Source organism: Lagopus muta, chromosome 10, assembly GCF_023343835.1.
Source record: "Lagopus muta isolate bLagMut1 chromosome 10, bLagMut1 primary, whole genome shotgun sequence".
In the NCBI taxonomy this organism is placed as follows: Eukaryota; Metazoa; Chordata; class Aves; order Galliformes; family Phasianidae; genus Lagopus; species Lagopus muta.
This window is the reverse complement of record NC_064442.1, coordinates 5,270,372-5,558,729: the sequence shown is the minus strand read 5'-3', so window position 1 is coordinate 5,558,729 and position 288,358 is coordinate 5,270,372. Positions and strand designations below refer to the sequence as shown.

Below are 288,358 nucleotides of genomic sequence, written 5' to 3'. Positions count from 1 at the left end.
AATAAAACTACTTAGCTTCTACAGGACTTGTCACAGGGACCTTATGAATATGGTTAAAGCACCAAGTAGGCACGGCCAAGAAGATGATACTCAGTTTGTTTAGGTGTTTTGCAATGTATTTATTTTGTACGTTTAAAGAGATCATCATCCTCTTGATGCTTTCTATATTTTCAGCTGAAGCACAGCTTTGGTGCCAGTAATGTCCCCTTTGGAAAGAGAATGGGAAAAAGAAATTATAGCATTCGTCACGTGTATCTGAACTTAATTGCAGTTAGGCTCAATAAGCTGACTTCTCTGGCAATGAATAATTACTTCATAAAAACATCACTTTTGCTCAGCTGTCATAATAAATGTCATTAAAGCACCGTGCAATAATCTCGTGGAGCCTTTTGAGTGCAGCCAAGATGGGCTTCTCAAGGACATCAGCAAGTGCCCCATTTGCTCCGTGTGCTGCTCAGCACAGCCTGCCCGTTCTAATGCTGCTCTTCTTGTTAGGGATGCTCCAGGGCACTGACAGGACATCTCTGTCTTTGTCTTGAGCTGCTCTAAGTTCAGAGGCTCCAGGATGCCTCTGAACCCAGAACATGGGTTGAGGGAGGGGGGGAAACCAGCAAAAAGCCAGGAACAAAAAGGAGTTTCAATTTCTCTTGAGGCATCACATCCCCATTTCAGCCTGGAATTTCAGCACCGAACTTTTTCACATCTTTGTGTTTTCTGTGTTCTTGAATAGAGTTCAGCATTAAATTTTCAGGAAGTAGAAAGCATTGGGAACTGCACTGGGACTGAAATGGCATGTGTGAAGTGTATGAAATAGAGGTTGTTCATTGTTATGTGTTTGATGTCTAGCGTGTAAGTATCGATTATTCTCTTTCTATCCTAATTCTGTGTAGATACGCATAGTGCAGAACTGCAAACTAGAAGTCTGGTGGCATTGAAAGTTCCTTTCTTTTATGTATTCCTTAAGCCACTTTCTCCATGGGTAGGGAAGCAAGGAAAGGGAAAATTCACTGAAAACAGCATTTCTTCCTTGTTCATTAAACTCAATGTTGATGTCTGCAAGTCACATGAAAAATGAAGGTGGGAAGGTATGGTTGGCTATGAACTGATCAATGATATGATTTACCTAGTTAACCCAGCAGTGTAAATAAATGGGCTGTTTGTGGGCGGAATGAAAGCAAACCTCTTCAAATGATGGGCTAATTGGGATTGCTGAGGCTGCTGCACACCATGCAAAAGAACAGGACAGGAGCAATGTGGCAGTGCTGAGTTGGGGAATATTTGCCCCGTGATATTCAAAGCACAGAAGAAGATCTGTGAAAATTGCAGGGCACGCTGGCTTAATCACCAGTCTCCGCTACAGCAATCAAGATCGAATGAATAGTAATCGTGTTAATGAGCCAGTATACATCCTTGTCGTGTTCATAATTTCAAATACCACCAAATCCTGTTGCTGACAGTGAGTCATTGCTGAGATAATGAAAAATGAAAATGCATGTGGGAGGAAGAGTTTGTTTTGTGAGGAAACGAGGTGCTTGTACTCTCTTTTGTAGAACCCTTGGATTCTTTTTGTTTTCTTCCCCCTCCCTCTCCCCCCCCCCCCCCCGAGATCTTATAGTACAACCCTGCAGACACTTCTCTACTTCAAGAAAAGGGCTCATTTTCTGGTATCTTGGCAGCACGTTAATCAGCTGTCTGTTCCAAACCTGCCTCAGGCAAAGCTTGCTTCTGCCTTCAGGCCAGGCTAAGGGCCCATCCTGGAGGACTTTGCTCTCTCTGCCCTGCTGACATCCCTGGGTCACCCTATGTGGAGAGCAGGTGTCTGTCTCCCATGAATGAGACCTCAAGAAATCTGCACCTTCATAAAAGTTGTATTAGGGAAATGAGGAGCAACCCTGTGTCCTCATTAATATTTCTTAAAGCTGGAGCTGAGCACGCAGGAGCAACAGGAGATTGGTGCTTTTTTTTGTTAACCCAGTCGATCATGCCTTGCAAATGAACAGAAGGGTTATTCTGGCAGTGGCAATTAAGGCATCACATTTACTTGCACCTGGGGAAGCTGCATGGCCCAGGGCTGAGCTTCCCAGCTGGTGGCAGCTCAGGTGTGGGAGCCCTGAGCTGGGCTGTTTGGAGCTATTATTTCCCAATGCTACATTTCTATTTTTTTTCTTTTCTTTTTTTTTTTTTTTCCTCCCCCAAAATGGATGCTCTTTCACTTCTTGTCTGTTTCAAGCTGTACTTTTGAATGGTGCTTTTGTGACGCTATTGTCTTTTCTGCATGTATTTGCACATTTGTCTTTTTAAAATGGAAAACTAATATTTAAAGCAATCTTTAACTCTCTGAAGTCAGGGAGAGAAGCAGAGGCTCACACCTGTGTAAAATCGGTCTCTGTCAAAGCCAGAGGGAATTTTGCTTCAGTAGAAATGGAGTTGATCCAAACGCAGTAGAAAATGTGGGCGCATGGAGAGTTAGGGAGACCGAAGTGTGAAATCACCTCTGGAAGGTAAAACTAAATTAGAGCTCAAAGACTTGCCTGGATTCAGTTTCTGTCTCTGTTTCCTTTTTCAATCTGGATAAATTACTGAACCTGAATGTACAACAGCTATAGCAGCTCTTGAAACATATAGCTAATTAAGCCCAAATAACCTGCGTTTTCTTCTTTCCTTCGAATTTGCCTACGCCTTGAAGCACAGGGTTTGGATTCCTTGGGAGCTTTCAAGTGTATCCAAAACAGAACTGCAGCCTGTGCAAGTGTGTATTTTCTTTTTTTCTTCAAGGTTAAGTGTGATAAATACCCTAACTGGGGAGACAGGGTCAGAAACAAACAGCAGTGGGAGGTGAAGGGGCAGCTGTGATCACATTGCTGCATCAATTAAAGCAATCTGTTGGCAGTACTGATAAGTGAGTGGCATTAGATGTGTTTCCTTCAGGACAAGGCTGACAATGTTGTAATGTGTCATCTGTATGGAGGGATGGTTACAGGAGTCTTCGCATACCCAAATTCCTGTCCAGAAGGAAAGAAAACAGCCTGTTTTTTTTTTTTTAAATTGTATGTTGATTAATACTTGAATATTGAGATTTTTCATGTCTAAAGCCATGCTGAAATTTTGATGTGCTTATTGCAGCCTGGGGCACTTGCTTGAGTGATGCTCAGGCAGTGCTGCTCATAGACACAGTTTGTGCACAAGGAGGACGTTCACTTCTCAGTTTTCTGACCTTTCATATAAGGAAATTGTATTCGCTTCCTTTAATGGCAGTAGGACAGGGCTCTTTTGAGGCCTTCCTGGAATAGCTGCAGCAAGCTGTGATGTGAATAATAGATGCAGTGAAAATCCCTGCCCAGTGAAGAGAGAATGCAGTGTGGTGCTGCTCTCCTCTTGCACCAAGATGCTGTCAGTGTGCTGAAAGCATACAAACAGTAATCTGCAATTTAAAAAAAAATAAAAATGCCTAATAAGAAGAAATAAAAGCTCTCATACCTCACTCTCCTCTAGCTGGAGGCAGTCACACATGATATTTGGTTCTGACAACAGCTCTTAAGATGACCTCCTTTATTCTTTCTGTACAGCAGAGAAACCAGAATCCTCAGTGCTACTTCTGCTCCCTTACTGTTTCCTGGGAGCACCCAGAAAGCCTGTTGGCAGTGTATAGCTTGGTCTGTGAGGACACAATTCCAGTTTTTAAGGTTGGTCCCAGCCTCACCCTATGCCATCTATTTGCTGAGTAGAGATAGACAAGACTTGCCCTCTCCTTTACAGGTTTGTGACAGTTTCCCCTTTCTATTTCCTAGATTTTACTGCATTAACTATTATGGTACCTGCCTGCTAATTTCAATCCCCCTCTGAATGTTATTTTTTTCAATCTTTAGTATAACAATGGTCTCCCCTTGCCTGGTGGGAGATCTCTTCCTTCATTCTATAAGAATTTCTTCTGATCTTCCTGAAGACTTTCTTTTTTCCCCCCTTTTCTTTCTGGCTTATTCTTTTCACACTGACACGTTGTATCTTTTATTTTTATTTTTCTAAATTTATTTCCTCCATGCTCCTCTTTTCCTCAGGGTTTTTTTGTGACCCGGTCATCTACCTTTCTGTGTTTGTCATTTTGGCATCTTTGCTTCATTATGCAAACTATTCACGTTCCTTCCACATCAAATTTCCTCAATGCTTTCATCTTTTTCTTACAGTCCACCTCTGTATTATTAATTTATTACACCCTTTTTAATTCCAAATCTATATATCCATCACTTTGCATTTTAAATGAACCTCACTGCACTTAATTTGGTGATATTCTGAGTTCCTCAAATATAAACTACTAAACAAATGATTGAATTTAGAGGAAATTACTAAAGCAAATGCATCACAAAGATGAAGCATCTCCACAACTGAGATATGGGATAGATCAATCTAAAATTTTTATTTAATAACAATTTTTTCTTTAAAAAAAAAAAGCTTTCTTCTGTCCTCTCTGTCTTTTCAATTTTTGAGGACAAAAAAGAGCATGTTGATCAAATCAGTATTTTCCAACCCTCTTGGTTAGGGTAAGCTTTTGTTAGCCCCAGAGGTCCCAGGGATGGAATGGAATAGAAATGAGGCAAAAAAAATGTTTGGATTTCATATTGTTTAAGCATGTACACTTAATATGCTATCTTTGATTGGCCTGCAGAACTTCCAAAGGAAATTAGATGCCCTGTGCAGCAAAGCTGCGATAGAAAGATTAAGTGACATTTAGAAAGTGTCTGTGTGGAGGGAAGTGCATCCTTAAGATGGCTGTTAAGTCTTTTGTATCTATTCATGAATGCACGGGGCTAGCGTAGTGCATTGAGAGTGAACTCTGGGGATGACAAACAGAAACTTAGAAATGTTGAAATATGAATTGCTAATGAGGTTCTGCAACCTAGGACTCCTGCTGTACTCTGTACTTACCTGGCTTCACCAACCTTAGTGTTGGGGAAGGCATTTCATAGGATTTCTCTTGGCACTATCTAAATGGGCTTGGGGTTGGTTTGTAACTCCAAGTGGTGGTAGACTTCAGCACATGAAAAAAGTGTAATTTAATTTTTTCTCTTTCTGATTATATCCCAATCTTTGCTCCTGCTGAATAAGCCACTCCGAATCCTTCCAGAGGATGACTCTGCTTACCGGTGTACCTGGCTTTAATATCAACAGGCTCTGGGGCAGCCCTGGCCCTGGAGACATCATTTTCTTTCTGGACTTATGAATACTATGGAGATAATGCCTGGAGAGGAACTGAGACATTCCTCTCTCAGGTGGATGAGGGATGAGGACTTGTCAGCTTACCTGGGGATGTGAAATATCTTTAAGACAGATCTCTCAGTGATTCCAGCTTAGTATTCAACTGCAAGATAAAAAATAGATGGTGAAAAATAAAGTCAGTTAAAGTACATGGATGTTAAGAAAATAGGGAAAAACTGAAGTATATTAGGGGCTACTTGTAGTTCTGATCTCAGTATTCTATTTGCTGTCCTAAAGCAATAGCAATTACTATTTTATTAACTAAGCGTGGGCACTTTATTAGGAGTGGAACTTTGCCTATGAAGATACTTTGTCATTTTAAAAAGAATGAACCACTGTTATTTTTTTTAAGTTAAAAGCCTGGAACCGATTTGTAAAATAAAGGCATTTTATATCTATTATATATAGTTACAAGGATGTCTAACACTAAAACTTTAGTTCCTTTTTATTTGGTTAGCTCTTAGCTCACTAATTTCTGAGATAGCTTCAATGACCAAAACAGTATTTTTCACGTGAACAGTGGTGGCTACTGAGCTGTAATCCAAACCTTCTGGGCTTTGTTTCACTCATTAGTCTTCAAAAATGCTTAGAGATTGTTAATGGACCTACAACTACAAAGCCTCTTTCACTGTTATTGGTTCATAGTACATATTATCTATTACTTTTAATTGGTCAAATTTTCGTAGGTAATTTGGACTGCACTGAGAATATTCACCTTTGCAGGAACTTATTTAAGTGGCTGCAGCTATGTGCAAAATTGATCCAGCAGTTCAGCATTGATCATCGTATCTCATCATAAGTCCTCCCTCTGCCTTCTGTAATTTGCTTTTTCCAATTAAAGCTTACCATTGTTATAATTAATTGCTACAAATATTGATTTTTTTTAATAACTTTTTTAGTAATTGCCATTCTTCCTGCCTCTCTTTTTTTAATATTATAATTGCACACGTTTATTATTGGGAAAAATGCCATTACAAAGCAGAAAGCACCAGTGAATCTGTCATGATGTTTGGTTTGGATGTCTATGGGTGAGGCTGGAGTTGAGCTCTCCTATGTTTTACAAGCACAAAATAGAAAATAATTAACACTAGAATAAGTTTAATTTCATTTAGTTACAAGTATTGCTATATTCTGACTTGTTTTTTTTTTTTACTTTTTCGTGAAATATATCATGGTTTTATAAACATGAACGCCTACAATTGGTGTATGAATCAACACGTAAAATTTAGAGCTTCACTGTTAGCAATGGGCAAACTGGGATGAGAGAGGAAAAAAGAGGAGAACCAAGAATGCTATCAGCTTGCAAGATCCTTTTAATCCTTTTGCCTTTTCAACAGCCTTACTTTTCTGGAAATTCTGGGAAAGAACCAGGCTATTGAAAATCTACAGGTGAACTGAATGGAGTAAAAGACGGGTTATTTATAAGAGTGATAATTGTATCTCAGCTTTGCTGTTGAATGATGTGGTGATCTTTGCAAGTTTATAGTTCAGGTAGATAAATGTGAGCCATTAGTTTAGGAGTCTAGGATGAAATACATTAGAAAATGGGAAGATGCAAGTGTGAGCGGAGTCCAAGCGAAGTGAGTCATTGTTCCCCTTGTCCTCAGGATGACTTAACGTTCAGAAAGGCTATACCTACCATGAGAACAAGTTCACATGATGGAACTGGGCTGGGGAAGAGGAAAGAAGAGTAAAAACTGGCCTACAAAAGGCAAGGAAGTATTTTGATACTGCAGCTATGACGTTCCTGAATTGTATACATTAATCAAAAAACATGAGGTGCTGTAGCACTGATGAATAATTCAGGCCACTAAGAGGAGACCATTAGACACTGACCCAACGCAAGCCTGGTTCCATCAATCTCTGTTTCTGAAGGAAGCCCAGGCAATGGCAACATCTTTTTGTAAGAGGCAACACAATACACTTTTGATTTGCAAGCTAAAGTGGCCCTCAAGTAGGAAAATCAATTCCAACACAAAGTGACATGCAAGTTTTATTAAGTCAGTATTGTCTAGCCTGCATTATTTAATACTATGAGCTATTCTGACCTCTCTGAAGAGTTAAATTGCATAGGCAGAAAAAAGTATTCTGTTTAGCTTCAGCAGTCAGTCAAGAGTTAAGGTGGAAACAGTCTGGCAGAGCTGGATTTACCTACTTGTTTCTGTCCTGGAACAACAAGCAGGTGAAATATATAATTGCAGGTCTAGCTAAGTGTTGCTGATAAGATCATGTGCTTCCTTTCAGTAAATTTGGTTGACATCGATCCTGTATTGTAGGTATAAGTAGTGAAGTTGCAGTTTGATTAGCAGAAAGACATGTATAAATGCAGTAAGGAGATAGATTTTAGTTTGTTTTTTTGTTAGCTCCCCTCTCTGCCCTGTACAATTAGCATTTGAAGGCTGCAACAACTTACCAGTCCAGAAGGATTTGGGAACTTCCCAAGTACCTGAATGAGAGAGAGTATGTCACATCCAAGAGCGGCCAAAAGCTGAGAGATAAAGGTTATAATATCCACTATTAGCTGTATGGAATGCATTCCCAAATGTTTCCTAGCTCTCTGGGTTTGATCAGAAATCTTGTGCTTGATAACGCTTCCTTGCCAAGAGTTTCATTAAAACTATTGTTTTCAGTTTTCAGAGGTACTCTTCCTCTTCTGAAGAAACACTGACAAAGTTGAAGACTTTTATTTTCTTCTTGAAAGTAAAAATGCGTGGAATTTCTCAGCTGAAAGTATTCTTTCTTAAGAATGTTTATTTTGCTGTCTTTCTTTGGATGCGTGTGTTTTGTTTTTTAGCTTCTGAGTGAAATGCTTAAGTGTGATGTTTTAAATTGACATTTTGTTTGGAATGGTCTCTACTCTTTAATTTTTTTTTTTTGTTTTGTTATAGATTATGATCAGCAAGAACATGTTTTATTTTACTAAACTTTCTTAAACCTTTTCTGTTCAACCAAGATTAAGGAAAACCCATTATTCACACAATTCTATTTGAGTGAAGGCTTAGGTCAGATTGGTTCTTATTTTACCCTGCCATTCCAATTATTTTATAATATATGCAAATTTCCTTTGGCTCTTTGGCTCTCTGACAGTCTAGCCTGTCAAACCTTGGCTGCTTAATTGCATTAAAAATGAGACTCATCAGGCAAATCAGATGCAATTCTACCCTTAGCAGTTCTAATTGTTAAGAAGGCTCACACAGTTGTTAAGGGGACCCGTTCTTTGATTGTGCTTTACTGTGCAGATCAATTCATAAGATCAGAATATAAAGCTGTCCTCCAGCACTGGTGCTTTCCCTATCAGGAATTTGTAAACTGAAGTCCTTAACATGACCGGAAAGAAACCGCCAGGCTTCACAAGATTCCAGCTGGAAGACTTTGGCTGAAGTTCCCAGTTGGTGCTGTTGGAATGGCATAAAAAGAGACTTTGAGACCAGCGGGCTGAGATGCTCCTGGGCACAGGCAAGCACTGCTTTCAATGAAAGCATTTAAGAGGAAATCTGTGTTTGAGGACGGCGGGGCTCTGAGTCAGTTGTTTCCTTCAGTAGTGAAGCCATCTCCCCAGGGACTTCAGTTTCGCAAGCCCAGCTCTGCCTTGTTGATTAAGGAATCCCATGACTTGGACCACAAGACGTTTTTCATTTATTTCAGATAGAATTAAAGACACAGAAAAAATTAGCATATAATTTGTTGGCAGGCTGCATCCCCCACACCGCCATTACCCCCTAACCCTTATGTTTGCTTCCCAAATGTAGGTAATGATGAGACTCGAGGGAGACGTGAATTATAACTTGTCTGTGGCTTGGCTAATGAAGAAGGAACAGACTTTGTTTCCATCTGGACTGTGGTTTTATTTATTTTCCCCTTTTACTTTAAATAAAGGAAGTTGAATTTCTTAAAAACTGATACGAAAGTAAATTAACCTGCATTTATTGGTAGTAGGAGTGTGGCTCCTGAACAGCCCTTGTCTAAATTAATACTTGTTGCTTATACAAAGTGCATTAACATTAAGAGAACATCTTCAAGATGTTCAGTGCCTTGTAAATTACTGGGGATGGTTGTAGGAACAGCTCACATAACTCTAGCTGTGCAGGATGGTTCTTACATCTTGGTTCCGCTGGGGTTTTCCTTCTGCATGGAGTATCCAACCAAGTCCTTCTGCAAGGGAAAAAATAGGCTGCAAGTGTAAAGGAGCCCCAGATTTGGAGCCAAAAGAAGCACCAACAGCTTCTGCACCCCTTTGCAGGTTCTGATTTTATAGGAGGTTGATTAAGCAGCTGTGCGGTGCTACAGCTGGAGAAGTTGGTATCTGCCTTTATCATTTAGATTCTTCCAGTGAGCTGAGAGCAGGAACAAAATGCTTTGCCTTTGCAGGTTAACTATCCAGAAGACCAGCATCAGATAAATGGATGTGAAAACACAGCTTGGGAGAGAGAAAGTGAGGACAAGACCAATTAGCAGCAGTTAGGTGGTTTACGGTGCTTCAGAATTAATTTCTAACAGTGTGAGCCGCTATTCCTGGGCAAATGCCATCAGTTTGACATCATCTAGTTATCCTTCAATTTAATGATTTGCTCTCCTGGGTGTTAGGGGTTTCATACTTCTGCAGTGATATTTTTTTTTCTGCTGACTCCAGGAAGGTTTGTAGTAACTTCTGGAGTGCTTCTGTGAAGGATAGGAGCATTCTCCATCATAAAACATTAATGCTGTCTGTAGCGTTTTCTTAATCTGACAAAATTAGAAATCATTTTGCAGCTACGTAGTAGGCGATACAGAAGAGCAGTTGGATTGGCTTCCCTTATGTTCTGCTGCTTCAAAATGACCCTGAATTTCCTTAATGTGTTTTGTTGTATCTTTAGACCATAACATTGGAGAAATGTACATATGGCTCCAGTCTCATTAGGCGTGGTGTGAAAATGAAACTGGGATGGGGGGAAAAAAGATGTGATTCCCTAGTAAAAATAATTATTTCCTTGTCTGCTGTATGTACAACTTGGATCGTTTTTCCCTGGGTGAAATTTGCCTCTGGAGGCCAAGAAGCCCACCAAAATGTTACTGAAGTCCTACATTAAGAAATCGGATATAGCCCCTGTGATCAGAAGGGCAGATTGTGAACTCCGCCTTTGTATGTTATCAGCCCTGCTGAGCATTAGTAGAACCTGCTGGAAAATGGAAAGTGCTGTTCTGCTTTTCTCTGGGTTTCACATTCGCCAGTTGCTTGTCTGCTTGGAGATGGAGGCTGTTTTCTTTCCAGTTCAAACTCTGTGGCATGCAGAACATGCGTGCTTCCTTGCAGCTCTGCACGCCTGCACCCCACACATCAATGCGTGATTTCAGAGGGGGAAGGAGATTTTATTTTTGTTCTTTCTCAGATTGATTTTTTCTTTAATCTACCGCAAGATGTGTAGACAGAGAGGATGCAGCTGTTTGAGCGGAGGGAAACCAAAATGTGCAGTAATGGATTACAGTAAAGCCTCCTGTCTTCTGTCAAACCGATTTGTAAATTACATCAGGTTTCCATAACAATAATAATACAAAAATATTTTTTTAATTAAGATTCAAAAGTAAGACATTTCTAATATTGCCAGGAGCGAGACCTTTGTTTAAAAACAAGCATGAGGAGCAACTAGGTGCCTCTCTTCTGCCTCTTTGTTGGTCTCATGTCTGTGAGGCCCTTCAGACATTAGATCAGACGTGAAGTCTTTCCTTTTCATTTTCCCGTTTGACAAGATGGCAAACGGTTTGTCCTAATTCAGTAAGTGATGTATTTAAATGCCTTGGCCCAGCTCCTGAAGCTTGCTAAAATATATAATTCAATCTTATCAGATCCTGTTACACAGCTTCCTTGTTGACCATATGGTGGCAAAGTTCTGAGAAAGGAAATAGATTTAGGAAAGAAACAATGAGAATTGTTCCTGCCTCTGAATGATATATGGGGTTTACTTAGTTCCTACTGTTTCCTGAAAGGGCACTCTAGAGAGTAAATTACTGTTAATGGTGTCTAAAGACATGCGCCTAAAATAGCTTCTGTCCTACTGTTAATAAATAATCTGCAAACATGTCACACTTCTCAGTTTTTCATTATATTAGGGAGAATGCAGACTTTTCACAATCCCATCCCTGGATGTGCATTTAATTTTATCTGGCTTCCCTCATACACCAACAGAGATTTATTCCCAATCTCCAATTCAAGAAGACTGGTGTAGATGCTCTTAAGCAAGTTTATTTTGTTCTTACCATAAACCCTGTTCTTTTATTATTATTTTTTTTTCTAATGCCTCTTGGGCTTGCTAACAATCCCAAACCTTTTGAGGTGAGCTCTGAGAACTGCCTCAGGCTCAGGTTCTGCTCCTTGATGGAATGAGTTCATGTGTGGATGCCACATGTCCCATCGCGAGCACGCACTGGGTGAACCAAGATCAAACTGCTGTCATTCTTTGGCTGACAAACAGTACAGAGCTTGCTGACACTGGAAAAATGAACAAAGTGAAGACACAAGCAACAAAGAGGATTATCTTGATCTGTGGCTGCTTCTCCCTGGAATGCACAAACAGTACACACGATGAGCTCTTATAGCTAATGGAGTTTTCATTTTATTACTGATGCTGGTCTAGATTGAACGGTTTTCCCTGTTCCTGATGTAATTCTTGCTGTGGAGCAGTTCTGCCCTTGGAAAATGTGGTTTGGCTTCAAACAGTTGTTTCATTTCTCTTGCTATTGCCTTTGGTCACCTCCATCTTCCAGGCTTCAGGCTGATTTCTCTGCCACTCTCTGTAACCATCCTTTTGCAACATACCTGAACTGACAGCGGATTTAACAGGAGTTCACATAGAGATGGCTATGCTAAGCATTCTTCTTTCCTGCTGCCCAAGCAGAACACGTCCACCCACCTCAGAGCAATCATATGTGTATGGCTGTGGGGACCACAGGGTTCCATCTGCATGGGATGGAGAATCTCTGACTGTAAGTACAGAAGGAATAGTGGCTGCAGTTCCTCTGAGTTCTCATGACTGCATTATGTAATGTTTATATTAGAAAAAGATGTGTTTTCTGTAGCTGAAAAAGAACAGCACTTCTTAATGTCAAGATTTCCTTCAGAAGACAGTATAATAAATTGCACTTCAAGATGAATAACTGCAAGCCAGAATTCTTGGGACTTCGCCCTGGAATTTTACATTTGTCTAGATAAGGATTATACTGTCCCTGTATGAACATCTACATGAATGCTCTGGATTATTTTATAATCTTATAAATAAGTGGTTGCAGAAGTCTCTCTTTGTTTTCCTCTTGCACTTACAACTGCTCTATTTCATACAAACAAACAAAAGAAAAGCCTTCCCTTCCTGGAGGACGGTTTAAGAAGGGCTACTGTATGATTTTCTTTGCTTTTTGTCTTTGGTGTCATCACTCTGCTGGAAATCTGTAGCACAAGATTCCTTATCTTATTGTAGTAATGCAGAAAAGCATATTGCAGTGACCATGGCTGGGGTGAGCTGGCTATCTTTCTTGTAAGTATTAACTGGCATCACCCCCAGTCATCTCTGTTTTATGCCTTAATTTCGCCTTTCAAAGTGCCATTCGCATTGGGAATCTCCTCTGATATGTTTTGGGTTGGGTATGCGTTAGTATGTCCTAAACCTTATCCTTTGCAGTAGTGAATCAATTCAAGAAAATCACTGGAGGGCATTGGCAACGCTTAGCAGAGTTCGAAAGCTCTGCGTGCAGGGAGTTCACAAAACTGTCAGAAGGTATGTTATAGCAGCCGCTAACTGATACATAATTGATGAATGTTAATTAGAAGCTTTTCTTAGGTAATTGCCCATTTCTTATGCTTTCATCTGAAGCCCTTTTTCCTTTGCTGCAAGAAGTGACAAATATCTGAGATAAGATGATTTGCTGACATTCAGCAAATCCAGTGAGGCATGTCCCATGTGCCCCGTGAGAGGTGGGCATGGGAAGATGTCTGGAAGTGCAGTCAAAATACAAATGGAAAGAGAAGTTCTATTCGTACAGCTGTTGAATGTAGTGTCTGGCTCTTCATTATTCATCCCTCCCTGAGTTAAAATGGCTGGGGCCTTAAATACTTTTAAAATAATTCATTGGTCTCCTTTGAATAATTAAACGAATAAAGTCATCGGCTGCGTTCACCTCTTTGCCGAACTAATTACAGTAATTCTACAAAGGGGAGGAAGAAAAGGGATTTAGGAAACCGTCAGCACTGCAAAAACATTTTCCCACCCTCATGCTGTTTGCTGTTCCCTGTCACTGCTCTTCATGCTAATGAATATGGGAACTCCTGTGCTGGTTAGACTGATGTATGCCTTCTTTGGAGGACTTTTGCATGGGTAAAGCCTAAAATGACTTTTTCAACTATAGTGAGGTTTTCTGATTGAGGATCAGCTGGCACGGTGTCTCGGTCCCTTTTTTTCTGTCCTCAGCTGGCTGTGGTACAGATTCAATTATCTTGTTATTTCTAAAAATACTTCTGATCTGACAGCATTTAGGAACAGGTTGTTTCTAACAGTCTGACATACTGGACACTGATTACTCACTGGTTATAATTTGCTTCAGTTTTTTAATGGAGACAAAAAATCTTTTATCTGAAGGGGCCTGAAAGTGCTTTGCAAACAACAATTAACTTTCATTCCATTCCAGCCTGCTGTCAGCTCTTCATCTTGGGAACACTCTCAAATCCTTTGCCTGAGTGTGTTCAGAGCCCTGATTTAATACATGACATCTTACCTTGATATTAGCAAAAAATCTCCTCTTGGCCCAAGGAGCAGGAAATTTGGAGGTCACTTCTGTATGAAAGAAAGGGAAAAAGAAAGCTTTGTGAAGCCTAAGTAGATTCTGAGTGGGAAAAGGGAATGGACAATCCAACATCTAGTTTTGCCTTTTTCTCCTGCCTTTGTTTTATTCCTTTCCAACACCAAAATGCCATGTGGTGTTTAGTGGTCACCTACTTTAGCTCAGTTTTTGAGAACCAAATAGGGAGGCAGTGTTGACCCACCATTTGGAGCTGATGCAAAGGTTGATTAAAATCTATGAAGCGCTTCTAGATGAAAAGTTCTGTCTATAATAAGCTGAGAGTTAAACTGCTTCTGTGCAGGATCCCAATCAGCTATTCTTGCAGCAGTCCCAAGATGACTTCTGGGTGTGTAGTGCATACATATAGATTGGAAATTGAAATGGTGAGGTGGTGATAGTGGGTTCAGGAGAGTGTGTAAGTCTGTTAGGATAGCTGACATTCTGCAGTGAGATTATTTGCAGATCAGGGAAACTTGTAGTGCTTAATGCACTCTGATGTGGGCAATTGTGGCTGAGTGGCAGAGAGAACTGTTGTTGTTAATGGTAGATGTAAAATAACTAGAGATGGTTGTGGGGGGATGTTCACGAAGGCCAAGCTTGCTCTAGAAAGCTCCAGTGTCCCCTAAATACTTAAATGTAAGCCATAGGGCTCGTAGCTGTGTGTGCTCCATTCCTGGTGTTTATTATCCTACAGGTAAAAGATGCAAGGTCACTGAGCTGGGCAGCTTGCCAGGGAAGTTCTAATTGCAAAATCTTTATTAATAAAGAAAAGGAGGGCATGAAGAGCAATGTGTCTCTAGGAACGGATTACATTTTCTGTTAATTACCCAGAAATATGAAATCTGTTTTGCAGGGGAATTACTGAAGAATTAGCATGAGATTATGTAATTGCCCATTTCAGCCAAATTTACAACGCGCCTGCGGCTGGCTTACAGGTTGCTTTCACCAGGGACTGAACTGCATCTTGCTTGGTTTTGGGGGCTGTATTTGACACCGCCCAATTTGGCAGCTCGTCTTCCTTGCTGAATCTGTGAGCACAAATAACATCATCTGTGCAGCCATGTGTGCAGCTACCTGTGGCTGTGGTTTCAGCTTGACTCTTTGAGAAATTCATGGTGATACAAGCTCAAAAATGTGTATTATTAATATTATGTATTATTATTAATAACATGTATGTGTTGTCTCTTCTATGTTACCCTTCTCCTGATGTTATGATGAGGTGGTAAGGAACTGGATATCTGTTTTTATGTATAAGAAAGTTGTGAATGGAAGAACTGAGGCTGGAAACTGACTGAAGTCAGATCTGTTGGATCACATCAGTACTAAACCTTCTCAATTCTGGGGAGGAGCACACAAGCTTAATTTTCTGTATGTTACCAGGAGGTACCACTCAGCTATTGCTCCAAGACTTCAAGCCGTTTTCTCCTTGCTGTATGTCTTTGCATACAAATAATGGGGAAATTCCATGCAGGGAAACATTCTGGACATCATCTAACAGCACTGTCATTTTGCTTCTCACCGTGCCCTGTTCCTTGCTGTGAGGACAGATGTGCTTCGATTTTATTGTTCTTGTATCAGCTGTGTCAGTACGAGGCCATAAGAAGGGATGTTATTCTCCCTGACTTGATGGTGTTTGTTCTCTATTTCTTTGGGATGCTATTCTTGAAACTCAGCTATTTTGCATAAAACTGCAACTCTCTTTACATGCATATGCATGCATTAGGTCTTGCATATATAATAACAAATGTAAATTCCTGGACAGAGTACTTAATTCCCTGGTGTTTCATAACCCTGTTGCACAGGTGCAAGGATTAGTTCTTTTCTCAGGGAAATTTAGTCACCTCAGGGATGCATTATGTGCTAGATGCTAAATCTGTCTATCTAATTTTTTATTCTGAGCTGACTCTGTGCTTTGCAAATGCACTAGCATTTCCCTCCCACATAGCTTTACATTATCTGTTGAAAATGAATTATGTCTCCAACCCTCTATTTCACTTACACTGTTTCCAAAGTTGCCTTGTCGAATATTATGTTATTCTGTGTGCTCATATTTTAATTTGCATTCGTTTTAGCTCTGTGGGCCTTGTAGACTGACCTTGATTATCTTTTGGAACAAAGAAAGAAAATGAGAAAAATCACCACAAACCTCATAATTCTATGTTTATTCAAATTGAAGCGCTTTTTTTATTACTCAAAGACAAAAGTCTCCATATTTTAATGTAAACACATATCATAGCTGGTGTTATGCTTTAGCCAGAACCTTTGCTTCTCTGTGACATAAAATTTGAGGCTTAAATTCTTCAGCTCATCCCACCTATAACTCTGCTTTGAACGCTGCTGGCTCTTCTCTGTGCCCCGGTGTTTTTGTGTCTCTGGTTCCAGCCCTGCAGAAGCCTAGGGTAAGTTTTTGTTTGTTTTCATGTGGCCAGGATTTTACTGGTGATGGTAAAATAGCAGCGTTTCAGAATTTACCCATGATTGTAGTATTTCCAGGGACCCAACAAAGTATTAGAAGAACAGCCTGCGTCATTCAGACTTTGATAGACAATTTTTTTCCTTGTTTTGTTTCTTTTCTTTTTTTAAATATGGGATGTTCACAGTATCGCAGTGATGGTTGCAAGTAAATGCATCTGTCCACTGATGAAAACAAATAAAGAAATGTATTCCTCAAGGACTGTGAGATTTGCCAATTAAAATCTTCCTAAACAATTCACTGACCACGTAATGTTGCTTTCTCATGATCTAGCTACATCTGACACAGAGCTGGTATTCATCCAGGCGTTTCTCACTCCGTAAATTGCCCTTGATCAGATCATGAGTTTTATGGGTTTCTGCCTATCCAAAATAGCCAGGCAAATACTTTGTTTTGTTTGCAAAATCTGTTCTGCTTGAGAACAATTTGCTGTGTTTGCCTCACATAGCAACTTTGAAATTCCCTTATCCTGTCAACAGGTATTGTCATTCATTGCTTGTGTCTCATTTCTGTGTCCTCTGTGCATAAGTTTGCAAATTACAGGAGAGTCTTCTGATTAAAAAATGATTTTGATTTTTAAACGAGGGCCATCTTTAGCCATCTTTACCACTGTTTGTTTAAATACTGCCTGGCTTGTTGGAAACACTTGCAGAACACGCAGACATACGGTACGAGGGCTGAATCAAAATGAGTATCAGGAAACATTAAAGGATTCCAAGATATGTTTCCTGTTTCCTTCTGGATTCAGAGATCTGCAAAGACTGTGGTGTCTGGATCGGGTTTGATAACTTTGATGATTGAGCTTTGCTGACTGAGCACAGATCTTACAAAGCTGGAATTACTGAAGCATAGCAGTGCTTAACTTGTGCCTGGTCACTGGCTGTTATGCTTAGGTCTTATAAAAAACTTCCAGTAGGAGGAATAAAGGCATCTCGGTTTTTGTGTATCTTCAGCACGCATGGCTGAGGTCACAGAGATGATGGAAGAGATGGGTTTGATGGCTCTGTTTTGACACTGTGCTGTGGTGGTTTTTTTTTATTTATTAAAACCTATTTCTAATAAAATGCAAGGAGGCATTTACATCAGCTGAGAGTTTGACCCAAGGACCTTGCAGCTTTTGTGGAGACGCTGCCCTCATATAAATAGCTGTTTGTTCCTGCTCTTTCTCCTATTCGTTATGGTCAAAGTCTGAGCTCATGTCTGTTTCTTAACGTATAAAGAGTCTATAAATTCAGAGATGCTTGAGTCATTTTTGTGTTTCATTAAGTGAAATGTTACATTATGATAAGACCCAGCACTATGAAAGGATCTGAAAAAGCTAACGTTCTCAGGAAAGAAAAAAAAAAAAAAAAAAAAAGCTATTTTGACCTCTGCAATTACCCACACAAGTAAATCCTCACTATTAAAGAAGTACAGTATCTCCCATTACCAAAAAGCAGCAAATAGGATTTAGCTTGTGTTGGAGAAGACATGCTGCTGTTTTTGTTTCTCGGTACCAGAATAATTGTAGCAGATTTATTTAACCAATCATTCATCAGCTAGTTTAAAAAAGCTCCTGGGGCTGCTGCAGTTGTTGGACAGTTGACAGAATTATTTAGCTGATAAATACAAAAGATAATTTGATTCATGGATGATTTCTGTAGGACTGAGAAAAACGCAGCAATTGTTTTGTCTCTCTTTAGATTTAAAGAGGATGCAGAATTAGATCCTGGGAGTATGACTAGTTTCACAATTGGCCTCTGGAAATATGCTGTTTTACAAATGATTTTTAGTCATTAGTCCTACTTGTAATTACATATATATAGCTATATTTTGCACTAATTATGCCCTCAGTCCAACAAAGCACTTAACAGGTGTATGACTTTAGAACATGAATAATCTTGCTGGCCCACATGCTTATGGTTAAACCTGTGCGTAACAGCTTGGTTCATCAAAACACAATAAACACTTGAGCCTCGCTATAAGCAGTAGGGTTTAGGTGTGTGCTTGAAATTAAGCATGTGTTTAATTGCTTTTCCTGAATGGTGATGAAAAATAGCCTACTAAATTCACTGCATGATGGGACCCTGTATTGGATCCAGGTCTGCTGTAATAAGATTGGGCACTACGTATTTATAACTTGGCCTGTGACTTATAAGTGCTGCAAAGTTATTCTTGTTAGTTCTTTGTTACGTTTCTGATGCTTGTAGTTTGGATGACTTAGAGAAAGGCAGGTCCCCAGAAGTGAATAAACCTCTGGGACACTGAACGAATTCCTTTCTGTACAGAGACAGCCCCAGCTGAATTAATGGGTCTGGAGTTGTCGTACTGTGGAAAAGAAGACCAAAGGGAGAGAATGTTGAGAATGGATGAGATGTATGAAAAATCAGAGAAAAGAGAAAACTGAAGAAGTCTTAGAACCTTTGTCACTAAAGGTCTCTAAGAGCCGGGCAGCATCCTTGTGGGTGATTGCTGTGACCATTCGTGGTCTGGACTGCGGTTGAAGAGGGTGATAACTGCAAGGCTAGCCTCTGAACACAGGAGAGGTTTTGCAGATAAATATCTGAACGCTTCCCATGCCAGTGGTTTTATCATTAAACAAACAGCACAAGTATTTCTACTTTTTTTTCCTTTTTATTAAAGAAATCTTTATAGAAGTAAATGAAATGTGACATGCATGCTATGTTAAGCAAAGTCTTGCCTTTAAGCCAACCAAATTTTTAATATTTGCTTTGTCTTCTTGGAATCTTACCTCCCAACTGCAGAATGTTTTATGCAGATCAGAATGGAAATTATATATGACATTATTTCCTAGCAAGAGCTGACTTAGAAAGTCAGAGGCAGCAATACTATTGCAAAGTACTTCCCCACACCCCCCAGAAAATATACTTTCCAAATGGGTTGCAACATGTCAGATAAAACAGAGCACTGCAAAACACTTCCCCATACAAAGCTGGTTTTCTGTGTGTTGCCATGAAGAGGATCTGCCAAGCATGGGAGCCGCTCTGAACAGAGGTGTAATTACCTTGAATACTTTCCTTTGACCTCTACATGATATGTTTACTTCCCCAAGATCCACTGTTTGTCCAACTCCAAGCCAGAATTGCCTCCCAGTATTTCACCATGCAGAGCTGGAAGGCTGCACGTGGGTTTCTTTTTCTTCCCCGCTGATTTATTTTAGTAGTGAGAGGGCCTTGATAGAAGAACCTATGATCAGCGATCTAAGGCAATATTTTTCAGGGTGTGTTACATCAGTACATCATTATTATGCTTGCTTCCCTCCCCATGCTTGCCCATTATTAATTTATTTATTTTATTGCTGGTGTTAAATGGTTTTGTCAAAAGCAACTCTTTACAGACCATTAATGCCAAGAGCGGATGATTGTTTTCCACCAGCCCTCATGAATAATTCAAGCTGCCGGCTCGCAGTCTCATCCTCAGCACTGAGGGATCTTCTGAGGAAAAGGGGTTATTAAAGGTAACAGTCATGATGAGTCTCATCTTTGAGCAAGGCATACTCATTAATCCTCCGAAGCAGCCATATCTTGAAATAAATCACACGATGCTGGAGCTTTTCCCCCCCTCCTGCTTTTCTTCTTCCCCTGCCATGGTACTTTTGAAATTCTGTTGAAAGTCAAGGGACGTGATAAATACAGGGAGAGTAAGTGAGCGCTCAGCACGTAGGCTGGCTTTCTTTCTCCTTGTTCCTCTTCCGAAATGAATTTGTTTTTCTCTAGTTCTCATGCCTCTTGCATGCTGCCTTTCTGCAAGTGCTTGAACGAACATGTTTATTGGCAGAATTATTAAGGGGCTTGGTGAATGATAAGAGAAAGCTGGAATATTAAAGCAATGAAAATGATATACATATTCATATACCAGGAACTTGATTATTAATTCTGATAATTGGTTCTCAGCTGTGTTTACACAATGATGGTGAAATCTTATAAGTAAGTTGTGAGGTTAGTTCTGAAGTTGGCAATTGGTTTTATTCATGCCAATAGTAGAAGATAACTGAAACAAGAAGAACTTGGAAAGCAACCTATTCTCTTGGATTTGTCAGTGTTCAAAAGAACCATGAAATCTGTAGGTTCCTAAATAGTAATGATGTTGTAGTTGCTTATTTTATTTACTTGGAAGAGGATTTCATACTGGGTATTCAAAATCTTGTGAGTATACAGCGACAGCTTCTAGATTTTTGCATAACTGAGCTGCAGGTGGCTTCTAGTCCAGCCAACTGTTTGGTATTTCGGCAAGTGAGCAAGCAGAGGTTGTTCCCCTCAAGTCTCAAGCAAAGCTGTTGCTCCAGGCTCTTTGGATGAGAAACAGTGCATCTCTAGTATGGCGTGCGTGGTGTAATTGCGTATTGCTCGATGTGGCTCTGTAGCTTACTCTAACAGATAGACTTCTTTCTTCCTTCACTTTTATGGAGCTTGTATGTTGCCATTCCTTTTGCTTTTTAAAGCAGCTGGAGAGTGCCTAAAAAGCATATTTCTTTGCTGGAACAGCTATTCAAGCATTGGGAAATATCAAAAGCAGTGTTGTTTCAGGAGCTGAATATCTAGGAAAGGAAGGACTCTTTGTTAGGCTGCCTTAGATTTTCTTTCCAACTCCGTATTTTTTTCAGCTTCTGTACCAATTTGGATTAAATACTTTGCCCCTGGGGACTGGTACAAAGCCAACGACTGATCACATCTCTTGCAGAAACCCTGTTCTGAGGAAGTGGAAGGAGTGGTATTGTTTCACACCCTTTTGATAAAGCTAAATGTCCCGTTCCTTCAATCTATTAAGTTTACTGAAGAGAAGGTTAGGAGGTGATTTGATCCACTAATAGATAGTAGACAGCTCCATTAATCTAGAGGTGGAAAGTTAAAGCATGTAATGAGATCCAGTGGTTAGAAGCTGAACCCAGACACTTCTGTTTTTAACAGTGAAGGTAACTGACCACTCACTTACCCAGATGTGCCGTGGATTTTCTCTCTTCCACTTAAAATACACTGAAAATACATTGACTTGAACAAGCGGAGTGATTTCAGTAATAGAGAAATTACTTGGTGTAGTTTGCTGGCTTCTGTTCTGTGAGAGAACAATAGAGCTGCCCTAAAAATCAGAAGGATGAGAGAAACCCCACACCTATCTACGTCTCACATTTTCAATAATAAAAGAGGAGGGAGAGTGCACAACATCGTGATATTCACCACCTGAACAACAACAAACACCATATAGGAGTATGTTCTAAAATGAAAGGGTGAGAATTGTCCTAAAATATGTGCACTTTTGTCCTAATGCTTTCTACCTCTGTGAGGGGGAAAAAAGTTCTTAGGATGTTTGCATGCTGTTTTTAGGCTGTGATGTTTAAGAGAGAACACTGGGGTACAATATTAATGAAAGAACATGTCATTACGCAGAGAAAGCATTAGATAGTAGAACATTTTTCATATCTACCAGGACCAGCACTGCCTATGTTTTAATTTCTTGATGGTTCTGCTGCAGCAGACAACTGCATTTTAAGAAGTTCTTTATCTTGAAGGGAAGAAAAATAAGTTAAAACTGTTCATGGTTGGACTAGATCTAAGTGGTCTTTTCTGAACACAATGATTCTGTGATTCTAAGAAGTAGGAAGCTAGTGGGGCAAGACTTCAACAAGTAGTCCAAAATCATTCAGCTGCTGCTGCTTTTGCTAAGAATATCAATGAGTAGCTACCAGTTGAGTTTATATGCCTAATTATTGGGGATTTAGAAACTAAGCTTATACAACTTAAATTGCCAGAGCTTGGAAAACAGGTTTTGTTGATACCAATCTGCTCAATAAGCAGGTTGGGAACCCATATGGGAAATACTTCATTTCTTTTTCTAATCCCCTGAGGCTCCCATTTCCTGAAAAACACCTTCAGATTATTCATTTGATACATATGACACAGTTAAATGCTTTTTCCCTTTCAAAGTATGTAGGACATGACGTTTATTTCAGTGGTAAATCTGAACTATATCAAGTTCTCAAATAAATTGGTTAGTAGTGGAGTGAGGCATCACCCTCCCTGGCATCCTCAGATAATCTTCTTTGGTTTTGACGTCTGTTTTCATTTGAGTCTAAAAAGCAAGTTGTACTCTTCAAAATGGCCTCTCTGCATATTCCAATTGCTTCCAAGGTCGCTTGGAGGACACTTGCAACAGCATTTGTTGGAGATTATGCTCTAAAGGGAGGGACTGAAGAGCAGTTGATAAGGTTTTAAAAGTATTAAACTTGTTCTCTTGCTAAAAGCATCAAGTCGCAAGGTTAAGCTTGATTGTGTTCCATTAGTACAGGACAACATTTCTGCACAAATGTCAAGCAACTTGAATAGTAATAAGGCTTTAAGAGTCTTTTTGTCCTTACAGCGCCTTTTTGTGATTGTGAATCAAGGTATGCATAGACCCTAAGAGCCAGTGTGCCACTCATGGGAGTGGTACACAGACCACAGAGCAGCAGTTTGCTTAGAAAAGAACAGACAACACCAAACGATCCAACAGCACAAGCAACTATATAGCTCAGATTTCAGTTTCTGAAATAGCTCATTATAATAAGCATCTCAGAAGGCTCTCATGCTCCAAGCTATCCAATAAGTGAGAAAAACTTCTTCTCAAAACACAAATAGCACTCCCAATTTGGACTCAGAAGACTTTCAGAAGCGTCGGTGCCAACGTATATTAAAATTCAGGAGGATTTTCTGGGGCTGGGATTTCAGGATTTGGGTTGCTTGAGTTATTTTGTGAGAGCTTTATTCTTTAAAATATTTTTTCTTGAAGTATAAAATTTGTTATCTATTGTGTAATGCTTACATTCCCACTCTGAGATGCACAGAATTTGAATCAGTTTTCTACCACACTGCGCTCTCAAGCATGTACTGATTTGCCATAGCCTGTCATTGACGTGAAGGTGAACACGAACAGTTGGGACATAGACTGAGATTTCAACTATACACCTTCTCAAAAGCTGGGGTTTTCAGGTCCGTTCTCTCCTTCTGAAAAACTCATCAGTGCTGCTGATGAGGATCGTGTGAAGCTGGTGTGAAAAATCCATCAAAAGTCTCAGTTTGTCCCAGGAAAATCCTGATCCTTGGTGCAAACCAGGAGAGATTTATGTTTTCAAGATGAAATCAGGTAATGCTGAAATTCTCGTGGGGTTTCAAGACCAGGTGGAACATGTTGTTTATCCTTGGATTTTCCTTTGAACTTCATGTTTGAACTCCTAAAAATGTGTGTGTGTTTTGGAGGGTGCAAATTGCCAACAGATGGCAAAGGGATAAGTGTCTGACAGCCCTTCTGTCCTGTAAATGCTTAGCCTAGGTGAGCTTCTCGATCTGGAGGGTGGGAAAGACAGTAAGGGAGAGCTGGAAAGTCATGGCATTCTTGTCATTGTATTCTGAGCTGGGCTGAGCTGGGCTACTAAAGGGTCAGTGAAGACTACCGTAGATTCGGAAAATAAATAGTATGAATTATTTCATCACGAGGCACCACAAGTTGCAATCCTGTCTGTTTTGTCCTGTAAAATATCTTTTGGCAGTGAGTTCCACTGTTTAAGATAAAGATTCACGTAGAAACTTGCTCCATTTTTGTATGCTATTTCTTGATAAATTCTTCACCCGTCGTGCTTTGAGGAATGGTGAATAACCCTTTTTTCCTTTCCAATAGAGCAGCTTTCAAAGCTGCAGTGAGGATCTTGCTTACTTCTACAACAGTCAGTAAAACATGCTCGTGACTTACGAGCCTTCTTTGCAGATGAAGAAGTAAACAACGAGAGTGCACGCATTTTCTGTGGCTATTGCTTGATTTTCTGAGTAGGAGACGTAGCGTCTTGGTCCCACTAAACTGCATGGCTCCCAGGAAACTTAAGAAGTAGTGAAAATTGAAGAGCAGAAGAGACTGAAAACGTTCACAACTGAGTGTGGGATAGGATTTAGTCAGGCTGTTCTGGGCAATGTGAGGATGGGGCTCTGCTCAGTTATATCGGTTTTTATGGTTTGTGACTTTGTTGTCTTTAAGTATTCACACTGGAATTGGTTTCACTGAACAGAGAATTAGGCCTTTAATCTTTTGGTTTCCATTAAAGCCATGAGAGACAACAGTGAGGAAGAAAAGGGTAAATCAATGACTTTTTTCTCCCTTTTCTTTACTGTAATCATCTCCTCTGCAGCTGCAAAGTGGTCCTGGAGGAATTAGGGGCCTGCCTCCCTTTGTGTCTTCTCTAGAAGTAGCAATCGCGAAGGGCCAAGCTAAATGGTTTTAGTGTAATTAATGTTCACAACTTTAATTGTGGAGTTCCTTTTGTAAGCAAGGCAGTCAGTACCTACCCAAGCTCCAAAGCTTCTTCTAGCTGTGCTTAGCACTGACTTGTCTAAGTTGTCACAGCTTCTGGAGCTGGAGATGCTTTATGTAAGTGCGTATGGTCAGAAGTAAAAATCTTTGTAGTTTCCTACAAATAATCCATTCCCATGCAGGAAACTTCTGGTCTGACTGAAAAGGGAGAGTAAAACCTCGCTGGGTGCTGCTCAGGCTCAGCAGGCATGCGCAGTCCTCTCCACTTGCCTTCTGAACCATTGTTTTCAGGAACTCTCATTAACCTCATTTACTAGATTGCTGCCTAAAGAGAAAGTCTTAGATGAAAATCCCTGGAGCCTGAGCAGTGAAAAAGTAAATACTCAGCCAAGGTATTTCTTCCACAATAACTGTGTTTCTGTGTTTATACATGGTTCTAGACATATGCTCCTTTTCCATATTCAGTTTCAGGAGGAACTCCTTCACCATGGGAATGTTATCTTTTTTAATGTATACAGCACTCGTGTAGCATACGTGACCGATGTGGTTCCATCCACATCATTGTGCACTTTAAGCAACAACAATGTTGGGCCACCTGCCATGAAAAACCTCAGCTTCTGGCTTGACTGCTGGGGAGAAATTTCACAGGTCTTGTGGAAAGTGAGGCATGAAAATATACTGTGGGATTGCAAGCAGCTTATCAGAGAGAATGTGACTTGCGAAGTCAGAGCCGAACAGAGTATTTCATGTCATTGGCAAATGTGGTGTGCATGATCTGAACCATTAATCAAATACTGACAGCCTGCTTGGGGAAGTGAAGTGTCAGATGGAGGAGGGTTTGCACAGCCCAATTCCAAATGGCATCTTGGGGAAAAGAAGAGGGGGAAAAAAAAACAAAAAAAAAACAAAAAAAGCAAGGAAAAGAATGTTTATGGTACTGGAATGATTTTACTTGCATTTACTCTAAAAGTGTGGAAACTTACGTTGATCTGAGGAGAAGCTGGTGTGAGAGGAGAGAGTCAAATCAGCATTCCACATTGCCCTCTCAGGTTTGATTTATGCCAGGCATTTGACAACCACTCAGAAACCTTTCAGAACCTTCTTGTGTACTTTTTAAAAAAATCAAATGTGCTTTAAAAAAAAAAAAAAAAGAAAGAAAATCAAAAAACCAACCCCCAAGCAAACAAAATACTCTAACAACCCAACTGCACTAAGTTTACAAAATTCTGTGCATCTGGTGATGCTAATGTCTCTGTGATGCATGTACAGATGTCTGTTTAGAGAAGGTGGAACTGTGTTTGGCTTGTTTATGTGCAATATTTGCTGACTGCAATTCTGGCAATCTGTGGTTTTGTTAAAATATAATGGCTTTGTCTTCAGCTTCCCCTCCTTCTTAATATCCTTTCAATAGTGGAATTAGAATATGTGGCGTAAGGCAAGAAATATATTTTAAAGCATTTATAGAATGAAAATAATAGAAAAAGGTATCCAGTATCATGCCTTTATGGATTCATGTATGTATTGGAAGGCGCGGAGTTGACCCTTCTGAAGCCCAGGTTTTATCTGCTCCATTTATTTTGGGAGGAATCCATACTCAGTTTTCATAGTGATGAGAAGTGCATGTAGTCACTGATGTGAGCAAGGAGGTTTTAAATCTTGTGCTGCTACTGTAAATTAACAGAAATTCATTAGTGTCACTAGAGCTATTTTTAATTTCCAGCAAAGCCATAGAGACCAGCTGATCACCAGAACAGTGGTATTTATGTAGCCCTGTGGCTATGGAAATTCATGGGCTAAAAGATTATAATTTTGCCTGCTCTTCTAAATTACTGTTAGCCTTCTCCTATCGATAAAATATGTTTTTAAAAAATCTGTCTTTCTTGTATTATACTAAAGAAACCAGGAAGCTTTAGCAGCAGTCAACCATGAGCAGGGGCTGATCTAGGAGAGTAAAGAAAACAAGAAACAAAAGGAAGGAAACATGAAAATATTAATTATTATTATTTTAATGGTTCCAGATGACATTATTTTAGTCTTGGAGTGACTCCAGGAGAAAAGAGGGGGTGAACATGTTTCTTGTGTTTGAAATGTCCTGATCTGAGCGCAAAGAAGTATTTCACTGCGTTTAGTTTTACAGAAGAGCGTGTTTTTATTGTTTGGGCTGTCCTTCATTTCCCAAATCTGTGAGTTTCCTTAGTTTATTGCACTGATACAGCATTTATGTATTTGTACGTGCAGTAAGTTCACGTGGTTAATAAATGATGTTATAGCATTTGCACTGCATTCCTTATAGCATCCTATGGCTGCAGTTGCATCTGTGAGGACCAGGAAGAAACAGATATGCTACAGATTGAGTTGGCGGTGAGCATGCTCGTATCTGGACTAAACTGCAGGCTGTTCCTCTGGTTGCTGAGGGCTGAGTTCAACTCTGAGATACCACCGATGACTTTTCCAAATTGCTGTGTGTTGGTCAGGGCTGTAAGGTGTTCTTGGAGTTCTTGGATATTCCTCTTGGCTGTTGCATTTTAGGGCCTATATTGTAACAGCTTTTCAGAACAGTGCAGACTCTACAGAGGCTAGGGCTCTGGAGTTGGAAGGAGAATCAAGACATTCTGCGATTTACTGTGGTGTATAACTGCGTGGCTGCTTCAACAGGCCATGTGCTGCCTAAAAGCCACCCTGAGCTCTTGCTGCATCCCAGTAGCAGCAGCAGCAAGGGCTCAGATGGAAAGGGCTTGTGCGTGGTCATGGCTTTCTTCAGAACCCTCAGAGGTTTTTTCAGGCTTGGTTTTTGAATTCAGGTGTCCAAGAAAGGCCCAAATGTGTACTGTGGAAGCCTGTCACAATAAGTCATGATCATTATTCCAAGAGCAGAATTGGAAAATTGCAGTGCACTCTGCTGCCATGCTCCAGATAGAGCAGGACTGCAGCCAGGCTGCTTCCCTTGTGGTGAGAAGTGGAGAAACAAGCCCATTAGACTCAGCCAGTTTTGTTCCCCAAGGAAAAGAGTATTTCTTGGTAAGTCAACACAGAATATAGTATGTATAGAAAAAGCCTGAAGAGATTAGACAAGCGAAACTCTGTCACGCACGGGCTATCTTTAAAACAAAGAGACAAGAGGGAAAAAACCTCTGAACTTCCAGTTACCTCTTGTGCAAAATGCACTCAACTGCACCAAGTCAACAATGAACTCTGCCTGCTTTCCCCCTGCTGGAAAATTCAGGCCTGTCTCAGCCTTGTTTCTTGGTGGCAGTGAATGTACAGTCAGTTGCATTGGCAGGTAATACAATCTTGCAGCTGTAGTGAGCTCTTCCTTCTGTGACATTTTAGTTTTAGAGCTCAAGGGTGCCAAAATAATCAGGGCTTTGCATTTCGTGTTCTGGCTGTATATGGCCCAGGTTCTGATAGTTAATCCCTCAAGGTGGCAGTACTTAATTAAAGCTACGTATTGGTAAGAAGATAATTGTAAGTCTTTTGAGTGGCTGGTCTGGATTTAAGCCATGTATAGTTTGATACAGTCATCTATAATGTATCAAAAGTCCACGCTGGCTTTTAATGTAAAGCCATGTAAGATAAATGAAAAGTACATGTGGCAGGTGCTCAGTACATGCATTTAGATTAAGCCCTGCTCATTGAGGTGGTGATTAGATGAGTTATGTCAGGGAATTGTAACTGCTTCAGTGGATGAAGGAAAGGTTATTTCTAAGAGCTCATTTTAACAGCATAACTGGCGCATAATTCAGATATCAAATTCTAAATGAGAAAGGAAAGCAAGACGGGTGCAGATACTGAGCCACGTGGACAATACACACAAATGCAGGAGAAGTTCCAAGGCAGAATTAGTGCTAAGAAGCTATTTGAGTAGTGTTCTCATTAGCTTTAAATAGTGGTATTTAGCTATATTAAAGTGATGTTAGGATGTGATTTGTTCAGAAATGGGGGCTCAGTCATACTTATTTGCTGTCTCTGTGTCTCTGCTGACCTGAGAGCACACAGGTCAAATCTATTGGAGCAAAGCTGGAAGTGCAAGGCTTGCCTTCCCCAAACAGTTTTATTAGGAAGAGAACCAGTGTGTTCATCAAACTGGCAGGAATTCTGAAAGAAACGGTTGGGTCTTGCTCTTTCAACCCTGACACAGGGTCATAAAGAAAATACACATGCACCAATGGGTTTGCTAGCTCTCTAGAAATAATCCCAGACATTTTTTGTGTGTTTTATGTGCTGTTTCTCCAGCTGGGCTTGGACAAATGCTGATCAGGGAGTTCAGTGAGCACCAGCAGGTTTTTCCCATCTCCTGAGTGCCATAGGGGCTGGTGTGAAGATGAGGCAACTTGCAACAGCAGAGAACCTGAGAGCAGAGGAGAGGGCTCATAATGAAGATTCCTGAAATAAGAAAAAGGATGAAAGTGAGTGAGCAGTGATCTGGGTCTGTTCAGCTTGTACTTTTGTTTTTTTTATGTCTACAAAGAAAACACAGAACAGCTCAGAAATACAAGGCTCTGGACTCACTGCCCTCTGTATTAGGCTCTTGATTGCACTCACAACGTTGAGAGTGTGATGCTTGGTCTCATGAGCTGTTTTTTCACAAGAGTGTTCTTTGTATATATATTTTTTTCAGTCAACATCATGCTCTGAGGTTTTGCTGCATTAACTGTTCTCGTGGTAAGCCTTTCTCTTGAGGGGCAGCTGAAATCATGGCTATGTTATGTCCAATGCAGTGCAAGGAAAGGTGGGAAAAGTGCGATGTAATTTGGCGGCCCCTTAGCAGATGAAACTAGAGCAAAGTAGTAGGATCTGAGTTTTGCATCTAATATTTCCATGTACTGCAACTTCTATCCGGTCTGATGCTGATAGATCCACAAAGGATGCTGAGCACTATCTAGTAAGTTAATTTTATTGAGTGCATCTATGCATGATGAGAACTGATGAAAACACTAGAGGATCCCAGTGCATTTCTTACCAGCTGTTTTCTACTGCAGCAATATCTACTATATCTAATCTCACGCACTCTATTAAATCTCACAAGCGAGACAAGTGCCCCATGACAAGTGATTGATCTGCTGTGCCTTGCAGCGACCTCACTAAGCAGAAGGCTCCCCTCAACCAAGGCTCCTGGAGGGGAACGGTGGAACGGTTGTATTATTTCTTCCTGTTATGTGAAGACTTAGCAGGCCATGCAATAAAAGACATAACATTCAATTGACCTTTTGCTTATCTATAAACGTAAAATGAGCTACACAGACCCCAATTCACTAAGGAGCCATTTCTGAGAAATTTATTTCCTTTTACTAGCCATAAAAATAAATTGCTCCACACAAAGAATAGGCACAAAAATAGCTCTACTAGCCTATAGTTAGATTATTGTGAAGGAGATGTTTTTCCCTGGGCAATTGCAGCCAGCCAATGTGTTGTCAAATTTTTATCTCATTGAATTGCTAGGCACAGATTAATGTTCTAGGGCGATTTTGTATGTTGCAATGGCCTTCTGCAACCTCCTACAGCCTCTCTACCCAACATGGGATTGAGGGATTGACTTGTATTCTTTGAGGGAAGGATTTTTTTCTTTTTGTTCTGCCTTACTGTAAGCCAAATTTGAAGATTCTTATACAAAGCATTAAAAAAAAAATTTTTTTGTGTCATATCAATCTATTTGGACAAAGCCAGGCAAAACTGTTCTGAAAGGCATTGAGAGGATAAGGCAATAAGTCAGAGTTTATCCAGCCCATTTCTCTTTGTGGAGCCCAGTACAATGAGCTTAGCTATTAATCTTGCCAGGGTCCTAACTGAAGAAGTTGGCTCACTCATTTCCCTCCTTTCATTCTGCTTTTCCAATGAAATTCATGGTGTAAAACACTTCTAAAGACACCTTTCCTTTAGGAATAAACAATAAACCTCAGCATAGGGCTTATCTGGAATTAGAAGGCAGGAATTATCAAGGCAAATGTTTTATGCTCAACTGTGTCTTGATGTTACATGCTGATGGACATATGGAGAAAAGAGCAGGTTAGGAAGCCCCAAAGTTGAGGGTGAGTTGTGCAAGGAGGGCTGCAAGAACTGGAGAGGGGAAGAAATTAGCCCAGAGAACCAATGGGCTATCATAGTGTTTCTTTTTCCTCATGATAAGACACTGTATTAGATTCTCAAGATAAGAAGAGAGTTAAGATAATATCAGAAAGAAAAATGTAGGTTTCTTGTGTTCTAATCCTTGAGCCATCTAGCAGGATATGCTGCTGTGGGCTGGGTTACAGGGAAGAGGGGTATTACCTTTAATACCATCCGTTAGGCGTTCTTAGATGTGTGTTTACTTAAGAGTAATCTGCCATTAAGTAAATCTGGCTATTCTCTGATGGTTTCAGAATGTTTACTGGTTGAAAACATACTTGAGCTGGAATCATTGTGTAATGGTGCTTAACATATCATAATGTTAGGTTTCAGAACAATGTTCTCTGTTTTGTCATGATACTAATGAGTAATGATTAGTAAAATCTACATGAAATTTGTGTTTAGAGCCATGATGGCTCCTTTACTTCTATAGTTCCATACGTCTGTTTCAGAGTAAATGGTGTAAAACCTCCTTTCTTGTTCAATGGTCCCTGAAGCTACTGACTACACATCATGCCGTGTCTGACAGTAGTGCAACTACTGTTATGTGTATATGTGTATATATATAAGAACTTTTTAACGGGCTGGATGTTCTCATTCTCTGTTGACAGACTGTGGTTGCACTGTGTGGGTGGGCTGGGTGTCCACTCTGCCCCCACCCTTGGGGCACAACGATCAGTCACTGGGATCTAGTTCCACCACAGCCCCTCTGGGATGGACTGCTTGGAAAGATACATGTTGGCACCAGCTGGGACCTGGGCACTCTGAAATTGGTCTCTGACAAGCAGTTTGGGAGCTGGCTGTGATTTTAACAGCTGTCTTGAATACAGTGTCTCTAGCAGATCTGGATGAGGGGCCTACATTTGGCAGAAAGACTTTAAAGTGGCGTAGATTAACCTGGTAAGATGCTGAAGTAATTTTCCTATTAGGAATGTGGCTTTGCTTTGCATGAGTACAGCATGTCTGCATTTGGGATTTCTGATGGGAGTGTTCTTAATTTAGACTGAGATTCACGCATATCAGTGACTCCCCAGTTAACCACTTATTTTTACTATAGCAATGCTGGAAGGATGGGTTCGGTTCCTTTTAAACCACTCCAGAGCTCATGCTGAAGCAGGAAAATCAGTCTTGAAATAAAAGGTGACAGAAGGAGGTGATATTTTCAGCTGGATGTGGTCACCTCAGTCTGCATACTGATGAGGGAATGATATCTAGCTGATAGTCGGCTCTCCATTTATGGATTCTCTTGTTTGGGCATGCATATTCAGCTCCCGTGCACTTGGGATCCAGTATGTCCTTTTACTTGGCTCTGTCTGCTCTGATGGATCTTACAGGTGACACAGGGCTGTGTAAATGGACTGCAATAGATCCGGTCTGTGGTGTGCACAAATTCTATTGTTTCCTGACTTTGCATCTCTCCCCCAAACCCCTCCTGTGGTAAATAGCCTCTAAAGCAAACACACATTTCTGAGCATTATGTCACTTTTGGGCAGCAGCCAGGGGATAAGATTAGCACCATTGTCATCAGGACGAGCATGGGCTGTCTTTTTGAAGAATGGTACTGGATCCTCCGGACTTATTTTTTTTTTTTTAATATGTGCCTGTGTATTTTTGGATACAAATGTAGCCTCAGGGCATGGGGGGTTAGGGTTGTGTATGGAGAAAAGGGAGAGAGGGGTGATGAGAAAAGAGAAAGCAATAAGAAAGCTTTGCTTGACAGCCCATTTTCTCCTTCCCTTTCCTTTCCTTTCTGGAAACAAACCCAAGGTGTGAAGAATAGGTCCTTGGATCTGCTGGTTCCCTTCTGGGAAAACCTAGATATATAGAGATATATGGAACAATTAACGTCACTTGGCTCATCACGGTTCTTTTCCTTCTTGTGGATTCTTCATCCTTATTTAGCTCCCTGCCTCTTTCAAATACCAAAGATAGGGTCATGCAAGTTGTCAGGCCTGAGGTCTTAAGCACGGGCTGGCAGCTGCTGGTGAGCTGCCATGTGTGCCCATGGTTTGTACTACTCATCTCTTGGTTTTTTTTTTAATCCTTAGTCTCTTTGTCTGGTTCTCATTTGTCCCCTTCTTTCTGTTCTGTGCTTTATGCAGCGCCTTCTGCCACTTTGCACAAGTGGGAGCTCTCACTGTTGGATAGAGCAAGCGTTGGCATTCATGCCCCTAAATACCTTCCCTTACAAATGTCTAGGTGCCCTTTCAAAGGGACTCAGGAGAACAAATTCTTTTTTGGGAAAGATAAGTGAACTCTAACTGAACTTGCTGCCTTTTTTTTTTTTTTTTCTTTCCCCAGACTCTAATTCCAAACCAAATATATTTTTTTAATTAGAAAAATAAATGATGATTAATTTTTTGGAAATTATTTTAGTTCCCCATTTCAGTTTTCAGTCTATTGTCATGTGAAGCAATGACAAATGCTGTCACTAGAAACAGCATGAGTTTCCTTTAGTGATCTCAACTCTTTACACCCCTCAGTTTGAACGTCTGTGACTTTCCCCGCTGTAATCCATTGTAGAGCCTATGTATTAAAATAGAGATTGCTTTTATTACCTCAGAACCAGAAAACATCCTCATCGCTGTGGCATGATAGCAGCATGTTGGTTTCACCATTTCTTTTTGTTTCATCCATCTGTGCCCACTTGATATCTCTTGTTTTGGGCTTGGGGACAAGCATCCTCTTTTCCACCTATGTAAATATAGTGCCTAGCACAGTATGACTGCAAAACAAACAAACAAACAACAAAAAAAAAACCAACAAAACACCAACAAATGGAATAAAAAAACACCCTAACAACAAACATACAAACAATCAAACAGCCAAACAACCAACCAGAAAGGAAAAACAATCAGAATTGAAATCTGAGATGGTAGCCCTTCCCCAGCATAGCTGTTTCAATATATCCCCTGCATTAGGTGGTATCATAGAAATTAATTCCCTGTGCTACTGGAGATAGAGTGAAAACTAATCTCCCTCTTATGAAACAATTTCCTTCTTTTCTCTCTGCGGGAAGCTCATACGCTTTTCTTCTGTTAAAGGGAATTGTGGGTTTGAGAGGGGAAGAAGGCAGTTGCTTGGACCATTCAAGACAAACATTATGCACAGGACAGCCTTGGGATCACTGCAGCGTTCCCCAGCTTTCCCATTGTGTGACCATTCACCTGGCTCTTTTCATTCTTTCTTTCCAATTTACTCTTTACATAATAATGACCCAAAGGAGGGTCGTCACTTTGTAAACACCATTTGGTTGAATTTTGATGAGGGGTTTGAATCGTGCTGACAAATGGGAGCCTTCTGCATGGCTTGTTTTTTAGGGGGGAATCGTAGAATCATATCATTGTTTGAGTTGGAAGGGACCCGTAAAGGTCACCTGCTCCAACTCCCCTGCAATGAACAGGAACACTAAAGCTGGAATGAGAAAGCCTGGCCCATGTTTTGTCCTGAAGGCCTTCGTACCTGAGCAGACATGAAAAATCATGCAATGTTAAGACTGGATAGTGGTGTGGTGGAGGGGAATGGTGCAGGCAATGGTGACTTTCTTCGAAAGGCAACTCGGGCAGTTTGAGCAATTACAGAAAGACATTGTACTTAGTTATTCTCGTCCCTTCTCCCTTTTCTCTCTCCTTTTCTATCAAATTCTCTCTCATTAACCACCTTCACCCTATGTACTTCAGGTACTTGGGCTGATGGGGATAGTAAGAATGTAATTGTAATTGACTGTTTGTGTATTTGAAAGGGCTGTGAAAAATCATGTGTGCTAGTTTAATGTCTGCTGAAGGTTGCTTGAGCCCCAGGAGAGCCTGTGGTGGGCTAGCAGTGACGGGTTGAACCTGGAAGTGCCTGGCGACACTTGAGATAGTGTCACCCTGTTCTGCGGTTCCCCAGTTGTAAAATGCAACAGGAAAAATGCTGACCTAAAAGATTGAAAGATTAAAAGTGTAACTATCAAACAATTATTATTACCTTGTACCTTTTTACCTACTGAATGAAATGCATCGTACTAGAAACGAGGCTCACCTGGGAATCCCTGTGCAAAATGACATTGCCTACCAGCGTCCTTCCAGCACATGGACTTGTGTGCATATTCACCAGGCTCTCAGCACAGGGATGACTATCAACATCCTGGGATATGTTTTAAATTAGTGCCCGAGGGGAGAATGGGATTGAGTTGTGTACTGCATGCCGAACTCAGCTGAACTTTCTTCTTATGCTTTTTATTAAAGCTGTATATCATCAGGAGAGTGTGAAAGTCACATCAGAGAAGGAAAACCATCTCTCCAGCACTTTGGCCTGCCGGGCTATTTTGCATAATAAGTTACGGAAATGAACTGGCCATTTTTAATGCTCTAGGACTGACAGGGAGAGCAAGAGCCTTCTGAGGATTTTATCACAGAACGGCGTTGTGCAGCACATCTGGTTTGTTTTAGGCATCTCTGTGCATTGGGAAGGGAGCAGCAGGGGATGGGGCGGGAATGCTTTATTTGAAATCTTTTGCAATGTTTCTGAGTCAACTGTTTATAATAAGAACAACAGTCTTGGGAAAACTGTGACCGGGAGGCAAAGCATCTGAGACTGGTGTAGGAACTCCTGTTGGGTTCCTTCACCTGCTTTACTTCCCTACCCTCCTCCAAAGGGAAAGCCTGTGTGAATGCTTTGCCAACTGCTGGGCAAGGCTTCGGGGCATGCAGTTATACAAACACAGCTCTTCTGTGTCAGTGTGCTCTTCGGAAAACTCAGAATTGTTCATGTGGATTGCTTTCCTCTTCTTTGACAGCTTAGATATAATAATGCTAAAAAAATCAAGTAAAATGCAAATTTGTTTTGTGCATAATGAAGTAGCAAGCACAGAAGCATTCCCAACCAGACTAAATGCACTGGGTTGTTCTTTAGCATTCAGAGCCGCTCTGTTCTTACCAGCTGTTGTTCTTTTCCATAACACAGCCTTCTGAAACTGCTATTTCACCTTGTAGTTTTATCTTGGAGATGTTAAGAAAAGAAAACAATTAATTAGACCTCAGTGCTAACTGGAATCGATTCTTAGTGTTTTTAACCCTCAGAATTAATTGCAAAATGATGTATCGATAGCTTGATGGTGAAATATAGATGGGTATCTCAGATTCTTCCTCTGGGGTGTCATTCCTGCTGAAGTACTGGCTGTTTCCAGCCTTTCCTTTCTGTCCTGCTTCTCTTTCTGTGTTCACATATTCTTGCTTAAATCTCAGGTCAAAGTGTTAATAATTTGATTTTCAAAGTATAATGTTAATGTAGAAAAACTGCAAGGCGCTGGGTACTTTTTGAGTTGTGAAAGGCGTAAGGAGTTTGAATATGGGCTGTTGGAAAGAGTTCTGTGTTACTGTTCTCTTCTGATTCAGCTGTGACAGATGGCAGCAGCTGGGCAGTATGACAAAATGGCATCTCACATGGAAGTGTGAATGAAGCAAAAGTGTCACTGAACTCCTCCACACAGGAAGAAATGGCACCCATTGACACTGATGCTTGCTGAACGTTTGTGGAGGCCAACCAATAGGTGTGAGTGCAGTGAGGCAGTGGATGATGTTTTGTTGGTGGTGAGAGTCACAGTGGGTCAACTCTGCTGTTGTGGATATTTAAAAGCGTGGCCTTGCAGGCTCTTGTCCATTGCTGGCGAAAATACACAGCTAGTAGTGGTGACTGGGTTGAAAAACTGTTTTGTAGCTGAGAATTTGCCCTATGGAACAGTTATTGTGCTTTTCATATCTGTCGTAGTTTCCATGGAAGTAAATAGTAGGCATTACTTTCAGAGCGACCTACGTGTATCTTTATATGGTACTCACAGTCACCCAGGAGTGCCTACAGTAATTAGTAATGTGCTTAAAATTGCAGCTCGGGCTCTCCTGTGTGTTTCAGAAGTGCACAGGGAGGTCAGACCCCAAATACCTGCTGGTATCCTGCTGAGTTGCTTAAATAACAATTTTCCTTACACAATCTAAAACTTGCAGAGTGCTGAAGGAGTTATGTGTTAGCCTGGCCATGCACACTGCTAGGTATTGCTCCTAAGAGTCACCCAGAGAGCCCCTATCATCAGCCCCAAATTATCTCTGCTGCCACAGGCAGGCTGGATAAGCAGCCGTACAGCCTTGATCAAGCGTGCTTAGCTGTGCTGTAATAAACCTAAATATACCCATACATGCAGTCGGGCTGACTCATGCAGTGCAAAATATTTCTGCTAATAAACGCTAATACCCAGGTGCCAAGTGTTAGTCCTGGCTCATGGGGCAACGGGGATGGTTGTGTGAAGGACCAAGTGTGGAGTTGGCCATGGGGAGCCAGAGGGCCAGATTCAAGCTGGAATAGAAAGGAATTGGTTGGTGTTAATGTCGTACAGAAATTAACACTTAAACACATGCTGCTGGTATATTTACACCCGCAATTTTTATCTGTGGCGCTCAGAAGTGGTGGAAGGATTATTTCACAGTTGGAGCAGTCATTTTATAAGCACAGTAGAGACTTTAGAAAATGTTTTGTCATTTCCTTTCTGCTCAGCTTCTTCCTACAAAAATAAACACGGACAGAGCCCTGTTTATGATACCTGCATCAGTAACTGAATGTGTGTAGGTGTAAGAATTGCAAATAAACACATCTTAAAACAAGATCCACCTTCCTTCCCTTAAAGGGCACGCTCCCAAATGAAGTCAATCATAAAATTCCCTCATGCTGAATGCAGACGTTTCTTCATGTATGAAAGCCAGTGACCTCACAAGCCCTCCACACGATGAGGAGAGTGGCGAAGCCTTCCAGCTATTTGGTGTGATGTGAGCACTGTTATTAGCAAGATGTAGTCACACAGAATCACAGAATCACACACAGAATCACAGAATCACCCGGGTTGGAAGGGACCCCAAGGATCATGTAGTTCCAACCCCCCTGCCTAGCAGGGCCACCAAACATACACATTCAGATCAGGTTGCCCAGGACCCCGTCCAACCTGGCCTTAAACACGTCCAAGGACGGGGCATCCACAACCTCCCTGGGCAGCCCGTTCCAGGGCCTAACCACTCTCCTAGTAAAGAACTTAAAGTCATTGGGAAAGTCATGCATGCAACTGACTTTGTTCATGCCAGCTTTTTTGGTACTGTCCAAAGAAGACTACACATGAATATGAAAAGAAATATTTTTCTGTATCTGTTTCCAGTTCTTTTTGCTGTTGACAGCCCTGTGCATGGGCTGTTGTTCTGCTTTCTGTCTCTACAGTCCTCTCTCAGATGGCTGCATGAGGGTTGCTTTCTTTTTTAATGCAAGTTCGTGAATAAGAAACATCAGTAAGATTTAAGGAAGAGCAAGCAGTGAGGTGCTCACTCTAGTAAACGTCTTTATGTGATTCTGTGACTCAGGGCAGCACCGTCTTTTTAAGTCAATAAGACAGAAGCACAGAAAAAGCTGGAAGCCAGGAGTGAGCCGGACTTTGGAGTCTGGTACTTCAATGCATGTTTTCTTCCTTGAGGCAGTAGAAAGACTAACTTACAGAAATATTAAATCTCTCTTTGAATAAACAGCCCTCTAAAATCTCTGAGTTTGAACACTGTGAAAAAATACCCAAATCTGAACCCCACTTACGAAAAAACAAAACAAAAAACACACCCTCTTCTTTCTTTTCCTTATCAATATTAAAAATAGACTTAAAAAGCAAAAAAAAAAAAAAAAAAAAAAAAAAAAAAAAACCAAACAAAAACAACAAAACAAAAACAAAAAAAACAAATGATTTATTCCAAGATGAAGTTAAAATATTGCGTTTCGGGGAAGAAAATAGAACGGCTGAAAAACTTTCAGCCTAATTTAGTAACTACCACCCAACATATAACTTGGAAGGCAATTTCTAGAACTGGAAAGCAATACTAATGACATTTGTGAGTGGGGAAGCGTATGAGTTTCTTTTGTGCTTTGATTAATATTCTCTATTATATTACAGGTCTTAAAAACTGAAGACATACTTTGTCAGTATTGTTCTGCCATTCCCTTAATGCAAACCAACAACTCTGCTTAAAATGGAGAAGTAAATCAGTCAGGAAAGAGCTCTGGACTCTTTCTGACCTGCTTGATGCAAAGCAGAACCTGGTGATGCTCCTTTAGGCAATCAGATGTGTGTCCCCACAGCTAAACCTCAGGCAGCACACAAATGTGATAAGAGAGACATATTTCTGTGGGGAAGTGTAAAACATTTCTCCATTTTTTTATGCCTTTCTGCAGGAGATGTGAAGCAGAGGGTGATTCTGTGTAAGCGTATCGGACAAAGCAAATGAAAGGAGAAACAAACAAAGAGAAGGAGACAAGGGAATTCATCAGGGAATTTGCTTGCAGCCTTTAAGATTTAAAGCTGGAATAAGATTTAGCACAAGTCTCTCTCAGTCTTATCCAAGCCCTCCAGGAGACTCAAAGGCACAGGAATGAGCACATGGGTCCCTACATCTGGAGGAGAACAGGGGGGTGATGAATTATTCATGAGTTATCTACTTGTGTTCAGGAATTTTCTCGTTATTCATACTCTAGGAAGGGGGAGAAAATTTGTATCATACCTGCATTTTAATTGAGAAGGGAATTGCTTGTAGTGCTGTGGGCAATGTCATCTGGACTCACTGCTGGGGTTTGGAGGACGAGGTCTGGAAGCCATGCAAGCTACAATTTGGATTTCATTTTTCAGTGAAGTCAAAATCTGTGGGATAAAGACCACTGTCTGGCACCTGGAAAAGAAACACCCCAATCTTTCAGATCTTTTGAAATGATACACAGCTTCATGAAGTCAGTAAAGGACTGAAGCAGGATTCTTAAAGATGCGTTTCTAGTGCTCTCCAGGCATTGCAAGTCCCTTTGCCTTAATTTGGAGTTGAATTAATCTTAATCTTCCAGACCGATAAGTGTGACAAGTCCTCAGAGAAGGCAATTCATCCTTTATTATCCTGGCCATATCTCAGTGTAGACTAGAGGGGAAGATTTATGCTGACTGAGATGAAGTTGGCTGGAGGAAGGGGACAAGGCATTTTTGACGTGTTAGGCTAACACTATCCCTGAACGTCGGGGTTATATTTTTGCCCTTCCCAGCTGATAGCTACACACCATGGAGTCAAGTTTATCTGTGGTAGAGCTGTAGTTGACCAAAATGCTTTGTCCTATTGGGAATTCAGAGCCAAAAGGTCCAACGTGGCCTGATGAAACAGCCCTTCCAGATCCACGTGCACCAAAGATGAGAAATGTAATTTAATTTCTGCTTTCCTGTTTTTGTCCAGTTATGTCTCCTATTTTCTTGTACCAGTTTTGTCTATAGCTTAGTATTCCTTCTTGCCAGTACTTCTCTGCTCCCCTCTCTCCTACATTATATGAATACAGTGCAATCATGTTACTCAATCAACACAGAGATATCGGCTATTCTGTTGTGTATTTCTTCACTACCAGTGCTTTGATTTCAAAAGGTGTGGATCTGCTCTTGAGCCTGGGAAAGACTGCCCAAATGGTTCAAGACTTGTATAAAAAAGTCAGAATTCATGGGCTGGCAACATCAGGCTGTAGATCCACACTCATTACATGTTTTCAAGGCACGCTGATTGTTTGTGTGGTCAGAAATATTAGCTTTCCCTGTTATATTATACAGCCTGTGCTTCTGAGCTTACACAGGGGAGTAATATAAACTATTTTTAGCTGAAACCAGCTACAGTATTTTAGAATAAGCTAATAGGTTAAATGTTCTTTTTTGACAGGATCTGTCTCTTGTTGGCAATAGCTGGGATAAAGTACAGGAATAGATGACTTTGTGTCAGACTTTCACCTTGTGATGTCTTGTGACTCCTGGAATGTCTATTCACTTGCTGAATCTGTGTGAAATGTGATGTAAGAAGTGTTTTTTTTTTTTTTTGCTAGACACTGAATGACAGGATCTTCAAGGACTCTGTGTATTTGATGCATCACTGTGTGAAAGACAGACCTGTGAGAGCGCTGACTTTACACTGTGGACACAGGCTAGCAGCAGAGCTTCATTCCTGGGCAAGGATTTACACCCATGGCTATTCAAGCCCTGGTTGTCTTTGAAAGAGAGAGCTTTAGAGGGAAGTGATCTCATTTAATCTGATCAAACCCTGGGCAGAGCTAGTGAGCTTTGCTGGTTGACTGGATGATGCTTGGTCTGATGGGTCTTCCTGTCACAGAATAGCCAAGTGGAGGATGTCCAGAGAAAATGGCACTGTTTCTGATGGAAGGCTGTCAAATGGATGGATATTCCTTTGGGGTCTTTGATAAGGAGCACTTTGATAGAGGACTGCAGTGCTGGCAGTAACCTTCCCTATACACTCAGCTGGGGAGACCGGAGTGGGGAGTGGCTACGAAGGTCTGTCTGTGTTACATGGTGTGGATCCAACGCTCAACAGGGAGAGTGAGAATAGCTCTCAATCCTACCTTGCGGCAGAGAAAATCCTGGGCTTTTCTAAATTACTGTGGCAATGGTTGATTGGCTCCAACCGATGACAAAGTGCAGATTGGATTTTCTGAGTGTTTCTGATTGCTGCACAAATCAAAAGCACCGTTCCATGCTAGTGCTCCCAGTATAAGCGATGCTTTTAAAGGTCGTGGTTGTGAAGTTTGTGTTCCATTTCACTCCTGTAAAATTGTTGTGTTATTGCCATCTCTCAGCTAGTCAAAGTATGGATTTGTTATTCCTTTATTTCTCTTCGTTGTCAATCAGCTCCTAATAAGGCACTGTAAAAATCCAGACAGACTCAGCAGTTGTTTCTAGTTCTGTTTAAGCTCTCATCTTTACTGTCTAGTCTATCTAAGGGGAAATCCTTGACCTGGCACACTGGGGCCTGGATTTTCCTAATACGTATAACAGTTTTCTAACCTCTTCAGCAGAGGCCAGAGTCTCCTGGGACTGGGACTCACTCTTTACTTATTTTGATGTACCAGAAGTGCAGGAAAGTTTTTTTTTTTTCCCCTCAAACCTATAGTTGATACTTGCTTTGCAGGGAAGAGTCTTGCCTGCAAGAATCCTCCCCAGGTGTCAGCTGAGACACCTAGTATTGCTGGAAGGAGAAGACATCATTAAGGCACTTGCATTGTTTTGCTGTTGGGAAGGGCAAGGAAAATGCATAGCTTAGACAGTTGGTTTATTCTCCACTCCAAAAGTGCTAGTCTTGTCTGAGTGAATTTTACTGACTTCAATATGGACATCTCTGTACCTCCTGTCGTCTTCGCCAAGCTTTATGAAAGGGCATCAAATAAATACGTCTTTCTTCTCAGGAGCCCTAAATAATGTCAAGATCCCAGATTCCATATGGAATGTAATATATAGAGAGGCTAAAATTTGTCTCATAAAACTAGGGGATAATCAAAGGTTTAGCTGTCAGTGACATCAAGCTGGGTTCAGGGTGCCAGAGGCTTTCATCTTCAATTGTAAGGCATCTAATGACTGAAGCACCAGTCAGAGAAAGTACAGTTATCTTGGGAAATGAATGCCACAACATTGATGGTTTCTATTTTCAGTTTTGAAGGTGGAATAATTTATAAGAACGCATATTGCATGAGTCCTTGTCTCCTTGAAGGACTGATGAAGGCCAGAGCGGCAGCACCTTACATGTTGTCTTCACAATGAGAGCTAGGAAAGTCCATTGTAACATTTGAGACCTCAAAGTGTATCAGATTCAGTGTCTGAAGAAGGGATAAGAGACCTGCCCATACTTCTGAATGTCTGAATTGCACTGGGCATTTTCTGATAGTAGTATACTAAATAAAGCATCAAAGAAACAAATTGTGATTGTTTCTTTGTTGTAGTAAGCCCTGCAGAAAATGTTAAACACTGAAACATTTTAAAAGAAGAGCAGTTTATCTGCTGCTTTTGTGCACGTGCTCAGTCAGTCTTCTTTGCCCATGAGTAATGCTTGGGATTTATACTATTGATTAACAACTTTTATACTCTCAACCTGAGAAATCACAGGCTTGAATATGTGCTTATGTACTTCACCTGTTTGTAAGGTACTGATTTAATCCTCCTTACCCTGCCCAAGGGGAACATCCATTCGCTGTGCCTGGTGGAGTGCTGGAAGAGGTGTAAAGAAGGCTGTGTTTAGTGTGTTGCTCTTTGTTTATTATTATTATTATTATTATTATTTGTTTCTCTCTCCAGTCAGATGGCTTGTTCTACAAGACTTGGCTGGTGTTTAAGTGGAGGTTGAGGGTAAAGCCTGTAGTCAATGTCTGTATTTTCAGGAACTGAAGTGGCTCCTCTACCAACTTGCATTGTTGTTTGCTGTTTAGAGAAAGGATAAAGCACACTTCAGGGACAGGAATTCATGCTGAGAGAAATCTGCTGCAAAGGTTGGGCTGTCAATAGCATCAAGCTGAGCTGGGCATGTGAGAGCCTTTTGTCTCCTAATGTGGAGACTGAGAAAAATGCCTCTGTTCACTGCCAAGGGCTTTCTTTTAGTTTGTTTTCCATTCATTTTTCTTTGCCAGATTTCATCAGTCATGGAGGAGCCATCGAGGATTGATTTGGGGGATTTATCTCAGCCACTGCCCAAGAGATGGGTGGGAGCGTTAACAAGGAGTGGGCCCAGGCCAACATTTTGGGTGCTGTACTGCGATTCGCCTTAGCAGACTGAACTGTTAATCAGTGAGGTTGTTGTGCCAGAAATGCTCGTTGATAGAAAGACTGCTGGTGAGAATTAACCTCACACAAAGTCTTTTAATTATTTACTTATTTTCCTGAAGTGATAATGTTTTTGAATAGCAAGGCACAGCTTACTCATTTTAGGTTGGGGAAAAACAGAGTTTGGACTGAGAATAGCCTGATGGATCTAAATGGGGGCAATTCCCAGCCTAAGTGCCTCTCGGTTTCAGGGTCAGCCTACCTGGCTGTGCTGCATGCGCTTGGAGAAGGGAAATCATAGAGTTAAAACTGCAGGGACCTTAGTAAAGAAATGGCATTATTCATTCAACCACATATTTGGAAATGTGGCACTGATAGCAGCTGAGAATGATAATAGGAACAAACAAAAGAAAAAGATGTTTAAATGCATTGGCAAGGGGGGAAAATTGATCTGCCAAGCAGATATTTTTAGAACGTACTCTCTACATTAAGACCTCCTCAGATCTTGAATTTTAATGCCTGCTTTACCAAAGAAGACCAAATCCTGAATTTCAGGAAAGCAGCACTTCTTGCTGCTATTATCGCAGAAGATGTTAAAAAAGAAACCACTGATTCATCTGCAGCGGCTGCCAGGAACTCGAGCAGGCCTAACAAATCATGCTGCTGGGCAGCTATTAGATGTGTCGCTGTTTTCCTGCTTTCTGAGTTGAGAATCGATTGGGAAATGGCAAAGAATATTCAGTGCTTTCAGAAGTTGCTTTCTAACTAATTTCTTTCTGAATCTAGTTGTCTCCCTGGAGCCATTCTTTCAAACCTACATTGTATATTTATTGTTATAATCTGCTTTTCACCTGAAAAGAATAATAATCCCCATTTACTTTAAGCCTGGCTGAACATGCACTGGATTCAGAAATTAATTTCTCCCTGCTCTTAGCAGTTAAGCTCTGAAGGATAGGTGCTCAGCTGCTATAAATTGTTTAGCTTCATTGAAGAGTATTGCCCTGTGTCTTTAACCTCTGGAATCAAATCTCAGCTTAGAGACCATATGAAAATTGATTTTGCTTGTCATGTCATTATCTTCATTTGGGTAAACGGTGTAACCGATGCACTGCTAACTCAATCCTAGGAGACTCAGAGCGCACCTCGGCACAGAGCAAACCCCTGCAGTGGAATAGCAGAGACCGGGGTGAGGGTGCTCAGCACCCTCCTGGGATTTGCTTTGGGCCTCAGCTGTTGGGCTCTGAGTTGGCACCATTTCAGTTCTGCCAGACCCTTCGGATCACATGCGTTCACCCTGCAGAACTCAGGAGTTCTGAGATGATTAAAAAATAACGCATGGCTTGGCTTGCGCTTCTCATTTTGGCTTTGAAGCTTGGAGGGATATTCTGATCACAAGGAAAACTATCTTTAATTCACCAGTTCAGTTTGATTCCTAGTTGCTCACCTCCAACATAAAGACCTTGATGTGACCAATAAAACTTTGAGATAAGCAGCAAGAGCTCTTTCCTGGATTCATTTCTGTCTGGTGGATTTGGAAGAGGACAGGCTCGAGCCCCTGGGAAAGGTCTGAACTGCTTTTGCAGATATTTGTGGCTGAGCTTATTGCCAGGGTATTTACTGCAGACAAGGCTTCAATCCTTGAGGTTCATCTAACACTGCACACTTTTTCAATTGGAATATCTCCCTAGGTGAAGGCAGAACCTTTTCCTTGACCTACCACGTGTTGAGAGAAGAGCCTTGCAGATGAGACTTGAAGGCCTGTTAGACCAAGGTTAAGAGAAATAAACTGAAGGATATTCTGTTGTTTAAATTTCTGCTATTTTTTCCTGATCAGGCAGCAGCAAATAGGTGGAATGGGACACAGAGCTCTCGTTGCTTCTTCTCTGAACCATGAAATCCTAAAATCTGAATTGGAAAGGACTTTGCAAGGCTGTTTGCTCCATCCCTCTCGTTGCATCAGGGCGTCAACCCTGCCATTAAAAATTACTGATAACTCTGGTTCCATAGTCTCCTCTGGCAATTTGCTTTGGGGCTTTAACTAGCCATGTAGGTCACATACTCATCCTGCTCCTAAATCACAGTGCTGTCTGTGGCGGACTCTTAGGAAGTGTTTGGTGCAGCGGGAGAGAGCCTGGTGTGTTATTGCAAAATATTGCAGCTTGTGTGTCAGATGTGCATGAAGCAGCATCTCTGCCTAAAGCTGCCAACTGTGGAGTAAGGAGCTGGCCTTGTCGGCCCGGCATATTGCAGGGTAATTTATTAATGTCTAATGGACTCTCTAGTTTCTGTCCGTCTCCTTGTCAAAACCAGAGGGTATTTCTTTTTCTTCCCTTTCCCCACCCCCCTCTTCTCTTTCTGAAATGCTAACACATCTGGCTGCCTCCAAGCAAGGACAAACTACAAACACCTGGGTGTCGATTTGTTTTTAATTCCCCCCCTGAGATGTGCAGCTGCACGACAGCCCGATGCTGGAGGTTGCGAGTGGCACCTTCTCCCCAGGGCTGCAATTCCAGCAGGAACAGCCCCTGGCATTCGCAGCGTGATTTAAAGGCCCTTTACTCTGTGGCTGACCTGATTACCTCATGATAAAATGATGCGGGGCCATGACACTGAGGCATGATGTCATGGGCCTGGTGGTGTCACCAGCTAAAATACAAGTTTCCTGCTGCTGTAACCTTATTACAAGGTGATTTTTTTTGTTCTCCCTACACCCTGACCCAGTGGTAGGCAGCGTACTCATCCCATTCCTCCCCTCCACCGAGACCACCACCATCATTAATTCTGTTACCCACCATGGCGGCACCCCACAGCATCCTACCCCCAGGTCTGGATGTGCCCCACATGCGGGTATTGGATGCAGCCTTTGCTCACCCAGCAGCCCAGCACTGCTCCCAGACGCCTAATTAGATTGAAGCTTGAAGGCTCTGGATATCATCCCATACCTTTATTTGAAATGATTTATCATGCCGTCTGATACAATCCCTGCAAATATCTGTTAGGAGACCTCGTTTAACATGCAGTGCACACCCTGTCCAGCACAGAAAATCTTCTTGACATCACCAAACCCAGGCCTTGGAAGCTGTCTGGAAGATTCTTTTCCTGTCTTTTTCTGCACATCAGCCTTGCTGATCGTGCTGAAATCCTCAGGAGCGCAGGTTTCACAGCACAAGGCAAGGAGACAGCAATTGCACAGTGGAAACAAAAGCTGTCTCTGCTGTACAGAATATTCTTCCAGAAGCTGAATTCTTTCTACCTTCCCCCAGTGAGCAGAGCAGGGTTTTTCTGCTGTTTTCACTGGAAAATCGGGACCTGAAATGAAAGGTGACAGAATATGCTGCCTAAGTCTATTACTGTCAGTTTGCTCGAGCTGGCAGATAATTCATGGCAAGTAATTTATATAGCACTTTTACTTATCCTGCCCTTTATCTCATCTGTGGTCAATTTGTTGGAAGTCTTTCTAATTAGAGTTGTCTTTGCCAATCACATGGTTTATTTCTATTAGTTCATTGGCTGAATGTAGTGGTTATAAGCCATTAATGGCACATAACTGTTATGAGAATAAGAAGAATAACTCCTTTCAACTGGAAATAATTTTGGCATTGTTCAAGAAAAATAAAAGTCAGATAAAAAAAAAAAAAGGAGTTTATTTTTAACCAAATTAATGTTTGTTTAATTTCTGAGGCTTTAAAGGACCCGCTGTAAAAAACTGAATAAATACAGAATTGAGCGCAGTTGAAAACTGAAAGCTTTTCATTCTCTATTCTCCACCACTACTACATGTTTTTCTACCACAATTCCATGTTAATCATTCCAAACTTCTGAAATGTTTTGTATGACCTGTATCAAGTCTGCTCTGTGCAATATTCCCCAGCTCCATACACCATGATAAATCCGAAAACGATTTTCCTGCAGGGGTAGCAGCATTAGCCTTAAATGCCTTTGTTCTTCCCTGTGAGCTCATTTGCCAGAGTATTTGCAGAAAGAGAAATACAAAAGCGAGGTGAACAAAGGGGAAGTGGCTGAAAGAGCAGAGCGAATTGTAATATCCCAGACAGCAAATGGAGGGTGAGGGAGAAAAGGCAGATAACAGTGCCACCAAGCTAATGAGCGAAGCTGCTCAGCACCTTGCCTGGGCTGGGAGAAAGATTCGTTTTTGACATTTCTTCTTCCTGGTAAATCCAGTGGGTGAGTGGTGGGGTGGGTAAGCGAGCAATGTAAAACCTCGAGGTCTGTTTGGTATCCTGGTGATCTGTCTGCTCTGGTTATCTACATAATCTTTCCCATGGGAGGTGAGCATCTAAACCTCAAGAAAAATATGGGCAGGAGCTTGAATTATCCTGATTTCCCCGCTGATTGACCCCTCTCCATCAAAATAACCTCTAGCAGGTATTTCTGAACTAGATTTTCTGCTCTTCATGCTAAACAATTTAACCTCTGAAGCAGTTTTGTCTCAACAAAGCTTGCAGGGGACTGACATGGCACAACCACATTGCAATTACGCAGGCACTTCTGCCAGGATGGAAAGCTGAGGGTTTTCCTAACTGCAGCAGTCTTCCACCACCTGGTCCCAGTGCTCCAGACAAAACCATTCGATACGCACGTCAGTGCTTTTCATTCTGGGAACTGGCTGTGCTTCCCCTCTCCTCCTTGCTTTTATTTCTTCTCCTGCTGAATGTCAGTGTACATTGAAGGAGCAGCCTCATTTATTCATTTATTTATTTTTAAATGCTCTTTGGCATAAATATTGAGAGGGGCACAGACAACATGGGCTAAATCGATAGAGGAGGAGTTGGGCTGCAGGGCCATTCACGCCTTGAATTTAATTTCACGGATTGATCTGCGGAGCTGAAGACAGGTTGCAAAAGACAAACAGCTCTCTGTTCTGTGCTATACCATTCCCTAGTTGTCAGAGCAAAGGGAAAACCAAGCTTAAGAGAAGAATGTTTCGTACCTTCAGGCCTGGATATAAGGGAGAAGTTTTGTACCATCGGGGCGGTGGGGCACTGGCACAGGTTGCCCAGAGAGATGGATGCCCAGCCTTGGAGACACTCCAGGTCAGGCTGGACAGGGCTATGAGCAGCTGATCAGCTGTAGGTGTCCCTGTTCGGTGCAGAGAGTGGGACCAGATGGTCTTTAATAGCCCCTTCCAACTCAATGAATTCTGCAAGAACTCCAGGGGTTCAATTCACTACTACTTCTTCTCCAGACTGTGGGGCAATCCAGTGCGGTACAGTTATCTGTGGCAATAGTTAAAGAGGGAATGTAATCAAATAGCTGGAATTGCGTCTTGGTCACAGAAAGAAGAGGAGAACAGTCATATGTATGAAGCCTAATCTAGTTCCTATCTGTGGCTGAGGGGATCTTCAGCCTTGCTGTGTACAGCTCTGGCAGTAAGTACTCACTCCAGAGGGTATTTGGAGCCTTATCTGAGTTCTTTGGTCACACTGTTCCTTCAAAAAAGGATGAAGAAATCTTTGCTGTGCAGGCTTCCTATTGAGATTTCTCATTGCCCTTGCTCCAGAGCTGCTGAGGCATGGGGAATTCTCCCCACTGCACTCCCTGTCTGCTGCTGGTGCCAGCTGGAGTGCCAAGGACAAAAGAGCATGAAAACAAGTAAATGGGATTTGGGGGGAGCGTGGCTGTCAGGGTTTGTTTTTCGTATGTGCAAGCAGGGACTGCATGAAGCATTAAGCAATCTCTAACAGACTCTACTTACAAGGCTTGAGACATAGTGTGGTGTTTTCTGCCCTGTGCATTTTTTTACTGTAAATCTTTTTCTTACCAAAAGAGCCCAGAGTCAAATTCGGTGATGAGGTCATCTGAAAAAGCAGGGGATCTTTAGTGCTTTGTCCAAATCTCATACATCCCTGTTGTTCTTATAATCTGTTATTGGTTTTATTCCTTTAGGACCAGGACCACTGTGAGCCCTTCCCCTTTTTCCCTTGTGCCAGTTGTTTGATTTTCTTTCAAGCAGTAAACAACCTTTGAAATACCCTTTTAGCAGTGGGTAAAGAGTGCAATGAGTGACAACCTGGTCCGAAGTTTCCTGTGCCTGACTTTGATCTTCTAAATCTGGTGGGTATACAGAGTCACTTCATTTTCCCTGTTTCTTCCAATATTCAAAGCTACTTTCTAGATTTTCCTTTCTGAGTGATGCTCCCAAGTAATGGTTGTGCTGAGCAAATGCCTGCTGTGATATTTAGCATTCTGCAGCCTAGAGCAATGATTTCACCCTCTTTGCCAACTCTTTCTAAATGTTCACTTGCTTCCCTATTACACGGCTGGCACTTTGCATTAGGTTAGAAGTCATGATTTTGTTTTTCTACTTGGCTGCAGCTGTCGCTGCCCTGTGAGCGTGGTACTGTTCCTATGTATGCACAACAGCTCTGATTTAGCACAGCCTTGCCATGACTTTCGAGCTAATTTCATCACACACAATATTGCCCTTGACTAGCATAAAGCTGCTAAACCAGGAGAATGCTAATTTTTTTTTATTTACTCTTCCTCAGCTTATGCTGTGAGTAGTTTTTGCACGTAGGGCAGAAAGAAACACAGTAGGAATAGGATATTTTTTTTCTTTCCTGCAGCAAGAAGTATTGGTAAAGCTGTATATTGAGAGGATATTGCTGTGGCTGGAGGTGGGCTTACTCGTGGTGCACTTTTTTCTACTGTGCATCTTACAGTTTATGCTTTATCTATGCTGGCTGCAGGAGATCTTCTAGGGAGGATAGTTTATGACTTTGGGAAAAAAAATCACATCCCAGAAATGTAATTTGTTGCACTGCATGTTTGCTCGTGTCTATTACATTTGTTATGTCAGCACTCATTTTTGCAGAAATGATTGTCATAGGTCTCACCCTGAAAATCTGCAGCATCCTTTAGGAAGTCACTTTAGGAAGTGAGTCTTGCTCTGAAAAGGGAGATAAAATTATGTGCTTTACTCACCATCAGTTTTTATTTGGAAGTGTCTAATATAGAGTGTTCCTGTTACTGCACTAAGAAAACGTGTGAAATGAAAACGGAGTAAAAGACGTAAGCAAGGCAGCTCTGGGAGCTGTCCTATGGCTGCGTTTTTAAGACATGCCCTGCACAAAACCCATCCCAAATCCCACTTTCTGCTCAAGAGAGTGCCCTCGTGGCCAGGGGCAGCTTTGTGTGGGTTACTCAAAGCAAATTGAGTCGCGGTTGAAAGAGCAGCAGCAGCGTGGTGGCCAGCTTGGCAGTGTGCCCACTGCAAGGTGTCCAGGTGCCAATCAGATAGGTTTCACACCTTGCAGACCCACGTCCGTTATCACTCCTGCCGTTGTTTCATCTATGCTGAAAGGGCAGGAAGGTAAGAACAAACTGTTACGCTTGGCTTGATAGACATCACTACTTTCAATTACTCCTCTGTAAACAGATTGAAGATAACAAGTGCAGCCATCTCTGTCTGAAGCTCAGTAACTGCTTGCACTTGCCCACTCACCCTCAAATGCAAAATGTAATTGCATTTCAAGTCACCTCTTTTGTTTCCATCCTCTTTGCTATCAAGTTCAAGATGAGAATCTTCGACACTCTTGTTTAATGTCAGCAGCAGCCTTCAAGGAAGAGTGTGAGATGCACTGACAGATGCCAGTAACTGTTTTTAAGGAATGCATAAAACCATTCTTTGTTGCCAACATCTGTTTTCTTTTACACTTTCCCATTTGTGTCGAGGAGGACTGTGGGGTTTGCATTTCAGGTTTGACATTATGTGGCTCATCATTTTCTGACACAACTCACCACAGCCATGGCTTTGCCTGCCTGTCGGTGGCTGATGAAGCAATGGCCATTTGTCCTTCAGATCCCACCTCTGAGCCATCTTTACTGTGATTTACTGAACATGCTCCTACTGCTCCAGTGGCATTTAGATGTGTGGCAGATTGTGACTTTTGCTGCCCGTCACTTTATTACTCTTCTGAATTTTGCAAACGGCAGATCTGTGATGAAGTGCCTTCATCTCTTATTACATCATCTTTCATTTCTCCCGACTATGTTGTCTGACACAGGGATGCCTTTTCCACTGAGTCTACAGAATGTCTGCAGACATGTTACCAAGATGTCTCAGTAAATGTGGCATAAAGTACACTGTTTTAATTGCTGGAGTTGCTGAAATTGTCTGAGTGGCCTGACATTGGCACAGGCTGCCCAGGGTGGTGGTAGAGTCACCGTCCCTGGAGGTCTTCAAGAAATGTGGAGATGAAGCACTGAGGGTTGTGGTTAGTGAGCATTGTGGGGATGAGTTGGAGTGGGGCTGTTCTAGGAACAGCCTTTGCCTAACTTGAAACGTGCTGGGCTTTGTTCAGCATCTCAGAAGGGAGGTGCATTCGATGTGTGTTGGCCTCTGCAGTGAGGTTCCTTTTGGATGGAGGCTATTGATTTAACCCTTGGGAGAATGTGGGTATCCACAGCTGAAGCACAGGCTCAGTGGCTGATCTGTGTCCCCCTCCAAACCCAGTGACAACACTCCCATTGCTCTCTATGTAGCTGGACCTGACCCCTAACATGGCACTACCCATCCTCCTTGAACACTAGCTGCCTTTCCAGTGCCTCCAGACATGACAGGGTTTTTGATTTATTCATCAAAATTCTTCCAGCAGCAAATAGAAGTGCATCCCCCTGTTTCACACTAATATGCCTGTACAATCACCCCTGCTGTTTAGATGAGGGCCTGATTTCCATGCCAGGAATCCCGCATTGTACCAGATCCCTTTATTCTTCTTGGAACTTTGAAGATATATTATGATGCTAATTAATTCCTTTCTCAAGAAAAGAGTAATTGCAAGTATTGGAGGCAACTTCATCAATGCAGGAAATGAAGGCAAATAAATGCTCTTTTTCTTTCTTTCTTTCTTTCTTGTTTGATTTTCCTTTTGAAGCCAAAGACCGTGAATTGATCTGACTTCTGGGTTCTGTCATTAACCCACTATGATCGAGCCACAGGGTCTGATGCAGAGGGTTGTAAACCAATTCTGTCCAAACATTGGATTTGTTTAAATTGGTAAATCATTTTCTGTAACCCACCGTATGTTAATTTGAATTAGTGAAATAATCTAGTCTCTGGGGTAGGATTTGAGTTTTCTTTCTGCCCCTGTGCAGAAAGGTGAAATTATACTGCATTGCTGCAGATACAAATGCTCTTTCACATCTCCCCTTTAAATCCCATCCACCTGATGTGTACAGTTGCCTGACTGTCATGTAATGTGCATGCCTGTGCCATGGATTGATTGGCAAATCACAGCTGCTCCAGCAACAACTGGGATGTCCGGGCAGCCTCCCTCCAAACACACCAAGCACAGATCCCATAAATAAGAGGGGCTGCAGTAAGGGGAGGCATCACCAGGTACCCCTCCTCTGCAAACCAACGGCTGAAACTGATGGTTGGATGATGCTACTCAACATGTTTTCCTGGGGAAATGGAACTAAGGGTTCCTAAGTTGGAGTTTTTGCTCAATGGGAACTTTCTGGCCTGTCGAGGGGTGGTTTGGATTTGGGCACTTCTGCAGTTCCTTTGCATATCCTGGGGGGAGGCTGTAGGATGGCTGTGGCGTAAACTTTCTGTTCCTTATGGAGCCACCCTTGGGAATCCCTTGACCTTTTAGATGCTTGATTTATATAATCCTCTCAGAGGACAGACTAAAGGGGGGATATTATCAGCCAATTAAAAGGTTCCCTCCTGAGGAGGGTGGAAAATAGCAGACAGATTATCTATTTTTTATGTAACATCAATTAGCATTCTGCTGCCAGATGTTGCACCGAGGAAGATCTGGGCTGTAATGCACTCTGTGGGGTTGCTTCTCCCAGGCTGCAACCCTGGGAAGGGAAATCCTGTGGTGGATTCCTGCAGGCAGGAGAGCATTAATTGAGCATTTGATGGGTGTGAAATACACCTTTCTGACAAAGAGCAACAGGCATACCAGCCTTGGTTATCTTCTTATTTGTCCAAACAACTCTTTATCAAATGATAATGGAGTCCAAATGAGTAAGTGGATAGTTTTGAAGCCTAAGTGGCTGTTAGTTTAGCGTTGTTTTCTAGGAATATCTCTGCTGATACCCATACACAGTCCCTATGGTGTTTACTTAGAATTTCATCTGCTTTTTCTCTTGCTTTCCCACTCCCAGCTGTTCTTTGCATCTTGTATGCTGTCAGTTATCTTCAAAAAGAGAGTATGACAGTGTGTACTCACAAAGATAGGCAGTTCCACAGTATTTGTATGAGGATTTTGGTCACTTGTGTTGTATGGAAAAGAAGGTGCTACAAATGGGAAACAGTTGCTGCAGACTCTGGAGCGTTAAATATTCTGGAGAGCAACTTGTGGAAAGAGGACATTTTGCCTTTCACAGATAAAACTTTATAGGTAACTCAAGTTCAGAGAAATTTTTCAACGTGGACACTACTACTGTAGCATATGCTGATTGTTAATCCATGACCATAAGGTTGTGGAGAGGATGTGGAAGCTGCTAAGGAGCATTTAGCTTAATAGCAGTAGGAAGTTCTGGGTTTTGGAATCTCATATAGGAGAAGCATGATATAACGATACAGCCAGCTTAGGATCTAGACTTGAGATGGGATGAAGGCATCAGAGCCAACATAAGGCAGGAACAGAACAAACTTTCAGAAGTGAAGGTCTCAAAAGTTAAGGCAGAGGACAGGGAGAAAGTCCAAAGACCTGGAAGGGAGAAACAGAGAAGGAGGAGTGGGCAAGTCTGCAGTAAGCTGTGGGTAGTAACTCTGAGCTCAGTCCTAGGGTAAGGAAAGTTTGTAACGTATCGGTCTTGAGAAGGAGCTGCCCTTCTAAATATGCTCTAATATGCTGGGGATCTGATTTTGGTCTTGAGAGGCTGTTGGATGTCCTGTGGGTCTCCTTTTCTCCTATAAGCCTTGGGGGCTGTCCCTACATACTTGTCTCTTTATCTTAAACTGTATTTGAGGAAAGGTTCTACCTATCACAGCGTCTACCCACCTGTGGTTCTGGTGTCAATGCTGATAGCTATTTTATTCTCTGTATAAACTGATTCTCTTGATCCAGGTGTGAACTGGTTTGGACATTTCTGCTGCATAAGTTTGGCTTCCTAGGCCATGGGGAAGACCACACAGCATGGTAAAGATGTTGTCTGCACTCTTTTAATTGCCGTTCAGTGTTCTGCATCCTGAAGAGATCAGAGGCTTGTGAGTTTGCAAAGCTGTGTCCGAACAAAGTCTCCTTCACAGATGTGTCCTGTGGTATGAAAGCTCCCATTATGCTGCCCGTTTAGCATTTGCCTGCCTTAGCCGAATGATGCTCATTAGTTCATGTCCAGTCCCTCCTTGGTTAATCAGTCAATGCCAGCTATGATGGATGTGCTTGTGAAGAAGGGTGATGGTGCCCAGGAGCTGCTGAGTGTTCAAAATCCAGGTGGGACAAAAATTCAGGCCATCATTCAATGGTGATGCCGATTCAGCAGCAGTGGTGTCAGGCAGCCTTTGAAAGCAGCACAACTGCAGTCTTAGATTTATTTCACAGGCTCAGCACTGTCCGATCTAGATCAATCAAGTAGATGGATGCTTCTAGAAGACTTTCTCCAGTCTGTGATTCTTGCTGAACTCTGCTCCAATTTCATTTTAGTTGCTTATGAACCTATAGGCCAGGTGTTCCTAAGTAAAAGATCATCCTAGGACAGTTAAACAGGGATATTTTCATTGAGGACTTACTTCAAACTGCAGTGCAATAACGTGCCCCAACTCATCATCATCCACACACATGTGGGTGAGACCCAACTCCATAACATTGAGGCTGTTGTGTGACGCGAGCAGGCGGATGACAACCCAGGCCACAGCATCCATCACTGCTTATTCACAGGGAGAAAGACTGATTTGTAATATGAGCTCCCTCTTAAGCCTTAGTTGATAGCATGAGGATGGGATGTTGTGACAGCAGGAGAGACTGTGAATGTCTATGTGCTGCCCACGTGGGCTGTTCTTAGTGGCAGCCTTTGTACATCAAAGCAGCGTGCTGCTGACAGCTGTAACCTTTACAAAGAGTAAGCAATCACCACAAACGACCCGAAGGCAGACAAATAAAACTCATTTTGAGTCCCTGCTGTACTCTATCAAGGAATCTGTTTGGGAAAGCCAGATGAGAAATCACAAGTGCTGTTTCAATGCCTTGCTACAGGTGAAAATGCAGCTCTGACCTCGGATGAATTAGTGCAGGTTGGTGCAAGAAGAGAAGACATGTTTGATGATTTGGAGAGAAAGAGAGAGAGAAGCCAAGTGCAATTATAGTGAGGAATACCTGAATTAAGATGCACACTGCATAACACAGGCAGTAGGTGGCAGTTTAAAGACTATGCAGTATTCTTGTTCAAAACAAAACAAAAAACCCATAAAAAACAACACCAAAACAGAGCAAAATACATTTGCAGCATTTGAAGCCTTGAGATGCCATGTTGTCCCAGGCCTGTAAAGTGTGCCATGCTGTAAACCAGGGCTCGAGTTTTCTTTCTTTCATGTTTTCAGTCATTCTCTCCTGCCAGACATTTTTAGCCACAGTCATGCTCCCCATCTTGCTGTTTCATGTTATCTTTTGTGTCACACATTTATCCATTAATGTTCCATCCCTGAGCTCTTCATGTTTCTGCTCTACGTTTTCTTGATTCACCTTTGCTATCTGCAGCAGTGGAAATACCTTTGCAAGGCAAGGTCGTGGGATTTAACTGTTATGATAGAGATCCAAGAAGATGGAGAGCAATTTTCGTGTTTCAGTGGTCACGTATGGTTTGTGTTCCCTGAAGACTTCTGAGCAATTACCTTATAAGAGCAGATGTTTCATGAGCAACTCAGATGGTCTTTTCCCTTGGAAATACTACTAGGAGAATGAGATATTGAAAATAAGACTCTGGAAGAGTAATCTGTACCCTTTTCTCCCCTGTACCCTCTGCACTGAGATCTCCTAAGTCCAAGAACTTCAGAATTTGGGGGGGGGGGGGGGGGGGGAATCATTTTTAGACCAAAGAGAGGAAGGCAGGATGTAAAGGAGGTGGAAAGGAAACCTGAAGTGATGGGGGTTTTTAAGAATTCCAGATGCTCTCAGGCTGGAATCATCAGAAATAATCACTTAATGGCTAGGTAATTTGAAAAACAGATGACAAAGATGGTAGAAAACAGCTGTTCCAAGGAGTCCAACTAGGTTATTTCCCAGAGCAGGAGAAAAAATAGTCCTGTCAACAGAAAGGATGATTTAACTCCTCATGTTCTTGTGAACCTCTGTTGCACTACAATGATACCTGCAGATTCCTGGGCCTCCATGGCCCATCACGAGGCCTCGTCCATTCACTGCAGTGGCTTAGTGCTTGTCAGCAAAGCAAGGCACAACGTTTTCATGAAATTTCCACCTTTTCACTTGATGTTTAAGTAATATCTCAGTGTTTTCCCATGCCACCTTCCAAACGCAGGATTTTAAGTTTCTGTTTGAGTTTAACTTGAATGACATGGTCTCTTTGCCTTTTAGAGAACAGCAGTTTTCTGAAATCTGGAATTATTGTCCTTAGATGCCTCCGTCTGATAGCAGTCCTTTACTAAAGAGCCTCATTTATTTTTCTGGATAGTTTTCCACTGTTTTCAGAACACAAAGCCTTAAAGGAGTTGCATCCAGAAGATAACACCATAGCACTCTAGCTTGTTGACTTCTGCACTGCTAACCCAGTTCGATGGAGAACGACAGCAAATGCCACTGATACAAAACTCCTTCAAGCGGTTTGCATCTGTCACGTGAGACACTGGGCTGATGGTGCAGAAGCTGTAATCACAATCCTTTTGGAATATAGAGGGGTGGTTATAAATGTGTCCACTTCAACAGCTGCCCTGCAAGCAATGCTTGTTGAGGATTGTTTAAGGAGTAATCGCTCTGTCTTGCCTTACATGGACTTTTTCAGATGTGAGGCAGTAAATTTGGAGCATCAGCTGTTGCCAAAGTCCTGAAAGATTCCCCTCTCCCATTTCCCTTTCTCTCTCCCCAAAAACTTTAGATTGTGAATGCCCCTAAATATTTTAGAGATGGTTTGAGGACAAAGTCATTGTCATGAGTATCTCCTAACAAGTTCTACTCCCTCTATTAATCTTTTTTGCAAAGAAGAAATGTGACAGCATTGTCAGCAAAAGTTTCTCAGCTCAGCTAGCGAAGGCCAACATTTTAGCATAGCTCTCCAGATAGAGTTTCTTTCTTTGTCTTGGAGAAATTGTTGAAGAGAGACTCTGGTAAATGAATGCTAATGATTCTACAAATTGCATTCAAGCCCATGATGGGAAGCAGGTGGTTTCATTGTTGACTTTGTGTTGGTTATTTTCTCGTTCTTTGGGAACAAGATGAATCTTATTTGTTTCCAACCATCTCCCACCAAAGCCAGAACACATTACTCCTTTTTAGCTGGAGCTCAAGGCAAGTGCAGAGCACGACCAGGTTTCACATCCACAGCTACATCTCTCCATGCAAGTTTCACTTTATTTTATTTGCCTTCTCTTGACATCAGATATACATTTCTCAACTTGTTTTATAGTGTTTACTCATCAGCTCTCACCCCATAAAACTTCCTGCAGCAGAAATACAGAACGTGATGGGGTGTCTTTCTGTAGCTGGGCTGTGTTGGTGTTTTTTCTTTTTTTTTTCAATCCTTGTTACCTGTCATCCCCAGTGCTAAAGTTTAACAACGTTACTCTTCAGGTTTGGGATTTTGTTTTTGTTTTGCTTCATTTGCATTATTGGAAACCACAAGCAATCTCAATAAATAAATTAGGAATCATGAAGGAAAAAATAGCATAGGAAGAGCAGAATTACATTCTTTTACTGTTTAAAGTACAGCATTCCCAGTGGGTAAATATCCTGTAGTACCACTGTAGAAGAGCAAATATATGAAAAACTACTTAGTACCAATAAGGATACTAATGCAGTTAAAACATTACTCTTGCTGCAGCTGTTGTCAAACCTGTCACAGGGCTTAAGGTGGTTCCCTGTAGCTCCTCAGGAGAAAAGAGTGCATGTGGTTGTGAATGTTTTGTACGATCTTTAGAGGAGGAAACTGGATCCGGGGCATTTTTCATTTAGATATGCAGAAAGACGTGTGCTTCCTCCCTAGGATTCTTGTAGGCTGCTCTCATCTGCAGAGTATCTGTGAGAACCTGGGCAAATGCAGGGCTGGAGGCTGGAAGGAGCAGGTGGCAGGAGCTGCTGGGGATGCTAAGCTGTAGGATTTTGTCAGGATGTTTGCAGTGAGTGGGAGAAAGTCCCATGAGAAGCAACCCCAAGTTTCTTACAGAGTGCTTGAATGATGCTGGAAGCAGCAACAGATGTGTCCTGCTGAATGGCTACTTCTTGTTCTACGTCATTGTCTTGTTTTTCCCCACTGCAAGGTAATTTTGGGGACTGATCTCCACCAATAAATACCTTCATGGAGGCATTCAGGGCCAGTTGGATGGGATCCTGGGCATCCTGATCTAGCAGTTGGCAACTCTCTCCATGACAGTGGGATTGGAAATAGATAATCCCTAAGGTCCCCTCCAATTGAAGCCATTCTGATTCCCTGTGTTTATCATTTGCAGTCTATTAGTATCAACTAGCTTCCAGCTCTGGTTGAAAAAACAATTTGAAAGAGGAGAAGGTGTGGTTTATTAATGCTACAGCATCCAGAAAAATTGGAAAAGTTGCACCTGAGCAACTGGAATTTTTAAAATGACTTCAAAATGTTGGGAGAGGAGAGGGCAACCCAGGTGCAGGAGCCAGAATGCCAAGGAAGGAGGGTGCAACATGTCCAGGGCAAGGTGCATATAGAGCACAAAGGCTGTAATTGTCTCTGCTGAGTTAAATGGAAACCCAAGTGCACCAGCTGGCTGCCTGCCATCTGGTGGCTGGGTGCCCTGGGCTGGTGATATGGAAAGGCTATTTTTTCCATCTCAATATTTCAGTGAGCTGAGCTGGAAACAGGCCAGAGCCCACCAAGACAGAGTAACGTGGACCCTTGGCAGAGGGTCATATGGTGGAGGGTGGGCAGTGGTGGTGCCCACAGGGAAGAACACCACCCACCTGCTATGGGACAGGGCAGGGTGTGGGATTTGTGGCACATTCGATGAGGGTATCTGTTGTTTGCTGATGTGGGGCTCTGTGTGTTCTGCCCTTGTAACAGTGAGACCCTGTTGGTGGGACTGGAGGGCACATGGAGGAGACAAGGCAGCCAACAGGCACCCCCATTACTGACCATGGGCAACAACTGAAGTGGCCAATGGGTATGAATCACCTGATGTGAAAGCAGATGTGCTTTCCACCGAAGCTGTGCATGCTTTTTATCTGGGAATACAAAGCCAGCACTCCAGCATGGGAAGCTTACCAGTATGCTTTCCCTCTGAAAACTGTTCTCCTGCAGGTGAGGTTGTGCCACTGCCGTTTTTAGGGATGTGGTTCAGTGGGCGTGGTGATGAAGGGTTGACAGTTGGGCTTGATGATCTTAGTGGTCTTTTCCAGCCTTTATGGTTCTACGATCACAAGCTTTCAGGTTGGTGCGTCCTTAACAGAGACCTTGCTTTAGCTGGACGTCACTGCCTACCCACCGGGGCATTGCACATGACTGTTCTCACAGCTGAAGCCCCTAGTTTTACCTAAGAAATGTCAGTCATTCTTTCTGAGGCAACAAGTTCAGAGCAATTCCTGTCGTCATCTTAGTTACAGCCTGAGCTCTGCACTGGTCATTGGTGTAGGGTCAGATGAGCACAACAGACTCCTGAACGCATGAGCCGAGCACTGCAGTTCACTGTCATCTCGTTGCTGTGCTGGGAGCGTGTGCTGCAGTGTGCTGTGTCTCTATTTGCACACAGCCTTTGTCAGATGCCTGGCACCACGCCGGCAGACTGGCCCTATTTCTATTTGTTGATAGATCTCTCTTACATCTGATACTTTGATTAATGCACATTGATTTCTCCTGTTTCTGCTTGGTGGAAAGGGTTCTCGTAGCAGCAGCCTAAGAACTGGTTTCCCTTGGAGGGGTTTCTGCATTAAATCCTCAGCATGTAAAGCTACAAACCAGCCCTGAGCACAACATATATTTTCAGGACTTGCTTTTCCCTGTCACGTAGTGGCTTTAAACGGCAAAATATTTTTGCAAAGACAAATTGCTTTGCAGGTACCATGCTGAGCTTCTGGAAAGGCTCCAAATGCACAGAGGGATTCAGAAAGATTCTCTGAGTCCCAGTCAACAAAGTGTGATAACCCCAAGCACTTATTTTCTGTGTATTAAAACTAGAGAAGTGTGAAATATTGGCAACAAATTGTGGCAGTGTTTCAAACTGAAGGTGGTCACACTACCGAAGAGGGCTGGGTTGCAGCACCTTGGCTCTCCTATAACTGGGAGCATTTTTTTCAATATGGACAGGCCTCCTCTGAGCAGGAAACAGCTAAAATAGGACAGTTTTCCATCAAATATAATCTTCTATGCCAATATGAACTTCAGAATAAATGTCTGATGCCACCTCAGGGCAAGATATTATTTTCACACTGAGCAAAACCTTATGTTACAGTATGCTTGGAGATGCTTTGTCTGCCCCTGGCCCCTTTTCCCATCTCCAGAGCATTCAGTTGGTGAAGATTGAGGTGGAAATGCCTGCAGTGGCACAATCTCACCTCTTTTCCTGGCAATAGAAAATCTGTGGTTGTTCTCCATTGCTGTTACTGGGATGCCAGAAATTCCCTGCTGGGAAGAACAGTGCTGAGCTCTCTTTCTCCTGCAGCACTGGATTCTTCACTTCTCTCCCTTTTACCTGTCTCAAAATTCCCTCAGTTAAAAGCAGAGGATTTTTAACCTTTTTCTCCCCAGAAGTGGAATGGAATCTAATCCCCTACATGTGGGTTAAACTGCGTGTTATTTATTGAAATCAGCAGCTCTACAAAGTTAGGTAAGAAGTTGCTTTTCAAGGCCCTGGGTGGCTCTAAACATTATTAAACGTGGTCATTAGAACATGCTTTTCCAACCATTGAATGGTTGTGATCATTAAATATTTTGTTTTAATAAGTGCTTGCTTTTTCAGCTGCTGCATGGCCTTAATCGTTTTTTTTTCCTCATTAAAAACTGTTGATTTTCCAGCTCATGAGCCACTGAAAATACTGTTCTGTGTTTTTTTTCTCTCCCTCTCTTTCTCTCTTTTTTAAATTCACTGATCAGTTTATTTTTATTTTAAAAAAGAAGTGAGGGTTTTGGAGCCTTTGGCTAAAATAACTTGTTTTCAGCTACTAGGACAAGTATAGGGCAAGGCTTAGGATAACATAAAATCAAACCTGGCTTGTGTGAACAAGTTCCATTGAGATAAGAACATGCAAACTATCCAAACATCAGCAGATTGTCTTCTCTGTGTGCTCTGAAAGGCCTGATGAATCACACTTCTGAGTGCCAATTTTCCCACTTGCCAATCAGGCTTGTCCTATTGTGTCATCTGAATAGATTCACAAGGCAAAATATGAAGCAACCATGGGGTCAGAAACAAAGCGTGTATGTTTTGGATTCAGAATGGGGATGAGAAGTCTGACTTAAATTTCATTGGTTTTTTTTTTGTTTGTTTTTTGTTTTTTGTATAAGGAAGACCATGTTATGTTGGAAGAAAAGCAAATAGGAGGAAAGGTCTTTTGCTAAAGCATTACGCTGGAAAAATCTACTCCTGCTGCGTGCTCGTTGTATGGCTATGAGCAACTCATTTGTGCCATGATTCTATAGCCTAACTGTATACATTAGAAACTGTTTGGGATGCTCTAGAAGGCCTCCAGGTCCCCTTTCCAGGAAGGAAGAAGTCTTCTGTAGGCCACGCGTTGTTTCTGTTAGTGAAGTGAAGTCTTGGGGAGTGTGTCTGAAATGACATCAACTATTTCTGTTTAGACAAATGAATTATAGCTTAGTTGTCCTAGTGTTCATCTAATAGTAAATCCCACGAATGTGCTGGAGACAGAAGCTACCCTTACAATGTCCTCTACCATTCCTGCTGCCACGGGTTCCTGATTTTCGTAGTGGTTGTGATGGAGGAAGAGACATAGCAAGAAAGGCATTTGACATGAAGTGGCCAGTGTCTTGCTCAACTGAGGAGCTCTCCGTAGGGAGTGCCAGTGTGGCAGCCTTCCCCTGTGGCTGGGGCATTTGGCTTTCTGCAGCTTCTAAATCACCCACTTGGAATGCACTGTGCATCAGCCTGGAAGGGAGTCAAACCGTTTTATGAAAGCTGCAATTAGTGGCTTCCCACAAATAGCATCCAGCACTGACAAGTGGCTGCTCTGTAATGCTGTTTATGGGCTTGTTTCAGGTAATGGAATTTCATTGCCTTTCAGGTGCTCTCGCCACAGGAAGCACATATATTTTTTCAGCTCTGTGATTTTTTCCACTAAATTGCGCAAATCATTTTATTTGGGCAAGTGCATTGGAAACGTTTTACTCGGCATTTATTTTGTAGCTCAAGTCCTTCTTGAAGGGAAGAATAAATATGTTCTTGAGGGCAAACAACTGAGTTGGGAAAGAGGAGAGGGAACAGAAACAATAGGGAAACAAAACACTTTTTCTCCTATCATAAGTCGGTATGTATGCACTGACTTTGTGTATCTGTGCTGATTGGTGATGAATGCATCCAAATTTTTCCTTTTTTCATCCCTGCACTGTGTCATCTTCTAGCAGAAGTGATGTTGGGGTCTTCTGGACACGTGCATGCCTACCCTGGGAGGCCTGACTGAAGTGTTGCAGAAGTTTCCCAACTCTCCTACTGCCTATTTAAATACAATTGCTGTCTTTGTTGAAATTGAGCAGATCACATGGAGAGTTCAAATCATAGAGTCATTAAGGTTGGAGAAGACCACTAAAATAATCTAATCCAACCAATCAAGTCATCACCACCATGCCCACTAAATGATCTCTTTAGCTTTATTGGGTGGTTGCGTTGTGCTGAATGTGGAAACAGGAGGTAAGAGTGAGTCATGCTGGTTTTGGTCATCTTGTGTAGTTTGAAGGTTTACCCGGGATGAAACATAGCATCAGCCATCCTCGGGATCTCCCTGTGTGGTCTGTGCTTAGCAGAGTCCCGCTGGGCTGGCTGACTGGCACTTTATAGGAAAATATCCCACATGAATAGCAGTGAAAAGAAAGTCAGTGAGATGAGATCGCTTACGCTGAGCCTGTTATGGCATGGTTAGGCATAAAGTGCATTTTTAATGACATTTTTAAGTGTCATACTGCACAGCATCCTCTTCTGTTCGTGACCCTTGCTGAAATCACAAGCATCAAAGGGGAGAGAAGGCCACAAACCCAAAAAACAGGTGAATCAAAGGCAACGTAGTCGCTTCAATGTGAAATCAAAGTTGCAGAAAACCAGGGCTCCTAATAGGATAATACAGGTAATACTATCACACAGCACTAAAACAATATAGGACTAATTAGCTCAAATATTTGCTGACTATGTGGGTTTTGAGGGAAGGGGGGGAGTATGTGCTTTTGTAAAACTTAATTAACCCATAGAATAAATCAGTTTCATTCATTGGCACAACAGAACCAATCAAGATAGGCTTACTGTTTGCTCATTTGGAAAGCGATTAGGATTCTCATTTAGACTTAATTACAGTGCAAAGGTTGACAATTATCATCTTTGTGGAAGCACTGGATGCCACAGTATCTCAGTTGAACATGTGCCTATAATTATACACATCATTTTCTTAGTAGAAAATGTAACCCACTTATTACCTGGGTCTCATGCCTGTAATTAGAGATAGCAGTAATAAAAAAAAAAATGGAAGAAGTGGGCTGGTGCTGAATTGTTTTGGATCTTTCCTTAGCAAATTGCTTTGTGCAACTCTTTGTCACAAATTAAAATCTCATTTTGTCCTTGGTACTTTTTATGAAAGAAAATCTGTCGCCATGCCAAGGACTCAAACTAACCAAACGGGTCATATTTTCACACTACAAAAAAACCCCACTGGTCTGGTACATAAACCCTTCCTTACAGCTCCCTGAAGTTCCTTGTGTTACACAGACATGTATTTATCGCCCAGGTCATTCCAGAAGCAAGCTGTTGAGAGAAACTTGGTCACTCTCTTTGGAAAATCACAGCTTGAGCTGAACCAAAGCTGAATAGACTTAGCCTGTTGACCAAAATAAATGACTTTAATCTTAAAGTTCTCAAGAAGTGCTTGACTGCAGTCATGTTTAATGCAGCCAAAACCAAATGATGAGCAGGTTGAGGTTCCCCTTACTCCTTGCATCCAGGGGCTGCTCTGCAAGTGTGTCAGCCCAGATAAAGGAAAAATAAAGCTCAAAGCATTTCACAGAAGCTAATTACAGATAAGGCAGGAGGTAAAATGAGGTTGTAAGAAACCTAACCTTGCTTCAGTCAGTTCTGTCACTGTCTGTGGCGCTTTTTTTCTTTTTTTCTTATCCTACGGGCTTGTATAGAAGTTGTGGGTGAGTGCCCTTTGCAGGGAGCATCAGTGGTTTGGTGTAAGACCAGAAACTGAACAGCTATCACAGCCACATAGCAAACTTTATTGGCTCCTTCCTTTTGTTCCAGCTGCATTTATTTCAAAGCCAGAGTGAGAGAGGTGGCAGAATGCAGGGCTTTGACTTTCTTGTGCTTGTTTCTTGCAGCACGTCTTGTCTTAGGATAATACCTGAACCTTCTGGGAAGAACAGTAGACTTTGGGACTAGGACACAACTTTTCCATCAGCAGCATTTTGGCTACTTACCAACTGAAATGGTGAGTTTGCCTCACATGTTTCCAAGATTTCCGAGGGATAAAAGGAAGCATAGATTTTTCCACCTGTATATGCTTTTTATTTTCCACTGTTGATGAGGAAAAACTTTATCAGTATTTCTTCCTTTTACTCTTGCCCTTTTTCTTTTTAACACCACCACTTTCCTGCTGAAATGAGCACTGCCTTGTCAGTTAAAAAGAATGAAAAGCACCTTTATCAGGTCAGATCATCACTGTGACAGTAGATAGTGTCAGCAGGACTTCAGGGAGCTCATTTCCATAGCCGGTTTCTGCAGAAAGGCAGCTGAGATGCTGCAGGCAGAAAGGTGTTTTTGTTGGTTCTCCAGAAGTGCTAACTTGTGTTTGCATTCCGTTTTCTTCTGAGGCGGAAGGAAACAAAGTATTCCTAGGACAAAGGGGGAATGGTTTTAAAGTGAAAGGTTGGATATTTAGGTTAGATGTTAGGGGAGGAAATTCTTTACTCAGAGGGTGGTGAGGCCCTGGCACAGACTGCCCAGAGAAGCTGTGGGTGCTCCATCTGTAGAGGTGCTCAAGGCCAGGCTGAATGGGACCCTGGGCAGCCTGAGCTGGTGGGGTCAACCAGCCTGTGGCAGGGGGTTGGAACTTGATGGGCTTTAAGGTCCCTTCCAAGATCAGTAAGTCCTTACAATGTTAGAGGTATTTGTGATGCAGAAGGCCTTTGCTTTTATTTTGTTTATCCCCTTCACTGGAGCTTTATTTAGCACCACAGAACTTGCACGGTATCATTGTGTCATTTTGAAACAGCCAAGAGACTGGCACAGGCTGCCCGGGGAGGTGGTGGAGTCACCATCCCTGGAGATGTTCAAGGAATGTGGAGATGAAGCAGTGAGGGATGTGATCAATTATCATGGTGGGGGTGGGCTGGGGTTGGACTGGATGGTCTGAGAGGTGTTTTCCAATGTTAATGGTCTTGTGATTCTACTGGCTCCCAGCTGCCTGGCAGCCAAATCTCCTTCAGATGTATGCAGAAAACCCTGCTCATTTTATAATGCCAAGAGTGCTTGGTGGGACTGAAGGAGGGCTTCCATGTGTCTCTTCAGCTGGGAGCATCCCAATCACTCCAGACAAGTTGGGGCAGAGCAGACGTGCCCCAGCTGCAGTTCTCAGTGCAGGATGGATGAGCTTTCTTTTGAACTCCTGAACTATAAATTCCCCTCCTGGCCAAGCAACCGTGGTGGGTAGGACAATGGGGAGAAGAAAGGGCTGCTCAGCGAATGAAATACCAGTAGGTGTGCATGTGTAGGTGGTGGGAGCAGCTGGCTTGCCAAACCCACTTGGATTCATTCCACCTAACTGAGTGCAGTTGGGAAACCTGGCAGGGCGAGGTTGCTGGGTACCTGGAAAATCTCATTTGGAATGCTTGGTATCTCCAGCTCCCCACAATTAAGTGATTAGTTGCGATGGGCAGAGGTTTGAAGAAACATGGTGCGTTGAGAAATATTGTATGTTGCTTGAAATCTAGGCAAAACAGTTAAAAACGAAAGAAAGTAATACAGAGTCCTAGGAGAGTAGAATCCTTGTAACAGGAGGAAGCAGGAAATGAATGGAGCAGGGATTTGTTAGCAAACATCAGTCCAGGCCAATTCATTGCTTCACGCAGAACAAGTTGTGCCACTTCAGTGTTTATCCACCACAGGAGACCCAGGTAAGAAAACAAACAGGCGGAGGAACTTGCTGGCACACGGGCACTCACTTGTTATCAGGCTGCACAGGCATGTGAAGTGTCAGGCAGGAGGTGCACTGCTATGCATAGTGCCTTCCCTTACTGTGAGCAGCATCAAAATCCTACAGAGGGATTTGTAAGGGTTCAAAAGCCAGAGCTGTAATGTGTGGATTCAGGTTACTGGCCCAGGGAAGATGGGCAGAAAGATTCAGGAGCAAAGAAACTGTTGGATTGGATGATTTTAGTGGTCTTTGCCAACCTTAATAACTCACTGCATGCTTCATAGGGCCACATTTACACCAACCTAATCAATCAGAAACCTGGGGTAACATTTGTTTTCCTTCCTCATTCACCTTCAGTATCATTTCTGTTTATTTCTGAAGTTTTATGTCTGCCCCAGCCAGCAGCAATCCAAACAGCCCTGTTACTATAACATTTCTGAATCACCTTTGGAGAAGGAAGAAGTTAGGGATGGTCAATATGAGTTTTGGAAAGCACCTAGATTTTGCATCTTTGCATGGTTTCAGCCCATGTGAGCCATGCAATTACTTTCTTTGTGACTCTTGGAGAGACAGTCAGTCTCAGAGCTATCTGCTTTTCACAGGTTAACAGTATGGGAAATAAAAGAAGTCCATTTCTCGTTACAACACTTCTGAAGGTTAAGCCTGAAGCAGAGCATACTTGTTTAAAACTGCAACAGTAAGTTCTGAGACAGCTGTAGTCTTACACAGATATATAAGAAAACTGTCAGTTCATTATTGCCATCAATCTGAATATGTAGCTGAGCAGAAAGTGCCTTGGTCTATCATACCGTAGTTATTAATTGGGCTATTCAAAGATGTGAGTGACTTCAGTGTGGCAGTTAAAACCTCTTGCATGGAAGCACAGCTTTGGGGACTAAAAGGAAGTGTTGGATGCACTCACCTCTGAGAAGGATGGGTGTTTGCATTAAGTGAGGATAAGATGCGCTGCCTGAGTTGACGCTGAGCCCCTCAGCAGAGTGACTGGAAAATGGCTTTGAGAACTCCAGGTACAGCTTATGCAAAAAATTCATCCAAGTACCCAGAACTAAGCAATCTCCCTTTTGATACAGTGTCCACTGTATTAGTGAGCTGTAGAGCCAGAAAATTAAAGGTGAAGTGGCCCCGATTGGTTTGGCTTTGGTGTTCAGGCTTTTTGAGTGCCTTGCTTTAAAAGAAGCTACAAAAAGAAGTGCTATCTGAATATTCTGATAACTCACAGGCACCTGAAAGTAGGATGCTTGCTCTTTGCGAGATACTTCCTTGGGGACTGGTGCTGGGATGTCATGCAAAGTGAATCTGGCAGCAGTGATTTGGAGCAGAGTGCCAGTGCTGAGCAGGTTTGGGATGGCTCAGCACTTCTGCTGCAGGAGGAACCTTCCATATTCCTATCTGATCTTTACACTAAGATCCAGAAATACCACTAGGACAAATATGGGATATTATAAGAAAATAGCACTAAATCATTATGGGATATATATGGTTTAGTGACAGGACTCAGTAGGTCAGGTTGATGGTTGGACTTGATGATCTTGAAGGCTTTCTCCAGCTTAAATGATTCTATGATTCTATGCTGAGCAGCTGGGGGCCTGCAGAACTCATCCAAGGATGTTATTCAAGGGGATGTGATAACCCACCTCAATCACCCTCCCAGCTCTTTGCCACGTGTGTGTGGTGGTGCTACACAGTGATCAATAACTTGTGTCCAAGGCCTTTGAACTCTCCCTGAATGAAAATTTGGAGGTGACCATTCTGAGTCACACCTGGTTTGGGCGCAGATGTCTTCTTGTAGAAGCGAAATGAATATCTGATTTGTTCAGCAAGGAAATATGTTTTAAATCTCAGTGTAATCTGACTCCCTGGATTGGAAGAGATAGTGCATGGTTTCTGAGACAGAAATATATCCCATTCTTGAAGTGGCTGGGAGAAAGCAGCGATCTGTGTGGGAAAGCCAGAGAAATGGCAGGAGGGAAAAGAGAAATTACATGCATTAGTGGTTTATGCCTTCCAGACATTTACAAACTCTGGGTAACGCAACTCGGAGAGAATTGTAGTCATTCCGAGGAGGCTGCATGATTTAAGAGGACGTAAGGGCTGCAGTTTACTCTATGGTTTAATCTACAAATAAAACTCCCATCAGCCAGTTGAGTATCTGGAAGGAATTTGGGGCTGCATTTTTTGGAGCATAGGCATTAATAAAGGATTGCTTTATTGCTTCAGTGACCTATCACCTTCGTACTGTCTGGCCCAGTGCTGCTTATGATACAGAGAGGTTAATGTATAAAACATACCATAGCTTCAACAGGTTTGGGGGAAACAAAGACAGCCTTCTGTTGTCGCCCTTGTGCTATTTTTTACATGTCATTGGTCACTTTCTGTTACATACTTTAGAGACCATTTACTCCGTCCATTCTCCCTTGCTGGCACACTATCTGCCTAACTGTCCTTTATCAGCTCAAGATCTAATGAAATTAAAGCTCTGACAGTCACATGTCTCTTACCTGCTTCATTCAGTGATATCTTCCAGGTCTTCTTTTATATAACTGATGCATAGTAAAAGCTCCTGGGGCTTACTTTGTTTCATGCATACTATTATCTAGGGTTGGAATAAGCTCTTTTAGCACTCTTCTTAATAATGTGTACTGTGTTTAGCATTTCTCCCCTATTCCCTTTCACTCTTTCCTTCTGCTTTCCATATTTTTCATGTTCCAAAGTATTATTTCTTTTCTAAAGATAAAACATCTATCAATATAAACAAAATCCTGCAGTCCGCACTGTGATGAACAACAGATGAGAATGACAGCAGTGAAAAAAAATATGTGTTCTTTTTCTTCTGTGTTGAAGGATATCTGTAGAAAACAGAAGGATCTGGAGCTGGGATGAGCACATCAGACTACTGAAGGTTTAATTTTTATCCTTATTTTATTAGGAGGGGGAAACAGAGGCACGGTGACTTGCCCAGATGAATCAGACATTCAGCCTCAGCAGATGTGCTGGCATGAATCTGGCGTCTTTCAGAAATACCAAGACTCATTTTGATTGCAAAATACTTACTGAAGTTCATTATCAGGGAGTCTCAAAGGAGGCTCGTCCGAGAGCTGGTGGTTTGAGGCTGTTTTGAAGTAAGGGAAAGTAGATCATACCCCATATTTCCATCAGACCGTGAGCAAGGGCCCTGAACAATCAAATTCAGCCCTTTTTTTGCCCTTTGTGCCATGCTTTACATCTTTGTGCCATGCTTTACATCTTTGTGCCATGCTTTACATCTTTGTGCCATTCTTTACATCTTTGTGCAGCTCTGGGAGAGCACTTGAGCCAACGAATGCTGGAGTCAACAGCTCCGTTTACTCTGCAAGCACTTAAGAAAGCAGGAAGCAAATGTATTCTATACAGCACCAGAAAGCAATGTAAAACTTTTCAGTTTGCATAAATTGCAAATACACCGGAAGCAGCTTAGCCAAGGCAGCAGAGAAATCAATACAGGCTGTGAAATTAACTTCAGAAGCAGAGTGAGCATTGGGTCGTGGCCCCATCATTGTCTGCTGCCTCATAAGCTCTGGAATAAGAAGGGAATGCAGTGCCCAGGGTGCCATCAGGCAGTGCTCAAGAAGGCTTCCAGATCTCCTTACATAGGATCCAGAGCCCAAACGCATTTTGTATCCTAGAAAATCACACAGGGGAGAATCTGTGCTGTTATCAATAACATATGAGGCATGCAGAGAATAGCTCACAGGATTTATCTTAGCAGCTTGCTCTGATTTTATTACAGGTAAGGTTGCAGGTTTTCTTTATTTGAACAATTTGAAAATCAGCTTGTTAAATAACATTTTTTTTTTTTTTAAAGGAGGGAGAGAAACGACCTAAATTATTTTCATTGCAAACATTTTCTAAAAAATGCCTTGCAAAACATACCTCTGCAAAGCCAGCACAGGGCTCGGGATGCTCCGACGGTAGCCAAAGCAAGCAGCAAAACATGTGAAAGCCTCCAGACTGCTTCCAGGGTTTTGTTCCACTGCCAAAAACCAAGACGTACACTCACAGCATGAGGCAGCAAACTTCTCTGGCTTTGTGTGCTTGCACATGAGGTGGATTTAACACAAGAGACTCATGCTCCCCCCGCTTCCCCCGTTCTATTCCTCCCTTAAAATCTTGGTTTAACAACTAAGAGAATAATATGGAAGTAATTCCCGATCTAGTGGTGCCAAAAGCAGATGAAACAACTTTGCCAGTTGCAGCACATATTGATCAAACCATCTGTGCTTGCAAACCCTTTGGAAAGACCAGTTTCAGTGCGTTTCATCAGGTTGCTTCCAGCTTGGGCTTGGGACTTGTTGGGTATGGGGAGATCTCTGATGTGCTGTGTGTACCTCCTTGGGCTTTTTAGAACATAAGGTCAAGATGCCAGAAGAACAAATGGTTTGTGCTCAGAAGGAGCTGAATAGGTACAGGTGCCTTCCTGGTTAGTACCTGACTTTGCAGATATTTAGAGTCAGGGCAATGACTTGGAGCGTTCATCTCTGGAGTGAAGCTGTTATCATCAGCTATTTAAGAAAAAAATGGTGATTTCAAGATGGTTGTTAATTGTCTTCAGGATAAGGAAATCGGCTACCACTCCTGGCTGCAGGGGTTGAGTCACTTAATTACTGCCAAATCATTGGCATTTGGGAGCCTGACAGCGACGAGAGGTAGTCAGCCACTCTTTGGGAATATAAACTCCTGCGTGCAGCAGCTCCTGTTTGTTCCCATTCCCTTACTCTGGAGGAGCTGAACTGCTGGGGACTGATGCGTTTGCACTTCTGTGATGCCCAATATGTCTCTGACCTTCAGGGATACTTTGAGGGATGCTGTCATGGGGCAGCTACGAGAGGTCCCCTTCCCGATTCTTGTTTCCCAGTTCACCCTAAGGCTGGAGATACCCAGAGGTTATGGAACATGGCTGAGGAAGATCCTCAAGAAGCCTGTCCAGCAGGTATGTGTGTCTACTAGCAAACATGCGTTCTTAAATCAATATGGGTGGAGATCGAGCCTCTCAGTGAGAAATTTTGATCACCCGTGTGTGATAATCTCATGTGTAAGTGTCAATATTTATAAAGCCTATGGGTTCAGTTTCGAAGTAACGGTGAAAAATTTGCCCCTTTTTGTTTTGCATCACTTAGAAAGAGTTGAGTGACTCCCTAGAAGGTTGTCAGCTCTGATTAATCAACCTTTAGGAATCATCAGGTAGAATCCTGGCACAAACTAATCCTTGAAAGTCTTCATTTCAACTATCTTCTGCTCCAGTTTTGATTATGCATCAAAGCAAACAGCAACACTCTGTCATCTGCTCTTCTTCGCTTAAATGGGTCGTAAGAAATTTTATTGGATGATTAAGGGATTCCTGAGGGCTTATTTGGAGAATGGCTTCTGTGGGTCTCCTGCAGGAGTGAGAGCAAGTTACAGAAGCTGGAGATGGGGAGAGGCTGGAGCTGGCAGGGGCTGGGAATCTTGGATGAGAAGAGGAGCACCTCGAGGTTATCACCACTCATAACACTCTGTGGTCAGCCTAGGGCAAGGGAATCTATTATCTCAGATTTCTCTTTGCCCAATATTTGACCCAATTCCAGCCTTCAGCTGTTCAGCTTGTTACATGCGGCTGTTCAGTCTGAGGAGATAGGCAGAGTTCAGTCATCTTTGCTTTGGAGTTGTATAAGAAAGTGCTGGGCCTCTCACCCATGCTATCTCCAGTCTCTCTATCCTAACTCCACTTCTTTTTCTGCTTCTGAACAAAGAGCTGCAGATACAGATCACAATCCAGTGCCAAGAGAAGCTGTCTTCCCAGCATGTTCATGCATGTAGAATATTTCCCAGAAGCAAATGCATTTTTCTAATCTCAGGATTTTGCTTTGTGCACTGAGATCAGATCTTGAGCAATAGAAATTCCCTGCCAGATTTCCCCTTTGCTGTGTACAACTTCTGCATATCAAAGGTATGAAGGACAGGATTCGTCTGTATAAAACTGATTTGTTAGAACCTCTGAAACCAGGTCGCATTCACATGACATTGCAGGTGAGCAGCATCAGTTAGCTGTAGGATGGTATCACTGAAGGGCATTTCTCATGTTTAATATCTGAACAGAGCCAGGAATTGGAAGAAAGATGTTAAATAACCAATGATAAATTGGGGGTATACTGATTTTCACCAGGTATGAAGCATCAAACGAATTCTTGGTTCTATTTGATCAGCTTTGAACCTCACTGTTGAATATTCAGGATTTTCAGATATTCAAAACTTGGGATTTAAAAGATTTATTAAGGTTAGTGCTCGGAGCCATTCTGTTCCACAACTGTTGAAACCACTCTCCTGTTTTCATGTTGTATTTGTATTTCCATGGTGCCCAGAGGATACTGAAACTGCCAGACACAGTGGAATGATGCACAAAACTTTGAGCCATCAAATTGCAAAGACTTTTAAATTGCCACTCTATTTCAGAAGCAAACTCCATACCCTTCAATCTTCTTTCCAGCTGTATGGCATAACACTAGATACTTCATCACATTCTCTGTTAGATTTGCTTTTTATTAAAACAGAGGGCTTATCTTAGTGCTCTGCTACTGCCGCTGCATAAATTCGTAAATTAAATCAGTGGAAATAAACAGATGTCCATATGCTGAGATACAAAGCAAAGGAAAAGCAAAAATAATTCAGCATCATGAATCCAAGCATTTTATTTGCTTGCTTTGCTGAGTAAGCTGCTGGTTCTGACCACAGGATTTCAGTCCTGGAGCCTTGAAGCAAAGAGTGAGTGGTAAAGTTGAGCTTCTTTAGAACGGCCATGAGTCAGACTGGCACAAATACAGAGAGTTGAATCATGCTCCTGAGCTTGCATTCATGTTGTTAAAAGCAGATAAAAGGAATCTTTCAAAAAGGGATAAAGAAGAGATGTATGAGGAAGGTGCAGTGGTAGTGATAACTTGAGATGTTTCTTAGATGTTTTTTGAAGTGCAAAGTATTAAGTTGGTCAGTGATGGGATGGGATAGGCAGAGTTATGGGTTCTTGGGAGTTTACATTGATCTAGAGGAAAATCAAATGTAATGAAGCACCTGTACAGTCTGCCTAAGGCAGATCTTCAGGTCTGTATATAATGGTGCATTTGGTCAAAGAAATAGATCAACTTAACAGCAATCCCTCCCGCCCAGCATTTGAGTCTGCGTGCCTGTATGGATGTACTCACTCAATGCTATTTATGCATGGAATCATCCTGTGAGCAACCTGAAGCCTTCAACAGCAACCAGTTATTTATGAAGGTAATAAATGGGCATAACTCTTTATTCATTGCAGGTATGTGTCTGGATGAGATGGAGAGCAATTTACAAATGTCATCCACACGATGGAGGTGGAGAAGAAGCCATAGAAGATGGCACCCAACCAGAAACATGCTGCAGTTTTGTCGTGAATATCCAGGAAGTCTCTGTGGTGCAGATGTGACAGCAACAGCAAAACTTAATTCAAGGTCCCATTCCATGAAGAAGCTGTGAGTATCAGCAACCACACAAAAGAGCTAGCAGGGGGGTGGGGAGGGCAGAATCTTGAAAATGACAAACATCATCTGTCTGTCCTGGGGGAATGTGGTAACTATTTGTGGATCCCACTGCCTAAGCCTCATCAAAGAAAGAGCGTAGCACTGCTATCTATTGTTACTCTCTGTGTGTTGTTTTTTCCTTCCCATAAATGTTTCCAGCATGTTGGCTTATAGTACCAAAACCCTGCAATTCTTAGAAAGTGTTGGTTTGCTTTGTCAAGCAGAGTCATGAATGCGAATATTCCTGACTTGTGAGACAGAAGGATTTGTATGAGTGGATGAAGCACAATAGGATTATTAGAATGCTCATTACCAGAGGAACTAGCTTCAGTTTCATCTGCCTGCTCCTCGGGTCCTTTACAACCTGGTAGAATGGCTTTGTTGGGAATGGAGAGCATCAAGAACTGAGATGCCTAAGAGCTGACATGCCTAACAGCTGCTCTGCTTGGGGTAGGATGTTTCTGTAAGTGTGGGGGTTACTTTACTTTTTCACTTCGTGTCAATGTGGGGAACTGATCAACCAATGGTTCCTTTAGGCTGGAAAAATAAGGAAGTTACCAACAGAGATGTTGTGCAGTAACCTCTAAACACAAGTAGTGGTGACAACATCTGGACTGTTTTTTAAAACATAGATCAATAAATTAATGAGACACCAGTGCCAAGGATCTCTAGTGATCTTAATTAGTGTTAATAGCTTTACAGGAGATTGTAAGCCTGATAAGCATTGAAGACAATTTCACTGTATAGGTCTGGGATCTGTGTCTTCTAATATATAAGCAGTGTAACTATACTGAATTGCGCTTCTGGAAAAGAAGAAGGGAGCCAATACAGTTTCAGGATATTTTCAGTAATACCTTATCCAGTTTTTATAGAACCCTACTGATTTCCTTCCTCTTAAACACTTCAAGATTTTCTTCCATAAAGGGTTGTTTTGAAAGCTAAAAAATATTCAGGGGGGTGAAGGTGGTGAAGGAGCCAAAGGTGTGTGATAAATTAATGTAATTACTCAGGTTTGCATTTTATCTCAGAAAGATCCCATTTGTACATGCTGTGAATGCATTCATATGTGGTAATAATGGCAGTATAGTATCAATGCAAACAAAGATGGACACACGAGCACCAGCTGAGATGTGTACTATTTCTGCATTGATGTGCTGCATTGTCACATATGTTTCCATGCTGGTAAAATGGGGCTTTCATGCTATTTTTATACCAGACTTTCCTTTCACAGGACAGTTGTTCAACTTCCCACTCCCTCTCTCCTCCTCCTTTTCACCTCTGGCTGCACTCCACATGTGCCTGGGTATTGCTGGGAACATCCAAAATCACACTTAGCAGGCCAGGTATGGAAGGAAAGGGATTGTTGTTTTCTTACACCTCTTTTTCATACAAACCTGCAACTACTACTCCGGTTGCTCCCACCAACCATTTCTCCTTACTGAAGGACTCAGTCTGGCAACTTCAATCTGCTGAAATTTCTGCTGGTAAAATAATTAACCAGACTTCTTGTGTTGGCCCATGCTTCTGGTCCTTCCCTATTGAGCAGTCCTCAGTCACAGTGAGCTTTTTTCCTTTAAAGCCCCATATACCTTGCCCTGTTCAATTCATGCTTTTAATCCCAGTCTTATCCACTTTGATCCTCTGCTCCTTTATTCGAGCTGGAAGTAACAGCTCTTCATTTCACTCTGTGCTAGTCATCCAAGTTCTTAAAGGACCATTCCAGTAAGACATGCCATTCTCCTGAAGCAGAGGTGTGGCAGTGGTTTCTGTTGCTCATCCATACCTTTGTATAGATGCTTACTGAGCAAGGACCTCTCTGTGAAGGGGATAATTGTCAAAAAATCAGCAAAAAGGACCCCGTGGTTGTCATCTTCAGGCTTTGATGTTTCCTGTGATTCTCAGTAGTTCAAGTAATGTATATAGCAGTTTCTTCACAAATTAGTTTGGGGTACACATTTATGGCCAAAAGTCGAGTGAAAACCAGCAGAGATTAAAGGATCAAATGTGCAATAGCATAATGTACTTATAGACTGACTCCTTTGCAATCAGATTCAGATAGAAGTTTTGTGAAAGACCTGTAACATCTGGGGAGCCCTACCTACCTACAGCAGATGCTGTTTCCTCCCACTTGTGTTTTTATACACTCTAATAAGGACACTGAAAACACTCAAGCTATGGAAGAAAATATTGTTTTTTTCTTTAGATTTAAGATAAACATCATTCAGCCACAGCAGCTTTCAACTTTTGTTTCCTTTTGTTTTGTCTCTTGCTCAAAGCAATAAGAATAAAACATGCTGTCTCAGTTAGGCATTTCCTGACTCAGTACCAAACAAAACACAGCAGTGACTTTCTGTCGGCAGTTACTAGAAGCACAGAGGTGCCCTTGCACTAGGTGCAGAATGTTCACAGCTAGATGCGTGTTGTCTACAGAGCAGCCTGGCTGGAAGCACAGACACTGGAAAGGACTTCACAGCAACGTTCATAATTCAGTCAGTGATAAAACGACGACTGCACTTCTGTATCAGATTTCCAAATCATGTCAGGTTCATTCAGCAGGGTAGTTTGAGGACCATCTAGGCTTTGGTTGCACGGTTTAGAGGAAGCAAATGCTGTACCAGAGTTGTTAGTGGATGCTGCTGTGTATCCTTGCCCTTTTACAAGTCTGACTTCGTACTCCTCCAAGTGTTTATTTTGCTTTTTGATAATACTGTACAAAGACTCAGCTGCTCACGTTTTTATTAATCTTACACTTCATCTTTCCTCATCCCGATGTCCTGGTTAGAATTTCATGGTGAGAGATGGAGGTAGATTGAACTGTACTTTGTTAGAAGCATTACCACCTTAGGTAAGAGACACAATGTGTCAGTGTTATATCCACGATTTAGTGGCTTTCCAAACAAATGCTTCTGTAGAACACTTGGTTGACACAAACAGTTCTGCATAGCAGAAAAGAGGTGGGAATTTTTGGTAGATTTACTCTGCTGCAGTAGTAACACCTTCTGAGGCATTCAGTTTCAGCTTTCATTTCTCTACTTACTGGAAGAAAGGATTAGACAACAGAGTAACTATAGGACTCTGTAAATATTTGGTGAAGACAGGCAAGTCTTATCCAACATCTTTGACTTCGCTAGGAAACAGGACAATGACTTTTCTCTGGAAGGGATTACAGTAAGTCCAGAGATTGGACTGGAAAGGTGGAAGGGAGATATGTTTTCTGTTTGCTCACTTCACTGAAGGACACAGCCTCTTTTTAAGCTGAAGTTTTGACAGTATATGGGCCTTGCGGTCTGAGGAGACTGGCTGTGTCTAAAAAAATCCTATGCCATCTGTCATTCCTTCCATACTCTGCATATTTGAGTAGGAGAACACAATACGTGTTTCTTCAGTGTAAGTTCAGCTCCTTTATTCAAAGCCACCCTCAGATGGAGTGAGATTGTTTCTAACTGTTGTGTACTGAACCCGCTGGAAGTGTACTACAGTAGTGCAATTTGTTTCCTTTCATTCTTTGCAGACAAAGATTCCCTTGGTAAGCTATAACAAGTGCATGGGATAGTTTCTGTAAAATGCCTGTTCCTCCTTACTTCTCTTTATATCGCCTTTGGCGATTTCAAACCTTCAGAGACAGCTGCAGCCTGCACTACTGAAGCAAGACTTTAATTGAGCACACCAGCATCCAAATATGATATCCTATGCTGCTGACTGATTAATTTTTAACCACCCTGGCTATCTCATGAAAGGCAGGCATTCTGGAAATACACAGGTATTTTTCATCTAGGTTTCTGCTTCTGTTTTTCCAGTGTGAACTCATCTGTTCTGCTGTGATTAATAGGAAGGGTGTAAATGGACAACTTAAATCTAGACAGAGAATTTCATGCTGGTCAAAACAAGGTTTTATTCTGTTTTTCCCACAGCCTCGAGGATTAGAATTGGAAGGGGAGAAAAAGCGTTTCTATTAAAGAAGCCATTTTATCAAAAACTGGAGGAGGTTGAGTTCTGCTGCTCAGACTGCTTATAGCTATGGGATTTGTTTAATTTAGAGGAGGATCTTGACACTGAATCCTTTATAGAATATGGAGACATGGAGTCAGGCACTGTTTCAAATTCTCCCAGTGCTGCTGTTCCAGTTTGCTGGTCTTACCCACCCAGCAAGTTCATTAACTCTCAGGCTTGTCTTGCTCTCCTGAAAGTTTTCTTGAGAACTGTTGAAAGGTTTTGTATTTGTTCCACTGTGGAATGAAAATCAAGTGTCAAAATCATGACGCCTGGGGCTTAGGGGTTCTTTTCCCTTTAATGGAATAAGATGGCTGTTTTCGGTCTGCCTCCGTGTACTGAAATGACTCTCAATTCAAATTGCCTTAACCAAGAGGAAGATGATTTAGTTTGGGCATCTGTTCCCTGGGACCTGCAACCTGCCTGGCAAAGAAATATTGTCAGGTAGAGCTTGCCTCATTTAAATGCCATTATTCCAAGGACTTGCTCAATCTTTGTATCCTGAAGTGGGAGAGAGACCACAGAGAGTGGAAAGATGGATGGCAGGCTTGGATGAATGCCCCAGTTAGATTCTCTGTATTAGATTGTCGTGCTTTTCCTGGCCCAGACACTAACATCTAACACATTTTTAATACTATTGCCTGTTGAGATTCTATTAGAAAATGATTCAGAGTCTGGAAAGTTGGGAGGGTTGGGGGGAGGGAGGGGGCAATGAGGAATTAATTCCCTAGAAATAATACAGTCATTGTGTGTACACACAATCCAATATGTAACTCAGGTTTTTATAACCTCTCTGCCATCCTGTATGCTGGCTTTTTAAAATTGCAGTCACACTCATTATAAAGTAAATGCCTAATGCGACTGATTCCCAAACAGTTTGTAATTTAGATTCCTACTGGAAATAAAAGTAATGACCTGCAATAGCTCATTAGTGGCCACGCAAAACATTCGTTATTTCTCTTCTCTTTGTCTTCCTCCTGGTTTTCTCCTGTTTGCTAAAAGACGGGAGCTTAAAGATTTAGACTACCTTCAGAGCTATCCATGTCTAATGACCCATGAAAGTGCACATATGATTCCTGAGCAAGGAAATCATCGTTCCCTGGTGTTTTAAAGGGTTTAAATGTGTTCATGGAGCAGTCCACGAGGAAGCTAGGTGTTCCAGATAATTCTAAGGAAATGTTTTATATTTATGCCCAGGAGACTTTTAAAAATTGTTTTGAAATATCAAGTATTTCAATCAGCAGATCGAGAAGTCCCAGAAAAGAAGGATATGAACACTTTGGAGTTTGAGCCCAGGTTGTTTCTAGTGATTCCCCATTGCTACACCATCAGAGCAAAGGTTTGTTTGCCTCCACCTTGCTCGGTGATGATGCACAAGGAGAGGGCTCCCGACTCCTCTAAGCCCTGTGCCAGTTTCCCCTTACAGCTAATGCATAAGTACCGAACATTCTTGGTTACTGGTGTGCATCAGTGCAGCTCATCTCTTCTGGATAAAGAAGATGCAGCATCTGCTGTGCAGATGATCCTTGGATTGCTGAGGGAAATGACGCATGGGAGACAACGTGGGGCTGCAGCGAGGCTCTGCATTGCTTTGTGCCAGGAACAGGACTTCATGAGCACTCTAGATTCGTGTTATCATTACTCAGCCTTAATTACATGCTGCCTGAAGCCCTCAGTCATCCACCATCACTCTGATTGTCTCCTCTGTGATGGCTCATGCAGCAGCACTGGCTGTTAGTGTGGTCATGCAGAATGTTCTTGCTACCAAAACCATTGTAGCAAAAGGTATGTGGGATGAAACCTCCTGTATGCCACATGGATCCAGCATGCTCTGCTGCAGTGTGTTCTCAGAGGAAGTGAGTATGAAAAAGCCTTATTCATGCTTAGTTTCTCTCTACGTTAGTAATTTTTCCTCATTAAGCAATCAAGACTCATGATGAGCACTGATGGGACAGGACTTAATGGAAACATCTTTAGAAGAGAATATAAAGCACCGTTTGCCTGCAGTCTTTTATAAGTGCATACCAGAAGTTTCACTGGCCACTGTATGTATGTGAAGGGATTATTTTGGCAGCATATGCATGAATTTAAATCTGGTAACATTCTTAAAAGTGGTATCTATTGTTGGAATTGGGGTTCTTTTGTAAATATTTTGTACAGCAATTCTGTAGAAACTGGTTTTTGCATTGGAAGATCAGTTCACTTTTATAGAATTGCTTCAAGCAGGTTTCTACAAAGCACGGTGCTCTTATGAGCCACCAGCACTGTAGCTGTGAGCTGGCTTGCTAATGCTTATCTTAGGTCATTAAGAATCCTTCTCCTTCAGTTTGTATTCTGGTGTGTCAGGGTTCATCCTTGCTGGTTGGCTTCGTGTTAGATGTGATGCTAATCTCTTTTTCCACATTCCCCTTCAAAATGAGATTGTTCTCACTTTATTCATTATAAACTGACTACACAGTACCACCTGCTGATGGGCCATCATCACAAACCTGGCTTTTATTATTGCTTTGTCAAAGGCTGACTTGTCTGTGACAGCCTCGGTCCTTAGGAAGGGGCATGTGTTAGAGGCAGGAATGCTCTCATGTTCGTGCAGTGATCAAAACTCTCTCATCTGCTACCACTTAGCAGAAGGATAGTGCTGTGTCGGAAGGAGACTTGGGCTTTGGAAGTAAGACTGAATAGTCTCCGTTTTTCAAGGCCTAAAAGGGCAGGAAAAAAGAGCATAAGCCATCAGACCTAAGGCTATGCTCATTTACATTAGGATTTCTATAGGCCCTGTGTACAGACAAAGACTGGTAATCATCTGAATCTACTTCTGTCACACGTCCCAAGGCTCTGAAATGAAGTATTTGAGTATTGAGGTCATTATATTTCATTAGTCTTCATTAACAAGAGAGCTGATCTTGGTGTGCTCTCTTATTTCAAAAGCTTATACTACTTGAGGCACAAAACTCCTTATCCTCCCCAAAGTTCAGGCGGTTTGTTAGTGTAATCTCAAGAAGTGGTTCTGTGCCATTATGAGAGCCATTCAGTGAAGCATCAACTAGGATTTTTCAGTTGATTCTAAACCCGTCACTCACCCAGGAAAGTTCCAGTAACTTCTGGCCTAATGAAGGTTCTCAGGATCTGTCCCTTTCTAGGGAACAAAATCAGTGGAATCACAGCCAGATAACTGTCAAAGAACAAATATAAAGCCAAGAAAAAGAGAAGACAGAGCCAGAATTTGGTATTTTGCAAATCCAGATTCTCAGCTCCTTCAATTATCTATTGGACAATTAAGAACAGCTAGCCCTATGTCCAAGAAAACATCATTTTCAGGAACTTCCTTTTTCCCCAGTTTGCAGGGTTTTCTCTCTTTTTTAAAAAAATTATTATTATTTTTCTTTTAAGATGTGAAATCCTCTGCGCCTGGGCTTTGCTTTAGGAAGGCCTGTTTTCTTCTTTTCATGTCAACAGGACAGAGTTCCATTTGTTCAACATCTGCACAGGACAACATCTGGAGCCTCAGGAAATTCAGCTGCTCTGTGTATGACGCTTAAATGAAATTACTTTTTCATGCACTTCAGAGGAGTATCAAGAGCATCTCTCTGACCAAACAGGGCCTTTTGTTCTCCTCCAGCAAGTGTTTCTCATTAAAAATGTCATCTCCCTAACAAATTGCTTCATTGCCTCTGCAGCTGGGGTTATTGTTTTCATGGTTTTGTACTTGTGTGATTCTCCAAGGGAGCAGAAAGCGAGGGGAAGCGTGGCTTGATATCTTCGCCATTTGCCCTGCGAGTGCCATGCTTTGATTGGGCACCTTTTGCAGAGTACATGCAGTCCTCCATAGCAGCAAGCAACCTTGCAATAAACCTCACTTAGCAGCATCCAACTGAAGGAGCTGTATAATTTCAGTGAAGAACAGCTTAGAAAATGTCAAAAGTTCAGAAGACATTCTGCAGGCGGGATACCATTTAAACCCCAAACATAGAAACTCGCTTTTTCCCCCTCATCTCTCCCTTCCCAGATTGGATTGCCTACTTTGTCCACTTGAAAAACATGGCTTTTTTTTTTTTTTTTTCCAGCTGAAATATTTTTTCAGGCAAAATCTGGAACTCGCAGAATAACTCAGGTTGGATGAGACTTGTGGAGGTCACCTAGACAAGCCCACACCCAAAGATAGTCAGTCTTGAAGTGTAATTTCAATGGCTCATTATAAATAATCTAGAGACTACATCTCCTTTGCATAAGTGGTTGCTATGTGGTAACACACCATCTGCTTCACCTGATATCTCTGATTTGTAGGTAGCTACAAATTGCTCTGTAGTAATTTCATCAGCCACATCAACTTGCTGGGCAATCACTTTGCACTTTGCTTGTTGCCTGTTTCCCCAGTTCCAGTGCTAGTCTCACAGCATTTGCAGCTTTTCACATAGCGTTGATTCTTGGAGTTATGTATTTTCCTGAGAGTGCAAGTTTTTGGCTTTTCAAATGGCAGGAGCTACAGAGAAACAATGAGAAAAAAAAAGGCATCATAAACCTTGAATGTAAATAACTCCCTCTCAGATTTGGAATTCACCACAAATCCTATTGTTATTTAGGCATTCTGATGGTGCTTGGTGCTTCAGCTTGTCACTCCAGTTTCTCCCTTGTTTGTAGATGAATGACAAGTCATAGAATTACAGAATCATTAAGGTTGGAAAAGGCCACTAAGATCATCTAATCCAAGCAATTGCAAGATTTTCCACTTTTGCTGAGTGATTCTTTAATGGAGCAGCTTCTAGGGTTATTCCTCTACTCCATCAGGGACAGAAGCAGCCAACAAACCACAACAGTTACCTTTGGCACTGCTGATTTTGCCATGTCACCTCTCCTCCTCCCGTTCCAGTTCCATCCAATGGAAAATGTGTTAAATATAACACCAGGCAGCTGACCGTGTGGGAGATATTGCAGAAACATCGGGCACCACACTGTGGAAAATAAGTACGTAGCAGTTGTAAATACATATATACATATGTATATGTCTATGTGAAATGGTGCTAGAGCCCACAGATGTAATTTGTGGGTGACCTTTAACTACATGAGGATAAATGGTTACAAATGAGGACCTCTGGTCTTGGCTGTTGTAACCTATTTTCTTACTTCTGTTAGTAAATAAAAAAAACATGTATATCCATGGGGTTTTTAGTGTAACATTTGGCTTAGATTTGAGCTGGGATAGCTGAGCAAAGTGGAAAACTAAACAAATAAATGAGATTATCCTACCATGTTTTGTTTTGTGGAATCAGGTTCTGAAATAAGCAAAGCCAGTGAGACACTTTAAGGTCTGTAAGAGAGGGATGTGCTATTCCCATAGTGAATTCTACTTTCTGAATTAGGTATTTGTGCTATTAGGAACTTTTCTTCTGTTTATTTTGCTACAAGATCATGTTTCCACTGGAACCAAGCAGCATGTAAAACTTGTGATTTTCAGAGGCCCTTCAGTGATGAAGCTTGTGATGGGAAAGCCACTTCTTGCAGCGCTGGCTGTGACCAGAAGATGAGCTCCAAGCTTCAGGGTGTTCAAGGACATTTGGGTTTGATAAAAACAAGTAAAGGCTATTTGTGATGGGGATGTGCACAGCAATTCAGAAATAGGACAAATAATGGGTAGATCATCTTAATGGATAGATCATTAAGCACCTGCCCAGTGATAGTAATTCCTTGAGAGCAAAAGGCAGGGAAAACTAGAAGGTGTAGCACCCAAAAGCTATAAATCCCCTTAGCCTTTGTCTTCCGTTCCCTAATTAAATGTGCAAGTGAGAGTTTTGTCCATGTTATTTGTTCATCACCGTATAGAGAAGTGTTTGTTCTGCAGCATATAGGGTCTTCCATGATCTCCGGAGCGATTGGCCCTTGGGGCTCTCCATTTTTCCAGATTAATTTCAGTGGGTTAATTTCTTTGGCAGTCTCACATTGCTGCTGAGCTGTGACCCTCTGTCTTTTGCTTTGAAGATGGCATGTTCTTGTCACAACAGAGAATAAATGTTAGGCTTCATGAATTCATCAACTTATTGCCCATTTGTTTCAAGCTTCACCTCAGCAAAGGTAGCAAAATGAAAAATCCTAACTGAAACAAAAGCAGAAACCCTGTTAGCCCAGCTGTATGTGGATGTCCTTTCTTTCATCTTTCTTTCATCTCTTCTTCATCTCCACAGAAACTCATTTAAAATCTCTGCTTCATCATCTGAGCACATACTCACTTGCTCTCAAGGTCAGTTATTTATTTCCTGTTTCTTCAGAGTACTTGCCCTAGTCAATCCCTGCCACATTTGATCATCTTCTTACCAGTCTGACACTTAAGGGTTTGCTGTTTGCTTCTATTAAGCTCCCCAGGAATGCCTTTTGCAAGCTTTGCACAAGTGTCCTGAGCCTACATGAATGCAGTAAACACATTTCATAGACTTCTTAATTCCTCTTCCTTCTCAATTGGACTTTTCTGCTTCCACTTTTGCAAAGCAAGTTCTTTGGTGAACTATGGCACCTTGGAGAAGACTCATATTATCAACTCAGCTTCTCTATAAAGAGAGCAAGGATGCAGGATGAAGAATGGAAATAATTCTACATCCCGTGGTCTGACATTTCTGATTTTAGTACCTGCAAGACTAGAAACCTCGTTTGGTGATGGGAAGGGGTGTTCCTGAGAGCATGTTCTAGAATTGTAGAATTAGAGAATGGCTTGTGTTGGAAGGGGACTTACAGATCATGGAGATCCAACCCCACTGCCTTGGGCTGGTGGGCCCCCACCAGCTCAGGCTGCACAGGGCCACATCCAGCCTGGCCTTGAGCACCTCCAGGAAAGGGGCATCCCCAGCTTCTCTGGGCAGCCTGTGCCGGTGACTTTACAGGGGAGAGCACTGCCAGGACCATGGAATGGATATGTAGGGAGATAGATTCTGCTGCCAGTGGCAATCCTGTCTAAGTGTGGGTGCAGCTGTACAGGCAATCTCAACCGATGCCAAGAGAGCCGGCAAAGCCTTGGGGAAAATAATAGCTAAAGCAGTGATGATTTTGGAGATGTCTAAAAGATGTGCACTGTGTGAATCGTGAAGGAGAGAAGAGTTATGAACATGAGATTTTAGCTTTTTAGTTTTGGGAATAACAAGCCTAAGGGGCCAGGTTTGAGTTTTTGGGCCCCGAAAGGAAAAAACCTGGAGCACAGCTCTGAGATCAGCAGCCGCCAGCCAAGGGCTTGTGAGAAGGCACTGGGATACACTCCAGATCCCGTCTGTTAGTGCTGCCTGGAGTGCAGGTTACTGTTTTGCCTTCTGCAAATCCTCATGCACCGCACTAAACCCAAGGGCTCTTTACACATCTATGATACAGAAATCAATCTTCGCAAAGAGTCCCTTGTCTGCACACTCCCCAGTCTCGCTTCATCTCCCATGAAGGTTTAAGGAACTCTGCAGACTCCTCAAACATTTCCCATCGGTATTTTCTTATAGTGAATTTCCTGATGGTTTATCCTTCTTGTTATCGCAGCGATATAATATCTTAGCGTTCCTCACACACACAAAAATAAACCACAAAAGCAAGGTTAGGATGTCTCTGGTTCTTGTCTTTTTTATGGCTAAAGAGATCTCTCTCCTTCAGATGTGGGGAGATGGTGAAGCTGTGAATGTCATCCTGCCCATGATGGAAAAGGGGAAGGGTTTTCACTGTTTCCCAAAGGTGCTCTGACTGGATTTGTCTCATTTCCGCTGCAGGTTTCTTCCACAGCTGGATCTCCTCAGCTGGGAGGCTTTGTCTTGTGCTTTCACACTTTGTTTTGAGCTCTGCAATCTACACTGTTGCAAGGAGGCACGTCCAGCGTGCAGACGGAGAGCAGGTTTGCAGTGAGCGCTGCACTAATTACAGCAAAGATTAGCACTGAGGAGCTCAGCTCAGAGAGACAAACCCAGAGCAGGTGGGGGTCGAGGCTGGTTGGTGAGGGTCAGGCAAAGGAGCGTGTCACAGTGCACACCAAGGAGCCCTTGGCTTCACGTTACACTTGCACTGAGATGCTGCGTCTGGATCGCAGGCACTGCACACAGCCCCATTACAGACACGGCTGGGGATTACAGGTGCCTTTCCTCAGTTATTGAAGTTGTGTCATTTCTGTTCTTTTGTTTTTAATATACCTTTCTCATGCAAGATTCATTATTCTGGCTTTCATACTTAAATCCCGGTCCCTGAAGAGGTGGGAAATCTCATTTCCAGGAATTTGTGGCTGTCTCAGTAAATTCTTAAGAGCTCACTGAGATTAAGGATGACTGCATGCCCCACCTCTACCCTTTCATTCTCTGTCAGTAAACCTAGCACTCAATCAGACAAGGTGCTCCCACAGAGCCACTGGGCATAAAATGGGGCTCAGCCGTTCAGCTGCATCCTCGTGGGAGCAGCACCAAGCACCGTGGATGCGAAGTTCATCCTTCCCCTTGGGGGCTTCAGCACTCTGCCCTGCTGTCCAAAGCCAATGATTTATATCTTCTTTCTAACTGGTTTCGCAGAGTCGCTTATTAAAAACAGCCTCCCTTATGTTCTGTTTCTCCTCCTGCTGTCCGTTTGACCCAGAGGGTGACTGCAGCTTTCCTGTTCCCCAAACCCTGGCTCCAGAAGTCCCTCCCTGCTGTTCCTTCCCTGCCCCCACGTCGCCCAGCCCCACCTCAGAGCTGGTTCCTTGGCTTTGGCAGCACACCTTGTTCCGCGAGGTGTTTCGTTTGCTGATGGGCGAGCGAACTGAGTCAGAGTTTAGTTTGGATAAGCTCCCATAAAATGTAACGCTTGACTGCAGATTATCCAAACTATACGATCCTCTTGAGACTCTAAATTAGCTTGGAAGATCCAGGCTTCTTTCTGAGATTTTGGCACTTCCTGATCCAAATAGCATGGCAATGGGCTCTTGCAGTAGAGGTCAGCATTTCTACTTCTTGTTTCAGCTGGATCCTGCAAAACGTGTGAGCAAGCAAACAGGCTGGTTAGACTCAGGCTGGGAGGGAGGGTGAGAGGGCTCGGGCATGCATGGCCACTGTTTGTAGATTGACATTGGATAAAGGACTGGAGAGAGTATCTTTTGGCACACAAACAGCCCTGGCATCTCAGTGCGCTTGTCCAGGGGTAAGCCTAGATGGAGGAGGGATGCTGCACAAAGGTGGCCTGTGGAGCTTTGTTCAGAAACAAAAAAATCCCAACCCCAAAGACAATACGAATGAAGCTGCAAATGTCAGATTAAACCATGTTATTACTTGCAAGCCAACCCATCCTAAAACCTTATGTATACTAACATCTGTAGTATGACAGCTAACACAGTATCCTGTCTGTAGCCAAAGCGAGCAGTGGACACAGGGGGAAAAGTGGGGTGTGAGCAGCTGAGCCGGCCCTTGGCAGAGCTTCCCAGGCTCCAGCATACAGTGCTTCAGTAACTTTCAAGCCAAATTTTGTGTCCTGTTCTTTGTACTCAATACCCACTGATGAACCCGTCCTCTCTGTATCTTCTGCAAACATATTAACGCTGGCAATTCATAATTACTAAAGCAGGAAGATTGATAGAGAGAGAAGCTGAATCCTTAAAAATAATCTTTAAATCCAATGACAAATATATACGTGGACAAAACTTTGGGTTGGTTCTTCTGTGGTAGAAACTACTCATTCCTATAACTGCAGAACTGTGGTTGTGGATGGCTTCCTTGCAGGGTTTGGGGATGGGATGGAACGTTTACCTGTGCTGCCAAGTCTCCAAGACAAAGAGAGCAGGCTCTGAACTGGTGATGTCATTTTTTTTCACCCACCTTTGAAGGCCCCTTTCTTATCTCAGCCCAAAAGCACTGCACAAACACAGTCATTTTGCCAAAAATGGATATTAAATGGGGAAAAAACAACAACAACAACAAAAAAATTCACTTTAGGTTATAGCACGTTCTTGAGAGCAATTTGCAGCGTTCTGATGTTTTTGCTTTAAACGCTGCAGCCCTCCCCCTTTCCAGCTCCAGTCTGGTGCACAGTCCTTCCTGCCCACATGGTGTTACGCTTCTCATGGACGTCACAAAGCGATTGCTAAATCACAGCTGTCCTGCCAAACAACTGGCCCTTCTGCACGCCAGTTCTCCTCAGCCTCCAAAAAGCCATACGACTTCTTCTGGGCCCCATTCAAACTTGGGCGATGTTCTCAGTTAAAAACACCAAATGAAATGCAGAGCAGTTAGGTTTTGATTAACTCTGTGAAAGGGTTAATAGGGTTCTTCTTCTTCTTCTTTTCTTTTTGCCTGTGTTTTTTTATTTTTTTTTTTTTATTTTTTTTTTTTTTCCTTCCCACTCTTTAAGGAGAAAATAAAAAGACAGAGAGACCTGAGTGGACACAACTAGAACAAAGCCCTGTTTATGATTAGCATGGCTGAAAATATCCATGTTAGGCCAGGTGCAGATGGCTAATTCCCCCAGACTACAAGCCAATTTAAACCATAATTCCTGAGATAGACCAGTTTTCCCAACATTAATGGGAACCAGCTGCCTCCTATTAATAATATGGATGATTACAAGGGGGGAAAAAAAAAAAGTGGAGGAGGGAATAGTGAAGTTAGAGAAGATATTATTTTCCAGACTTTTGGCTGTGTCCTGCTGAGGACAATATGGAAAGCTATGGAATATGAGTCTTGAAAAACCTGTCAAGTTAAATACGAACAGTATGTTTGCTCAGGAGGAGGATCGAGTTATCTCTGTACTTTTGAGTTTCGGTGACAAGGTTACTGAAGGGGTAGCAAATATTTAGTTATTCGCTGGCTCTTTGCTTGTGCCTTCCCTCCGCTGGGGTTGGATGGTTTTGATTAGCCTCCTAGGAGGGAGCCCGCTGCCTTTTGTCCACTGAGCCCAGCCGTTCCCACTGCAGCCTGATTTTCATGTGAGATCGTGGAGTACATCAAAGCAGAAGGACAACAAATGAACTGAATTGTTCTCAGGAGAGCACGGCTGGCCGCTTCAAAAAATTAGTTCGGACTTCCGCTATCGGCGTGAGATGAAATGTGATGACGTGGAAACTTATGGCATGTAACATCCGTGTGTGTGTCTCAGGAATGTTTTGTTTGTTTTTTTTTAACTGTTATTTTATTTTAAAGAATAAATTCCACAACATTTCTTTTTTTTCTTTCTTTTTTGCTTCTTTGGAAGGAGGAAGGCAAAGGTCCATGGTATCAGCCATTTTGCTATACTCCTCATTCCTTCAGTAGACTCAATTCCAGTAGACGTGGAATCATCGAGTTTCTTTGGGATCAGTAAATAAAGGAGCTGAGATACAAATGAACCTCTTTCTCACCCCTCCAGGAGGTGGGTAGGACCAAGTGCCCTTGTCCTGGTTGTTGTGTTAGGAGTTTGGGGGATTTTTGGTGGCCTTCAGCCAGCTGCATTTCCTCCTAATCCTCTCCTTGATGGTCTGGAGAGGTGTGGGGGAAAAAATCCAGCACTTGGCATCATCATTTCCGCTGGGAGGTTTGAAGGAGGCATTCTGAGCACCCAAGGAGATGCATAGATCACAAATCATTAATGCAAAAAGAAAATTGTTTGATCTTTTTGTTGAGTTACGAAACTAAGACCATTGCAGAAATGTATCCCAGCAGCAACTCTTCATTCACACACCCTGCAGCCCGCTCTTTATATGGACCATCAGAGCATCTCTCTGAGATACCTACTGTAAAGAGGGAAACCATCACTGCCTGCATCCAAATTTCAGAGCAGCGCTTAAAGCAGAGATAGCAGAAGTAATTGGAAAGATTTTATTGATTTTATGTACGTAAATATAGCATAGTTGAGTTGACGGTGCCTCTTTAAATAATTGAATAAATCAGCCTCAGCCGACAGTAGCTCATGAGATAAGAAGGCTGGTTGTGGAGGAACATGAGTAATTAGAGAGTGGGGAGTCTTGCCACATGGAATTGACCCTTAGGGGCTCGGAGAAAGCAGGATTTGTGGCTGCTCTGAAATGCCAGTGGTCTGGTCCAGCATTCCTCTTGTCAATATGAACCTTGTGTTTTTATTGGAAACATGTGTCAAAACAAAACAGCATTTGGAGCTGCTGTTGAGAAAGGTGGGCAAGTCCAGAGACAGCCAAGCTATTTTTCTGCTTGTTGCCTAACATACTGTGCCAGCGCTGCCTATCATGCTCAAATGGAGAGAAATGCGGTAAGCACCGTCGTAGTAAATAGATCATTGCTATGTGGTCATGTTCAGATAGAAAAATGTCTTGTGGTGCTCATTCTGCTGTCATTTCTTCCTTAATGATGTAGTTCTGTAAGCTAGAGAGACTATGACATTCTGCTGTACTTTGTTGATGCCCAAGTTGAGAGTTTATATGAGAGCTATCCCCTGGAGAAAAGGCATTGCAGCAAGCAGAGTCCTGGGCTTTCCTGGATGGGCAGTGGAGCATTCAGTGACCTGCCAGTCAGAGGTGATAATTTACTCCCAACAGGCTGCCAAAGCAATCTGAAAATATGAGTTATGAACCTTGGAATGGTTACCTGCATCACAGAAAAGGCTGAATAAAGAGATGAGCGTCCTCGTATCTGGTATTTAAAGAAATCTGCCTTTGGGTTGGTTAGTTTTATTTTTCCTGTTTTAAAATTATTTTGTTGGGTTGAAGTTAAACATCTGCCTCTTGCTTTGCTCTCCTTCCCCTTCTACCCCTCTAGGATGGTCTTATTTCATGGGTGAATGAGGTGGTTTGGGGAGATAAGGAACTCAATTTGTAATGTACTTTAGGGGCTTTCAGAATGAAAAGTATGGACTGATATGGAGTGTTTAGTTATTAGTGTCTCAGTTTTTCTTTCCCTCACCTGTCTTGTTGTGTTACCAGATCTTCACAGTCTAGATTTGAGGCAATAATGGTGAAAGCCAGAACATGTGAGCCCTATCCAGGCCCAGCATCACATCAGTTCTGGACTGGATCTGAGCTTAATTGAGAAGACAAGAGGATATCTCTGGCAAAGGGAAACATGGCTGTCACAGGCACTGCTGTGTTCAGTTTAACACAGAAGAATGTGCTCTGGCGTCTTTGTTTGGTTTCCATTTTAAATATAAGGTTAAAGGCATGTGTTCTTCTGTTGTAGGTTTTAAGTGTGATTTACAAACCCAAAATAGAACTCTCTAGGACTCTACGGTCTGGCCCTTGTGATGACAGGAAATGTTTCTCGCCTTAATACCATCACTGTGGCTATTTGTGCATGCCTGCTTGCCTACCACCTCGTGCAGTCATCACCATTTCTCATTGCACCTGTGATCTCTTCTTCTGTATTTCCTATTGTGTGGGAATAGCTTAGGAAATCAGAATTATTTTCATCCCTGTTACAAAGGATTAAAGCAGAGTTTGAGATTGGAGATGCATGGATGTATGTTGAGAGGATTTCCTGTCAAGCAAGGGTAGCTTTGAGATGTTCCATTTGGAGGGCCAAGATGTCTCAAAATTTTAGGGAGGAAAACCAACCTATTTTTGTCTTCTGAGATCTTTTTCGATTGCCTTTTATTTCAGATGTACTTCTTTCAGTGAGCATCCATTTCCAGCTTAGAAATTGCAAATGGAGGTTATATACACAGTCAATGCCCTTTCTGTTATCTGGAATCAGCACGTGATGCCAGCATGACACACTTCAATATATAATTTATGGGGGAGTTTTGCCCTCAGTGGTAGTTTTAGTAGTAAGAAATCTCATTATTCATTGACTTCACAAGCTTAATTGATTCTGTTATTCTTCAAGAGAAGAAACCTGAATTTGCTTGTGGTCTTTTGGATAACAGGAAAAGTTTCTTCTCAGAAAGAGGTGATGCATTGGCACAGGCTGCCCAGGGAAGTGGTGGAGTCATCATTCCTGGAGGTGTTCAAGAGCCGTGGAGATGCTGCGCTGAGGGACATGGTGGTGGTGTGCTGATGGTTGGACTTTGGTGGTCTTTTCCAACCTTAATGATTCTATGATGCTATGATTTTAGTGCTGAACAAAGGTGCTCCAATAGGTAACATTCTGGAGGTCTTAAAACTAAAGAGAAAAAGATCTGATAGACAGGCAGAGCTGTGGATGGCTCCTTTGGAAGGCCTCCTCCGTGAGTTAGGAATTGGCACAAGCAGCGCTTGGATTACACTGAAATTATAAGCACACCCTGCTCGCAGCGGTGGCACAATTGTTTTGAAACTAGGCAGATCCTCTGTGTTTAATATTTGGCAGGTTCTGTGTTTTTGGCTGGCAGCCACGCTGAAATGTGTTTAGTTTTAATTGACAGCCCTGGTCAACACTGCAGATCCCAGGTAGGTACTGCTAATCCTGACAAGGAAAGGCAGAAGCAGACTTGCTTTTCAGCTCACCAGAATCTAGTTTTCGGGAAAACAGTGGCACTTTGCTTCTAGATAATTCACCCTTAGGATCCAGCCTCTGGATCCTCCACATTCATACTCTGTCTTAGGGCCACTTTGCAGTTGCAAGCAAAATGTGTTTGTGAAGCACTCTGATGCAAGGGGAAGCCAGGTGCCTGTGCAAGGCAAGCTTATTGGAACAGGGAGACAGTCAGAGTCATATTTACTCTCTTTTTTCTTTTTTTTTTTTCTTTTTTTTGGACTTGAGGCTTGAAAGTAAGAACAGCTACACACAGACCTGTAGTTTAAAATCCGAGACATTCCAAAAGTATGTATGGTTAGATTTATGTAAGCCACAGTTTGTAATGGTTTAGATGTAACCTCCTGGTCCTTTTGAGAGAGTTTCAGCCTGGCTGTCATGGGAGACAGAGAGAAACATAGAATATTTACAAAAGTAAAAAAGAAAAGAATAACATATGCACAGGCTTACGATGGCTTTGGTCGTGACATCTAAGCGGAGAGAGCAATGATTTCTGTGAACCATAAAAAAATGTTAGGTTCAGCTGGCATAAAATTCCCCAGAGCAGTACTTGTGACTATCTCTCAGTCCATCTGTCTTTCTGTCTGTCAGTCGTTCTTGTATGCTTTGTTATTAGTATGCATTCCTTCTCGTGGTATTGTCTTCCTTATAAGATAATTTCTCAAGGTTTTTTTTTTTTTTTTAACTATCTCCTGAAGTGCCTTCGATTTCAGTGGCTGCTGAGCACAGCTCCATGGCAAAGGAACTTGTAGTTTTGGAGAAAAGACACCTGAGTATCATGACAACGTGACATTCATTGGCATTTAGTTCTCATCCTTACGAATAATTTACACCTCTGACAAAGAACAGGAAATAACATCAGGTCAGATGCTACCAAAAGAAGACACTGAAGGAAGAGATTCTCTGTGCCAAAGAGAGATGAGAGAAGGAAATTTGGCATGTCACCTGAGACTGAACGGGAGGATTGTTCCTCCTCTGTGTCATGGGATCTCCCGTGAGAATCTCTCTCGGATCCTGACACAGTGACAGCTTCAGGACAGGACTTCAGTGAACCGTGGTGCTCCCCAGCTTCCAGCTACAACCACTGCAGAGGGGTTATTGCTAAAGGTATAAATAAATAAATCTAGAGATGGTAAATCTGTAGTACATCTTCAGAGAGACATCTCTGGAACAGCCCCGAATTTGTGGATTTATCGGAGAGCTGGGTTTTTGAACCCAGGTTAAGATTAAGAATATCCCCCCGTTGCTCATTTTTAATGGCACTGCAAGATCAAGGTGGAGACCTGGCTGCTCCAAACTTTCCAAAAAGGAATTTCCAAGAGTGGAGTAGCCCTACTTTCTCCTTCAACAGGTCTTTAAACTGCTCGGTACTCCTTCATCTGCCTCAGACTTTGATTTGGCACTGCTGTGTCGTGCAGATGTAGCAATCACATTTGCAAGCCTGGAACTAATTAAAAATGGAATATTTTAGATCAGTCATGGTGAGTGTGGCCAGATTTACAGGGAGAATACAAGGGAGTTTAAGGAGCAGAGTGATCTAGCCTTTTAAAAATGTTCTTCCTTCAACATTGGTGCATTACCTACAGCCAATTGTGTCGATCCTTTGCAGCACTATTTTTTGCATACCCCCAGGCTGGTTAAAGTGGAGCTTTAAGGGGACAGAGACATTTCACGGTTTGCTACATTCCAGATGTATGGAGAATCGTCTCGAAAATCTGCCTGGCAAGACAGTACTTTTTTTTTTTTTTTTACATTTCCCTCCCACCCCATTTCTAAAGAGGGCACGGTTGCCAAGCTTATCCATCAGCTTAATAAGAGACAATGAGTTGAAGGCAGTGGGGAATAGAAAAGTCAGGAGATCAGAGCAAATGGCTCCATCTGACTCTGCAGCAGCCATATGTGTGATTCATGGACAGAATGGGATAGGCTTCTCTTGTAGGTAACACTGTTATATGAAGCTGGGAGACCCAAGCGCTTTCCATGAACCACCCCAATCCTGTGAACTCTGAATGACTGGAGAGAGTGCTTGCCTGCAGACTGCTCTGTAGGGAATATGGGGAGAAAAGATTATCCACAGAGCAATTACATGGTGGGTCACCGTAATTTTCTCCTCGCTCAGCTCATTGTTTCCTAGGCTTTGCTGCTGCTGGCTGCCAGCTCTGCACCTGCTCCTTGCTGAGTCAAGCTCGGAAACAAAAGAAAAAGCATTGCACTCTCTTGCAGCATAGTCAGGCTCATTACGGAGGAGTGCTTTTTCCACTCGTACTGACAGCCGGTGTGCAATGATACCAGTCATGCCCCAATTACACTGCTCATCACGGTCTGATGGGGACATCGAGCTCCTGTCATCACTGCTTTGTGTCACCTGCTTGTCTCTTGAGCAGCACCTGGCTGCGAGTTCCTTGGGTCAGGATCTCCACAGGATGTGCTGGGATGTTGGGTTTGCTCTCCTTGGGAGGCTGCCTCAATGCAAAGTAGTGGCAATAATAGGGCTGTCCTCTAGATGTCCCTACTGTGGGCAAATAGCAAGTTTACCGGTGGATTAACACTCTGCTGTGATGTTCTCTGTACAGTGTTCAGGTGGCAGAATCCCTCACTGTTTAACAGAAAGAGATTATTTTTTTTTTCAGTCCTGGTCTCCTACAAGGTGGCATGGCATAGTGATGGGAGATGGTAGGTCAGACTGATAGCTGGACTTGTCTTGAAGGTCTTCTCCAACTCAGAAGATTCTAAGATTCTAAGGCTGGCAAACAGAAAACTTAGTATCATATAGTGATTTTTTTTTTCTTTCTTTTAATGTCAAAAATACTTTAAAATGTAATTTTTAGGCAAAGTGGTCATGTGCTGAGTGTAGGTAGAGACATGATGGCAAGGATGCATATCCCAAAAACAACAAAAAATCCCAGAAGCCAAACAATACCAACAACAAAAGCCATAAATCAGCATTTCATAAATTTAGAGAGGCACAGCTTGCACTCTCTGCAAGAGATTCTTTGCTAGCATGGCTTATATTACCATTAAAATGATTTAACTGGAACCTCTGCTCAGCAGCATTATAGGTGACACATTCCCTAGCTGCAGTGTATCCAAACAGATTGTTGTAAGGCCTTGAATAAACATTTTCCAAGTCTCGCTCTGAAGCAATTTACATCAAACAGCATTTATTTCATGGGTGCCAACTAGTTTTTGCGTGTTACTGACAGAGCAGGCAATGTTTTCTATCAGATCTTCTGGCTGTAAACAGAATGCCTTTTAATAATGTAGCAGGGACCTGACTAAATGCAATATTTATGGCTCATGCATATGAAAGTCTCATAGTTTGCTTATAAAGAGCAAATGAATCCTGCAGTTAATGCCTTAAATGAATAAGAGAACAAGGACAGTTCTAAATATTTCTCTAGAAGCATACCTTCCCATACGTTACCATTCCTCTTGTAGTGTGAAGGATTGATGCTTTTCTCTGTACAGCCTGAGCGCAAAGCTCCTCAAAGGTGGCCCATCCATTGGATTTCAAGAGGTTTAGTGCTAGGGCCAATACAGTCAGAGAAGAAAGTTGGACTAAAGAGTTCAAAACTTACCAAAAGGGGCAAATTCTTTAACTACAGTAAAACCCTGAGTTCACCCATTGATATCTGAGACAAAGTTAATCTGTGCTGAAAGGGAGTAGAACAAGGTCTTGGTCTTGTGGCAGCAATATATGGTAAGATGTGTGTGCTAAGCACCTTCAAGCTGAACCTGGTCCAAACCCCAGCTCTGCAGAATGGAGATGGAAATTTCATGGAGCTAGGCTTCAGTTTGAATATTTTTGTTCCTTTTGCTTTCACACAAATTACCAGAGTTCTAAAAACAGCTTCGAACTCTCATTTCTATTGGCACGGCTGCTATCGATCTTGTCCAGAAAAGGGATGGAAAGACATGACAGAATTGGCAGCCATCCTGAGCCATGGAGTCGGGATCTCAGTCCTGATCCAAGCTTTGCTAATGAACAGGAGTTTTTTGTGTCTGGAAGATTGGTTTCTAATCTTTTGTACACACATGGAAAATGTGTCAGGCTTTTTTCTTAGTGGATAAGGTCTGTTGGATCTGGGATGACCAGCTTGATCAGAAAGCTTGGGGGAGAGTGGCTGAAGCAGCTTCAGCTGGGGAGTGGAGGGGCTTCTAGCCATGGGAACCAATGAGGCAAAGGATGTTCCCAGCTCTCCCACACACAGCACAACTCGAATGTTTCCTTTAGCTTTTTTCCAGAACAGTTACTCTTTTGATAGGATGAGAGGGAATGGCCTCATTTTGTGCCAGGGGAGGTTCATGTTGGATATTAGGAAAAAATTATCTGAAAGAAGCAGTGTTGGGTACTGGAACAGGCTGCCCAGGGAGGTGGTGGAGTCACCATTCCTGAAGGTCTTCAAGGAACATGTAGAGGTGGTAGTGAGGGATGTGCTCAGTGGGCACTATTGGTAGTAGGTGGAGAGTTGGATTAGATGATCTTAGAGATCTTTTCCACCTTAATGATTCCATGATTCTATGATTCTGGGTTGCTCAGTCAGGTGGAGCAGCTATAGAACTTCATAAAACTGATCCCTAGGAGCTCCCCTAACGTTTGTTTTCAACCAAACGTTGCACCTAGGAATGAAAGCAATTTTACTGCTTGCAGTTTTTTAATTTGCGGCTCTTCAGTCTCTCCAGTCAAGAAACCAAATGAATATCATGTGGTTGAGCCTGCCAATACAATCATTATTATTAAAATCAACTAACAAAAATATCACGCTGTACAATTAGCAAAAAGACAACAGCTTGGCAAACACTTCTCCAAACTGTTTAGTAAATACGTTCCAGCAATGAATGTCTTAGCAGAAAACAGGAGAGAAAGACCACAAATAAAATCAATATTATTATACATATTATTTGCCGCAAGTAATTTGAAAACTTCTGCCTTCATCCAAAACATTTGTTTTAAATTATCCGCTGACATATTCTGGAAATAACTATGATAGACTATTTTTAAAGTAGTAGTACACAAAGGAGTTTCTTCTTTACGTCCTTTTTCACATCAGCGGTTTCTGATGTGCTAAAATAGACTCAGATAAGGATTTGTGTGTGTGAGTGTGTGTGTGCACGCCACTTTCACATGTTTATTTTCAGTTTTGGACTTGAAAATTGTGTGCTGTGGGGAGCAGGTGGTTCCCAGCATTTGAAGAGATCTGCATGTTAAATGAGTTGAGCTTTGCATCGCAGGGAAGTATTGCTACATGTAATTTCATGACATTCCTTTCAGGCATCTTCTTGGGTTCCTTTCCAAAATGCTATGAAAAAGTGATTTGCTTTCAGAAAGGAATCGCTCAGCTAAAAATAATAAATATGTTATAGCTAATGTGGAAACTGAAAATGTCAGAGGTGATGTGGAAAACATCGGAGCAGACTGAACTGAAAGGATAAATGATCCTAAGGAGTCAAAGGAAGCTGCTGCAGAAAATCCAACTGTTACCAGTCGGGACAGTTTGGAAACCACAGATGAAAGATCCCAGCTTGTGTGTAGGCTTCAGGAGAGCTGAGACACCTTCTGTTGGCTTGAGTGAAGGAGCCAGCTGCTGTCTGTACGATATGTTCCTCACGCTGCCCATTTCTGGGTGAGGATCCAAGTGTCAGTAGTGCCCCAAGCCCTGCAGACTTGTTAAAGGGTGATGAGGAGATTTGTGCCAACTGGGAATACCACGTTTTTGTGGCTTCCAATTTGAGCACTTTGCCTAATGTTCTCTGTAAGTTTCCTTATAGTCATCTCAGCGGGGATTTCCTTGGTGGAAATGCAAATAAAGAACTGCACTTTGCACACTGCTGTTTGTAACTGTCTGAAAGGCCTGACCCCATCAGCATCTGGTATTCACAGGTCCTTCATTGCTGGATGCACTGTCGTGTGTGTGCGTGTGTGGTGTTTTCCTGGTTTCACCACCAGATATCATGTTGGGGAAGGGCTGAATGTTGGCTCAGATGGGTGTCGTGTGCTTTTGAGAGCATTCATCTTACCAGATCTCCCAGATCAATTCTCCAGTTTGGTTACTGAAATGAAAATTAAATATCTTACCCACCAGGAAAACTAATTTGGAGATACATTTTTAACCCCAGAGCAATCTTTTACCTACAAACTTAATTGTATTCCTTTAAGAAGATATAATTAAGTATCCCCATGGCAGACCATCAGTTTTTACAAAGCATTTCTAGAGCAGATAGACATCATTAGTAATACAATTCTTGGTGGTGCAGGCAGGAAAATAAATTGGTTGTCATTGGGACATCATCAATATAATGAACATCTGACATGTAGACTGTCTGTTTCAGATGAAGCAGACATAGATGAGGAGAAAAATTGTTAATAAGAGCAGCAGACAAGATGTTGCAGACTATAGCTGTCTCATGAAATGTTGTTTGCTGCCAACACATTGCAGTAAGGAAAGTCTGGTCGACCCGTGAACAGCTGGGGAAAATAGAGGGAAGAGGCACTTTCAGGTATGTCCTGAGAAGCTCTGCTGAATCATGGAGTTTTAGTCCCTGACTTTTTTTTTTTTTAATTGCTCAGTAGTTCCTTTCATTCTATGGAGGAAATTGGTAGTTTGCCTGTCTTGTACTTTCATTTACCCCTACAACAAAATGGAAGCTTTTATTTTTGAAACTATCCTTTCTCCCAGAGAAACCAGTAGCTAACGTTGTCATGGATGGACACAAAACAGAGCTGGTTCAAGTTCTGCAAAGCCTGGGGGAAATTTTGATTCGCAGAAATGAATATCCAAATACCCTCCGTAGCCTCGAGGATTTCTGGCGGTGTCTGCAGGATGCTGGGGAAGAATTCCTGTGTTGAAAACAGCTGAAAACATTGCAGGGTAGTGTCCTAGCTCAGCAGTTGTTGGTCTCACTCATCTTTGGTGGATTTAAGTGTGTGGTGGTTGTTAAGAGTAGGTGCTAATTTCAAGAGGAACCAGGTCCATTTCCAAGCAGGCATATGGCTGCTTCTCTGACTCACAAACGTTTGGAAAGTGAATTCAGCTTTTTTCAAGTGCTCTCTTCCATTATTTGTTAACAAGTTCAACTGGTACCTATTTATTTTGCATGATAGGTGATCTAAATAACACAATATACTTTCCTTGTTTTCAATGACTGAAATGCATCGATGGAAAAAAAAAAAAATTCAATTTATTTGCTTGGAAGAGTTTTGAATGAAAGGCTGCTCATGTGAAATGCATTAGCAAAGGGATCCCTGTGTTGGAATGAGTGTGAGCTGACACCCCACAAGTCAGACAAACAGCAAGAATTCACTAGGGAGCACCTTTATGCAACGAGAACAGCTTGGAGCACTGCAAATATTGAGCTGATTAAGAAGCATAAATGACCCTCACCATGGAACTCCTTTGGCTGGAGGAAGCATCATAGGCAGCACGAAAACTTACATGGAACCTGAAAGAGGTAACCAAGCCTCAACAGGATCAGAGTTTAGGAAAACTCCTTACTCCCTGGTACAAACCCATCACAGTCATCTGGGCCCAGACTGTTAATGTAGCAGTGTCAGGTGAAATGGATTTCTCCCAAAGTTTCTGATGCTTTCTGTTGTTTGACAGGCAGGAAATACCATCAGAGGCGCCTTCCTTGCTGTAGTTCATCATCTTCAGTGTGAGCAGGAATCGGGAAGTGCAGAGGCAGTGTGAAAATGAAAAACCAGGAGGAAAGGGAGCCGTGTTGCCGATGCCACTGAACAGGGCAGTTTGGGAAGGGGCTGCTGTGTTGGAATGTTGTGGGATGGAGGCTCGTCCACTGATTCCCATTGGTCCAGTGCAGGCATAGCATTCCACTGTCAGTAAGAAATGCGAAAGGATGAGAAGTGTAATTGAAATGAGGAGCTGTATAGCACTTTTCAGCTGTACAAAGAATTTTCCTTGTAAGGATTCCAAATCAGTAATGTTAATCTTGATGCTGTTGTTACTCTGCTAGGTACATGACATCCTGGAAAAGCTCACTGTCCATTAATTGCTCTTTGTTTAATTCATTTTGTTTTTGTTTTACAGGGTCCTAATTAACCACTGGGCTACCTGCTGGCCTATGCAGCACTGCCTCATTGCTCTGGGGTGACAGCGCAGCACTGCTCCTCTCTGCTGACAGCTTGAGCTCTGTAAGGCCATGTTTTTTGGCTGTAGCATAGGCAAATGGAGAATTCTTTGTGTGCAGGTCTGAGGCTGCATATACACGTGTGAACTCTCTAAAAGCAAACAACCAGCTTTTATAAAGCCAAATTCCAAGCGAGCAACCAGTTCGGCAGCTGTGAAAGGTGTCTGTGTGTTTTATTGTTGATAAAAGCACAACCCACAGTGACTCAAACCTCAGGATGTGGTGGGAAACGGGAAAGACAAGAAAGATAGAGAGTGAGAGAGAAAGGGGAGAATAATCCTTGTCAGGACAAGGGGTTCAGACACGCCAGATTTCCTTGGCGCAGACATTCCTGTCATGAACCTTGCAGGCGTTTCATGTTAGTTTCCTTGCTTTCTTTTCACCTGGCACCAATGGTGTAGTGATGATTTCGAAGGCAAGATGGCCAAGTGTGGGCAGGAGCCCAGGTGTGAGGGCTGTCACCCATCTGTCATCAGCCGGCATCTGCTTGCTGTGACAAAAGCATTGATGACCATTTCTGTCCCATCTCCCCTCTGCTCCAGTCCCTTTCTGAGTTGTTCTGGGAAAACAGAAGGCAGCTGATGGCAGGATAGGGATGTGGTGTGGAGAAAGAAGAAATCTGGTTTGGAAGCTGAATGCTAAAGGGATGCATCAATTTCCTATCAGAGAGGTGAAGTGCTCAAATTTGCTATGCTGCTTTGACTTGAAAGGCGTTTACCCAGATGTCAAGACTACTAGACATGCTGTTTTAAGATAAGGTTGAGCTTTTGAACTTGTTCTGGGGCCCCAGATTCCACTCCACCAACTCCAGCCATGTGCCTTTGGTACAGTTTTTGCTGAAGCTGTAGGATCGACTTGGTGCCCTCAGCCTTCCTCCTGTGATGCTGCTGTCAGATATTTAGCTATGGGATCACTCACACAGGCATGACGAGGAAATCAAAGAGCTATAGAGTTCCTTAAGGTTGAAAAAGAGCTCTAAGGCCATCTAGTCTGACTGTCAACCCAGCCCCACCATGCCCACTGACCACATCCCTCAGTGCCACATCCACACAGTTCCTGAACACCTCCAGGAACAGTGACTCCAGCACCTCCCTGGGCAGCCTGTGCCCATGCATCACCACTCATTCTGAGAAGAAGCTGTCCCACCACAAGGAGCATCTAATAGCAGAACTGGTCTTTTCCTGCTGAACATTTGTTTCTTTCACTTATAGTGAAAGAAGGGCGCAGCCACAATAGGAACAAACTGAGAACAGAACCATGTCAGGGCTGAAGAAAATAAGAACTGGGGCACACTGTGTGAAGGCTGGATGGGCTTGTCTCTAGCATTTACTGATGGAAGTAATGCAGGATCTCCTGTCAGCTCGAATCAACCTGTTGAGTTTGCAGTTGCTGATTCAGCAGTGAGACACAGTGCCTGCTCTCCAGGGAAGATTTACAGAGCTTAACCTGAGCTTCTGCAGCACTGATTTTCACATTGCTGATGGCTGAGAATCCAGGAGCTAACTCAAACTAGGAACATAAAAGGTAACTAAGGAAAACAAAGCTTTTCTCGGTAGACTGACATTGCCACATCTCCTCCATCAGGTCATTAGAGAGCCCTGTGAAAGGAGGAAGATTGAATATCTCATCTGCAGCCAAATCAAGCTGCTATGCATCATCATCACTGGTGGAATGTTCAAGAAAAGTGTAGATGTGGCACTGAGGGACATGGTTAGTGGGCATGGTGGGGATGGGTTGATGATTGAACTAAATGAGCTTAGTGGTCCTTTCCAATCTTAATGATTCTGTGATTCTATGATAATTGCAGTGGTGCCATCAGTACTTGTCAGTTGCTGACAATGAAATAAGCCATGTGCTGTGGTCATTACTAGCTGAGATTTCAGAGATACTAAGCTCCTCTAGGGATTGCAGGCAGTAGGCACGGGGAGAGGCCACCTACTTCTTTGCTCAGCTCTAGGAGCACTGAAACAGAGCTTTACAAAGCAAAATATGAAATATTCATTTGAATGTCAAACATTCAAGTGTTTGTATGTTCACATATGTGCACATGTGTGCAGACATAACGTGTATTATATCAATGTGTTAGTTAATTGGTGCATTCTCTAAATGGCTGTGGTTTTTTAATACTGCTATTCCCTTATCTCCACAAATGAATAACACTGTTAGATCTGATCTCTAATTATATTCTGAAGGGCAATAAACCCCTGAACCTTTCTGGATGTTCTTAATTAGATTGAAATCCAAACAAAACAGCCAAAGGAAAACAACTGGAGCGGTTGCTGGAATCTTGCTACACATTTATTGGTGATTGGGAACAGAATTGAGTGAACCGATCACTGTGAAGATTTCATGATTTGAGACCTTTCCAACTTTTCTCTGCATCCTGAAAACGATCTTTGTTTGTTTTTTTTTTTTTTTTTTCACGTTTATATTCATTGAATTTTTGTGATACGTGGTTTGTATAAGCACGTTCCAACACACTGGTTGCAAAGCAGTTCTTAGCTGCATGCACGACTGTCAGCACTGCTTGTGTAAATCACATCCTTTATATAAGCTGCACACATTTGTACACTGACAGCTGAAGACACCATAGAACACAAGGTGAAAATTCTGGGACTTTTTAGGGGTCACACTGCTACGTGCCTGCAGTGCCACACAGACGTGAGGGAACACTGTGACTTAGTGTTACTTTAATGAGAAGGAATGAGAGTTCTTTATATACATATATTTTCTGAATTGTGATGTTTTAGTTCACTTCTGATCTTGAACTGAGTGTTGAAAGATATTTTACCTTTACTTATTTCTTGTTCTGGTGTTTTTCATAGGTACAAAATAACTCCTTGCTGAAATGCAACTATCTCTGGGGTGGAGCGCTACTCCTCGACTCCTCCATAGAAGCAAAACAGATCTGAGACACAGAAAAAAATGCAAAATCAGGATTGGATGGAGAGTGAACTTGGGAGTGAACTTTCCGGAAAGTACATGAGAGGGATCAGAGCTCATTGCACGTGAACTGAGCAGCAGTGAATAAAACAACTTACAAGCTACGTCAGTTCTGGAAAACAAAAGCGTTTTACAGAAGATTTCCTCTTGTTTGAGTTGTGATATCCAACCGTGATGGATAATCACTTCTTATCCTGGTTGTTTTTTTGCTTCTGAGACATGGAGTTTTTACTTCAAGCTTGGTTAAAGACTAAAAAGAGGGGATGCAGCTGTGTCTCAATTAACCCTTAGCTCAGCAGTAGGGTTTTCTCAGGCTGCTTTGAGAAGAAAAACATAGTTAAAACAACAGAAAGTTTTAACTTTTGCCTCGAGGGCTGGAAACCTATTTTTCAGGCAGATTAACTTCTGTCATTCTCAGTGTGTCTCTTCAAATTAGCATCAGACAGTGAAATAAATAGGAAATATTGCCCAAGAGTCCTTGGTTTTGTCAGAAAGGACTTTGAAAAAAGTAGAGGGGAAGAAAAAGAAAGCCTGAAGCATGAAGGTCTGCCACGTCTTTTTGCTGCTGTGAAATCAAAACTGACTGAGTTTATGGTCATTCAATTGTTACAAACGAGTGTATGAGAAAACCAGTAGTTTGGTGATGCTGGGTTAAATGTTCTAGACAAGACATGGTGTGAACTTCCTCATGTTTGAATTCTAAATTTCAGCAAAGGTAAAGTAATACCAAGTAAACCTGGTAAAAAGATCTCACTATGTTATAGGATGTTAATGTCAATTCTGGAAAGTTGAGCAGAAAGAGAGATGGGAGAGGAGGACACAACTAAACACAACTAAACACAACTGAAGAAATGGCACTGGTTTCTCCATAAGCATCCCTAACTGGTTCCTTTCAGATGCTGGTAGCCCTGTATCTTCACTGCCTCAGGACACAGGGCAGCAAGGTGCCTCACAAGGGCTGTCCATAAGGTGTCCAGTCCAAGTGTCTGAAACATTTTTGGTGCAACTTTGAAGCCCTGTTGACCAGAACGTGTATCAAGGATTGCAAGGCTGTGTACATAGGGTATCATCCAAGCCCTGGTCAATCCACAATGTCCTTCAGCTGCAGAAACTCATATACCTTAACCATAACTACACTAAGCACTATTCATCGGGCAACAAGAGCTGTTCTGCCCAAGTGAAAGGCAGATATCTTCCTTTCTGGATGTTTGTCAGTGGCCGCCTCGTAGTCAGGCACCCATCTGCAGCACAGAAGCAGCTCCTAATTTAATATGGTGGTTAAGGAAAATAATTTCTGATTCCAGCTCTTTACAAGCAGCAGCATAACATGACTCCCTGCCACCAGTCTGCTTCCATTTTCACCCCTGTAGTTTCTTTCTTTCCCTCATTTACATACTTTTCTAATTTGTCTTTTGTCCCAAGTATTTAAATTACGTGTTGACTCTTTGTATTCTCTGAGTGGATAAATTAAACCATTATCAATAGGAGGGGCTTATCTCCTCCTTTATTCCACCTGGAGTTTGCTAATACATCCATTACCTTTATATCACAGAAAACAATTAACAGAGGTGTTTGTTGATAAACGAATCAGTTTATCTCAATTGGATGCTTGTATCTCACAGCCTGCAGCTCGCTCTGCACACCTCAGGTCCAGAGTCCTGCAGCAGCTCCAATATCCTTTACGATGAATGCGAAAGATATTCCCATAAGATATTTCATTTCAGAGATTATTCTTGGTTGGAAAGGGTCTCTCACTTTCACTGTTGATTTTTCTCTAAATATTAACAACAACAAAAGCCTGAAAAGAGCATGGAAGTACACGGACGAAAGAGATCTGATTCATGGCTTTGTCTAATTTACACCTCCAGTATATTTGGTGAGAAACAGTGCAGTTCACAGCTCTCTCTGGCATATGATATAACTATGATTAACATTTCTAAGTACAGTAATAACGTGGAGGAGAATGATAATAATGGTGGCCACTTATTCCCACCTAATAGAAAGTGCAGGGAAAGGAACTGGCTGTAGCAGGATGAACCACATGCTAGATTTATTCCTCTCTCAGAGGAAAAATAGGTCAATATTCTATTATAGTCCAAATATTATTAACTTTCTTTCCCTATATATTTTGGTATTTCATTGAAAAGCCCAGTGAAAATCAAAATCAATCTTTGGAAAAACGACTATCTCAGCTGTAATTTTAAAAGTTTCCTCAATCTATATTTTCTTCTTTGCTTTTCACCAGGGTCCCTTGCATGCGTGCACTTCGTTTTCTCAACAGAAAGTAAAGGAGAAGACAAAAGCTGAGGAGGCATTCAAGTACTGTGGAGATGTGGCACTGAGGGACATGGTGAGTGGGCATGGTGGGGGTGGGTTGGGGTTGGACTGGGTGAGCTTAGAGGTCTTTCCAACCTTCGTGATTCAAAATGGGAGAAAACAAAGCGGATCCTGGTGCTTGTGGTTGTTTTCATTGCAAAGAAATAGCATCTTTCTCAAAACAAAATATGCATTGTTGTTATTTATTGCAATATATAAATTTATTGCTTTTTTGACAAGAGCCACTCTGGAAATATGTGTCCTTGCTACAGTTGTGCTGGGAGTTGTATATTCCATCATTTCAGTAGGTGTCTCAGCCCTTTCTTTGGGACAAGAAAGAAAAACATCAAAGTGCCAGCACAAAACGGTATTTTGTGGGTAGAGCAAAGCTTGTAATAGGTAGCCTCATCTATTCAACCAGATCTGCTATAAATGTCTTCTCCATTTATTGTCATTGCTGTAACACAGAGCGCTCACTGCTTTATGCCACTTCTCTGACAGAAGAGGAACTGCAGCAAAGGAGAAAAATTTCTTCCATCTGCGGCCAAGGTTAAGGCAACCTGTAGGAAAGAATGAAAACGACGCAGAGAAATGAGCACCTCATTTCAGCAAGGGCCAAACTGCTGTCTGCAACATTTTGGATGACTCAGCGTGTTTCCTGGTTTTATTTATTTCTGTTTTTCGTTACAAGAGGTGTTTCTGTCAAAACTAAAGCTTGAGGAGCTGAGCCTATTAGTACATGACATGTCTTTCTCTGTCATGCCCAAAGCCGCAGCCATGATTTCCCTCTCACTGGCTCTGGGATGAAGCAGGCGTAGGGGTGTTGAGGTGGTCTGGCACTGGAAATGCTGGCGGGAAGCTGGGCTGAGAGGAAACCCATTCTTTGTGGGGTGTTACACAAACTGGGAGCTCTACAGAAACCCACCAGAGAGACTGAGGGTTGGGAATAATTAGCACACATCAAGAAATCCATAAGAAGCACAGCTACTTTTTGACAGAAGGGCTGAATTTTGCAGCTATTGGTAAGTGCAGTGAATGGAAGGGAAACGAATATCGGTGCAAACGTTGACTCAATCCAGAGAGCTGCTCTTCTTTCTCCAGCAGGTGTGTGGAAATCTATTGCTCCTCACTGAAAAATAAAGCTGGGGATGCATTATTAAAAAGCAGGACAAGCAATGTCTTAACCCTTTCATTTCAGAGCAGAACTTTTAGGATGAAGCATACTAATTGTTACTCTGATATGTGATATTAGCTATCAGGGTCAAGTGTTTGAAAGAGGTCTCACAATCTACTACAGAGGCAATTTGTTATAAGCAAGAAATGGAGGCAAGAGGGAAGAGAGAAATGGAGCAGCTGGAATAGGTGGCAGAAAGAGAGATGGAGGAGGAAATGAAATGGAAAAACACAAAAAACATGTTGGCTAGAGAAAACAAGGAGAAAAGTATGAACATGGGTTCTTTGGAAATGTTCTTGCTGACAAGAACCTGGAATTTTTATTTACCATCACTTCTTTCTTCTAAAGTATCTGCTATTTACAGTATATTGCATTCTCAATATTTCCTACAACTTTCCTCCTGAGGAGGCTCCATTCCCTGCCCTTCCCCCAGCTGTGTGGGACAAGAGCCACAGCATCCAGAGTTTTAAAAAAAGGGAATGATAACTCTGATCCATAACAGATCTCACCAATGATATACAAAATTTGAAAGGCATATTTTCATGTTTTTGTGGGTTTTTTTCACCCTGTCACTCATCTTCCCTTTGAGTTCCTTGAGGGAGGTTAAATGGGATCACCAGGTAGCTGGCCAGCAATGTCTGGAAGTGGCTAGTGCAGGAATAGTGGGAGCCTCTGTACCTTTACCCTTTATGGAGTTATTTTTTAGATTGTGAATATGTTTAAGTGAGAAGGTAGAGCCACGGTGATTCCTATGCACTGTGAAGGAAGCCTGCAGAGATGTCTGCTGCCTTGGCACACGATTAGGAATGATGTGAATGCATACAGGCTGCAGCTTGATTGGCCAAGATGGAAGTGATATTCATGAAACAATCAGAGCATTTTGTTAATGCACAGGGAGTGACACATGATCCCAATTGAGTGAGAATGCTCAGGTCTGGCCATTTGTGGGTAAAAGTATGAAGATATCCCCCGTGCCACTGGGCTGGAAAGAGTTAAAGAGCACCAATCAATCTGCAATCAAGCAGCTGAGGCATAATTAGCCAGACTGATTAGGCCATAAAGGTTGTGGTAAGCCAGAGTTTGGGTTTGCCTAGAGGGAAGACTGGAGAACTTCTGAGCTGAGGGCAGCTCAGCTTCTGGGGTGAGTAGTTCAGAGCATTGAGCTCTGTGTCTGTCCTCTATAGCTGAGGTGAAGCTGCTCTGTAGTCCTTGGGTTGAGGCTTGGTCTGTATTTATTTGTGTATTTGAGGTTCCCTATACAGGTTTCTTTGTAGCTGTTCTTTAACTGGGCTTTTTGTGATCTTCTGAGTGCTGCTGGGATACTTAGTATAAAGATCTGAAAGCTGAGGAGCAACAGTTTTGAGCGCCCAGAGCTGCAGAAGAGCTGGATGCTCTGCTGAGAATCCTGGTAGTTCATCCCCATTGCTGGCAATTCGTGGCCTGCTTTTCCTCTGGTGCAGTGCTGGCAATGGATGAGGGCTGGGGCACCACACAAAGGTCCTCTTCTTTCTTTTCTAGCACTCACCAGGGAAGTGTTTGAGGGCACTTATAGAAAGAAAGAAGGAAGGAAGGAAGTTTTTGGAGTCTATTGCTGAAAAACAAATCAGTGTGTTTCTCCTGTGAGACAAAGAGAATGCAGTGTACAAATACAACTCGGTTTCTGGCTTCTAAAAAAGAGGTGAAGGAATAATAAAAGAAAAATAAATAAAGGAAAATGCAAATATTTAGAAAGCTCCAGGCTTGCGGTACATTTTGCTGTTTCCTTGTCTCTAAAAGCCCTGTGCACCTTCAAACATTCCTGACTGCGGTGGATATATGAAATAAGTGCCCAATTTGGACTTGCATAGCCCAGCCATACCGTAAACAAGCAGTGCTGCCTGGAATCATTGGCCAGACAGCTGGCAACCCCTGCAGATTTTCTAACATCAACTCTGCTCTTGGAGAGGAGGCTGAGCCCTGCTCTGTGAACCATCCCCTTTGCATAGGGCTGGAGGCAGGCTGCAAACTGAGCAGGGAGAATAATTCCCCTACAAATTGCTGCAAGTGTTAAAGCTCCAGGGAGCGGATTTAATAGCTGCCTTCCACTCTGCATTGGTTCAGCAGGCTGTGGTTTATGGGCACAGCTGGACGATAGTGAGAGAAGGCAGGAAGGGGAGGCCCTACTGCGCTTGGATTTGTGGAGAAAAATGAGTGTGCACTTGTTTGGGCTTTGCTTTGTGTGGGTTCATCCCTGTAAGGTTAGATGCCAAAGAATAGCAGTGGGCTGGGAGTGAGGAATGTGGGAATCAGCACCAGCAAAGCGAGGCTCGAGCAGCGTGCTGTGGGATTTGGGTGGCCACGTGGAAGTAGCAGTGAGTTCAGCCTTCTGGGCAGAGAAAAAGAAGTTATGACTTCAAGCTCCTATTTGCCTCAGGTTTCACATGGTGAAAAGGGGTGTGTGTGTGTGTGTGTGTGTGTGGGGAGAGTTGGAGGTGTGTATAAACGCCAACTCAGCAAAATGAATGGTTCGCACAGAAAACCCAAGGCTGGGAGTGAAACTTGACTCACTGAGAGCCTCTTGTGTATTGAGTGCATGTGCTGTAGTGATTGAGGAATATCCCAGCTGCCCCTATCATGACAAAATAAAACAGTGCTTATTGAATATTTAGAGATTGAAATGCCAAAAAGGAGAAAAAGTTGCCCTCTGAAGATGTGGTGAAGTGGAAGCTGGAAATTGAAATAGCTCTTCAGGGAGGTAATGAGGCAGACAGTGATGATGCAGATGTGGGCAGGAAGGACCTCAGCATCCTCTGCTTCTGTTACAGGTGTGGAAATGCTTATCTGACCTGGCAGGCTTTGTGTAGGAAATACAAAGCTCTTCTCGAGGTTCCCAGGGTTTGTTTCTATTTTTTTTTTTCCCCACCAGTGGCAGGATTGCTCTCCAGATTTCAAAGCTGGTGAGCAAGGGCTGCCAGGGTTTACTTTTACCTGAATGGACTCCTCGTGCGTCCGGCCTAGGACACATGCTCTGGGAAAAGAGCAATGTGTTTCTGCTGTGTCTGGTGACAGGCTCCTGTTAGTGGTTGTGTCCCTTCATGTCTGTCAAATTCGCTCTCTCAAAAGGGTAGAACTTTGTTCTTTGCCTCCTGAGCTACGTAACCTCTCCAGTTTCAAATCTTTTTACTGCTCAGCTGCTGTTGACTGTTAAAAACTGGTCAGAAGCTGGAAATCTCTTGGACAAAGGGAAGTTTTAGGAACATGCTGAAGTTCAGGGTAGCTCAGGCCAGATGGGGAGAAGTAAATTCTGCCTATTAGCGAGTCAGTCTGCTTCTACATGACAGCAGCCAGCCACTGAGGGACCTCTTGCATCCCTGCTCATCATAAGTGAAGGATGGCGGGGCAGAGATGAAGGATGGGGGAGTTTTTTGTATCCCATAGTGGCCTGAGTGACCTGTCATGAATGTAAGAGTGGTGGTTGCAGTGTGCCAATGCAGCATGAAATTGTTGGAAAACGCGGTCCAAACCACATACAGCTGCAGCGAACAGAAGCCAGAAAGTGCTTCAGATTGCAAAAATCTCTGTATTTTCCTAAAACCAGGGTGCCCCACGGCTGGGTGTGCAGGGATGCGGGTGGCAATGGGTAGTGGTGGAGTTACTGTCCAAGGAAAGAATAGATGTGGTCGGTGGACATGGTGGGATGGGTTGATGGGTGGACTGAGTGATCTTAGGGTCTTTTCCAACGTGAATGAGTCCATGAGCAGTGTTTGGGACTCGCTGTCCCGCTGCCACCTGTAGAGTGGGGGATTCCCGTGGGTCCCCTATGGGGCTCTGTCCCTCCGAAAGGGCTCGGCGTGTTCTTTCCGTCCGATGCTCTGCCTGCTCTCCGGCCCCGCCCCGAGAGGCGATGCTGTGAACGCAGTGCCCTCTAAAGGGGAACCTCGGAGTGAGAGCGGGGCTGTAGGAAGCTCATGTGGCAGGAGAAAATTTCAAGAAATCTATCTGCCTGCAAGCGTTTATTAAAATTGCAAGAGGTCGGAGTCCTTGTGAGGATGCGCAGTGCCGGGCATCCCCTGCAGCATCCACAGCGGCGTCTGGTCCTGTGTAAGGGCTGGGCAGAGCTCTCTTAGCACTGCTGATCTGAGATGCCCTTATTTCACGAGCTCTGATGGAACGGTTTTAACTGTTTTGCTGTCGAACACCCTCCCGAGCTAAATGGAGCAAATCAAAGCGAATGTTCCTGACACATTAATGAGCAAACACATTAGGAGCTCCGAAAATGAAATGCCTCCACGTCACATAAATTCATTTCACAGTGTTTATATATTTATGGAAATGTCTTTGAATTATGCTCCCAGCTCTAGCAGAGATGATTTCTTCCATTACGAAGCAGGTTATGTGGTGATAACTTCTAGACCCCGATGAGCTACTGGAGCATGTAATTATCTTGTTCCACTTATTAATGATGAAAGGTCCGTGCGAATCCCAGAGAAGCTGTATGTACTGAGCTGAGTAGTTTAAAGAGGCTGTGTAAATTTAATTTGGTCTCAAATTTAGTTGCTGACTTGAAATAATCTTCAAATAAGGAATGCAAATGTTTTGGGGCGTTTAAAACTTTTCAAAATCACAAATGGGTATGGAGTACTGAGAAACTAAACTGATACAAATGAGGATTCAGGCTTTTAATTTAGGAGTAATCCTCTTGGTGGTGGAAGATGAATCAAAACGAGTTTCATTTTGGCAATCTGGGGAGGTGGCCAATTCATATCTTCTGGGCAGGAGGTCTGCAAACCTCTGTCCCCCAGCTTTCCTAAAATGGCATCACTGCATTTATGTCTCCTCACTATAATCCTGCTTCTCCAGGCTGCCATCATAATACTAATTGGTTCTGTATGTAAATAAACTATTGTTGACAGGACACTTTCGGTGATTCACATATGACTCATGGAGAGAGAGGCTTTAAAAATGACTTATCCATACACAGAGATTCCATATGTTCTAATCTGGCATGGATTTCTTGCCTTCTCTTTATAGCAAGGAATGTGTGTATGCCTATGTAGCAGGGTTATAATGTGACAATTGGTCTCGAAGTGAAACCAGGATTTATGGTACTTATTGGAGACCACAGAGGTAAAGTGAGCAGCAGTCTGCATTTAATCATCTGAATTTTCAAGTATTTCTTTTTCTTGGGTAAATGTAAGGCCTGATCCTGAGGCCTTCACCAATGGGATGCTATTCCAACCTCAGTAGAGGAGCTGTGCGTGTATGAATTGTGTTACTAGACTCCTGTGTTCTTAAGAAGCAAATGTGCACTCTTCAGTGCTTGAAAGCTTACTGGGGATATGGAGATTATGTTGAAGCTGCATTTCTGTGCTTTTTATTTTTCCCCATGACTCGGCTGCGTCATATATCCTCTTAGCAATGCTATTCATTCTTCCTGTATCTTCCTTTGGCCTCTTGTTTCTCTCCAGGTGCTCTTGGCTTTGGCACAGGGTCACTCATGTTACTCACTTTAAATCAAAATAAAATTTCTCAAAACTGCTGGGACTTTGATTAAAAGAGCTGAGAATTGTGGGTTTTCCATAAAATGCCTGGAAAATGGCAGCAGGGATTACCTGAGCACACAGAAGGCAGATTAAAAAGTCACAAACCAGTGGCAGGTGGTGTTTGTGCCATCATAATTTGCACAAGACAGTGCTGCACATGTGAGCCATAAAATGGGATGAAAGGAAGTGCTGCTGGCAATGGGTTGTGTTGATTAAACTAGAACAAAAATCTGAGTTTGGTGAATGTGGGGGCAAGGCTGGCACCTGCAGATAAAAAGGGCTGTCTGCTTATTCATGACAAAGACATCAGCTGCTCTGCCAGCAGAGATGGAGCCCGTTGCTGTGTCTTCAGATGGAGCTCTCTGGGCTAGGAGCAGTTGGACTGGTGTGCTACAAGCACTGGGCCAGGCTCCTGTCCATTGGCAGAGCTGTTGGGAAAGGTAATTCTGGCTTTGCTTTCTCTTTCCACATGAGTTTGCAGTGATGTTTGTTCTTCAGGCTGTGTAGGGAAAATGAACAAAGGCACCATATTGGCCTCAGCTGAAGGAGGATCCCTGGCCTTGGCTGCTCTTGTCTTCATCACGTTTCTTGGCTCAGAGCCTGACTCTGAAGTCCCAAGGGTGGCAGTGGTGGTGCTGGCCAGGTTCATCAGTGAGCCCTTTAGGGAGCAGCCTTTACCTGCTCCCAGAAGGATACTTTGCAGCTGCTGCTCCTTCTCCTGATGCGTGAAGGTGAGAGCATCCCTTAGCAGACCCATGTCAGCATTCAGGCAAGCATCTACAAATGTGCATCAGCGAAAGGTAAATGATTGTGTCATATTATGACCAGTTTCTAGAAAAGAACTTTGAGTGAAACAATTTTTTTTTTTTTTGCATATGATGAGTATTACATTATTATCCTGGTCATGTGAAACTCTCATGCAGATTTAATCTCTCTGTCTTCTGATATGGAAGATTTCAGAAGGATGGAAGGGGAAGATCCGTCTCCCCTATTAATCATAGAATAGAATCATAGAATAGCTTGGGTTGGAAGAGACCTCAAGAATCACCACGCTTCCAATTGGTTCTTTTCTTAGTTTTGTACAGAATCCCCAATGGATTTGCTAACAATAAAATAAGAAAAAAATCAACAGATATTTCCTAAAGCTGTCTCCCACGTCCTGAGTCTTATGATTGCAGTTCTCTCCATTGTGAGGCTTCTGGCTCCTTTTCTCCTGATTTTGTCATGTGTGGGCATTTGCTATGAAAGACAGTAGGTAATTAGAGAGTGTTTGAACTCTGTTGGCAAAGGAAGGAATTGTGATGGGAAATTTGAAATGTAGGACATGGACAATTGATAGAAGGATTATTCAGTTGTTTTACGTGCTGTTGCTTACTGCTTGGAAGCTGAAGGGAAGAGCTGGGTGTGTGGTTGCTGAGAGGTGAGTAATGTGTTTACTGAGCAGCAATCTGCTGTCTTCCAGCACATCTCAGCTACTTGCACTTGCTGGTTGTAGCCACAGAAAGAACTTGAGGTTAGAGTGCACTTGAACCCTTTAAACACAAAGGAAGATCGTGCCTCATCTCTTTAAACAAATTATTTAATAAGCAATATCCTCAGAACAGATTGCACAAAATAGCTATTTGGGTCAGACAAAGAATTCCAAACCAAAACTCACTCCTTCTCAGGGCCTAGGGGTTAGCTGGGAAGCACAAACTCAAACCTGTTTTTTGGGACAGTTTGAAGAACCTGTGATAGATGTCCTGGAAATATTTTGTCCAAAGCATGAGCTTAGAGCTGCCCATAGGGCTCACTGTGTGCTGAACAGAAATAGCAGGATTGTTGCCCGGGCTGATTGATTAATCAGATACAATCTTTGGTAGAAATGCTGTTAGAATCCAATGTGTGTTTCTGGGAGATATCTCAGTGTGGGCCCCAGTGTCCAAGTGAAAACATGACTTGCAGGTGCAGCTCAGAGCTTGGATGACCTCCATTTGTTAGCAGGTGGCTGTGGTTGCTGCTTCACTTCACATCCATTGGAGTGAATGGGTAAAGGTTACTATTTACAGTGATGGTTATGGGTTCCACTGGTGGAATCAAGATGATAATTCTTACTGGAGCATCAAGCCTACAGATACACAGCAGCTTTGTTGTCCTGTTCAGTGCATGAATTGTCAGGTTCTGGGAAGGTGAAGTGTCCTTCATGGCAGGTGGAAGAAATTCCATCTGTTGAACAGTGGTGTAGGTGAGTGCTGACATGGGAGTAGGTGAGAAGGCTAAGAGGGAAGTCACTGAGATGAGTGATGAAATAGCAGCTTATTGAAATTCTGTTGTCTTCAAAGGGGCAAGGAAGTTGTATGGTCTATTAGGGCACACGTTTCCCACTGCCCTACAAATTCTTCAGGAAAATATAGCAAGTAAAGGGCTGTTATGGTATTTTTGGTGCTACTAACATTTTGCATTAGCACTTGGTCTGGACCCCTTCTAAGAAATGCACCTTGTTCTGGTGTTCAAGGTATTCTTAAACCCTCTTTAAGACTCCTGTTCCGGGTGAAGGAAATCAGATTTCAAGTTGTCGGAGGGCTGGGCAGGCAAAAATGCAAGTATACCAATGAAACCCTGCTCTTAAAGGGGAAAATAGGAGAAAGATGTCTTTGTATTGTTCTTGTGTATGTTCTTTAACAGCTGAACAGCTGCTGTTCTTCGCATCTATTGAACTCATGATGGGAGTGTATGGGCTGTTGCTCGTCCCTCTGCACCATGATATTGTACAGTGTGCATTTATCTTTGATATCCAGGTGCTGTGTTCCTGGAGGGAACCTTGCAGCTAGCCCAAGGACTCTGCTTTTGTCTGTCCACCCTTACAAGTGATCAGTGCTAAAGAGAAAAAGCCTTTTGAGGAGGGCATCTTCAGAAGAGGCTTTTAGCAGTGCTCTGAATACCAATTGTTTGGGGAGGTGAAGAGCCAAATGAGTTGCCTGGATTTTGTTGGAGCTTTGCTGCGAGGCTGTTCTCCTGTAGCAAAGCAGTGGGGCCACCTAAGAAGACCCTGTTCACCATGGAATGGGCTCTGTGTGGGCAGCTTTGCAATATTTATAGAAGGGGTGCTGGAGAAAAAGGGATACTGAGTGGCAAATAGCAGTTGTGCCAAAACAGGTGTGGATAAATGAAGTAATTCAGAAACTCTTCTAGGCTTATTTAGCAGCTTCTGTAGAGCTTGTCTGAACACAAGCTTCAAAGTGGATCAGAAGGTGAGCCCAGTATGATCTAAACACACAGATATTACTGGAGCTGTGCTTTGTTCCAGAATCTGCTACTGGCCTGGAAGGAAGAAGGTATTTGGAGAACATATTCCATGTGTCTTTGATTTTCTGTGAAATCAAAGCAGTGATACCAGTTACCCATGTGGAGATAAGCTGATAGAGAGATTAATTATACCAGTAAAATAATTTCCATGATCATCTGTGGCAAGTTTCCCAAACTAGAATATTGAAATAACATTTTCAGTACATATTCATTTGATCATGCCTCTTCCCCTCTTATGTCCAGAAATGCAAGAAGCATCTCTTTTTTTATTTTTTTATTTTTACTTCCATTTAATTGGATTACTCATCTACCTCCACAGGTATGTGCCTCGGGTCTGGTTCTTGCTGACAACCAAACCAGTGGGCCGTTACACAAGGTAGATGGAATCCAACATCAAAGGAGGGAGCAATTTGGGTTGGAGTGGTGCCAGCAGCTCTTTGTGCTTATCCAAATACCGGCATGCACAGAGATTTTTCTCATTGCTGCTAGAACTTGTTGCATGTCAAGTAAATCTTTGCTTGAGAACGCAGTTTTCTACCATTATGTGAATGGAAATGGTGGTGTGGGTCTGCTTGTAGTGTTGGCCAACTCTTCACATTCCTCAGATCTACCGGCATACCAAAATGAAAGTGAGTGTTGTCTACACATAGTTGTTTTTTTTGTTTTGTTTTGTTTTGTTTTTAGCAATGCCTCAATATGATCAGTTCTTCATCTCTTCCTGTCACACAATCAATGAGTAATTAATAATGATCATTGCTATAATGTGGAAGGAATCATTTGTCTGGAGATGTGAGTAGAGAATTCCTGCTGAGTTCTCCTAATGAAGCTATTGCTGCAAAATAGCTTCCAAAACATCTGTGAAGTTCCCTGGAGAGCCTGCTGGAGATGGGGTATTGCAATTGTTTGTGTGGCTCTGATGTAGACCTCAAGAGCGTGCTCCAAGCTCTTGACCATGGTAACCTGCAGGCAGCGTCCCTGTGGGAGGGTCATTTGCTGTGGATCTGGACCACTTGCCCAAACAGAAGCGATTCCTGTATGGATGCTGGGAAAACTGGAAAGTAATCCAAAATCCACTGAAGTTCAAAGGAGATAAATGTCCTCTCCAGCACCCGAGTGGTGTGGGTTTATTCTGGAGAGCTCTACAGGGCTGAGTGCAGCTCAGTTGCAAATGATGACCCTTTGGTTTGTACACTGAGTTAGATGTCCTGAGAGAATTGGTTACTGTCTTACTTCTGATATCCTTGTGGGAAAACTGTCTTTCTGTTCTATTTCTCTGCAGAGGAGCTTGGGAGCAGAGGCAGAAGGGTCAGCTGTGTTTTGTTCCTTAGTAGAAGATGCGCCCAACAACAGCTGGGAAAATCTGCTCTAGGCTGGGCACAGCTCAGCCCTTAGTTTTCACATTTGGGAAGTGGGATGTTGCTACTGCTGCTTGAATTACTTTGTGAGTTACTGGTAAAGAACGACTGGAAGAGAAGGCACTGTTTGAGTATTGCTTAGGTGCCAGGACTTAATTCCTGTGATTTCTCCCTCCTAATGTACAGGATTGAAAGCTCTGTTGCAATAGTGGGCCGTCACGTAAAGAATCCATAGTGCAATTCATGGTGCAACAAGTGCAGGGTCAGTTTACAAGTGCAGCCATTCACAGGGAGTCTACTAAAGCAGTTTGGGACCTGTGGTGTGATACTGGAAATAAGAGTGCTGGGATGGGAGCTCCCTGTATGTCCCATGGTACATTTGCAGCTACTTTGCTGTCACATCGAGTGCTCTGCTTTCATTCTGTCCCTGGCTGCCTTTAACCCTCCTGTATTTGCTGTGCTGAGACTCGGCTTTTCTGCCAGCCATGGGACAACGTGTCCCTACAGTTCAGGAGGTAAAAGTCAGCCCTTGGAATGTCTTTTCCTGGGGGCCTGCATCTGTAAACCCGGCTCTATAAAGTCAGCATTTGGATATGGCTGTTCCCAGCATAACACAGAGTCAGGAATGCCGGTGTTAGTGCTGGGTGTGGATTTGCTACTGTCTTTTTTTTTTTTTTTTTTTTTTCCAAGGAGAAGATATTCTTTATTTCCAGAGGCAAACCTTTCCAAAGCTATGAACACGAGAGCTTGCTAAATATTAGCTTTCAAGGCTTTAAGTCACAGTGTTTACTCGAGTTACCTCTTCTTTAAGTCTATATGAAAGAGTGTTGTTTGCTCAGGCATACTCCTAAAAGCCCCAAGACACGGCTCTGGAAGGAGGTATGCAGCAGCAAATGTAAATATTGCTGTCCTTTAAAGCTGGAAGCTCTCAGAGTAATCTATGGAAGGAAAATAGCAATGTGAAGGAAAGATTTCATAACATTTGGAGGTGAAAACTGTGGAACAGTGGAATTAGTACAACCCTGAGAAATCCAGTGATATTGTGAATACAGCTTGACTTGGATGAGGCTTGGCCCTGCAATTGCAGCTGTTCTGTGTTGCCCTTTGCTGTCACCAAGGCAGTATTTTCCCATACCCCAGCCTGAAGCAGCTGCTGTGAGCAGCTTTTTGGGACTTTGCTGGTCAAACTATGCTGTGGGACAGCAGCTGGGAGCAAAATACTGCTCATAGTTAGCAAAGTGGTTCCCTCCCAACTTTTGTCAGTAACTGGTGTTGTTTTTTTTCTGAGCTCATGGAACTGTGAGCTGAAACTCAGGTGAATTGGAGAGGAATGTCACAAAGGAGTGTCTAAATGCAGTGCAAGTAAAAGGACTTGGACAAGAGCTCAAATACAACATTTACAAACTTCTCAGTTCCTCCACATCCGTGCAGATATTTGGTGGCCAGAATTCACATCGTGTGTGAATGCTGAGCTTACTGAGGAGCTGTATGGAAAGAACAAATGCTACTTTTCGTATGTGTCAATGGACAATGCATCCAATCCTGCTTCTTTTTTGCCCTGTCTGCAGGAAGCCATGAGCATCCTTCCCACCGCAGGGCTGGGATGTTGATAAATGGAACCAAAGTGTTTCCAAGCTGCAGCAGAAAACGTCGTGCACGAGTTAATGCGTTAATTGTGCTTATCCGTGTGTTGCATCTGAGGCTGTGCTGTCCGGATGAGGGAAGGGAGGCAGAGGGACTAGCCGTGTTCCTGCGTCCTGCAGATGGATTTATGGTTTCCCGATGCCATCTGCTGGCACGCACCTCACACATGCATCCTAAGCCCTTCAGCCTCTCTCTCCCGTAAGGTGCACCTCCCCGTGTCTTTGCAGGTGGTGTAACCCCAAACCGATCTCCCTTGCTGCTTTCTTGAGCTTTGCAAATCAAATGCTCCCTGCGGCCAAGCACCTGTAAAACCATTCTGTGATCCCTGCCGGGGCTGGGCTTTAGTTGGGTGCCCGAGGGCTTTCCACACCTCTCTGCATGGTGTAATGCTCCATGGGAGCAGATCTGGATGCAAAAGGAGCTGCAGCTGTGTTGGTTTTGTAGCCATGTGGTTTCAAGGGCACAGGTTTTTCAGGTGTGATGGTAGCGTCAGTAGAACTGGGTATGGGTAAGGCTGTAAGGATACTGATAGGAAGCTTTGGGAAAAATCAGTCGCAGAAAAAGGAAATCTTTGTTCCTTGAAAATGGGCTGACGGAAATCCCAAGTGAATATTCAAGAGACAGAAGGATATGGGGAAATTCCTCCTGTTCTTGTCTCTCAGCGGTAGCTTGTGGTAAGGAAAACTGCCCTGGGACAGCAGCATCAGCTGTACACGTTTGTTGGCTTTGCTGCTATTGGCACTCATGATAGAACTGCTGTATATCCCATGCTAGGACTGCTGTCTCCAGCACAGCATCTGTTGTGGAATGATGGATACTGCAGGAGAAGTGATCTCTGATGCTTCCTCAGAGTCCAAGCAGGCAAGACTCACTGCTTGTAAGCTCTACTTGTGTGCCAAAGTCATGGCTGTGCTTGTTGTGTATTGCACCATTCTGGTGAGCAGGGTCTCTGTCAAAGGAAAAGCTCACTGAATTCTTTTCTTTTAATCTCCCGGAGTTAAGAGAATCTTTCACCTGAAGAACAACAACGACAACAACAAAACAAAAAATAAAACAAAAAAACCCCAAAATAACCACTAAATAAAAAAGACTTGTCATCTGTTACAGTTCATGCTCTGCACTTTGACTTGGGTCTGGATTTGCCCTGGCCTCCCTTCAGTTCTGCCTTTAGGGAACTTGAAACAGTTAACTACAAATTAAGTTTGGAGTTCCTGACACCTAAATTTGAGTATGTCAGGAATGGGTAGTGGCAAGACCTGGCTGGGATCTGTATTAGCATGTTTGCAGATATGGATCAGAGGTTGGAAATCCAGTTGTCTGAAGGATGAATGAAGAGGAGAACTTGCTAATCGAATTTTCGAGGGCTGCAATGCAATAAAGCAGGGTAACTCGATGGAAAATGTAATCAAGCTTCCTAGTCTGTTTTCCTGCTACATTCAGGCTCCAATTTTTCAGCCCTTATGCCTTCCTTTCCACGTGGACTTGAAAGGAAAGGAGATGTCTATGGGCATCCATGAGGTCATTTAGTGTTATCAAACAGGTCCAGCAATCCTGCTGGATGGATCTTCCTGATGGCTCTTGCTCGTAACTGGAAGCAGAATTTAAAGAAATGCTCCATCTTCAGACTATTACTGGCATAGATAATTCCAAAGTAGAAGCATAATGCTGGAGTAGAGAGGAAGAAAAAGATACTTTCCACTTGTTAGCCAATAAGTGGCTGAAGTTGAAAGGCATTTTCCATCTTGCCCCTGTGTAACAAACCTGTTTTTTTTTCTGTGTTCCAACACTTGATTTTGTGGCAGGGAAAATTGTTAATCACATTCATGTTTGTGAAAGGAGTGCATCTGAATGTAAAATGTTTATCAGCAAAGAGTAGAGATCACAGCCCGTAATGAATGGGATGTATATTTTATTGATGTGAAGCAGATGTCTGCCCACAGAGTATATTGCCACCCCTTGATTGGATGTGAGTGTCTCCTTGCTTAAAGCATGAGAGCTCTTACTGGAAACAGGAATCTGAGGTATTCTGGCATCTTTCTTGTAAGATGAAAGCATCTGAGCAAGTTCACAGCCGAACTGCAGGTGTTGGCTTTCTGCAAAGGAACCCCCAGTGCTTTTCCTCCAAAATATGCAGTGTAAAAACACCGCAGTAGTAATTGATGCACTGCTTGCCTTTTGAGTTTGAGCCAATATTTAACTCTGAAAGTAATAATGAAGAATTTGGGTTTCTGTAATATTTCAGGCACGTTAGTTCTGAAGGTTTGGTGCTGTGCCTCAGCAGGAGGCTGTGCACAGTACTGCTGATTGAAGACTTAGGAGCTCTCTGCAGATCGTTAATTCTTCCAAATTCTTTCTAAAACTTGCTGCTGGCTTTAATGCAAAGCAGTGTGTAGCTGGAGCTGCCTGTTAACAGTAAGCTTTACCTTTCAGGGAGAATGACAAACTGCTACCATCTTTTGGGACAAGAGTCCTCTAGGATCAAGCTTTTCTTGTTCCATTTTAAAGGCAATCTGTATCTACCTAGCTATAGGGATGTGTGTGCATCCAGCGTGTTACACTGCACTATAAGGATGCTGTAAATTCTTCCAGGCTTTACAATAAAAATAAATATATGACAGTGTCTCGTAGGGCTGGTGGAGGTGCGGATGTGATCATAGCTAAGGAGTTCTAATGCTTTTGCTGTTTTGCTCGCACATCGTTGCTCTCAACGGCCACGTAGTGGCAGCAAAACCCAGTCAGGTTACCCCGGTCATAGGAGCAGTGGAAGGAGATGTGAGCCTGTGACTGTTCCCGATCCTTTTCCTGCTGAGGATGACGCTCTGCTTTGAGAGTTTTCTTTCAGTCTGTTCGGTCATAATTTTACTTAAGGCTTCAGGCTCCTGTATGACTGCATGCTAGAGTGAAACAATCCCATAACCAAACCTCTGAACCCTGAAGCTTAAAGAAAAAGCAGTAAAAGGACAATTTAAATACAGATAAGGAACCAAAGCGTGGCGGTGAAGGATTGCTTTCTTAAAGCAGAGGATTTATCTAGAGACCAGGAGCTGGGTTTCTTTATTTGAAGAGCTTTGGATTCATAAATCAAAAGGGACTCTCAATGTTTGAATGTTTCTTGCCTAAAAAGTGAACAAGGTAGTTACAGGAGGAGCAGACTGCTAAGCAATAATCAAGTGAGAAGTGAGGCTCTGGAAGGAGAGCATCATGGGCAGAGCATTTGCACAAAGGAATGGGGCCATACAGGAAAGCAGGGCAAGATATCAAGGCATATGTGAATTTTATAGCATCTACTTTTTTGTATTCCTTGCAAGTAGGTTAATGTGGGGTAATTTATTGGTTTAAAGAGGAAATAATATAGCACAACTTAATAAAACAGTTCTTGTGGAACAAGACAGATTCAGCTCGCTGTTCTGTGTTTATTCTGCAATAAAGGGTATCAGGAGCTACAGTCGTACAGATGTGCTGTACCCCTGCAGTATGGGCTGCAGCTTCTGGCTGTGGCTCTTCTATTTCTATATTAGAAATGACAGTATTGCAGTTGAGATGTATTTATCCTGAAGGTAACAGCATTTGGATGAAATAAAAAGCACGTTGCCAATTTTAAATTTTTCCTTTTCTCACTGATCATTTGATTTTAAGAGAAATAGCACAGCCCCAAATGGGTTTTTATCTCCTGATCTACAAATCTTTGTTTCTCTCCTTGTCTAGAAGAAAAGGATTTCTTTGCAAGGTGGTATAGATAAAGATTATTCACCTGTGTCCAAGGATGAACACAGGACCTTGTCATAATCCTTCTGAATTTCCACTCCATATGTGCAAATTACATACCCTAGCATGAAGTTCATTTCACAGCATGTAGCTGTTGTAGGGCTAGACTGACCATGACAGTGATCCCAGAGCCTGAGGCATTTGAAAGAATGTCACACATTGGAGATATCTTCTGAAAGGCTTATGTTCAGCTATAGAATCATGACCTATCTCAGGTTGGAAGAACCTGTAAGGATCATTGAGTCCAAGTCCTGGCTCCACCCAGGACCACCTGAAAATCAGACCACTTCCTGAGAATGTTCTGGGTATCCAGTTCCTTTCTCATGGCTGCCGTCCCTCTGCTCCCATGGGCTTTCTAACAGCCTTCTGGCTGCTGCCCATAGCCTGCTCTGAGCTGAGGAATTTGAAATCAATAGACACTGAACTTATATGCTGAAGTCAGATTTTCTGGCGATTATTTCTTTGAGGATAACGACAAGTGGCTTGTTCCCCATGTGAGCTCACTCTCAGCTCTTCTCCTGCTGCTCTTGGGATATACAAATGCATACAGTAGGTGGTGCAAATACACCAGACCACGTTCAATACATTCTTATGAATAATAAAAGTTTCTTCCCCTTACACTGTTCCTAACTCCCAAGCTTCCTTGTATTTCCCTGCTCTCTTTGGAGATGAGGCTTTCAGCTCCTGCTCAGTGCTCAGCCAGCTTGGCAGTGCTGTAGTACCAGTGGTTCAGGTGAGTTGGCAATGCACCTCCCTTTCCCAGGGTCCTGTTCAGTGTGGCTTTTTCCCTGAATATTCCCAGATCCTGTTGTTTGGTCTCATTCCTGCTTGCACATGTTCTCTGAACCTGGTTGTTTGCATAACCAGAAGCATATTTCCTGACTGGCGTGCAGCCCTGGGGTTTATTAGCTGTAGTCTTAAACGGGTGTGAGTTGGTGCTCAGAGCTGTACTCGTGCTTCGTGTGTTCTGCTGCTCCGGTGAGTTTAACTCTTAGTCTCACTCAGAGTTTTCAACCTGATTTAATTGCCCTGTTCTATTCCTGGTCCCGAATATTGCTGCATGTGGAACTCACGCAGATATGATTCCCACAGAAATGGCCGTGTTCCAGCATGGATGCTGAACGAGGCACACCTGCCAAAAATGCAGAGCTACCCAGAAAACGACATGTGCCAATGGCTTTACGCTCTCATGCAGGTGATGCTCCAAATGGGCTTCTACTTATCTTTCTTGAGTATGAGTGGTTTTTTGATTAGGACAGGCAGGAGGCTTAGTGGTAAAGACAGCAAAAACAAGCAGGGAGCACTAATTAGCATACGGTAACAAATACTCTGTTCATAATTAGTTATAAAGCAATTCCTTTTGGAGATAAGAGAAGAATCTTTCCCTTCAATAACAGCAGTCTTTCTGTGGAGCTCAGATGCTATGATCACCTAAAGGGCAGACTAATCCACACTGGAAATAGGACACATCCAGCTGTTACTTTTACATGCAGTGTAATCCATGGTCTCCTACAGCCCAAAGAAATTAATGTGCCATAGCAAGACTGTGACGTGCTGTTTGCCCATCAGTGAGATGCAAAGGAAGAGTGGGGGGAAATATTCCTTTCAGTGGGAGGACAAGGAGGTGCTCCCATTAAGTCTGTCTCGTATTGCCAACACTGAGGAGAAATTTCTTGATTTTGTTTTATAACTTCACTAAATCATGTAGGAGCATCAAGCTTTGAATAAAGAAAAGCACGGAGGAAGAGAGTGACTCAAAGGGTGATCTGTCTTACTGAAAGCAGAGTTAAGCTCTGTGCACATACTGTTCCTCAGACTGTTTTCCCACCTTGTAAGGTTTATCCTTGAAGTCACAACTCACTCATGGCTACGGGGGAAGCGAACTTTGTAGTCTGCACAGGATGTTTGTAGCATTTCTGGAGGGATAAAAATAACTTTCCCAGTTTTAATTAGTCATTTTAATGATAATTTTGGATCTGTGTAATGACGTTTGGCAGATTCCCAGAGATGTTGTCTGTTGAACTACCTGTGCTATAAACAATATTGTCAATCTGTGATGCTACTACATCAGCTGGGAGATGTGATGGATTGGAAAAGAAGCAGCGTTTTCCTTCCCATTGTTTGTGAAATTCAATCTGTGCAGCTTTGCTTTTAAATTGCTTGATTCCTTGTACGTGGCATTTCCTAGCTGTTGAGGTTCCAGGAAATTCCTATTAATATTGAAATGCAATCTTGCAACTCCTGTTCTTTCTTATTAATGGGAAAACTGCACTCCTAGATTTAATTTCTCTGTAAAAACTGTACTACTCAATTTGACATCTGAATTTTCCCTTTCTTACAAGTGAAAAACAGGGGGATTGAAGGGAGAAGGAATAAGTGGCTATTTGGGTAGGCCACAGATCACTCTGTTGGCATTAAGAATGTTTATGCTGTATCAGATGTTCTCAACATTCCACTCTTTAAAGAAATCTATGTATAATACTGTGCAAAATATTCCTAAGGGCAAATGGAGTGTTCCATGCTGGTGTGTTGTTTTGCCACACGCTATGAACCAAAATTGGGAAGTATTTTATACTTGCGCTTCTCAGACGAACACTTCTCTTCAGACAAATTAAAACAATATCTAAACTTCAGGAAGGAATTTGACTTCAGGTAGGAAGCGACTTGCTCTGTCAGATTCCACGTCTGACCTAGCTGCTGCTTTCCTATCATTTAAGAGCTAGGGCAAGAGCAATAATTGCAGTAGGGGTGTGATTTGGAGAAACCATAATGGTACCATGGGACTTGAAGTGTCATCAGTGGGTTCTCTGTGTATGGCTGCTGGGAAACATTGCTGCTCCCCGGGTTATCCACGTCACATCCTCCTGCTGGAAGTGGCCACCTCAGAAGCCCTGACAGGGACATTCCCATGTTGGGTGAGTATGGGGAGAGGCAAAGGGCAGGGAGAAGGCGGAGTTCCCTTCTGCTGTCACCGGTGTTAAAGATACCATCATCAACACCAATTTAATCTGTTAGTTTTCTGAGGTGCTGTATTCTGTAGTTTGTAGTTTCTTGTGAAATAGAACTATAATGGTCCTAAAGCACTGAAAGAGTTTTTGTGGCTTCTGGGCTTGTAAGACTTGCAGATATCCCTCTGGACTCATCAACTGTTGTAGGTTTGCCTGTGACTCCAAGATGGAACACCATCTATTTACTTTCCTAAATTAAATTTTAAGTTGTTTACTGGTAGGGGGAGAAGAACTTACGCAGAAAACAAATATGTGCTTCCTTTTCCCAATATATATCCCTCTTGTTCTCATAGTCCCTATCTGACTTTCTGTATTACTTGTGTGTTATAAAGATGAGAGTCTGGAAGTATTCCCAGTTTGCTTCGTTTGAACACCACTGTAATTACAATTTCAGTCCTGGCTTTCAGCAGAATTGAGCGTCTCATCTCTTGGAAAGGAACATACACAGGAAAGCAAACAAAAGTACTTACCAGCTGATGCTGGGGTGAATTGCACTGTTAGAAGTTCAAGGATACTGAGAATAGTATTTGGTATTTATGTGGCTGTTTGGCATGTGACCTTTTATAAAGCTACTCATACTTGTATTTTTATATATATTTATATTTATTTATATTTATATATATTTATATATGTTTGTGTAGCTTGATGAAGAAGCTTGGTTTCTCAAATCTTTCTTGATCCCTCCAGATAAACTTCTTGTTCCCTCTTAGCAAATGGTCTGAGTTGGTTCCTGTCTTTCTGGACTCTGCAAAATAGTTCTCTTTTTACAAAACATAAGCAGAGACAGCACATAGTGAAGGCTGGCTCCCAGAAATGCTGTGACACTGTGACATTGTATGCCGAGGATTCAGAGAAAGCTTTGGTCTCATCCTGTTGCTCTAGCTTGGTTGTGTCACAACTTCCTTCATGAACCACTAGGTCAGTTTGCAACATGGAAATGCTGGCTGTGCTGAAAGAAAGCTTTAAAAGTTAGTGTGGGTGAATACTTTTTCTCCAGAACTGTGAAGATCTGGGTCCCTGATGTCTACTGAACTGGACAGGCAACAGAGTCCCCTTCAGTTGTCTCCAGGATTTATCCTCCAAGAGTGTGACTTTTACTGAGTTGCACTGCAGGGAGTTCATTAACTTTGTAAAGCAAACAGTGCCATCTTATGCTTGTAGTACTGTGATGAAATTTGTGTAGTCTGTCCTTCCTACATTCACAGAGGGCATGGTGAACTTGCTGAAGAAGGAACACAGCTTTTGTGAGGGTATTACTTGCAAATGTCTCTTATCAAATCTGAAATAGGTTGAGGTACCTACAAAATCTCAGAGGAGTTAGGCAGCAAGTGTTTTCCTACAGTGAGAAAAATTGTGGATTTGAGGACAAATCCCATCCAATTTGGCTTTGTTCTCTTTCAGATATTAATAATTTCCATCAACTTAAGATTCATCAAGGAAGTGAATGACGAGGTGCCTAAATAATGCACAGCCATGGAACATCTTGCCATGTGATTTATGGAAATGCTGTAATAATGCATGTATTATGCTAAGCATTAGAAAGCCCTTTCAAGCACCCACACTCAGCAGCCTGTGTTTCTCTTCCTGTTTTCTTCTGCTCCATGTATTTTTCTTTGCTTCAGACATCCTGGATGGTAAATGTACAGGCATAAAAAAAAATATATATTTTATGGTAATTAATTCTGTCCTATAATATTTGACTTGTATCCTTGCTCAAAGAATAGCATCATTTCATTCCCAGCTTATTGATGCTTGCGTATCTCTTATCAGAAGCGCTGGAGTTGGATGTATGAAGCACCTGGCTGTCATTTCTGGCTGTTACCTAGAAACATCACTCAATTTCCAGTGCTCTCTCTCCCCTTTTACCCACCGAGTCCTCAGGTAAACTGTTTACATTAAAACCTTAACAGTAACCTGCTGGGTTTATCAGGATGGGTGGAGCGGAAGCAAGCACGAAATACATTAATGTATGCTTATTTTATGTCAGCCTCAAACTGCTTGACACAAGGATTAGGCATTCTTTAAGGCTGCAGTACTATAAATTTCTCATCTGGCACTTTGGTTTATAGGGGCTGAGTGGCTGTGGTGATCGTCTATAAACAATGCAGACATTTGGAAGATGAATTTTAATGAGTACTCTCAAAGCTAAGTGCTCACCTCTCTCTTTTATGCCTCAAATTTGCCCATTTTTTATTCTTACATCAGAGGGATGGCCTGTTTTTTTTGAAATTGTCTACAGTCAGGGTGGATTCTGTCAAACCCAGAGGAAAGGGAATGTAGCACGACACACAGAGATGGGGTTCTCACCTGGCCTTGCTTAAGTGAAGCTTTAAGCTCTCAGCCAAAACACCTGGACTTTTTTAGAGGTGGGATTAGCATTTTGCATTGAGGAATTGTTTCATTTACTTCTGCCTACGCAGGAGACTTCTGTGTTTCTGTCTGCAAAATTTCAACCTTGTTCTAGGAAAGGCTCCAAAGTAAATTGGAGCAGCTTCAGGGGCTGTTTGAAATCGTAGCAGCTGAGGCTGCCCCAGCACTTCATGCTCCTCCACCCTGTGCCTCTGGCACCACCGCTTTGCAATAAACCCAGATCTTCACCTTCCCAGAGAAAACTCTGCTCTGCGTCACTGGTAGGTTTTCCTAGGCTAGAAAGTAGTCCGACCTGCTTTAAAATAAGCAGGAATGAGAGAATGAGAGCCTGCTGGCTTTGCTGGGAAATGGGCATTTACCAGTTATTGTAACTCAGAGTTACTGTTTATGCTCTGAGGTGTGTAGACTGATGAAATAGGAAGAACACAGCTAGAATAACTGCTCTTGGGAACTGTGCCCGTAGATGCAAAGTTAACCATTCCTAAAGCTGCTGAGGACAATTTCCCCAAACTTCCAGCACTGTGCAATTAATCAGACGCCTTCTCTGGGGTTTCCACTTTCCTCAGCTCTAATAAACACTAGTTCCTGCCAGAGGCAGCACAGAGAAATTGATGGATTGATGAAATGATCCAGTACCAGCAAATCTATAGCTGTAAAAATAGCCAGTTATTCTTATCATTTCCTTGTTCTGATACAATTTCCTGCCCTCCCACCAAGCTGCCTTGAAGATTGCCTGGATGACAGGTCTGCTTTGAAGATAGTTATACCCTCTGCAAAGCAATGTACCTCTTCTCTTAGAAATAGCTGTGTTGAAGAGCAGTGACTGGGAGCAGGGTGAGAAGCTGAGCTGATGTCAAGAGCCTTTGATCACATTTGGCATGTATCTGGGGTGGGTAGTGCTTGTTCTTAACATTTGTGGTTGTATTGCACTGAAGCATAGGAGATGTTCTTTGCTTGAAGAGTTCTACTGTGCCTTCTATAGATGTAGTGATCTGCAGCCTGCTTGGAACAGCTCAGAACAGGGACGTGGGGACCACAGCAGCAAGCCACTCCTAGCTTTGTATACCAGCTAGTTTGGGTATGTCTCTGCTCAGCAATGGAGGAAGTTGTGTGAGTTTAACAGGGTTCTGGTAGTGTTGTTTTTTTGTTGTTTTTTGTTTTTTTTTTCCAAAAGTGGATTAATGAGAGATTGCAACTGCAGCCCTGCTGATGGATCTGAGAGCAGTGATGTCTAGCATGTAGCGGTGGTGAGCAGATGGAGTTGGTTACCCCTTTGGCATGTACAGCTGTCCTTGGTGTAGGAAGCATGATGGCCTTTAGTACTACCATAAAGACCTTTGGGGATCTATGTGCTACTAGGTGTCTTGGACAGCTGGCCTTTACAAACTGGTCGCCATCATCAAACCTTGTTAATTTTAGAAGAGCTCAGTTTTAGTCATCCCTAGGTTTTAGATTATGGAGAAATGACTGAAATGAAAAGACTAAACTGTGCATGGGTTGGTGTTATTCAAAAGTCTGTTTGCTCATGGGAAATCACTTGGAGAGCCTTGCTCGGTAGTGCTCTAAGTGTCTACACTGAAATACTTGTTCTCATCCAGCACCCTTAAAATTGTGCAGTGCATTCAACACCTACAAGTGTCTGCAAGGCAAATATCCTTCAGTCAACAATTCTAGTGAGTCTGATCAGTCATTTCCAGAAGATTGTTTAATAAATATGGATAGAGTCTGTTGTGCTTCTAGTTTTAGAGTCTGGATTTAGATACCTTCATCATAGTACCACAACACCTTATTAGGTGGTGATAAATGCTGTAATAGAAGGGATATTCATTCATGTCTTCATGTCAGTTTTGAAGGACGAACAGCTTGTTTTCTAGCTATTAAATACAAATAAATACAGCTGAAGTCTCTTGTTAAAACTTTGGCTGTGTGCAAATTTTCCTTCCTTCACCTACCCCAGCTCAAAATTTATGACCAAATGCCAATTCCTACAGAGGCAGTTGGAGGCAGGGATGTGCTGTACTGAACATGCACTTCTCTGAAAGTAACCATTATGGAAAATACTTGGTACAATCTGGTACAGAATACAGCATTTAAATTCACTTCCCCATTCCCTAGTTCCAGAACTTGTCTCGAGCACAGTGTATGACTCTTCTGGTTTACTTTTCCTTGTCCTTTCCACAAGGATCAATTGGACAGAGGAGATAATATACACCAAGAATCTGCTTTTAATACTCTTTTTTTTCTGCTCTGTAGATGTGGGGAGAGGAAGAGGCTTTTCAGAAGAAATGCTACAAAATACTGAATAGCCATATTCTTCAATTTGCCAGCCCTGTATTTCTTGTTTTCGCTGCTTGTAGTTGCTTGTGTTGGCGGACTTCTTCAGACATAAGAACATAAGGAAATGAATATATATTAAAAAAAAAAAAAAGAATGGCTGAAAAGAGCAAATATCTCTGGGCTTCAGTAGATGTGTTCAAACCATCTGCTGTTCATGTTTATCAGTGCTGAAGGTTGCAGTCAAAGTCAATTTGGTGATTAAATAAACTTTAGGCTAGAGATTGCTATGGGGTAAAACAATCTTTATATGTTACTGACCAGTGCCTTTGGTATTCTGTTGCTGCTACAATACAATTAATGATGTGTCAGTTGTAAGTTTTAACCTGTAGCTACCCTTAGGTTTAATGTTTAAAGCTGATAATAAGGTATGAACGAGGCAGTTTAGTTGGCATCAAAGCAAAAGTGGGTTGAATATGAGAGATGCAAACTTCTGTCAGAAGCACTCAGAGCTCAGCAGGAGCTGAGACCACCTTCATCCTTTCGTGGCAAGATCTCTGTGCTTTTTGAAGCACCTATTGAATTGTAAAAAGAGGGAAGGAAGCAGTGGGTCACTGATCTCCACTGACTTCAAGGACCAAATACTTCACTGCAACTCTGGAAATAACGCTGAGCTGAGAGCTGAAAACGTTCTGGGCTCCGTTTTCCTAGAACAAGGAGTACCAACAGAACAGCCAAACCAAAATATGTCACTTACCTTTTCCTTCCTTCCCAAATACTTTGTTACTGAAAGAATCAATATTATATTCTATTCCTGACTGTTATTGGCTTTTTATAAATATATATTCCTATGTAACTTTAAGCCAACAATAGAACAAAGACTTAGCTCATCAGTTATGTTAATAACTGCTTCTGAGATGTAGGAGGATGAGCTGATATTGGTGAATTGCTTGGAGATTCGTGGATGTAGCTCCTTATTCTGCTCCCTGTGCTTCAGTTGTAGCAGTTGTCAGCTGCTCTCAGAAGCACGTGGATCCAGTGTACAGCTCTGCACTACTTTGGGGATGAATCAAAACATGACTTTTCAAATGTTATTGAAGTCTGCTGTTTGCACAAGAAACAGTCCTCTGCATCACTGCTCAGTGAGCTGTCAGGAAAATTACTACACAGATAATAAATTATAAGATCTGTCACAAAATGCAGCATGCTTGAATGGTTTTCGAAACTATTAATAAATCCTGAGTAGTTGGAACAACTGTCTCCGTTCTTTCTCACCAGAGACAGCTGATTGAGATGTAGTCAGCACTGAACAGTTTGACTTGGTTGAGTTGCCCTCAGATACGGGCACGTGACTGAAGAAGAGGGAAGAGGAAACTTGAGATTCTAGTGGTCTCATTTCTTGGAAGTTTAAACTCAGGTTTCAGCATGCAGCATTTCCACTGTTTGGGCAGAAAAATGGCCAGGGACAATGCTTCACCTCTGAGGTGAATCACGGTGAGTGGAAGGTATGTGTTGTTCAGGAAGGGTTATTCAAGTTGAAAGTGAGTATTCAAGTCGTAACTGATTACCATTGTTCATATTCTAATCCCAAACTACCAACAAGTGTAAGTGTCCTAAAGTTTTGAGTATGTTTGTGTAGTTACTCAGTGACTTGCACTTTGCAGCCTGTTTGGTTTGCATTCTGGGAATGGCTTAATGTTTGTGGACATGGGGAGCAAGCACGCCCTTGGTCCTGCTCCAAGTTCTGCCTGTAAACCAGGTGCTCAGCTGCACTTTAGAGACCTGTAATTCTGTGCTGGGGTCACCAGGACTTCTTGGTTTTAATTGTTCAACTCTGTAATAAAAGAAATAAAACAGATGAGTGTTGCCATGTGGTTTTGAAACGCCTGCATCGGTTGTGTACCTGAGGGTTTTTGCCCTAGGCTAACAAATGTCAAAGCAATCTGTTAAGTAAACTTCTGCAAACAAGTCAGTGTTGAATAGCTGGGTTCAGACAGTTGCTTAGAAGCAGGCTAAGGAGATCTGTAGAGGTTCTGGTGGTGACCAGCGGTCATGGCAGTGAACACCTACTTGCAGATGGGCAGGAGACTTTTAGAGGAGTAACAACCAATCTAAGTTTTGAACCCCCAAAACTTGTATTACTACACACAATACCTGCGAGGTGAGGGAAAAGGGTTTTTTAATGCAGATGGAAGGACTACTTTTTCTTGTGATTGGCTTTCCTTGTGTCTGATGCTGCTTCCAATTCCCTTCCTTGTGGCCCTGGAAGATGTGCTGTTGGAAGCAGTCTACACAGAGAGGTGGCCTAGATGTTAATGCTTTACTTGTTGCACCTCAAGATTGAAAGATTACAGCTGAATTTGTGGTTTTGTGTTGAACTACTCTGGACAAGTTTTGTTAGCAACCAATTAAGTTATATTTTTCCAGTAGCTGTACTGCAAGGAAAAAAACAGTGAGGGAGTAAAGTTGCGTTTCTTTTCTTTGTGGAGCTTTTAAATAAAATAAAGAAATAAAGAGGTTTTATTTCTTTCATGAGGAAAAATGAGACATTTTTACAAAAGACAAGTCGAATTTGATAAAGCCAACTGTAGGTTTCAATTATATATATTTTTCCTCTCTTCTCCTAAAGGAATTGTTAATGCCATCCTTAATAACATCTAGAGAAAATCATTTGTGCGTGTGAAGAGAAAGTTGTGCTGTGGCTCATTGGAAGTTATCCACAGAGCTGTCTGGAAAGGTAATATGGAATTTTTAGATATGTATGTTTTAATTTTTTTCCAGTTGAAATGGTTATCACTGTATTTTTGACTGTGCATTCATCTGTTCATGTGCTTTTTACAGCAGGATTTGACTGTTTGCGTCAAAGTTCAACACTAAGTGAGTTAGTAACAACTGATGTGGTAGCTCTTGATGGCTTCAAAGGGCATTGAATGCATTCATAAAACATCCTCAGGTTGGCTTTGCTTATGTTTTACCACTGTCTGTACCAGAGTTTTGGTGATCCTTTATAGAATCATCATAGAATGGTCTGGGTTGGAAAGGACCTCAAAGATCATCTAGTTTCAACCCCCTGCCACGGGAAGGGTTGCCAACCACCAGACCAGGCTGCCCAGATCCTTCCAAAGTGTTGTCTTCCTTCTTCCTTTTCTCCACTTGAATTTGTTAAAAATGAGTAAATAGATGTGTTGCTACAGATAGAAGATAAAGGCAGAAGAAACATTCTCAACAGTTCTGATTTCTTGCTTGTTGGTAATAGTTATTTAGATAGCTGTGAATATGTAAAATAGAGGAAAGAAGGCCATGAATAGATTAAAGTCTCTGTAGGAGCTGAAGAGCAGTAATGACTCGGCACACACACCAGCACTCACAGGAACCAGAAAGCAGATATGGCTTCATGCTCAGCATCTGCTTTACAGTGAGACAGAGACGTCTTCAGTAAACAAGCAAAACTAACGCTTCTGTGGGACAAGTTGTCACATCCCATATCTGTGATGAAGTTCTCATTTTGGTGGATACTGGATGCAAGAATGCGATTTTTGTATTTCCATTTTCCTCCTGGTGCATACAAGCACACTGTCACAGGTGTGGCAGAGATGCTGGCAAACAACTATTGATTTTTTTGCCTCTCCAAAAATGGAGAGTCTTTTCTATTAGGTGGCCCTTGAGCATGCTTAGCATTTTGCTCTTTTGGCTGCAGTCTTTGACAAAACATGCATAGAACTGTTTTTATGATATGCATTTTGTGGGAATTACAAGTTTTTTTAAGGACTACATTGTTCTTGTTCCAAACTCTCACCTAATTACCTAAACCTGATGCCTTTCTTGTTTTAGATGAAAAGACAAAAAATATTAGTGGTGCAAGTCTTCTCTCTGCTTTCAGCTTAGATAGTTGATCAGTTTTTCTGTTCTCAGCAAAGTTCCCCTTAAAGCACGTATTTTTAGTTGCACAAGCTAAGTAAAACTGGCTGCTCAGCATTCAGCAGGATTTTGGAAAGCCGTATGCACTCTAGGAGTAGCTGCATATTTGATATAACAGAGACTGTGGTAACCGATACTCTCATTGAAGTAGTGCTGGAACATTAGGAGCTGGCCACTCAAATAAATCAGGAAGCAAAACACAGCTTTGTCAATACTGCCTTTTGCCCAGGTCCTATAAATATCTCGCACATGTGAGCAATAACCTTAATGATGCCTATGTAGCTCCTTGTGCCTCATCCTGTAGGTTTGTGTGGGACTGGCAAATGTGAATTCTTCCTGTCTAGATTTGGTAGAGATGAGGGTGATAATATGCAAAGTTTTTCCCATGTTTTCTTTCAGTGCTTAGTGTAATTGTTCGTTGCACTATGACAGATCCTCACCACATGTGCATGACAATTTGTTTCACAATAGCATAATGTAATTGCATCACCAGGTTTTACTGAGTGGTGTGAGGTGTCACTACATCAGCTGTGCTCTGTAAAGCCACAAAAATGACCAGAGGGATGGAACACCTCTAAAAGGTGACAGGCTGAGATCTGGGGCTGCCTGGAGGAGAGAGGCCTCTGGGGAGACCTGAGAGTGGTTCCCTCAGTATCTAAAAGGGCTGCAAGAAAGGGGAACAGACTTTTTAGCAGGGTCTGTTTGTGAACGGAACAAGGGAAAATGGTTTCAAACTAAAAGAGAGGAGATTTAGATTAGATATAAGGAAGGTGTTTTTTCATATCAGGGTGGTGAGGCATTGGCACAGGTTACTCAGAGAGGTGGTGGGTGGTGGAGATACTCAAGGTCAGGCTGGAGGAGCTCTGAGCACCTGCTCAGCTGCAGGTGTTCCTATTCACTGTAGATGTGTCAGACCGGTTGACAGGGTTAAGGTTAAGGGTTCCTTCCAACTCAAATTATTCCATGATAGCATGTAATCCTTGTGAGCAGAAGATGGGGAGTCAAGTAGATTCCACTACTAGGCTTTCATTTTTACTTACTGTTCTGTGCCTCGTGTAGTGATACTATGTCCAACGGAGGCTGAACACCACAGGAAAGAGCAGTGATGTTTGTCTTGCATGAGACCTTTCAGGCAGGAGTGTGGTGGAGGATGAGACCTATAGAATGCTGCCAGAAACGCACTGCTGCTGAAGTATCATTTGCCTTTCCGTGCTGTGCCATACTGATGGGGGGAAATCCAAGCTTGCTTCAGCTGCAGGCATGCCTGTTCAGTTACCTCACCCAGCCCTGCCTTGATTGCCTTGCCTCAAACACACAGCTGTGCTACTTCACTCTCTCTCTAGGCACCTGAAGATGCAGCCAAGAAAATGTGTTACGTGGCCATGCTGCTGTTGGTTTTCTTTTCTCTTGCCTGTAGTCACGCATGCAATTTCCTTTCCAGCTCCACCCTTACTAAGGGCTGTCCATCACCTTCCCCTTTGCCCACGGACCTCTGGGACAAAACTCACTGGGCTTGGGGGGATGCTCAGGAGACAGAGTGCAGGTGACTCTGCAGAGTGCGGGGGGGGGGGAGGGGGGATTTGGAGGTGGGGAGTGGTGATGGAGGAACAGAGGTATGGGGAATGGTCGTGGAGATGGGGCTGCTCTGAGAGGAGGCAAACAGCGTGATAGGACGCTGCGGTGAAGGAACCGACGGCTGCCGGGGGGGATGCTGCGATAACCGCGGGAGGTGCTGGGAACGGCCCCCACCGGGCCGCGGCGGAGGCGGGGGAAGCGCGCAGGGAGGCGGCGGTGGCACCGCCCCGGGCCAGGGGTGGGAGCGGAGCGGAGCGCGGAGGAGGAAGCGGTGCTGGTAGCAACACGTGCCCTACACTGGGCGAGCAGCGCGGGCGCCGAGAGGTCCGGCTGGAGATGGCCGTGCCCGGCTGGCAGGTAACCCCGTTCGGTCCCGACGCGAGGCTGCGGCTGTTTCTTGTTGTTATCTGCGTGGGGTAAATACAGTGGCTTCTCTTAAAAATCTAAGCCGCTTGTGGGAGCGGGGTTTTATGCTTCTTTTATGGGAATGGGTGGATTTTGTCTGTTTTGCGGCTGGTCTAGTTGTTACAGGACTTTGTTATTACAGCGCTGAAGTATCCAGGGGGAGTAAGTTTGTATTCGCGGCTGTGCGCTAACTCTTTGCTTGGGCTTTGCAACGTGCAGCTTTGGCGATGCAGTGCAAGAGACTCGGAGCAAAGCGGTCTGGGTCGTGTGAATGTTTGTTATCTGCATAAGAAAGTTGCGCTGAAAAAATGCAAATGCCTTTTAGCCGTTCCCTGATTTGATTCGTTCCATTTGCTAACCGGAAAGGAGTTTAGTTAAGTTTAGGCTGTAGTTAATCAAACCGGTTGGTCAAGCAAACAAACCTAAAATAATAAAAAAGGGAAAAAGCGTTCACACCAATACATCAACGTGGCAAAATTGTGTTAAGAGTATCTTCAAGAGAGGCTTAAGAAGTAAGCCAAAACTCTTTAAATAAAGACACCCTGCTTGTAACGAGAAATAATCCGTTTTTTCAGCGGTGTTTGCATAGCACAGCTATAGTAACTGGCAGGGAAATGCTTCATGCCCTTAATGTTACGACATTCACTGGAAGCTAAATTACCTTGACGTGACTTTAAGAAAGTGGAAGTTCTCACCTGGATATTTTGGTGTTAATTTTTTGGTGATTGAGCCATAGAAGTTGTCAGGTACGCTGAAGTAATTTAGGTTGCCTCAGCAATGATCCTATTGAATGGCTGCTTCTGGCTGTCAGGGTGAATGGGAGCATTTGAGTAATAATCCTATTTGTTTGATTTCTTGCTGCTGCTCGCTGCTGTCAGCGAGGCAAAAATGCTTTCAGATGGTGGAGGCTGAGGGTGGATTCAGCATGTGCAGCTCCACTTTGCAATGACTGCAGGAAGAGTTTGAAGAATGTAGTGCAGAAAGGAAAATTTCATTTTATTTAAGATTTTTTTAAAGCACGCTTCATTTTCAATAGAGATGGAGGTGTTAGAAGCATCTTTAACTTTGTTGACATTGAAGAAACCATCAAATAGGTTGAATATGTAGGTTATAGAATCACTTGGGTTGGAAGGAACACATAAAGGCCATCTGTTCCAACACCCCTGCACTGAACAGGGACACCTGCAGATCAATCAGGTTGCTCAGAGCCTGGTTCAGCCTGACATATGCGTGTACATTTGTGTGTATTGAAGCTGTTTATTAAAACCTGAGATGTAACGAGCACCTGCAACTACACTTGGCACAGGTAGGCACCTGAATAGCATGGGGATCCCTAAAATTGACCCCACTGCACAAGGTGGTAGCACAGGGTTGGAGGTTGCTTGTCCCCTCAGCTGTGTTAATTACTACCAAGATTGAATAAGCTTCACTGCAAGGAGCATCAGCTGCAAGACTGGATCAACTTCTTTTTTTTTTTCCGTGATGTCTTTTGCTTGAGTTTAAGCTGTTTGCCAGGTAACTGCATTGATGAAATTCCTCTTATTCGAACAGATAATTGTTTATAATACATGCTCAGGCAAGAATTGTTCCTAAGGATGTTCCTGTCTGTGGTGCTGAGGCCCTCTGGGTTTTGGGGCTGTCTATGGCAAACCAGGTTGGGCTGGCATGCAGCCTGCATCCCGTGGTTACCCCCACAGAGATTTTTCCAGGCAACATTGTACATCTGTTTGGCTGGTTTGGTTTAAGTCAGAGTGAATTGCTCATCTCCTTGTCTCTGAAGAGGGTTTCTTGCTGTTAGCTGAAGGTTGCCATCAGACCTCTGCTAGCTGTAGTGAAATTCACGCACGTGTGCAGCAGCTCAAGGTGCTGCCATGACTGGAGAACCTGTCAGTTTCGGTCACTCATCCCTATACTCTGAATTAATTTTAGTGGGGGGTTTGAATTTTGGTCTCTCTGAGCGGTCTGTGGAGATGTGGGGCCTTCTAGCTCACTCTGGAGGGAAGAAGGAAGCTTCACCTTGGCGGAGGAGGCCAAAGCATGCTAAATATGCCCTAATTTCCTCTGTACTGGTTCTATCCTTGAGTGGAAAATTGCTCCTGATTTCCTCACATCTAGAGGATTTATGTTGGCATCCTTCCCACGTTCCCATTTTACTTCAAGTTGTGTTTATTAGACAGCATACATGCAATAGAAGCTTGCTTTTAAGTGACAGGACCGCTTTTCCCCAGTCTATTCCTATCCACATTAAGCAGTTAAATGTTCCCCAGGTCCTGGGGGACTGTTTCTCAAAATGAAATTGCTCTTTGCAGGATTATGAGGTTGTCAGAGACACAAGTGCCTCCAACTTGCTTTCAAATTGAGTATCAGCCTAACAGCTGCACCTGAGAGTGCCTGCTGATGCTGTAACAATCAAGTGATGGAAGAAAAGGAGTTATTCGTTTTCGGGCAGTTTGGGTCTCTAAATTTACTCTTTTTTTGAGGGGGGGTATCCCATGTCCCATGTAAATGAGAATCCTGAATGAGGGCTGTAGAATCATGTGTTAAGAGAAACTGGGCCAAGTTTCCTGTCCAATTGGCCCAACGATTGATCATCTTATTAAATGCTTGGCAATTTCTCACTTGAAGGAATTAGATGGGTGTAACTACAGGTTTACCAGCATTGCCACAGAGTGGGGTGATTGCTGCGTTGGTGGTTTTGCTCTACCTTAGGCAGCAATTATAAGGAAGTTGTTAATAAAACATTTCATTTGTTAGCTGTGCTCCATCTTCCCTGGGTCTCCAGTACTGTGCAAGTAGTAGGGCACTGTGGATGCACTGTGTGCCTGTCCTGCTCCTAAGGTGAGGAGGACATCACTTCTGAAAGCAAACTGCGCTGTTGCCACCCATGTTACAGCTTGTCTTTCTGTGCTAGGGCAAATACCTTTGCCTGTGTATTTTCATTTGTACTAACTCATCACGTAGCTGTGCTGATGTGAAGCAAGTTCCCGCTAAAAGTATTTGGGAATTAACAAGTTCTGTTATTGTTCATTAAAAATGCAGTCCTTAAAACAAGGCAAAACCTCACACAGACAGTTGGAGACGAGCTGAAAACCATTTGACCTGTCTCTTTCACTTTAAAATTGCTCATTTTTTCATATAACTCAGAATCCGAAGTGAGAATAAATGGCAAAAGTTCAGTGATTTTTTTTTTTTTATTATTTTTTTTTTATTTTTTATCCTGTGTTTCTTGTCAGTGAAAGGAGATACTGGTTTACACACATAACTTACCCATGGAACTCATGAGTGTATAGTATTCCTTTTGCTTATTCTAAATGATTTTCTAAACTTTTAAGACAAATCCGTGTAGGAAAGTGTTCTAGAGATGTTAACCTCTAAGCTGCAGATATGATTTCTAGCTGAAGCAGCCCCTAAATGACAGATTTCTGGAAACCAGGGGATTATTTTGCAGGTGGAGTCTGTATGACTTGCTGATCTTGTATTCTTTTCTCTGAACATCTGCTTTTGGTCAGAGTTAGAGGCAGCTTATTGGGCTGAAGTGGCATTTGGAGCAATGCAGTCCACTTACATGCTATATGGGATAAAAATTTGGAGAGATTATTTTCAGGTCACCATTACTTTGCCCAAAATATCACCCAACAGGTGAATGTTGGATGCAACTTCGATTTTCAAGCTTAGGTGAAATCTGCAGGGGTGTGCATTATACAGTGTCCTTAAATTTTGATCAGTTAGCTGTTTATAACCTTCTGCAAATTAATCTGACGTTTTGCAAGGTTGCCCTGGAGCTGCAAAGTTTCATTGTTTTGTCAATGAAATAATTGAATTATTTTGTGAAAATCAGAAGAATGTTATATTTTTGCTGATGCCACCTTCTGATAAACACTGCACCAGGGCTGACGGTGGCAGATTGTGCCTGTGCTTTCCATTGACCTCAGCTGTTGTCTAAGAAAAACAGACCCTTGAGCTGGGAGCCTTCAAGGCATCGTGTGGAATTTGTGCTGGAACACTTTTAGCTTGGATGTGCATGTTTCCAGCCTCCCTGTCGCCAGAGAGAACCCCACTTGTGTAGGTGGGGTGCATGGGGCAGCCGCCTTTTGGTCTCACAGCATTGCTTGGTGGTAATGCTTTCTGATAGTCCTTAACTGCGAGTAGTTAAATGCTTTCTTTTGGTTTCTTGGTTAATGCGTGGAGAGTTGAGTTAGATTGATGCAGAGGATGACTTTTCTGCTTGCCACATTGGTGCTTGTTTCGTATGTATTTACACAGATGCTCCTTGCTAGCTTGTTTTCACGTTCTGACAAGAACAATTTGCTAAAATACCAGTAAGATAGTGACATAGATTTTAAAATCTTTTTGTTGTTATTCTGTTTACCTTCTAGATCGGGGGGGAAGCATTCGTCTCCTTCCTTTCTGGAAAATACTTGTACCCTTGACCATTCTTCCTGTTACCCACTCCTAAGAGCTCCATTTGTATACTGCAAAGTAAATTCTGCTTCAGCGAAGTCTTTAGGTTGATACAGCCTTCATTGTTTCAGAAATTCTTGGAATTGGGTGGCTTTGCTGCCTTAAAATCAGAGATAAAATCTAATTTAGAGAGAGTTCCAGCTCCGTATAATGCGATAAATTAAAAGATAAAATCTCTGTGGGATTTTCTAGCAAGTGCTTTTATTTCTTTTTTGCTCTTAAATATAGGAGAACTGCTCAGGAACGAAGTTTTAGCTGGGATATGGCGTGTAATCTAGGTTTTTTGGTAATCTCTTTACAGAGATGAGTGAAAATGAGATGGCTATTACAACTTAAGCAGGCATTTGTTTGTAATGTCACTGATGTGGAAGTGGTAATGATTTGGAGCTGTTGGTGAGGACTGGCAGAATTTCTCAACTCACATTACCATGGCTGTGATTTTTTTTTCTTTTTTAAACCTGGCTTATTTGGCTTTAAGTGGGAAGGGGTGATAGTGCTTTCTGCACTGAAATTTTATTGCAGACCAGTTCCCCTTAATGTCAAGCCCTGTTGCATCTGATGTCTTTGACAAATTCAAATGAAAATATCCACATAAATTGAAGTAACACAACTCAGTTCTTTATCGCTGCTTTCAAGTGGAATGTTTTCTGGCATCTTCCCTCATGGGAAACATCTGCAGAAGCAAATGACAGATCATTAATGTTAATTCAATAGCCAGCTTTGTTCCAGGTTTCTTGTACTTGGAAACAATTAACTGTAGAGTTTTGTTTTGCCCTGTTTTCTTTTTTCTTTTTTTAAATACAAGTATTTGATCTCTTACGCTAGTGGATTTCTCAGAACTGATTGTGTGTTTATATTCTAACTCCCTTTTCCCTGCTCAAATAACGGTAATTGTGATGATACAGTTGTGGTTGGGGTGTGACTCCGTGTAAGTGGCTGCATTATGTTTAACTTGATAAAACTATAATTTGGTACACAAAGCTTATTACATGCTAGGTGAGGACATGTGAGTTTTGGATTGGAGCCTGCTTCTTCTGATTCAAGAAGGATTCCTGTTTTTAACATCCACTAAACAATGCTGGATGTCTCATAGTCACATTTAGCCAAAAAAAAAAACCAACCAAAAAAACTATCTGGTCTTTGATAGTAATCAAATGAAAGATCAAGCATTCATCTACTTAGGTGCAGAATTTGTTTGAACCAGAAAACCTCTTAATCTATTTAGGTAACTGCAGGCAGTTCCCATTTCAGGACACTTGTCAAATTACCGCCTCTTGCCTCTATTTGTTAGGCACAGGTAAATGGGATCTGGATAGCTCTTAAATCCTTTAAAAGAATTACTGCATCTTCAAAAGGTTTTTATTGACAGCTGTTGCAAAAGCTTTGTTTATGAGCTCTAAGTGGTTGTAATCTACAAAGAAGAATAGGGCGTTTTGTAATGATGCTAGCTGTATGAAAGCAGCTTTTGGTTAGCATTTGTCAGAAGTAAATAGCACTGATTCATCAACTTTGCTTTTTGCTTGTTAATTGTAGGGTAGGTGATATTAATTTAGGCAATCAAAATTTAGTGGAACGTGTGAATGGGGAATGGTGATGATCACTGGACCGGTTGGTTTGATCTGCTCTGAAATCTCCTGTCTGAAGCTGAATATATGTGAAAGAAGAATTAGAAACGCCCTGTGGTAATGCTGTGAGCAAATGTGCAATTGGGCAGCGTGAGAAAGGTGCTGCAGGCACTTTTTTTTTTTTTTTTTTTTTTTTTAACCAAAATTTGCCCCACCTCACCTGGTGAATTTACCTTGGGTGAATCAAGTCCTTTGGTGTTTTTAAGAGCTGTATAAATTGCTTGGGATTTTTCACATGAATGAGTTGGTCTGGACATAAATTTTGTCTCTGTGGGTCCTTCACCTGGGTACAGCATGGGGACGTGAGAAGCTCTCCCAACTGGGGTTTGTGTTCTTCAGTCAATCTGATATCACTGAAATGGATTAAAATCCAGAAAACTGTGGCTCTTGAATAAAAGTATTCAGAATACTGTTCTGCTGAAGTTTAGGTGTCTCAGGCCAACAGATGAGGTAATCAGCCTGTTGGCATTCAGTGGGAACGGACGATGCTTATGAAGATGCTCTTCAGACAGTCCTAGACAGGACAGAATATTTTGGAAAGTTCTGGTTTTAAAACAAAGAACAGTGAAGAAAATTGCCAGTGACATCAGATTGAATGACCAGAATGACAGTGTAATGTCAGTGAGCCTAATTCCGACAGAATGCACTGCCTGCAGCTAGCTGCAGGGAGGACAAAGATGTGCAACATCGAAGCTCTCCAGGGGGTTTTGTCATATAAATGAATTATCTCAAAAGATCTAAAAGCGAGTTTTTAAGTTACCTGATACAAACAGTCTTTGTGTTTTGTGTAGCTTTTCTGTTTAAGTCTTTACTGGGATGCACCAGAATTAACACCATATGACTTCACTGTAGTGTTGAGGCTCTCTGAACTTACGCAGCTAAAACCCTGAATGGTTCACTTCATTCTTGCATTAAGTGGCGGCAAACCCACATATTTTATTTTTTTATCCTTTTATTCGATCTTCTGATAGTTACTGGAACTGTAGCTTGTGGTTTTCCTGGGATTGATGTCAGTCTGTAGGGGCTCCAGCTTCAGCAAAGTGAAAAACTGGTGTGTAGACTTGGATAGGGTCAGTATGTGATTGCTAACAGATGAGAGTTAAATTTACCAACTTTGTCTGGTCTTCTCAATGGGAAAATTGGGCTGTAACAGAACCCAGAGACAAGTTGCGTGTTTCTTGTTCCTGGAGGCTGAAAACTCAAATGGTGTATGGAAAGATAAACCTCAAAGTTTCACTTCTGTGAGAAATGGCAAGTGGTTAGAGAGACACCTATGCTTAGTCTGTACAATAAAGAAAAAAGAAGTTTAAAGGAGTCATTAGGTTTTTCCTGCCAATTGCATGCTGATCATCTTACTGCTACATCACTTGGAGGGATGGTGTGACAGGTTTTAGTTGCATGCTTTTGCTTTTTAATATTAAAAGTAAGACATTACTGTCTGTCTAGGATGAATCCATTCCCCAGAGCACAGGTATAAATAAGTAGGATGAAGCTCCTTCACTCCAGAATGAAGGCATCCTGATGCATGTGCTCACTTCTCTATCATGTCCTGCTTCTTACCCAGAAGCCAGGCTGGTGTAAGCGAGAGAAATTTTCTTGGCATTTACAGTTAGTTTGTATTATAGCTCTTTTCCACATTTTAACCAAGTTAAATGTATTGCAGCATGTATTTAGGAAGTTAGCAATGCACCTTATGGCTTACTCTTATTATCTAAGTTCCTGTCTTTTTTAGAAGCACAGCATTGCTGATACAATTTTCTTCTAAACTTATCAGCAGGTGTACTGTATCCTTGCTACCTTATGGCCAAGGAATGCTTTCAAATGTGTGTATTTCCAGGAATCTTTCCCCAATCATTTTCTTCTCCTGTCTTATTATTTTCCTTAGTTTCTTATCTCGGTGTCTTTCAAAGTTGAATTTTGGAGTAGCTGAGCCAAATTATGAAGCTCCATAGACTGTTCAGGTATGAGCTTTCCACTTAAATGATCATGACTGTAACATGGGCATAAGTGTGCAGTAGTTTTCAGTGCTCAAGCTTAATTTCTTGGGTAGCTGAGAATTGGGCCTTCCAGCAATGCTGCCCTAGAAAAACACATCAGTGAGAGAGTTGTTTTGTGTCCCTCCAAAAACACTTGTCTGAGGTACTTATCATATGGAGATCAGAAACATATTTACTGTGGCTGTGAATGAGCTCCCTCTGCATGGAGGATCTGATGACTGCTTTGCTGAATGTGAGACATTTGTTTTATTCTTCACTTAAACTTCCTTGTGATTCTAGGTTCTCCATTTCACTTGTAGTGTGGTGACCATCCATCATCGTCTCTGTGCTGTTATGTGGTCACACGTCGTGTTCTGGGTTGTGTGACAGCGTGAGAAATGGCACTGAAAGCCTCAACCATTTCCTTTCACCAGAAGCTTCCTGGAGGATTCATTCTCTGCAGCTTTTCCAGTCTCACCTTTCCCAGTGGCAATGCCTGATGCAATATACCCAGATGCAAGGATTTGCTGTGCAAAGGCTGGTGGTTCTTATCAAGCTAGCATCAAGCCCTTTCTTCTGATAGAAGGTGTTCAGTTTGTGCCCCTTTGGTAAACTGTCATTACAGGATTGTGCAGAGCTTTGAATAGATCTTTTCTCTGTAGCCACTGACTCTTCATAAGTGGTTTGACAGTGATGGTTGTTATTTAGGGAACACACACAAGTGATTTGCATATAAACACAAACTTTTTGGTTAAAAAAAAAAAAAAAAAAAAGATACTTCAGTGCTTGTAAAAGGCGCTGCCTTACTGGGCCTCCTCTGGAAACGAGTCTCCAGTTTCCTTCCTAGGTTTGTTTTCCCTGTGAGTTATGGAAAGGGATGATCTATTTCTGTGAACCTCTTGTTACAAAAATATACTTCTTGTTATGAAGGACGCGATCAGCTTGAAGGGGAGAGTGAGGGAGAAGACTGCAGGCCTGAATTCCCTCTGGAGCTGCTGGAACACGTGATGCTGCCTTTCTTCTCTTGTACTGCTCCTCGTGTGAGCCATGGCAAGCCTTCCATTTTTCTATGTATTCTAGATGTCACTCTGCCAGTACCTGCTGACTTCCCACATCACTCCTCCCCCTTGCTGCATCCCTCTTCTCATACTCCTGGGTGTGCTCTGCACCAGGTACCACATTTCCAGGGGTGTGATTGGAATCAATGTGGCAAGTTAGAGAATCCAGTTTTAAGGAAACATTCCACTTGCTGGCCTGATCTCTGCACATGGCACAGTGCCTTTGAGGGGCAGCATTCCAGGATTTTGCTTGGGGTGTGATTTGACGTGCACCAGCCCCTCCTGTGATGGATGGCTGCAGGAGGCAGAGCTTCGTGCCCAGGTGTCCCTGGGGAGGTGTGATGCTTGGTGGGGAATGACATTATAAAGAATGTATCTAATTGTAGCACCTTAGTGCAGTCCTGCGAATTAGATGGGAAGAGGCCTTCTGGCATGCACAGGTACAATTGTAAGTGAAAATATTTTGAAGGAAATTGAAAGAGTGGAAGGAAATTGTGAAATATTTTTAGAAAAATGCAGCCAAGCGCTTCCTCCTTCATTTCCCCGCATACACACTCATCATTTTTCTTTCGTTTCAGAATAGGCAGAAACAAACCGAAAGCAGTACTTACACAGCTGTAGTCAGGTGCAGGTATTTTTTTTTTTCTTCAGCAGCTTTTGCTATCAGGTACTATCTTAAGGTGCTTGAAGCAGCTGGTGGGTCTGTTACTTCTACTTGCTGTCTGCTCGTAAATGGTCAGATGAAAGCTCTGCAGATTGTACAATGGAGTTGGAACATCCTTGTTCATTTCATATCAAAAATGGAGGAAGATACGTGCTCGTTTTGTGGTTTTGTTAAGATGGAGCTCGTCGTGTTTGAGCAAATTGAGAAATGAAGAGTCAGGCATGGGATCCAGATACCCAGAGCCTGAAAACTGTGTGGGATCTGAGGAGGATCGAGGTACGACATAAAAACCAACAACCATAATTAAGGAGAGTTTTATTCAAGATGCCTTGATCGCTCAGAACAACCATTCTTCTTAAGCTTTGTGTTTTGCTTTAGTTCTATGTCCTTCTGCAGCAAAAGCCGTAGGATTCTTCCTTGTATCAAGAGAGTAAGTTTCCTTTGGTTATCTTATTTCCATTCAAGTTAACAAAATTGTCTTCTGTGAGCATGAGTTTGGCATCATCAGGTCATATTTTTAAAAATTCTGCATCCTGGTGTGCTTTGCCAATGAATCTGTAACAGTAGCACAGACTGACGTGGATGGACTTGCGTTATCTGAAGCCCTGAAAGGGAAACCTGAATCCAAACGCAGTGGCAAGATTTGGGAGCTGGCCAAGACCTGACCCTGCTTTTGCAGCTGCCTGTGCAGTGGAGATGTTAGCTACACTTTAGCAGTGTGCTCCCTTTGATGCTTGTTAGTACTAAAAATAATTCTGATACTGATTTCCCCAGGGTAATTAGCCTGTGCAGAATCAGACTGAGATTAGACTTCTGGTGCTGTTGCAAATTTAAGATCAGGTATTTACCCTGCACTGCAGGGCATGGATGCAGGAAGATAGATGTGTCTCACTTGTTGTATATTGTCATGTACATATCCAATACAGTGACCCTCTCTAGCTTGTGTGGTCATCTCAGGTGAAAGGCCTTAAGCCCACCTCAATCAGATTTCTGTTTTGGACTTGTTTTTCTCTGCAAAAGAAGCCCCAGTGCTTGAAGTTCTTTATGACCCAAGAGATGTGCAGATGTTTTGTGGCTTTGTTTGGATGTACAGATAAATATTTTCTTATCTCTATGGCAGTCGATGCTTATGGTTAAGTACTGCATTTCCAAAGAAGCAACCAAAAGGAGCCACTGCAAAGAAGAAAGCATAGGTTTCTTTTTCTGAAGTCATTCTGCTCTTGGTTGTAGTGGTTCATACAGGACTCAGGTACTTTGCTGGAATAACAGCCCGGAGCGTTTAGTTGTTGTTTAGCTAGCAGAGAGCTGTTTCCTCATCTTTTCTTTTCTTTCTTTTTTTTTTTTTTCCTCAGGGAGAAATAGTTTAATTTCTGGTTACCGGTATTTGTAGGAAAACTGTGATTAGCTTTGTAAATCATGTGATGTTACATTTCATGGCAGTGCCTGCCAGGCAGGCAGAGACTGGGGTGAGCACCCTATGGCAGAATCAACAGAGATTATATAGCAAGGGAGTTCCATTATTATCATCCAGTGTGAACATATGGTAAGATGTAGGCAACTGAAGAACATCTTCCTAACAGCTTCTAGCACGTCTTGCTGGTTTCAGCTATTGAGGGTCTAAATGTTGGCTAGCATTTAGTTGCAGCTGAAAACACACTGATTGACCCATGCGTTGTGATGATCAACGGCATGCAGACTGACCCAACTTCTTGACTTCAACCAGGGAAGTCAGCTGTGCACAATGGTGCAGCCTCCAGATCTGTGGAGGTTGTGGTGATGGCATGCTTGGCTGCACTCAGATCTATCTGCTGGCTTTGAGGGTGCATCACTCTGGCAGGGAGTGTTTCAGGAGTGTTTCAATGAGCGCTGTGTACTTTTGACGTGCAGAGTGTGGTTACTTAAGGAGAAGAGCAGGAATGTGTTGTGATTTCCAGTATGTAAATCAGTTTGGTTTTGTGTCCCAGTTCTGGCTTCCCGACAGGACTGTAAGTGAAGCTGAAATACAGGATGATTTCTCTATATTTGCAATAACTTTTGAAATCTCTCTTGGAGCCTCCTGTTAGAATGTCTGAAGAATGCTTTCTCTCTGAATATGGTAACTACTTAAGGGAGTAAGTAGTGTGTGCTACTGGGAGAGGGAGCAAAATGCATTATTTTAAAAAAAGGAAAAAGTAAACCAGAGGGCTGTGATCAGAAGGTACTTAAGGGAAGATGAACAGCTAGAAATACTCATTATATCAGTCAGACGATGTGCCATTACCAGTTGTTATGTCATTAATCTTTTTTTTTCCCTAGTCCCCATTGGCCCCAAAAGAGGAGATGAGGAAGCAAAAGAACAAGATGTAATAAAAATGACAGGTGCAGTCTGGAGTGGTCTCTATGAAGGAAGGGATTAAAATACTCTGAGCCTCTGAGATTTAGCAGCATATTACAGAATACACTGAAGAAGATAGGCTAAAAAGATGTTTTTTTTTTTAATTTATTTTTTTCTTGCATAAGAGCAAGGAGCCATTCAATTAAAAACAACCAAGTTAACATTGATAACAGGAAATGTTTCTCCCTGAATGATCATTGTTTGCAGCTTTTTGGTACAATGTGCCATTGATACAAGGAAGGAATAGAGGCTGTACTTAGAGCCTCCCCATGGGTGCTTAGGGGCTATTTTGGAGATAAGCTTGGCACTGAACTTCTGAGATGGTGGAAGGAAAAGGAAGAGCTTCTGGCCTATGGCAGATAAGGAGTATGTGAGTGAGCAACGCGTTGACATGGAGAGTGTGCTTTTACAAGAAATGGGCGCAATTTTTCTCCACAAAATTTGTTTTTTATTGATGCTGTTCAGTGTGGGAAAGAAAAATAGAGGAAGACTGATGGAGGAAGAGAGAATGGACTGGATTTATTAGCAATGCAATTCCACGTTCAATAGAAGCAACAGTTGTGCAAGTCAGCGTGTGCTTTTTGGGCATGGGGTACCTCTGGATCCAGTACCAGGTTGGGTTGTGTGGTGGTCCCCATCCCTAACTTTGCCCTGTTCTCTCTGGGGAATGAGTTTCTGCTCTTGGGGGTGATTTTGTTTGTTGTTGGTTGTTTTTTTTTTTTTTTTTTTTTTTCCCTGCATGAAGTGGGGAAGTGAAAAAAGTGCCAGTCTGCATCTGGCAGATGTCAGACTGAATTTGCACTTCAGACTGTATTTGTGCTGGTTTTCTCTAAAACCAGGACACTTGCTGTTGCAAAATAATTTTTTCATTTGTGCTTTACAACAGTCATTTGGATTAATTTGCTCGTCATGACAGCGTTTATAAAATGAAAGTGCCAGTTACAGCAGGAGTGTGGGTGTGTGGATTCAGGGGTGGAATATGGCCAAACTTCTTGGCAGTGCAGGGTTTGGCTAAACAGCTTCTCTGGCCTCACTTCAGGCATCCCTCTGCTTTCCTTACACAGCAAGTACTGCCAGCACTGCTTGGTGGCAGATGCTGGAGCATCTTTGCTGCTGTCCTGGAAAAAAAAAACAAAAAAACTTTTTATGTTTTTTTTTCTCCTTTTTTTTTTTTTTCTTTTTCCCTCCACCATGGTTTTCTGCCCTGGGGAATAATTTGCTCATGGTGGGTTGAATGCAAGTGGGACTCATACTGTGTGGTCCCTGCGTGCAATCCTTGCTGAGTGGACTTGTGTAGCATGAAAAAAACCTAGAAGAATGGAACCACGTAAAACTTACAGGAACTGGAGTGCTGCTAGGAAACAAAATCTCTAAGCAAACAGTAAAAACCATAGCAGTGGGTCGTCAAATTGAGGAGGGTGGAGAATAACAGGAAGGGAATGGGAAGCAGCAAGAGCCTTGGGAGGTGAGTGTTGTGAGCTGGGTCCTGCCTTTATTTACGCTGAATTCACTTTGGCAGGTTTTGTGCATGTAGATAAACAACATAGGGAGTGCTGGCATTAATGGAGTTGTTTAAATGAGTCCCAGCAGTAGTGTTTCATAATGTTTTGTGCAAATGTTTGGCCTAATGATTCCTCTTATGTGATAAAATGCTACCAGGGAGGCCTGTAACTGCTTTATGAATTTTTTATCTAAAGAGGGAAGAAAGAGGAAGCTGTCAGCCAAGGTGAGCAAATTGAGCTGTGTCTCCAGTGAACTTGCATGGGGATCTGGGTGCTTCAGCATTGGTTTTGCTTCTCAGAGATGCTGTGAGGAAAAAATAATTCCGGTTTGTCCATGTGTGCTTTGATGCTGGGCCTGACTGCAGGAGCTAGAGATGAAACTACTGTGTTTAGCCAATGTATGTATACCAGCACACACTCCTGTGTGGACAAACTCTGAGACTGATGAGTTGCGTGCATGTAGTGCTGTAGTAGCTTATTATTTTTTGTATTGAATATAACTATTCTGTAGCAAGCAGTATGGATGAGAGCATCAGTATAGCAACACAGATGGAGGCAGGAGGGATTGTATAATTCTATGATGATTGTATAGTTTTGGTTGCATAACAATGCAGGAAAATAATTTTTTGCAGATGCCCAAACATTGCAAGTATGGTGAGGATAGTCATAACATAATTTAAATTAGTTCATAATGCAACCTTCAAATTAATGAAATGTAAGAGTAGATGTCTTAGAGAGCAGACAGTGGTTTCTCTATCTAAATTCATGCACAGTTGTATTTCTGCTTTCTGATCATTCTGATGTTTTCCTTAGCAATCAGGATAATAGTGGATTACGTTAATTTTGGTAAACTGTGCAGTTTGTTCAGCTGTGTGTATTTAAATGTATTGTGGGCTTTGTAAGCAGCAATCATGAAGTTAATGAGTATACATTGCTATTGATGCAGGTATGTGAAGTAAGCTGTGTTACATGTGTCATCAGAGACTGTAAAAGAGCAGATCTTGAGGGTTTCATTAGCATTTTTCTTAATGAGTTTGGATGATGATTCGACTTTCTGCTTTTCAGAATAAGGATGGTTGTTCATCTATCAGCCGCGGAAGACCCTGTCCGTGAGGATATTCCTGTGCACAGAGGCATCCGTTTGACCTTTGCATTACAATGCAGATTCAGTGAGTGATTTTGGTTTGAATCTTTTTCTCGGCACCCATCAGTGTTGCAGGTATAGATGAGAGATGAGTCCACCAGCAGTTTTTCAGAATCTTTAATTCCTTCTGTTCGTTTCTGTCCTCGTTTTCTCTCAACCTCCTTCTTTATGAGGAATATTACTTCTGCAGAGGCGACTTCCATTGAGAACGCTTTAACAGAAGAGAATATTTTGAGGTCTTACGTGGACTTTCTGATGTTACATCAGGAGTCTCTTCTGCCTCGGTCCCTTTTTTTTTGTGGAGCTGATTTTTGTGTTGCTCTTATCCACCTGTAAGTCATGTAGGAACTCTCATAGCTTATGAAGTAGCAAAGAAGATGTGCATAGCCTGGAAAATCATCATCAGAAACTGCAATGTCAGCTTTGCCACCTTTTTTTGTGTGCTAGCGTTATTTTGATTCAACTCCCATCAGTAAGTTTTGTACAGAAACATTTTGAAATGGGATTAATCACCAATTTTTTGCCAGTTGGCACTTGGCAGAATAATTGAAACAGTATCTCCTTGTAGCAGTCATAAAACAGAGGACAGACATTGCATTTTAGTGTAGGATTAATTACTTGTTCTGTTTTCCCCCTCAACAATTAAACCTACCTACCAGATTTCACTGGGAAGCACTTACTAATACTTTGTGGCATGCTTTCTTTTTACCCCTTAGAAAAATGACTGAAAGTTTTAAGATGATGCAACATGAATCATAATCTTCAACTGCTGTTTGTTCTCGTGATTGACTTGCCTTCTTCCTACATTCTTTTTAATCACCCCCAGGAATCACTGATGCTGCTTTGTACCAGAGGCATTGCTGAAGTTCCATGTGCAGCCATGGACTTGGAGAAACCATCTGTCTGGGGGTCCCTGAAGCGGAGGACGAGGCCGTTCCTGCAAAACTTAAGCGTGAGGAAGACGAAGAAGAGGTCGAGCAAGATGGTGGTGAGCAAGATCCGCTCCCTGGACCGACGGCTCAGCATGTCGGTGCCTGACATGCTGGAGGTGGAGACTCTCACAGAAGAAGAAACAACCTATTCAAGCACTCAGATGCTGTCCAGTGGCTACCCCTGTGGTGCCCCCAGGCCTATGGTGTCTCTGAAAAGAAGGAACTCATCGATGAGGCCAGAGGGAGAGGACTGGCCGTGGCTGCAGGCTTCAGCTGCTTGCACGGAGCCAGCTGTGGCCCACTTGGATGTGCCTATGGCAGGCAGCCCTGTGTCCGAGGGGAAGCGACCGTCCAGTGATGACTTCTTGGAGCTGCTGCAGAGAGCCCACCTGAGCACTGAGCTGGCAAACGAGATGATGGAGGTAAGGGGCTGGGAATTAGCCACACTGAGCAACCGTTGTGGGGCTTATTTGAGTGGATTATAAACGGATGGAGAAGGGCGCCCTGTGCCAGGAACGACTAAGGGGGAAAAAAAAAAAAAAGAAAAGAGCATAAACCAACCATGATATTATGATATTCAGCTATCTATTCTGTCAGTCTGGAGCAGCAAAAAAAAAAAACAACATCTTTTTCTCACCACCCTTGTGGTCAGTGCTTCTGTGACAGTGCCTCTGGAACTGGAGGATCCTCATCTAAGTTGTCCTGAAACAGTAAATCCTGCCTGACCTGAAGTGGGGAATCTGCAGGTGCATGATGGTTGTCTGAAACATTTTAGCCAGAATTTGTTTTGGTTGTGTTGTGTAAATGTATCTCTTCCAATTGAGTTATCATTAGAAAGGTTAGATTTTGAGCTATGTTTCTAGGCCATTTTCCCATAGTTCGACTGTCACAGGGATGGCAGATTTTGTCATCTGAGATGCAAAAATGAAAGACATATTTTGTTGTAAAGCTCTCCTTTGAGATTGGTGATTTCACAGGCAAATTTATCTTTTGAGCTCTGCATTCAAAATCAAGGGAAAGTGATCTTTGCTGGTAGAAAACCACTTGTTCTGCATCTCAAAGGTCTGTGCATTCCTGTTGAAGCAGAGCTAGCACCGGCCTGCTGTGATGCAACATATCCCATAAGTAGCCAGCAACTGTGGCTTCTAGTTACTAAATTTTAAACTTGTTGGCTTGCTGGCTTTCTGTTGTCTTTCTGTTGTCTGCATTAAAACTAGCTAAAATAGTATATAACTTTATTTCTAGGAGTTGGACTCGGTGACCCCTGTGGGTCCTTTCTAACTCAGGATATTCTACATTTCTTTGCAGTACCTCATATAGTGGCATCTCAGGTTAATCAGCGTATACAGCTGTCTGGAGACTATGGGCATGGTGTCATTTTAGGAGTTTGTTTCCATGCTGTTGTAACGGTATCAGCAATCCTTTCCTGCTGTTAAAGACCAACAGATTCTGAGCTAATATTCATTGAGTGTATTTGCAGCAGAGCCAAAAGTAATCCCAAAACCTGCTTGACTTTGGGTGAGCTAAGTGCTTTAGCAGAAGGTGGCAATTGTGTAGTGATGGGATAGATTAACTTCAGGATGAGTTTCCTCCAGATGCAGAGCAATCTGTCTTATTCTCTGTAGCATTAAAATCAATCCCAGTGTACGTGTGTGTTTATGCATATAAACATTTTAATATTTAGTTTCATACCAAACCATTGCTCTGTGTGAATACGCTGATTTTCTATCTGTTATCTGCCTCCAGTAGCAACTTTTAAATGCAGAAGAAGATGAAGCAAGTGAATGTAGAAACAGATAAGGAATACTAAAATCAATCTTTTCATGTTTAGCTCTTCTACGTGACTGAACAGGCACAAAATCTGTGCTCAGTGTGCCTCAGGTTGAAACAGCATGTTGCATACCTACTAGTTGAAGTTGCTGTAGAGAGCACAACAATCAACTCATTCTTTTGTGAGCAGCCTTTACTGAGCAGCGAGGTGTAAATCAAAAGGAAGGCAGATCCCTGGAACAAAACAAACTAAAAAAAGCAAAGATGTAGGTTGAGCTTTTTTCCCCCTGAATTGCTTGTCACATGCCACCCACTCATTTCCTGGTTTCCTTTGGTCACCCAGTAGCATGAGATACTTCCTGAGCTTCACGCACGAGCTCAGTGTGGAGTTGTGGTTTTCAGTCTTCTAAATGCTCAGCATGGAGCTGACAGTGCATGGGGTATTCCGTCGTCAGCAAAGGTTCTCCTACATGCACCACATATGAATTTGCTAAGAGATTTACTTACTTTATCATCTGTTGCAGCAAGTTAAACAAATTGGAAGGGTGAAGGAGTTACTGATGTAGCCTTTAACCCCTGCCTCATTTGCTCGGGTTGCAGATGAGATAATGGCATTTCTATGGACACTTTCTGCCTATGGTCATGTATCACTGCTGCAGTGCACTAACACCATTTCTTCATCTTCTAACACTTGCTGTGTGTCATTAGCAACCCCAAGCCCTGTCCGCCCACTGATGCACTTGATGAACTTGTGCTTTGAATCATTCTTCCACACCAAACAGGAGATGGTAAAGATTGTAGCCCAGTCAGGAGAAAAGTTTGGTTGCTTTGTATGTATTCTTGCGTGTGCTGTTGTTTTACTTTTGTACACAGACACATTTGGGACTATGACCCACTTGGTGGATGTGGCCTCATTTGCTCATATTTAAGTCTCTGTGGTTAATTAAAATCAAGATTTCAGGCATATATTTTCAGCTGAACTTTCATCTCTATTTGGTGATGTTGTTGCAGTCAGCTACCTAGAATAATAGCACTTTACACTATATGAAGATAAAATGAAAAAAAAAAAAAAATGTAGTTTTGATTCTGTGTTTATGCAATGCAAAACAAGCTGTGAAGCGAAAGTATTATCAGTAGCAATGATGGTGCCTGTAGGGGATTCCTGTGAAGCCAAAGATTACTATAGAAGTACTTGGTTTAATGCACACAAGTGAGATTTTATGCATACTAGTCAGGATATTCCAAGTTAGGGTTCCCCTAGCAGCTGTAACTCAGCTCTGTTGTGCAAGGAAACTCTGCTGCTGCTCTTTATGATAATAATTTTTCTACTTCTAATGTGTTTCTGCAAGGTGGCCAAGTTATGATTACTATGGGAACCATAATGTTAAATTTCGTCTGTCATGCGAGTAAAATTTTACTTGCAGTACAGAAATATTGTGCTTCCTGATATGTAATGTATGTATTCGGGGACAGGGAAAGAATAATTACATAGAAGCTTGTATTTATTTTAGCATGTCAATATATCTCGGTTTTATGTGTGATCCAGAAGCTGCTTCTGTTTTTCTTTGTATGCTGCTCAACTCAATGCAACTCTCATCAGAGAGGCGTGGATGCTACCACACTGCACGCAATAGCATTTTCACATGGGGATCAAATTCCACTTTGTGTGCGTTTCTGTAGAGTGAAGTGGTTGTTCTTACAGTAAATTCCTGCATTTGAATGGACTGCCATTTGAATTTGAATGTGACTGCCCTGTATTAAACCAAAGAGTTGCCCCTGCATGTAGATCCTCTTTGCGTGTAGATCCTCTTCAGTATAAGTGACGATGGTAGACTATCCTGGAAGTCAAAATATCATCAGTGGTGTCCTTACTATGGAGTGAACCCCTTGTGTGTCTGAGCAGTCTAGACACCGTCCCACGATAGCTTCAAGTTTTTGTGTGAGTCAGTTTTAGGTGGAAATGTTTGACTTCCTCTAACGTGCTCTAATAACAATCGTTTGAGCCTTCCAGTTACTACAGAATGTGGGGAAGTACACATCCAGCATCTTTTTTCCCCCTTTCCCTTTGACTATTTATTGTTATTACTGCTAGTATTTTTATGGTCTTTCCATCCCTTGGAGTTACACATGTTGTATACGTGTACAGCTGAGTTACTGAGTATAAACCAAATGTTTAGAGGGTTCTAAGTCAAAACACACAAAGGGGATTTTGTAAGATTTCGTCTTACAGAGGAAACTTGAAGATGCAAGAAATTAAATTCTGTCCAGGAATATGGGTCAGCATTGCAACTTAAACTGGTGAGTCACCAGATGCAGTAACCTTCAGGCATCAGGAGTTTCTGTTAAGGACTTTCAGCACTGGAAGCACAGTCTTCTACCGTGGAGAATTTCTTCCAATCACTGGAAGCAAGCACTTAATTTTTAGATCACACTGAAGGTCACATTAAGTGTGCAATCACTGTAAAACAAGGAAAAAAAATTCCCATCCAAATTATTTGGTAGCCTGTGTGCAGAAGTATAAATGTTTTAACAAATAATTTAAATGGTTGCGAGGGTTTTCTTCACTAATATTAAGACTTTAGGGATATTAGGAGAATTTTCTTGATCCTTATGTTACTGTTGTCTAATTCTTTGTACTTTTTGTTTTTTTTTTATAGGAATGTGGAGGAATGGATTTAGAGTCGTCAGTATCTTCTCAAATGTTTGATGACCAGATGGTAAGTTCTTTAACCTGATCAGACTGTTTAATGGAAACAAATATTTTTAGCTTCAGGTCCTTTGCTGCTTTGCTTCTTACAGATGAAAAATAAACAGTAAACCACCAAAAAGAAAATCCAACAAAACAGGCAAGATGGAAGTGGCAGTGCAAGACACAAATATTTTAAATAGAGCGTTCTGTAATTTTGTGAAGTGTTCTGTGGTGAATAACTGATGAAAGTGTCAGCTTAAATACTCAACCAGTGTCCCAGTAATAAACTGCATCACAGTAAAGACTTCAAATGCCTTAACGTGGATAAAGGGTTTAAGAAATAGATGACAGCTTTATGATAGTGTGAAGAGGCATTGACAGCTGTGACACGTGCTCGTCATGTGAAATGTGTTTGCTGTTTCTGAAAGAATTTCTTTGCTTTTGTTCTCTGTTAACCTCCTCAGGGCTATCCAGCGGCTGCTTTCACCAAACATGCCAGTTGGATGGTGGTGGGATGTGGAATATAACACTGGCAGGAACTCTGAACAAGAATTACTGAGTTTGCTATGACAAAACTTTATTAGTAGCATTGCCCACTGCTGCTTCTGTATCTTCTAGAGCTGTATAAAAACAGTCTGCTCAGAAGCTTTATGAAGCCTGTACATCCTCACGAGTTCATTACCTGATTGTGAATGTGCAAGGAAGAGGCAGCTAGAAAAATAAAATGCACAAAGTTTCTAGGATTTGGAAATCCTGTTCATGCATTTATGATGTTTACTGTCACAACCCATTTTCAGGTGTAATCCTCCTTGGCTTTGTGAGTTTACCTGACAGCGATACTTAGTTATTTACATAATGAAGCAAAGTCTCAGAAAAACATCTTTATTTCTTCTCCTGACAAGTGCACTGTAAAGGTTTCCCCATTGAAAGAAGGTCTGTGAGAACACCTGCTCTGTTCATGTGTCTGCCTGGTGAGGCGTGCAGCAGGGATTGATTTCTCTGTTCATTTTAGGGTGCAGAGGAAGGAAGTGATGGTTTGAGCCACCTGCCCAGCCCCTTTGCTTACCTGCTGACCATCCACCTGAAAGAAGGCCGAAACCTGGTTATCAGAGATCGCTGCGGTGAGCCACACCTTTTGTCTGCTTCCTTTTAAGAGTTGCACCACTGTGCTTTCTTTCCCTGACTTGAGTTCTGCTGCACTTTGCACCGTCAGCTTCTTTTCTTATCTCTGATGCAACAAGCTGTTGACTTCTGTCCAGATCAGAGCACTCAACACCTGGGTTTGTCCACCTTATATACACAGGGGAGGGAGCTGCCCTGTGTTTGCTGCCTGATTGTGCAGCTGCAAAACCCCTCCCTTGTTGTAATTAGTACCTGCAGTCATTAATCTTGAGAAGTTCTAATTAAGCTTAAAAAAGTAAAAATTTTGGAATGTGATAAATGAAGTAGCGTGCTCTAGGAGTGCTTTTTGGGTTATCTGTGAAGATTTTAGTGAAAGGGTAGCTGTGAGAGTAGGGGTGTAAACCAAATCTACCCCCTGTCTAACGTCAACTACGATTTGAGATGAAGGAATAGGGTTTATTCATACAGGTTTAAAGGAGATAAGCTTGAACTAGCCATAGGCTTGTGAGGGTTTGCATCTGGAAGAATCTGTGTGGGTTAATTAACCTCATATGGGTGCTTGCTTTTGGGATTTCCATCTTCTGTTATCTCAGTTAACTTTTTCCATGTCTTCACCAAGCAGTAACTCTAGGCCAAGCATATGCTACATTTTCCCTCCTAGCTTCCAGCTTTTGGAGGGAGCGAATGAATACTTAGATTAAGATCATCACTCTTCAGACAGAAGCACGTACTTCCTGACAGCATAACAGTTGATCAGTTTTACTAGCAAGCCTCACAAGCCAGAACACATCCAGCTGTTTCTACAGAAAAGATACTATAAATGAGCAATTCCAGTAGAGGAGGACTTCTGTGGAAGACAGAACACAGTTTGCTCTTGGCTGTGGCTTCCTGCATAAGAGTGCAAATGCTTTGACAAAGCTTTGTACAATGGTGAAACAGCATAATCAGGGGGAAAAATCAATTTGGGTCTGTCACTTTTGTGGCAGGTGACTGTTCATTTAGAAGACTGTGAGGTGGTAAATAATTCAGTAAAATTCTTGCTTTTTTATTTTCTTTAAATGGACATTGGGATGTGGAGGAAATAGTGACTCAGTAATTATTCTTCAGGCACAGTCATGTTGGTGGCCTCTTCAGGAAAACATACTGGTGATGCCCAATGCTCATCCATATGGATCTGTGCTGTCCTACTGGTTACTCAGGATCTTTGTGAGATATGTAGGTCTGAGCTCTAGCTGCTGGTGGTTTTGCAGCGTGTTCTTATAAGTGGGAAGTTGTTGGAGAGATGAGCAAAGCCAACGTGAGGAAACCTCAGAAAACTTGCGGGCTGGGAGAATGTAACTTCCCTTCTTTCCCTCACTGTGACTCCAGATATGGCCGCTGAGCTGGGGTGTAATAACCCACTCCAATAGTTTGACTATAGGAACAAGCTGCTTGCAGCCAGTGCATCCTTCAGCCTGGTTGTGGAGCCGGGGCTGGAGGCCAAACCGTGCTCATTCATGTTTTGGGAACAGGAAACCCCCAGATCTAACCAAGCAAAGCTGTCTGACGTGGCTGTGTGATGGTTTCAAACCCTGTTCACCACGTATTCTTTTAATGTGCAGCAGGGTTCTCTAGAACTCTGCAGTGGGTAAATGCTGTGTTGCTGTCATGTGTTTTAGTGTGGGTATTGGGGGGTTTGAACATCCTCTGGTCAACGAACATCATCCTCTGAACAACTGCAAAAATGCTCAGGTAGGTAGCAGGGATGTCAGGCTTTGTGAGTAGGAGTTCAGCAGCGTTGGCTCACATACCGTGGTCATACTTGGTGGTAAGTGATAAGTGATGGAAACGAAAGGACAAAAAGTTGTCATATAAACCACAGAGCCTGAATGAAGAGTGCATTACCAGCATCTTCAGCTTTAGATCAGTTTTGTAGATTGCCTGCATTTTTGGTTTTAGTCATTGCAGTAACAGCAATTGCTTTGGGGGGAAAAGAGACTTTGAGCAGCAATCAAATCCATTGATGTATATTTCAGGAAAGCTTTGTGTTTGCTCAAAGAAAACTGCACTTGTGTGGTGCCCTACCCTGTTCTCACACCTGCACTTTTGCCCTCGATGTAAACTCCCTGGCAGCTCCCTGAACAGCTCCTGCTGAGGCTCAGGGGCTTGCAGAAGCAGCAGAAGCCTCTCCGTGTGTCCCTGCTGCCCTCTGCTGCCTGTTTGCTGCCTTGTCTGCAGCCTCTGCCATCCTCAGGGCAGAGGCTTCAGTTGCATTGGGCACTTTAATACATGTGTGTAGGCATGTATTAATCTAAGGTGTTTGGCAGAGAAAATATCTTTTTGCCATTGAAAACAGCTGTTGCTGGATAGTCCTGGTTCTTCTTAGCAAGTTCATGTCTTTCCCTGAGTTGGCTTGTTACACATTTGTAATGAAGGCAGTAATTGCACTTGGCTGTGTGAAGGTGAGGAATGGTTCTGCTCTAAGACTGGTGTGACTTCACTTTTTCTAAACCTTGCAGATACTCTTCTGAACTCTCACTCACTGCATACTCTTTTAGGGACGTGTTTCCTTTGGTTTTACTTAGTCAGATTTTTCTCACTCTTTATTTACCTTCATAATATTATCTGTTAACTTCTACTCCTTGCTGTTTTTTTCTTCGCTTTTTGCCTCTCCCACTGTTTTTCAGCTGTCGTCTTTATGTATCCAAGCCAAGGGAGGAAAGAACTGTAGAGCAGGATCTTGACTTGGTAGAACTGAGAGATGCTCCAAATATATCCCTATCTTGATCAGTGTTGCAGTGTCCTCTCCTAGGGGCTCACTGACTGTCAGCTTTCTTGGAATCTGGTTTATTTGCTTCTCAATTATGCTTCTTGGGGTACAGGCCACCATGGCCATACACTAGAGACTGCCTAAGGAGACAGGAAGGTGTGCTTGGAGAGTGGTAGTGGGTACATTGTGCCTCATGGCAGATTGCGTGGGTCCTCCCCTATTTACAGCTGCAACTAATGAACCAAACACTGTGAATGCATGTGGATACCAACCCAATGCCAACATTTTGCTTTTTGTGCACTTTGTGTAGTGTTCTTGTTACTAATAACCCAGGAACGTAATGGTAATGGTGAGGAGTTTGTGACTTGTGTAGTTTTAATACTGTAAATGGTAACAAAGCAAAATGCGTTTTACTATTGAAATGTGCATATCTGGGCAACACTGCTCAGTTGTGCAGGAGCAAAAATTACAGTACGTTTTATTTGGCTTTGACAAAATATTAAGCACTCTAAGCCACCAGTTCCAAATATTGTTAGTTTGTTGGTGCGTTTGGTAGCTTTATGGCCTCCTTGAGTGCATTTCTGTGAAGCTCACGACTTCCAGCTCTGTGTGCTTTGAACTGGGAGGAGGTGGAGCCTATTTCTACTTGTTCCTCCACTTTGCTTTGGCAGAGGGATGCCTGATGTTTGTGTGACTTGGTCTAACAAATTCTGAAATGTCACAGTCTCTTCTGGCCCTGGGATGCTCTGGCTGTGTCTGTTATTATCTGTAGGACCAACTGGCTCCACAGGACAGCTTCATTGTGACACCGAGCAGCAAGATGGTGTCACAGCTGCAGGGAGGTGTTGCCTTCCTTCTGTTGACGAACTCCACTATACTACTGCGAAAAAAAACCAGATATTTTTGAGTGCATTTAAGGGTGAGAAGCTCGTCATGCTTCTAAATTCCATATTTTCAGGCTTGGAGTGTATGTTTACTTCTGTTACACGCTGTGGTTATGAGAAATACATTTCTCAGATGTGATGTCAGCTGGTGAATCTCTGTCGTTCTCTTTGTTTTTCCTCAGTTGCGTTGCTCTAACAGATTTTTTTTTCTCTCTTTTCTGCACAGTTTTGCATTTTCTAGATCTTTACAAGTTCTTTGTACCCTGGCAGTCCTATTGCATTTCTTCCTCTCGGGTTTGATTGTTTCCTGCTGCTACGCTTTGGTTTTGTTCTCATTTCTTTTCTTTCGTGATCCAGACAGTAGAATGTGGGAAGTGACTGCACAAAGGGAGCAGTGCAGGTTGCAGGAGTGCAGAAGAGGCTGTCTGCTTGCTGTCTGAATCCCATCATCTCTGCTCAGAGGGCAGGCATGAGACAGCACTGTGCCCTCACAGCCCACAAAGCCAGATGTATCGAGGCTTCATCCAAAGCTGTGGCCAGCAGGGAAGGGAGTTGATTCTGCCCCTCTACTCTGCTGTGAGACCTCAGTACAGAAGAGAAATGGACCTGTTGGAGCTCATCCGGAGGAGGGCCACAAAAATGACCCAAGGGATGGAACAGATCCACTATGAGGACAAGCTGAGAGATGGGGCAGCCTGGAGGAGAGAAGGCTCCAGAGAGACCTGAGAGCTGCCTCACAGAACCTAAAGGGGCTGAAAGAAAGCAAATGGAGAGAAAAGGGGGCAGGATAGCACACATTTCCTTCTTTAAGCACCAACACACCTGCTGTACACCTGCACCAGCCATAGCTCTGGGCTGTCTCCTGCCCAGCTCTGTGGTGGTAGCAGTGCTGGATGGCTTTGCACAAGACTTAGGGGTTTGTCGGCTTGCACAGAATAAATCCATTGTTTGGAAAGCAAATGCTCAGAGCAATTAGGCTGAATCACTCCCTGCAAACACACTGATTAATTTAAATTCTCTCTGTTTTCAGGGTATCTGCAATTAGATCATTAGCTCTTCAGATTTATTAATTATTCAGATGTATTAGGCAACTTTTCACACTTCTTTTTGAAAGGCTTAATCATGACTAATTTACAAACGCTGTGGATTTGAATGGCTTCAGTACTCATTTTTGATGTTTTCTGGGTTCTTGCATGGCTCTGCATACAGCAGCTCGTGCTGCAGTGGTTTGTGCTGCTGCGATGAATCCAGTTTCTGCAAGGATTATTTTTTTAACTATCATTTGGAAATATCCTTAATTTTACCTTTTTTTTTTGTTTTTCTTCACGTACAGATCTGCATGCATTCTTCTCATATGTTGTTAAGTTGTTTTGGTTTATTTTCCCCTGGAGTGTATTGGTGGTGCTTGTTTTCGAGAAATGTTTTGTTTCCGTCTGGTCACTTAAAATTTGCTGTGCACGAAACTTTCCAAAATTATCTGGATTTCCTGCTTTCAGATTACATGTTTGTTTTTTTTTTTTCTTCTTCCTGATTTCCCCTTTAAGCCTTGATCTCAGCTATTTCACTACAAGGACAGTGGTTCTCCATTTAAAGAGTGTGTTCCATTATAAAATGTCTTTTACTACTTGTTGTAAATAACTCCAGTAATTCTATTTCTAGGAAGATTATAAGAAATCCATTCTTTACGTGCATATAAAATAAATCCTTCATTTCCTTCTGAAGATGCAAATGTAGGATTTTAACCAAAACTTGAAATGGTCTGGGTAATGTTTCACACTGTTTTTGCTTTGAGCTTTCAGGATTTTAACGCAACTAAGTGGTAACTTTATTTATGTAACAAAACTTGCTTCATATGCTATATTTCCAGTAAGTTTACTGCTGTAAAATGGAGTGTGGTTTGAAATCATATGGGATCTGGTGTTATTTTTTTTTCTAATTATGGATCAAAGGTGTATACTGTTAATATGGCTGATGTGGCACATCTCTTGCTGGCTGCTAGAGGGCAGCAGTATCCATTTAAAAACGCCATTAACAGTTTCTTGTGCCGCTGAACCTTGTCCTGCTGCTGTGTCTCAGCCACTTTGGCTCACAGAGTTTGCTCAGGTTTTAGCTGGGGCTCGCTGTGCCTGCACTTGTGTCTTTGTAGTTGTAGTGGGAGATAAGAGAGGCAAAAGAATGGAGGTGAGCATCCCTTTTGATATGTTCTTGCGCAAAAATAGGTCTAGCTGATAGAATGATCAGCTGGTTGTTGTTTGGAAGTCATCCTTTCTTTTTTTTCTTTTTTCTGCTAACTGTCTTGGTTGCCTTTGCTGGGGGGTCACTTCTCAAAAGTATTTTTTAATGGCCTGGCTTCTTCAGAGTATTTTGAGCACCTGTTTTGTCTAATAGAAAGCTAAAACATCCTCCTTTTAGATCAGTTTAGATCAGTTCATATCATAAATCACCATTCACTGATTTGAAAAGCTTTACTGTTTGGATAGACTGTAGATTGTCCTTAATTAATAGCATTTAATAGATGCAAATATCTGTCTGATCTTGAATCCAGAAGGCTTCAAACCTTGAGCTCAGCTGCAGTTGACAGTAATTTGCAGCCTGTGCTATTCATCCCATCAGGTATGGCTACCCCACCTGCCCTGCTTCTCATCCCCCGTCTGCTTTTACCCTGCACTGAACACCTGAAAGCAATCTGGGGCATCTTAAAGACCACCAGAAGTAAGTGACCCAGGGAGATACAGCAGCATTGCCAACACTATGTGAGGGGAAACCTCGAAAGTCTCAAAAGGGGCTGCAGTGCCTTACCCACTCCATCCAGCCTTCCTGCCTAACTTGATCAGCCCAAAGAAATGCCTCTGAGCCCCGGTACGTGTCCAGCTGCCACGTCAGAGGTTGATGTCCATCTGCCTGCTGGCACAGAGGTGCCATTCTGTCATTTGTAGGATGTCAGAGCCGCTCTCCTGCACTGCTGGCCCTGCTCCCCTGCCTGCCTAGTTGAGACGTTACCCCTCTGACAGCCCGACAGCCAAGCGTTGCCGAAACCCATGCCCGCTCACAATTATTTTCCCTAACAATTAACACCGCACTAACTTGACACCTTTCCCTTGTTTGGCTTTTGTAAGCCATCATCCCTTTTTCTATTAATTCCAGGCATTAATATTTTCTTTTGCGCAAGTGCCGCCGTTCACCCGTGAAACAGTTTGAACATTATGTAGCTGTCAAGATAGCGAGGGATTACCCAGTGTGCCTTGCCGGAGTAAGTGACACCACTGAGGCCCGGGTTTGAGATGTTTATTTTGAGAGTAAGCTGACAAGCATGAAGGCCTGATCCCAGTGTGGCAATCTTATTTAATTAAAGGCCTCTTTTTTTTTTATTACAGCTTTTTCCCCACTGTTTTATACATATATATATATATATATATTTGTATGTATTCTTTTTCCTCTTATGTGTGTTTTTAAAAAGAAAGACTGCTAAAGCCTAATTCACATGAACAGCACCAGACAGTCCTTCCCCCTCTTTTTATTTCCCTTTATTAATGATCTGGAAAGCTTTCAGAGCAATAATGCAATTAGGATGCTTACTTAGATATGGTCCTCTTGCTTCCCATCCTTGGAGAAAGGGTTTCGTGCTGGCAGATATTGAACTTGCTAGCTGTTTGCTTTCTCCAGCTTCTCCTTTTCTCTTTTTAGGTTTTGCCCTCTCTCATGGGTTTTCAGTGCCAAACCCAGTTGAGTTACAGCCACAGACCTCCTTCAATCCTGTTCATGCTTTAATTTCATCAATTGCTTTCCTTATCTAAGCTGGTTACTATTTTGTGGACAGGATAGGCTCCGGACGTCATTATTACTGTTATTGTTTTTGAGCGTGCAGTTTCTTCCTACCCATCTTTTCTTTTCCTTTTAAAGCAGAACGGAGTTGGGATCTTTGGAGCTGGGAGAAGCTAACACCCCGGAGCTCAATGATGTCATTTCTCAACCCGTAAATCCTCTGAGGGCCATTACCCACATAGCGGAGCTGTGTTTTATCTTACTATTTCCATTCATTGTGTAAAGCGTGCTGTTTCTAAGCCGTGTGCTTTATGTGGGACTTCAATCATAGTTTTGATAGGTATCCTAGTGGAAGGTCTACTCCTAACCTGCTAAAACCAATGAGAAGCTGACCTCTGACTTCCCTGGCCTTTAGATCAGCCCTTTGCTACTAACATGTCTCAGAGGAGAAGGAAAAGAAGTTTGTATTTGTGTGTGATGTTTTTCCCAACAGAAAAGTTGATTTCAGCAGTTACTATTGAAAAAAAGAATCGTTTGTGGGTAGTATTTGAAATCCAATCAGTATTTTCCTTCTGTGAATGAAACACCCCTTACGTGCAGAACTGGACAGGGCTCTGTGATTTATCACTTCTGAAGTGAAAGCAAAATAAAAACTTACTATAATTCTTAAAAATAACTCTGTATATTCCCAGACATACCATTCTTCTTGGTATTTACTATTTGTTTCCAGATAGTATCGTAGGATCGTTAGGGTTGGAAAAGCCCACTAAGATCATCAGGTTCAACCATCCTCTCGTTCCCACCATGCCCACTGCGTCCTTGAGTGCCAAAATAGATGCTGTTGCTTAGCTATTTTTTCTCAAGGCTGCATCTTTCTTCACATAGCATTGATCATATCTTCTCATTCATCACCGGTGGCTCTTCGGTGACCTGGGAGGACACATTGAGATTATTTTTGAAGCTGTGAAGTCTGAAGTTGTGCCGGCAGCATCGCTTTGAAATGAAGTGTTTGTGGTGGTGGCTGCACTGGCAGCTTGCAGTGCCCGGTGTGGATGCATCTGTTGGGTTAGCTGATATGGAACTGTTAGCAAGGGAATGGAATTCTAAATGTAAAGTACAGTGCAGACAATATTGAACATTACCGATAAGCAGCACTTGGGATTGGTTAATTGTAAATGATGCTACACCTCAATTTTATTCTTTCACTTATTGGCAATTGTGATTTTTTGTAGTCTGTGTGCCTTACTAAATCAACCATCTAGTTAAATATTTTCCATACCTCACTCCCTCTTTTTTTTTTTTTTTTTTTTGTTATCCTGCATAGTGATTGGTGTTAGTGCAGAAACCATTGGTTTAATAATAATAATACAGTTTCCCTCTTCTCTTTTTTTCTCTGACAGTTGCAAGTCTGTCTATTGCTGCCGAGTGGCACGAGCCTCACGGTCTGTCTATGGACATCTGCTTCATAAAAATAGGGGACATTATTGCCATGGCAGGATGTGCTGCTTGGATTAAAAAACGGGTTACCTGAGTATTGTTGGTTTTCTTTATAGAATCTGTTCTCCATGTGATTCTATCCTGAGCTGGTGAATAATGTCAATATTTTTTTCAGCGGAACTTCAAATTTGGATTTAAGCAAATGGGCAAATGACACCAGTGATGAAATCCTGATGGGTGTTTTAGCTATTGTTACTGGTGTCCTTGGCATTCCTATCCAGAGTTATAATGCCTTTTAGTTTTGGTTGGCTATTTATTGTTTCAGGATCACATTTTCTCTTTTACTGTCTGTGTTCCTAATTGGCCTGTAAATATTTCTTCATCCTTGTTTGCTCTTTACTCAAAATACTAACAAAGATACTGAAGAATAATTAACACTCCATAAGAATAATAAGGAAGAGATCAAATAAACTATGAAGATGTTGCTGTCTGCTCTCAGAGAACTTTCTGGTGATGTTCAATTGATTTCCTGTACAACGTAGAAATTTCTATATATGCGTGTGAATGCATATTAAAACAAAGACTATTTATTGTTGTTGTTAGGTATGGTTTTTATTAAATTATATTTTCAGACTGTGGGTTTACACGGGGGCAGTGCTGATCTATTTCCTTATAATTATCACAGGTACAAGTGACCCGTATGTGAAATTCAAGCTGAATGGGAAAACTCTATACAAAAGTAAGGTAGTCTACAAGAACCTAAACCCAGTTTGGGATGAGACTGTCGTGCTGCCTGTACAAACCCTCGATCAAAAACTCTGGGTCAAGGTAAGTCTTGGTTTTTAATTCTGTGTAAGATACACAAATATCTTTCTAAGCCAATTGTTTTCTGCTGTAAAAACCTGGCGATTATTTTATTCACATAGTAGCATCGTGTAAAACACGATCCGGTTTAAGGGTTTCAGCAATTTCAAATTAAAATGCATGTATGTCTTTTCCAGATTTCACTTGAACGTTTTGCTTTCATTCACTGAAAATTCAAGTTGAAATGAAATTCCTTGAGTGAATATATTTAAGACTACAGAGCTCAATTCTGCTGTAACTTACCTTGCTTGGGCAAACTCGGTGAAATCAATAGTGGTTTCATACGCTCATTTTAAGAGTGCAATTTGGCTGGATTGAACAGAGTTATTGCCTGGGATGCAACCGTGACAAGTAGCAAAGCCTTTTCTCATTATGAGTACCATTACAGTTACCAGAACTGCAGGCTACCAGTTGTGAGCACTAATTGCTAAAACATCTGTAGCAAAAACTACCTGATGTTGTGCAGCGTTTCATCATAGAGCATAAAGGAACAGGCGCAGTCTGTAGCAGCACACATCTTTGTTTACATAACATTAAGATGATACTTTGAAAACGCTGTTTAAATATTTAGCTAAAAATACAAATTAAAGCAGGGAAATGTAAAATTAGCCCTGAATTATATTTCAGCTTTGATCTGAAAAGCCATAAAATATCTGTTCTTCTATCAGCTGGATAAAACTGCCTTGTGATGTGAACATTCTAAACATCAATTTTGTTTTGTCACCAGGTGTACGATCGAGACTTAACCTCTTCTGACTTCATGGGTTCGGCATTTGTAGTGCTCACTGAACTTGAACTCAATAGGTAACATGATTATTTAATTAATGTTGTTATTGCACTTTAATTGAGGGACGTGATAAAACAATGAAATGCTATAGCTTGGAATTTATCTGTTTGTGGAAACATTTTCTGACTGAAGGGTGAGGAACATGGTTCAAAAATGAGAAATTAGCTTCAGATAAATCCCGAATAGGCATGGTTTTATCTGGCATTATGTACTGGATTGCAGTTCTACCTGGATGGAGCCCTGGACAGAAGAAGTTGCTGTTTTTGTACCTTGAAATAAGAACGAGTTTCTATATGCAGGGATTATTTTTTCTAGCTGCGCCAGAATAATTTATGGAGGTGGATTTATGGCAGAAGAAAGGGGGTAGAAAGCTGAGAACCCCTCACGAGCCCCCTGTAGAGCAGGGTGCATTTTTCTGCAGATTATTTGACTGGGGAGTGGTTTGCCTTGCTGCCGGCGAGCTCCCCCAATTCCATCCTCCCCCTGCAGCCACCCAGCCCTGCTGCATCCGCATCTGGCCCTGATTTAGTGCAGAGGCAAAGCCCTTCGCTTTTGTCTACTGCTGCTTGGTCTGAATGTGAAGCTGGAAGCCAGGAATTCAAGTTTTATTTCTCTCTTTTATACTCGCTCACTGTGTGACTTCTTTTTTTCCTTCTTTTTTTTTTTTTTTTTTTTTTTTTTTTACTCCCTGTGCGGGTGTATTATAGCTCCCATGGCTGTTGTTTGTGTGTTTCCAGAAACATTAATGAATTTATCTGTCAGATAGTGCCACCAAGTAAATGTCAGCATTACCGTTTTCAGAGAGGGAACTGAGTCACAGAGGGAGATTAAATGCACGTGGAGGTAAGGTAGAATACGTATCCCGAGTCAAGTCTCAGCCATTAATGTTAGAAAATTCACTTGGATAAGTTCCTGTCACTCTTCCTACCTGAGAAATGGAGGCAGGAGTAACTTATTTCAGCTTGTACCCACATCTGAAGAAATGCAGGTAACGTAATAACATCATGATAGGACGTGCTATTAAAAGGGTTGTGCGTTTTGTCAGGACCGTCAGCAAACCCTTCAGACTTCCTGCTTTCATATTTAAACTCAATATTGGGAATTCAGACAAGAGGCTGAAATTTGCACAGCTCAGACTGACCTTTAGGAATGAACTCGAGTTAACCGAAGACAACAAATCCACATATTTTCTTTTTTTTTTTTTTTTTATTCTTTTGCTTGTAGAACTACTGAACAGGTTTTAAAACTGGAGGATCCCAACAGTTTAGAAGATGACATGGGAGTGATTGTATTAAACTTGAGTCTAGCAGTCAAGCAAGGAGACTTCAAGAGAAATGTAAGTGGCTTAGGAAATTAAATTTATAGCTGAAATGTGTTGAGGTGGGGGGGGGGGGGGGGGGGGAAGGACCTGATCTAATCTGATTTACTTCGAAATGCCACCTTTATTTTCATCTTCAGAGAACTCTATATTGAAATTGATATAGATGATGGCTTTAGGGAAAAAAAAAAACAACAACCAAAAGACAACAAACAACTCCATACGTAACTGAGTAATAGATGCTTAGACATCTGTAGCTAAATACTTTTGTCTTGTAGTTGTGAAGTGCACTGTGTCAGTGCTCTCCATGTATCATGTGCATGTTATCTTCCACTCTTGCAATTGCTATTCCAGAGCATGCTGTTTTCTGATTTCCATCAAAGAGCTTAGATTTTAACACCGAGAAAGAGCCCAACGTTTTGAATGCAATTCTTTTCTCTCACACTACAGTTCATGGGGGGGAAAAAAACAACAACAACAACAAAAACCAAGCAAAGAAAAACATCTGAAAGTAGGGATTTAAAATCAAGATTAAATTGCTCCAATGCAGCAGGAAGAACACACTGGCTGAGAGGAAGAGATTTCTCATAACAACTGATTTTGCTACACAGAATCACAGAATCACAAGGTTGGAAACTACCTGCAAGATCATCTAGTCCAACCACCTTCCCATTCCTATTAGTACCACAAGCTACTAAACCATATCTCGTAGCTACTGCTACTGAGTTTCTTGACTCAAGTTCACTTGAACTTGGTTCCTGATGCTGAAATATGGTGCAGCTTTGATGCTAAAAAGACAAAAAAAGAAAAACAAAACTGGGCAGATATTGTGAACAACTCAAAGCTGATGATAGTTTTAAAATTTCATGTTGTGCATATGTTGAATTTGTTGTTGTTTTAAAGTTCTAAGATTACTACCAGTGTTGGATACAGCGTACCATATTGGTGAACTCATGTTGCTCCTGTCCACAGAGCAGCTTTGCAAGTGGTGGGGATAAGACACAATTTGGTATTTTCTTAGACCTGGTTTTCAACCTAGCCTAGTTTTAAATATGAAACAGAAATATAAATACAAAAATCTTTCTACAGTCTTCTGTATAGTCTAGTATGGAAGTTGCTGTTTACAGCACACTGAATCACAGGTATGAAATTACAGTCTAAACGGGATTAGTTACAGAAATGTGTTTCAAAGGGTTTGAAAGCAAACTGAGGAAAAGTTGACATGGGATGCCTGCTCTTCAGTAATTATTTTTCAGATTGTTGCCTTTTTTAAAAAACATGAAATTCTCTGTTTATTTTATGGTAATTGTACATTTACTTCTACTTTGGTATGTGATTATTTAAAGACTTAATGACGTCAAAGCGCTGTTGCTGTATTTGTATGCCTATGTTATAAGACAGTGGCTTCAATCCGAGATGTGAATTCCCCAGTGAGCTTGTACAAGACAGTGTTGTTGGCAAGTGTCACTGGGTTAAAGGAAGGGGTGAAGCAGAAACATAGCATCTTTTGGAAAAAGTAATTTAGCCACAAGAACCTTTGGAATTCTTCTGGGATTTTTAGGAAGACATGGAATAAAGTGGACTTAGCTGGTGAGACAGAAAATACGTTGGTTTAAAGTAGAGGCTTTTGGTACTCTAGGGTGCTTAGTTAACATTCAGAGTGCGGATGATAGAAGAGTTGGTGCACACTGTAATTTTTTTTAAAGATGATGTTTTAAGCCCTCGTATTTCAAATGCAAATTGCTCAGCCATTTCCACTGGAATCAGAATAGTGAAATGGCTCTGTCCACATTAGCACTTAACAGCAAGATGATTCTTTTTTTTTTTTTTCTTTTTTAAATTAGCTTACTGTAGAACCAGATGGCACCAAAAGTATAAGCCATGTTTCTTACTAATGGCTCTCTGTCCCTCAGATTATTTTTCCTGATTTTTTTTTATGTCCTCTTATTTTTGGTGCAATGCAGGTATTTTGAGTTTTTGATGGTGCTGTGAAGGAGGAAGGTAAATTAATGCAGTAGTAGATCCAAGCCCTTCTCGTTAATGAGCTTTTCCAGTAAGTTTTATAAGCTGATGTTTGAATTACTTTACTGAACAACTTTCCCCATTTTATTCTTTTGTTTCCCCTCTCTTGGTTCTCTTTGGTACAATGCTGGGGATTCCCGAGCAGAGATGGTCAAGTCGGAAGAAGAGATCTTCATCCAAGGTAATTCATACTTTTTCTTTTCAAAAAGGTCTGTTCCCCAGATCTTTGTGCTCTCCTCTGTAACAAACTGAAAAGCATCATAACTTTGGAAGTCTAGGTGCAACCTAAGTGTGGTAGTTGCCATTCCCTTTGCTTTTTTGATTTTTCAGTGTGATGAGAAATTACTTTGGTTTTCTTACAGTATGTTCTATGGTCGCACCTATCAGCAAATGAGAGTAAGGCCTCATTTGGCAAAGTACTGTAGAAAGAGACTGAACTATCTGAAAATGGGAGTAGATTCATCCTGGAGCCTGGGCAGACTGATCTGGAGGTTGGCAGTCCTTCCCATGTCAAGGGAACTAAATGATCCTTAATGTCCTCTCCAACCTAAACCATTCTGATTCAAAAACAACAGCAACAAAAAGCTGTGGAGGATTTGAATTGTTTAGGAGTACCTGAATGTGTAAGCACTGGTTTTGAAAACAGGTCTGCTAGTTCCCAATTGGATTGGCTGGAGTGTGTCTTGCCACTGGAGGAATTTGTGAGGCAGTATTTATGTCTGTTGGTTACTTCTGTGGGTTTGCAAATTCCTTTTGTTCTCAGGATGGAGAAAGAGCAGGCAGTTATCACTACCAGCAATGTAATAGGATTTTCAAGATTTGTGTTGCTACATATCTATGGAACATGTTTTCCTTGGTGTTTTCTAGTAGCCCTGAAGGTTGCCATTACATCTGCTTTCCTGCAGTATCCCATTTTTGCATGAGATTTTAACTGATTCAGAAAACAGACTTGTGGATTTTCATTTGTTCTGTAAAGCTTTAATTTGCTGTTGGGTAAATAATAACGATATAGAAACTGCAAGGCCCAATAGTCATCCTGAGAGCCATGAAGCTCCTCCTGAAAATCAAAATCTAGCTCCTATGTGAACACGTATGCATTTGATATTTTCCCTATATAACTATCCATTTGTGCCTACATCAATTGAATAACGAACCTCCTCTTGTTTTATTCATCATAACTGTGCTGTGGTATGTAGAAGAGCCTATTCTATCAGGTATTGTCCCAGCAAAAATATTTCTGTAAACAGAAGTGGTGCAGAGTAGAGCCCCTGGAGCTGGCTGGTGGCTCAGCAAGTCCTGGTTCTGGGGATAACACAGACCTGTTAGTGCTGTGCTTGCAGAGGCCTGCCAGACATCACTGAATTCAATACGACAGAAAGCAATGGAATAATTGGAGAGCTCAGTGCTTCAGTTTTTAAGTAAAGCTCTTGAAATTACTCTGCCCTCACTCAGCTGGTGTAGCTCGATCCCCCTCACACAGGCACACACAGTTGTCTCTTGGCGCTGGTTGGCTTTGGGTCCCAGGAAAGGGAGACAGGTTTTAAACTCTGCTCCTTTTTGTGCAGAATAGCCAAACTTCTGTCTTGGTTGCTGTCGTGTGTTTTTTTTTTTTTTCTACTGTATGCTGTATCTCATTGCATTTTGAACAATCTTTTGTTATATACACACTTTTTTAGACCTTCAGCTATAAGCCATATTGTCAGGTCTGACACTTCTCAAGACTGGCTTGTGCCGAGGCATCTTTTTATATAAAATTGAGATGCTAAGGCATGGGACCAAGTTACGAGAGATGCAAGTGATGTTTAAACGAGGAGGGGGGAAAGCTGCAACCTTGTGCTCCATTCATTTACAGTCACTAGAGGGTAGGAGAGCTTCAGTTCTTCCAAGCGAAGACATAGTTCATGCTCCAGTGTGATCTCTAAAGAAAAAGCTCTGTGACCATCCAAAGGCACTAAAAATATTTCCCGGCATGCAGTGGCAAAATCTGACAAAGCAGTATTTCCTAGTTTATTGATTCTGCTACTGCACTAAAACACTAGTACTGTACATCAATAACCATCTTTAGTTAGGAAACTCTGGGCTGTGGAAGCAGTACTAGCAGTTTGTGGCAGAACATAAAGGCAAGAAAGAAAAATGGTGTGCGTGGGGAATATAGGTGTCTAGGGAAGGCACAAGAGGTTATGGAAGAATGGCCAGAGAGTATGATGGGGTAGAAAACAATGTTGCTGGACGAGATAAAGATACAGCAATAAGGGGGGCAGGGGAAATGGGAAGAGCTATGTAATGCATGCACAAACTCATCTCCTTTTTGGCTCCTGAGCTGACTCCGGTTGGTTGTCGCAGGAATAAAGGCCACATACTTTCCATTTGAGCAGCTGAACTGAGACAGATCTAAATTTCATCTCTTCAGGTTTAAGCAAATAGAAGTTTTCTATTAGGAATGGTTTTCTTGACTTCATTAAAAGTGAACTATAGCTGACCTATATTGTAATATTTAGCTTTTCTTTTCCTAAAAAAAAAATGCAAGGAAACTGACTTACTGTGAGGATGGGCAAAAATGCATATATCTCATTTTTTTTTCCCCTTACATGAGAGAAATTGAGCTATACTCTGTTTTGGCCATTTTGTTTTATCTCAGTGCACTTAGCAGATTTGGAACATGACTATTTTAAATGAATTGTTACATTAGCTGTGGGGTTCCTGCTGGCTTCACCCCAGATATGTAGTACCTCTGTTGGTAGTATTAATGCCCAATGTGACTCTGTGTCAGACAGGTGAAGGGACTCACCTGGGCTGTTGTAGATGCTGCATACTTTTCATGTGTGTTCTCCACATTCCCTTGTTTTTCCAGGGAAAAAAAGCTGCATTTCAGACAACAATAGAAACAGCAGCAGGATGAGTTAATCCAGTCTAGCTACAGTAGTTTCACATTCGTTACGAATATTATGCAGGAAGGATTTCAGCGACTGAATATTGTCTTTTAAATCATTTTGGTGCAAGAGCTGTTAAACTGGATGATTTAGCTATCTGTTGATTACACAGTATATATCCTTCACTGCTGCTAGAGGGAATCATTGCACATTTGGGCAGCACCCCAAGACATGGGCAGTACATCCAGAGCCCTCATTTTTCATGGGAGCTGAGAACTGCATTGTCCTCTGCAGGAGCTGTCTCCAAGAGTGCAGCTTTCTTCTTTCTCATGGAGAGTGGCGTTGCAAAGGGAAGGGGATGCTGTTAAGTAGCACTAACACATGAGCTCATGTCTGAGTATTGGCAAGTTCTACTGTCTTTTATGATTTTATTTCTATTTTTCTGGAGCTATCTGGGATGCAGAAGGAGTTGGTAACAGTCTCTGGCGGAGTCTGATGTGGTGATGCTCAGTAGCCTTGTTTGTCCCGGGTGGTTTGAGTCTTGCCCCAAGAGCCCCGTGTGCTATTTCCAGCATTTGTACAGCTGAGTAACCTTTAAGTGTTGAACATCTCTGAAGCAAATAAGCAGGTTTGCTTGGGGTGGATTGACCTGCAGCCTTTCAGTCCTGAAACAAAAGCGACGCAATTGCCACCTTGATAGCCGAAGCTGATTGAATAAATTGGTTGAAAGGCTGACCGGACCCAAGCGCTTCTCGGCATCTCATCGCAGGGGAAAATCCCTTGCTCTGCTTTTTCTGCGTGGGCTGTTAGGTTTCATTTTGGCCTGCCTCATTCTATTTGCCTTTCTCCCACAATACCCCGTGGGCAGCGGCGTGCTCGGAGCGTTCTGCGGAGCGCAGGGACTCGGCTGCCACGGGGTCACGCATCGTGGCGGCAATCTCGTGTCGCTTCACTTGCAATTCTCGCTGCCCTCTCCTCTATCCCAGGGGGAGACTGCCTCTGCAAAATGGTTTCCCTGCCTAATGAGGAGAGGTCCAAAGAGTCTTCTATTTGCGTGTTGTTGTTTTCTCAAATGGCAAATTATGTGGCCCAGTTTCTACGTTGACCTCTTCACAGGGATTGCAGCAGGCTTTCTGTTGTCCTGTCTCATCCTTTTAAATGAAAGATGTGAGAGATGGGCTCACTTCACACTTGGCCACCTTGCCATGTCATTTAAATGTACAATTTTTCTGCATCTCTTTATTGCTTCAAAAAACAAGTTTGAACTTGGGGCGCGTGTGTGTCAGGAAAAGAGACAGATTTGAAAGAGCTCCCGATGCACCAGAGGGGATTCACTGGGTGCCTACAGAGGGACATTATATCCAATGGTTTTCACAGGGCGACTCAAGTGCCTAAAGGGTTTTGTGAAGCTGTGGGTCAATGAGTCCTCTCTTTCTCCTCCAAAACTCACTCTCGCTCATCTCTAATGTTAGTCTCTGTGAAGGCAGTGTGGCTCACCTGCTTGTTCTCATCCAGCTTTCTTCCTGAAACCAAGACCAGAAAGTAGCAGAAAACTGGAAGCTGGTGCGAGAAGCTTCTCTACTCATTTTTGAAACCAGCAACTAAATTTTGGAAATGGTACTGTCATCACTGATGGTTTTTTCCTGTTCAGAGATGTGTTTTTCTTCCAGGAAGAAAGTGTATGGGAAAGAACCACCTTTGTTCTTCATTTGACAGGGTCCTGCTCCATGACAAGGCTTCAGAAAATATTACTGCTTACCTGATGTTTTGCAGTCCCTAAATCTGCAATAAACATGAGTGCTTAGACTTTAAATCCTCTGCGTGTTTTTGGGCTTGTTCGCTTTTACAGTGCAGCTTTCTTGGATGTTCTTGTGCTCATTTTCTTTGTCATGTTTGTGTGGGAAACATTTTGTTTCACTTCTTACCCATTTTTACAGCATCGAGCTGCTCATAAAGATGACTTTTATGGTGTCGCTGGTTATTTGCAAGCCAACACCCACATTAGATGCATCTATGAATATTTTTTAATGCGTGGAGAGCTCAGGTGAAGTCAGAGCTCTTGAGGCGACCCCACAAATTCTGATCTCAGGGCCAGAAGCTTAATTTCTGAATGATGGATGCTGGATTGGGGGGGGGTAGGGGAAGTGAACTTGTCCAATATCTTGTGCTTGGGACACCTGCCAACTGCCATCATAAAGCATGTGTTGCCTAATTTTCAGCTCTCTAGTCAAACCTTAGCTGCAGCCAACTTTTCTGTACCTCGGCAAAGCACCTTGATTTTGGTTTGGGATGTAGCCAGAGTGTGAACTGGCTGACTGCAGCATTTGGAGGGAAAATGCAGCAGGAAGCCTGAAGCCTGGCAAGTGGTTGGGGAGCGCAGCTGGAAAGAGCAGGGTTCAGAGACAGGAGGAGCTGGAGCACCCATATGAAGAGGCGTCTGCAGCTTTGGAGGCAGCAGGGAAGGAAAGAGCTGAATAGCTAAAAATGTTTTCTAATTATCACTGAGCAAGCCACCTATGCTGGGTGGCATGCAGGGGCTTTGATTTTCCTGGTGTGAAGGCAGATTAGTGTAGTGATGGTTAGGGGAATTTGAAGTGGGTTTTGTACTGCTTGTTTTGCTTTAACTTTGGTGGACTAATGCAGGCTAATGACTGCAGTGCTCTGTGCTCTGTTCTGTAATAGTTTTGCAAACTCGGAGCGAGGCTGTGAAGTTTAATCAATTAACTCTGTGTAAATCTGTTTGAAATAAGTATACGTGGGGTATCAGAGAGGAGCTGGGACTTTTGAAATAAATAATACAGTATGGATTTCTTTTCACCTGGGAGACATTTTCTGTAGTACAGCCTTCCCCAGGCAACATTAAAATTGACTCATTGATGGTTCAGGTCCTTGGGTGTACCACATTTGGCTTTCCCTGAACATGCTTCCTTCCAGAAAATGGAGAGGAAACTGAGACATTGCCTGTTAGGCCAGGATTTCGATCAGATCAGGGTGGTCAGAGGAATAGCCTGCCAACTATGTGGGAATGCTGAGGAGAGAGCTGCAGAGAAAGCACAGTTCAGGTCTTCGGTGTTCACATAGGAAATATGAGGCACGGGAGACTTCTCAGACCTGCTAAGCCATGGTTAAGGGCAGGAAACCCAAAGCATTGCTGATGTGATTGGGCCCCGAGGGAAGCAGCTTTCCTGGGGCATCATGTGCTCCGTTTGGAAGGTGGATTACAGGGACAATTGCTGTACTGCAGAAGCAGACAACATTGCTGAGATGGTGCAGATCAGCACCATATTCTGAACCAGCTGAAAACGTTTTGGCTCCTCTAAAAGTGCGGTGCTTTAAAGTGATGTTTGATCTTGTCCAGAAAATAGTCAGGTCCTGTTTGCACAGCTTGTGGCCAACATACTCCACTCCTGAGCTGGACTCGGCACCCCAGCACAGAATGCTTTGCAGCTGCCCAGCCATGCAGTAGGGCTGCACAAGGCTGTTTGCTCAGGGTCAGCTGTTTTGGGAGGTCAGAGTTGAAGCTTTGCAATGTGCTCTGATAGTACTGAGCTGCAGGTGCTGATGTTTCCTGGGAATGGTTTGAGTACCTCCCAGTTCTCCTTTGATCTATCAAGCTAGGGGCTGAGAAGGCAGGATTATATTTTAGACCGAATTTGGGTAGGAGGACCCCCACCCCCCAGCACTGAGTGACTCCCTAAAATACTTGACTAGCTAAAAAATGAAAAGAATCCAAATTTGATTTGCAAACTCAGTGATAACAACTCTTTCCGTGTTCGGTCTGGAAGCTTTGAAGAGAATGGGATGCTTTGTTTTTAAAAGAAATTGTAATGTGAATTATAAACTTTGTCTGTTTTTTTTTTTTTTGTGGACTAACATCAAATACCTCTTCCTCCTCCGAGGAAGGGTGAGGGGGGGGGGAGGGAAAATCCTTGGTCCGCAAGCAGCAAGTACATCACATCAAACATGACTATGTTAAATACTAAAATGTTCAAAGTACAACTGAGATAGATAAAGGCTTTGATGGGAAGTGGATATTTCCCAGGGACATTACAAGCAATAATCCAGATGTTATGGTGTAATGCAACGAGTGTCCATGGATAGATCGGGAGCTCAAGCCAAGCAGCGCCTGCTGTAGGCCTTAGCCCTCCACTCCCATGCTGTTACGCCATATGGAAGCAATCTCCAGGCCCCTTTAATAGCCAGCTTTGGATTCCATTTTCACAGGGCTCATAGAGCTAAGTGGAGCTGTTTTATGGACAAGTTAGATAGAAGCTTTTCCAAGATAAACATCCAATTCGAAATTAGGACATACCAAGCTGCAAAATTATTTTAGGGCATATTTCATGGAAGCACTGCCATTTTTCTAAGGCGATTGCCAGACTGCAGAATGCCCTTTGATCCCTTGTGGACATTACTCCCTTTTTTATAAAAAGGATTTTGAAATAGTTGCAGTGTTTAGGGAGGAATATATCTGCCGGGTCTTTGAAGTATGTCCATGGGAACAGTCATGCTTTAGTTTTTTGGCCTAAAAGACAAACTTTAAAAAAAAAAAAAGAAAAAAAAAAAAGAAAAAAAAAAAGAAAAAAATTACATTGCAGCTGGATTTATGAATCAAAATCTCATTTTCTTTTCAAAGGTAGGAATTTTTCTCCAGTGTGCCAGGAAAGCCAAACAGGGTATTTAAATAGGAGTATATTAATATGCTTGTGGGATCCAAAGAGTTGGGTATTTTAAAATAAGAAGCGAGTAAAAATTTGTGAGTTCACCACCCGTGATTTAAGAATTTTGTAGCTGGGTAATTGATCCATAAAAAGTAATCTTCCGACATCAGGTGCTTTTTCAATCGTTTTATTTAGCAACAACATTTCTTACTTGCTTTTAAAGCCAACACGTCCTGCTTTAAAGTGACTTGTGTAATCTCCTCTGTCCGTCTCCCACCTCTATATGATATGATTGAAGCTCCAAAGTGTGGCGAGTTAAAAGTTGCTTCCCAAGAATAAAATATGGTAGGGCTTTTACTGCGAGAAGAGGATAGCCTTGAGTTTTAAAGTTTCCAGCTCTCACTCTTACTCCCTCCAAATAAAGGCCTATTTAATCATCCTCTGTCCAATAAAATACTGCCAGTTAGCAAAACTGTTAGTGCAGCCGTGCTATGTAAGAGGAAATCATGAAGGTAACAAATGTGCCTACTAGGTAACCATAACTCCTGATAAAGAGCCCAGTCGTGTCAGTGCTTTTCAGCAGGCGTCGGTGCTTTTGGATCCTGAGCTGGGCTTCTGGAAGCTGCAGCTCCCAAGGTCTGCAGGCAAAGAGCTAACACGGAGGGCAGACAGTGAGTGGTGGAAGATGTGGCTTCAGTTCTTCACCTGGCTATAGGTTGTGTATAGCTGTGGGCTGCTTCACAGGAAGGGACAGACCCGGGTTTTATGGGTGTAGCTGGAGATGTTTAAGTTTGCTTTCATTTCTTCCCTCCTCGTTTCTGTCCCTTCTTCACATCACTCTCCTGAGTCTTTCCCTGAGACGAGGTAACAGTTTGCTCTACGCACTCAAGCTCTGCTGTTTTTGAAGCTCAGCCAGGTTTGCTGGTGTTGACCTCTCTGGTAGTTTAACTAAATGTGCTGATGCTGTTTTGATGTGGATTATGGTCCCTTCACAAAGTCAGCTGTAGCATGAAGTAGGCAGAAAACCCTTAGCTTTTTTGTGCCCTCAGTTCCTTGCTTGCTGCGAGGAACTGCTGGTACCTCTCTTACTTCTGATGATTTCACTGTCAGCGTGTGCATGAACACCTGGCTTAGGGTGTATAACTGTTTTGTGTCTCCAACTTGCTTTTCAGTCGAGTTTCATGCGGAGCATGCGGCTCTCTGACTCTTTGTGCAAGAACCAGCTGTGGAATGGACAGGTCACCATCACACTCCTGGAAGGGAGGAACATCCCCTTAGAGGGCTTGGCAGAGGCTTTCATTCTCCTGAAACTGGGAGATCAAAGATACAAGAGTAAGGTAAGTACTCAGAATTTCCTCCAGTTTGGAACTATTCTTGATTTTTTTTTTTTTTTTTTTTTTTATATAAGTGAGATCAAAAGCAGGAGACCAGTTCAAAGATGTTTACTGATGTTTACAATATACAGCAATGCAGAAATAAGGAAATTGGGAGTATTGTATCTGTTTTTGTGCATTTAACACGCTCATCATATTGATGGATGCTCAGCGTTAATGTGAAAGGCTACATGCATCACACATGTTCCTTCTCCTCTGCCAATACAGAAGTCAGGTTTGCAATGTTAGGTATGCTGGGAAAGCAGACCTGAAATGGTTCCTGCTGAAGGGGAATGTTTTGGGTTTGTGTTTTTTTAAGCGCTTTTCTTGAGAAATGTTACCTTTAACAGAAAGGGGGGGAAAAAAAAGAAAGGAAAAAGCCCACCACCAAACCATAGAACACCTGGAACATTCCAGAGTTTCGCTTTACGATTTTGTTCTTTTAGGCTGTATTTACCTGCATAAAGTACCATTTCACAGAAAACACAGAAATGAGTAGGGTTCCCAAAGATACATGTTTCATCTCCAAGGTCTAATAAGGAAATAAACAGTAATTAAAATACTATTCTCTTGAGAAAGCAAAAGCTCCTCACGTCATGAGCTGGAAATGTTGAGGGAGGAGGAAACAAACAAAATCCCTCCTGTACAAAATGAGCAGAGCAAGTTCACAGAACACAGCGTTCAGATGTAGACTGAAACCTGCACTCTTGTCCCCTACAAAAGACCTCAACCAAGGCCACGATATGATGTTTTTATTTTGAAAAGCAGCTTTGAAAAGTTACAAATGGTTTAGTTATTCTAGAATAAATACACAGTATTCTAGTTAAGATCCCTTTTTATGTTTCTCTTTATGGTCCATAGCTTGTGTTATGAATCTGAATGACTCTCCATTGTTTGCAGTCACAGAAAATTGAAAAGTTTAAAAGAGGGAGTTCAGGCCAATGTTGCCTGCACTGAATTAATTGCTTAGTACTTCTGTCTGGAGTCCAGCAAGAGTTGGGGACCGCAGCTTTAACGCTGCAGAAGGAATTCAAATTGTCTGTACTTCATGTTCTTTCCTGGAGTTTATTTAACTTATGAAGTACAATCTCATGGTCCAGAAAAGCAGCCAGGGTGGAGGAAATCTCAGTCATGGTCCAGCTAATCCTATCTCCTGTTCTCTCAGTGGCCATGCTGATGGTGGTTAGTGTAGTGTGATATGAATTGCAAGTGATTTAAGTCTCAATTCGGTGAATACTTGCATTCTCAGAGTAACCTGAAAGTGTGAGAGATAGCCCTGAACCAGAAGGACAATTTATAGATACCAAATGAGCGGCATGTTAGTATTACCGAAGCTGCTTCTTCATTGCTATTATCTTAATGTTAAAGAGTGAAGAATACTAGCTTGAATTTCTGAATTAATTCAAACCTGCTTTAAGGTGATCATCTTCATAAGGCAAATTCCTGATTTCTTCTGGCATGAGTGATGTTGACTGATGACTGCGGTTCAGTGAGAGTGGAACTGGAGGGATCCACCTTGCAGTTCTTCAGCCATTCACTGATACTGCATTTGAATAGCTAGCATTGTTGTGAGGAAGAACTATGAGGCTCTGTTTGATGGACTGTGAAGCTTTACTTTGAATGATCTTAGCATTTGTCTGCCTTTGTTGTAGAAGAAATATATGTGCTTGATTGTGGAAATATGTGCCATTTAAGAAAAGTAAATATTATAACTGCATGTTTTCTAGACACTGTGTAAGAGTGCAAATCCTCAGTGGAGGGAACAGTTTGATTTTCACTACTTCTCTGACAGGAAGGATATGTTGGACATTGAGGTCTGGAGAAAGGATAACAAAAAGCACGAGGAGCTTTTGGGAACGTAAGTTCTTTTTTGGAGGGGGGTTAAATGCAAAAGCAGATGTAATTTATATTGCGTTCATTTATATTTAGGTTGGTACCCCAGCTTATTGCACAATCTCTTGCTATTTAGAGCATCGTTTGCAGGGGTGACCTCTCAGGTAATGTCTCTCTCCTTACTGATACCAGGTTTTGTCCTGCTGCAGTATTACATTATAACTTCAAATTCCCAATCTCAAGTCACATTAGCAGCAGACATTTTGTGGTTAGTTGAACCTTTCATTTTAATTTCTTAGTAGAAATGGAATATGGCTCCTACTGTTAAGTCCTAATCTTTTTTTTGTCTAATTCCATCCATTTCTGTACAGTACTAGCACAGTCTTAGTTCCCTACAGATAACTTCAACTTTCCTCCTATTGCCCTCATCTCTTCTTTTGTCTCCCCAGACTGCATCTGCACAGCTGGATCACTGCTCCAGCCTCTAAATTCTCAGGGTCAGGGGTGCCATCTGCAGTTGTTTGCATTCTTACCTGTCGATTATTTCACAACTTGCTGACTAAATACCAGTAACTAATAAGAACATCCTCTTGCTTTAAGTATTAAAATAGTTTGAAACTATTCACTGAGAAGAACAATCCCCTTTGGCTCTACAAATGTTTGTGGTTTTGCAGAGCAGGAAATGCTTTCTGGCTGAATGCTGTTGTTCATCACATGGAGAAGTGGCTGGAGATGAATTTGTTCCTTCAGTTCTCACAGTTACTTTTATTACTTCTGATATTTTCTGTTTAGAGTTAAGAAATGTAGCAGTGTTTGTGGCCTGCCTCTGTTCAGTCAGTCTCCTTGACGCAGGAATTTCTCCTTACATTTTTCCCCTTCTTTTTTTTTCCTTTTCAGGCAGGTGTTCAGCGTGGCAAAAAGTGATCAGCTTATTCTATAAGCAGTGGCGTTATTAGGGATTTCAGCAATAGGAAAGCTTGTGTCTGTCAGATTTACCTTAAAGTTATTTTTGCTGTCAGTGGAAAGAAAATATTGCTGTTGCCTTAAGCGCAGTGATTTCACTGTAGCACCAAAACAGGGAAAAAATACGCGAGATTTAGCAATGGCACGTGTAGGTGAATACCAAATGCGTAATGACCAGCCTCGTTTGCACAGTGTAGAAACTTTTGAAACCCCATAAATATTTTTTTAATCTGTGGTTCAAGTGCAGTCTAATCTGGAAAAGGTTTTCCTAGGGAAGAAAGCATTATGAGTGCCATGTTTATTGTCACCGTGGCTTCCAAGCTGAGTTTTGAATTCTCTGGATTTCACAACTTTGCTGTAAGGAAAGAATCTAAGTGAAATATCCGTGGGTTGTATGCAGTCGTTACCTACAGCATTACGTCCCAACTGCTTTCACCTATTTTCATAATTTTAAGGAAAAAGCAAAATCTGCTGGATCTTAATAATTCTGTGGTTAACTTGTGGAATTCATTATGTTCTCTCAGGGCTGTATAGGTTGGACTGTTGGTTTGATGTTAAAATAATGAGTTGTCACATGCTGCTGAACTTCTGTGGAATAAAGACTTCTGTTCATTCCATTAGGCCCACAATTTCATGTAGTATGAATGCTTTAAGCCCCTGGAACGTCTCTCCCAGGCATAATTTGGTTTAAAGGTAAAATATTCTTGAAACAGAGCCTGAAGTGCCCAGGAAGCTTATGGAACATATAGAATAAGAAATGCATTGGACCTTCAGTACTAAATGCTAACACCTGGGGCATTTATCTGCTTCTGAATTAGCGAAGTTGTGATTTCATGTCACCCTTCTCCTATTGTGCAATGAACCCTCACTGTCAGGGTGTGCTGCAACCTAAATTATTACATTCAGCCAACCTACATTGTCCTTATATTTCCATTGGGATCCAATTTCTCACGTAATGTACTGCAGCACTGAGGGGGGTTCAGCTGCCAGAGTCTGACACTGGGGGGTGGCTGCTCTTTGGTGCTGGATGAAATAATCCCACTATTTATTCTGCATGAAGCTGCTGCTAACGTTTATGGAGTGCTTTTTGTGTCCTTTGGGATAGGAGGCATGCTATAAACAGGAGATGATGTTAATGTATATTAATAAACAAAGGTGTTAATGTGTGCAGAAATTAAATTTCATTGAATTTATGTCTACTATACATCAGAATAGGACCATGTCAACCATCTCTCTGGCACCTGTGGCGTATGGAATCCCTTTCCAAATATTAACCTTAGGCACATCTTACTGTATACCGATGATGATTCTGACCTCTTTTGTGAAGGGCTTCCAAGGCTTCTGGAGGAAAAAAGGCAACCATTTCTCTTTGCATTGTCATATATACTTATGTGTATGTAAGGATACTTACCATTATTTGATGGACTGCTTGGAAGTGCTGAAGCCCAGCTCTTCCTAGTGAAATCTTCACATTTTATTCCTTGGTAAATTAAAACAAATTTAGTATATACTGTTCTGAAGTAAAGTTTCTCTGCAAAATTAATTGGAAAAGAGTGAATAAAAGATATGGCAGATAAATATAAGGGCTGTAAGCCATAATGTCAAAAGAGCAATCTTAAATGAAAACTAAAGCTGTGGCATATTTCTCTACAGGACTAGAGGTCGGTATAGAGGCTTAAGCTTCTATATTGATCAAGAAAAGGAAGAAAATGGTTTAATTGAGGTAACAGACCTCTATCCTCTGTAGAACATGCGTATGGCCATGTGTGAAATATTATGCCTGAGTTTAATTCCTTGATTTATGGAAGGGTGACAACAAACAGAGCCATTCTGTTCTGAAATAAAGTTACTACATTGTGAATTTAACTCAGGAGATCATTTGCATCTCCTCAGGTGCAAATAATCTGTGGATTTTGCTCTTTGCATTTAGATCTGGCTAATTTTCAGCAAAGCCTGTGGAATGCCTCCATTAGTTTTATGCCGTGGTCATCCCCATAGCCTCTTATTGCTTTCCTGTGACATAATTATCTATATAAGGTCGTTCGGATATGAAGCTGAGAGATGGAAAATGGAGGATTTCTCTTTCAGGAGGGTGGGAGATAATAGACTCAGTTTAGAAGTGTAGAAGTGCTTGTGTGAAAATTTCTGAGTGTATACATAGTAAATTGAACATCTAATTGCTTCGTCGAGACGCATCCATTATAGTCTGATCAGTTGCCTCCTATAACCTAATGAAACATTGTCTTTTTTTCTTAAGCCTTTCGCCATTTGCCAAGTGCAAATGTGGATTTTCTCTTCAGTTCCTCAAAAGAAACTGCAGCAGCATGCCATCACCTTGAGTGAACACAGATGTTTTTAGGAAGTTAGCTTGCACGGAAATCAGACATGATTTGAGGAAGAAATGCTTATACTCCATCTCCTGCTGCTTTCCCTTCCACATGTGCATCCCTCCTACCCCCACACCCTTATACTCAATCTTTTCCTTGACCTTTGGCTAATGAAATTCTTTGAATAAGTGAAACAATTCCAATTTGCCAAAACAAACTGGAATCGTATTTAACTTTGTCTTTGAGATACAAGAAGTTTCTAAGGTTATCTTCTGGTGGGAGCTGCACCATTCTCTGAAAGCTTTGTCTTTTCTCTCTCTTTTCACATGGACAGTTCTTAACCTAAAAATCAAACGCAGCTTTTCCTAGTTCTGCATTGTGTTTGAGTGGGTGTATGAAATGCTGATGTGGGAGATGTGGCCTGTGTGGCCAGCTGGACCACAGGGCAGCTGGGTGACCCTGAGTTTCTCTTTTCTCCTGGATTCAGACTCTTCATTTGTAAAAATAAAAATATAAAAAAAAAACAAAAACAAGTACAGTCCCCCTTTGCACTGAATACGTACGGTATCGGTAACACTGCTGTTAGTGCAGCAGAGGTGATGTTGAACTGAGGGGTGAAAATGATGAGGTCTTTCTGAAATGCTTGCCTTTTTCTTTTATTTTTGGTTTGTTTTCTGTGCATTTTCTCTTGTCGTATCTTTGAGAAGAGTCTAGGTATAGCAATGAGCTTGAAGTGTAACCTCTTGCACTTGGAAATTATGCAGAGACAGCCTACTTGCTGAACTGTGTTGGAACTCTTCCTGGCTTATTTTCCTTCTCTTTCAAAGCCACTTGAAAGCAGTTAATAAGAGTAAACTTGCAACCTGTTGTGTGCTCAGCATGGTGAATGATAAAGAGCACACTCAGAGCGAAGTCATCCCCATTGACTCTGGTCAGAAGCTTACACACAGAGCTGTGTTTGAATACACAGAGCTACTGGATGACTTACAAACTCATCAGAGCAATGAGTTTCACTTTGTAACATAGCTTGTTGGGTTTTCAGGCTGAAATGTTGGTTGTTTTTTTTTTTTTCCCACCTCCCTTAGCATTCACAGAAAATAGGCTGTTAAGAAGCGGAAAGCACACAATTTATAGCAGATGGGTATAAACTGCTCCAGCTCTACTACTGGAATGGGATCAATCAGGAACACTACATGCACCATTTACCCAGAAGAAACCCACCTGGGGGAACCCTGTGGAATTTTAGCCTATTAAGACAACACCTTAACAAGTTTAGTTTAAATAAAAACTTGTCGGCAGGCATTAAGCGGAGTGAAATCTCTCTCCCTCCATCATCCACTTGCCGTCCCTTGGGGGAATGTGACTCCCCTTGCACTGTGACAACAAAGCCTCTCCTTCCTGCTTTTGTTTAGCTTGTTCTTGAAAGCCAAGACCCACAGAGGTTCAGAGAAGTTCCACTCTATTTACTGGACTTCTAAATAGAAGGCATTTAGCCGAGCAAGGTGATTAGACTTTCAGTTGCATTGAGCTGCTCCCTTCACATGGATGTCTAGCAATCTCCCCTTTAGCCCATCCTTATCTTTTATTATTGTCTCTTCATAAATGTTTCTCTTTTTTTATTTTATTATTTTACATCAGATTAATGATGCATACAATGCGCTGAGGGTGGGGGGAGCTTTCAAGGCAGCCCTTTCCCCTGGGAAATATAACAGTACACTGAAAACGTAACTCTAGTAAGGCTTGTAAAAGAGATTGGGGCATACAGTATAATGTAGCATAAAATCGAGTATGTGACTTTAAAGAAACGAATCTATTTTAGGCTAATGTCTTAAATTTTGTTTGCCCCTTTCCTTTTCCCCAAGGCGAAGTAAAATTCTTTCAAATCCATCACAAAGCACCAGGGGATTTGAGAGGAGAAGTGAGGCAGGCCAGAGTTTTCTACTGTACAACCCAGACCTTTTACCTTTGCTTTACCAGTAGGTGAACCAGAAAGCAAAAACCAGCATTAGCTACAATGGAAACTGGCTGCTTTGTTTTCCATGTTTAGTTCCTTATGGGCATACACACGTGCATACCTCCACAAAGCTTTTGTTGCCTGCTTGCTACTGAAATCAATATTAAATATTGCTTTATTTTATTTACTTCCTCTTATTCATTAACCCTTGGCATTGTTGTTCTAGATGTAAAGTTGACATTTCTGCCCTGTCAATGAAGCAGACAAATTACTTAGAGCTGCCTCTGGAAAAACATCCGGGGTCCCTGATAATGCTGATTGCTGTCACCCCTTGTACGGGAGTGTCCATCTCTGATCTGTGTGTCTGCCCTCTGGGAGACCCCAGTGAAAGAAAACAGATTGCACAGCGCTATGTGAGTTTGCATTTCTTTTTTTTTTTCTTTTTTTTTTAACCCCTTTTCTGCTTCTTTTGGCAAACCATCCAAAACTGCAACCAAAACAAAGACAAAAAGAGAAGGGAAAAAAGAAATAAGATTTGTCCAGTCATAATAGCATGTCTCTTACCACAGAAAACTATTACTTGGAAATAGTTATTGTCTTTAGAATGACAAGTAGATTGGCATGGCGGATAGACTAGAGCAATTTGGATGCTTGTATTTGTTGAGTTTTAAGCTAATGCTTTCCTTTGAAAACTTGAATTATGTTAAGACCTTATCATGAGGAATGAGAGACTTTGAATATCAAGGAAAGAGAAAATAGTACTTAGTTTTCTTTTCTCCTTTGGGATGATATGGAATATGTTTTGAATTTTCATGTTTGGGTGGACTGATTCATTTGATGGCTTCCATGCTTCAATCCTTTTAAGCTGAGCATGAAAGAATAACCCTGTCTCTCTGTAAAATGGGGTGTGATTCTGAAGCACGATGAATTCAAATAACTTGATAACACTTTGAAGAGCACCTGATTTAGAGTGCTATCTTCCTAGACCCATGCTGCTTCTCCAGATCTACCTCTGTCTCATATTTTGTTTTGATGGGCAGATGATATTTCCATAAGCAAGCAGAGTTCCTTCAGTCTCCATCATGAAATTAATGTGTAACTTAAGTGAACTAAGAATCCTCTTAAGAGCTGCTAGTTGAGATGTCGTGAAATTTAGGTTTTGCTATGCGTTGAGAAGCAGATAGTGGAAGGATGTACACAGATATTGGCTGCTAAACTGAAATGCTCTAGAAACAGGGAATGAATATTAGTAAACCATTTTGTAGTTCATCAATTTGTTTCTTACTGAATTACAACTTAATGTATCCTAACAAAATGTTTTTCTCTTTGCAGAGTATAAAGAATTCCTTTAGAGACATGAAGGACGTTGGTTTCTTACAGGTCAAAGTTTTAAAGGCAGTTGACCTCCTGGCAGCAGATTTTGCAGGTATTCCATTTCTGTTTTCCAGCATCTGATGCAATAATATATTTGGAGTGTTATTTACACTGACTGTTGAACAAAGGAAAGCAAATCTCATTGCTTCTTTGCAATGTGAAGCCTGCCCCAAGAAACTGAGATGCAAAATATCTTTGACTTGCACTCCCAAAATGTGTGGGGCTAACACTTTTTAAAAATACAACTTCATATTGTTTCTCCAGGGAAGGGCTAGAGAATTGATATTGTTGTGTACTGACTGCCAGGATATTATTATTTTTATTATCATCTTCTCCAGGATTCTGGAGACCTTTTAATTCCCCTTTGTATCTTGCAGCATCTCGTAATTCACAGTCACAGCATTGTGTGCTGTATATTTGCTGACAGACTGCTTTTTTTTTTTGGTTTTGTTTTTTTGGTCAAGGATAACTTGTTGATAAAGGCAAGAACGATGCTAGAGAGAAAACACTCTTGCCCCATTCTCTGGAATTCATGCAGACAGTGTAACATAAGAGAACACTGCTCCTAAAATAAGGACCAAAGGATAAAACCCAGCATTAATCATGGTTCTATTTCAGTTTCAATTCCCTGCATCGGGAGAGATTTCTGCAGATACTGGTACTTCAAATAACTGAATAATTTAATTTGAAAACAAAGGAAAAAAGCCTTCCAATAAGGAAAGGTAGCTTGTGCAGCAACTTTGCAATGGCGAAGCACGACCTTTGTCAAATGACAATGCTAGTGCTGTATCAAAATATGTAGGTGGTGTTTAGGGAAAGAACTGAGCTTAGGAGGTTTGGGGCTCTTTGGAAAACTTCACTGATGCTAAAGCAGTTCCATCGGTGATGGATTTGGCTCCCTTTCCCTCAGTTCTTAACCAGGAGCATTTGGGTGGATTATGAACATTGGAAGAGGCGCACAGGTTCTTGATTCTGCAATTGAAAGACTTTTCATACAGGGTTTGTGACACACATTCCTTGTGCATAGCGGGGAATGAAATTCTGCTTAAGTAAAAGGTTACTCAGTCTGTCATTATATTCAAAATAACCCAGGCTTTGAGCCTGATTCATGAAGCAAATGACAAATTGTTTTTCAATGGCAGGGCTGAAAATATCCTAGTATTATGCTGTAATAGACCCACCAAATTGCAAAAGGATGCAGCCATTTTAGGTAAAAATAGCATAATTTCTGATCATGTAATGAGAGACATAAAGATTAATTATCTGTTCTGAGCCATTCATAAATGATTAGTGCAGCAATTATGGGCTTCCATAATAGAGCCCTCCTAGAGCAGTGCCATATTTCCTGCATTACCAGAGAGACTGCTCAGATTTATTGTTATTGATAAAAGTAAACTCAAAGTCCGGCTAAAATCTGATAAAGGAATAATTGTGGAGACAATAAGAAGCACACAGATTTCTGAAGGCTTAATAAAGGAACTGTCTGAGCAGGTGGCATTCCCTCCCTGTGCTGTCCCTCAGCAGTAACAGTTCTCAGGTGTGCAAACTTCTGGAGGTGAGAAGCGTTGTGTCACCTTATACCTTGTTCCTTACTTGGTGTGATTGGGAATTCTGTTTGCTTATGTTAATGCTGTAGATCTGAAGTGCAGGTTTCTATCCCGTGGAAACAACACAGCTCCTGCTTTGATCAGTGTTTTGGAAATCCATACTCTGCCATTTGATACAAATTTTAGGCAAGTTTCCGCACAGATGTACCAAATATGTACAAGTTCTTCAGGCAGAGCCAGCCCAGTTTGAGCTTTCCACACTTGAATATTCCTAGATAATAGTTTGTTGATGTGAAAATGACTTTCTGCTTTATTGGATGTTTTCGGCGTGTGCATGGGAGTTCTTCTTAAATGCTGCATTTGCTCACTGACCAAAAAAATAGCATTCAGAATATCAGATTATACAGTGGGATTGTTTTTGGCACGTACCAGTTTGCATTTCAAGCAGTTTCTCTGAAGTGCTGCTTTTCAGGGAGTGGGCACGTAAGCTGAAAAAAAGACAGATTCTAGTAGTGTACACAGTTCTTAAATTTTACCAATATTGAACTAATCAATGCCCACAGTTTACATACTGAAAAGATTCCACGTTATTTCGTATATTTTTCAGAGTAAGAACCTTAATAGCCCTTCATTAATAGTAGATTACAAAAAAGAAAGCTTTGGCTTTAATATCTTCACCCTACTTCCTAAATCCCTGCATTGCTGCCGTACTTTCTTGCATATGTAGAAGTTAGGCTGGGTAGTCTGTGGCTGAATTGTACATGAAAACTGACAATGAGATTAAATCAGATACTGAGTCAGACATACTGATAAACGGAGCTCTGCTCGTGGTGCAAACTGCTGAGCTGCATTATACTCTGAAAGCTACAAATTCATGCAGTGTGCTTTATCAAAACCATATATTAATGCATTAGCAAACATCTGCACTGTAATATGTCCCACACCAGCATCCTTCTCTTTAGAAGGTTTTGTTTACCCTATTTGGTTTTTGGTTTTAAATACCCTGCCCGCTTCACACCTGGATTCTGCAGTTGGATCTTTTAGTTGATTTGGGTTTTACTGAAGCTGCAGTGCTGTGTAGGGTCTCCTTAGCTTCAAGGATTTGCTCACATGGAATTGGCTGATGAAGTGATACCGATACAGACACAGTGCCATGCGTCTCTTCTTGTGGTGTGCCTAATTAATCCTGTAATCAACTGGAGAAGACCACACACACTAAGAAGAGGGTGAAAGAGCTGTAACTGAAGCTCTGGCACTCTCCTGAGTCAGAGTGACAGTACCATTTCATGTCATCTGAGTAGTTGTCAACTTGAGGAGATCAGAGATTATTCCTTGTAAATCTCAGATTTCAGGTATTAGAGCAAAGACACCTGAGTGGATTATAAAATGGTGTTGATTTCAAAACTGAAGACGCAGTGGTGATATTGTTTATTTAGCACAAGTCATTCCACAGGTGGGAGGCAACTTCCAGTTACCTTGACACCAGTCAAGTTCGGTGGCTGTACTACAACAAAAGAATGCATGCTAACCACAATGACAGGTCCACTTTTCTTATTTTTTAATTCCAGTCTGATTTTCTTTCCATAGGTAAAAGTGATCCTTTCTGTGTGTTGGAGCTGGGAAATGACAGTCTTCAAACGCACACCGTTTATAAGAACCTCAATCCAGAGTGGAACAAAGTTTTCACATTGTAAGTGAATTGCTTTTGAAAACATGATGAAACACCAAACAGTTAGCAGCTTATCTATAAAAGCTATTGACTTTGGAAAAATACAAAGGTCAAGTTAAAGATATGTCATTTTTTCATAGTGAGAAGAGGATGTTGGAGAAATATCAAATATAACTCAATTGGAGCTTTTTGCCTTTTAGTAGTTCTTGCATGGAGTTTATTAATAGAAGTCATTAAAAGAAGAATTACTGTGATATTTATAGGAAGAATCATGACTGGACATAATGGAGTTGTATCTGGATCCAAGAGATAATATAATGGAAAGTTATGACCAGATACTCATGCCTACGTTTTCCATAATTTAAAATAAAATGTTTCATGGCAGAATACCTCATTTAATTTATAAGCAACAGGAACAATGTGAGCTCTAATTTTCTGCTTGTTTCTTATGAATTTAAACTAATCAAAGATTGCTTAACGCAAATTAGAAGCTTAGATTTTTATGAAAACAAAAGCACGTGTTTTGGGGGTGAATTCATGAGTAAGAAAAAGTGATAGTTCAGTTACTGACAGTCAAATTCTTTATCTTCCTTTATGTTTTGTGATATCTGATTGAAATAAATATCTCCAAGGTTGTAATAGTCTGTGTCAAAGGAGGAAATGGTGAGGGCTGGCAGTCGAGCATTTGTAGCGTTTATAGAAGAATGGAAGAACGGTTTGAGAATTACAGATTTCTTGCAAAAGCAACATTCCAAAACACTTAGCTGGATGCGAACACAATAAAAAACATCAGATCTCTTTGATAGAAGTACTTTGCTGGATTTCTGTTTAATTCATGGATGCAGCTGAATTCATGTCTCTTGGAGTCCTTTCCTTTCCTTTGCTTTGTCTGTTTTCAGGAAGTTCCCACTCGTTGTTTATTCTGTGATGGTGCCAACAAATGAGTCTTTTTGGATGTTCAGACAATAAAATAAACCTTAATAAGAATCCCAAATCTTTTTTTTTTTTTTTTTAAAGGAAGTTTGTTTCTATACTTCCTGAGAGTCTCAGAAATGTCAGCTGCAGGCTATCACTAACTTTCTTATTGCTGGTGCACGGCCACTCTGAGCAGCAAATTCACAGAGCCTATCAGGTTCCCACAACTCTCTTTAGATTTCTTTTTTTTTTTTCCCCTTTAATCAAGATCAAACTACTTAAAAGCTATTGGTGATGATTTAGAGCAGAGTGGATTGTTCTTAGTGAATCCCTTTCAGATGGAGCATTTAATACCACCAAAGAGCCTTTCCTGTAATACTTGGTTATTCTGCAACGCACTTATTGTGTCACACTGTGGGTTTCTTAATATTTTATACCACTGGTGGCTATGATGTATGGAAAACTGTAATAGTTTGTTAGAGGTATGTGGAAGTTTGGTTGCTGAAGTGAGGGAGTTTTGATGTATTTTAAAGACAAGGTCTTGTAAATAGTGCATATGTCATGCAGATCGTTCCTGGGTCACACTGAAGAACACACTGTGGCTGCTAGCTGGAGGGACACGCAGGTATCTTTGAGCTCCTGACTCTGCTCTGCAAAGAGCAAATCCACAGTGTCAAAGGGAGAGGTTGCATGAGCGGGACTGCCCTGAAATGGCCTTCTAGGGAGGATAGCTGCACTGATTTAAATGACAAGCAGGTGCCACGCCATGTGCCTCTTCCTTTAATTCTAGCATGTGGTAGAGGGAAAAGAGGAGATAATGAATGCAACTCATAAATCAGCTCTGGTTACCCGGGTTTTGCAAGCACACATGTAACTTCTCTGAAATGAGTCTGATCTACTAATGATCTGATAAAATACTCAGGATCGAGTGCCTGCTGCCACACTAGTTGAAAATTTGAATTGAATGGAATAAAAATATTGTACATTTGGCCTTTAATTAGGGTTGTTAGGTTTATTATTTTTGAAGTAATTGGTTTTGCTAATAGTTTAAAAGGAACGTAATAGCTCAAGTCAAATGAAATTACATGTTTTGCTTCTTGGATTATTTTTCACATATGCACATATCCTGGAGCCTGGTTTTCAATTCAGTCCTGGACCCCTCCTGGCCACCAGCTTTCTCTGTTTGAGAGAAGAGTTAATCCACCCTTACAATCAACATAGATGCACAAAAAATGCCACCGTCTGGTAGTTGTTTATTCTTCACCTAGTTATGTGACTGCAACACGAGGGAAAAGCTTGGGGAATATCCATCATTTGATTCAATTTTTTTGGAATTTAATTAAACTCTAGTTTTATACTCCAAGGTAATACAAACTTAATTAGTAAAACAGCATTCTCAGATCTTTGTGGGGAAGATTGCGTGAATGTGTATCGAATATCACTGTTTGTGTCTGCCCTTTTCATTACAGCCCTATTAAAGATATTCATGACGTTCTGGAAGTGACAGTGTTTGATGAAGATGGAGATAAACCCCCTGATTTTCTTGGGAAAGTTGCTATCCCTTTGCTGTCTGTAAGTTACCTTCATACATCTTTCAAACATTGGTGGTTTCACTGGGAACGAGTTGTGTTTCCATTCTTCTTAGTGCAAAGCAACAATGATTTGGAGACAAACAGCTTTAGTGACCTGTATGTGCCTTAGCTGGCAGTGTTTGTAGTCCTCTTTAGTGTAACAAGCATTGCCAGCCCATTTTAATAGAAATTTAGTTGATTGGAAAGAAAATTGCAGAAGTGTCTGTACTTCATCAGCACTACATGCCATGTAGGTCTGAAAACATAATTGAGTTGTTCTGTGTGTTTCCACATCATCTTCCGAAGGTAACATTTTATGCATGTCTTTGTTCTGTCTTGCTTCTTTTTGCTCCAGGAAAGTAATTGCACATCACAGTAGGATTGACTAGAGATAGCTGTTGTTATTGGCACAGCTGAATAAAATTACCTAAAAGGGGTGTTTTCTGCTCCACAGTGCTTTTAAAGACGGGTGGCTTTTGTTCTGTAAACAAATATGTGAAGAGTGAATGCTACCACGGGAGTATAAAATCAAAACTGGAAACAAAGCAAGCTCAGGGGAAAAGAGTTGCTCTGGAGATGAAGGAGTGTTAAAGGTTTTTCTGAAATGGCCAAAGAAAGGCCAAGCTAAAGAGAAGGGAACATGAAAGGGTTGTTATAAAGCATTAATAGAGAAATGGGTCAAAGCAGTTTTGTGTAGGGTAAGACTGATTTAATTTGGAACAAGGCTGGTAATAACAGAGTAAACCAGATCAAGAAGATGCAAACAGCTCCATGTGTGTGTTTGCAGTATCATAGAAGGTTCTGGTAAATTTTGCAGTAAAGTTTGCAAATAACTTTCTGGGTTGTTGCTTTTGTTAAATCAGTAGCTGAGCATAAGTCTCATGGACTCTTATATCATTCCAGTTCTGTAAGCACACTAACTTCAAGCGTGGGATTTCCCTTGAGTTTTGAAGCATCACATTTTGCAGTCGATTCCTTATAGAAAAGAGAGGGTATTGCAGGCTGTGCATGAGTACTGCCTTGTGCTCCATGCAAATATTCATGCTTACGGCATATCACACAGTGTGAGCAATACTTGCAGTAGTGCAAACCTTTTGGTAATGCACAGTGTGATGCTGTGGGTAATAGCTCTCCTGAATAGGCAGTCGGTGAGTCTTGATTGAAATTACAGAGTACAAAATTGCCATAGTGTTTTGAAGCATTCCTGTGAAGGAATATTCACCTCTGCAGAAAGGCTGGCACGCATCTCTCACATTCAAGGCAAAAGAGTTTGACTCTTAGAGGTGGGCAACTGCAGGGAAAGCTCTGTTGTGGGAATGAGTTAGTGGGGCTCCATCCTTGCTGAAAGTGGAGTGATGGTAAGTTTCTAGAGAGAAAGCAAAAATTCCATTAAATCAAAGCAGCCCCTCAGGGTCAGCTGGGAAATATATGGACGCAGGTTAGGTAAGGGACCAATCAAGATCAGAAGGGGGAAGTTGAACTACAAATATTTGATGTTTCCAAATAAATAATGAAATGCCTGAAAAGCTCTTGAACCGTTTTAGAAAATATGATCACAGCTTAAAGAATGCTTTATAGTGGTAAAGGAACAGGCTAATATGCTCCAGTTCTGTTACTATTTTGTTTATGTATATTTCTTGTGCATTTGAGTTGAAAGCAATGTGGCTTCTGAATTTCTTCAGGAACGTGTTTTTATGTTGATTTTCATCCACTGTGTGCTTTTTCTGAGCTATTCTGGAGTCCAGATTGTGGGCATACTTGGGATACAGAACCATAGAATGGCCTGGAGGTGACCTTAAAGGTCACTAAGTCCCAGCCTCTCTGCTGTGGGCAGGGTTGCCAACCACCAGATCAGGCTGACCGGGGCTCCATCCAGCCTGCCCTTAGGTAAGGTGGATAAGACATGCGTGAACTGCAGCAGTGGCTGTGGGGTAAATACCGGGCTTAAGGAGCCTCAATGCTGCATTCAAGCAGCAATGCTAGGCAGAGATGCTCTATCCATCCATTAGGGCCAGAGACCTGGGTACTGCTTGACTGGGGTCACTGTAGGCAGAAAAATAATAAAACTTCCATTTGGGGACTTTGTGGAACAGATATGTTCATTTTATATATTCGTACCTTGTGTTTAAGCTGCCTTGTGTTGTCTGCCTCCATGGCTTACACTGCAAGTTCTGTTTGAGTCTGGGGATGCTTTAGATTATTTGTCTATTTTTTAGTGGCTTGAGTCTTCAGTATGTCCACTTTCAGAACAATATTAAAGTCAGTTTGGCACGAAGGATGATTTGATGTTTACAGGGAAGGAAAACTCTTAACATCTTTTATTCCATTTTTGATCACTTGGTTAATTTTTCCCCAAGTCCTCATATCTCTGATGTTCCTGGAAGAGAGTGGCTGGAGCAGCTGCTCTCCTGCAGACCCTGTGCTTGCCAAATGGTCTGCATGATCGGCAGCAGGCTGTGTGGGCTCACAGTGAGAAGATGTTAGAGTTGGATTTTCTGTTGATTTTATAGGCATTTGTCAAGTATCCCTTAGGAAGCATGTAACAAGGCAGAGCAGGGGAGTGCATGTGTGTGGTAATGTCCAAATTCTATTCAGCGTAGGTTTTTTGTCCAAAGTTTGAGACAAAAAATAAAATAAAAATTGTTTATGCTTTCCCTTGCCAACTGGTTTTCTTCCTTCCCATCCAAACTTCTCTGCCTCCTATTTCAGTCAAATCTAGCATAAATATATTCATCTCTGCTTCTGATTAAAAACATTTTGCACCTATTAACTTGGTTCAGACAGAGAATGGCAATTTTCTAAGCTCTTATTCTTGAAATGAGTATTTCGACGTATGTTGTGAATTTAGCTATAAATTTGAATCTATCCTTTGAACCATTTAGATAAATATGTTGAAAGCGAACAATAGTTAAAGATTCAAGGAAACCTCACAAATCATACAAGTTTAATTTCTTAGGCCTAATATTTGGCTTGCATTAGGTTCCTTTTTGAAATAGAAATGCATTTGCCTCTTTGTTCCTCTCATGTAAGTTAAAAATGCACTGGCCTGAGTTGTGAGCTGTCAGCACGTGAAATCAGTTTCCTTCAGGAACTGTTCATGGATGGCTCGATTTTCTTAGTGAAGAAATGCTTTGGATAGGGTATAGGATGGAGGGTTTGGAAAAGTTTAATTTGAAAGAAAACTTTGGTTTGAATGTGTCCAGAAGTCTTGCAGTGGCATTTTGCAAACATGAATACACCTTCATCATCCCATTAACTCAAAGTCTCTGTGATTTTTTTTGTGTATTAATGTTATGTTCGTGCTTCCCAGTCACCACTGACTGTGATCTAGGCTCATGGAATTCATTAATTAAGAAGCAAGCACATTTGGCAACAGAAGAAGAGCTTTAAAGTGACAGGAATAAAGCTGAAAACTTCACATTCTTTTGATGGGCATGACGACTGCATGGTTGCTTTGTTTCTCGTGGAGCTCTATTAATGAGCAGTGCAGACATGGATTTTGATAGCATTGTACCAAGTTTGGTGTTTTCTCTACGTGCAGATAGTTGTGGATAGAAGGAGTGAAGTAGTGATTTGCCTTTTGCCATTTTGCAAAAATGAAATCTAAATGCAGAGCTTGCTTTTTACTTTTAGCTTTTCTGTGTTAATCAACCTATGGCATTTTTTCTCCTGCCCTTCTTTATGTTGAACGATTCTCCACCTCTAAAACATGTAAATGAGACTTCGTCTCAAATAGTGTTCACAGCTCCAGATATCTGCAGTCACAGAAGTGGCAGATAAACTGAAAAAAATGCAAATTACTGCTACCAGTATTGAACAAAATGGAGCTCTGTTGTGCCAACGGTGACCTGGAGAATCTGGCTAGGAGAGGGATTGGGTTCTCAGACATTGGGCAATGAGAGGGAAAATCAGACCACTGAACATAGTAGGTTTTTGTGTTAGAAACTGAAGAAGACACAAGAAATGGAGAAGTAAGGCAAAAAGTTAAGTGCTTCAAGAAAGGAGTTTCATGGGTTTAGTGATTTTTCTTTTGGTAGGTTTTAGGGACTTGAACTAATTATGAAAGTAGTCCTTCCCATCTGTGTTCATTTGTGCCCTCGGTCTTACTGAAAGCAGCCAGGTTTCTGTCTGTAAGGCTCTGTCTTTTTTGCTTTGCTTCAAGAGGCTCCTGTCTCCTGGAGGGCTGCAAGCGAAAGGCATGGGATCATATCGTGTGCTTCAGTAAATCTTAAAGCAGGGTATATCAAATATCCTCATGTAGAAAGACCTTTGAGTGAAGAGTTGTATGGCAGGCTGGAATGTTTTTATCTACTGAGTTATCAGCTCAGAGTAGATTTCAGCTGCGCCCTTTTTTCAGCAAACAGGAAGAGGTCTCTGAAATGTTTCCAAGTGCGGCACAAGGTCGGTAGCTAAAGATACAGTGGAAACAACTAGCATGACTTTTGCAAGCTTAATTGTCTGAAACATGGCCTGGATTCAGAGAACAGACACCTGCCAGTTGTGATTACTTATCACTTGACCATAAGTATACAGCCTTTTGCAGGAGGAAGGTTTAGAGTTTGAGAGAGCTGTGGAAATGCTGAGCTTATATCACAGAGGCTGCTGTGCAGTAGATCATCTGTTCTGATTTTCACTTCTCTCACGAACCAGAAATGTTGGAATGAAGGTAAAAGGCATCGCTTCCAGAAAGAAAAGGACACCTTTTTTCTGAAATAAAATATTGCCTTGACAATGCTCTGCTTATTGAAGATAGTATTGATGGGACGATGTGGGTGTTTTTTGCTTGATTTTTTTTTTTTTTGAGTGCTACTTGAGGTCTTGGCCTCAGAGTGCTCCTGGGGCTTTCAGCATCTCCTCACTCTGCCTTGGAAGCTTGGCTGCCTGCTTTCAGACAATTGACCCCATACGCGTTCAGTCTTTGGACATCAACCCTCTATTGTACTTCGGGTCCTACAAATGGTTATTAAAAGCAAAATGTCTGGAGGAAAGAGTTTGGGATGAATGAATGGACATTTTGTATAAAATCTAATGAGCGTATATTATAAGGCTGAGGAGAAACAAAAAAAAACCTCCTTACTCATATCCAGGTGGATCAAATATGTGCCTTGCTTTCATCTTTTCCTGGGGAAATATGTCCTTTGATAAGAGAAGGTGTGTGTCTATAACGAGACAGCTTTATGTTATTCAGGGCAAATGGTATGACATTGTGCATCAGCAATGAGCTCAAGCAGGAATATCAGAGGTCCCAAATGCTTTAGATGAATTACCTTTGGAGAGTAGCCATTACCCTTTCTGCACGTCACGGGTGTTGATGTACAGAGGTTTAACCCAGCATTGTTCTGTCAGGTCATCGATATATGATATTGAATCTGCATCAAAGCTGGATACGGAGTGAAGTTTTCTTAAAATCAATGTACAAAAAAAAAAAAGCCACTAAACCATATTTCTTTGAGACAAGAGCAATGAAAAAACACCCTTTGCTGCGTAAGGGTCCTGTCTTCTCAGTGTTTTGTGTCATATCAATCTCGGCTTTCGCTATTTCATTAAAATTCCCAAGCGGTCAGAAGGTTGTTGCTTAATAGATTTAGCATTGGCTGGCTACATCAATACTGTGTTTAGTCACATTTGTTTTACTGGGGACATCTGTGGGAAGAGTTTAGCAAATATATTCACTCATTTGAAAGGAACTTGATGCACTTTGGGCCTTGACTGTGCTGTGGTCTCATGCACCTGAACATCTCCTTCCAGCTGGGAGGGCAAGCTGAAGCACTGCCAGAGGTTACCTCTGCTTGAAGTGCTCCTGTAGATAGAAATACAGAGTGCATGAAGAATTTTAGCTTTGCTTCCAGCTGGTAACTTCTGTATAGAGAAGGAAGCATGATACAGAAAAAGTAGTGAATTGTACTGTTGAAATAGTGCTGCAGGTATTTTGTCTTTCTGAGTTGATTCAGAACACAGAAATACCCCCAAATATCAGAAATTTTCATGGAGTGAGAATGTTGATTTTTTTTTTTTTTTTTTTTTTTTTTTTTTTTTCCTGATGGTAACTGTGTCTAATGAAGCTTATCAGTGGGATTGGTACTACTATCCTTCTGTGCTTATGGGCAGTCTTGATTGTTGATTGAACTCCAGTGTGTTCCATGCAGCTAACAAGCTTTCAAAGAATGCAAGCATTAGTATTACTTAAGGAGACATATATACACGTGTGTGAAATTAATAGGGGGATAATATTGATAATATCTCTTGAAGGACCTCACCTGTAGGTGTTTTCACTTTTAATTCCTATATTCCTTTCCATTCCATTCTTGATGCTTTTACATAAGTTAAACAATTTTAGACATGGCTATCAGGACTATTAGTTCAGGTATCTAGTGGAAGGTCTTTTGAGCAGCAGAGAAATTTGATCTTTCTGAATTGAGGTTCCTAGGACCTCAGCACAGGGTGCAACATTGTCCGCAGCTGGAGAGAACATGTGAGTGGTTTTTGCAAATTCCTCTATGGGAGGAGGAAGAAATGGATCCCAAATAAGATTAATATGACTGCTTGTCTCTTGAGACAGAGGGAAATGTTGAACAGAATCTAAACTCTGGCCCAAGAACAGAATAGTTCTGGATGCTCTCTTCTGAGCACAGTTCAGACGTGCTGTCAATTCAATCTCTATGCAATCATGGGTGTTAGAGTTACCTTACACCTTTTGCTGAGCTGCACTGCCATAGCATGTTGCCAAAACTTTTGAGAGACTTCTGTTTGACTTTTTTTTTTATCAAGGTTTTTTTCTCTTCATCCAAATGAAAATGCCAGTTTATAGCCAATTGCTCTTTTCTCTTGTACTTCTCTCTCCTTGAAGAAGGTCAAAAGCTAGGAAATCTGTATTAATTGCGAGACCTTCTCCTTCCTTTTATTTTTTTTCTCACTGAATTTAGCAGTGTGTGCAGTGTCCTTCCTTACTGGCTGTGCTCTTAAAATATGTTGGTAAGAAATATATCCAGACAGATTTCCACGTGTCCTTACTGCTGAGTTATGGAAGCATTTCATCCTAAGAATAAAAAGTTGTGAGAACTTTTTGTAACTGAAATACATGAAAATTCAGCCCCCAAATTCATAAATAAGAAGAATCAACAGTTACGCAGTGTTGATATGCACTGGATATCTCTGCCTCTGCAGACACGCTGCTAGGAACAAACCTTCTTCTTCTATGCCTTCTTCTGGTGCCATTGCATTAGATCAAAGCAATAATAATCTCAAGCCAAGTCCATTTGGCCTTTTATCTCTTCTCAGACGAAATGCAATTTTCAGTTTGGAAAATGAAGCATCTTTAGTTTCTGAATAACTTGGAGTGGTTTTGTTTTCATCCCATATCTTTTAAAACTGTTTCTGCCTTTGCTAGGAGGTGGTGATGAGGGAACTGTTGAAGTAGCAGAATCCTTTCTGATGGGTAAACAGTACTTTATATGGCAGTTGGTCTGAGGACCATCTGATATGAGTGATCCTACAAACGGGGTTGGCCACTTCCTTTGTCTTTAACTCCAACCCTTTGTGTTTGTCCTTACATTGAAGGCAGGTTCGTGATCGGTGCCTGTTACTATTAAAGAGACTCTGCAATTGATTGCATGGCTCCCAGCATCCTGTTAAGCTCAGCTTTGGATGAAAGCATAGTAAAAGCTGGAATTCCTGTTTGGACCCTGTTGAGGATGCGAACTTGGGCTTTATGAGAGCCTTCTTCCTTTTTAACTGTCAGCCAGGAAAGCCGTCTACCCTTCGACGAGCTGTTTGGTACAGAAAGGGTGGAGCAGCATTGGGAAGGAAAGTGACCTTTCCCTTGTAACGTGAAATCGCTTGGTTCCTATTATGCCTTTTTTTTTTCCTCCTTACTCATTTCTGCCATGGTTTATACGAGTGCCTCTTCTAAATGCCAGAGCAGCAATAGCCGTTTTAAATATGGTTGCAATTTCATGCCCCCAAATTTCCTCCGTTATCTTTAATCTTTGATCATTACAGTCCCTGAATGTAGCTTTTTGGTAAGCTGCAGTTTTTTATGTTACTGCTGTTTAGAATTAACTGGTCTGCTTCCTAAAAAGCCAAATGTTTAATCAATACATATCCTACTGTGTATAATAAATACATTTCTGCCATCACTTTCAGAAGAGAGAATGCTTTTGATTTGAGCCAAATAGTTTACAAAATGGTGAGGGAGGGAGGTTGTTTTTCTTTTTATAGGCGTTTAATGTGATAGGGCCAACCGGCAGATTAGAGCATGGAAATGGTATTGAAATTCAGAGGTGGGGGGAGAAGTCTCTTACGTGAATTAGTTAATTTTGAACATTTGTTACATTAACATTCATTCCACTTAAGCTGATTAATTTCTTTGGATTGTGTTTGTTTCCTGGGTAATAATTTGACAACCTTGCAGTAAGTGAAGCATTTGAAGTGAGTTCGTGTACTGGGGTGTGCAGTAGGTGGGTAAGTTGTTGTCGTGGCTCTTTTTCTGAACTTTGGAAGAAAAATTCCATTTTCAACCTGTAATAACGGAGGCTGATTACTTCCCATCAACTCACTGGCTTCCAGGGCAGAATTTTCAAACTGGTTATTGCATGCACTGCTCTACTATAAAGTACAAGGTTTGTAAATTAAAGTTGGACCATAAGAGATTTAATCTGCAATTTTATAGGTCTCTAATCCAATGGTCATTTTGTATTTCAGGCTCTGAGTATATTATCATGGTTTGGGGAGGATTTTTGTGCTTGTGAGGTGGTTTTTTTTTTTTTGGTAGTGTCTTTTAAAATTACATTGTAAATTACAGCTGGGAAAATATTGATGCTTTTTCTCTTCCCAATCTATAGATCAGAAATGGCAAACAAAGTTGTTACATGCTGAAGAATAAAGACTTGGAACGTGCTTCAAAAGGAGTAATTTACTTAGAGCTGGATGTCCTATTTAATCCCGTAAGTTAAAATATTTTCTCTTTGCTTATCATTTGTGTAAGAGATGTGGAAATATATGCACCTGGGAGGGAGGTAATCGATCCTTTGAAAGCAGGAACCGAGCGGGAAAAGTCCTGACCTCACTGCATCTGGTTGCAATGTTTCATACTGTGGGTGAAGAGACATTGGCACATCCTAACGCGACAGCCCATCTGGGTCGATGGAACAATGCAGGGGCACTTCAGGACTTACAGTGACCACAGGAGCTTTAGGAAGGAGGTGTCAATTGCCATACACCAGGGCTTCGTTTGCAGCAGCCAGAAAAGGGCTTAATGTTTAGATTATTATGCATTACTTTTAACACCTACTTCCTCCCAAAAAAGCTGACCCACAATGTTCTCTTCCCAGGGTGTTGACAGGAAAATTAATGAGGCATGTATGTGGTGCACTTAGTTTTTAGGTGGCTGAGTCAGTCTCAATTGTTTATGCCCTCCAGCTTTGCTGAATGGAATCCCATTTGTTAAGGCCTTTGTGGGCTGTGCCGCAGCTCTGCCTTTGCCAGCCCTGTGGTACAGTGAGAGTGGTTAGCAAAACTCCAGGGAACAGGGCAGAAGCAGTCCAGGTTCTTCCACCTATACGTATTGAATGTGCAGGATGATGAATACTTATTTCATTTCCTCCGTAAGGTGCCCTCTTGATTTCTTTTAGTCTTCTCCTAGAAATCCCTTAAAAGAGAGAAAAATCCTAGTGCTATAAAGAATAATGAATTTAAAAGTACATGACTTTCTTATTTATTTTAGATCAAAGCAACTATTAGAACATTCAAGCCCCGTGAAAAGCGCTTCACTGAGGAGAACCGCAAATTTTCTAAGAAGGTAAAGGTTATCTCTGGGCTCAGCTCTGATGCTTACTTGGGAAAGATTTGAGTTACTGTGGCCATGAACAACACCCATTTACATGTAAAACACTGAACACATGTAAATTCTGTGCATTTTGCTGTGTTTAAAGGCTTTCTGATCTAATTTGCATCAGTAGTTCGGCTTTGTGCCTCAGAACAGGGAAAATGATAGTTGTGGGTAATGCACGGTTAAAAGCACCTGAAGCAAAGCACAAGCCCTGTTCTTTTATTTCGGAAGGAAGAAACCAGATTTACATTAGTTAAAAACTCTACAGATTTTAGAACGATGACTGTTATCCTTTTAAAAACAAAGCTAAAATTCTCATATTTATTTCTGTGGATGAATCTAAAACATAGAGAAGAGGTTCTGTGTTTGGATTAAATTATGTCTAGTCCTTAGTAATGAGGCATTACTATATTATGGAAATTGCAAGGGAATGTAGGTAGGTTTCTGTTACTGTTCTATTTAGTTTTGGCAAGATGTTGTTTTTGTTTTTTTCTTTTTGCTTTATTTTCTGATGAATAAGGAAAATCTGGGAGGTATGAGTGTAATCAGAAAGCAGACAGGAGCAGGAGAGTGCCTTTGAAATAGAAGCTTTATTTGTAATATGTGCCCTGGCATGCATTTGTAGCTTAAATTATCCCTGTTTCTGAAGCAATGGTAGGATATTAGAGTGTTTGATTAAACTCTTCTCCTCCCCTCCTCCCACTCAATATTTATCAGATCTTATCGAGGAATGTTGATCGTGTGAAAAAAATCACCATGGCAATATGGAATACAATACAATTCCTTCGGAGCTGTTTTCTCTGGGAGTCCACGGTAAAGAGTATGATAGCATTTGTGGTAAGTGGATTTCTTCTTTTATTGGATGTGGCTAAGTGATATAAGATCTTGAGTGTTAAGGTGCCATCCTCTCCACCAGTCCAAAGCCATTTATCGTTTGCAGTTATTGGTATTTTGTAGCTACACGGCTGCAGGGTGTGCAGTTTTCAAAGGCAGCCAGGTCAGTGTTAGGTCTGCTGGACGTGGAAATTGAACCTTCAGAAGCAGCCTTTTTTCGCTATGCGCAGAGGCTCTTGTTGACCTGGGCCACCCATGTGTGGTCGGTGATAGACTGTAAGGGCTGTGACCGTATGGCTGTTCTATATTGCTGTTTTGGCCCTTCCAGAGCATGGAAATTGGATGGTAGGAGAGAAGAGAGATGGTGGCTGAGAGAGTAGGCACCATCTGCAGTGAGATGTCGTTGGTTGTCATGATGCATGAGGAGGCAGTTAGCTGCAGGTTACCAATGTCTGCTCTGCCTGCTGCTACCACACAGCATGCTGCATGTCCCCCTGGCACATGAACAGTTTTGCCAGTTGCAAATTTATCCCCTTAATCATCACAATACATTTCTTTCTTTTTTTTATAAATTAAATATTTATAAATATGAAAGGACAGAGAAAGGCTGGTCAATGAGTTCTTCTCTCTGCAAACAAAAAGCCAAATTCTCTACCTGCCATTCCCACTCTCTCCATTTTCCTCTTGGTAGTAAGCACCCCATTTGCAGTTTTCTCATAATCCATGCAAGCACAGAAAGGTTTTGCATGGTTTTGATTCAGTGGTGTGACATTTTCTTCGTGCTTGAAATGTTTGGCGTGCCATTAAAGGTTGCAAAATCATTTTGTGGTGGTCCAGCATGCAAAAAGAAAGCTTTTGAGTGCTGATTAAGTAAAAGGACAGCCACGTCTTCAAGATTTCTCCTTTTATACTCTCTGTGCATTTTAAATCACCTAAAGGCTCTTTAGAGGAAGACACTTCACAGTGTATTTCTTACAGATAAGTAAAGTGATGGAAAGAAAATCAGAGCAAAGACCCTGCAAGTTATAGACATGACATGCACTTTAAGATAGGACAAGAGGATCTTTTCTGTGTGTTTTTTTTCTGCTTATTCAAATCATATCTAGCATTAGTGGCTCAAGAGCTGCTTACTAATACGTTAAAATGTTGTCTTCTTTGAAGACAGAGATGCTAACTGATATACTGTAGGTTGTGCACAGATACATTGGAAGTGCTCAGAGAAAGAAAACTTAAATCAACCTAGCCTTGCCCTTTGGGCTTTAAGATGGTGGCTTTCTGGAAAGAGTTGGAGCTGCTATGCATGCATGTTTGTTTGCAATATTTGGTAGCTCTGAAACTTCTCTCCATGTTGTGAAAGAAATCTACATGATTGTGCAAGGAATTGTATGGTTGTACACACAGGCTGCAAAGGTAGTAGGGACATAGGTAAAATCCCAGTGCCAACACTGTTCCATCACTGTTAAACAGGAACCTAACCATGTGCTCAGGAGATTTTCTCCGTCAGGAAATAAATAACTTGTGAATTAAGGCTGTGAAGTTTGTTTTTCTGGACTTAGGAAAAGTTTGTAAGTGGTAGAAAGGTATAAAAATAAGAATCTGGGAAAGTGGGTCCACAGAAAAAGGAATTCATTCAAGGTGAAAAGGAAGATGAACAAAAGAAGTGGTACGTTACAAGTTACAGATGTTAACATCTTTACTGGGTAACATAATGCTCCTGGTTTCCTACAGGAAGTGGGTAGTGGGAAGGGAATAAAATGCACTACTAAGGATAATACAAGCAGATTTCTTCTACAAACCAGAAGTTAAGTGTATTTGATCTTTTCCACATGGCAGTGATTCCATTTAGGCATTTATAATGAAGTGTTAATACCCTATCTTTTGCTGTTTCCAGGATGTGCATTCATAGTTGGGAAAATATATACACAGCAAGATAGGTGCTATACCCCACTGCCCTGACGTGTACCTGTAATCCAGTCTTTAACAGTTAAAAAAAAAAAGTATGTTAAAATAAGTCATTTTTAAAATCACTGTCCTCCACCAAGCAACTTACGAATACTTTCTTAGAATCAGCTTGCCCTGAACCATGCTGTTCTTAGTAACATCCTGCTTGTATCTGGCACTAGAAACCAGAGGTGGGGAAGGTGCACAAAGCTCCTCACTCAGCTGGGAGAAAATATTTGTAAGAATTAATCAAAAGCATTGCAATAGGAGCTCGCATGATATCTTGCACCTTGCTGTTTTAGTCTTCATTACAGTGCACCTCCTTGCCTGTTAGTACTGACAGCTTCCAAGTACAACAAGGATGTTTGCTGCTACGTTGGGGCACACAAAAGAAAAAGAGAGAGGAAATGGCAGGCAGGACCCAAGCGGATGAGAAAAATGCTATCGTCATGTTCACCTATTTATGTGTCATCCCAAGCTAATATGTTGATATACTGGCTAAATAGGCACTTGCAGAAAGTGTTGCTGTAATGTTAACAGTGTTCTTCTACTGGGAGAGATCTTAAGTCTTTGTGTGTTCTCCATCATGTACTCCATGGAACATACTCCTCAAAAGGGGCTTTCTTTTGAAGGTGTTCCAAAACATACTGTAGTGTATGCCTTTATGGTTCTGTTTGTGTGCCTAGCACTCCCCATATCATACCCTGAACAATTTGTTCCTGGTTTCCCAAGCAAATATTGTGGTGTTAGCTTTGTCCACCTCGCTCCTTCTTTTTGTCACCTTTCTTCGTTGAGGCATCACTTCTGCACTGTGTTAACGGTGCCCAAAAAACAGGAGCTGCAAGGTGAAATGTGCCTGAGGGAATGTCTGCTTACATATCAACTCATATATCCATGTCATAATAAGTTGTTTGCTTTTCCCACTTGTTGATATGAAAACTTGTGTTACCTTTCCAATATGCTTCCAAGCTGAATGCCTGCTTCTACCTTCTAGTTGCATGACCTCTCTGCTTGCTCTTCTCCCTCTTCTTACCAAGTTGGTTGTAGAAGTCCATAATCAGAACTTAATCATTTCTACTGCACAATATGTATTTTAAAAATATTTTAAGACTTAATTTTAGTCACAAGAATGATTTTCGTGAGGAATTATGCATCGTTGAACGTTGTGCTTGTGATTTTATACAACGTAATTACACCTTTTATTGACAGTTTTCCTCTGAATTAATGGTAATTATGTCATTTAATGAAATTACAGTAATTGCTTAAAAAAAAAAAAAAGAAAAAGAAAAAACAAAACAACAAAAAAACCAACCAACTATAATCCAGAGCAGATTGAAAGGATATATTGACTGGAATTTTTTACGATCATATATATGTATTTTGGTGAAGTTTGTGTGATAGATGCGAGACATCGACATGTTCAGGCAAACGATGGGGAAGCAGCCGCTGTGGCACTTCAGGTGTGACTGGCAGCACTTGCTGGCAGTGTGCTTCAGGGTCCCTGCACATGAACCCCTGCCAGAATACTTCATTTTTACTGGTGATGTGTCCCCCTGCATCAGGTTCAGGCCTCTGCTAATCAGGGCTGTTGCCAGGGTAGTACAGGTGGGAGCTGTATTTCAAGCTCTGCCCTAGCTAGTAGCCAGACCAGTGAACAGCATGCATGGGCAGTATTTATTTTATTTTGCGGTGACATTACAGGGTAATTATTTTATATGGGATACTACCATCACAGGGAAGGAATATATGATGATGCAGTGTAATTGTGGTTAAAATGTGGAGTTTCTGGTCAAACTGTCTGTAGTTATTTAATGGTGCACAGCTGGGAAAATGACAGGCATGGAACCATTTTGGAGTGTTTGGGTTTCCCAAAAGCCAGCTAATTCAGGGGTAGGGAAGCATTGGGATTTGAGATGTCCAGCAGAGCTGCTGGGAGCTATGGACGCAACAGCAAACCCACACGTAAGCTTTTGTACTCTTTTCTGGAGAGGTGGGATGTTGGCACCCTCTCCAGTTCAGAGCTTCAAACCTTTCTGTAAATCAGAAGGAGCTGGAGGATGCCCAACTTTCTGGCATTAGCCAGTTGGGGCTTTGAGAGCCATGGGGGACGCTGGCTGGGACTGCACTTTACCAGATTGTGTTGGTCCTACCCTTGGATAACATGGAAAGTTCAACCCATGAGCTCAGCAGCTCACGTACGTTGGGGCAGTGCTTAGCATGCCCTTTAATGTGCAGCCACTTAAGTTTGTGATATGGGAGCTGGATCTGAGCCCAGTTAAACACATCTTGTAGAGGAGACACCAGCCATCTTAGTAGACATGAATAATTTTTAATCCCCCTTTGAGTTGGGCTATATTTATACTCATGACCTAAAGACGAAAGGCTGAGAGCTTGTTGACAGTGGCTTCTAAAATCACTAACTGTGCATCAGTAGGAGGGGAATATACTTTTCCCTCAGGAACGATGTTTGTTAACTCAAAATTTAAGTATTCTGAAATTAGCTTGAGGTGGATCTTTTATTCTGCATACGGGCAAGCATCTTCTGAATGTTATGCTGAGACTTTTCCAAGCAAAATGTTCTAATCCTGTTTGTACTAAATATAATGCCGCACTGGACATGACAACAGAATACTGGTAGAACATCCAGTTTAAGTCATGTGTTGCTTTGCAACACGAGAAATCTACGGAGAAATGAGACCAATGACATTCAAACAACTGAGGATAGAGTCTGAGTGTTGCCAAGCATCTCTCAGACCTTGGCCAACCAAGCGAAAGATAGAATATAAGTTTCACCAAGAATTCATGCATGAATTACCAATAGGTGGTAACAATTAACCTGCAGGGAGTTGAAGGAACATATAACTCTTACATTACCTTCCCCAAATTTTTATATGCTACTTGAGCAGCCCACTGAGTTTGAGCAGGCAGTTCTCTGATACAAAGGACAAGCCAAACCGTCCCACTACTACATGTGTAACCAATGAGAATGGTATAGTCTTTTTGTTCTCTCTTTCTTTAATTCTTGTAGCTGAAGATGAAATATAAATCATTGTTCCTAAACTATTTGGGAACAGCATTAAAGTAATGGTAGATTAAAATGTCTCCACATTAAAAAGCAAAATAAAATGAATAGATGTAATCCTAAAGAGAGAAGAATGAGTATTCTTCAAACACTGAATAGGGAACTTGGAAAAGAAGCTGCTTTAAAAAAATAAAAGTATTAATGCAAAAGAGATGGCCTCACTTGGGCTTTACTGTAGAGTTTTTGCTGAGGGCTTTTCTCAGCCCACTTACAGCTTGTGTTTTGCTGTTTTGAAGAATCAGTCGGCAGAGGAGTGGATGCAGTCCCTTTTTTAAATAGGGAGGCTGAGAAACATCGCTGTGATAGAATTCCTTTTTCATATTGAAGACTAGAGATAGTGCTGGAGGAGCAGTCAGAGGCAAGGTTTCAAGAATTTGACCTAGCAACTAATTTTTCAGAGCCCCTAGTATTTCCTCTGCTCTTTCCCTCTGCGAATCCCTGGCAAAGGTACACCTCTCAAATTATTGTCTTGAATTCCCGTGAAAGGGCTGGATCAGAGATGTATTTTTATTTCGGGCTATTATATATCCCTGTAAAAGCATTTTTCTAATGACAGAGGAAATGTTTACATCCTGCTTCCTCCACGCTGATCATGGCAGTGCCTGTGAAAATCCAGTGTTTGTGCACACGAAGCTGTTACAAGCACGTTACCTGACACATGCAAGTAACAGCTCGGATGAGAAACGGGCTTCTCTATGCAATTAAAGGAGGTGGTTTTGCATTTCTCCCAGCAGTTTTTACATTTCCAGTATTATCCTTCTGTGCTTTAGGAGGATACGGTTGAAGCCTGAGATCCCAGGCTTTGCTGCAGCAGTTAAAATTCCTGGAATAGCAACAGCAGTATTGGTGATGCTGAGAGCCGCACAGCAAAGTAAACACATGTTATTTCCAGCTCTTTCAAAAATGCAAGAACAAACAAGGACAAAGTTAATAGGGAAATAACTACTTAGAGGCTTGACAGCACTATAAACAAGATTTAAAAAACAAAGTTTGAAGCTTTGGAGTCGGAATGGGATGGGGCATAGCAGAGACTGATACGAAGATCCTTAATTTAACTTTGCAGAGGCGAGGTGGTCTGAGTCTCAAGCTCAACAGTTCAGGGAGTTTCTTTTTACCAAAACAAACAAAAAAACAGCAACAAAAAAGGAATCTGAGGAATACTAGTCATCTCTTCTGGGACTGCTTACCAAGTCACTTGCTCTCTATGGCGAGTCCCTTGCTTTTTGGGGGTTGGGGAGCTTCAATAGCTGCACTTTCTTGTGCTGCGTACAGCATACTTGTATGCATTGCATTCTCACTCAGTCCTCACTCAGACCCCTGTATCTCTGCCTCCCCCTCTTCCTGTAATTGCATTATGTTGTTACTCGATGACAAAGCCTTTTAATACATCGCTTGTGCGCTTTAAACTTTATGGTCAGACTGTTAAGTTAAAAGCCCAATTCTGCCATAAGCCAAGCTTCTCTACAGCTGGTCAGTAGGAACGTGCATGCGGGCATCCAGCAAGGGATTAAAAGGCAATGTGGAAGGATTTCAGCTTTGTTACAATGTGTAGATGTATCCTTAGAAGGTGTCCGTATTAACATATGTTATCTATCTGCCTCCGGAGCAGAGTTAGAAATAGCTCGTTTTCATCTGTTTGGCTGTCTAATGACAGCCCACAAAGCCAACCCCAAATGTGCCAACATTTTGCTTAATTAAAAAAAGTACGAAGGAGAAAAGGGGCTCTCTATAGCTAAAACCTGAGCTAAATGCATCTGAAAACAGTTCCGACCGGCTTTCTGCTCGAGTTGTGACCTGTTGGAGAACTCTGCTCAGTGCTTGCATTCCCAGCTAATTTGATATTGCCTTTTTTTTTTTTTTTGTGGCTGAAGCTTTGTCGTTTGTTTCTAAGCTGTCATTTTTATTAGTCTCCCTGGCTGATCTTTTTGGGCTCTCGTCAGGTGGTGCATGTTCTCCATTGTCTGCCTGGTCTTGGCAAGCTATAGGTCCTTTTATTGCCATATGACGTGGGCGTGCTTGCAGCAGTAGCCTGTAATTATACCCACCACAGGTGACAGTTACAAGAGAGCTTTGGTAATAATTTTAGCTGCCTGATCTGATGTTTATGAAGAAAGAGCCCTCTCTGTGGTCTGGCTGGAGTTTGCTATATTGTATTGTACTTTAGCTGTTTGATTTATGAAGCTCTTTCTTTTTTAATATATAACGTCTTGTGTTTTTTGAAGTCCTGAAGTTTTGTTAGAGATGATTGTTGCTCTTATAATGCTTTGTACGTTTTCTATTTATTTCGTATATATTGCATTTGTTTTGCTTTTTTTTCCAGCAGGGTAAAATCCAGCCTGTTGTTGGCTTTATTTGTTTGTCCAACATTGCTGAGCTCCTGTTTCCAACCACGCGTTAACAGATCTGCTGTGTGCTTCCATTTATTAATCTAGACACAGATTAGCATTAAATTGCTTTTTTTTTTTTGTCCTTGGGTTTTAATTGTTTTATAAAGATGAAATTTGCTGTCCAGAAAGATGGCGTGAGTTCCTTCACTTTCAAAGTTGAAATTAACTCAGAATACAAATCTCCATCCCAACATTGGGAACTTGGTGCAAAACATCTGGGAAAGACTGAACTGCACATTGCCTGAAAGTTGGCTTTTCTGCAGTTCTTTTTCTTGTTTCAAATTCCTTAGAGGAACTTCACATAAAGTGTCCAGCATCTTCTGATTTTGTGAGAAAGCAGTGATGTGCATTTCCTATCAATCAAAGAATAGATTGGGAAAAAAAAAAAAAAAAAAGCAGAAATTTTTCTTTCTTTTTGCCAGTTTATTTTGTCATAAATTGTTGATTTGCCATATCAGGAACCAGCCGCTTGTTTTCCCATATGCCTTTGCTTTTTCTGGAAGTTCAATTTATTAGCAGATTAGAAATTATTGAAACAATGGTAAAAGTTTGTACTTGAAGTTCAGAGAGGGACGTGTCTGAGAAAGACTCGTGTTGAGCAGGAGTGTGGGAGAGAAACTACTTGCTCACTGCTACTGGAAATAGCCGAGTTTCAGAAGCTTATGCATAGAATTCCCTTAGTTGCATAGGGCTGTGCACAATACAAACTGTATGGGAAAAGGTATCAGCTCAGGCCAAGCGTCTGCTGTTCTTGATGTAAGATAGTGGAGAAGTTGAGAGGGGAAAAAAAGTCCATAATGTCTATTAGGAAATGAAATTTTCATTAAAGGTAAGAATTATCCTACTTTCTTAGTGTGCTTTCCCCCCACCAGAATTCAGGTGCATTGATTTTTCTTTCAGTGAGGGTCTGCTTGGTTTGGTCTCGTTCACATTACTTTGACCCAGCATCTCTTAGTACTTTAAAGAACTCAGTTTTACAGGAAGGTTGTAGATGTTGACTATTATTTCCCTTGTTGTTGATGGAGTAACCTTGTCAATACTTCGTGGTTTTTATTTTTTCTCTAAAAAAGGCAAATCCTTTATTTATAGCACATAAAAATTATATAATCTTAAAACAGCTCATTCCCTGGAAATAGTCACGTTTTACTCATCTGTAACAAGAGAATTAGTAGAGAAGTATGTAGGGGATTCCCATATGTGATGGGAAGTCACCCCAACTCTGTCGACTTCTGCAAACTTCTGTTATTTAACATGGGTTAGAAAGTAAGTCCTGCTCCAATATGAGCAACAGCATTTCCGAAGAGGAGGAAAATCCTGTAGGTGGCGATGGCCTCTCATGAATGAGCCGGCTCTGACGCTCCTGCTTTTGTCAGATTTTTCTGTCAGGTTTTCCTTCTTCTTGCTTGAACTATTTTATTTTTAATTCAATTCTCTCGTTCTCTCGGCGCTAATCTAACACTAGTTGCAGAAATGTTGACAACTGGAAGAAATTTCATGTTTGAAGGTAACGCAATGTTTTGGTTTTATGATGGAGACAGATGCACCTTGAGGGGTTTCTCTGAAAGCACTCTACTACTTTTTTTTAAATGAGAAAGAGTTGGATCCTTTACAGGATCTGAGAATAAAAGAGGATTAGTGCAGACGCTATTGAGGAAAGACATTTTTTTCAGCCTATTCTCTTTAGTTTTACTTCTTTTCACTAGCAACTAAGAACTGCTCTGACTGAGGATGGTCTTAAGCAACTGGGACGTTTCTAGGGTGTGGAACATAAGGTTGTTGAAGGATAAAAATCATAATAAAAGTATCCTATGTCAGAATATTATTTGTTGTTTTTTTTTTTTTAACTGCAGAATCCCAGAAATCTATTTTTAAAAGTTAGTCCTATTGATTATTAATTCTTTACTGCTGCAGTAGTCAAACTAATTAGACTGGCACCAGTAGCATCCCTGAGTTTTGATTTCCTTTCTCCCTGCTTCATTAGAATTTAGTGTATAAGTCTTAATGGTGACATCCACATTGTAGTAAAGCTTAGCTTGGTGGCAGGTGCTTTTTTTTTGTTTCAAATGCTGTGCTGTGATTTTAGTAAATATGTAGGGCATACGGTGTTTTGTACCACTCTAATATGCTATTTTATTTTAGCATTAACTTTACCCGCGGAGCACCAGCATGCTTAATGAGAGATGAGTGCCATATGTGAGCAGAAGTGTCCACAAAAACAACAACAAAACAGCCTTTATCTGCTCTGCTAGTTGAGATGCAGAACTTTCTGCTTGCTTTTTGAGAGAAGTCGCTGTCTTCTGTACTTTCCTTCAGCTTTCATCTTTTAATGGAACAGAGGAGCTGCACAGCTTTGTATCAGAGCCAATTGTCAACTTTCATTAGATGTAGCCTATTGTTTGTTCAGATTAGAAATAACTGCATTACACTTTGACTTTGAAGACTTGTTTCTTTTTAAATATACTAGCTATACATGACCTTTTTGTCATTTTTGATGCACTTGGCTCGGCAAATTTGAGGTACACGTTTAAACAGCAGCAAGAAGCATTTGTAATGCAAGGACTTCACAAAAGGCACTTTCTGTAGTTCTAGAAAAGTGAAACAAAGTCCTGCAGCTAATGCAAACTATTCGTAAATAAATATAAAGTGTTCTTAGCTAGCGTTGTACATCAAATCCACGGCATGGGGAGAAGAAAGACCTCCGACCCCTGATTTAGCAGTGGGTGGCAATTCAGTTCTTTGTAAAATCCCGTTTTGCATCGTCCTCGTGAGGAGTGTTCAGACGTGGCCTCTGTCAGAAAGTGATGGCAAGGAGCTCTGATTCCATTAGAAAAATGCGCTGAGCAAAATTTTCTTAAAATGTTTAGAATATTAAATGAGAAATGCTAATATCACTGTCTCAATTACGTATTTTTTTTGTTTTTGCCCGTCAGGAGCAATGCCCGTCAGGAATTAGATGGTGACTTGTTCTAGCAGTTAAGAAAACATCCCCAGATACTTTATTGCACACATTTGGGAAAATTATTTGCAATGATGTATTTCAATTTCCTTAATAAACTAGAGCTGTCTTCCTTTCCCTCAAGTCCCTCCACAGGGGCTAAAGAAATGGAGTATTTTGAAATTATTATCAGATAACTGTTTCTACAAATGAAGAACTAATGTACGCCTTTTAAGATAGATTTATATTGCAAAGCTGGGAAGTAAACAGTGGTGACAGAAAGGAAATACGAGATTATTAAAAATGAAGACATTTTGCAGGGCTACTCTGGATTGCTTTATTTTTTTTTCCTTTTTTTTTCTTCTCGTGGGAAGTAGTAGCTGTGAGTGTATGCACTGCAATGGCTTTCCTGCTATTTTAAAATTAGAATACCAGTACAGATAGTGGTCCTTCAGTGCCCAGTGAATACTGTCTTACGCACTGATACCTATAGCAACACATAGGGAGTGACTATGAGATCAAATGCTCTGCTTAAAAAGCCTTAGGGAAGCATTATGTGTCTAAGGTCTGATCTATTGTCTGAGAGGTCGGAGAGTGTTAATGCACTCTGCAAAGATTAGACTCCCTTTCTAATTGCTCCAACACTTCCTTAAAGGATTTGAACAGTTGGAAAAGGTGACGCTCCATGTCAATTTTTGTCTTCCGACAGCCGTTGAAGTTTATCTGTCTTTCCGCCGAGATCACTCGATCACGTCAGCCAGGCGGTGTCAGAAGTAAAAACCCGGAGTTAGGGTTGAGAGCAACGGATGCCTCTATTTAGAACTTTGTTTTTTTAATTCCGGTTTTAAATACTTTTGGTAGTGGGAGCAGGGTTGATCTCACGGGCCATTCGGTTTAAACGTGGCCAAGGGGAACTCCTGAAGTCCCACGAAAACTTGAACTCATTGAGTCTGATGAAAAGCCAATCTCTCATTCCAAAGCGATTCAGGTGATTGTTTGCATTTCTTATAGCGCAGCTGATGTTTCCCAACTGGATCTCTATGGAGCCAAGCCAGTGCAGGGAATAGCTGCTGTTATGCTGCGTGTTATAGAGCTGTGCAGTGCCACAGTCTGAGTTAGCCATTGCTGCTTATCCCAAACTTTTCCTCTCGCTCAACAAATGTGACAAGGATTTTGGTTTCCCTTGGTTTGCAGAGCCCAAAAATACAAAATACAAAAATTTTTGAATGCAAAAATTCACTAAGGAAGGCTCCTGCGGAAAAACTTTCCTGCTGCGTAACTGGTGCGTTGGCAGAGACAAGTTCGTGGCCTCAGCACAGGGTTTTACAAAACAAAATAGACATTTGTCCAATGGATGAGAACCACTTGAAAGAGGATATCTTTCTGCTGTCTAGATATTTGAAAATCAGCTGGAAGCACCGAATGGTTTTGTTGTTTGTTTAGAGCACCGACCTACTGCAATGGATTCTGTTTGGCATGGATGCTTCTCCTGCACTTTAAAAGTAAGGGATGAGAAAGGGTGAATGTGACTAGGAAAGGAGAGAGATGGTTCAACCCCAGGAAAACCTGGAACATGTAATATTTCTGCAAGAAGGCCGTGATATCATAATGTTCACAGTAGAATAACATTACTGTAACAAGAGAGGAATTGCACCCATTTTTCAGAAAAATGTTCCAGGTCTGCTTGATAGACAGATGTGCTGTTATGGTGCTGTTCAAGCCTCAGGTCCTATCAAACAGGACCATCCTGTAGGCTTTTTTTTTCCTGTGGATTGGAAGCTTTTGAATCCTATAGTGTCAGTGGTTTTGCTAGTCTTGTTGGTACATATAATCCATTTCACGCATAAAAATATCTAAATATGACCTATGTAAATATATAAATTTAAAGCATCCTTTCTAGACTCCGAGCAGATGACTAATACAGCTGTTCAAAGGAGAAAAGCTTTTTTTTTTTTCCTTTTTTTTTTCCTTTTTTTTTTTTTTTTTTTTTTTTTTTTTTTGTGGAAGAAAAAACCCTCTTGGCTCTGAATCGGAAATTGAGGAGCAGAATTCATCAAGTGTATTCTGGTCGTTCTCACATGGGTAGTTCCTCCTTCCTTTCCTGCATAGCATGTTCCTTTGCACTGTTGCTATATTACATGAAATGTTTCATCTGTATATAAAAATTAAAAATTCAAACAAAAATCTGGCCCACATGAAGAACAGGCCCTTTGGGCATATGGTTCATTATGCATATTCGTTTAATTACTAAAACACTTGGGATGTCTCAACTGCCCTTGCTTTCAACTTGTAAAGTTGGATCTGTTCTGCAGCACAGAATATGTTGAACAGGCATGTGTTATAAAGGACTTCAGTCTTCTCCTATTTAAAACTCTATATAATGTTCTTGGCTGGATTGTTAGAATTTACTGAATATTAGTTCAATCCACTGCATCAAAACAGCAGTTCAGGATCTTTTTTCCCCTAACACCTTCTCTAACCCCAAAAAGGCAAGTTTTACAGCGGTTACTTCATAGCTGTGTTTACTATCAAAGTAACACGAGACCAAGGCTTTGGATTTCAGGCACATTCCCACAAAGCACCTCAAGTCGCACATTGAAGCTGTATAACTTTTATTAGCTAAGAAGGGATTGCTGCGATAGTGTGACTTTAATTGATTTTCAGGGCAAACAGGTGGTGATGGTTTCGGCATCCCCTAGTCTCCTGCCATTCCTAATTTGGAGCTGCACGTGTAATAGCTTTATTAAAATAAACAGTCTTCTGGCTTTAGTTTTACCTGAACAGCTGCCTGAAGTTGCAAGAGTCTTGCGACTTTTTTTTTTTTCCCCTATATTGTTGTGTGTTTTGGAAAGCAAGATTCTCTTGGTCTGTTAGGGATAAATATCTATTGGACCATCACATTGTCAGTGCTTAGGATTTTTTTTATTTTTTTGCATCTCTGCTGTTGTTGCTGATTTACAATCGTGACATATTTAGGATGTAATTCCAGGGGGTATCCCAGCCATCTCCACGTGTTTGTCCTGTAATGCAGCAGTTTTGTCTCTCTGAAGGTTGTGAACTTGCAAAAATTGTATGTGTGTTTTGATGGTTCTCTCTGTTCTGAGCACCCAGTGTGCGTGTGAGATGTGGGGAGGGCTGGGTTTCAGCTACAGTTTTTGCTCTCCTACTTAAGTAACATCTCTCCCTGTAACAAAACAAACCAAAGCCCACAGCTAAGAAAGCAAAAGCAGTGCTTTGGTCCTTCTATTCTGTTTCAGTCTGGAAGCAGCAGTGGGGCTGGGAGCATGGAGAAGAGGGTGCTAGGCAGTTCTGAAACATTTGTGGCACCGAAGGATGTGGTTAGTGGGCACGATGGTGATGTGTTGGTGGTTGAACTGGATGATCTTAGTGGTCTTTTCCAACCCTAATGATTCTCTGAGTGCAAGCACCTCCCTATGTGGGTTTAGTGCACCTTGGTTTTTTTTCCATGCCATAGCTGGCAACTGCCAAGGAAGTAACACAATGTGTGATCCTCCTGCTGCTGTATTCTGAATTAAATCTGATTAAATATGTTTGCTTTATTAGACAGTCCTTTTTTTCTTTCCCCGTTTAGTTGCAATATTCACTGTCAACATGAAGAAGTCTTTTAAACATATTGCTTAAGTGTGCTGTTTGCTACCAATCGTAACCCAGTGTTGATAATCCAAAGTTACAGAATGCTTCCACTGAATCCTGTTACACTTACTGTACAGTTACGTCACCATCTGACCCCTACAGCTAGTATTTCTCACCGTGTTAACAAATACGTCTCCAAGGTAAGTGGACATTTATCAGCTTAGCTAATGATCATTTTTTTCATGACCCTTTTAAGGTGTTCACCCTATCCAGAATAAAATAAAATTAGCCTACATTTTTTCTTCCTTTAAAACAGCACAGATATTTTTTCTGACGTTTGCTGGAAGAATTATTTACTATAGGATCAGGCTTTTAACTCTCATAATGCCTGCCTTCCCTGAAAATAGATCATAACTTTCTGAATGAGACTAATTCTTAAGCTGTAGTCTTACTGATAAACAAACCAAATCATCAGAGATAAAAATGACCGTTTAATTTAGCTACAATATAAAACAGCACATTTTTGTTTGGCATGCCTCCCCTCCCCTTTGTTTTAAAATCTTCCTCCATTCCCTTTGTCTGTCATAGTTATCCCTTAAGAAACAACATGCAGATTTATTCTCCTGACTCCCAGTGGACTACCCTAAAAGATAGAAAACTGTTGTAATATTTTTTCCCTGTTACTTTTTTTTCCCCCGTCAATTTTTAAGCTTTGTTGCTTGAGGGTCTCTAGCTGTATTTTACTTGGCTCGGGAAATGTAAAATATGTTAGATAAAACATGAGGGAAAAATTAGAGCAGTCAGCATGCTAGCAAACAGCTATTTCTTCAGTGTCTGCAGCTTGGGAAGATTTTAAGTCTTTTGCTGTAAAACTATAGCACATACATGTATATAGAACCCCAAAACAAGCAGTGTTGAGCTTGTTTATATTGTGATTACCCCCTTTTTGGGTTAGGGATAAAGAGGAAACCCAGCCACAAGAGAATTGTTTGGAGGCATCCTGTGGAACTTGTGGGGGACTGGTATGCTTTGGGGTTTTAATGTATGTGTCTTAAAGGAAAAAGACAGCGTTCCTCCTTCAAACACTGCTTTTCATGTTGAGAATAGTTGTCCATGATGACATTTAGTAGATAATCTTCAGATATCTGCAATGAAACATATAAATGATTTTGCCTTACTGATTCTGTGACTATATACGTGGGGTAATGGCTCTAAGTTGTGCCAGGAGAGGTTCAGATTAGATATTGGGAGAAATTTATTCTCAGAAAGTGTGTTGGGCTCTGGCACAGGCTGCCCTTGGAAGTGGTGGAGTCACCACCACAGTTTGGTGAAATAAACTCAAACCAAGTGGTTCTTCCCTGACCCCTTGTTAAAGAAAGATCTCTAAGGATTTTGTTTTTCATTTCCTAGGCAGGCTAATCTGATTAATGTAAAAAAAAAAAAAAAAAAAAAAAAAAAAAAAAGGAAAAGAAACCACTTTTTTTCTTTCTTTCCTTTGCTTTTAGGTGATGTTGGGTGGAGCGTGGTTGTTTCATGTTTAGTTCTCATTTTGATTCCAGACATTGTTAGGAACGAAGAATAAATCCACTGGATTTGTTAGTGACATAAATCATCATCCAAGCAGGGACATTTTGTAAGTGTTTGCAGTCAGGTATTCTGAAATGTACCATCACAGCCTTCCTGGGTTGAGCTGCAATAGCAGTGTCCCAAGATGATGGTGGAGAACAGACCATAATACTGTCAACTCTTCTGAGTTCAATGCGACTTTTGCAGGATAGCATGCTGTTCTGTAAGCTCCATTTCTTGGAATCCTGTGATTGCGCATGAGTCACAGTTTTCATTTAAAACACAAATGAGTTTCTACTTCCTAGCAGCAGCAAAGAAATTGCGACCCCCCTGAAGAATCTAAACTAGGCAGTGATAAAAAAAAAAGAAAAAGAAAAAGAAAAAGGCCCCGTTGTACATTGACTTGAGTAGAATGAGATTTCTTGAATGTTCTTAAGGGAGTGTTTTGGTTGTTTTGTTGGTTGTTTCACATCTTATATTGTTGGAAGTAGGGAATATTGATTTGGGGGTTTTTTGGGTATTCAAACTGATCTTAAAATATTGATCCTTGTGAGTACAGTTCCAGTCTTTGTGTCTCACTTTGAAGGCTTTATTCTGTCACTCGTTTTCCTTCTTGCATTGTCACATGCAATATAAATCACTGAACGGAAATCGGGCATCTCCTGCTAACCCCACTGACAGTCACTTTCTTAGGGGGCTGCACCTGAAACACGCAGGGGCAGAACATGTGGCTGTGGCAGCAGGACGTGGCTCAGCAGCTCTCAGCCTACACAGACTGCTGGTGTGAGCAAACACAGCCATGTTGTTTCTGTTACCTAAGGCGTCTTCTGGAAAAAGCGAGTAGCATGTTAGCAAACGGTGCTGTTTAAGCAAACCCTTTATTTGTAATCTTCAGCTCTGTGCTGTGACATGCATCTAATACATGCAGTCTGGGGTTCTGATGTGGTTTTGGGGTGTTTAGGTGGATCCTTTACTTTTTTTTTTTTTGCAGTCTAATACAATTTGTCCTTGCAACAGTACACCTATGGAGAAGGGCTAAACTCTGTGATATAGCCGTAAAACTAGCAAGTTTTATGCAAACTGTAAAGCGTGAGATGTGTGAAGCAATGCAGGGAGGGACAATTTGTAACGTGGCATAAATATTTAATGATCTCTATTCCTTCACATCATTTTTTATTTTGGTCATCCCCACTCAGTACAACGCATGTACCATACTGCTGTTGAGATGCTCTGTGTTCTTTTGCTAGGGATACAAAAAGCAAATTGAATCTAAAGTAAATAGGTTTCTTCTGACAGTGTTGCTTTACTTAAGTATAATTTATCTCCCTGCCATGTTCTTTGTTACTGCATCACAATGAGGGAGTAAGTGCTCATCACCAGCTTGAGCTCTGCTCAGGTCAGTAGGTGCCTTCAGCTGAGCGTGGTATGGCAAGGTAGTTTCCATGAAATGGGGGTAATAGGGAGAGTGGTGAAGTGCAACTTCAGAGGAGTCTTCCAAAACCAAAATCTTTGGGAAAGATTTACTGGAAAATATTTTCTACGTGTCAGCCCCTGTTTACTGTGCCTCCATGTGGAGCTGTTTTAGACGTGTTTTCTTAATTGCTAGAAAGTTCCTTTTCAGTGTTCTCCCCCATCAAATGCACATGCCGTTCCATGATCACAGAAATGGTTACTGCATTCACATGGCCCTGCATGCTGTGCTTTGATTTCCATTACACAGGCTCAGCACTCTGTCAGTGCACCTATGATGCCTGGTATCTCAAGGAGATGCCGATGCCTCAGTAAATGCAGGTATGTACGCACATAGATTTCCTGCAGTAAGTAGGTATGTCCACTCTTCCTTCAGCTCTTTTACTCTTTCTAAGAGCAGGAATAAATATCTGTCAAAAGTAATTTGCTGTTGACAAGCTTATTGCCTTGGAGGGATTTGAATGCCCTTTTGGGGAGCCGGTGTCTTATGTTATTGGCTGATATCCTGTGTTTTGGGGCAGAGGGGCTGAAAGCTTAAAAAAAAATAAAAATGCTAGAATGTTCAGAGTCCATTTGTGAAGACTCTGAGATAAGTTAGAAATATCTAATTTCTCTTCCCTGCGAATGAAGGAAAATGTGTCTTTATGTCTCTAATCAAAATCAGTGTTTTGATTTGGTGGAGAACAGATAACTTGCAGTACCATTAGCTCATTTGTTTCTCTTGACTTTTCCTGAATTGCATAGGCCACATTTATAAATGGAGAGGAAACTTTTGTCAAAGCTGTTAGTCATTTAGAGTTCAGTCAAATTGTGTGTGGTTTTGAAACCTGAAGTTTCAAATAATATTTTTCACAGTTGCACTGATGAGGCATTTCATTAGCATTGGAACCTACACTGCCTAAGAAAATAACCTCTTACCATAGGCTTCTTGCATGCATTTAATCTCCTTTCACTTTATTTTTTCCATCTGATGGAATGCATCCCTCTCCTTTTCCCATCGTTGCTGTTTTTCAGGAATTATTCCATTAAACAACGTAACATTTGCTACTTCTCTAGAAAGACTTACTAGGCCAAGAAAATCCTTTTTTTTTTTTTCTTTTTAAACTAAAAAAAAAAAAAAAAAAAAAAAGATGTAATTAAAATGTAGAAAAAATGCACAGAAAATCCCATTTAATGCTGGGTTTCTAAACCTCTTAAAACTATTCTATCCCTTGACTGTGGGTTTGCTGGTGACAAATGTTTTATGGGCATACTTTAGTAGACACCCGTCTAAAATCTGTTCTTAATAGTCAGATCCTAAATTGGAACCAGAGGGGCAGAAAAACCAGATTTGAAATGTGTTTCTAAAGGTTTGTTTTTACTTTCAGTTGAGATTGCCTTCTCTCATCTTTTGTACTGCTGTCAAAAGGGCCACTCTCGTGGTTGTTCAAACTCCATGCTTCTTGACAGGAACAGTTGGACCCCTCTTCAATGATTTTCAGATGAAACAGTTTCCAAACCTCCAGAGCTTTAACTTGTAGTTATTAGGCCCTTTGAAATAGCAGCACATTAATCAGCTAAAATCGAGTGGTCTTTTCTCCAAGGCTGTGATGTTCTCTTCTAGGTAGAACTCTAGTCTAAATATTAGTGTCAAGAGCTCTTCTTTTTTCCCCCTCCAGATATGTCTATTTCTTTTCTGCTTCTATTTTGATAATTGTTTTATAATGTCGTGAATTAAATTGTTCAGTTTGATAATAGGCTTTTATGTTCTCAAATTGCATTAGAAGATGTAACACAGAGAGCTAGTTTTTTGCTTGTTGATGTTTATTTTAGAAATCAGCTGCTGTCATTTTAACTTTTCTTATGCACAGTATGAAGCCCAGAACAAAAGGCGTCAGTGATGTCATGGATTACATTTGACAGAATTTGGTCTAACGATGATATGAAACAAGAAGAAATAAAGTATGGATTGTTAAAACAAGATAGATCATTTGGATCAGGGGCTCTTGAATGTTGTCCTTGACTTCTGTGAACAGGTGATCTGAACCTGTTAATGATTTCCCCTACCAACCTATGTGTTAGCAAGAAGATAGACTAAGGCCTAAAAGAAGTTGGGAAAATACCAATCCTTGCAATAACCATTGTGTATGTCAGCTGAACCATTCTTGAGTTTTGACAAAAGGCTTTGGTAGAAAATAATTTAAGAGGGATGTGGCGGGAGCTCTTTTTCCCCAATACCACTGAGGAGGAAATACAAACTTGCATGTAGTGTTCTTTCTGTTTTGTGTGAGCATTTTGGGACTCACCTGGCACAAGCTTTGCAATATTCACCATTGCCACTATCATTTCCAATGCATTGAAGCCAATGCCCCATATTTGTGATGTTACAGCTGTGCATGGCTATCCAGAATATGGCTGTCTTTCATATCACTGTCAGCACCACCCACTACCTCATTGTGCTCACATCCACTGTTTGGTCTCCATTGAAGTTCAGCAAGAATCAATGGATGTCCATGTGTGGAACTTGTTTCTGCATGAAGAAATTCAATGACACGCCTTTGCTTTATGTGCACTTCCACGTCAGATGCCATTGTGTCAGACTGCATGGCAACAAAATGTAACAGGATATTGATGGGAAGGTTCAACCTCTACTGCCATACCAATGTCCACCTATGGTGTCATGGGCCAACATCATAAAATAGGGGGCAGTTCTTATATAGGAACTGCTTTACTGGCTGATGCTATAGAACTGCTGAAAAGGCGGTTAGGATGCAGAAATGTATCTATTTACTGTATAAACACCCTCTCAACTTTTATTATGTACTGTATGTTCACAGCAATCATTTCCCGTACCTCTGAGGCTAAGTAATTTTTGAATAGCTAATTCAATTTGTCTTGTATCTGTGTTATGTAACAGTAATGAAAGTTGCCTCTATTACAATGGTAACAGCAAAGCAACTCTTCTTAAGTAGGTGAAGGAGCTCAATCTAAGTGTTGCCATCTGAATTACAACTCAGCAGCTGATAACCACTCAGCGTTAGAAAGGAAGCAACAGTATGCTTCTGCTATCAATTGAGCCTGTGCTGAGATTTTGTAATTAAATTTTAAGTTTTATTTAGGGCCTGAAACTTAATAATACACAAAATACACTGTTGGATCTAAAATCACCAAGGTCTTGGTTTTCCATCTTGCCTAAGTGACCTGTGATTGCAAGGTTGTATTATACTTGCAACAGAGCAGAGTGATGATCATATAGGATGGTGACAGATGCACTAGAATTGGTGAAAGTCCTGCAGTTGAATGAATGAAGAAAGGTTCTTCAAGGGCTTCATTGACTCCTGAAGGAGTCAGCGTAGCTGACTGCTGGTGGAATCTTTGCTGTGCTGAGACAAGAGTGAGTTCATGTAGACCCTGAGGAGATGATGTATATGCAACCTCCTCCAACATGCCAAAGCAAATTTTTTAAATGATTATCTACCAATATGAATTTCCATAGAAGTGCTTTCGTAAGGATCAAATGTATATGTGTGTGCATCTATTTTAGCTGTCTATTTAAATGCAAGGTATATGTGGATGGATATGTGCAGTAACAGATACTTATACTTCAGAATTATATTTGAGGTGGGTCAAGAGCTGGTATCACCTTTACTTGATCTTACAAAACATTCAGGGGAACTGGAATAACTTAATAATTGTTTATTAATCTTGAGATATCACACTTTTTGGAGACTCCTGTAAGAGAGTTCAAGTATCACATCTTCTTGGCCAACATTCGTGTTTTTCTGTTACCTTGCTTACATATGAAATGTGACTGTTAGTATAATTGTCTAATTTGTAAATGTGTTGAAGAGCATGATAAAAAAAGAAATTACAATCTAATCCTTTTCTGTGTTCTCATGCTGCAAATCAGTGGTATGGGGCTTATATTTCATGGATGTCAACCCACTTTATAAATGTGTATATCTCAAATATTGTTTTGCTGACCTATAGATGCCAATAACAGGATGACAATCTAAGTCCATGCATAGTAACAGTTAAGATAAAATCAGGTTGGCTTTAGAAAATGTGACCTTTGTTTGGGCAGGGCTACGTATACAGTCATTGTCTCTTGGTTTGTGGCTGGCCCCTGGTAGATGCTAACTGACCAATTGTCAGACATCAGGCAAGACTTTTTGTTTAAAAGTTACAGATGCTGCTGTTTTGTAGGGGTGTGAATTCTCCCCATGGAATGCGGTGGGAAGGAGTGTTTTGATGTGAAGTGGGTAGAGCCCAGGGTCCATAATGCTATATATGTTGCCATAAATAGCCTGTTCTGCAAATGCCAGACTTGCCTTCATATACAGAGTCTCAGGCTGAGGGTTAGTGGAGCTAGAGATTCAGTTTTCTGATCACCTGAAGTTCAGTTGCCCTCTCATGACAGTTTGAGATGTGTTAACTGGAGGATCTGACTCGCTTTCACCTGCCTGTATTTTTCCAAAAATGTGACTTCTTGTTTCTGATCACTTCTGAAACTCATGTGGGGGAAGAAAAATCTGATAAATGTTTTTGTGCCTACTCTCTGAAGGAGACTGTTTAAGATTTAGCTTAAAGTTTCTATCAGCGTCAGTCAGTTCTTCTGAAAATGCTGTGTATCTTCAGAAGAGGAAATGGGATCACAACATGCATTTTATGACAGTTCTGGATTTAGTTTGTTAACTTACATTTCCAACCACGAAGTTTGGAGTCTGTTCACGTATAATTGGTATTTGTAAGACAAGATTGCAGTTTGGCTTGGTATCGTGTTTTTGAAAAATGGTTAAATGCTTTTTAAGTCCCCATCGCAATGGTTACACGTTTCACTGATCCAGTTTGCAGAACCGAACCTCAAAAGTTGGCTTCTACTTTTGCTGTCAGTGGGTTTTATTAGATGTTGCTCCAAAGGCGCAAACTCATGCCTTTTCTGGATAAAGAGGCCCCAAGCAACCAGTGAAATCAGAATATGCTTTACTGAAAAATGGCAGGTATATGGAAATGGAGAATGGAATTACAGATTCCTTCTCAAAATAAAGCGTCACATGCAGCCAAGAGCCTTCTTAAAGGTCTTTGCGTTGCTGTGCCAAGAAGAGTGAGTGGATTAATGGTGAAGTTCCATTTGCTAAGCATACCTCCTGGATTGACTGAAGAGGTGGATGGCTCCTGTTGCACAAGAGGAAGAAACTCTTCTCTAGTCAGTGAAAGACTTGCTGGCAATTAGGGTTTGATGAAGTGGGACAGGTTTAAGTGGGCCTATTATGCTCTAGCATTAATGACAAAGCTTTCAGGCTTGAGCAAGTCCCAGAAAGGAGTGAACAATGCCTTTGGACCAACCTTATGTTCATGGATTTGTACTTCACCAAAAAAAGGGAAGGAGAAGCAAACAAATAGCAGCCTAATGGATTCAAACAGAATAGAATGAGTATGCTTTTCAAGCAGGCTTCTTTTTTTGCCAAAACAAGAAATGAATGAGGTTAGCAGAGATTCAAGGATGTGTGTACATCAGGATAATGGCTGGAAGGCTTTCTTGCATCACATTCTCTTTAAACACCTGTATGTGTTCTTTTCTGTTGCTTTATTTCTCCCAGGTATTCATGGTCACTGTATGGAGCGTTGAACTGTACATGGTGCCCCTGGCTTTGCTGGTGCTCTTTGCATACAACTTCTGCCTTGTCAGAACAGGGAAGGTCAGCAACACCCAGGATGCCCAGGCAAGTAAAATGCCAGTAATGTTTCTGGCAGCCACAGCTTGAATTTGTCCTTCAGCAGAATGTCATGCATTTTAATGATATTAATCTAGTTGTGCAGCTAAACATTTTTATTTCAAAGTTACTGAAAAGAGTCCTCCACCCTCTCAATTTTCTTGATTCAATGCAAGCAATAAACCATTCAATGTAGTATGCAGGAGAAGGCAAGAGAACGTGTAGGAGGGAAGTTTCACTTCAGAATAGTTGTAGTTATTTTGTAACTATGTTGAATTAAGAAGGACTTGCAGTGTGACAAGACCCCAAAGCCTCTTGAAGAAAGAGAACCTCCACTGCTCTTACACTTTGCATCGCTGTGATGATTCATGACTCACAGAGGAGGAAAGTCAATTCAAGCTGAAACAGAAGTTGGCTGTATTTTAAACCTTGTCCTGCTATCTGAAACTTGAAGAAGAAACCCTTACTCCTCCTTCCCGCCCCTCCATTTAAACGACAAATATTTTTTGTGAAAGATAGTCCTCAGTTCTTTCACTTGTTTTATGAAGTAAAGAAATCCAAAATACAAAAATAATTGCATGTTGCAGTTGTGCATGTTGAGAAATGAAACTCTAATGTTGACCACTGTCTTTACTTGTGTAACTACGATAATTGCAATGGAAGCAGAGGATAAATTTGGAGATTCTCATAACGTTCCATTTATAAATGTATTTCAAGTACAGTGATGAAATACAGGCTGAATTAACTCTTATAACTTCTGATAAAAAGATGATTGACATTTGTACCCCTGAGGGCTTCCTTTACACAAATGAATTGCTTGAATTATGTACACAGAAATTGTATCCGAGGATTTGAAAAAATTGCTATTGTATTAGTTTTAGCTACAAAAGTTGCTTCTAGTTCAGTTTTGATCCATTCTCAAATGGAAGGATTGTTAGAACACGTGGAAAGTCATACTATAATGAAAAGGAAGGAGGTTTGATTTGAAAACGAAGGGTAAGAAAAAATGCTTTTCTCCAAGTCCAGAATAACATAGAAAGGTGTTGTACATCTCCAGAGACTACTTTGTTTCATCAAGAAATGAGGACTATTCATGTGGGAGAATCTCTGCCAAGCGCTTCTTTTTATTGTATTATTTTAAAGGCAATACACAGTCTTGCTGTGTTGTCTAGGAAAAGTGCACAGAGACTACCATTCAACACCTATCACTCATCCTGTGGTGAGTTTATTGCACGTTCAGATGAGGACAGTCTCACACAAGTCAGCAGGATTGAATAGCAGATCATTCAGGTGGATGCTACAAGAGGTTCATATTTAAATTCCAAGTTAAGCAGTAGGGAAGAAAAGTTGAGCAGAAAATTGGCCCTTTTTGGTCACGCATCCTGTGAGCAGTGTGATGCTGTGCAATTCAGGGGTGTATTTTGCATAAGAAAAGTTACACGTCTGCCTGAGTGCTTTGCAGGGTTGGGATCATATGGAACAAGTCATCAAAGTGCCTTTAATATTACCTGATTCCTTTTTTATGTGTGCCTATGATTCTAACCATCTGTAGGTCAGAAATAGACAATCAGGTGCTACCTCTGGTCACATCTGTCCTGCAGATGACAGAAGTTATTTTCTTCAAAATACCAGTGCTTTTTTCACAGTTGCTTATTTATTTTTGCTTCTTGAGACCTTGGCTATACGTGCAGTACTTTTCATGTATAGTTAAGAACGAGAGCAAGAGTCTTTGGAAGGGAGGACTTCACATTCTCACTCCTATTTCTGTCTATAAAATGGAGATAACAGTGTTAACCTTGTAGGCATGAACCAATTGCCAGGATGTTAAATGCATGAGTATTGGTAAAATGCTTTATGATTTACAGATGGGAGCTTCTATAGAAACAAAAACCATGATCACTGCTAACTTAGGTACTCTGAGTATGGTAAAGAGCTCGAGTAAACCTGGAAATGAATACTGAATACTAGTTGCAACTGTTTTGGAAGGAAAACTAAAAACCGAATCCCAAACATTTCTTGTTGTTGATTCTTCACATCTTTGTTGTTAACTGTACTAAAACTTGTAATATAGTGAGTGAAATATTAAATAAACAAGAAAATCTTAGAGGACCCTATTAAAGACTCAGTTTATAAAATACCTGATTTAAAACCCAATCATTCCTAATTTCAAGCCATAAGCAAAACTTTTGTTTCCCTTCCCTACCTGTCAGTGTAGAGGTTAAAGGGAGGGAATAATGCTGCATAGAAATCTGAATATGAATCATGAGATTGATCATATTCATACTAATGTATTTTCTATCGTCTAATGCTTCGTTAATGGCCCTAAAGGGAGAGAGCAGTCATTGTATCAGTGAGGATGGAACAAGTTGAGTGTAGAGTCCTCAGCCTTGACATGCTGACTGGTTCATTTGTCAGACTAAGAACACAGCTGTTTACAGCTAGTTAAAGTTGGCAATGAATTTGAAAGCCAGTTGCCTTCAAATGATAGGACACAACCACTAATGCTTTATTTAGACTTAAAATTTGTATAGGGTATTGCCTGCTTTGTTCAGGATATCACAAAAAACAAAGTCCTTGAATGCTAAACATGATTTCAGAAAGGTGAAAGTTGTGGGTTTGTTAATGACTCACAATAGAAGTGATAAAAAACCATGTAATGAAATGCTGAGCTTTTTGAACATTGCCTGTCAATGAGAACTGTAATTTCTTCTAATATGGACATATGCTTTTGCAGGAGCTTATGGGCTTGGATGAAGATGACGATGAGGAAGATAAGGTAAATACATCTTATGGTATTTTAGCTAGAATCAGAAAGAAAGTGAGTGTAGCTCACTAACCATCCTATCACCCTGAGATCTGCATTCCTTACCTGTTTTAACTGGGAAAACAGTTGTTACCTGTTTGCTAATCAGCAAACTGACAATTTGAGAATGCTGGTTGATTTGTACAATGTTCAATAATGGCATTACCTGCATGAGACCTGTGAACTTCATTTGAATTCTGTGGGGGTGCCCAGGGTATGCTTGAAATTGTGAGACATATGTTCATGTGCCAGCATGTATGTGTATGGGTGGACAAGGTGAGTATATAAAATACATCATCACTTCTGTTGGGAGTGTTGGATGAACATTCTGCGCTAATGGCTTACAACAAATCGTACAGCATTTCCATTTCTGTAGAATTGTTGTGATTCGTGAAGGACTGGTTAAGGTTTTCTCAACATTTCTTCTAGAACCTTTTAAAAAAAAAAAAGTTTTTAGTTTTTCAGCAGAAATGTAGAAAGAGTTGGCACTGGTGAGGCCTTATTTTATTAGAGCATACTTCTTCATTCTGCTCACTATGAAAAATTCATTGGATTTTTTTTCAAGTTTATCAAACCACAGTGACAAATGATAAAAGGATTAGAGGGCATGACATGTGAAGAAAGATTAAGAGAATTTAATGTATACAGCTTGAAAAAAACGTAAGTAAGAGAAGGAGAATCTGATAATCTATAAATACTTAGGAGCTCAAAGGTGAGGAATTATTTAACAAGCAACAGCATGCAAAGAAACTTGAGCTGTTGGGAAGGAAGGGTTCACAGGGCAATGCAAAACTTTCAAATTGTGTACTAAGTTAAGAAGCTCTTTGTGAATATTCTGTGGTTTAAGAGTGAAATCGTTGTGAAGAAAATCAATACCACAGTTAAAAAGTGTACCTTAACCCTTCTCAGTCACAGACGCTAGAGTTGAAGCTCAGCAGACTTGTTGATAGGAGTAGATGTTTAAATTTAACCTGCTCTTCTGTTTGCTCATCAAAATACAGCAATCACAGAAATCCATTGAAGTTGTAACTGGAAGTCCAGACAATCCAGATGAATTGAGGGATTCTTTTAATGCACAATAAGTTTCTCATTTTTACTTCATTCTTCTCTTTGTTAAATTGGTCAACTAAGTGAACCAGTATCTAGCAGAAGTTGCTAAATGGAAGTTGCATTGTTGCCCAAGAAATATTGAATTTCTGGAATGTTGATTGTTTTGTCAGTATCCAGTGTTAGGTGCTTGTATATGCTGACTCTGTATTTTTGTGTGGTTCCTAAATGTGTAACATATTCTCTGTAGCCAATCCTATTTCTGTTCTCCATAAGAAAGCCTCCATTAGGCTTTCTTATCAAGATAATGCTTTTATCTCAATATTATGGCAATAATAATTCCTAACTTGTATTAATTTGTATACTGGTGTTGTATATCTGAGATTCAGACACAGAATTATTGGAGAATTGCCATCCATTCCTCATGTCCCAGGCCACTCACTTCGCAGCATTGCCTCACTGTCTTCCTGTTATCCTGGGTCTATTTGCCCCAGCGTTAGACCATGTTGTGCACATCTTTAAGTGCATTAGGTTATTCTAAGTGACTTTTCCATGCTTGAGGGTGGCCAATGCTCTCTAGGGAGTGTAAGAAATATGTAATTTAATGACATTATCTCACAGCAATGTCAACATTTAAATAGACAACCATACTTCGAAAAGCAGTCTGTGTATTTTTTTTTCCTCCCTAATACAAGAACCAAAGTTGAAATCTGCTAGTTGAGTCGTAGTCTACGAGGCCACTGTTTCTGTTTCCTATCATCATGTTGTATCAAAACAGTCGCACACATTGCCTTTCTGGGTTCTGCTGCAAGTTAGACATAACAGACCATGCTTCTGGGAATTGTAACACACCCTCTAAGAGATGAACTGTTTACAAATTATAAATACACAGACGCTCAGTTCAAAAACCCGTGAGCAGATTAACTCCCTCCACCTAAACTATCTGTCTTCAATGACAGCGCTTAATTGCCGAATCCCCCATCGTTTCTCCCTCTGCCCTTTCCAAATACCGTCACAGAGATAAGAGAGCCGTGTCCCTTTGGCACAAGCTGCTCGGTGGATGAATGCCTTCTTGGATTGACTCCATCTTAGATGTGGAGTTCAGGCTCTGTCCTGTCGGCTCTGGGCTCTGTCAGGCTGTCTGAAGGATTGTTTTAAAATTACGTCGCTGAAACATCTTTTGCCCACCAGTAGAGTGGTATAGACAAGTTGCATGCAGCTTAGATTGTGAGTTGTCTGATCATTGAATGTTTCTGTTTATTTTACTTTCTTCCTCTTTCTTCTCTTGACAACGACTGTGGAGCTTCAAGAGCAGACAGCTACTTTGTTAAGTAAGAGTGTGCTAGCAGCAGATTGGAAAGAGTCTTTAAGTTTGCTCATAGTATTAAGTTTAGTGGAAAAATCTTTGCATTTCCACCAAAACAAAACAAAAACTTAGTACTATTTCCAGATTTGGTAATTGAGTCTGAAGAAAATCAGACACAAAAAGTCAGCAGAGATTCCTGTTTTTTTCTGTGAGGATCTCCATCCAGTGGTGAGCCAACATAGCTGTACTTGACTAATAGGATGTAATAGGAAAGGATTAGACGATGCTGTGACTTCAAGCCAAGTTTGTTGACAACTTCCAAGAAGTGTTTAGCGTCTCATGGCCAGAAAAAATCCCCAAAGAAGAATTCCTCATTCCCAATATAAGAAATTCTTTCAGAAATAGGTACCAACTTGTACGAGAACAATTTGAAAAAACTTAGCCAAACAAATTACAGTCAAATTCATCCGGTAGCAAACAGCTGACATTTTCCATTTGTGTTCGATTCAGCATGTGGAAATCTTTCCGTATGGATCTTATTTGTACGGATGAATTAAGATGAAAATTGCATTAATTTTTTCCACAGTAAAGGTCAGTAATTGAAACGTGAACCAAGAGTCTATTGTGTAAGATGCTGTATCCCCATACTTAGGAAAGGTCATAGACGACAATAACGTCTCATTGTTTTATTCTCTAAAAGTATAAATAATTTTATTAGACTCTTACTTTTTTCTTCCATACAGCAATTGCAGTATAATATTTCATCATCTCCCATTGAGATTGGTGAAGAAAAATGATGGTAAAGGTTTGAAAATCCCTCATAATTAAAAAGGGTATGATCAGACAAAGAGGGGTCACATGCTTTCTCCACAAAATTGTGGACGAGATTGAGTCTAAAAAAACAAATTAAGGTGTGCGTTTACGTAGATTTGGACTTCCTTACATTGCTGCACTGTCTTCAATAAGCATGATGGATCCTCCCTTATTTCTTCCTAATGAGTTTGTGTACAAACCACAAATAAACTAAGCTCCTCCATCATCTATATTAGTACTAAGGAATGGATTCTGCTGCTTGTGCCAGGAATGATCAGTGCAAATAAAGAGGTTGGGGCACTTCTAAGCACACAGGATCCGTCTGGTCTGGTTACAATCTTGACTAAAGTAATGAAAGTTTCCAGTTATCACTTAAGACACTGTTATGACTTAGGTAAGTTTCCTCCATGCTTCTTATTGACCTAATCAACTTCTGGTTAATCCAGAGTACAGAGATTGCTCCGGTTATGCTTTCCTCTTTGCAAAGCCTTCTGCGTACCAGTAACTGGAAGAGAGATGATGTGTTATTTTTCAGTCTACGACGTGGCATGTTTTAAGAATGCTGTGATCCGTAAGCAGCCATAACTTGACACAGTCCTTGGCCCATCATCATGGCCCACCAGCATTCTGGACATCCATAGGTTTGGGAGTTATGGGAGAGAGGAATTCATAGCAGGGACTTGGCAAAGATTTTCAGGTATATCAGGTGCTGTTGCGTGGCTTTCCTCACATTAAAAACCTTGGCAAGCTAACATTCTTCCTCTTGCCCTGCAGGTAGGCGAACCGACACTGTAACTCCTCTAAATCTCTGGAGGAATATTAAATAGCACCGAGCAGACCTCTGGGCTGAGCTCATAAAACTCAGGGAGTTTAAAAATTTCCCTTAAAAATTCCAGCTATGTGAAACGGTGTTAAAATTTCTTTTGAATTGGGCAGACGTATGAATAGGACTGTCTTCCTCCTGTACCCCAAATTGCTAGATTATAGATGATGGTGGAGTAGTTTAAATCTAATCACGGTGCAATTGTTCTTAGATCTCGTGTGTTTCCAGGAGAAAGCACTTTTTTTTTTTTTTTTTTTTTTCTTAGAGTTGTTTTTCTTTTAAGATAAAAGATACTTCTTTCTTTTTTAGTTTTTGTGCACAGGTTTCTCACCAGAACGTTGTTTTATTCTGTTGTGAATATTGATATTGCTTTAAGACTTGCAATAATACCACCAGATTCTGGGTTATTTTACATCTCTATGCAAATGCTCAGAAGTACAGAGCATGCATTTTAAACCCCTGTATTTCACATCTGTCCAGAGGGAAAGCAACAGAGTTATGACCTAAGCCTCTCCACACAATCTTAAATTCTGGTTGGTTTAGAAAAATCAAAGTCTGCTGTGCACGGATGAAATCTGTCTAATGTAAGCAAAGAAAGTGCTGTGTTTTCCTATGAGTGCTCCTTAATGAGGCATGAGATGGCCATCTTTGGCCTTTTTGCCCCCCAGACTTAGCTGTAGGATGCTGTGCCCTGCTTTTAAAATGCGTCCTATTAAGGCTGGTGGTGCTGTCCTTCATATCAGCCTGAAGTAATTCTATTGGCTCTGGTGGAATTATTCCAGATTTCACACCTTTTTAACTGAGAGCATAAATTGACCTGTATGTGTTGCATTTCCTCTATTTGATAATTATTTCAAGTACGCTCAGATTCGCTACATTTCCACAGCCAGGCAGGCACATTTGCAGCATGGTGTTAATAAACAAAACGATCCTGTGATGCACAGTTTTGGGACTGCACAAGGCAATCGCTCGGAGTTTGGCAGCCATCCCCTCTGCGTGCTCGTCCTCCTGTAAGAGCCAAGAAGCCCTCCTCAGCACGCAGCAGACATCACAGCACAGGGCAAGGCAATGACTCAGCAAGGCAGATTGCTGGGATCGTTACAGCCACCCTTAGCTCCTATGGAAAGCAGGAGGTTCAAGGTTGCTGTGGTGTCTTATTTTCAAAGCTCTGCTTGGAATTCATTTGAGCTACCAAGGGACTTTCATGACTGCCACCTCTCACAACAGCTTCATTCTGCTGCTGGACTGAAGCTGTTAGCTAACAGTTCCCTATAGACAGTAGAGAACAGTGGTCTCCTATTTATGCCCAATAAAATCTTTCTAGTTGCAGAAGTTCTTCATCTGTGATCTATGAGTGTTTTGGCCTTAAGATGTGTGATAAGAGTCTTGGCAGACAGCAGTGAGTTTGGAGTTTCGTGTTCAAAGTGAGGCTGGACCAGGCTCTGAGCAACCTGCTCGAGCTGTAGGTGGTGTCCCTGTGCATCGCAGGGAAATTGGGCAAGATGACCTTTAAAGGTCCCTTTCAACTCAAATGATTCTATGGCTCTAAGTTGCAAGTGAAATCCAACTTCAGTTACTTCTCTTTTTCTCTGAATAACTACAGCATCTTTTTCAAAACCTGGAAGAATAGCAGACTAAAAGTCGTGTGCCTCAGCTTTTTTCTTTCCCTTTTTTCTCGATCTTGTTTTGCTATCAATGTGCTGGGGAATTCATATCTGGTGCACAGGGGTGAATCCTGCCAAAATATTGCCCTAATGTGCTTGTAGCAGTGGTAATGTAACAGAATAGCTGTAAAAAAAAGCTAATCCTGATGGTTAGGTCAGCCCAAATGAGGCAGACTGACTCTTCTAATTCCAGATTTTCAGTCCTGACTTGGTGGCCTGCATTTTGCTTTCTTCCTGCTTTTGTATTAATTCCTATTTATTCTCTCTCCTCCTCTTATTCCTCATCCTTGCCCCCAAGTGTTCTTCAGCTTTATATATTGAGTTTCCCTTGGCATGCCAGAAATTTGCTGATGAATACCACTTGTCTGAAAGTTGCAAGCAGGATTTCATTTTGTGTAAGCGTTTTGTATTAAATATGAAGCATTTAGAAGTTGATTGTGAGTACATGCCTGAATTTTCAGTTGTCTGCATACGATACATAGGATATACATAAAGAAAAATGCACTTATAAAACAGCATGGCAAAACATCCTTGCATTTTACTTTTTTGGATGTATCCAGAGCAAACTCTGAAGGACAGATTTAAAAAATAGGGAACAGCTTTTAGCCTTTGTGAAGATGGCAGTTATTAATCATGGAAATCAGGATTGCAAGAAATAGCAGATCTCTACCATCCATGTTTTCAATTCAGCTCTGAATACTTTGCTGGAGAAGCAGCAGTAAGTAGCATTGTTTGGGCTGTGGTGCAGAGCAAACAATGGGTAATTTTTGTCCTCAGTCTCTTCCTCCATAGGTTTCCTGATTTCCCTTGCAGTCCCAGCTCTGACAACTGGAGCTCACTGGTGGTGAATTGATGTGTTAATGCTGGAGATGGCTCCTCTTGGCCTGCCCCATATTTCATGCGCTTTCAAAGTCTCTGTCACTGGAAGTGCATCAATTTTGTTGTCATGTGAGTTTCTTTTGCAACTGTCCCTGAGTGTCTGGGAGTGGGATAGCATTGCTGGGAAAGGAAAAAAAGATCAGAGAGATGCAGTAACCCCTTATGTTCAGATTGTTAACCGTTGTATATTTCAGAAAGAAAAATCTAGAAGTACTTTTCATTCAGCGGGGCAGAGAGAGATTTGGTGTCTTCATGTGGAAGTTCAAGCTGATGTGCATTAACTGGACACAAAAGGCTTAATTTGTGAATTTGCTGGGTTCTTGCTTTTTTTTTTTTTTCCTTCACCTTCTTCCGCTGACATGCTTAATCTTTTGTAAGACCCCTTTTGTGTTTTTGTTCAGGCAATTAATGTAGAAATGAAAGTTTCTTAAATCAGGATATGCAAGGAAGATTTGAAGTAACACACTGATTATATAATTAATTCTCAGTTGTAAGTTCATTTTGATGGACTTAATTCTTTCCCAGAGGCAGCAGACTGGTTTTGGTCCACCCACAGTGCTGTAATCAGCTAAGAAATAAAGAAGAAAAAGGCCTTGAAGGAAAGGAAGTTTCACGAATGATTTTAGGGACAAAAAAAAAGTGTGAGAAACAGGCAGGATATTTTATTTTAAATTCAAGAAAATGCTTCAGAGCTCTGGTTTTGAACCATGGGTATCCAAATCCTGTTTTCCAGCAGCATAATACATTGAGTCCAAAACAATTCAGAGAGGAGTAATATCTGAAAAGGAGGGAGCACAATTACCTGTGCTGGAGGTGGGACCTTGCACAGATAGAAAAGTAGAGCGGAAGATGAATTTAGGATTAATTTTTACATCTTTAACAAATATCTTAATGCTAGGTTATAACTTTCTGTATGGCAGTTGCTCATTTATAAATAAATATGGAGCAGCGACTCTGTTCTTGATGGACTACAACTATTTTCTCTTCTGACAGTGTTCTTTGAGGTTCTGACTTCAGAAAGCATGCATACACAGTGCTCCACAGCTTAAATAATTTGGAAGATCCTACTTGTTGTGCTTCATTTGTCTGCTTCTCTCCTGCTTAACCAGTGCCTAATCATCCTGTAGCTGTGTGGACTGCAGGTTTCCAGAACAAAATAATAACAAAGGAAAGATATTGACAGATTTTCAGATTATTTTGGCACTGGCAGTGCAATGCACATAGAGCACGAGTGGCATCTAGCACAGATTATCCTCCAACAACTGAGCTCAATTAAAATGCTTTCTAATCTTAACTACCTCTGCCCATTCCTTGGTTGCGTAGATTTTGTGTTACAAATTGAAAAAAAGCATATTGTCTAGGATTGATTTTAGTGTGCATGCTAAGTAAGGATAAATATACAATTGTCCTTTTGTCCCATGAGCCTGTGGTTCCTGTTCTGTTTTCCTCGTCTGCAGCAGGAGTTAGGTGGTGTTGGTTAAAGTGCATTATTGCTGTGTTTCTGTGCTCTGTGGAAAACGTGTAAATGAAGCCAGCATGATGCAGATAGAGTTGTTGGACAATCTTCCTTTCAGCTGTGGGTAGCAAGAGTAGGCTTGCCTTGGAATATCACTGAATATCATCTGAAGTGATTCCTTTACCCATCTGTCTGCATTGGGGTAGAATGAAATCCCCACCGGCTGCTGTACTACACTCACTTCTACTGGTGAGTTTGGTGTGTAAGAGCCAACTATGACTAAGCGACCGTTGCACCATTCTAGTGAAGGAATAGTTAAAAATAATCCTAATGTGTCATTTACATTTGAGCCTAGCAAGGTCATAGCTGGAGCTGTGTGAAAATGACTTTTTGGTGCTATTTTCACGAGCTGACTATTTATTTATTTATTTAGTTAGTTCTGGGGTTATTTCACACCCCAGGGGTTTCATTTTTTTTGTTGTTGGTTGTTTTATTAATGTAAAAATACTCATTTTCACACCCGAATGTGTGATTATTTAAAAATCCTGCTTCTATTTACTGTGCATTCCCTTGCAACCTAAAGGCAAATATTCAAATATCTGGAGCTTGATAACTCCATGGTGGTTTTGGCTGGCTTTTTCAACTCAAAAATTACTGTGAAGAGAAATATGCAGTAAGTAATTCAAACCTTGGCTTTTAAGGGTTATGAGGGCCGTGCTGTCATGTCTGGCTCTTAGTATCCAAGGACGGTTCATATGTTATTTCAGCACACACAGATGTAGGGCAGTGCCCTCTCAGATGCATAGAGACCCTCTCATGGCATGATAGTGTCAAAAGCCTGCAGCAGTGAGACTTCACCTCTGTGTGGTCCATTGTGACTGCAAGTAGCCTCTGACCCTCTCTCCTGCACAGCAAAATATTGTGGGTTCATGGCAGGGGGAGAATTGTAGGCAGTGTTGCTCTCAATGTCTCTGGTCCCTGCTTACTCCCACGTACTCTGGCCAGCAGAGAAGGATAGAATCACAGAATGGCTTGGGTTGGAAGGGGACTTTAAAGATCACTGAGCTCCAACTCCCTGCCATGGGCTGGCTGCCCCCACTCAGTCAGGCTGCCCAGGGCCCCCTCCAGCCTGGCCTTGAGCACCTCCAGGAGAACATGGGCATGACTTGCAGTGTACCGCCACAGTCAACCACCACCATCTCCCCTCTCTGAATGCTGACTGGTTGAAAAAAAAAAATAATAATAATAATTTTTTTCTAAATGGAGCTGGTTTTGGAGAGTCTAAATGTGATGTAAAATCAGTGTCCAGGGCTCTGCCTTTTGGAATAAGTGAATGTTTTGCTGATTTCTTGCTAGAATATCTGCAACCACAACAATTTGCATGCCTGTATATGTGTTAGATTGCTGGCAAAGAAATGCTGAATGCTGATAATTGTATACTGATTTCCAAGGCTGATTTAAGTCATTTTGATTTTTAATTCATTCTGTGCTTCCTTTTTATTCTTGCACATGTGTAGTAATGTCCTGTAATGTTGTTGCCTAAAATAAGCAGTAAGAAATGAAGTTGTGAGATGACTGCTTTAAAAAGAAAATGTCGTTTTTCCTTTGATTCTTTTTTCTTCCCCCCCCAAGTAAGGGAATAAGTATGCCGAATGATTAAAAAAAAAAAAAAAGGTTGCATTCATTATCTTGCTGCTAATTTATGTACAGAAAACAGCATGACTATTGGAAGTTTGCAAAGCTCAGAAAAGTGATATTCAGAAGCTATGGGCTGAGGGGTGCTCAGCACCTCTTTTGGGTTGACATATAGCTGGGTTCTTCAGTGAAAGCCTGGCTTGAAATCCTGAACTTTGCATTAGAAGATAAAGAAACCTCTGCCCAGGTGCTGAGGGAAAGAATGAAAATGTAGGGAGTTATTTGCCTTCGTATTCATTATATATAATAAATGTTTTCTCTCCTCCCTTCAGTGATATGCTTAAGTTCATGGATACATCAGTAGTATTGGGAATCTCTAACTTTTCTCACGCATCTGTGAACACGTTAGCAAATATTGAGATTAATGTTTTGCTTTTCTTTGGGGGGGGGGAGTAGGAATCTGAGAAAAAGGGATTAATTGACAGAATCCACATGGTCCAAGAGATTGTCGTAGCTGTTCAAAGCGTTCTAGAGGAAATTGCGTCGTTTGGAGAGAGAATTAAAAAGTAAGTGATGGATTTTTCTTGCTTAACAGTGATTTGCAATGAGGCAGAGCTGGGGTGAATTTCCTTGCAAGGTGAAGCAGGAGAAGCCTGGCCATGGAATTTCTATTCTGAAAATGTTCCCAAAGCATAGAGAAGAGGAGAGACTGTGTGCTCTGCTGGTATTGCTCTCACAGTGTCCATCTGCTCAGATTTTTGATCTTGTCTGTCTGTGATGGAGTCGTGATGGGAGATACTGCTTGAAGTTGTGGACTCAGAACTATCAGGTTTTTCTTTGTATTTCCTCCATAGAAAATACATAGGGGACTAATGGGGTATTGCCTTTCCCATGCCCTCCCTACCCTGGTTACAGGAGTTATCAGTCATTTATTTCCATCTACAGTGCACTGATGTTCTTCTCTACCATTTTGGGCTTTCTGCTTCCTGCTGATGCCATAAGGAAGCCTGAAGGCAGTTTTCTGGTCTTGTCACAATGGGAGGCACATAGGGTATTCCTGACCCTGAAAGGGAAAGAGGTGAAGAGCCAAAGAGAGAGAGAAAAAAAAAGGAAAGTCCCCCACACAAACTCATACAAACTTTTATAACCCAATCTTTATTGGCACTTCATTGACCCACATTGTTTTCTGTTTTGAGCACAAAGTGATGGTTTGTGATTGAGCCACACTTTAATGAGGAGCCGGGTTCAGGCTAAAAATACAGCAAACCCATGTGTTGTGGTTCCACGCCGTGCACCCCAGCTGGGGTGGAAGTGGCCCAGAGATGTATTCCAGTCTATGAACGGGGCAGTGTTCTGCCCAGCTGCATGGCAGGAAGACTCACTGTTAATTCTTGTATTCATTTTGGTGACAATGGTCTTAAAGAACACATTGGGTATTAATGTGGAGGCCCAATGTAATTTCAGAAGAATTCCATTGTAACTCAACAGAAATGCACCATTAAAGAATTGCCACCAAAAATTTTTTGTAAGTGACAGACTGAATCGTGCTGCAGTTTCCATCTGTCACTCTAGTTATGCAATCATAGGGAATTTTACTACTTTAACAGAATTGAGCTGTTTTGCTACTTGTTGTTTTTTTTTTTTTTAACTTGAGCTATGTTGATGGCTTCTCCCCCACCTATTTTTACTTAATACTTACTACATCTGGGGAAGTTTAAAAGTAATTATTCTCCCGTATTAGTAATTTTATTGGTCAAGAGAAGTTCATGTCATTTTGTAGCCTGATGACTGGTCCACATTTTTTCTCTTCTTCCTGCTCCCTGTCATCATGACGTGATGAAATTAGCAGGTAGATGACATGAAATGAATGCTAAGATCATAGAATGGCTTGGGTTGGAAGGGACTTGAAAAATCATTGAGCTCCAACCTCTTGCTGTGTGCTGGTTACCACGCCTTAGATCAGGCTGCCCAGAGCCCATCCAACCTGACATTGAGCACCTCCAGAGATGGGGCACCCGCAGCTTCTATGGGCAAAGACCTGTAAATCCACCTACAGACTAATTAACGTTCATATTGTCTCCAGGTGTCTCAGTGTTTGGTGATACAGAACGTGTTGATGGAGTACCTGCTAGGATGTATTACTAATAGCTGATAACCCAAAGTACGTAGTAAGCTTACATGTAAATGATATGGGTGAAAGGAAATGTCTTCTGTATGTGCTACAAGTCTAATTCCTGTGGTGACTGAGAGCCCGTGTGCAAAAGTGTCAGTGTGCAAAGGCTTGGACTGCTGATAACATATGATAGCTGAGCTGAAGCAGCCTCCTATGTGCAGTGTAGTATGAAATTGATAAAAAAGTAAGAAAATAGAAGCAAGTGTGTACCTATTAAGATGATTTGTGTAGAATATTATTCCCCAGTACTATGCAGAGAAGTGACTAACTACTCTTCTAAGGTTTAGTGTTAGTTGCAATTAATCCATTCCAAGTTACTGGCAGAGTGGACTCTGGCTACCTGCCACTTTCAAGTCATGCATCAACACCCTTTTCATGTCATCTCCATTGTGGTCCAGGAGAGCCAGCTCAGATGGCTTGCACCTGCAGCGTAGTCTTCTCTCAAATTAGATAATCTTCCCATGAATAATGGAGAGCTGACCAGTGAGCAGAGATGTATAACGAGTGCGACATGTATAAGAAGAAACAAGAACAACTCACTGCGTGGCTAACAACTTCACCAAGCCCCCCTGAGGCTATCCTCTCTCCTTGCCCTGATATCTGCCTCTCAGATATCACCTTTAATCTCTTACAGCATCCAGATGCAGGACTCCGCTTACCCACTTTCCAAAGTGTATTTGTGTATTTGCAAGTGTAAGACCTTGCAAAGAGGTCATTAAATTGTTATTTGCCATAAAGCACGGTGTAGAAATACTGAGAAATGTTGTTCTTTACAGCACATTGAACTGGACGGTGCCCTTTCTCTCAATTCTGGCCTGCTTGTTCCTCGCAGCAGCAACAGTCGTTTTGTACTTTATACCACTGAGGTACATTATTTTAATCTGGGGTAAGTACTCCACTGACTCTTGTACACATGCAATAAATGCATTATGTATTCATAGAATTAAATCAGTCTTTACGTTACCTGCTACACTCAGTTGCTTTTCTATGAACCTTTTCATATTTTTTCTTGTGCTCCCTGAGCCATCCAGTGATCTTCTTTTCATAGGATTCTTTGCTAGTTTTCAGCAGTTTCAAGAGGCACGTAAGTGTAGATAAGCTATTTTCATTTATTGTTATTATTATTATTAGGAAGCAATTAGCTTCCTCGTGCTGGAGCCCCCAGCTGGGAAATGCTGGGGAGTGGGCAAGGTGTGTTTGAAGAGCTGGACCATGGAGGCCAGGGCTCTGGCAGCCGTTCGATTCTTAGCAAAATCAGGAGGAGCGTTGTGCTTAATAACCTGTGGTCCAATGGGAAGCAGTGAGAATATCTTTGGAGCATGAATGGTTGTGTGAAAGTCTATTGATTTACTGGGATGAAGCAAAATAGGGGCTTTTCAAATATGAAAAAGTGCCTGGTAGTGTTCTGAAGAGGAGGTGGTCTTTAAGAGCAACAACAAAAAAAGGATGTTTCAACTGCAGAAGTCTGTCCTTAACTCTAAGTGGTCTTCTGTCTTTTTTATCGTGCTATCTTTTATCTCAATCTGAAGGTAGTCCTCACCGAACTGCTAAGCTCTGCCCTGGTGCAGTGCTGGGCTGTAGGGAGCTCCTGTCACCCTGTCAAGCCCGAGCCACTGCTGTAGGAGAAAAAAGAAATAAGGGATTAAATCAAACAAAAGAAAGGGGAGAAAATGCTGGCAGTAAAAAGTTCTGTAGCAAAATACTGTTGTTCTGGTATGGAGGACATGGTGAATACACAAGAACTATACATCCATTCAACATCATCTAGACTGACAGGGCCTTCAAATATGATACGTGTTAAACAACTACCCTGTGGCAAGGCCTTAAAAGACCTTATGGTATTTTCTGTTTTTTAAAAATCAGGTACACAGAAAATTGTGTTGGCATTTTGCTACAAGTATATGGCTTAAGAGCTGCATCTCAGATGTGAAGCAGGAACATTTCACTGAGGGGAGAAGGCTGGAGCAGCCATCTCATTTTAAAGTACTTTCAGGGAGACTAGTATGGGATTTTGGACAAGAGTGTAATAGGATTCAGTGCTCTATTACGATTGTCGGAGGCTGCTAGCATATGAATTTTTTTTTTGGCTGTTCTTTCAAGTGAGCTGGCTGTTCACTTCTGCTCAATGACACTCTCCTCTTCTACTATGCCTTTAGATAGCCATACTGATCTCTTAGTGGGGAAGCAGCAGGGTGTTGGGTGTCTTTGCTCATGAGGGATAGTGGATTTAACAGTCATCTCAGTGGCAAATTGGTTATATTCTCCCCACGTTACCCTCCAGAATGAATGCATGCTACAATCTCTTTTTTTGCCCCCCTGTTGATAACAGATTTCTCCCAAAGTAGGGGAATGGCTGTATAAACCTGCTTTTTTCAGGAGGCACTTGTGAATGATCCTACATGACTGGCAATGTGTGCATGGCTTGAAGTTTGAGGCACCGCTTTCACGCTAATTTTTACTTGTGAATTCTTCTTCCCTTTTTCACCTCATCTGAACAGTTGAGTAGGGAGGGGGATAGAAATGAGTTATTTTGTTTGCTTTTATTTTTCCAGGCATAAATAAATTTACTAAGAAACTTAGAAATCCCTATGCCATCGATAATAACGAGCTGCTAGATTTCCTCTCCAGGGTACCATCTGATGTTCAAAAGGTATGTAATGAAATGGGCAGCACCAACAGAGGCAGCGAGCAGCTCTGAGGGCAGCTGAGTTAGGGAATACAATGCTCCTGCACTTTTGAATAACTGAGATAAGGGATTGGGAAAATCCATGGAGGGTGGGGGGGTGGGGGGAGGGAATGTCACAAGAGAGAGGAGCCAGAATCCTTTGTCAGAAGCGTGATTGCAGAAAAATTATCCTGAAAAGACTTACTTAAAGATGATCTGGAAAATCATCCAGCGTGGTTAGTGAACCATGGTTTCCGTCACCTTTCTGCTCCTATATTTGTACGGAGGAAAGAGAAAAATAGTCTCTTTGATGGAGATAACCATCCAAAAGCTTTCTGAATTCTCCCTTCTCTCAAAATCGAGCGTGGGGGGATTATTTCCATGACTTTGTGCTCGCTGTGGTTTTTTTCACATCAGCCATCCCTCAAAATTCTTCCTCCCCACCCACCTTGAACTCCAGGCTGCCCTTGGACAAGGCTCAGCTCATCTTTTTCATTAGAGAAAGCTTTGAGATGTGTATAAAATACTCTGCAGTTGATGAGTTCAATCTTCTACCATTTCAGAATTATAACTTTTAATCTAGCCAGAATCTATCCGCCCTCAATTTCAGTCAAGTCTCGTCTCTTTTCATATTTCTTTGAAACAACAAGAGTGTCTTCAGTAATCCTGCCAATCTTCCTGGAAATTATTTGAACAATAAGTCCTTTAGAATGTCAGAATCTGTTTATTTCTCCTGAAGGAAAGAGAATAGTCTTGCTGAGTAACAAGGCACATGATATAGAGGATTTTTTCTTTTGTTTTAATCAACTGGAATCTCTGTCCTCAGGCCCCGATCCTGATGCTCTGGAGCCCACTGACATTGTACCTTCCTCTGTGAATCATGGTACTTTCACAGTGAGGTGCTGCTTACTGTGAATAAGGGGATCACAATCTCGCCTGTAGTGATTTCACTCTGCTGGAGACTGAAAAATAATTGCCTCCATGCAGCGTTGAAGCATCTGGTAGAAACAGGGTTGGAAAGGCTTGTGGTGACATTTATCTCAAGAGGTCACCAGATTGGCTGATGGCAGCACTAATAACTTGAGAGAAATCTCTTCTTAGACTGGTGGGAGCAAAAGAGCTAAACAGGAATAATCATGCAGATGTTAAGCTTGAGTGTATTTTTGGTTGTTTTTTTTTTTTTTTTTCTTTTGCCATTGCTCTCATAGAGCACACTAGATTTGCAGTGATGGTTTGCATATGCCCTGTTAATGTTTATATTTAAAGATAAGCTGCTTTTCTATTTATGCTTTATTTAACATTTACATTTATAACATTTCCTTGAGTGGTTTCTATCATTTTGGAAACCTTTGAACTCTCTGAGGAAAATGATAACCATTTACTGTGAGGGAGGACTAATAAAAGTTCCTTCGGTGGGACAAACCTTCTCAGAGCAGTTTTCCACTGGTGCTAAAAATAGTGAACCCTGTGTGTCAGCCACGCGCTCCTCCAGCGAGGAGTCATCCGTGGCAACTCCAAATCCTTTCTGTCTGCTTCCTTTAACGTGCTATTGATGCATCATCATTTCACTGCAGTACTGCAATGAGTTGGAAAACACCTCTGTCTTTTAACCCACACGTGCTAGGCGAAAGACAAGAGTGGAAAAGATGGCACATTCAGCAAAAGGTTTCTGTGATCTCAATGGGAATACTTCTCTGTGGCACATCAAGGCAATTTGCTGTTGGGGTTGCATGATCCTCCACAGTTTATCTATACGTGTTTCGCCTATTAAATTGCAAATTAAGTTGTTTTGAAAGGTAAAGGTAGCTTTTGTCCAGGCTCAATTTGAGAAAATATTTTTCAATTTGATATGATTAAATATTAAAACATCCCAAGGTCTGCATGCAATTTTGACAAGTCATTTTGCTGCATATTGGGATCCACTTGATCTGTTACTCCTCAGAGAAGTTGATTAAACTTATTTATTGGTTAGCGCCAGAAGAAGAAAAACAGCTCCCAAACCAAAACAAACCCAAAGATCTCTCCTCTGCTGCAGAAATTAGGTAGAACCCCATGTATCTCATTAGAAAAATCTGCTTTTAATATTTTGTTTCAAGAAATGATGCATGACTTCTCAAATCCTTCCTGCAATTAATCCCCCATGTTCCTGTGTTTAGAAAATGATTCATTACTTTTGAACCTTCCTTAGTTTCCCTTGGTTTGTCCTTGGGGAGCCATTAACGCACGCTGTACTGAGCTAGAGTTACCTAGCTGCAAACGTCATGTCTATTTGTTTTTACAGGTGCAGCATGCTGAATTGAAACCATACAGCAGCTCCAGCCCCATTAGGAAGAAACGGAGTGCTCTATAGGATGAAGTGCAATTTCGGAATGCAGCATCTCTCTCTGTACCCCTCATGTATACACACGTGCTTCCCCCCTTCTCGTCGTAGTTCAGAACAACACAATAATTCGTTGGGTTTTTTTTGTTTGTTTGTTTGTTATTTGTTTTTATTTTATTTAAGCTGGTCTTTCTGATAAATACCTGTTTTGAGTTGTCTTTTTGGGCTGTCTCTTGGCACCAAGATGTAGCTCGTAAAGAGCGGAGTGAAACATGTGAATTAGTTTGTAGGGTGGGGAGTAGTGTGGGGGGGTATGGTGCCACTGCATTCCCTCTTTTTATTTTTTATTTTGCTTCCATTGTAGAGGCTATGCTGGATGTGGCAGCGCTCCATTTTTTTTTTTATGTAGGAGGAAATAATTCTGCCTAGCATAGCAGATCAGCTGAGCTGATGTGAGGAGATGCTCTGAACCAGTTTTTAACATATCCAACAGATTTACATTAAGATATGAAAGCTATTCTTTTCTGAGTTAAATCACTGTGCCTAGAAAGGTTTAAGCTCTGAATTAACGAGTCTTTGATACCCATCTTCTGTTCAAGCAGTGTACATTTTAAAAAGTTTTTTATCATAATTAGCAGAGTGAGGAGCTCCAGCAGTATCTCAATATTTCATCCAGCACTTGTGGATTTTTCCTTTTTCCCTTTTCTTTAAAAAAAAAAAAAATATATGCCCACCCTGTGGTTAACTATTTGGGTACTGGATTCATCAGAGATCCATTGCTGGCAATGGATGCATGAGAACCTTCTGCTGCAAAGGATTAAGAGACTGCAGAAAAGCCTAACTCACTGACCTGAAAAGACTCTGTTGACTTGCCTTTTATAACTCCATCTCATCAGATATTTTCAGCACAGCTCTTGTTTTTCTGTCTAAATCCAGAGGGGTCAACACTACAGATCCAGGAGAAAAACACTTTATTGCCTTAAAGAAACAAGTGCTGGTGCAGAAAGACTACGTGGTGCCCAAAGGTGTGGCTGTGCAACAGGGGGGGGCAGGTGTTGGTCTCCCGCTGATTTCCATTGGAGTCCACAAAGAAAGGATCAGAAAATGAAGTTATATGGGAAGTGAGCAATGAAGAAACATGAGAAAGGACGCAATTTTCTGACAGAAATGTGGTTTCTTGCTTTGATCTTTTAGCTATTGTTCTGCTTTGTAAAATTCACATAACCAGCATAATCCATGTTGTTTGCCTTGGGAAACTGAGGTGGAGAATTGTGTAAACCTGCTCAGTTTCTCTTGAGAGTGCATTCCTCAACCTTTTGTAGGACTTTGTGGGAGTGGCTTGTGACTTGCCCCCATGTGTCATTGTTAGCACGAGAGCTGGAGCTTGGTTCTTCCCATTTCCAGGCAGGTGTTTCCACCAGCATCACCTCAGGTGATTCACCTTACAAACAAAGAGAATCCTGGTGCACAAGTTGCTTTTTAAAATTATACTTTGAAAGTCATCTAATTAAAGGTAAAACAGGTAAAGCTTTGCTTATGGATCGGCAGTCCAAATGGTGCTGCACCATTTGATGATGCAAACCTGAGGGCTTGATGTGTGAATTTGGTGCAAAAAACTAACATCAGAGTATTTTTCACTGGGTTGTTAACTGGATTCAATGATTTTTCACTGTTTATTTTTCCAAAGTAACAATCCCCTCTATGCCACTGGATCATGAGGGCACATGTTCATAGACTTGATTTAAAATGGAATAGTTCAGTTGGAAAGGACCCGCAAAGAACATCAAGTCCAACTGCCCAACTTTAGGGCTAACCAGAAGTTCAAGAATATCATTAAGGACATTATCCAAGTGCCTCTAGAGCACTGACACGCCCAGGGGCATCAACCACTTTATTAGGAAGTCTTTTCCAGTGTTTGACCACCCTCGTGGTAAAAAAAGTTCTTTTCCTGATGTCCTGTCTCAGTCTCCTCTGTGCTATCCTCATGGGTCCTATTGTGGGCTACCAGGGAGAGGAGATCAGTGTCTCTGTGATAAAGAATGTGTTTTGCTCATGTAAAGCTCTGTTTAGGTGCGTATGAAGAGACAGAAGAAAGATTATCTCACTTTAAAATAGTGTAAAAATGCCTCTTTGTGTGACGCGTGCTTGTGTACCCATGCATGTACACAGTTATGTATAAAGAAGAGTACATGTATAATGTATTTATAGGTGAGGACGTGTGGGAAAGTGATTGAACATACAGATTTAAAAACCTTGAAAATGTTTATGAAAAATGCCAAAGATTCTAAAGCTTATCTTGTGTCTGTTCTTCTTCATTTTGTACTGTTCCCGGCATGTCTCTCTGGCTGAGCCAGATCTCTGCATGATTTGATTTACTTCAAGTTAATGAAGTCGGTTGGAAAGAGTCTTGTAGAAATTATAAAATCTCCAGTAAATCTCCTTCTTGTACATACAATGGATGTCCACGGATCTCTTTTGTTAAACTGGTTTCTCAATCTTCTGTGTAAATAATGCCTCGTTGTCTCGCTTGAGACTATCATCCAGTTTATCATACTGTAGTCTTGTCGCTTTGTGGACCAAAGTCCCACATATTTAAGCAGGCCTGTGAAATCAGATCGTTGATCTGAGTGAAAATATTCAGCTGCAGCAAACGTTTATTTATTCAGAAGTTGAGACTGATATTGTAATAGTGATTTTTTTTTTTTTTTTTCCCCTATAGATTTCTTCACATTTGATTTCTGTTCAGGAGACAGGGTGATGTCTTTATATAGATAGATAGATAGATAGATAGATGTGTGTTTTGGAATAATTTGTATTAGATTGTTATGCTGGAGGCATATCAAATGAAGGGGTTTGGATGGCCCAGTATGTGTAAATGTTGTAATGAGCTCTTTGTTTTGATAAATACTGTTTGAAATGCAATAAACATTTGAGGTTATGGTGATGTTTTTAATTTATCTGGACTAGGACATATATTTCTCATTCCTTGTAAAACGCTTACTGATCTATATTATTCAGTATCTGGCTAGGTGAGCAAGTACATCACTTGACAGTGCAGTGTACCAACACCTGAGGTTACCTGAAGTGGACTCTGTGCTGCTGAAGGAGATAAGGTAAAGAGAGACTCCACCTGCTTTTAAACCTTTGGGTGGGATTTCCTTGCCCCTCCCAAGGGGAAAAGAGGGTTAGGTGCATTTGCTGCCCACTGAAGTAATCAAAATCTTTATTCAGACTTTTCATTTGATTCCTGAAGCCAGAATACCAGTTGTTATGTAGCTGAGTGTCCATCTGCCCATGGGAATTATTGTTTTTTACATTGTTAATCTATACACTGTATAGCATGGAAATTATAAACTTATGTTTTTAATTTACGGCAGTCATTTGAGTCCCACAAGATGTACATTTGCATTCTAATTTCTCTAAGACCAGAAGGCATTCACAAATGTGAATCTATCTGTGGGTCCTTGGGCTGCTATAGCTTGTGGAACACGGAGATTTGTTGATAGCATATGACCAAACATGTCTACTGTCTTCAAAATATGTAGATGTCTGGATTTGACATACGTGTGCAAATGAAATATGTACTTGTGTTTGTCCAAACATAAGCTGCTGCTAAAAGTTGGTTTCTGGACTAATCTTGAATAAGAACGAGGACTCGGCTCCCTTATGGATCACTGTCAGGAGAACTCGGTCACTGAAACGCACACTGTGGAAAGCAAGCAAACAACTGAATAAAGCAGTCGGTGGAAATGTCACAAGCGCCTTTTCTTTCCTACTTGCAAAGCTGCAGTTTTAACCTTCAGCTCTTGCATTCCTCTCTGCTCCCCTTCAGTCCTCTCCCACACAAAGTGATGGAAAGCTCGGGCTCAGCCTTGCTGCTCTGGGGTTCACACCTATGGCTGTTGCCCTGCAGACCTACCTTCATTTGCATGGGGAAGTGCTCATCCCTAGAAATTAGGCTCCTGCTAATTGACTGCCTGGAGTACTAATAGCTCCCAGGACTGGGTAGTCCCTCTGGAAAATGGAGAGTTGCCATTTAATTTCCTGTACTCTACATGGGGCTACTTTGTTTGGTTGAGCTTTTATTTGTAGGGCCTGATCCTGCAGGAATTGCCACAACTGGAGTTGTTTTCCCATCAGCTCCATAGGTTCACACTTGGAAGGAATTTGGCTGCTCTGAGGGGTTAGGAAAAAAAATCAACAAAATACATTTTAATCAAACCTTAACCTTTAGATTCTCCGTCCTTTAAACTAAGCTGATAGACTGTTTGGGAAATGTTAGCTTTGACTCTGGAGACTGTGGTATGTATTAGAAGTGAATCCTCTTCTGACTTAATACGGTACTTGTATTTTATCTTTAAAGCTACACGTGTCAGTGCCCTGGTGCATCTACCCCTTCAAATCACACAGAGACACGATAAGCATATCTGCTCTTCAGCATCCTGAAAGTTAGCAACTGGGAAGAGAGCTGAGGTACTACATATTGTTAACCTGCTGTATTGCAAATGGAGTGTTTTAATTGTTCTCACTTTAGGATAAGTTAAACCAGGTGAAATTCCAAGATTTTTGGATAAAATGTCTGCCAACAATTTTATCAATGGAGAAGACCCTCAGCAGCAGCAGCAGTTATGTAGTTCCAAAGGATACGTGAGTAAACAGTATGTTTTGCTTAGTGTAAATATTCAAAAGCATTTAGAAATAACAGAGTGAAAAAACCAAGCATCCTCCAGATGATACCATTTCTAATCTACTTTCCTCTGTATTGCTTTGGCTTAAAACAGTGCAGCATGTAGAAGGTCATTTTGTTTTGAATAAGTGATGTGCTCCTCTGACATGAATCATGGAGCTGAGCACAGGGCAGCAGGAGGTGGCATTCAGGGCTCGGTGTTTGCAGCAGCAGCAGCACCTGGGCGGGCAGGAGTTCAAGTTCTCAGCATGGCTCTAACCCGAGGGCTGGTGATTCTTGTTAAATTTTACGTGGGGGAACATTGCCAATCAGTTTTCCTGTGTCGGATTGAACACCTGCAATTTCCCTCTTGGCTGAACGAGATGATGTGCCTCTGAGAGAGGAAGAAAGTAAAAGCCAGAAGATCGGCCAGCTTAAACTTCATCTGAGCTGCTTTCTTAGCACAACCATCCTTCCAACCTCTTCCAGACCTCTTTGCAGACAGAGGTAAGAGACTTGCTTGTAGGTTGGACACATGCATTTGGATCTGGGTCTTCTAGACACAAATATGTTCAGGTTCGAATGTGAACAGGTTGCCCCTCACGCTGCTGTTCAATGGCTCTGTGAAGCCGTGTGCTCAACTGACATTTACAGTGGCCTCCAGTCCATGAAGGATGGATTGTGCTCTGGGCTTTGATGAAATGAAGGGTAGATGGGTGTAAGGAGTGCTTGAGGGAGTGCTTAGCTAGGTGTTTCCCATTTACACTCTCATGTTTTGATCAAATTTATAGCAGAGGAACAAAGAAACGTTCTGGCTCTCTATCCCTGCGCTTTGGTAAGTTTTTCTGTCAACAGGAGGAATATTGAATTATGTTAACCTGTCACCTACCAACTGAAGGTGATAAGAACCAAAGAGTCGGTACTTGCAAACAAACCTAAATGCATTGTTTTATTTCTTGAGCAAACCCTTTCTACTGCTTCTGTTTTAACATTTATATCTGAAAGACGGAATCCGAATATCTTTGTGCTCACTGTCATGTAGGGCAACTCTTCTGAGGGCCTAAGCCTGTGCATAGCAAAACCATGTATTGCTCCTTGCAGGGATGGGGGAAGGTCTCCCTCCATGTCTGGCAATGGACGACTTTACTGAAAGTCATTGCCATTCCCTTGCATTTATCACTGCCACTCTTGCTCTGCATATTTTTGGTATTCGCCATGCATTGTTAGCAGTGATTGTCATGTAATTAAATCACTGCTCATCACAAGAGCCTATTTTTATGCTGAGATAAGCATCAGAAGTCTGCTGCAGCGTCCCCCAGATCAATAAAGATGTTCCCTGTAGGATTACAAATAGTCTGGGGTTGTACAGGGCACTGGAATTAATTAGGAATGATTTCTCTTTTTCTTTCTTCTTTCAATACATTTTTAATTGTTTATCCATTTTCGATGGGCTTGTTTTTAACTCTGCCACGATGCCCAGATGCTTCTGTTCAGACCTTTTGAGTATAAGATACGATATCAATTTGGACAATACCATTTGCTGTAAGCACTCGCTATTATCATCATCCTTTCATAGACTTGTGTGGCTATTGCTTCAAAACACATTTCTGAATGTGATATTTGCATCTCAAGTTTTACACCTGAGATTACCATTAAATGGATCCGTTAAGTGGTGGGATTTAACCAAATACATTCCATAACCTTCAGGCTCTCTCCTGAAGATGTGGCATTGTGATTGGACGATACTGGGGGTGAGTAGAGAGAATCAGGCCATTTAGCAAGGAAGTGTTTGCACAAGGTCACAGAATTGCAGGAAAGAAAAGGGACTATCTTGGAAGTCTCGCATTTTCAGACAGTTTGAGAGCTTGATTTCTGGGGCAGGACTGCTGCTTCATATGTTTTTTTTCTTTTCAGTTTGTACAAACGTATAGAAATCTATTTGGAGAAGGTAGATAAACAGCGCTGAGTTTGGGAGCTGCTTCTGGGAGAAAAATGAATTTTGATTTTTCTTTTTGTATGTGCATGTGTGTCAAGGGCTGGTTGTATACCCCACAGTGAAAACTGTGGGGAAAGATCAGATCTGAATCCATGGGTTTCCAGGGTGCTGGAACTGTCTGAAGGTCAGCACTAATGTGTTTTTCTTTAAAATTAGTTTGCAATTGGTCTGTAAAGTTGTGTTATTCTTTTATCCTGAGTGTATGGAAAATGGAGAGAGTTCTAAATCTGAAACCATCTTTACCTTGGAGGATTTTGCTTTTGGAACTTAATCAATGCTGTCTACTTTCTGCAATTTAAAAAAAAAAACAACAAGAGAACCTCCTTTGTGCTGCATGGTTTTCTTACAAAACAAAAATCAAAATCCTGAAACCCCTATTTTTGTCTCCTCAACTGTGTGCAGCATCATCCAAGGGAGTACCAGCAAAGCACATTGTATTACTTAGGTTTGTACTTTGCTGTTCTCAGGTATCTACTTTCTTTAGCCTTGTTCCTTATGTTTTTGTCCTGCTTTTACATGCCAGTCTGATTTTGTCATCTTCCATGGGTCGTTAATCTGTGTTGTTGACTGGATGTGTGAATGGAGGCTGTGGACCGTCTGCATAGGACATTGGTGAGACAGAAGTTGCTTAAACAGAGCCTTGGTGTCCATGAATGAGGCACATGGAAGGTGAAAGTCAACATCCTCACCCATGCCATGTCCTTCTCATCCAGCATCATCAATAACAGAAACAGATTTTTCAGCTCTGCTGCAGAGGGAGTGTTTGCTCTGCTGGAGACTCAGGCAAAAGGTAAACCGCTTTTAGGGAACAGAAACCAGTGTAAGGATTCCTGTAGGGATGTACAGCCACTTCTCTACGTGAGAAAGAAATTAACAGTTGAGTGTTTTGCAATTGCTGTGTGGTTCTTTGTGAGCTGTACTTGAAGTGCATTGATATAAAATCCTTGCTGAGCTCAAAGGCTTTGAATCAGCCTGGCTACTCTTAAGAGTTAGATAAATAGTGGCCGAACTTGCTGCTGTTTGACTGTGATTTATTCTTGTTGACAGCAGTTTGTTGAGGGAACAGATGATATTCATGGTATGTCAATATGTACAACATTATGGAAAGCTGGACTACATGCCCAAAGTGGAAGTACATTTTTGTTAAAACTCACTCACTTTATTAGTAAACAATTACTTTAACTACAGTGAGCACCATCCCAGTGTTGCTGGTGTCAGTGCAACTCTTCTATTGCTCTGAGAGTACCTCTGTGGCTTAGGTCGCTTGCAGCTGCTTGGTTGCCTTGCAGGCAGTGTGCAAACTGTATGTGTGAACCACGTTTACAAATGTGAATGGTGTGATGCTCGTTACTGGCAAGGTCTGGGTGTGTGGATCCAGCATGCTGCTCAGAGGTGCTCTGGTCAGTAGCCAGCATCCAGATACTGGATTTGCATGCAGTGTGTATGGGATATCTGAAGGATGGGCTCAGCCTTCCCTTCGCATTCAGGATCTGTGAGATGACTGTGGTGGAGCTATTTACATAAAAAGAGCACCACCAATCCCTAAAATTTATCTCAATCATGCATGGGTGTCACAAAATCCTCTTTCAGGGCTACAGGACGTGGCTGACATTTATCTGTCCCATGTTCAGGACGGGTTTATTTTGGGGCAGTCAGAAAGGAAATCCCAGTGTGGAGGTGATGGAACATTTTGTTGTTGTTGTTGAATTGATGTGAAAAAGAAAAATACCTGGCCATTCGCAAGGGTTTGAACTCTTAGCATAAGGCTTTGGAAGATGGATGGAGGGTCAGGGAGGAGGTGACGGGGTTCAGAGGTCCTGTGGTGTAAGTCATGGCTGCGAGGAGTCACTGTCGCGCAGTGAAGGTACCCAGCAGCATGATCCATGGCAGTCACCTCCCCAGAAGGATTTCCGTCTGAATATGCAGATGTGTGTACAATTATTTTACCTATCGTCTTCACAAACACAGCCCACGTCCCTGCACGCTGAAATAAATCTTGGAGCTGTCCCTTTCAAAAGGCATTTCGGGTTCAGCCTGGTTGCCTGCATCCTGCATGGTTTTGTTCAGCAGAGTCCTTGCAAACAGCCCGTCTCCTCTTCCCTTTCCGCTTCCCCTTCCTCCTCCTCCCATCCCACCACAATCGCTGCTGCCCAGACCCATCCTTCCCTCACACAGAACTGATTTCTGTTTATGGAGCAGCTGGCAGCAGCTCCACTCGAGCGCTGAGCAATGACTAAGAAACAAGCCCACTTTTCCCTTAGCTGTCAGGAGCTTTTAGAAATAACACCCTCCTCTGAGGAAGTCAGAATAGCAACAGGAAAATAAGTAAAACCTATTATAAAACAGTTGTCCAAGAACTTAGGCACGGCGCGGGGTAGAGATCAATATGCTGTGAAGGTTAAATCTATTTTCACACTGTGTTCTATTTCACAGTTTAATGGTGTTTTAATGTGTCTGTCACTGAGCCCCCTTCATGTTATGCAGGTAGAGCCTTTACAAAGGAGAAATAACGTTGGCTTTACAAGCTTCACAGTAACATCTTATTTACCAGCTGAGATCTGACGCTTTCCTCTCTGGAGATATGCCAGGGTTTGACTATTTTAGTTTATTTTTTAGGAGGCATAATGTGGTGTTGCATTTGCAATAATCTTAAGATAGCTTTAGGGAAATGCCTGTAGGAGTGGGAGCAGCAGGAGCATGTGTGTACTTGCATAGTAGGAATAGGAATATGTACCGCTGTTTGTACAAGCTGAATGCATGAAGGATGTGCAACATTTCCAAGCTCAAGTTTGCTTTCAATCTAAAATGGTGTAGTTGAATGCTTTTATGTTGGACTTGGCTGAAGGTGGGATATTGCAATGGGCTTTGGGGGGAGAGTACGAGGGGCAAAGGTGATAGGAAGTGATCACAGCCCAGAGAAAGGATGCTGAGAGAGGACAGAATGGCATCTGCTTGTGGCTATGCCAGTGGGAAGAATGGAAAGAGAAGTAGAGAGAAAGAAGAGAGAGCAGAAGAAAAGCAGAATGTATGGCCTAAAATCTGGGCTAGGTGGATGCTAAAACATGCATATAGGCCTGTCCTCAATGTTTGGCATGAAGCTTTCACCTTTTGCCTAGAAGGCAAAGATGAAAAAAAAACAGCTTTAATTCTCTAAGGGTAGCCTATAGGAGGAGAGTGCACTAGAGAAAGACTAATATTCCATCTTACATGAAGCAACCTGTTACAGACCTTCAGCTTCCCCTCCCCTGGCTGCTGTGCCTCTGTTCTATTGAGGACTGCTGCTTCTGGAGTTTTCTGAATAGCAGAGCATTGACTTGGCTTGCCCCGCGTATCCCACTAGCAGAAATACCAGCAATGTGTGTTTTGGCTTTGGAGTGCTGTGTGCTTTGAATCCATCTCTTCCCCCCTTCCATTTTCCATTGTTGGAACAACAGTCTTCTGGTGGGGGCTGAGCACCCCTAGCCCTGTATTGTAGGGCCAAAACAAACTCTATGTTAACGTGTTTTCCGTTCTCCAGAAGGTAAAGTGCCAGTGCTCAGAGCAGCTGAGCCCCTGGTGCGAGTCTGCTGTCTGGAAGCCCAGTGACTGACCTCACGAGGCAAAACTTTGTCTCAAGCAATACCACTGAGAAATGAGTTTGTTTGGAGCTGGGAGATGAAAAGATTTGAACTCTAGAGCAGTGGGGGCTTGGTTGCGAAAGGCTGCAACGAATCATAGAATCACAAAGGTTGGCAAAGACCTCTAGGATCATCTAGTCCAACCATCCACCTACTAGGATGATCTGGGGACTGGAGCACCTCCCCTATGAGGACAGGCTGAGGGAGCTGGGCTTGTTCACCCTAGAGAAAAGAAGGCTGCAGGGTGACCTCATTGCAGCCTTTCAGTACCTAAAGGGAGCCTACAGAGGGGAGGGGAATCAACTCTTTGAAAGGGTAGATAACAGCAGGACAAGAGGAAATGGTTTTAAGTTAGAGGAGGGAAGATTTAGGTTGGATGTCAGGGGGAAATTCTTTACCCAGAGAGTGGTGAGGTGCTGGAACAGGCTGCCCGGAGAGGTTGTGGATGCCCCGGCCTTGGAGGTGTTCAAAGCCAGGTTGGATGGGGCCCTGGGCGGCCTGGTTTAGCATTAAACGTGGAGGTTGGTGGCCCTGCATGTGGCAGGGGGGTTGGAGATTCATGATCCTTGAGGTCCCTTCCAACCCTGGCCATTCTGTGATTCTGCTATTCTACGATCCACCTACCACCATGGTTCCTCTCCACCACCACTGCCACCTGCTGCAGCTGGTTGCATTGAGATGCTATCACCACACACAGGACTGCAGACTTCAGGGCACCATAGCCCTTGCTTCAGTTGTTCTTTGAAGCAAGTGAGAACCTCTGTGAAGAGGCTGTTTCTCCTGCTTTTGAAGCATTAGAGCAAGTCAGTGGGTCTATGAATTATGAGTCTGAATGTTTGTTTCCACCTTTCTGAAAGCTGGGCATTTGTTGGGATCCTAATATTTAGGGACTGAGTTTTTGCAAGCTTGCATCCTCAGCTCTAGAGTTAGAAGATTAAATTGAAAAATGGAGAAAGCTGTCCAACTGAATGGCTTTGAAGTTTAATGCAGGCTTTTAGATGTAAAACTTGGATGCACCTGGCAGTCCGTAGCCATGTGCCTATGTTAGGAGTTGAGTTTTGGAGAAGTGATGAAAGCACCACTAAAATAGAAATACTTCATTATTGTAAACTTATTGTAAACTTACTCTTTCCTCCTTTGCAGATGAGATCTAGGGAAAAATGTTTGGTCTTGCTGAAAATTATCATTTACTGAGATTGTTACCATCAGCGCCAGTGAAGCAATGCAATTAAATTTAAATATCTGCAAAAAATTGTTTTAAACCCTTACTGTAATCTAATACCTTTTGAAATTTAATGGAGAGCAATCACCAAGAAATCTCATATCTTGCTATGCGGTAAGTGGTTTGTTTGAGGGAGCTTTAAGTAGTGCAGCAGTGACACACAGGTACATGGCACTGGAAGTTGTCTCTGTGTCTCTAGTCACAGGACCCAACTTGATGCTGGGCCCATAGCTTTTGTCAGTGATGCTTCTATTTCTTTTCTCTCTTTTCATGCTCACTTAGCAGATGTCCAGTCCATTATGTATGAGAAGTAAATCAGTTCACAACCTGATAGTAAGTGCTGTGATACAGGTAGAAATTTAAACGTTGCTTTGAAACTCCCAAAGCCCTTTTTTTCCATTTCCAAAATAGGAAGTGACAAGCTGGTAGTTTAAATTTCTAATCGCGTTTCCTATGTTTTATTTAAATTTCCAATTATGTTTCATTATGAGGATTCCGAAAATATTTTGTAGCAGTGCAATAGTACTACTAATAAGTGAACCTCAGTTAACATAGAAAAAGAATCTCAACAATTATCCTTCCCACCCAAACCTTTTCTTAGAAGCCATATTAGAATCGTTTAATGGCATTTTTACTCCCACTACTGTCAAGGAAAGTTTTATCACTGATGTGAAGGGAAGCAGAATTTAACTGTTTAAGTCTTGCGTTAGCAAAGAGGAATCGTTCAGTAGTTCGTGGATTTTGGACCTAACAGTGGCTATTGTAGATAAGCCCAGTTCCATTTAACCTGAACTCAGTTCACTCAGTTAAGGTCCTCTTCCTCTGCTCTCCCCTAAAAAATCTCTGCTCAGGTGAAACCATGATGCAATTGAACATATATATGTGTGTACATATACATGCATATATATATTCTGCAATTATAGAGAAATTGTTACAGTCTGCTGCAGGCAATGTGCAGCCTGAAACATGATAGTCATCGTCCTGACACAATGCCAATGGGAAGCCAGAAGCTGTCAAAAAGGTCAGAATTTCAATAATGTGTCTGTGCTTTTCCAGCATTCATTGCATCCCCTTCTCCTGGGCTGTTGTTTCCTTTTCATGCCCGTTTGGAGCAGTGCATCCTCTTGACAGTCTTCCCCGAACAATTGAGTAGTAAGTGAATAAACGAGGAAAGTTGTAAAGCCAGAAATATTCAAAACATTATGGAAGAAGGTATATTTTGGAGTGCGTAGACCATTTGTATACTCTTTGTCAGGATTTTCTGGTCTACAAGTTCATTGTGAGGTCTGAGATGGCAAACTGGTTTTCTGGTCACTGATGATAGAACCATAGAATGGCCTGGACTGAAAAGGACCCCAGCGATCATCTAGTTTCAACCCCTCTACTATGTGCAGGGTCACCAGCCACCAGACCAGGCTGCCCAGAGCTACATGCAGCCTGGCCTTGAATGCCTTCTGGCATGGGGTCTCCTTGGGCAACCTGTTCCAGTGTGTCACCACCCTCTATGATTTAGATCCAAGACTGCATCTTGACAAGAGTAAGCCATCTCAGCGTGAGGTGCCATGGGCATCTCCAGTTGCACGCTTTGCCACTTCTGCTCCTCTGGCACTCCAATTTGCAGCACCACTTGGTGAACAGGATCAGGGACCATTTCAATCATGTCTTATTTCCCACCTCCTTCCCTGGGCTAGCAAAGGTCTAGTTCCCATTTTGATTCATAGTCTGGAAGACAGGAATGCAGTTGGGGGCTGCAGTATGTAACATGTATGAGAAGGAAAGGAGAAGCTTTATGCTGCTGGTGACACCAAAACTAGATCTTTAGAAATCCTCAAGAGTAAACACAGTCAGGAAAGAGTAGAGACAAATCTTTTTTGCTAGCCACAGAGGAATAGATGTGTAATGGGCACACACTTCACAGATAATCCCAGGCTGCAATATGCAGCATTCATTTTAAGTATGATTTTAGAATAACAACTTGTAAAATGAGAATTTCCTGCTTTTCTCAGTCCCAAACCAAGGTCAAAGACAGCCCATTTGTGAGCCTTGGTCTAGAAAGATCAGACCAGAGCAAGTCTCACCTACTGTGTGAGAGCAGTGCCAACCACCTACCTCGCCCATCGGAGGCTGTGAAAATGAATGCATGGGGTAAAGTGCTTTGAGATCCTCAGCCTAGGGAAAGGTCAGGAGAGCATCGTCATCTCTTTCAGGAGCTCCAGCACCAAGGGGAAAAATAAATCACACAAACTTTAAATGGGAAACCACAGCTGCTGTCAGATTAAATCTGTTACAAGTGCATTCCGCTGCCTCGCTGAACAGTGTTTTATTTCACACCTCAAAATGTGAGCCCCTGTGCCATGGACTTGTTCCTTTTTCCCTATTCCCCCTAGATGACTTAACAAGCTGAAAGTGCAGCTGGAAATTAATGCTTCCTGTCTTTTTAAATAATGTGACATTGAAATCCCAGTATTTAATGCGTTGGCATTTAACATGCCACAATATTTCAGTTACTTTGTGCTGGTTGGGGTGCAGAAGTGTTATTACAGCTGTTCTGAAATTCTGACAAAGAGGTGCATTTCTCTCTTTTTTTTTTTTCCCTTTTTCTCCTCTATGTCCCACCATAATTGCTTTTTGCTGCATCTCTGAACCGTAACCATGGCGATCCGCCACATTCATCAGAGGACCCTCTTGTTGTTTAGCTTGTGTGAATGTACGAAGGGGGGTAAAAAGAAAGGAAAAAAGAGAAAAAGAGGGGGCATAAAATATTTGCAGAACTTTCCAAGAAAATGTGGTGCTTTTTTTTGCGCTTTTTTTTTTTTTTCTTTTTTTTTTTTCCCTAATGACAGAAGCTGCATTGGAGAAGTGGCCTGGCTGTAACACCAAGGACCCGTTCATAGCCTAAAAAAGGGACAGGAGGAGTCTGTTTGGAGGTGTCACTCTTAGTAGAAAACAGACTTGGATAACTGGAGCTTTCAAGCCATTCCTCCCAAAAGAAGGAATTGTTGTATGCAGAAGGGGCAGAAAAGGTTGACCCTTTTCCATTTCTGTCTGACAACAAACTAGTCCTTGTTTGAAGAACAAGTTCATGTGGAACATCATTACCATATTAAAGTTGCTCCATTTTCTGTCTGGGGAAGAAAAAACTGTCAGGCTTTGGGCAAATTGGAGCGGTCCTTTTCCTATGTGGGTTGTCTGCTGCTCATGCCCTGGTCAGGAAAGAAGGGAAGATGTTGACATCTGTATAGCTGTGGTAGAGCTATAAATGTTAAAGGTAATGTTACTCTAGACAATTCCAATCCATAAGCAACTGCTGGTGGATTTTCCAGGACTTGAGAAAAGTCATCAGTGGTTTCTAGAGCCTCTGTTTGGGGTCCTGTGGACAGCAATGGACATAGCGTAATTTTCACTGTACATTCTGACATAGTAAGGGTTTGGTGCCCCGTAAATCTGTCTGTTCTTTACTGGGGAGATCTAAGAGTCACTCTGCAGGTGTTTAGGGAGCGTGATTTAGTTGTAGAAGAGATTTGCCCCCTTGCAGGGTTAATACAGCTTATTTTCACGGAGTGTGATATCTCCTTGTTGTCTGATGTGACAGTAGTAAGGAAGGGAGTGATAGAGTGCTTTTGATTCTATGCTAGCGTTCACTTTTTTGAGAGACACAACACTCACCAATCTTGAGAGATTCCCCAAATATCCTTGCTGTGGCAATCACCTGTGGGAGTACTTGATGCTTTGTAAAGCAGTAGCTGAACATAAATCCCCATCTGAATGAATAATTATATGTCCTAAGACTTTAAGATGCTATAGTCAGGTGTGAGGCCTTGCTTTGGGTTACAGCACTTGGCATAGTCTCTGGTCTCTGGGACTTCAGTGCATCAACAAGCAGATGCTGTGATTCAGTTCTTCTCAAAGCCCAGCCTGAAAGATCTTCTTCTCTTCTTCTCATCCCCAGTTATGACTCTGCCATCACTACCTTCCTCCCTAGCAGTGTTGCTTGATCAAAGCCTATGTGCATATCTAGAGCACCCCAATTTGAAGTTGGAGACATCAGTATGCACAGCTGTTCTGATGGTTTCGGTCAGTTCACTGGACTGGCCAAGGCAGGGGCAAACGTCTCCTCCTGCCTGAGGAGTTCCTCAGGCAAAGCTCCATATTGAAATGCCTCAGCGTGGGCATTTGCAGGAGAGGCAGAGCCACCAGAGCATTGCTCAGTGACCTGAGATGTATTTGGTTGGAAAATGTCTGGTTCTGTTCTCGTCTGGAAGCCATTTGATCCGTCCCCAAAGACTCAGCGTAGCAGAGGCCCTGGGGCCCTCCCATGGGTGACAATAGATACACTGGGGTCTGCAGAGCAAAATGGGTTGTCTACAAGTCAAAAAGTCTTAGGGACCCATTTTTACGTGGGATTGTCAATATAAAATAACAAAGCAAAAAGGACTCCAGGCTAAATGTTAGCAGCGATTATTTTTAACATTATTTTTACTGTTTCTGATGTGTTCTTCAATCTGTCTTGTTGATGTTTGTTTTTCCATTGGTGATAAGGGTCGTATGTCATGCCTCCATTGCATCAGGTGCTATACAACCGTGTACTGTCCTTCCTCCAAATAGTTACAAAGTCTTTCTCCGTGGATAGGTTCTTGCTGGCACTGAATTGTACGTGCCCTTTAATAAGTCTTTCTCTAGAGCATCTAGAGTTACTTATTTCTCTTCTCAAAAGGAATGAAAAGATAGGTACTTACTTGGAAATAAAATAGGACAAAATAAAAAATATACCATTTTTAAATACTTTCTATAATTAAAATTTGCAGCTATTCATAATAAATACTAACATCTGTTAGCTGAATGTTGAATGATTTAGATATTAGTCTAGTGAAGCCTACTTGTTTCTGGCTCCTTTTCTCTATGTCTGCTTTTCTTTCTCACGTAAAGAAAATGGTTTTCCAAGATACTCCCTTAAAATATAGTACTTAAATGAGAATCTCTAAACATCTTATTGGATAATTATTAGCCATAATGTACATCTTCCAAGGTGCTCAAATTTTCTGCTATAATCAAAAGAAGTATCTGTATGTGGACAAATGCCACGGATGCTGTTTGCAGTGTGCAAACAGAAGACAAAGGCAGAACCTTCTCTTATAGTTAGGACCTGCACTAAATGCTTTTGCAACTGTTTGACTTGGGACTTGCTAAGTATACGTCTGCAGATGTAGAAAGCTATTAGTGAAAAATATTTGTATAAAACTCCTCGTGAGTCCCACTGGGCTATGTGAAGTCCCAGCTTGCTAGTTGTCAAATGACATGTTCTTACAACCCTGAGGTGCCAATTTAAACGTAGCTTTCTTTCCTCCGGGTTTGAGCAACACCTAAAGTCTGTAGCGTCCTGTGGGTGAAAAACAGACTCTCAAGGGATGCATCGTGTTGGAGCTGGAAAGGAGCGCTTTCCATGTTGCCAATCTCTGAGTGAGCTGCTCTGGTGTAAGGTAGGTTCTGAGCCACAAATGATTTACTTTTAGCTCTCTGTTTCAGTTGTTGAGGCTGAACGCAGAACGGGGCTCCGTGGGGCTGTTTGGAGCTGCCATAGGCGGAGGAAGCTGTTTGAGGTTTCCTTGGAGCAGCACTGGGGTGCTTTGTATGATGAGCACCAACAACCGTACTGCCAGGTAAAGCAAATGGAACTCGGAGCTGAAAATTAAATATTTTTAATTAAAATCCGCATCTGCAAGCCACTCGCTGGGAGCCAGGATTTGGCTGCTAAATTAAGCTGACACGCTGGGATCACCAATGTCAGAGACAGTAATCCCAGAGTGGCAGCCAGTAGATCTCACTGGTTAATATTTAAAAAGCTGCTGGCGCCTGATGGAAACCTCTTCATAAAATACTCCATCAAGGCTGATTGTTTCTGCTCGTGAGTAGTGTCACACGTAGGTAGTCTTGTTGTCCTTTCCATCTACGGGGTCTCGGTGCTGCCGGAGGGTAGGCTCCAAGATGTCATTAAGGTGTTTTGATGCAATAGCCACTGCATTTGTTGTTGTGCCAGCAATGTGCCATGAGCTAATGTGCAATGGCCTAATTAGACCATCCCCAGAGTTCTTCTAAATTGCTCCATTGTTGTGGCCACGCATAATCTTTCTTGACTGTTCTGTCTTTTCTCCCAAATATTTTCAGGCAGGAGGAAAGTAGGGAATGGTGTTTGATGTGCAGTTAGGGCTACTGATCCAGAGGTTTTTACCTCACGCATGCCTCTGTTTCCCAGCTATTTCATCACATTGTAACCTTGACCATGGTCCTCAGCTGATCCCCAAGAGAAAGGATCATCTTAGTGTTGTCTGAGATGGTCTGGGGCTGAAGGCACACCAGGTGACATTCCTGTTCATCACCTTTTTTGCAGTTAATGGTGTAACTCTAAATCTTTCTCATGCAATCCTTCCTAACTCAGCTATGCAGGGCAGGGGAGAGCTGTGCTGGAGTTAATTGCATTCTTGTGCTCTGCTCTGTGTATGTTATAGGCTGTGAGAGAAATGGTTCGAAGCCTTTTAGCAGGGATTTCAAAGCTGGAGATTGGAGCAGCACATTACAGCTGGTAATATGTCTGAGCTCTCATCAGCATTTAGCATCCCCTTGCCCTGTTTTTACTGTTTTGGTTTGTTTGTTTTTATGCAAACCAATCCAATAATATGTTTTTCATTAAAAAACAAACAACAAAGCTTATGTCCTTGCATCTTTTAGCTGGAAAGGTGTAATGCCAAATGGCAGGTGCCATGAATGTTTCAGAACGGTGTTTTGGAAGAAGGTCTCAGCTTTCTCTTCGAGCCCTAAATTGTGATTCAGTGTTTGTATTGACTTACAGGGAGAAGAAGTGAGTAAAAGAGAGAGATGAGAATTTACAGACTTCAGACTCAAAGATCTTGTAAGACAAAAGCTTGTCACTCTCGTACATCTTCCCAATCAGCTGGGAAACAAGACTTAATCAGCTGAGACGGTGTGAGCAAATAGGGTTATCTTGCAGCTCTCTCTAACAGTGGCCATATTGATACTTAATTCTGTTGAACAAGAGGTGAAGCCTGGAGAAGTCTCACAGAGGGGGATGATGAAATGTGAGCGGTCAGGTTCACTTTTGTTTAAAATCAATTCTCAGGTGTGCTCTGTCACACCCTGGTTGTGTTTGTATTTTTCAGTAATGTCTGGGAATAATTAATTCTCCTTCACTTAACAGATCCCTTCCTCTCTCACCACTTGAAAGAAATCCCCCATTTATGCTAAAAAATTACTTTGACGACAAATTACCTTGAGATTTAAAACTGGTTGCTAGTGCTCCTTTAAGTCAAATTCTCTTTCCACTTTTAGCACAGATGCATGAAAGAGGAGGATGCTGTTCTTGAGTGAGAGTGGAGGAAGATTGAGTTGTGTGTGGGAGGACAGAACAGGAGAACACACCAGATACTAGGGCCGCTCCTCCAGCACACTTAATAAGTGTTGTTAGAAAGTACTTTTGGGGGAGGGGAGAAGTTCATCTTCTAAGCATTGCTGAATGATAAAACTGTACTGGGAATGATAACAATTAAGAAAAAAGTATTGAAAAAAGTTGGCTAATTTTCTACATCGTTCAACTTTATTCTGGGGGAATAGGAGACTGTGTTTTTATCACTCTGTTTCCAAACTGGATAAATCACCCTATCTACCAGACATAACAGATCCTTCTTCTCTTGTAGCTCTTTCTGAAGTTATTTTTCCTCTGGAGAGGGAGAATTGTAGCCCCAAACTTCATACAGAAGGATCCAGGGTATTCAAGACTTCAAGGGTTATTCAGACTCCAGTTAAGACAGACCATCACTCTGGCATACGAGGATTGTGTTCAAAATCAATCAAATCTAGGTAGTACAAATACTCTGAAGGTTTTTCTTTCTGTTTTCTATTTTGCCTCATCGTTCATATATTGTACTATTGAGTTACCTAAAGAAATAAAGCGTGTTTATGTTATCAAGGTATGTTGAGCAAACTGTATTCTTCTCCCAAGAGCTCATCCATCAGTTACAGCCTTCATCTAAACTGGGGATGTGCGGACGTGTATCTGTGCATCTTTCTACATCCTGTTCCTAGCAACACCCTGATAGCATTAATTCAAAGAAAGGCCAATACTGAACCCAGACAAAACCTATAAGCCTGCCAGAAACCAACAGTTCAAATCCTTCTTGCTTTCCAGCAATGACTAGAGGAACCTGATGTATAAGATAAGAACAACACAAACAAACAGTGATCCAGTCTCCTTTTCAACTCCTTGGGGACATTGTAATACACAAGATTTTTGTTTCCTTGGCAATACAGTGCCAAGGCTTCCAGTTGAAATTTTTTTCTGACTGCTTAATTTTAGAAAATTATCATAGGCTTTTGATACTCAGTTAATCAATGCTCTTCATCAGTTTTCATGGCCAATCTATAAGCAACTGAACTAGTTCCAACAGAGTCTTTTAACGTATATAATCTTTCTCCACGTTCCACTGACCTCACCCTCCTGAATTCTCAATGTATTTTAGAAGAGTAATCAAAACCACGTTTAATCTTTATTTGGTTAAACAAGATGAATTCCCTTATTCTCTTCATAAGTGAATCACTGCGTTGCTGTAAAGTATTGGTACCCTTCCCTGTATTTTCTTTTTTATTTTTATTTGAGTAATAACATTATTTTTTGTTTCAGAAAGAACAACTCTTCTAATGTATTCCAGCCTTTACAGAAGTGGCAATTCCAGTTCAATGAAGAACCCTACACTGTTGAAGAAATATCATTACTCCTCTTTGCATCTTTCCAGTAATTTGCATCACGATTTCTACTGATTTCATGCCTGGATGCGATTGGTAAGATGAAAACAAGTTGCAATTCTGTAATAATTCTTTAACAAGAGTTCTGATGATCCCCTCTTAGCCTCTGTTCCTAACACTGTCTCAGTTTTGGAGATGAAAAAGAGATTTTCAAACACTGAGTAGGAGAACTGGTTGTTCTCTAAGAACATTTTGCTACTGAGTTATGCAGAATTAAAATTCGATTCATGTTGGCTATCAGGTTTCAGAAGAGCTGCAAAACCAGTTGAAGCAAATGCTGAGGACTGTGGATTGCACAGATGGTGCTCCAGCAGCTCCGTTGTGGTTTCCTTGCATCGTCAGTTGAGTCCAGTAGGGACTGTCCCAAGTTATCACTTGCTGTTAGATCAAAGATCATATTTTTATATGAAGAATGCAATTATAAATAGTTTATAAAGCATTAGTAAATTATTAATAGGGAAGAATACTCGAGTCATGAATAACATGTTATAGATTATTAAAAGCACATCAGTTCTAGTAGTGCAGATGAATATAAACCTAATAAGTACACTATTGAACAGCCTCTAACAATTGATTTCCTCATTATTAATATATCTATTACTACCTTATTAACCTGTTGCTCACTATTTATGTGATTACCCCAAAAGTAAATGAATTTAAATTGATTTCTTTTGAAAAAAAAAAAAAAAAAGAAAAAAGAAAAGAATAGAGAAAGAAACATTTTACAAAGCTCTTTTTCTAGGTTCTGAACTTTGATTTTATTAAAGACAAAACATGTTATTTCATCCCTATAATAAATTAAAAATATGTGACTCACTATTTTTCATGGTTTCCCAGAAAATTGTATTCCCTCCACCAGTGTGACCAAAACATTTCTCCGTAAGCTGATCAGGTGCTAAAGGAAAATAATTACATTGATCTAGAAACAACGTTTGCCACTTGTCAAATGGCAATGAACTGGATCGGTGGAAGAGTGGCACATGTGCAGAGTGGGATACTTGGAACGCATAGTCTCCTAGTAAAAGATGCTAGCTGATTGTAGTTTTGCCATGACACTGGGCAAGGACAATGTAGGGGTAACACTGGGATGTGTTTCCTGGCAGCAAGGTCTGTCAGACTGTGGGATGATCTCCCTGGAGAAATGATGGAAGTCCTGTAGCTTGAGTCAATTAAAGGGCAGTCTAGACAAGAACCCACGAGGCTATTCTCTGAAGGACCAGTCGTGCGTCTGGGGAGGGAAATGACACAGGACATGGAAAATGACCTCATCATTCTCTGTCACTCTTAAAATGAAGAGGTGATGTTGATATTGGCTGTCCCACTGCGGAGGATGCTCGTGAAGGTGTAGATGAATCATAGAGATGATTCTGTGATGTGGGTGGGAAGGAATTGGTAAAAACCACCAAAAACCAAAAGAACCAGGAAGGAGTTCTTAGGAGGTGTCTTCTTGTTACTGTATTTTGGTGAGGATTGCATTAGCTTAGTATATGTGAAGAACTCTTTGGCCTGTGCCCAGTCAGTTGGCATTTGAATTCTAAACGTTTAGATTTCATCATCTTAAACAGAAGATAGCTAAGGAGAAAAAAAAAAATTGAATTGCAGCACACCTAAAAAGGTTGGAGCATCCTATGCTGGAGACAGTCGTCCTGGCTCCATCCACAGCTGCATTACCCTAGAATTAATGCTGTAGTATAATCAATACAAGGAGCATAAGGGTAATTGCACCTGGCTTTATTTCTCCCTTATGACAGACCTTGGCCCTATGCTCTACAGCAGCAATGTCAGCTTGGTAGATCTGGTTGATGCAGAATAATGGTCCTAGTGGGAAAGTTGATCCTGTGGGGGCTTCACTCACTGGAAAAGGGTTGCTGGTGGCAAAGGAGCCCCATAGGGACCTCTTTGTCCTCTGCTCCTGACATGTGGGAGGTGATCAGCACCCTATCTGCCTGCATAGCTGTGGAATGCTGCAGCAGCTCCTTGTTGGTTTTGTCAATTAATATATTATATATCATTATGTTATGTATTACATACTATCAATGCAATTGGATATAGGGCTGCTTCAGTCTTGAAAACAAAAGTTGCTTTAAGATTTCTCAAGAATGTACCAAACAAGTGCTTAGCTCAAAAGCTAACCCTACATTTCATGCAAAATGATAAGGGTCAGTGAAGCACCATCTGTGCAGAGGAATAGGAGGCAGATGATGATGGATTTTACCTTAATAAGGTAGGAGTTATTTTAGTCCCATGCAATAGATGTGTAATATAGCATAACCGAGGCACAATTGTACAAGCTATCCCACAGTTGTAATGGTATACTCAAAATTGCATTGTGCTTAAAGTGCACAGCAAAATTCCGTTGTCCAGCAAGCAGAGATTAAATTTATCTTTTTTTCCTTCACCCTATGTAAATTGCCATTGACTGCTTTTGCTTTTGTTGTTTATTTATTTATTTATGTATTTATTTTTAAAGTGAGTTCCCAACATCATTAAAAATGAATGCAGCCCTTTACATTTCTAAATACCGGAGGAGCTCCCATTAGCTCTCACCCTCTCGTCAGTGTCTTTTTGGGAATATTGGAGCCACAGATGTGGAGGAAATGCACCCAGCCGGTAGATAACGCCTGACTGCCCTTTGACCCTCGGGTTAAACTGCTGTCTGGGCTGCAAAGCCCCGCAGCCCCGGTCGAAGGGATGGAAAGCTGCCAGCCCGCCAGGGCACTGCATCTAGTGCAGGGATGTGCACAGCATCCCTCCCTGATGCCCTGTGTGATGGGGAATTGTGTGAGCCGGCACTGAGCTGTTGATCAGCTGTGTTTTCATAGCTGCCAACCAAATCTGATTAGTTTTTCCACGTTCCTGGGAAAGCAAATGTGCTGTTTATTGCCGGGTCCACCAAATCCCAGCTATTTCAACTGATGCTTGTTAAAGCATATTATTATTTATTTTCCTTATTATGCAGTAGCCACAAGGGTTTTTACAGTCTGTTGCATTATAGGTAAACGGGTGGTTTATCAAGCTAACACAATGAGACTGGTGAGCCAGAGCCAGCAACTCTGAGCCTCTAGTGCAATAAGAAAAGGGAGAGGAAGAAAGAGATGCATGCAGCTTTGATGTGATCCTGATGGCACTAAAGAGGGGCAAGTGTTTGCCTTGATGTCCTATAGCTCTGTGAGCATCATTCTGAGCGGAACAGTTCTCAGTGCCTGGGAACAGAGCGCTTGTTCTTCTCAATCCATAACAACTCGAGGGTTCCTTGCCGTCCGCTGTGGTGGCTGAGCACTTTCCTGCCTCGGCAGTATTTGCATTCTCAGTTGCACTCTGAGCTTACAGATGGGAAACGGATTAAATGGCTTGCCTTGAGTCATGCCAGAAGTGAACACAGAGCCAAGAGATGATCTGGGGTTGTTCATGTCCTGCACTGACCCCCTGGCCACCCCATCACCACCTCCCTGCCCAGTCCAGCGCCTCTTTCCTTCCTCCAACATGAGATGAAAAACAGAGGTCACAACCAGTTACACTTAAGGCACAGCCTATTAGTGAGAGTAGTTGTGGGGCTGAATGTCTTACAAATGGGACCTTTCTACTCAAAGTACATCCGGCATCTCAGTTCCCTCTACATTGTGCTTAGCTGCTGCCTACTCCAGATGTGCCCATATCTCTGTGGTGTGTGAAAAGCCTCCTGGGAGGACACAGAAAGCTTTTATTAGACATTTTTTTCTGCACTCAGAACTTCCCAGGCTTTGCTTCAGCACTCACTGTCAGTGGTACACAGCCTAGTCTGGAAACATACAAAAAATCTTGATGTTCGTCAGTTGCATGGACTGGGTCTTCTGCTCTCCAATTAGAAGCATCTAGTTTTAGTTTTCACTCTACTAGTATTATAATTATTTTATTTTCATTATGTTTTTAGTGGATTTACACTTTTTTTTCCCCTGCTGTTATGATGTTTTGTTATGATATTTTCTTAGAAAAAAAATACAGAAGATTTTCAAACAGGGAGAAAAGCAGTTGGTACCATAAAAAAGCTTAACAGGTTGATCAAGGAAATTTTCCTCAGGTGAAAAACACCAGTGCTTGGAATCTTACTTTGTTATGTCTGTAGAAAAATTGGAAAATGGCACTCAAAGTGGAGCAGGTTGGGTTAGCACCTTCTTCATTAGGAAACCGGAGGACAGAAAAAGGATGAATTGCTCTGACTTGGGCACAAACCGTTGCATCAGGCTGCACACCTCATCACTTAAGCTTTATCTGTAGAATTGTAGGATCATTTAGATTGGAAAAGATCTCTAAGATCATTAAGTCCAACCATTAACCTATCATCTCTCCCACACCAAAACCCCTCACACGCAGAAGTCTTCAAATCTATGCTTAAAACACACATAAACTTGGGAGAGCACATCTGCTGGCAGCAGCAGCTGCTGTACAAAAGCATCCTCTGCTTGCTTTCATCTCCTTCCTAATGGAAAGGAAAATGGAGCATAAAGATATTCTGCAGAAGGTTAAGTGCTCTCGTCCAAGTATGGAGGGTTTGGAGGAGTCAATGAAGCAAAGCCAGGGGGGGCCTGGAGGGGATGCACGAGTTTCTGTTGTTTGGCTGCAGATGTGTTATTATAATTAACTTGAAAGTGGGAATGCAAGGGCTGAGCAGGAGGGAAGGTGAGGAAGCATTTTTATGGCAGGAGGTGCAGTCTGGGCTCCAGACAGTGATGGAGATGGTACTCCCGGTCTCTCTAAGGTCATCTGTTTTTATGGGAAGAGAGGGGCGAAAAACCGGTACGTGAAACCCAAACAGGAAGGGCCTGATGGCACATGTGGTAGAGCTTAACAGGCAAATACTTGACCCAGGGCCTGGGTTACTGCTTACTGAGCAGCCCCCGTAAATATGGGCTTTGGTGGACGTGTCACTGTGTTATAGGATAACCCACTTAACTGGGTGATAAGGTCTGCAGCGTGGCTGTTGTTTATGCCAAAGTCTGTGGATAAAACTTGCTGGGTGGATGGTTGACATCAGAGCAGAGATGGAAGGTTCTATAAAGCTGGACTGCTGTACTGAAGGAACCTATAGCGCTGTGCTAAATGGCATTCCAGGCTGGAAGCAAGGAGCCAAGTAAAGAGGGGAAAAAGGACAAGATAATACTGAGAATAAAAGTTAATTAAAAAATAAAATCAAGGGAAATGTGTCTCTAAGGCCACTTCTTGCGCAGAGACCACCTGTCAAACACTTCCCTGTCTATAAACCCAAGATTGGCTTCCAATCTACTCTGCAGTTCTTTAATTTTTAATGCCTTTCCCTTGGTCTCACAGGTGGCTATTATAGGCAGAAGCTGTCGCCTGTATAGATACAGATGTGCTCAATGCAGGCGCCAAACGTGAGCATCCAGGATCCAGGCACCAACACCAGTTGGGAGCAGGAGCTGCCAAAGGTTGTTAGGGATTTGGGATTTCTAGGGATTGTTCAGGATTGCCACGTCTCTTTTCTTTTTTCTCCTTTCCACACCCCTGTGCCTTTCCCTTATTTTGTGTTATTTTTTGAATTTCCCAAATGTCATCTCAGTGCTGACAGCAGTGCTAGGTGCTGAGCTGAAGGCAAACAGGTCAAGATGTGGATTGTGCATGGGATTTGGATCCAAGAAGCGTTGGTTTTAATCCAAGCCTCCTCTGTCTTGTGATACTTAGCTTCCCCTTTGCTCTGTTTCCCCCTGAAACATGGGGATGTTGTAATTCATTCTTTACCTGACTCACAGGGGTGTTGTGAGGCTCCGTTAGTTAATTATAGTAAAGCTTCTGAATAATAATCATAATAACGTTTAGCAAATGAAAAGCGGGTGTTATTATCGTTCAAGTAATGACAAGGCACCCTGCTGAAAGAAGCAAATAAAATGCTGATTATTAAAATCATTTGTATTTAGGGGTGCACATGTAGTAGCTGCTTTATAAACTTAGAGATGCAATCTCGTCCCCAAGCTGTAACAATAAGTAATTCAAAGGGCTTTGTTGTTTGCTTTTCCAGGACATAGGAATGAACAGGTATGTTCTGTCAGAAGGGACTTTTTTTTTTTTTTTTTTTTTTTTTAATGAAGAAAGCAGTGGAAAAGAGAATAAAAGCAATGAGGAGTATGTGTGAGCCTTGTCTGAGCACAAACTGGCTGCTCTGTCCAGTCCCCCTCATTCTAGCATACCAGGGCTAGAGACAAATTTGGGAGAATTGATGTGGGGAGTGAAAAGTGCTGGGGGGGTTCTCAGGCACACAGGGGAGAGCTTGGGTCAGGCTTAGCAAAGGGAGAGAACTCATGATTTTGGAAGTAAGCATCCATCTTCTGGTAATGCTGTGTATCTTTTTTCCTTTTCTGCCCTTTCAATGCAGCTTCAGATTTGAGCAGCTGGAAGGGGCTGTCAAAAAAGTCACTGCTGTCAACTACCCATGGAAAAATGCCCACTCCCATCAGAGCATCCCCACTGCAGCTGGTCAGAGCCAGCTGACGATGAAGACGTCGTCTCCGAAAAGGGTAAAAATAATGCACAGGGCTCTGGGGAATCTTGTCACTCTCCAGACGTGCTGTTTCTTAGTCCCATGTGAAAATAAGCAGTAAAGAAAAAATTGTGTGGAGTCATTGTTTGTGTCGGTGTATATTTCTGCTGATAGATGTGGTCAGTTACTAGGGCTTTTAATCTAGTTCATTGGGCTGGGTTTTTTTGGAACATAAAACTAATTTTTTGTGGAAAATGAACTATATAAATAAAGTGTGTATAATTGGATATTGCTCTGGTTGTGCTGATTCAAGGGCTGTAAATTGCACTCGATGTTTGCAGTGTCAGGCTCTGAGGTCTTTAGTTGTGTTCCTTAAAGATGACTTATGCAGTGAGTGGTGAGTGTTTGCTTCAGCAATTTGACTACCTCGATCCCAAAATTGGTAGAAAAGGACTTGCTTGTTAATAAAGCCTCTTTGCTTTTGAGATGCAATTTTTTGCCTTAAAGTTGGCTTTTGATCCCAGAAACTATAATTCTTATAAATCTGAAGCAGGCTGGTTCAGGTATTGCTCAGTGTGCGTTTGTACTGTACTGGTGGTGCTGTGCTCTTGGTCCATTCCTACCTCTACCAAGGTCTTTTGTGGCTGATTTTGGAGAGTTGAATTGTAACTTGTTTTCACAGCTTGAGCAAAGACAAGGGTGGAATAAGCTTCAAGGTCTATTAGAGAACACTCTTCTCATTTTAAATACTGGCCATCAAGTTTTGATTCATTTATTCTGGAAGGGCAGCTTATGAGACCCTGCCATTCACTGGTACAACTGTAGTGTCATTAGCACTGCAAGTTGCCAGGAACAGGAGACACTGTAGATCTATGCGTTCCCTTTACCTCTCGTAAGGTCTTGAAACTCCATTTAAGAGTAATAATCAGGTGGAACAGATGCAGAATCCATAGAGATATCTCTTCTGGTCCAGTCTGGCAGAGGCACTTAGAAACTTCACTCTTATAATTTCTTTGTTTTATTATATTGTCGTGTATAAACATCTTTGGGAAAATATTAATTGGAGTGCCTGTTCCTTGACAACTAACTCTAAATGGTTTAAACGTGCTTTACTCGATGAAGCAAAGAGGTGTTGATTAGGAGAAATTGAATTGTATCCCTGAGATAATTTTCTATCTCTGTGCCTAGAGAATAAACGCAAACCAAAGCTTGTAGGAGAAACAGAGCTGCTACACTCCAACTACCTCAAAAATAACATTTGGCACATGCATATTAATTGTTTTAATGTAAAAGTCCTTGATCCAAACTTGTACTGAGACTTTAAATTGAGGTCCTGACCATACTCCATGGTCACTAGAGGATCCCACAAGAATGGGAACGACCTGGTAATTTCCAGTTTGGATAATTATGTTCGCCTTGCTTAGTATTTCCCATGCCCTTTCAATTAGTATGATAATCATCTCCACTTTGTGACCTGTACTGAAGTACAAGTGGTGGTGCTTGCTGTTACATTGCTGCTGTGCTCCATCCCACCCACAGCTGTGTTTCAGTGGGGATGCTGGAGCTCAATGCTTCAGTGGCCATCAGCATGGGGTGGAATGGGACTCACACGTGGGCTGTTTTGGGATGAGAAACTCAAAGCACATGGAAGAGCTCGCTTTACCCAAAGGAAGGACAGACTCATCCCTGGAGGTTGTGGAGAAAAGGGTGGATATGGCACTGAGGGACATGAGTTAGCGGGCAAGATGGGAATGGGTTGATGGTTGGACTGGATGATCTTTTCCAACCTTAATGTATGAACAAAGGGGAGTAATTGCAGATTCAGTCAAATACCAGGAGGTGAGGAGAGCTCCGCTGCAGATCAAGGGTGAATTTTTAGACGAGAGGTGCAGTCCATCACAGTGCTGTGGAGGAATGAGGAGGTGCTGCAGCTCCCATCTCCCTGGCAGCGTGATTTAAAGAACTGCTCTTCACTGGCCTGGCCTTGTGTCTTTCAGTTCGCCTTGAAGGGGAGAGGGAGCTGCATTTGTCTTAAAAATAATAAAAATGAGAGAAGAAAAACAAGGCAGCGTGTGCCTTGAGCATGGGGGAGAGTTCTGGATGCTGAAACCCCTGATCAGCCATTGAGTAACGACGGGAAGAGCTCACTGAGCTGCACATGATTTGTTTTCCATAATGATGTGGTGTTTCTTCCCTGTTACTCCTTGTAACAGATCTACTTTGCATAGAGGCAGGAGTGCTAGCTGCCTCTGGGATAGCAGAGTTTCCTTACAAGAGAGCTGTTGCTGTTTTATGTGTTTTCGGATGTTCAGCTTAAATGAAGTCTCTAAAGGGGGATCTGTCTTTTCTTAACAGCAATCATTTTTATATAAAATCGAAGGTATTCATATTATGTCTTCATCTTCTATATCTCAACTAGTAACAATATCACAACTACTCCCTCCTGACAACTATATTCATTTCTCATTAAAGATATTTCATGTTTTATTCAGGAATTTAAATGAAGCTATCAGAGCCTGTAATAGCAACAGTTTGGGATAATTGTATCTCATTGATGGCAGCCTCAAGAGTTCTAATTAATATATATTTAGCTCCCTGGCTGTCTTTAGACCAAACGCCTCACTGTGAAAGACAGGGAGAGGCGATAAGGGGAGAGGGGGAAGGGAATGGATTCCAAAATAACAACCCCATGCTGAAATTTGGATGGGAAAATCTGTCTTGCAAGAAGCAAGTGCAAGCTTAGGGATTGCTATTCCTTTTTTTCCACTCGATTCAAAATAACTTTTGAGAAAGAAAAGAATACAGGTTTACTCGCCACTTGTTTGTTGGGGGATGAATGACAAATACAAGTTTTTCCCCCCATAGTGATACACCTGATATCCATATTCAGATTATCAGTGCTCTGCTGTTATTCCTTCTTCTCTGCCTCTCTTTCAGCACTTCTTCAGCCAGTGTGCTCCTCTCAGAACTGCCCAGCCTCATAGACTCAATTTGCTATGCAAACAGCCTCCTCTTACTCTTTTTCATGGCATATGACTGATTAGCCCCCACCATACAGCTCTTCATTTTCTTTTCCCCTTTGGACTTTCTTACCCCACCCCTCTTTTCCTTTAACACCACTTTTCCCTCCATTGTATGAAATGAGACTATAGGAAAAGGTTTGGGGGGGGAGGGGGGTATCATTCTGGCACTGGAATTCATACCACTTGTATTCACTTACAAGCCTGAACTATTTTCTCAAATCACTTCAGTCTCTGACTTTCTCAGACTGTAGTTTATAAATCACTTTTGTGGTACACTATCTAGAGGGGATCAAGACCCCTGGAAGCTTGAGTCATATTGAATCGCATTGTGTAACGGAGAGTCATTAGGAGTTTACAGTCAGGGGAAAAAAGAAGTCTTATAAATAGGCTAATTCAACTGGCACTTATCTGTTTTAAAGGCATTATTGAGGAAGGAGGATGGTTTTATTATTTGCTCCCAATTTTGCTCTCATCAGCAGCTAAGGGTGGCTCTTGAATAGGACAGGAATAGAGATGTTATAGACTTACAGCCTCACAACTCTCTCCCCCACTCGCCTTTATTATTTAAGCAAGTTCTAAAGACTGTTTGGAGGTTTATTTAACTGGCTTCAGTGTTGGAAGGCAATGCAGCCTACCTGCATGCAAACTACCTCAGTTTCTCTGAATGAGAGTTACTTTTCTCTTCCTTCCTGCTGATTTTTTGAAGGTGTTTGTTTGAGAGAAGCATCTTATGTAGAGCAGGGAAGGAGCTTTTGGAAAGCAAAAGGAATTTTGGTAGGAAATTTATATGGCAGCTGCATTTTTTTCTCCAGTCTATATCAGTGCAACTATTCCATTACCTTTAAAGCCCTTCCCTTCCCTTCCCTTCCCTTCCCTTCCCTTCCCTTCCCTTCCCTTCCCTTCCCTTCCCTTCCCTTCCCTTCCCTTCCCTTCCCTTCCCTTCCCTTCCCTTCCCTTCCCTTCCCTTCCCTTCCCTTCCCTTCCCTTCCCTTCCCTTCCCTTCCCTTCCCTTCCCATTTATTTTATTTCCCTGGGGTGTATTTCACTCATAGATTCATTAACACAAAAGTGTCAACCCATGGGCATTGCCTTGCTGCTGGCTGCATGTTCTTAGCTTCATTTGGAGGGAATCAAATACCTGGATATCCTTACTGCATGCTCACATGCTTACAGGTGTGGTAGAGGCAGAACAATGACCAGAAACAAGTGTCAGGCCCTCAGGAACTCTGATAGGCTGCCAGCAAGTTTGCTTCTAGCTGAAGTAGCTGTTATCTTCCCCCCCCTCCCCCCCCCCCCCCAAAAAAAAAACAACCAAAAACCAGATAAGCAAATAATAATTGATGTCAATTTTCAGTATTGTCTGCAGATCTCCATCCCGTATCATCTGCTTCCATGCCAACTGTGGGGTTGCTGTACTCAGAGTGGGGTAGGAATTTCTCAGAAGAATGAAGTGAATCAAAAGCACGCCTTGGAAAAACAAGAGTGGTGTCAGAAGTTCAGAGGGTGGAGAGAACAGCTCGCAGTGACCACCTGGGCTCTGAGCACCTCATGTGGGTCACTCTGCTCTGCCCCTGCTCTTCCATAACCCAGGCTGGAAGCCAGCCCAGTGCTGAGAGATGGAGGGTCAGTTCGCTTTTATAGTGTAAGGTCAGAAATGGAATGAGGCTGGGATGTCTCAATTGAGATTCAAGCGTATAAAAGTATAAATCAAAAAACAGCAAAATCCTTGAAGGGACACCTTGCAGCTGTCTTGGGAAATGAAAGGCTTTGAAATGAGAAAGCTGGAGAACAGGAAGATCCTGCAGCCTGTGCCACTAATGATGCTCTTCAGCCTCAGATCGGAGAATAACAGTCTTCTTGTTGTCTGGATAAGTGCAGGGCATACTCTCCAACCTGGGGAGAGATGCTGTGCCTTCCATTGTAGCTGCCAGCTACAGGGAGAGGTTGTATGTGCATGTAAATACAAATCACACCACTTACACAGCTGCTTTCTGACTAAATGCATCCTAAAGGCTATTCTAAAAAGACTTTGGCAACTGTAGGGCCCCTTCTTCATGCCCTTGAAAAGTCTCCATAGGCCCAAAGTTCACCAACAAAGTCATGGCAGGAGAGAAGAATGGACTCTTTCATCCGTGCTACTCTGAACGTGGATGTCTTCTTTTGCTGCAGGACACTCTCATAATTTTATGCTTATTTAAACAGACACATATCTAGTTTATGGGCATATTTCAGGAGGAAAAAAAAAAAATCCTATAGCTCAGAGTGCATTTCTCATGGGCAAACACCTGATCCCCTTTAATAAGAGATAAAAGGGAAAACTATTCACTTGCCGAGGGAATTTGCTGGCAGGATCACACTGGTAGCTGCTCTGCTGCCTGGTTTGGGGAGCATCAGTGGCTGGAGCTGATGCCACATGAACCCACACAGCAGAACCTGTGGGTATCAGCAAGCACCATGCAATTCAGCTGCCAGAGAGGTTTTGGAGTTCAGGATGTGCATATCTGCCAATCACACACAGGGCAAGGGTAGACCTAATTGATGGTTCATATTGCATCGGCATGGATCTTCACCCTTTAAAGGATTTAGGAGTTTTTTTTTTTTTTTCTTCAGCGGTTGGCATTGGTTTGATATTTGTATCTCTATTAGTATTTTTCTCAAGGAAAGCAAGTTGAGTGCTTAGCTCCCATGTGCTAGCCTATTTCTCCACTCCCAAGACATTTATCAGTTTACATTTGCGTGTTTTCTATGAACTGGTCCATGCTGGTTCATCTCTCTTTTCTTTAGTGTCTGTCTGGTTAGTTGTAAGCTTTGGGTTATCTTGTTTTGCTCGCAGAGGTGGTCAGAGCAGTTGAAAAAGCAGATATATAAAATGGTGAAAACTATGCTGACTCCATATATATATATATATATATGGAGTCAGCGACAGGATGCCTGCTCTTGCACTTCTAAAGCTGCTGCTTCTGCAGCATTGTCTTTAACCAGTAGCACAATGAGAAAAGCTAAAGGCAGGTATGTGTTTGACATCAGGTCCTTGTGGACTTTTATTCCCTTTTTTCTTTTTCAGATGGTTCAAGAAGGAAGCTGAGGAGCTCAGACATCGAGAAAAGCCACCATGGGTGATCTTATTGGTTCTGACGTGTCAAAATCCAGCAAGTCTTTTTGTTCAATTTTAAGCAGAAACGTCGTAGATGTTGACCGAGTAACTTTGCAGACAAACTTGTGTCTTCACTGAACCAGAAGGTTTCTCTTATTCACACCAATATGGACACACCAGGAACACCGCAAGAAACTGCATTTAGGAGAAGGTTCCATTGAGCAAACTCAGTGTGCACTTAGTTCACATAAACCCTGGAGAGCCAACTAGTGAGACCTCTAAGTCTAATGTAATTTGCAGGCTCATGTATCCCAAACTTCACTGCTCTCTTTCAAATGGAAAAAAATGAGGCAAAATGATCTGCTGTGGCTCTAGAATTGGTGTACAGTCTTTGCCACGGTGTGCAGATCTTGTTTGATTTCTGGTAGTAAGTGTACATTCTAATTTGTGGTTTAACCTGTGCAGAGGTATCTAAATGCTTAAGAAATGAGGTGGATGTCATCCAAGGGGACCCAGAATGGGAAGAAATGAGATTTTCAAAGAGCAGTTTTAGAGAACAGGAAGACTACTACACCCTTAAGTATCTTTTCTTTTTCTGAGGCATCACATTATATCACATGTCCAAGAAGGTCAAAACCTGTGGAACTTTTTGGAGGCAGTCAGGACTGTATCACAATTCGCAGAGCTGGAAATTGTGGATTTGGAATCTTTTTGATTGACTATAAGAGCAAATGCATGCTACGAGAGCATGGTCTGCAGAGCTTATTTTGGTCTTTATCCAGATGCCAGCTAGATTGCCACTACTATTTAAATAATCATTCTAAAAAAAATCCTTGTTATTTTAAAAATGGCTTAAAATAAATAAGTGAAAATACTTATTTTTAAAGTCTAGTGGCAAATGGGAACTTGGTCTTAGAGAGGATGGAGCATGCAAGCAGCCCCTCTCTGCTGATGCTGGCCTTCCTAACCTCGTTGCCCTCTTTTAGGATCTGATTTATTCCATCACAGCATTCCAAAATTCTCTGTTTTGAACCCGTTGAAGTTTTTGAGGAGCCCGACAGCTCTTTCATCTCCAAAAGGGAACAGAAAGCTGCATGCAATCAGAGAAACTAATGATATTGAAAATCTGCCGAAAGCAGGGTGAGCGAGCAAGGAACAGAGAGGATTAAGGAAAAACCCTGCTTCGAATCCATCCTTTTGTTTCATGGCTGATGGAGCCTCTGTTTTGACATATCAACAAGAAAGAAAGAATTGAAATCAAATGAAAGGTTCGTTGATTGGAAGAGAATTGTCTGTAGCATCTCAACAAAGGCACCAATTGCTGGTGCCAGCCTTGGTTCCTGTCCCCCACTACTCTCGCTGCTCTCCCCCCATTACACGATACTACTTGGAACATGTTATCAAGGACTGAGAATCAGGCCAGTGGCTGCTGATGTTAAAAGGACATGACATGTGCACAAGGCAGGGCATAGGGGCTGGCTGCACATATTAAAGGCAAACACATCACAATCCGATTAGTAGAAATGGAGTGTGTGTGCTGGCTCTGGGAATTTTTTTTTTTTTTTAAAGTAATACTTCTGTGCTTTTTTTATCGATTTATTTATTTTTGAAAGAAGTAATTCCCTCCTTGCTTTCTCTCCCTCCTTCTTCCCACCTTCAATTCCTTCATCCTTATGTTTTCACCTCACCAGGGCTCCTAAGGAACAGGAGTTCAAAGGCAATTGAAGTAGCAGGGAAAAAAAAAGAATCTAAAAAAAAGAAATACAGTTAATGCAAAGAGCTCTCTAATCTCTTCCTGACCTGTCCTGTACAACAGGCAATTTCTGCAAATCTGACACAAACTTCTAAATCTTTCGTTTTGGGAGACTGAGAGGGATAAAAGCAAAGCATGTTTCATTAGAATGTAAGCTGGCTAGCTAAATATGTGTGTGTATATACATTTTGCTAGCTATGTTTTATAAAGTATTTTCAGAAGCTTAACATTTTCCCTTATGACATTGTCTAACTTCTGAAGTTTTTATTGTTTTACTGGAATGCCTCTCTTGTGACTTCGTACTTCTATTTTAGTAGGAGTTTAGGTAAGAAGGTTTGTAAAGAAAGGACAAATTTAAAGATTCCAATTCTTGAAGAAAATGCAATTTTCATTAGATCTGAAGCCAGACTCGCTGTGAGTTGGTTGAGGCCAAAAAGTTTCACCTCAAGTCATTACACCTGAAGGCATCCTTGTTCAGCAAATTACCTGAAAGGTCGCTCAATTTTGAATATGTACCTAAATCCCAATGCTTAGGATTCATCTTGATAATGTGAGGTCATTAGGTTAATATAAGGGAAAGGTCAATTAGCGGAGAAATAGGACAGTCTTTTCTTCACACGCAGGATGGTAAATATGTAGAATTCAGCTAGAGGAAAGCAAAAAAAATCACGGTGAAAAGGAGAAGTTCAAATGAGGTAGGTGGACCTACACGGGCATTCTCGCTTCCTTCCTTCCCACAGCTTCCTCTGTTCCTATAATCTCAGCACAGATGTTTCCTTTTTAATCCCTGGCTCCAGCTGGCAGTGCATCTCTGCTCTACCGTACTTAGTCGCAATTACTGTAGACATTAACTCTGCACATGCTTCGGAAATTGACTTCTTTTTCTTCCTTGGAAATGTTGCTCATCATCAGGTTTTTAACAGCCAGAAATAAAGGCCATTTGTGTACTGATGAATCCTATTCCCTTCAAGATTTGTAAGAGAGATAAAAAGGATGAGAACCAGGCTTAAAACAATTGCTGGCATCATGGAAAACTTGAATACTTAATTTGTAATACCTTCCTTTACAAGTACAGATAGTTTTCATCATGTGTAAGAGAAGGAATGGCAAAAATGTCAGGTGTGTACCATACTTCCCTGCTGCTCACTTTTTCAAAGTAACCACAAGTGCATTATCTATTTATTTTCATTGTTAGGGCACAGGCTTGGTATATTAAGCAGATTTTGCAGCATTTTCTTATATAGGTGAAGTTGCATTTACTAACGGAGTACGGACTGTTTAGCTGCTGAGTTCAGGGTCCAAGTTTACCCTGATTATTCTGGTTATCTGTTTTTCCCATGTCTGCATCCAGCAATTTTCCATGGGATGGATAAGTGATCTGAGATAGCCACGCTAGCACAGTAGATGAGATTGAAGGGCAAAGGGAAGCAGAAGAATCTTGAGGTCCTACACGTCAGATATGATAGTTTTGCTTTGATGCAAACTCTTAAATAGTCTAAATAGATTATATGAAATATCTTTAAAATGACTAGGAAAATCTTCAATTGAGCTGGACTCTTGTCTTTTTAAATATAATTCTCACGGACTTGCATTTTCTATTCTTGACATTCAAAAGCAAGCTGAATTTGTGCACCCTAATGAAGTTACTGTGTGTTGTTCACCCTGCTTTCCTCAATCTCCTTAACACTTGCTGAAAGTGCTGATTACCAGTGTTCTCCTCCACATTCATATGAAGGAAGTGAATGGATAGCATGGCCAGCACTTCAACTGACTGCTAATATGATGTGTACAGCTTTGGACGTTTATGCAAGCACCCAGAATAAGAGGATGATGTTGGCAGCAACATGAGGTCATTCTGCCCATAAACCACCTAACCACTGCCCTCCAGGTAAGAAACTGCAAACCTGTGCTTATCTCTACCAGTTAGTGTTCTTAAGTGAGCAGACCATTGCAGATTAGATAGATGTGCTGTTATGGGCACAAAAACCTTTTAAAGCCCCTGGAGAGCTTTCAGTATGGATCCATATTACCTCTCAGTCAACAAGAAAAGCAGGATTTGTTTCACAATGACAGTTCTAGGACTCAAATGAGAAAGTTCTGCCAAATGAGAACTCTCTGCAGTCTTACAGAAAACTTGCAAGGATGCACATAGTATTTTCCCTGAGATGACCCATGAAATCTAGATTACTATATTAATAGAGAGGTTTGTATACACTGCACTGCCTAATACTGAACGTTGCCTTCAACATCATTACACTCCATTGAAAGGGCACAACGAGTGGAGTATTGGGGCTTCTTACCACTGTTGCATCCACTCACTGATGGGAAACGAGAGAGTGAGAGGCAGAAAGCAAAATTGAAAGTGGTTGAGGACAATTCAACTTTGAATTTGTTTTCATTGAACACAGGAAAAGTGCAGTATGAGCCCTCTTTGAAACTTGCTCAGTAAAAGCTATTGTGACAGTTTTCTGTGACTTTTTGTCTAGGTTTGGCTGCTGTTGGGCTCTTCTGGTCAAGATGAAGTATGTATACAGACATCACTGAGATCAGCTATTGATAATTTAAGGAAAACAGTAAGCTTTGCTGTTGAAGAGAAAATAACTGCAAAATCTTCCATACTAGCAAAGCAGGAAGAAAATAGTAAGTTAATCAGTTTTTTAGCTTTGATGTTTTCGTTTGTGCTGATTTCACATAGCATGGCTAAGAATAACACACATAGTTTGATTTCTATAAAAAAAAAAAAGAAAAAAAATTTGTAAGTTTCTCATTTTTAGTTGTCAGGAATTGACTTGGTTTAGCTGGTAGTTGAAAATGTTTAGGAGGAATCAATGTGCATTTTTTTTTTTAATATCACTGAATTTTGTACAATACATTTGTTGTATATAAAATCAGCAAGTAGAAGGAACTCAGTTGCAGTTTGGACCAGGTAGGTTCATAAATACGGTCTCTATTTTTTTTTTAATGAATTCCTGGAGCTCACAAGACTGTTGGTCTATTGCTGCCTGAGCATGTCGTCTGGTGCCATGTAAAGTTTGGAGCAGAGACAAAGAGAACACTCTTGATGTGCCCTTTCTCTAATAAGAGTTGGCTACTGTGGCAGAGCTGAGCAAGAATTCAATTGTGCTGGAAGTTAATAGGATTTATTTTTATCACTGATGTGCTGGGAAGTGGATGAACCTTTGAGTTTGCTTTGGCTCCCAAGCTATGTCATCTTGTACTCAATGGTCTCACTGCCTTTACCAGCCTTTCTCTTGGCTTCTTTGCCTACAAACATGGTGGCATCCATACTGACAAGTAGAGCAGCACCTTTTGAGCTACTCCACAGAGGGAAGTAGTTGATGTAGACTTGATTTCTATGTTATCGTTACCGGTTTGGCTGTGAGTTTAGTTGTGCAAGCTGATTCAGAGAAGTTACCCTCCATAAATCCAAAAGACTGGTTTAAAGGTAATATTTCTTCTCAGAATCAGTGGTTACAAGTTGGAACAGAATGCCCAGGGAAGTGGTAGAGTTGTTTTACCTGCAAGTTTTGAAGAGAAGAGTAGATGTGACACCTAGGGAATGGCTTGGTGGACATGGGTCAACAGGTAGACGACATGTTCTTAGTGGTCTTTTTCAATTTTAATGATTCCATGATTGTATAAGCAGCAGGAGAAATGGAGATTAGAATATTTTTTCCCATCTGTTTTTCAGATAATTATGAGAAGGCAAAAAATGGTATCAATTCATAATTCCAAGTAGTTATCATGTCATTTCTGTAGGCAGCTGTGGTTGCAGCCTATCTGGTGTAATTTGGATTGAGAGATCATGTGGTTTGTTTCTGTTCCCCGACTAACTGTACTTGATGTTTAGACTCACATTTCTTGAACTGATACTCTTGTTATGAATTTAAGCTGGCTTTCTACAGAGGCTTCTAAATAATTGATACAAGTTGGCCATTTCCCCAGGAAAATGCACGTCTTAAAACATTTAAAAAAAAAACAATTATGTTTAAAGATAAAAATTTGAATCAACGTTTTCTCTTCACAATGTTTGCCCATTTTTTTTGTGTGTGTTTATAGGCAGAGGTTACGTTTTTGGCAAGATGGCATTTAATATTTTTCTACAGTTCACTTCAGAAGGAACAGAAATTGGTTTAGACTGTAAATTCAAATGGAGTTTTTCCAAGTGCCTATATGACGAGTTCCCATTCACCATTTGAAAATCTATGCTATGTACTTTTTGTCTGCATATTCCCACAAAGCACTTGTGATAACAAAGCTAGTAAACATTTTTCACGGAGTTAGACTCAGCAACCCAATGTTATCGCTAAATGTGGTTCAGAAGCAAGAAAAAGGAGAGCCAAGAAACACACTGCAGTGTATTTGCCTCAAAGGAATGAGCAAAATGTACTAATGTCTCTTCCAGCCTTGTAAGACCGTTAGATAAAAATCACAGTTTTTAGCTACACCAAATGGGATCAAAAGGAAAAGAAAATGGTGACTCAATGATAAGGGTGTATAAATGATAGCAAACTGACTTCAGAACCATTCACACTCAGACTTCACCCATGCGCAAGTTAATCCTACCCCCCTTACTTAAAGCTGCAGAGAGGGAAGAAAAAAAAATGGAAAGAAAAAAAGGAAATCATAAAAAGTCAAGGAAAGGCCTTTTAGTTCTGTTAGTCCATCCCTTGTTGATACAAGCATATTTCTGACAGTATTTTCACATCCATGAGTGCTTTGTCCAGGCTATGTTAACTCCATCACTAGGGCGTCCATCTGCTCTCAGGAGAGATCATTCCATTTATTTGTTACGTGCTGGCTCTGTGGAATATTTCTTTTTTTGTAAGTTTTGTTTCTATTTTCATTAACAAACCAAGCAATGAAGATTGGATTGCCAGTCCCAAACTTAAAGCTTTCAAAGTATAGAGTATCACTTCCCCCTTGGTGCTTGCCATCATGAAAACTCAACTGCAGAAGCATCTCATTCCTCCCCCGATGTGTAATCCTTTGAGATCTCAGAAATACTCAGTAACCTGAAAACACTCTTTGTTTTGAAGAATAAGAAATAATGGAGTGCTTCCACAGTAGGTAAAATGTAAGGTTTTTTCTTGATTTAGTGTCAGCTTTTACTAGGACACGGGGATTTGTATGTATTTCTGAAGTAGACATGCACTGTGAGCCTGCATGTGATCCGTGCCACATTAGCTTTGTTACTGAGCAGAGTTTGCCCATCTAGGAGCCTGCTTTCCACTAGCAGACAGTTTGGGGCTTGATCCTGATGTGATATACACCCCTGCTCTCAATCAGAGAGTTGCTATCAGTGCAGTGATTGATGCCAGTGAGAAGCAGAGGTGGGTGACCTGGCCTCCTGTACTGACCATTGCAAGGGGGAATCAAATTTTGCTTCCAAGCTTTCACCTTTGGTTACAGGGAAACCACATCTAGCTTTGCAAAGGGAAATAGTTGGAGGAAGGCTGCACGGGGCAAAATGCAGTTACATTGTGTTCTGCCTGTGAATTTGCTGCTGTGCTAGGCGTCCGGCTCTTTGTACTAACAGGAGTGCTAATATGATGTATTAAATGTCACGTCGGCATCGCTGGGTATGCATATCTCTCTTGTTGTACTGCCTGTTTATGCTTATTCAGCTCTTTGAATAATTTAACACATTTCATACTCCAAATTACCCACAACAGTTTGACGGGGCTGCTGGCAGTTTACTCGAAACAGTCAGTGTTAGGTCAAAGTAGGGCCCAAGCATCTGCTAAATAGAAGGACATTTCATACTTAGCAAAGCATAATTAGACGTATTCCTGAATGCTTTTCTGTTCAAGAACAGGTAAATCCATGCTAATCCCCATAGTACCACGAAAATAAAGGGCTGGACCTGACACTGCTATGGACAGCCCTACACCAGGGATGATTTGGGCTCAAGAAGAGTTACGGAGGCTGGAAATTGGTGAGAACAGATTAAACTGAGCAAGATGACACAGCTGTATCGGCCTGACACTCTGATGGCTGCAGAACAGAGC

The 288,358-nt window shown here is 41.6% G+C and overlaps 1 protein-coding gene across 15 annotated transcripts; it reads left to right on the top strand.

Moving 5' to 3' along the window:
- The first annotated feature begins 106,221 nt into the window (after positions 1-106,221).
- On the top strand, positions 106,222-248,453 carry MCTP2 (multiple C2 and transmembrane domain containing 2). Of its 15 annotated transcripts, XM_048956636.1 has the most exons (25): positions 108,571-108,607; positions 123,706-123,770; positions 151,313-151,416; positions 152,218-152,745; positions 156,751-156,810; positions 157,795-157,903; positions 167,422-167,564; positions 168,328-168,404; positions 169,612-169,723; positions 171,873-171,908; positions 180,431-180,595; positions 182,359-182,489; positions 187,935-188,121; positions 189,041-189,134; positions 192,217-192,319; positions 194,683-194,785; positions 203,625-203,726; positions 204,506-204,580; positions 205,328-205,447; positions 227,999-228,121; positions 230,847-230,888; positions 240,995-241,104; positions 243,488-243,597; positions 245,264-245,361; positions 247,658-248,453. In XM_048956636.1, the coding sequence occupies exons 4-25, from the start codon at positions 152,227-152,229 to the stop codon at positions 247,724-247,726; spliced, it is 2,688 nt and encodes an 895-aa protein (XP_048812593.1). In that variant the 5' UTR covers positions 108,571-108,607; positions 123,706-123,770; positions 151,313-151,416; positions 152,218-152,226; the 3' UTR covers positions 247,727-248,453. The 15 variants fall into 15 exon arrangements, 13 of the variants coding, with proteins under 13 accessions (XP_048812591.1, XP_048812593.1, XP_048812595.1 ...); XM_048956634.1 differs by lacking the exons at positions 108,571-108,607; positions 123,706-123,770 and adding an exon at positions 106,227-106,326; XM_048956638.1 differs by lacking the exon at positions 123,706-123,770 and having other exon boundaries at positions 108,589-108,607.
- The last annotated feature ends 39,905 nt before the right edge of the window (positions 248,454-288,358 follow it).

Coding starts and splice junctions, on each gene's coding strand:
- MCTP2 (XM_048956634.1), top strand. CDS start 152,227: ATGCTGCTTTGTACCAGAGGCATTGCTGAAGTTCCATGTGCAGCCATG. Junction 168,405..169,611: donor ACTGAACTTGAACTCAATAG/GTAACATGATTA, acceptor TTTTGCTTGTAG/AACTACTGAACAGGTTTTAA. Junction 180,596..182,358: donor ATCAAAGATACAAGAGTAAG/GTAAGTACTCAG, acceptor CATGTTTTCTAG/ACACTGTGTAAGAGTGCAAA.